At 46.6% G+C, this 274,495-nt stretch overlaps 11 protein-coding genes and 2 long non-coding RNA genes across 41 annotated transcripts; 11 read left to right on the top strand and 2 right to left on the bottom strand.

Moving 5' to 3' along the window:
- Nucleotides 1-18,921: 18,921 nt before the first annotated feature.
- On the top strand, nucleotides 18,922-31,339 carry LOC310711150 (IgGFc-binding protein-like; the record flags this gene model as incomplete). The annotated part of the gene is made up of 7 exons (XM_083512618.1): nucleotides 18,922-19,082; nucleotides 20,042-20,537; nucleotides 23,447-24,005; nucleotides 25,256-25,854; nucleotides 28,353-28,917; nucleotides 30,325-30,524; nucleotides 31,328-31,339. The coding sequence occupies 7 exons, from the start codon at nucleotides 18,922-18,924 to the stop codon at nucleotides 31,337-31,339; spliced, it is 2,592 nt and encodes an 863-aa protein (XP_083368744.1).
- Nucleotides 31,340-32,094: 755 nt separating this feature from the next.
- On the top strand, nucleotides 32,095-58,852 carry LOC310711149 (IgGFc-binding protein-like; the record flags this gene model as incomplete). The annotated part of the gene is made up of 12 exons (XM_083512617.1): nucleotides 32,095-32,493; nucleotides 34,085-34,371; nucleotides 35,592-35,857; nucleotides 37,861-38,459; nucleotides 39,615-40,185; nucleotides 42,706-43,181; nucleotides 47,613-48,162; nucleotides 49,553-49,752; nucleotides 52,254-52,646; nucleotides 54,155-54,441; nucleotides 55,989-56,254; nucleotides 57,620-58,852. 12 exons carry the CDS (start codon nucleotides 32,095-32,097, stop codon nucleotides 58,282-58,284), a joined length of 4,959 nt encoding a protein of 1,652 aa, XP_083368743.1. The 3' UTR covers nucleotides 58,285-58,852.
- Nucleotides 58,853-59,408: 556 nt separating this feature from the next.
- Nucleotides 59,409-77,045, top strand: LOC310711148 (alpha-tectorin-like; the record flags this gene model as incomplete). Its single annotated transcript, XM_083512616.1, has 15 exons — nucleotides 59,409-59,417; nucleotides 59,754-60,318; nucleotides 60,679-61,280; nucleotides 62,601-63,123; nucleotides 64,066-64,265; nucleotides 65,816-66,208; nucleotides 66,819-67,105; nucleotides 68,500-68,765; nucleotides 69,891-70,010; nucleotides 70,288-70,472; nucleotides 71,533-71,696; nucleotides 72,275-72,523; nucleotides 74,372-74,534; nucleotides 75,237-75,336; nucleotides 76,327-77,045. The coding sequence occupies 15 exons, from the start codon at nucleotides 59,409-59,411 to the stop codon at nucleotides 76,419-76,421; spliced, it is 3,921 nt and encodes a 1,306-aa protein (XP_083368742.1). The 3' UTR covers nucleotides 76,422-77,045.
- Nucleotides 77,046-95,095: 18,050 nt separating this feature from the next.
- Nucleotides 95,096-109,787, top strand: LOC310710991 (FXYD domain-containing ion transport regulator 3-like). 4 transcript variants are annotated; one of them, XM_083512418.1, is made up of 8 exons: nucleotides 95,096-95,298; nucleotides 104,390-104,456; nucleotides 104,710-104,742; nucleotides 105,071-105,094; nucleotides 105,526-105,600; nucleotides 107,542-107,578; nucleotides 107,784-107,815; nucleotides 109,591-109,787. In XM_083512418.1, the coding sequence occupies exons 2-8, from the start codon at nucleotides 104,414-104,416 to the stop codon at nucleotides 109,608-109,610; spliced, it is 264 nt and encodes an 87-aa protein (XP_083368544.1). In that variant the 5' UTR covers nucleotides 95,096-95,298; nucleotides 104,390-104,413; the 3' UTR covers nucleotides 109,611-109,787. The 4 variants fall into 4 exon arrangements, with proteins under 4 accessions (XP_083368544.1, XP_083368546.1, XP_083368545.1 ...); XM_083512420.1 differs by lacking the exon at nucleotides 95,096-95,298 and adding an exon at nucleotides 95,497-95,609; XM_083512419.1 differs by lacking the exon at nucleotides 95,096-95,298 and adding an exon at nucleotides 96,601-96,770.
- Nucleotides 109,788-112,436: 2,649 nt separating this feature from the next.
- On the bottom strand, nucleotides 112,437-132,716 carry LOC310710955 (leucine-rich glioma-inactivated protein 1-like). 4 transcript variants are annotated; one of them, XM_083512322.1, is made up of 9 exons: nucleotides 131,943-132,716; nucleotides 125,170-125,241; nucleotides 122,756-122,827; nucleotides 121,553-121,624; nucleotides 120,834-120,905; nucleotides 119,267-119,436; nucleotides 117,288-117,452; nucleotides 115,665-116,239; nucleotides 112,437-114,208 (listed from the first exon to the last, which is right to left on the bottom strand). In XM_083512322.1, the coding sequence occupies exons 1-9, from the start codon at nucleotides 132,134-132,136 to the stop codon at nucleotides 113,903-113,905; spliced, it is 1,698 nt and encodes a 565-aa protein (XP_083368448.1). In that variant the 5' UTR covers nucleotides 132,137-132,716; the 3' UTR covers nucleotides 112,437-113,902. The 4 variants fall into 4 exon arrangements, with proteins under 4 accessions (XP_083368448.1, XP_083368449.1, XP_083368450.1 ...); XM_083512323.1 differs by having other exon boundaries at nucleotides 115,665-116,173; nucleotides 131,943-132,705; XM_083512324.1 differs by lacking the exon at nucleotides 122,756-122,827 and having other exon boundaries at nucleotides 131,943-132,695.
- Nucleotides 132,717-146,469: 13,753 nt separating this feature from the next.
- FXYD1 (FXYD domain containing ion transport regulator 1) lies at nucleotides 146,470-171,076 on the top strand. 3 transcript variants are annotated; one of them, XM_083512402.1, is made up of 8 exons: nucleotides 146,470-147,020; nucleotides 160,377-160,441; nucleotides 161,426-161,470; nucleotides 162,723-162,797; nucleotides 164,361-164,397; nucleotides 166,462-166,511; nucleotides 167,512-167,550; nucleotides 168,640-171,076. In XM_083512402.1, exons 2-7 carry the CDS (start codon nucleotides 160,384-160,386, stop codon nucleotides 167,532-167,534), a joined length of 288 nt encoding a protein of 95 aa, XP_083368528.1. In that variant the 5' UTR covers nucleotides 146,470-147,020; nucleotides 160,377-160,383; the 3' UTR covers nucleotides 167,535-167,550; nucleotides 168,640-171,076. The 3 variants fall into 3 exon arrangements, with proteins under 3 accessions (XP_083368528.1, XP_083368529.1, XP_083368527.1); XM_083512403.1 differs by lacking the exon at nucleotides 146,470-147,020 and adding an exon at nucleotides 153,991-154,269; XM_083512401.1 differs by lacking the exon at nucleotides 146,470-147,020 and adding an exon at nucleotides 154,004-154,166.
- Nucleotides 171,077-181,796: 10,720 nt separating this feature from the next.
- LOC310711001 lies at nucleotides 181,797-183,619 on the top strand. Its single transcript, XR_014528327.1, has 3 exons — nucleotides 181,797-182,678; nucleotides 182,769-182,856; nucleotides 183,129-183,619. It is a non-coding gene; the product is annotated as an uncharacterized lncRNA (long non-coding RNA).
- Nucleotides 183,620-184,781: 1,162 nt separating this feature from the next.
- On the top strand, nucleotides 184,782-203,872 carry LOC310710989 (FXYD domain-containing ion transport regulator 7-like). 2 transcript variants are annotated; one of them, XM_083512415.1, is made up of 6 exons: nucleotides 184,782-184,972; nucleotides 198,592-198,624; nucleotides 199,011-199,085; nucleotides 201,419-201,452; nucleotides 201,598-201,632; nucleotides 203,065-203,872. In XM_083512415.1, exons 1-6 carry the CDS (start codon nucleotides 184,945-184,947, stop codon nucleotides 203,082-203,084), a joined length of 225 nt encoding a protein of 74 aa, XP_083368541.1. In that variant the 5' UTR covers nucleotides 184,782-184,944; the 3' UTR covers nucleotides 203,085-203,872. The 2 variants fall into 2 exon arrangements, with proteins under 2 accessions (XP_083368541.1, XP_083368540.1); XM_083512414.1 differs by lacking the exon at nucleotides 184,782-184,972 and adding an exon at nucleotides 192,581-193,442.
- A 2,557-nt stretch (nucleotides 203,873-206,429) lies between these two features.
- Nucleotides 206,430-211,669, bottom strand: LOC310711005. Its single transcript, XR_014528332.1, has 3 exons — nucleotides 211,245-211,669; nucleotides 210,229-210,403; nucleotides 206,430-206,444 (listed from the first exon to the last, which is right to left on the bottom strand). It is a non-coding gene; the product is annotated as an uncharacterized lncRNA (long non-coding RNA).
- Nucleotides 211,670-215,357: 3,688 nt separating this feature from the next.
- LOC310710986 (uncharacterized protein) lies at nucleotides 215,358-231,632 on the top strand. Of its 4 annotated transcripts, none has more exons than XM_083512410.1 (10): nucleotides 215,358-215,595; nucleotides 218,066-218,123; nucleotides 222,287-222,361; nucleotides 224,565-224,639; nucleotides 226,266-226,343; nucleotides 226,477-226,524; nucleotides 227,162-227,203; nucleotides 228,802-228,876; nucleotides 230,338-230,383; nucleotides 231,291-231,632. In XM_083512410.1, exons 1-10 carry the CDS (start codon nucleotides 215,548-215,550, stop codon nucleotides 231,313-231,315), a joined length of 570 nt encoding a protein of 189 aa, XP_083368536.1. In that variant the 5' UTR covers nucleotides 215,358-215,547; the 3' UTR covers nucleotides 231,316-231,632. The 4 variants fall into 4 exon arrangements, with proteins under 4 accessions (XP_083368536.1, XP_083368535.1, XP_083368534.1 ...); XM_083512409.1 differs by having other exon boundaries at nucleotides 215,359-215,595; nucleotides 224,568-224,639; nucleotides 226,269-226,343; XM_083512408.1 differs by having other exon boundaries at nucleotides 215,360-215,595; nucleotides 224,568-224,639.
- A 3,424-nt stretch (nucleotides 231,633-235,056) lies between these two features.
- Nucleotides 235,057-243,200, top strand: LOC310710974 (membrane-spanning 4-domains subfamily A member 4A-like). Its single transcript, XM_083512373.1, has 7 exons — nucleotides 235,057-235,457; nucleotides 236,318-236,557; nucleotides 238,286-238,402; nucleotides 239,937-239,993; nucleotides 240,487-240,660; nucleotides 241,105-241,224; nucleotides 242,829-243,200. The coding sequence occupies exons 2-7, from the start codon at nucleotides 236,348-236,350 to the stop codon at nucleotides 242,913-242,915; spliced, it is 765 nt and encodes a 254-aa protein (XP_083368499.1). The 5' UTR covers nucleotides 235,057-235,457; nucleotides 236,318-236,347; the 3' UTR covers nucleotides 242,916-243,200.
- Nucleotides 243,201-245,140: 1,940 nt separating this feature from the next.
- Nucleotides 245,141-260,411, top strand: LOC310710983 (membrane-spanning 4-domains subfamily A member 4A-like). Of its 10 annotated transcripts, none has more exons than XM_083512393.1 (9): nucleotides 245,144-245,286; nucleotides 245,687-245,843; nucleotides 249,389-249,490; nucleotides 250,612-250,767; nucleotides 254,476-254,592; nucleotides 255,472-255,528; nucleotides 257,466-257,645; nucleotides 259,024-259,143; nucleotides 260,046-260,411. In XM_083512393.1, exons 4-9 carry the CDS (start codon nucleotides 250,657-250,659, stop codon nucleotides 260,124-260,126), a joined length of 666 nt encoding a protein of 221 aa, XP_083368519.1. In that variant the 5' UTR covers nucleotides 245,144-245,286; nucleotides 245,687-245,843; nucleotides 249,389-249,490; nucleotides 250,612-250,656; the 3' UTR covers nucleotides 260,127-260,411. The 10 variants fall into 10 exon arrangements, with proteins under 10 accessions (XP_083368524.1, XP_083368519.1, XP_083368517.1 ...); XM_083512391.1 differs by having other exon boundaries at nucleotides 245,684-245,843; XM_083512394.1 differs by lacking the exon at nucleotides 245,687-245,843.
- A 3,014-nt stretch (nucleotides 260,412-263,425) lies between these two features.
- LOC310710980 (membrane-spanning 4-domains subfamily A member 4A-like) lies at nucleotides 263,426-273,581 on the top strand. 8 transcript variants are annotated; one of them, XM_083512386.1, is made up of 9 exons: nucleotides 263,426-264,449; nucleotides 264,668-265,294; nucleotides 265,671-266,901; nucleotides 267,181-267,352; nucleotides 269,836-269,955; nucleotides 271,147-271,203; nucleotides 271,771-271,872; nucleotides 272,949-273,068; nucleotides 273,330-273,581. In XM_083512386.1, exons 4-9 carry the CDS (start codon nucleotides 267,236-267,238, stop codon nucleotides 273,408-273,410), a joined length of 597 nt encoding a protein of 198 aa, XP_083368512.1. In that variant the 5' UTR covers nucleotides 263,426-264,449; nucleotides 264,668-265,294; nucleotides 265,671-266,901; nucleotides 267,181-267,235; the 3' UTR covers nucleotides 273,411-273,581. The 8 variants fall into 8 exon arrangements, with proteins under 8 accessions (XP_083368512.1, XP_083368509.1, XP_083368513.1 ...); XM_083512387.1 differs by having other exon boundaries at nucleotides 263,681-264,449; nucleotides 264,668-265,127; nucleotides 266,822-266,901; XM_083512383.1 differs by lacking the exon at nucleotides 264,668-265,294 and having other exon boundaries at nucleotides 263,676-264,074; nucleotides 266,822-266,901; nucleotides 267,201-267,352.
- The last annotated feature ends 914 nt before the right edge of the window (nucleotides 273,582-274,495 follow it).

Here is a 274,495-nt window from a genome sequence, read left to right as displayed (position 1 = left end):
AAGAGCCAAGAAATTTGTATCCAGTCTGCCTGGAGAACCCAGGCTGGATGCTGCTATTGTGGAGGTCTGTGGGTGATGAGATTGGCTTGCCAGAGTCCTGATCAACAAAGCTCTTGTATCATTCAGAGTTGTGCAGGCATGCCCTTAAAGGACAGCCCATTTGGTTGGAGTGTTGGAATAGTGTCCTGAAGACCAGGGTTCAAATCCCCACTCAGCCATGAATCTTTGGCCAGTCACCAACAAGCAACCTAACCTATCTCACAGGGTTGATATGAGAATAAACAACAGCAACAACAACTTGAATTTCTATACTGCCTTTCATCCGGTGATCACAGTGCAGCTTGCAATATAAAAACACCCAAACACATAACACAGTAACAAAAACAATAACCCCTACATGCAGTTTAAAAACCCATAGGTTGTTTAACAATAGAGAGAGGGAGAGTCATTCACTGTCTTATTTGTGAATCACTTCCCATAAAACACCATTAAACAATTTAACGATGCATAAAAACGTACATGAATACAATTCCTAGTCCAGCACAGAGGAAAACTGTTATTACCCAGATTTGGACCAGACAGACCTTCAGACAGAGGATTCCATCAAATGGAGTCCTGTACTCTGTAAGGCAGGAGAATGATGAGCCTAATGCACACTCCACATTGGAAGAAGGAACCTACCTTGGCATGCCCAAGCCTTTGATCAGCTATGCAAGATTTTTATTATATTTTTCTCTAAGAAGCTAGTCAACTCCAACCCCCCCCCCCAGCATTCCACTTGTGATTGAACTTCATTCCAAACTCAGAAATTAAGCAGGTGAGCCTTGGTCTCCATGCCAGGAAAAACACTACAACTGTTGACCTCTACTTGATGTTCAGCTACAAAATCCCCGTGTCAAACCCAGCATCAGATTTAGAAATCCAAAGGCCATTCTGGATGGATGCTGTGCAAGTTGAAGCTAGGAATGGAAGGATCTATCCATTTCAGATCTCTCGGCTTCTTATTTTTCCAATATTTAATTTAGTTCTGCACCTTTCAGCAGCAATATGAGATATTAAGTAGGAGGGAACTCTCCAGAACTTTTTTTCTTCCCTTTTAACAGCACCACTCATTGAGCAAGAGTTCTATACCCTGCATTCACATATGTTTGAAATTTGCTGGTTTCTCCAGTCAAAATCTAAACAATAAATTTAAATAGTTTTAAACTGTTGTTTCTTACCTACCTTTCTTCACCACAAGCTCCCAGGGTGGGCTACGGCAATTTAAAATTACAACAACATTGAAAACAGTGCTGGGGACATGGGTTGCCTCAGCCTCGTTTGTATACAAAGGTTTAGGTGTGTGTGCAGCTTTTAATTTTCTGCTGCTGTCAATTCACTCAGATTTTTTTTAAAAAAACCCACCTCCTGACAGCTGATATAGAAGGCTAAGTGAGATGAACAGCAACTCTAGAGACAGGATGAACTTCATGCAAAGATTGTAGGGTTATTCAAGGGATATTATGCACATAAAGGAATAATGATACCTATATTGTGGTTGCTTAAATGTGTTTGGCAACAGTTTCTGAAGTGATGGTGTTACTGACACCAGCCTCTAAGTGGCTTTTACCTCACCCCAAACTTCCACCCCAGCCAAGCACTCACACAACCCACTCCAGCTACGGGAGACAATCATCAATACCAACTTGAGCAAAATATTTGAGAGGGGGGCACCCCATCTCTCCCTCCTCCCCCCTCTTCTGCATCCTCCTCTGCTGCACACAACTGAGGGCAGACCTCCCCTCCCCTGCCAACTTATCCGCCTCTCGCCTGTGCGCAATAATAATACTTCTGACTTGCCAGGAAGGTAAATAGAAACTAGTCTAAAGCAACAAAGGTACAAAGTGAAAATTCAGATTAGTTGCTCCGCCCACTTTTGCCTCTGACCCTGCCCACCAGTGGGGTGTGGCCCCCAAAAGATTGTCCAGAATGCGGCAGCTAGACTGGTGACTGGGAGTGGCTGCCGAGACCACATAACACCGGTCCTGAAAGACCTACATTGGCTCCCAGTACGTTTCTGAGCACTATTCAAAGTGTTGGTGCTGACCTTTAAAGCCCTAAACGTCCTTGGCCCAGTATACTTGATGGAGTGTCTCCACCCCCATCATTCAGCCCAGACACTGAGGTCTAGCTCCGAGGGCCTTCTGGTGGTTCCCTCACTGCGAGAAGTAAGGTTACAAGGAACCAAGCAGAGGAGCTTCTCGGTAGTGGCACCCGCCCTATGGAAGGCCCTCCCATCAGACGTCAAGGAGATAAACAACTATCTGACGTTTAGAAGACATCTGAAGGCAGCCCTCTTTAGGGAAGTTTTTAATGTTTGATGATTTATAGTGTTTTTAATATTCTGTTGGGAGTCGCCCAGAGTGGCTGGGGAAACTCAGCCAGATGGGAGGGGTATAAATAATAATAATAATAATAATAATAATAATAATAATAATAATAATTATTATTATTATTATTATTATTATTATTATTATTATTTGGCCCTCAAGCTGAAAACATTTTCTCGCGACAAAAATAATTGTGCACTTGTTTCTTGGTACTGTTACCTATCTCCAGTTTCCTACCCAATTCATTATTATTGCCCTTTCTCCTTGCCAAGGGCATTGGGATTGTGTTATTTTTTATTTCTTTAAAAAAATCTGCCCAGTTTGATATTTATACCCTGAGACTGCCAGCAATTGGGCTTGGTTGCATTAGGGGAAGCTGACCATAGGACAATATATCCCTGTCTAAATACCCCAAGACAGGTTGGGTTGACAAATGAATCTATTCATTCCTATTAAAGCGTCCAGGATTTGTTCCGAGTTGCACCTACTGGGAGATCATGTATAAAACCCCCGCTGAGCTATAGACCATACGGGCAACAGGGATCAGTGTGACTCAAGCGTTCCGAAGGATTGCTCTGAATGGGAGGCTGGTAAGTGTTTCACTTTTGGGGTAGAAGGTGGGGGAATTCTCCAACTTGCTTGCAAAAAACAAACAAACATGGTCATACAAAGTCTTCTGCTTTATCTGTTTTTAACCAGAGCAATGTTGTGTAGTGGTTAGAGTGTTGGATCTGGAGGGTGCCTCCAGAGGGGTGTTTATTGTTTGATTAGGGCTCCTCATGGATCCAGGTTTTTCAGAGCATCCACACGACATCATTGGCATCAGAACGCCAGCCAACATCTCCATTTCCTGAAGAATATCTGCTAATTTTTAAAACGGTTGTGAATGACTCATTGGCAATATTTGAATGACCTAGATTGCCTCTGGACTATTAGTATTGTATGGGAGGAATACAAGCGCCTACTGAAAGTTTAGGTTTGTACTTATAAAGTAGATTAAAGCACTCTGTTGCCCTAGCTCATGGGTAGGCAAACTAAGGCCTGGGGGCCGGATCTGGCCCAATCGCCTTCTAAATCCGGCTTGCGGATGGTCCAGGAATCAGCGTGTTTTTGCATGAGTAGAATGTGTCCTTTCATTTAAAATGCATCTCTGGGTTATTTTTGGACTGCCTGGTGTTTTTACATGAGTAGAATGTGTGCTTTTATTTAAAATGCAGCTCTGGGTTATTTGTGGGGCATAGGAATTCGTTCACTTTTTATTTTTTTCAAAATATAGTCTGACCCCCACCAAGGTCTGAGAGACATTGGACCGGTCCCCTGCTGAAAACGTTTGCTGACCCCTGCCCTAGCTCAACAAACAGACTTTAAAACCAAAAAACCCCCAGACTTTTTGCTGTTTGGAAAGTAATGAGGAAATGGATAAAAATGTGTGGGGTGGACAGCTGATTAACAGGAAAACATGCAAACACCCCCACAAACAATATGAGGGTGAATGCTCATTGTCATATAACCAACCCACAAACAACTCAAGCTCAATAATGCTGAATGAACTGGACACAGTCTGACCACTGCAGACAAGCAAATCAGGATGAATGCTGAATAACTTGCAGTACTAAGCCCCCACCTGCAAGCACCATTAGAGGCAGCGCCCCATTCACTCATGAGACTCACCTGGTGGCCCCTAGATTTACCTTCCTTGCAGGGCTGCTGGGAGGATAAAGCAAGGGCAACTACACACACCACTCTGAGCTCCTTGCAGAAAGGTGAGATTAGAAAAATGCAATAACAAGAGGTCCAGTTCACAAAATTGTAGAGGCTGAGATTGCTGGGGACATAGGTTTCTGGAGGGCTTTGCCTCAGGCCTGATGTTTGCTAGAATTTATTCTAATGAAAGGGTTTCGTGCAAAGAATACAATAGGCATTTTGGAGGCTTCTAGTCAGGTGGAAAGAGGGGCATATTGATATTTTAAATAAAACAAATCATACTCAACTCTGGTTTGTGCCAACTATAGTTTACGTCCCTATTGCTTTAATTGTTACTATAATTACTGATATTTGAAGCCCTATTGAGTGCAATGGGACTTACCTCTGAGTAGGCACACTGTAAAACTTCTATGAGTAATCAAGTAAGATTCGGATTACAGCCTGAGCATATAAAATAATGCACAGTCCAACTCAGAGTTAAGCCCCACAGTGTTCAGTTCCGTTTACTCCTAGGAAAATGACCAGAGGATTGCAGTCTAAATTAATATATTCAAAGTAACTTTTACAATATAACGCCAGAATGGGGCGTCCTTACTGAATTGACTCAAGAGAGTTTGGCAACTGGCCCTAACAGAGAAATTGACCAACAAAATGTGATTAGCCAAAGGACAGAAACACAAAGACTCATTTATAACTGGCTAGTACTGTTTTATTGATATGAATAAGAAAAAACAATCCTTACCTTCTGCACACATCCATATCTTTTGGATGATCTATGTTAAACCACATCCTATGCTGTAGACTGCTGGCTGTGTATTCTTATGCTATATTTTCAAGGTGTACCCCAGGGTTTTGGTTCAAGGGGGGCGTGTTTGCTATTTAAAAAACATGTACACCATTGAACTATTTTAAATAACAAACGAGAACAAAGCAAAAATCCAAATTAACTTATTAATTACTAGGTCACCAACCCAGTTCATGTTATAAAAAGTGAAGGAGGGGCTAAGAATAATGAGACCACGCCTCCTACTGTTCACAGAACTAGCACTGGGTAAGTATGTCTTCTTCAAAAAAATGCCCCCCCCCCCAGGCGTACCCAAAGGGTCAGAGAGCCAATGCAAAAAGCCTGTGACTATAGCTCAGTATTAGCCCTTGTGGGGTACTTTATCTGTTTTTAGAGGTGCTACCAGCCATGAATAAGGCTTCTCTGTTCAGAAGCAAGGAATACCAAGCGATGGAGATTTCCTTGGCTTGTTGGCCATAGGCAGATGGGGGGAAGTGTATCTGACCCCCATCTGCCTATGTAACCCATCAGGTGACTTGTTCTTGGAAAGCCCTGGGGATCAGCTGATTGTTGGGGCTTGCAAAGCACAGCGTTTGTGCAGGGCTTTGCAGATGTTGCCAATCAGCTGTATGGCAGTGCCTACAAACCCCCTTCCAGTTCATCCACATATTTACCTGCCCCGAACCTGATGTTGTATATGTCAGGTATAGGACAGGTGGGCATGACTTGCCTAAAACAACCTCCTGTCCCAAATGTAGAGGCTTGATGGGCATAATTAGGGCCACGGACTGCAGGTTCCCCACCACTGGTCTAAGGGGATGATTCTAGCATAACACATGATAGGTCCTAAGCTCAAATCTTAGAGCATCCCTGTGTGTAGGAAAGGATGCTATCAGATCTTTCGCAGCCCAAAGCCTGAGACTCAAGTAGTGGGTTTAATGATGTCTCTAGGTGTTGATGTCATTGAGACAGGGCCTGGTAATGTCACAACTCTTGAATCAAAGATAGGGCATGCAGGTCAGGCATGGTGCATGACCTCTAGATGAATGGGTGCAGCCTGGAGTTAAAGGGATAGCACTAGAGATGTTCAGCAGATGCCTGAGCTCTTGCTAATTCCATTGACTAACTTGCTTCTAATTCTAGCATTGCAGGTGCTATTGTTGGGAGAAGTAGCTGAGGCAGGTAAGTTGAATTCAAGTACTCCAAAGCCCATCAGACAGCCTCCCCCAACATGATGCCCTCTAACTGTTTTACGTTCTAGTTGTTTTAGCACATCATAAAAGAGTTGCTTCAGCCCTTTGGCACATGGCAGGCTCTCTTTTCTATGCAACTATTAACAGGCCTCAATTAACATTGAAGTGTTTTATTTTCGTTGCACTGGGCTCAACTAATATGCACTGAGTTGAAGATGTGGTCACACTTTTGTGAGATCTCTCCCCCCTTCCCCAAGATTTTATTAAAGCTTTTTCATAATACAATAAGATGAAAGAAACTAATCTAATAAAAACAGGAATGGGAGAGGGGGGAGAAGAAAATGCAGAGTCCTCTCTCAAATGCAGCTCTTAAGCAACCCTTCTCTCACACAGAAAGTGGTGGGCCCTCCCAGCTTTCCTTTCTTCTCCCAGTCTCCAAAACTGGGAGTTCTTCCCTGTCCTCTTTTCCCCATGGCCACTGTTATGAAATATTAAAATAAACTGCAATTTTCTTTCTGGAAGCTGCATGGTAGTATTCACAACACTCCTCCCTACTATTACTCACGATTTCTTTCCCGATTCACTTCAGACGAACTGCTCTACCCGTATGGACCCAAACACCAGGACAGAACCACCCCAAAGGCAGATGATGGGGCATCTCCTCAGATCACCATCTCTGAGAGCTTCTACTTTTACGCCAGGAGGTATCAGTCTCTTTATGTAAGTATCACTCTGACGGCTCTCATGACCCTCTGTAGCCCTTTCCATTTACAGCAGAAAGCTCTCTGGAGATTCCCCCCAACTGTCTAGAAGGCAAAACCAGCCTGTGATACCCCAGAGCAGGGGTAGGCAATGTGGTGCTTTTCAGATCTTGGTGACCTGCAACTCCCATCATCCCTGACCACTGGCCATGTTGGCTGGGGGTGACGGGGGCTGTAGTCTGGCAACATTTGCATAGCATCACATTGGCTATCCAGCCGCTGCTGCAACTGCCATCATCCCTGACCAAGTTGGCTTGGGCTGATGGGGTCTGGAACCCAACAGCACCTGGAGGAGCTCAGCTTCCTCATCCCTGGTCTACACAGTGGCAGATGGGCCACTGGCACCTTGCAACAACCCAGGACTCCTTTAAGAGTCTTACAGAAGAGCAGCTATACAACTATCAAAAGTGTGGGGGCCCTGTCTTCTTTTTCACCTGATCACTCTTAGTGAAAAGTGAGAGTATGACTGGAGGACTATATTATATTGCATTATTTTTGTATACTACATTTTATTTTATTTTGCTTAATTAATTTGATTTATATACTGCCCTTCATCATAAGATCTCAGGGTGGTTCACGGAATAAAATATAGGATAAAAATAAGTAAATAGTGTAAGTAAAACAAACAGCAAAAATATACCCCACCTTCTCACAGACACATGTAAAAGACTGGAGAATATTAATCAGCCAAAGGTTGAATATAGGGCTGCTATACATCTGGGCTTTCCTGGACATTACCAGGATTTCAAAGGTGGAATTGACATCTGGGGGGGATTTCTGAAAGGCGATGCTTTGTTCTGGATCTTAGGAAAAAGCTTTTGGCATTTTTTGTAAAAGGGTTTTTACTTTTTGAAATATGGCAACCCTATTGAAGAGGAACTATATTAGAAGTATCGAGTAATTTTCTGCTCTGTGTCTTTGGAGGATGCTTGGTATGGGACAGGGAGCTTGCTATTTAACAGAGAAGCTAGGGCATTATGCCAGGTACATTGGTTTTTTAAAGAGACTGTCATTTTGTTCTCAGGACTTCTGAGGCTGACCTGAAATTTCCCAGAAAATAATTTTCTGACAGGTTTTAGAATGCTCGTTTTTCAAGCTGCTCCTGAACTATTGGAGAATTCCCCTTCTCCCCTAAACAATATTCAGCAAAATAGCCTCCCCCAGTCTTTCTGTCTGTGAATCTTGGGTGCAAATGTGGATCCAGTTAGAATGTTTTGGGATTTTATAATAAAAAAATTCCTTCCAGTAGCACCTTAAAGACCAACTAAGTTAGTTCTTGGTATGAGCTTTCATGTGTATGCACACTTCTTCAGATGCACATGAAAGCTCATACCAAGAACTAACTTAGTTGGTCTTTAAGGTGCTACTGGAAGGAATTTTTTTATTTTGACTATGGCAGACCAACACGGCTACCTATCTGTAATTGGGATTTTATGTTAAGATTACGGATTGGACCTTTTGCCCCCCCCCCAGGTGAACAATAATGGAGTGGTGTCATTTGGTAAGCCAGTCAGCCAGTTCACTCCTGATCCTTTCCCCTTGGCGGATGGACGGGCCTTTGTTGCTCCCTTTTGGGCTGATGTTGATAACCGCATCACCGGCGAGGTCTACTACAGGCAGAGCCAAGAAAAGCAGCTCCTGCAGAGAGTCACAGATGACATCAACACTTACTTCCCAAGTGAAAAGTTCACGGCTACCTGGGCCTTCATAGCCACTTGGGACCGAGTGGCTTTCTATGGATCCCTGTCCTCCAAGGTACGATTCTTTGATAATTTCTTCATGACGGCATTTCACTCACACACCAGAAACAGCTGCATACATGACAACACTGGCTGCCTGAGTACAGCTCACTGGCATGCAAATAGCAGCTGTGGGGCAGACTTCTGGACCAAGGGGACTGGAGAAGGAGAAATTTAACTCTTTCTCTCCCTGCCAAATTCTATTTGTAACTGCTATTTGCATTTCAAGGGAATGTGCTAGTGGTGCCAATTGAGACTTTGCTGGAAATGCAAATAACATGTCCAGTGTTGTGATATTTGCCAGGACCACAGCAGGGAGGGAAAGAGAATTACTCATGCCCCTGCTTGGTCTTCCCTAGAGCTGCCAGATGCAGGCAAGGTCAGGGCTCCTACACCTTTAATAGTTGAGTCCAAGGGAATTTCAGCAAATGCACCTGCTGAAATCCAGTTTTTGACATAACTATGAAAGGTGCAGGAGCCCTGTCCCGTTTTTGCACCTGGTCATCCTAGTCTCCCCTGCAGCTGCTACTTACAGAACCAAAAAAAGTGTGTTGATTGCATTTCCACAATTAACATCCCTTCTAGTTTGGTCCTAAACTTGTCACTTCCATGGATCCAATATGGAGCAAATATAATGGCTGTACAGGCTTTCCTACAGCTGCTATTGATGCAACAAAATCGATGGACATTAATTGCATTCACACAGTTAGTGTCACCATCTGCTGTGAACTTCAGATGGCCAATGAATAAATCTCAAACTTTGGTTCAAGCAGCTGCAAACCCAGGGGTTTCCAAAGGGGCTTCTGCCAGATGTTACTGGACTACAACTCCCATAATCCTTGACCATTGGCCATTCAACATCTGGGAGACTCCACATTAGCTATTCTTGCTCAAACCTTTCCTGATTTGAACTCTGCAGTAATACTCTCTCCAGAGCACCCAGCTATAGCCTATAATAAGGTTTTATTTAAAAAAGAAAAAAGCAGAAAAAATATTACAAGAAGAGAGGTGGGAAGGGATGGTTTCATTGAGAACACCATCTTATGCCTTATGAGGAACGGCTAAGGGAGCTGGGCATGTTTAGCCTGGAGAAGAGGAGGTTAAGGGGTGATATGATAGCCATGTTCAAATATATAAAAGGATATCACATAGAGGAGGGAGAAAGGTTGTTTTCTGCTGCTCCAGAGAAGCGGACACGGAGCAATGGATCCAAACTACAAGAAAGAAGATTCCACCTAAACATTAGGAAGAACTGCCTGACAGTAAGAGCTGTTCGACAGTGGAATTTGCTGCCAAGGAGTGTGGTGGAGTCTCCTACTTTGGAGGTCTTTAAGCAGAGGCTTGACAACCATATGTCAGGAGTGCTCTGATAGTGTTTCCTGCTTGGCAGGGGGTTGGACTCGATGGCCCTTGTGGTCTCTTCCAACTCTATGATTCTATGATTCTATGATTCATCTGGTGAAAATAAAAGCTGTTTTCTCCCATTACAACCTGGGCCCTGCTTAACGTCCTCCATTTACTTGTGTTTAACTGTAACCTGGCATGTATTTAATGTGCCATAAAAGTCGCAATAAATCCTGATTAAATGCCTGGTTAAGAATTTTAAAGCCTTGGGACACCGTGACCAGATTACAGAGCAGAGTAATAGTTTCCCCAGCTGACAAAATCAAGGGAACTGTAAGTAGACGGCTCATTGCTTTCTGCTCCAGTTAACCGCAGTCTAAAAGCAAACAATATTCACTGGAATAAAGGAGGAAGATGCCACTCCCACTCGTGTGCACATTAAAAAAATGTCCATGTGAATTTAATGGTACACCCTTAAAGGCCAAACAAATGCAATGAATGCTTTTGATTTTTAAATTCATGTTTGTTTTTCTCATGTACATGCGACAAACCATTCATAATCAATCATAGGGTGCTTCCGGAATGTGCTGTTTATGGTTTGGGATTCAATCACATACCAGCAAAACTCTGGTTGTGTGACTGTAGTAGATGGGGAGCTCTTCTGCAAGAAATCCACTTCCCCAGAATATTGGACCTTTTGTGATAAGGAAAGTGACTGGACAATGCAGTGGGCAGTGTGGGTGTGAGATAACTGCTGCTTTGATGCAACGTCCGTCTACATCCCCACAAACAAATGAGAGTGGATTCTCATTGATTAGCCAACTTTGTCTAACCTCCCTGCAAACAACTCAAAAAGCAATTTCTAATCTCATTGGGTTTAGATATGTTCTTTCCCTCCACTTCTAGGCTTGTAACTGTATTCAGTTTCTGTCTTTTCTTCAATTGCCATGCCAGAAGTTTACCACATTTGTCTGCCGATTCAAATGTCCTTTGTCTCATTTGCTTTATCTTCCATTCAATCTCTTGGTTCATCAATTCCATATATTGTGCTTGGTATAACTTAATCTCTCTCAAAATCTCCTGGGACTTTGGTTTTACTCTTAATTTTTTCTCTCCTTCCTTTATCTTTTCCAAATTTTTTTCCTTTTTCTCATTCTGTTTCCTCCTCTTTATTGAATTTTGTTGGATCAAAAAACCCCGCATCACAGCTTTGCTTGCATCCCAGATCACTCTTTTTTCCACATCGGCCCTTAGATTTATTTCAAAATAGTCCTTTAAAGTTTTTTGGGCCTTGATAAGGATCTCCTTATCTCGAAAGAGGGTGTCATTCATCCTCCATCTAAATTGACCAGTTGTTGTAAGTTTCATTTCCATTTTCACGGCGTTATGGTCGGAGCAGGTTTTTGGGCAGATTTCTACCTTCTTGATCTTCGGAGCCATCCCACTAGTAATCCAGATTTGATCGATTCTGGTCCAGGTCATCATTGCTTGGGAGAAAAAGGTTCCCTCTCTCTCAAGAGGGTTCCTTGTTCTCCAAATGTCTATTAAGTCCATATTTTCCGTCATTTCAAAGAAAGACTTAGGGAGTCTCCCTTCCTTGGTAACTGTCAGTCTTTGTGCCTTGTCCATGTTAGTGGAGACCACACCATTCATGTCTCCCATAATTATCATATTGTAATCCAAATAGTCCGTCAGAGTTTCATGAAGTTTCTTGAAAAATTCTGCCTTACCTTCATTTGGTGCGTAGATTCCAACTATCAGAAATTTTTGTCCTTGTACTTGTATCTCAACTGCCAAATATCTTCCTTGTTCATCTTTAAACATCATTTTTGGGGCCCACTTCTCTTTTACGTAGATCACAACTCCTCTTTTTTTAACTTTATCTGATGAGATAAATTCTTGTCCTAGTCTTTTATTTATAAGTAATCTCCTGTGAGCTCTGGTTATATGGGTCTCTTGTAGGCATATCAAGTCCAGTTGTTCTCTGTTCAGAATATGAAAAACTTGTCGTCTCCTCAAAGGCATGTTGAGGCCATTACAATTCCAACTAAGGAATTGCAGGGCCATCTTGTTATTTTTCTGGCACTCCTCCAACAGCTCCAAGTTGTTGCTCTTCCTCTGATGGTGGTGGTTTGTGTCCAAACGAAAGATTCAGAATATCTATTGCTCTCCTCTGTTCTGCAAGAGGGTCCACAGTTCCCTTCTGTAGGTCCTCTCGATTTCTTTCCAAAAATTTCTCTTTATCTTGTATAGTCTTTATTTTCTCCTTCTTCCCCTTGTAATCGAAGGACAATCCCTGTGGAAATTCCCACCTGAAAAGTATAGTGTTCTTCTTTAGCAGATAAACCAAATCCTTGTATGAAGCTCTCAGATCGAGGATATATTTAGGAATGTCTTTAAAAATCTGTACAGCTGAATTTCCAAATTGCAAGGCCTTTTCAAAGTGTAGTCTTAATATTTTGTCTCTTTCTTCCTTGGATCTAAGTGTAATTAAACAGTCTCTCGGAGTCTTTCTGTTCTGTTTTTTACCCAGTCTAAACGCTGTTGTGATTTTAAATTCGTCTTCCTCCAAATCTTCCCAACAGTCAGCGAACTCTTGTGTTAGGAACTCCACGAGGTTGTCACCTTCGTTCTCTGGAATTAATCTCAATTTCAAATTCCTCTCTTTTCTCTGTAATTCCCACAGAGCCAGAGTTGCGTCATGTTCATGCACCTTTTTAACAATCGGTTCTAGGTTCTCTTGAGTCTCTCCAGCAATAGCTCTAGCTTCTTCCGCAATTTTACGTGTAGTAGAATTTTCCTCGACCAATTTATTTATAGATTCTGTGTTCTGGTCTAATCTTGCTGATATTTCTGTTAGTTTTTGTGTATTTTCTGAAGTCTGTTTTGTTAAAGTCTCCAGGGATTGGTTTATCTTAAGTAAGGCTTGTGTCACAGCATCCATGGAGACCGTTGTCACTTTTTCTTGTCCTTTTGTTCCTGTAGGTCCTGCTGGGGTTGCGCCTGTGATCGAGCCTCTTTTCTTTAGTTGCTGTTGCTGCTGCTGCTGCTGCTGGTACTGTTGTTGTTGTCTAGTCTTAGCTCTTGTGGCTACCTCTTCTTGTGAACCACTCATGTCAAGGTCGTTTCCCACGGGAACTATTTCCCGATGGAAAGTTCCACTGTCTTGAGCTGTGTCAGCTTTTACTTTACCCTCTAGGGGGAGCAAATCAAAATGTCCAGATACAAAGGCAAAGTCCGAATACAAAGGCAAAGAAAATGTCCAAATACGTAGAAAAAAGGAAGAAAGGTTTAAAACAAGTATAGCAGGAGGCTTGTAAATAAAAGTTGCCACAGTTTCCCAATAGATACTGTCTCAGCCTGCTCTGGTATACTGTAGCCAAACAATGCAGAAACTTTGTGTCACAATGTAACTTTCACAGGAGGAAATCAGTTCAGTGTCCTATTGTCTTACTAGGCAGACCGTTTCAGGTTATTGAGACAGCAGAAAGTTTTTCTTTTAAATAGATCATGCAGTTACTAATGTCTCTCTTGCCTCCCCTCTGCCCTGCTAGCTAGAGGGGAGATCTAAAGTCCAGATGTCAGGTTTAATTAATCAAAAGCAATGTCCCTTGCGGATGCAGCTTTACAGTTTCGTTGCTTTCACTTTCATGCAGTCGGGGGAAGGCAGGCTTCCTTGATTTTCACCTCCCCGTTTTCAGCCAAATTTCCAGATTTTAGTTTCAAATAGACGTTCCGTTTTACTCACGGGTTTTTTCTGTCCGAAATTTACAGGAAGGAATCGGCGCTCTCCACTAATAGCGACGCGGCTTCACCCTGCGGGCTGGGTAGCGATTCTCAGCACCGCGCTCCCCCGATGTCGTTCCAGAGCCTTTAAAAAGGCTCTTTCTGTGGTAAAGGGGGGGGGCGCTCCTGGTGCCCACCGAATCTCCTCGTTCACCGGCTTTCACGCCGGTGATTTTAGGGGTCCCCCGCTTGCCGTAGCGGGACAGACCCGAACTCGCAGGGCAGTCCTTTTCCGGAGCTCGGAAAGAGGACCGCCATTAGCGCTGGCGCCGACCGGCTTACTCTGTGATCTTAACCCCTTAATAGCAGGGACGTGGGTGGTGCTGTGGTCTAACCACTGAGCCTCTTGGGTGTGCTGATCAGAAGGTTGGCAGTTCGAATCTGCACAACAGGGTGAACTCCTGTTACTCTGTCCCAGCCAGTCTAGCATGTTCGAAGCATACCACTGCAAGCAGATAAATAGGTACCACTGTGGTGGGAAGGTAAATGACCTTTCCGTGCTCTCTGGCTTCCATCACAGTGTTCCATTGTGCCAGAAGTGGATTAGTCATGCTGGCCACATGACCCAGAAAGCTGTCTGTGGACAAATGCCAGCTCCCTTGGTCTGAAGCGAGATGAGTGTCGCACCCCGCAGTTGCCTTTGATGGTCCAGGGGTCATTTGACCTTCTACCTTTACCTTAACCCCTTAATGCATTAATTAGAGTTAAGCATGTTGGTTATATGAGACTGATATATCCCACATTTGGCACCTGTTTTGTATAGGTGAACACATTCCAGGCTGTTTTAACCTCCAATGGTAAACTGTCTTTCGTTATACTGAACTATCAGGACATCCAGTGGATATCAGGGCAGGCAAGTGGTGGAGATGCTCACACCGGCTTGGAGGGCACACCTGCTCAGGTAAGTCCCACCTCTGGTTACATGCTGAAAGGAAGTAGTTGTTCAAAACATCTAGAGGGCACCAGGTTGATGAAGGTAGATGATCTGGTTGATCCAGTTCAGCAGGAGGAAGTGAAGTGTTACCTAGCAAACCATGTGTTCTGGAGACACATGAGCAGAACTCTCATCCTTTGCTCATGTTCCATTTCTCTCTTCCAGGCTGGATTTAACAATGGAGATGCTAACAACTACTTCAACATCCCTGGATCTTGGACTCCAAGCATCATTAATGTCAGCTCCACAAGTAACATCATGGACCCTGGGCGCTGGGTCTTTGAGGTGGATGTCTTTGCAGTGCCAAATGGCTGTGTTTACAAAGGTACGTTGATCACTACTCAATAAGAATATAAGAAGAACTATGAAGGATCCAGATCAAATTCTTCTAAAATCTTGGGAAGGGTCATAAGGAACATCTGCTTTGCTATCAGTTCCACACCCACCAACCCCTGTCCTCCCCGGCCTCCCCAAATTCACCCACCTTCCTTAGACCTCCTCCCACTGCTCCAGCTTATACTGCCTGCTTCACTCCAAGGATGGTGTTTCAGATCAGCGGCAGAGGGCAAGGAAGAGGGAAATGGCAGGTGGTGGCAGAGAAGGATGGTAGCTGGGGAGTTGCCTAATCCTATTTCGTGACCTGCCCACCTACCTCTGTCTCCCTCCTCTACGTCCCTTGTCCTTGCACTCCAACACTGCTATGATGGCCCCACAGCTCTCAGAAATGTGCCCTGTGCTGTGATTTGCAACACTACCTGTTGGTAGCTAAGCAGACAGCAGCATGACATCAGGGTAAGACCTAGTGTAGGGAAACTGGATCCAGATAATGGGCCAGATCCTCATCTCTCTGCCATGGATGATCCTGCCCAGCTATCAATCCCCCAATGTCAGGATGTTGGGTGACCCATTTATGCCCGCATTGACAGTCAGCTGATGACCAGGGCTTTGTAGGTGTCACCAATCAACTGATTGGCAGAACCTGAAACTGTTCTTAACCTGAGGTACCACTTTAGCTAATGGGGCCTCCCGCTGCTGCCGCGCCGCCAGCGCGTGATTTACGGTATGTTCTCATCCTGAAGCAAAGTTCTTAACCCGAGCTACTATTTCTGGGTTAGCAGAGTCTGTAGCCTGAAGCATCTGTAACTTGAAGTGTCTGTAATCTGAGGTACCACTGTATGGCATCAGGTGTAGGACAGATAGGTGTGCCTAGACTTGCCCCCAACTGCCTTGGGAGCCAAATGAGCAGACCTAGTTTGACCTGCGGTTTGGAGATTCCCCACCTCTGCCATAAGGGAAGGGCCATCACTCGGCAGTACAGCTGATGCTTCACGTCTTCAGTGAAGTGGCCAGATGAAGGGGGAAATGTCTTGGAGAGCCTTGTCTAGGTGGACCTTGTATAAGGCAGATTTCTGTATGGATATCTTACTGCTGTTAAATTTTAGCATCTCTTTCCTGATTTGACTAATATGGAGGTCTTTAAGCAGAGGCTTGACAACCATATGTCAGGAGTGCTCTGATGGTGTTTCCTGCTTGGCAGGGGGTTGGACTCGATGGCCCTTGTGGTCTATTCCAACTCTATGATTCTTTGTGCTGTTTTAACCTCACCTGTGAGGTTTGCGATGGCTATTGCTTCAGTTGCGTTTGTAATGTGAATATAATGAAACCAGAAAGCTCTCGCACAAGCTATTGGCACAAGCCCTTCTGGTCATTTAAGTTGCTTATGACTTGCATTCTGTCTTGATAGCTAATTTCCTGCCAGTCAGTGCCACCTTCTGGACTGAATCAGCTTGTGAGGAGAAGTGCCAGTGCATGTCTGAAGATCCCAGGGTGACATGCCAGGCCAGCAGGTGCTCTGCAGATGAGATTTGCCAGCCAAATTCCTGGTACCATGTGTGCCGGCCCACCCATAAGGCCACCTGCCACGTCTTGGGTGGGCGGCACTACACCACCTTTGATGGCCGACTGTACCAGTTCCAAGGCAACTGTGTTTATGTGCTGTCTCAGATGTGTGCACCCTCCAACAACCACAGCCTGGAGTATTATCGGGTGGAAGCAGGGATTTCAGGGGAAACCCTAGAAGTGTCACAGATAGAGCACTTGCGCATGATGGTCTACGGACAGGACATTGCTGTAATAGCCAACTCTGCTGGGCATGTCATGGTAAGTGCTTTGAATTCAACAGCCAAGATAAATCCTAAACTCTCCAGGTTTGCATCTGCTCTTCTCTCCTTATTTACTATTTTTCTTTCTCTCTTTGCAGCCTCCCCTCTCCCCACACCACTTTCACTCAAGGGTGGGGAATCTGTAGTCTTGCAGCTCCCATCATCTCAACATTGACCATGGAGGGCCAGTTTTCTTCACCCCTTCACTAGCTGAAAAGACACCCCTAGTGACATACAAGAACCAGTAGTAAGACAGTCCTTTCTCTCAGTTTTAAAGAAATAACACACAAGGAAATAGGGTTGGGGAGGAAATAGTTGTTTTTTAAAAAAACAACAACAAATAAACAAACAAACTTAGATTTTTATAAAAACCAGCTGGGGTGGAAACAGTTCCTGCAGTGGTGAGGAAATATTTTCCCTTCTCTCCTTTGGTCTGCAGCCTGATGGTTCTACACCTCTGGTCCACCCTAGCTGGCAGCAGCTCTCCAGGTACCTGGAGATGCCAGGGATTGAACTTGTGACCTTCTGCATGCAAAGCAGATGGTCTACCACTAAGCTATGGCCCTTTCACAATGGGAAAGGCCAGACTGATACTATTGGCTGTAGTTCTGCAGGATCTCAGGCAGGGGGGTCTTCAAATCACCTGCTACCTAATTCTTTTAACATGGAGATGCCAAAGATTTGAACCTGTGTGACTTTCTGCAGGCAAAACAGATTCTCTACCCCTGAACTAGCCTATGAGTCCTTCACACTGAGCTATGACCCTGCTTTCTTTGCAGCTGATTACTGGAACAGATACAGGAACATAATAGTGTCCATAATTCCCTGAGTTCAGATCTCAGGTGTCTGTCTGGATAGATCTCAGATCTATCTAGAACTGTTATCGTGTGGGGCCAGCATCACTTTCTTAAGTACAGTCTAGGCAAGAGCTAAGCTATGGCTTTTAACTCTGCTTTATTCTGCTGAACCCCCTTCTAGATCAATGGAATCAAGAGCCTTCTTCCTGTGACCCTCCTTGGTGGCAAGATCCGAGTGCATCAGAGTGGATTCTCAACTATGATAGCCACCGATCTGGGGGTGGAAATTTCCTACAAGGGGAGTCAACATGTAGAGGTTGCTGTTCCTGCCAGCTACCATAATGCCACCTGTGGCCTCTGTGGAACCCTGAATGAAAACCCCGCTGATGATTTCTCGACTCCAAACAGATCCCTCGCGGCATCAGCAGCTCTGTTTGCTAAAAGCTGGCAGGTGCACTATGCGGAGGACCAGTGTGGGGACACCCAAGAGTTGCCAAGCTGCCCTTCAACCGAATTGGCTCTTTTTTCCAGCCCAGAGTACTGTGGCATCCTGAAGGAATCTCCAGGTCCTTTTGCAAACTGTGCAAAGGCTCTGCCTCTCTCCAGCTTTATGGAAAGCTGCATGTATGATCTTTGCACATCTGGGGGCAATCGGACGGTACTGTGTGAATTTCTCCATATTTATGCTGGACGTTGTCAAGCAGCAAATGCCACAGTTGGGCAGTGGAGATCGGATGCATTTTGTCGTGAGTCAACCATAATAATGGTGGCGACAATCACCTATGAGCCCCTGTTTTCCAGCCCAGGCTTGTTGTGAGGACAGCCTGGTGGGGTAGGGAGCCTGAGGCCTAGCAGCTAAATGCAGCCTCTCTAGGGGCTGGAGGGACTTTGGGTTCAACAACATCTGGGAGGCCATAGGTTTCCCATTGCTATATTATGAGAAAGGGCCAGAAGAAGAACAGGTGTGTGTGTGTGTGTCTAGTCCAGGGTTTCCTAAATTTGACTCTCCATCTCTTTTTGGACTACAATTCTCATCATCTCTGACCACTGGTCCTGCTAGCTAGGGATGATGGGAGTTGGAGTTCAAAAGCAGCTGGTGACCAAAGTTTGGGAAACCCTGGTATCAACTCAGGTACCATGTGCATTATTTAGGAACCTAATTTTCTTTTCAAGCCCAGCCATGCTATTCAGCAGGGTGAAGTGACCTTCTTTAGCTTGCAGAGAGTTGGTAAAGGCATAAATTGGTGTTTGAATGGTGCAGCACAACTTTATGTATGGTGCAGCACAACTTTATGAAAAGTTGGGCGTAGCAGAGTGTGTATGTTTGCACTCCTCTCCAGGCAGCAAAATGTCTTGGGCCAGCACTGATTTCCTCTACCCCTCTTCATACGTCCTTTCTCCATCAGGAATAACTTGTCCAGAGAACAGCCATTATGAGCCTTGCTCTACTGCCTGCCCAGCCAGCTGCTTAGATTCTACAGCCCCACTTTATTGCAATGAGCCTTGCAGGTAAGGACAGGCAAATCCATCAGTTTTGGTTTCTCTCAGTTTTTCAGTTTTCCAATCACATACTCCTCATTCTTAGTTTGCATTTTTTTTTAAGTCCTCAAGAAAATCCATCAGCATTTATTGCAAATTTCTCCCAATAGACACATATTTGTGTGCAATTTCCCCCAATAGACAGAATTTTGCAAAGCAGTTCCCCCTAATAAAATGCATTTTTGTATCTTATTTTCACAAATGTAAGCATTTTTATACACACTTTACCGAAGCATATGCCCAAAAATGGAAAAAAGAAGTCCCAGCAAAAGAAAAATGGATACAAAAACTTACTGAATATGCAGAAATGGCAAAAATTACCGGAAAAATAAGAAATCAAGATAACAAACTTTTTATAAAAGAATGGAAATGGTTTATTGAATATTTACAGGCAAATTGTAAACAGAGAAGAACATTGCCAAGATTATTGTAATAACCTGCTGTTTTATAAGAGTATACACTTAAAGTAGATGAATAAGTGAGCAAATTAAGTTAATTTGGATATGCAGAAAATATTAAAAATAAATTTAAGGAATCACAGAAAGAGAGGGAAGGAAGTCACGTTTTGAAATGTTAAAATGATTGTAAAATTATTGAAATGTATAAAATTGGAAATCATAAAGAAGCATATGCATTTCTGTATACATTATTGGCTGGAGAACTGCAGTGCAAAATTTGCAGGAATTTCGGCTTGAAAAGCACGAATTAGGAGGACTCACCTCTAAACGTGGGTGCCAACTCCTTGGGGCCCTGGGTGCCTGAGCACCCACAAAATTCCCCATGAAGGGGCTGGGCACCCACAAATTTCGGTGCCAGGGCCATGCATGCTATACTCACGGCCCTGGGCTCCCATGGTTGCGGTGCCAACCTGACACTCCTGCCTCTAAATGTGAACTGAATTGACTTTCTTCCCTGTCCCCTACTTGCAGGGAGGGCTGCTTTTGCAACAGAGGCTACATTCTTAGCGGAGAAGCTTGTGTGCCCCTGGACCGTTGCGGCTGCACTCTGAACAGCCAGTATTACCAGCTGGGAGATGACGTGATCCTGACAGATACCTGCAGCCAGAAATGCTCCTGTAGGCGCCCTTCCCACCCCATGGAGTGCCAGAAGCATGCATGTGGGGCTCTGGAAACATGCAGAGTTGTGGGCGGCGTGCTGGGCTGTTACCCGGCGACCTTTGGCAACTCCTGGGTCTTTGGGGACCCCCATTACGTCACTTTTGATGGGGTCGCATTTGACTATGAGGGAACGTGCAAATACACGCTGAGCAAGTACTGTGCCCCCCAGGGAGCCCTCCCTTACTTCGCCATAAAAGTGGAGAACGAACACCGGGGCTCCTTGGCCGCAACATGGGCACGTCTGGTGGAGATAGACGTCTATGGGGAGCACATTGCCATAGCGGCTGGTCAGTACGGCAAAGTGCAGGTAAGGACCTTGTCCGTATTCTTTCCTTGTCTGGTTCCACCTGGCATTATTTTCTGTTGCATGGCGGAGAAGGATCTCAGTGGTTGGATGCACAAACACTTGGGCAGGCTTGGCAGAGGAGGAGGAACACGGGCTGCATGCAGATGCAGACCTGGATCCCTGTTGTCACACTCAATGGGATGCATGTTCTTAATTGTGTGTTTTATTTCATAGAATCATAGAATAGCATCATAGAGTCGGAAGAGACCACAAGGGCCATCGAGTCCAACCCCCTGCCAAGCAGGAAACACCATCAGAGCACTCCTGACATATGGCTGTCAAGCCTCTGCTTAAAGACCTCCAAAGAAGGTCTGATGGGATTTGTATACTAGTTAATTGTAGGGTTGCAATTTGTCCGGAACTTCCCAGGTACATCCTGAATACTGCACGATAGCAGTGTCCGGGCGATAAAAGGTCGGTTGTGTCATTTTCACTGATTTTCCTTAAAAGTAGCTCAAAAGCGTCATTTTTTGTGATTTTGTCCCCCCCCCAGTCAACAACTTTGGCACAAAACAAAAAACTCAACAACTTTTCTCTCTGGATTTTCACTGTCTGGATTCTTATAAGCAGTTTACAGAAAATAAAATGCACATTAAGATTATAAGTAAAAGTCATTTAACCTCCTTTTTTTTTTTTTACAACATATAAATAAAATCAGCTATTTAAAAAAAGATACGTTGTTTTCAGCACTACACCTCCAGCATCTATCTGAATTAGCCACTGCCTTTCTATACAAATATTGTGCAGTCCAAGGGCTGGTGTCCGTCCTGGGTCTCCTGCAAGTGTGGTTCCCGAATCAGCAGGGGGTGCACACATAGAACCCTTCCTGCGTATGAATTACCCTTTGCTACAAATGGTTGTCACCTATACTCTTGAATTCATATTGCAACTTAAGCCGGTGGCGCTTATTTGGCTGGTACAATATCTTACTTATGAGTCTTACTTTGGATCTAGCCAGTGCTTTTTTTCTGGGGGGAAAGCAGGGGTTTGCATACCCCCTTAAACATTTTGTGAATCTAAGTTTGGCCTCATTGAGGGGCAGTATTTCAATATGAGTAGGAAAATGAGAGTACCCATACATATTTTTTTTTGGGGGGGGGAGGAGCGCCTGGAACTAGCTTTTTATTGTAGCTTTGCTAGGATGTACTGAACCAGCAAATTCTGAAGATGCCAAGCTTTGGCCAGTGAGAAATTGTGCAATGGTAAAACCTTCAGAAGGTATTACATCCACAACTGAAATGTTTACTTGCTTATTAATCAGGAGAGAGAAAAAATAAAGTCGTACCTTGGTTTTCAAACAGCTTAGTTCTCGAATGTTCTGGCTCCCGAAACCTGGAAGTGTGTGTTTCGGTTTGCGAACTATTTTTGGAAGCTGAACATCCGGCGGTGCTTCCGTGGCTTCCGATTGGCTGTAGGAGCTTCCTGAAGCCAATCAGAAGCCACACATTGGCTTTCAAATGTTTTGGAAGTTGAACGGACTTCCGGAACAGATTCTTTTCGTCTTCCAAGGTATGACTGTAATGTGGAGCTCATTGTCCAAGAGTTCTCTAGTGCAGTGTTTCCCAACCTTGGGCCTCCAGCTGTTTTTGGACTACAACTCCCATCATCCCTAGCTAGCAAGACCAGTGGTCAGGGATGATGGGAATTGTAGTTCAAAAACAGCTGGAGGCCCAAGGTTGGGAAACACTGCTCTAGTGGGATGTGCCTTGGGGTTCCAGTGTGAGGGCTTCCTCTATGGCTTATTCAGTCCGCAATAACTTACTGGCTTGCTTAATATGTAAAGTGAGTGTGCTGCACCCTTTTGTTAAGTGATGGAAGGAATGTAACTCTGGGTTAAATTGGTTGCGGTGGTTGCTATTCAGTAATCCCCTGAGAGCACTCTGTGGTCCAACCACTAATATGCGGCATAATCTATCTGACAGAAATGTGGGTAGAGAAAACCACATCAGTAATTTTTTATTATTATTGAATAAAGTGGTTTGCTCATTAAAGTAGGCTTGGCTACGTGCAACAACAATTTGGCTTGAGAAATGTATGCTGCACCAGCTTTAAAAGTGCCTTGATAGACAAATCACACGCACCTCTACTATACTTGTTTGGGAAATGGAAGGGAAAGGACTGGGCTGCAACAGAGCCATTCCCCTCTGGGAACATTGGAAGCTGCTTTTAATGAGTCAGACTGCTATTCCACCTGATGATTGTGCATGCTGATTGGCAGTGGCTCTTCAGGGTTTCAGGTAGGGAGTCCCTAACTGCCCTAGGTGGAGATGGTGGGATGGAACCTGAGGTCCTCTGCATCTTCTAACACTGAGCTACTTCCATTACCAAAAAAGTAATGGATGCTGGAAGGCTTCCAAAAAGATTGACAATCATCAGAGTTGGGAAGGATGGCCTGTTGTGACAAGCGGACGCTCTCCGGGATGTCAACCCTACTCAGAGATGCAAGGGATTGAACCTTCTGCATGTGAAGTATGTATAGATGGAGCAGCTATGGCCTTTATCCATCTAGGCTGAGTTGTGTTTCCCCTGTGCACTGAAGTATCGTTACAACATTTTGTTCTGCCTCTCCTCTACGTAGCTCTATACTTCTCCCATTTTAAAAACACCATTAAGTTGTCTGAAACCACATGCCCCACCCAGAACTTGCGATGGGTGAACTTGTGGCTGGACCGTGTTGCTGAACTCCAACTCCCATCAGCCTCAGTCAGCATGGCCAGGGATGATAGGAGCTGGAGTCCATCAACATCTGGAGGTTACCAAGTTGGGAAAGGCTGTTATGAAGGCCGCTTAAGGATTTGGGCCTGTCATTCACTGTGAATGCAGCCGTAATGGTCTGAGAAAGACATCTCCCTGCCTTTCTTTCCATTTAGCTGAACGGCATCCTCCTCCAGCTGCCTTTCGACTTCGGAAACGGGAAGATCTATGGCTACTATAGTGGCTTCTCTGCCATCATCCAGACCGATTTTGGCCTCTTTGTCTCTTACGACTGGTCCTACTATGTGTCATTTTCTGTCCCCAAGTCCTATTCCGGACTGCTCTGCGGCCTCAGTGGAGACTTCAATGGGAATCGGAGCGACGACTTCAAAAGCCCCAATGGCACTGTGCTCTTGGATGCTGCCGCTTTTAGCAATAGCTGGAAGGAGGCCAGCTCACCTTTCCACTGCACAGTTGTTGGGTTTCTGCCACGCTGTGACGAAGACCTGCTAGACCGGTACTCCTCTGTGAGCTCCTGCGGAATCATCCGCGATCCAGATGGGCCATTTAGACTCTGCAGTGACCCCGATGTGACACAGGCCCACTTCGAGAGCTGCGTGAAGGACATGTGTGTCACGAACGGCAGCAATTTGTGTGAGGTCCTGGGCACGTATGCCCAGCAGTGCCAAATTCACGGAGCCACCATTCAGCCCTGGAGGGAGATCACTGGGTGTGGTAAGGGATTGACAACTGAAATGTGAACTGCAATAGCAATACTGGTCACAGTGTTTTAGAGCAGTTATGCTATGATTTCTAGAACGAGAAAGAAAAGCTTATTAAGCTGGGACCCCCAACAATTTTTTCAACTGGTTTACAGAGGGAGAAGAAAAAAGTTTGAGAATCACTGCTTTAGTGTATTCAGAGAATTTTGAACACATTTTCTCACTCATCCTTACAACAGTCCTATAAGGGGTGTGTGTGGGGGGGGTGAGGTTGGGACTGAGAAATTAAGGCTGGTAGAAACAGCATCAGTGCCTGCTAAAGCCACAGTACCAAAACAAAGTTCACCACGGAGGTCTGCTCTGAAATCCTTTTTTAAAATAAAAATAAAAAAGTTGCATCTGCCAGATGCCCATTGCAATCAACTCCTCTACAGTTTTGACCTATTTACTGATAGCGGAATGGTTTCTTTAATTACTTTAGTAGTTTATAATAGTTTCAAAGGTAATTAAAGATAGGAGGTGCAGCTGGCCTTTTCCCTGGAGATTAATTTCCAGTATCATAAGCAGTAGGGATGCGGGTGGTGCTGTGGTTTAAACCACTGAGCCTCTTGGGCTTGCCGATCAGAAGGTTGGCGGTTTGAATCCCCACGATGGGGTGAGCTCCCATTATTCAGTCCCAGCTCCTGCCAACCTAGCAGTTAGAAAGCAAGTAGATAAATGTGCAAGTAGATAAATAGGTACGGCTCCGGCGAGAACGTAAATGGTGTTTCCATGCGCTGCTCTGGTTTCGGTGTTCCATTGCACCAGAAGCAGCTTAGCCATGCTGGCCACATGACCCGGAAAGCTGTCTGTGGACAAACGCCAGCTCCCTCGGCCTGTAAAGCGAGATGAGCACCGCAACCCCAGAGTCGTCTGCGACTGGACTCAACTGCCAGGGGTCCTTTACCTTTACCTTTTTATCATAAGCAGTGCTTGGGCGAATGCTGTAATTTCTCCTCACTCCTGGTTCATGCATCTTTCTGATAGGATATCTCTATTCCCTCGACAGCAAGCATCTAGGAGTAAATGCTTGTTCTCTGTCCGTGGAGATAAGAACAACAGATAACTCTGTCACAATTATTCACCACTTAATTACAACTTTTGAGGAGCTCTGAAAGCTGCGACCGACCTGCTCAGCTCCTTCCCGGAAGTCCGTCTCCTCTACAGTGTTGAAGGAGCTGCACTTTTGCATTCTCAATATCTTTTCGTTTGTGCTTGTTTCAGAGTTGCGCTGCCCTGCCAACAGCCACTATGAACTCTGTGGACCTTCCTGCCCTGCTTCTTGCGCCCACCCAGCTGTGCCCTCTCGTTGCCGGACTGGGTGTGTCGAAGGGTGTCCGTGCAACCCTGGCTTCGTGTTGAGTGGCACTGAGTGTGTGCCTCACCAGCAGTGCGGCTGCACTCACGGTGGAAGATACTACCTGACTGATGAAACCTTCTGGCAAGGAGAAAACTGCAGTAGCTTTTGCCGCTGCGATAGCACCACCCATGCCGTCACGTGCACCCTCTCATCCTGTAGTCCTGGAGAGTTCTGTGGCATTCGCAAAGGCGTTTATGGTTGCCACAAGCTGTTGGGTGGCACTTGTTGGGCTTCGGGGCATCTCCACTACACGACATTTGATGGCCGGCATTATGACTTCTGGGACACCTGCAAGTACATATTTGCAGAGCTGTGCACGGCAAACACATCTTTACCCTTCTTCAGGGTTGAGGTTAAGAACGAGAAGCTGCACAACAGATCTTTGTCTGTGACCTCAGAGGTGTTTGTGCAAGTGGGCACCCATCAAATACACCTGCAGAATAGACGCCGGGGAACCGTCAAGGTAAATAGCATGTGGGAAAGCTCTTAAGTGGGGGCGAGCAGCCTTTTTGCTCCTACAGCATTGGCAGGGGTGGGGCTGCACTAAGGAGCTGCATACAGGCTTTCCCTGCCATGTAGGGGGCAGGGGGGAAGAAGACCCACCCCCCAGTGGCGGAGCTTCATGCTCCGGCACTGGGGGGCAGAGAGCAGGCAGGGGCAGGGCTAGTGTGCATCCCGGAGGCATGGCGTTCTGCCAGCAGGGGCGTGGTGCGTGTCCTGAGGGCGTGGCATGATCCCTGTGGGGGCGTGGTGCCCAGCCTGGGCAGGGGGACAGCTGTGATGGCACCCCACCAGGATCACGCTGCCAGGGGCGGTGCACTCCCCCCACACTCCTCTTCCTCCACCAGTGTCCGCCTCCACCTTGGCAGGGTGAGAGAATCCCTTTTGAAAGCAGGGGTTGCATTGATGACAGCACCTTTTTTTCAGTTACAAAGACTCTCTGTGCTGTGGTAGAAAAGATTACAATGGGGGGTGCAGTGAGCACCACTGGGAAGCAGTCTTAGTGGCATATTTGCAGCATCACCTGCAGTGGCTGAAGTTCCATGGCTCATACTGTGTGGCAGAGCAGCAAATTTGTCAGCCTCCAAAATGGGTAAAGATGGTGGTAGCAGAGGGACCACCCAGGAGGCCATGTCAAGAGGGCCACATGTGGCTCACTGATTGCCCACACGTACACCATACTGTGGAGGCAAGGTTCATCCTGCTCTTGTGAAGAATCTGGTCGGGGCTAGGATTTGTAGTGAGATGAGATGCAGATACAAAATTCAGAGAAATGGGGCGTGGGGAGGGATTTTAAAGATGAAGAAGGAGCAGGGCAATGCCAGAAGAGAACTGACATAGCCAGGGGCATATGAATTTATTTTATTTTATTTTGACAAAGTAATGATCACAAATGAATAAGAATAAAAATGTGCACCCCACCACTGAGACCATTCAATTGTAACTATCCAACCTCCCAAAATTTCAACACCTCTTGTGATGGTTTGACCCCTTTCTGTTTTTACAGTACAAATTCTACAGACACCCTCCATATCTCCTCAAAGTCATTTCTCCTGCATATTCCCCATCTTACCTTAATGGCACATGCTAATTTATCATTAATAGCTATATCCCACACCATTCTTCCATTTTATATTCTGCTTGCCCCTTCCACTTTCTAGCTATAATAATTCGTGCAGCTGTCAATAATTTTGTGAGCAAGTCATTCATAGCATGTGACCCTTCTATCCCATCATAAATTGATAATAATGCTACCTCTGGACTTTCAGTCAGCTTTAACCTAGTGATTTCTGTTATTATGTGAAAATTTAAGGCAGGCTTCCCCAACCTGGTGCCCTCTAGATGTCTTGGGCTGCAAATCCTATCATTTCTAGCCATCGGCCATCCTGGCTGGGGCTGATGGGAGCTGTACTCAAAAAAAGCTGGAGGGCTCCAGGTTGGGGAAGAATGTACTGAGGGGGCAATCGGGTTGGCTCATAGTTAGGCAAGGATTATTTCGCAACAGGAGCTAAGATGCAGAGTCAGAGCAAAGCAGGTATGAGGCTGATGCAGAAGTCAAGGAGAGACCTCAGTGAAACAGGAAACTAGTCAATGAGAGTGCAAGAGACCCTGGAACCAAGCCTAGTCAAGGCAAAGTCACATCAATGAGTCTCTTGATGTCCAGGTAAGATACCTGATCTCACCAAGGCCAGATTAGTAAAGATTCCTTTTTTAATAAATGATATTTATTGAGAATTTAAAATTACAGAGGGGGGGGGGAGGAAAAGGAAAAAAAAGACAAAAAAGGCATTAAACAATACAAGTCAATAAAAACAAAAAAACAAAAAACAAAACACACAATACATCAAAACCAAAAACAAAAGCAAACAAAAAATTTAAAAACAAATCCAATATTCCCAAATCTTGATCTTTTGTTAACTTGTTTCATCGACCTCCTCACACCTCCCTTTTTTGTATTCTAGTTATTAATTATCTCAGCAAATCCTTTCCATCTTTCACTATATTCTGTCATTAAATTACCTTAATTTATTTTAACCTTAACTTACCATAAAAAGCCCTAAAGCTTAAAGCTTAAAACTTATTTATACATAATTCCTTATAGCATTTCTACTAAAGCCAAATAGTTTCATTCCAGCATTTTTTCTAACACTCATTAATTTTACAATAATTCGTAAAGATTCCAGGACAATTGTCGTTTTGGAGTTGTCCTTAGATTGGCCACTTAAGCCCCACATGAAACGCATCACTAAAAGTGGGGGCACCAATCTGCATCAAATTTGCACATTGAAAATTCTACACTCAGCTCCTGAACTTTGTTCTGAAGTAAGGAGAACAGGAATGGTTTCTTAAGGGCCAAAGTAACTTCACCACCCAGAAGCTTTGTTGCGGAAGAGAAGAGTGCCAGTTCCTTGATGACCCTTCAGATTAACCAGTCTCTGACTTTTTGCTTGTTTCAATCAGATTGATGGGATAACTGCAAACCTTCCAGCCAACATTAATCAAGGAGAAGCTGTCATTTATCAGCATGGAGTGTACACAACACTGAGAGCGAAGTTTGGCCTGGCAGTGAGCTTTGACCTGGCCCATAGCCTTTTTGTCACCATCCCCGCCGAATACATGGGCCACACCTGCGGGCTTTGTGGGAACTTCAATGGAGCTGCCGCTGATGACTTTATGATGCAAGACGGCTCCTTGGGGAAGAATGTCTCCTACTTCGCTGCGGGTTGGAAATCTGAGACTGTGCCGGGCTGTGACGGTGGCTCTGCTGACCCCTACCCTCAGTGCCTGGAGCAGGAACAGATCCTCCAGGCAAAATGTGGATGTTGGATCATCCAGAACCCCACTGGGCCCTTTGCTCCTTGTCGGTCTGAAATTAGCCCTGAGCCCTATCTGTCTGATTGTATATTTGACCTCTGTGCCTCCCCAGGGGACAGCAGGGTCCTGTGCCAGTCCATTCAGAAGTATGCCGCAGCCTGCCAGAGAGAGAACCTGAGCATCTCAGCTTGGAGGAACGATACTTTCTGCAGTACGTATCTTGGAGCTGTGTTACACTTGAAGCGGAGAAATCTTTTCGTGTTGGTTTCTCATCGTTTCTCATTTTTCCCAGTCTTAAGTTCAGTTCTCCACATTTTTGCATTGGTTTGCAATTTAAAAAATGCTCATGAAAACCTGTAAAAATGTAATTGCACACTTTTCCCCAATATACACATTTTTTGTACTGTATTTTACCTGATATACCCATTTTTGCAAAGCAACTCATATAGTGCACTTTATATGTTATTTTCACTACTATGTACATCTTAACACACACTTTCCATTAAAAAAAGGCCTTTTTAGTACACAAATGGGAGCTGCATCACAAATTCAGAAAAGTGCAAAATTTGAAAGATAGCAGAACATGCAAATTAGGTAGATTCTCACTGAAATTCAAGCTGAATTCCTTCCCCTTCCCTACTTACACTACATGGACATAAGAAGAAAATGGTTATAATTATCATTAAACTTTTGTATTTAGGGGAAAACATGCCCATAAGGAGAGAGAGAGAGAGAGAGAGAGAGGGAGAGAATTGCTTTCTGTTTCACCGGCCTCACAATTTATTTTACCGTATTTATTCTCCTCCTTGTCTTGTGGTGAAAAAATTATGTAAAAATAATAGCTCCCCCCGAAAAGGCTGCTGTAATTTTAACAAGGCATTTTCTTCTCAGTGGGGTGGAGATCGCAGAATTTTACAAACTCGGTATGGTATTGAAGTAAACTTTACTCAGAGGAGATCCGTTGAAATTAATGAACACGACTAAGTTAGGTACATTGATTTCAATGGCTCTGAATAAAACTTAATTGAGTACCACCTTGGGGTTAAGCATAAATGGTCTCCCAAATTTCTCCATGGTTTTTGTGGGTGACAAAATGGGTGTGTAATGGGGACTGATATCCTTGGAGAGGGGGTTGAAATTCTCCAACACCTTATCTCTGAAAGCTGTCTTTTGTTAAAATTTGGTTTATTTAATGTTGAATGAAACTCTGGGCTTCTCCAGTCTGGTGGTGGTTGTTGCTGTTGTGTTGCAAAACGTTACCGATGCACAAATAGTGCATTAACAGTGGGCTTATTCACACACCATTCTGCTAAAGCTCATACCAATAACAAACTTAGTTGGTCTCTAAGGTGCTACTGGAAGGAATTTTTTTATTTTGTTTCGACTATGGCAGACCAACACGGCTGCCTACCTGTAACCATTCTGCTATGTTAGTTGATCCACAGCTGCAACCAACATTAACGTCAGGAGTGCAGAAACCATTTTGCCAAGCACTCTGTAGGGGAGGACTGAAATCCTCTGTAATGGTTCAGGAGGAGGTCGGGGGGGGGAAATAAAAACCCAAAACTTGCCAGAAAATTATTTTCAGGAAAAGCGCTTTCTTCTTCCCCACCCCTAGATCTCCAGTGCCCACAACACAGTCACTACGAGCTCTGTGGCAGTCCTTCGCATCAGTTGTGCTTCGGGACCTGGCTCCAGAACGTCTCTGCCTCTGCTTGCTCTGAAGGGTGCTTCTGTGACGACGGTTACTATTGGAATGGCAATGAGTGCGTCTTGCCTGAGCAGTGTGGCTGCAAGCATGATGGGCGCCACTACAAAGTGAGCTGGTTGTCCAGTCCAGTCAAAGCCAATGTTATAATAATAATAGTTATAAGAAAAACTGCTCCCTTTTCCTTTTGGGGTACAGTGAACTGGGGTTAAGAACTTAATACGTTCCGGAGGTCCGTTCTTAACCTGAAACTGTTCTTAACCTGAAGCACCTCTTTAGCAAATGGGGACTCCCACTGCTGCCGCCGCACAATTTCTGTTCTCATCCTGAAGCAAAGTTCTTAACCTGACGTACTATTTCTGGGTTAGTGGAGTCTGTAACCTGAAGCGTCTGTAACCTGAAGCATCTGTAACCCAAGGTACCACTGTAATCCAGAGCCTGTATAGAGTCCTTAAGTGAGTTTCCTATTGGTAGGACAAAACAACAGAGGCCAACCAGATTATATTGAGAATCAAAGCGGCTAGTAAGCCTGGTCTTTATTCAAGGAACTGTTACAACAGGGTCCCCACTCACCACACATAGAAGGGAGGGAGAACCCTGAGCAATGGTGCACAAACCCTTATACAGACTTTTGAAATTGCCCACCCTGTAGCCCAAGACCACCTCCCCAAAACATCATACGTGCCTCACAGAAGGAGGCGGTCTACAGCAGAAGTCCTGTCTGCCAGGATACCTGACAATGGTCACTGGTTGCATTACCTGGACAGCCTGGCCATTCTTTTGTGATGGTTAATACTTTAGTTCCTGAATGCAGGTCACAGGCTCAAATTCATACACAAATACGCCCTTAAGATGGGATTTGCAAGTGAAAAGACAATGGGACGTCTTTCCCCATTTGCCTCCCTTACTGCAGAAGAATATTTGAAGTCACTGGGAGAGTCAAAATGGCTCCAGGATTGCTCTCCCATACTATTTCAGGCACATGGTTCATATATTTAGATATGTGTGCATTTATGAACATTTATTCTATATTTGAGACCTTGAAATTCTTATAACGTAATGTTTGTCTGTCTGTTGTACTTCACCCATCCGACTGGTTTGCCCCAGCCATTCTGGGCAGCCACTTCCAAAAAATATAAAGGAACACAGCAAAACATAAAACAATAAAAGCTTCCTGAATAATGTGTAATTTGGGAGGGGTTATAGATCAGGAGCGGAGCCCTTGCTTTCCGCATGGAAGGGACCAGGCAGCAGGTTGTGAGTAACACCTGGACCTGAGATCATAGATGGCTGCTAAATAAGTCTCTTCTGCTTTAAGACCGCTTCCTAATATTACCCAAGTTATTACCCTGCCGCCTTTGCCTAAGGCAGGAAAATGTCTTGGGCCAGCTGTGGGTATATTGAAGGAGTTATTCAATGGTACCTTGGGTTAAGAACTTAATTCGTTCTGGAGGTCCATTCTTAACCTGAAACTGTTCTTAACCTGAGGTACCACTTTAGCTAATGGGGCCTCGCGCTGCCACCGTGCGATTTCTGTTCTCATCTTGAAGCAAAGTTCTTAACCTGAGGTACTCTTTCTGGGTTAGTGGAGTCTGTAACCTGAAGCGTCTGTAGCCTGAAGTGTCTGTAACCCAAGGTTACATATGTACTATTTGATGGCCATTTCCCTTTGTCTTCCTCATGCAGGTTAGAGGCCATATCTGGCTGCCTGGCTGTGCTAAAAAATGCATCTGTGACCCCCAGGGCAATTTCCGTTGTTTCGCAGCTAAATGCAACCGGGACCAGCAGTGTGCCCTGAGGGACGGACAGTGGGGCTGCCGGAGTTTCCTGACAACCTGCGTTGTGACGGGAGACCCTCACTACTTCACCTTTGACGGTGCGGTGGTGCACTTCCAGGGCAGCTGTGACTACGAGGTCTCTTACACTTGCAATTCTTCCCGGGATTTCTCCTTCCGGGTTATGGCTGCCAACAGGCATTTCTGGAAACCCAGCGTATCCTTTGTTTACCGAGTAGAAATCTGGCTCCTCACCAGCCACTCGAGTTTCCACATCGTCCTAGAGAGAGGCAAAGCTGCCCATGTGAGTTGAGGTGGGATGCTCACTATTCTCAGGCCTGCGAGCTTGCGCTGATTTAGTCAGCAGGGCCATGGACCTGATGTTGGATTTGGAACTGGAGGGTGTATGGCCAGTGGCGGCTGGAGCCCATTGCAACTGGTAGGGTGGCCGGACAATGGTAGGCAGAGTTAGAACAAAAGATAGGGGGAACCAACTGTGGCGATCACACAGGGTCCCCGGATGTTTCACCGTCTATTGATCCCTGTACCACCACTTTATTTCTCGCTGCCACCACCCAGGCCCTACCTGGTACAATACTGAGTCCAGTCAGGTTTAAATTGGAACATAAACTTTTGTTTATTTATTGCAGTTTAACAAGCGTGTGGTTTCATAAACAGTATTGGTCAATTACATGCATGGGGTGCCTATCCAGACCTATAACTTCCGCTACCTGCTCTCACTCACTAAACCACGTCTCTGATATTTGCTTGTCTTCCTAGCCCCTAACTGTTCTTGACTCAGCTTATTTCGCTACACTAACTCAACCTCCCCACAGACTCTATCCCAATTCACTCCCACTCCAACCAACCACCCAACTCCCAACAAACTCTCCCCTCCACCCCTCCCAGAGCTGATTTTATAGTCCCTCTGACTCCACCCCTCCGGGTTCCGATTGGGTAACCTGTTTAACTATTTCACCTCCAGCACTCTCATATGTTAACGTCACACCAACTAATGCTAGTTTGGCCCCCGCCCTCCTTTCTGCTGTGTTGCCGGAGCAAAACTGAGACCAAAGCAGAGGTGGTTGGCTGGCATTGTCTTCTTGTAAGTAAGGTAGGCAGCTGGAGGGGGGGGGTGGCTGAGGGCAGACCCAGGTTGGTGTGGCAGTGCCTACTGAGCTACCCTCTGTTGAACATGGCTGGTTACCAGGCAAGAAAACAACGAACAGGGTGGTGATACAATGACTACTGCAATCGACACGAGATAATATCAACGCAAGGCAACTATCTGTAAACAAGCAATAAGCATCCATAAAAATGGCAGAAGTAGGTTCTTTCCCAAATAGGTTTTATTTTAAACAATAGCAAACACAGTAAATAAAGAGTTCTCTTGTGATATATCAGTGGTTCAGTGCTCATTTCTTCTCTTTCCAAAAAAGATTTTGGAAATTCTATTAAATAGGAGGTTTAACAAACTGAAGGACTTTGTCCTCTTTCTATGCTCCTCCCGATGGAAACGCACAGATGGAAACAGATATATCCCTACTTTAAGTCATTCACATACTGTCTTTTCCTGTATATTATTTACTACAAAGCTTGATGACTAAGCTCTTTAGCGACGAAATGTCTGATTACCAGACCGACGTTTGAGCACTGAACCACTGGTATATCACAAGTGGACTATTTATTACTACATTTGCAATTGTTCTAGATAAAATCTATTTTGGAAAGAGAAGAAATGGGCACTGAACCACTGATATATCACAAGTTAGCTCTTTATTTACTGCCCTGGTTCAAGACCCCCACTGCCTTACTGTTAGCAACACAGCTAACAGGAAAAACAAAGCTAGTACTACAGAAACTGCTTTTCTTTCCCTGCCCCTTTTAATATACAGGTTAATGGCAGAAGGACCCAGTTGCCAGCCCATGTTGGATCCATTGCTCTGATCTTCAGACTGAGGCACATGGTGGTCGTAAGAACGAAAGCCAACTTGGAGATCCAGTTCAATGGGGCCAGCAGTTTGTTCATCCGTGTGGGCCCAGAGTATCAACATCAGCTGTGTGGAATATGTGGAAATTTCAACGGTGATGCCACTGATGATAAAGTCCTGCTCAGTGGAGAGAAAGATCTGAGTGATGCAGAGTTTGGGAATGCCTGGATATCAAGCACCAGCCCCAAGTGGTAGGAGTATTCTCTTTCCCCCAGAGCTAAAATGGAACCTGCTCTGTTCTCCTGTGACCTATATTCCATGCAAACAGGGCTGGTCCTGCCATAAGGCAGAGTTGAATTAGCCAGCTTAGACAGCAGATACCGTGGTGTGTCACACAACCTGCCCTACACCTTGTAAAATAGCCTGCTGGCCTCAGATGCTGTGTGTTTAAGTAAGATTCAACCACTAGTCCACTGAGATTCTGTACACGGAATTGTGGGGGAGCCATTTTTTAATTTTATTTTTTGCCTCGGGTAGCGAAAAATCTTGAGCCAGTCTTGCATGAAACCCTTTCAACTGCCCAACCTTATCAGCAGAGGTGTTGGAAGAAAAGCAGTTCTCTCACAAGGCAGTCCTCTCTCTCTCTCTCCAATTGCCGCTAGAGAGGCTGTTGATGTATTGTCTTCCCTAAGGAGAAGAGAGAAGAACAAGAAACACTCTGGTGAGCTACCATCCAACTCCCAGTTGTGGTTCCTCCGTGCCCCAATGGCCACCAGAGGATGTTTTGATATTTGATAATATTTAGGGGATGACATACATTTTGCATTTGACAAGTAGGCCACTTATGACATTTCCTATTTTATGATTTCCTTTTTTTAAAAAAACACCCAATACATCTGATCAGATTTGAAGTTATTAAATGTTAAATTCTGTTTTGTTTTGCTGCTTGTTTTTCAAAATCACATTATAATGTGGATTATTCAAAATGTGAAACGGCAGAATTTGGCAAGAGGGTGAATTTCAAATATTTTCAGAGTATCCGTCATATTTACCAAGGGCAAGCAAATTTTTGTTCAGAAGAACTTTCTGATATGATTGTGATTCGTGATCATTTTAAATGATGAGATTAGTTTAACCGGTTTTCCTGATTGTTTCACATGGATATACAGTGTAACATACATTATAAACCACCTTTGAGCTAGCATTTTAACCAGAGTGGTGCAAAATGTTTCAATTAATAAACAGCTGGTTCTCCTTCAGTCTTGCCACGATTCTTGGGACTCGGCTAGTCTGGTAAAGAAAAAGTGATTTATATGCATTGTATATGCGATATAACATTGTGCCACCAGATGGCAACGTGGAGTCCCGTTTTTCTCTACCTGTTTTCCCTGTTTAAATGTACAACGCTGTAGACTGAAACGCTTCTTTGATGTGCCTGGATCCAGCCTTGTTCTTCCCATGATTCTTTTAGGTGTCAGAACGACACTGGGCGTCTTCATCCATGTCCCAAACAACATGTGTTTGAGCGGAAGTGTGCTATCCTGATCAGCGATCCTGGGCCCTTCTCCGAGTGCCATTGGCACAGAAGCCCTGACCCTTATTATGAGTCCTGTGTTTATGACCTCTGCCAGTACGGACAGGCCAACCGCATGCTATGCGGAGCCATTGAAGCCTATGATGAGATGTGCACCATTATTGGTGTGAAGGTGACAAACTGGCGTTGGGAGATTGGATGCAGTAAGCAAAAAGGGGTATTTGCTTTTATGTTGAAGTGCTTGCACATTAGGCCAATAACTACTTCTGCCTGAGAGCTTCCTCAGTAAGATGCCTGGATCCCTTGCAAGAATCTCTGGTTCAAGACTGCCATCGGTTTCTGCTGGGTGAAAGCTCAGTCATTGTGGAGCATATGTTCCACATGCAGAAAGCCCCAACTTCTCCAGCTGGAGCTGGGAAAGCTTTCTGTCTAAAATCCTGCCAGTGACCATACAGTTGTCACCTAAGCAGCAGGGTAGCTTATGTGGTTCCATCTAGATGTTGTTGGACTCCAGCTCCTATCAGCCCCAGCTAGCATCACCAGTAGTTGGTGGTGATGGGAGTGTTAGGATATAGTTACATTCCACCTTAAAAGGGTCAGGCATGACTGTTGTGTATCACATGCCTGTTTACATCCAGCACAGTCTGCTGGGAACTTCCTTTGTATGTTGCTTTTGCTATACTACTGTTTTGCTGGACACAAAGGCATGCACACATGTTTTCCTTTGTTCCCGAACTATGTTGAATAAATGCTGTACATTTTTGCTTGCACATCTCTCTGTCTGCCTCTTCGCTGTGAGGTGATTTACACACTGCTGACAGAGTGTGCACGGGTCTCTAATCATATCTGAGGCTCGTTTTGCTGACTGACTGATGCTGTTCCACGGGAGACCAGTGATTGTCCGGAGCCAGCTGGGGGACTGTCTTCCCGCATAGCTGTCAACTTTCAGATTTGAAAATAAGGGATCAGCAGCCTCGAAAATAAGGGATCGGCAGCCTCACCTGTCCCGGGGACAGTCTAAGGGATATCTACCAATCCGGGATAGCAACGGGAAGCAGTGGGAAATGGCGCTGGAATAAGGCAATTTCCCGCCAAAAAAGGGAAGATTGACAGCTATGTCTCCCCGGCAGTATCCCAACAGGGAGCTGTAGTCCAACAACATAGAAACATAGAGTTGGAAGGGACCCCTAGGGTCCCCTAGTCCAATCCTCTGCTGTGCAGGAATCTCAGCTAAAGCATCCATGACAGGTGGCCATCCAACCTCTGCTTAAAAACCTCCAAGGAAGGAGAGGCCACATCTGGAGGGCACCCCATTCTCTATCCTCCTGCAGACAATACAAGATGATTTCTAGGTTGTTCCTGGTGCTACTGCTGTGAGTCATAACGGCCCCAATGAAGGTTCTCTCCAACATAGAGATTCAACCATTCTGTGTGTGCACTAAATAGAAAAGAGGGGTAGAATAATCATTACTAATAGATGTGTGTCTATAGGACAATAATATGCCCCTAACATGCATGCAATATGCACATCAATGTAATATTCTTGACATCTCTGTCAAAGCTGCTGAGAGTCTCATAATTAAGATCAGCCCACAATATCTTTGGGACTACAACTCCCATCATCCCTGACTATTGGCCATGCTGACTGGGGCTAGTGGAATTTGTGCTCCCAAACATCTGGATTAGACAAATGGATAAGTCAAATGTCTTATGGCTAACCTCTCAAACATAATTTACCTTTGCCTCCTGTAGGAACCGTGATGATAATAATAATAATAATAATAATAATAATAATAATAATAATAATAATACATTATTTATACCCTGCCCATCTGGCTGGGTTTCCCCAGCCACTCTGGGCAGCTTCCAACAAAACACTAAAATACAATAACCTATTAAACATTAAAAGCTTCCCTAAACAGGGCTGCCTTCAGATGTCTTCTAAAAGTTTGGTAGTTGTTGTTCTCTTTGACATCTGGTGGGAGGGCGTTCCACAGGGCGGGTGCCACTACCGGGAAGGCCCTCTGCCTGGTTCCCTGTAACTTGGCTTCTCGTAGCGAGGGAACCGCCAGAAGGCCCTCTGTGCACCAAAATGTTTGACCGATACAAATGCAAAAAAAGAGAGACCTTACCAGGACTTTGCCTTGATATGCTAAGTTTGAGCATGAACAGCTTCCAAAGCATTTCACGTTTTTCTCCCCCACAGGTTTTACCTGTCCGTTCAACCAGTATTATGACTTCTGTGGCCCGGCCTGCCCAGCCACTTGCGCCAACCTCAGTGCACCCTCCCGTTGCACAAAGCCCTGTGTAGCAGGCTGCTTCTGCCGAGAAGGCTATGTTCTTCACTCCGGGGTGTGCGTGCCCAGGAGGATGTGTGGCTGCATGCTGGATGGCCGCTATTACCAGCTGGGAGAGGAAGTGATCCTGACAGACACTTGCAGCAAGAAATGTTCCTGCAAGCAGCCTGCGCGCCACATGGAATGCCAGGAACATGCCTGCGGGCCTCTGGAAATATGCAAAGTTGTGGATGAAAAACGGGGCTGTTACCCCATGAAAAACGGCACTATGTGGATATACAGCCATTCTCGCTACATCACATATGATAATCACGTTTATGGTTTCCGAGGTGCCTGCAAATACACCCTGACTACCTACTGTGGCCCCCCAGGAAAGCTTCCGGGTTTCACGATCAAAGTGCTGAATACACACAAGGCCTCCCTCGCGGTGACGACAGTGAAGCAGTTGGAGCTCGATATCTATGGGGAGCAAATTATTATAGAAGCAGGACAGGAAGACAAAATACAGGTAAGGCTTTGCTGTGTTATCCCTTGCTTCTCTGGCTCCCTTTCTGCCCCAAATGTAGGATGCAAAGGGCTCATCATACTAGAACCTGGGACATTCAAGACAGGCAAAAAGTAAGTATTCTTCACAAGGCACATAGATAAAGCTTTGGGATTTGCTTTGACAAGATAATGCGATGGCTATCAGTTTGGGTCTGCACCAAATCTTCCAGCATTCATTGGATGTCTACAAATTCTAGTGTTATGAAAGAGAGAGAAGAACTTATTTCTATCTGCCTTCTACATAATGTACAGCCGTACCTTGGTTGTGGAACTTAATCCGTTCTGGGAGTCTGTTCGACTCCTCGAACGGTTCGAAAACCAATTGGCTGCAGGAGCTTCCTGCACTCAATCAGAAGCTGCAGAAGCAACATCGGACGTTCAGCTTCCGAAAAACGTTCGCAAACTGGAACACTCATTTCCAGGCTTGCGGCATTCGGGAGCCAAAATGTCCAAGTACCAAGGCATTCAACAACCAAGGCATGACTGTATACAGTTTCAGAAACTTCTGTCATGCCACCTCTAACAAGCTTTTTCTCTAAACTGGGAAGTCTCAAATACTGCAGCCTTTCCTCACAGGAGAGTCGCTCCGCCCCCTTGACCATTTTGGTTGCCTGCTTCTGAACCTTTCCCAACCCTTCGATATCCTTTCTGAGCTGAGGCGACCAGAACTATAAACAGAATTCCCAGTGTGGTCACACCAAAGATTCGTATAACAGTATCATGTTATGGGCACTATGATATTGACATAAAAATTCAGGCTTGAAAACAAAGACTTCTTAAAGTACAAGTTGGCATAAAATGCAGGCTTTGTCACTGATAAACTATAAAAAGACTTCATGCCTATTCACGATTGTCCAGGGTACCACCTTTATTCAATGAGGCTAATCTGGAAGGCTCTGTTTCCCTGCCACCTAATTTAATGCACTATTTGTATTTTTATGGTTTGATTGTACTTTTTTTTTAAAGAAATTGAGAACTGCCCAGAGAATTCCTGTTATGCGGCAACCTTTTCAAATGTTGTTAATAAATAAATAACAAATGCATCGCTGGCAAGCTTAAACCCTTGGCCTTGACATAGACATGTCACAGAATGTTCGCACCCCCATTTTTGTCCTAGGTAAATGGGTACCTGATGAACCTGCCTGTCACCCTCGCATCAGGGAAACTCAACGCCTATTGCAGTGTCTCTGGTCGCTTCGTCATCGTTGAGACCGATTTTGGCCTCTCTTTCTCCTATGACTGGGTTTTCTACGTGTCTGTTTCTCTTCCCGAGACTTATTCCGGCTCCCTTTGTGGCCTCGGCGGAGATTTCAATGGGAACCGCCTTGATGACTTCAGGACCCCCAATGGTACTCTGGTAAAGAATGCTCATGCATTTGGAAACAGCTGGATGCATGCAAGCTCTCCGTTCTACTGCAGAGCAGTTGGGGCTATGTCTGAGTGCAGCGAGACTGAAGTAGCCAGGTTCAGATCGAAGGACCGCTGCGGAATTATAAGCGATGTGAACGGGCCATTTAAACACTGTAACAGCCCAGAAGATGCTCGGCTCCACTTGGAAAACTGTGTGAGGGACATGTGCGCAAGCACAAGCAGCCGCAAGACTCTCTGCAAGTTGCTGCAGAGTTATTCCCAGCAGTGCCAAGCTAGAGGCATCAACATTCAGCCGTGGAGAGAGATTGCTGGATGTGGTAGGCAATTTTTCAGTAGAGAAAAATATATTTAGGGCACAAGACTCTTATTTTTCTGCAGGATTGCAGGAAATGTGTGGGCTCCATTGGGCACAGAATTCAGCGTAGACTCAGCTTCCTATTCTCCTAGAGCTCATGGCTGAGAAATGGGTGCTTTCAAAGTCTGTGGGTGATACTGAAATCACAACAGAGGAAATTGCTAAGTAACAGATCTAGGAGGTCAAAGGATGGTGTTTAGAAACGTGCATGGCTTTTGCCGTGACTAGCTGAACCAGAAACAAATTAGGCAAAATAATTTTAAAATGCAGGATGATTTGTGCAAAATAGGGGGGAAATGTATGCTGGTTCCATCTACAAGGTCATAATAGTCACATTTTGGGGGGACAGAATTTTAATTATTTTAGCACAGAGTGCATATATGCAGCATGGCCTGATATTGTTCTTTGACACTGAAATCTGACTTGGCCACTTTCTGAAAAGCTAAAAAAGCACTGAGTATTTCTGTAACATTTGGCTATGTCAGAGAATAGAATTTCTTTTTGTCTTCCCAACCCAAGCAAGCCTTTTGGGCTAAAAGCAAGCCGTCAGGCAGTTTTATTTAATTTTCACAGAGTATCACAGAAAGCAGAAGGCCTGGAAAACACGTTTTCTGAGACAGGGCTTTTTAATTTTCTAATTGCAAAGTGCAACTTGCAGGTTCATTGTGTTTGTCCTCAGAAGGACCTTCTAAAGGCAAAACAATAATGGGAACATGTTTTACAAGCAAGGTGGGCCTTTATCTCCTGCGCCATCCAGGCATTACAAGCAGAGACCTACACCAAAGTGTATCCTCCTGTCTAGGAACATTCTGGTTCAGGTCCCCAGTTCATGTGGAACAGAAGCACCATTTGGGGCATGCAGAGAGTGATGGGGTGAGGGAGAGACGGAAGGCGTAAGGATGGAGGAGAAACTTAAAGCAAGTGTTTTATTGCTATAGAATGAGTAGCAGATCTCTGGACTAGGAAAAGTGCTGTTTCCCCTTGCTTCCATCCTGAAATATTCCCATTTAGTGTGGTGTCGGAATGCTTTTAAATCTCCCAGTAGTCATCTGCCTACCCTTAGCCATGCCTCCAGGTGTTCTGCTCCTGGTGACTGGACTGGGATGTGTTCAAGATGGACAGCTCCATAGGGGGAGCTCAAGCTGGAGCAGGGATAGAAATGTTGCTTCAACACAGATTAACGGTGGCTTGAGCCTTAAATAATGCTGCAGATATTTTTTGCTTTTGAACTGCTGTGCAAGCATGGTACCAGCTAAGTTTGATGTTGAAGGAATTGTAGAACTCTTCAGGAGGAAGTCTAGGAAGCTTCAACAACAACAACAACAACATTTTATTTATTCCCCAGCCACTCTGGGCGGCTCCCAACAGAATTAAAAGCACAATAAAACATCAGACATTAAAAACTCCCCTAAACAGGATTGCCTTCAGATGTCTTCTAAAAGTCAGATAGTTTTTTAAATTTCCTTAACATCTGACAGGAAGGCGTTCCACAGGGCGGGTGTCACTACCGAGAAGGCCCTCTGCCTGGTTCCCTGTAACCTCACTTCTCGCAGTGAGGGAACTGCCAGAAGGCCCTCAGAGCTGGACCTCAGTGTCTGGGCTGAACGATGGGGGTGGAGACGCTCCTTCAGGTATACATGGTGGGCGTTGCTTCTTTCTGCACCAGTTTATTAAAAAAATCTGGCTGTGTGCACATCACCAGGTTGAAATGCAACCAAGTTATTCCTTTTCTCAACTCGAATTGTAGCTTGTGGGTTTTCTTTGGAGGGGGGAATACATAAAAATGCTGAAGTTCATAAATAAACAACCAGACTGATACAGGATAGACATGTGTTGTGGCTAACGTTGTGGTAGCGCTGTGGTCTAAACCACTGAGCCTCTTGGATTTGACAATCAGAAGGACGGCGGTTCAAATCCCCGTGTCGGGGTGAGCTCCCGTTGCTCTGTCCCAGCTCCTGCCAACCTAGCAGTTCGAAAGCACACCAGTGCAAGTAGATAAATAGGTACCACTGTGGCGGGAAGCTAAACAGCATTTCTGTGCACTCTGGTTTCCATCACAGTGTCCCATTGCACCAGAAGCTGTTTAGTCATGCTGGCCACATGACCCGGAAAGCTGTCTGTGGACAAACGCCAGCTCCCTCAGCCTGACAGTGAGATTAGCGCCGCAACCCCATAGTCGCCTTTGACTGGACTTAACCCTCCAGGGGTCCTTTACCTTCCTTTACCTTTTACCTGTGTTTAGTCCACTTCCCAAACTAGCAGTGGGAGTGAACTGGATGCCTGGGAGTGTGTGTAAAGGCTCTGTCTTAGCTAGAAATAAATGAATATTCTATGTGATGTTTTTATTTTCCAGACTTTACCTGCCCATCAAATAGCCATTATGTACTCTGTGGTTCTCCCTGCCCTGCCTCTTGTGCTGAACTGGCTATGCCCAAGAACTGCAGCTGGTCCGCATGTGTTGAAGGATGCCAATGCAATGCAGGGTTTGTGCTGAGTGGCATCGAGTGTGTGCCTCTGGAGCAGTGTGGCTGCTTCTACAAGGGACAGTATTACCTGAAAGGGGAAACCTTCTTCCAGAAAGGAGAAAACTGCCAAAAGATGTATCAGTGTAATGGACCCACCTATGCCGTCGTTGCTGTTGAGTCCCTGTGCGGACCTGGACAATTTTGCGGTACCCAGAAGGGGGTGTATGGGTGCCATCCATTGTTGGATGGTATTTGTCAGGTTTCTGGGTTTTCCCACTACGTCACTTTTGATGGGTGGCATTATAGCTTTCAGGGCACCTCCACATACGTCTTGGCTGAACTGTGTGGGGTGTCCAAGCCTTTACCAGCTTTTAAAGTTGAACTGAAGAATGAGAAGCAGTCCAGCAGCCCATTATCTGCGGTATCAGAGGTGTTTGTGCTGGTGAACGACACCCAGATACATCTGCAGAGCGGACACAGGGGCAGAGTCAAGGTAAGAACATTCTTACGTATTCACAGCTTGGCTAATTCATCATCATCACTTTTAATTTGTATACCGTCTTTCTATCTTACAATACTCAAGGTGGTTTACAAGCTGAAGAAACAAAAAATGTACATCTTATAACAATCTAATGCAACACAAAAATGTGATAATAAAGCATAACTTTAAAATAGGCAACCTACATCAAAAAAGTAACGTTCAACAATCATTAGAATAGTATTAAATAATAATAACATATAAAAGTTAAACAGAAATCCGCTCAACAGTTACAATTAATAATTTCTAAACTATAATCAGTAAAACAATGGCAAGCCAAAGACGCTTCGGGTTAAATCTTTTCAGATTGCGTCTCACGGTGACCCAGAAGTACTGGAAAGGGTTACTTCCGGGTTTTGCTGCTTGCACATGCGCAGATGCTCAAAATGATGTCACGTGCATGCGCAGAAGCGGCAAATCGCAGCACGCACAGACGCGGGTTGCGTTCTGTTCAGGTTGCGAATGGGGCTCTGGAACAGATCCTGTTCGCAACCAGAGGTACCACTGTACATAAAATAATACAATACAAATTGAGAAGCAGAGACAAGAGGGTGGTGGGGCAAGGCAGGTGGAAGGAGGCCTTGCCTGACAAAGTCTCTCCCCTCACAGTTCTTCCTCCAGGCACAGCTTCCTTATGAGGAGTCCCAGGGCCAGGATGTGGAGCAAGGCAGGTGGAAAGAGGCCTTGCCTGATGGAGTCTCTCCATCTTATTTATTGTTAGGGTGCTTACTAAGTGCTGTTATATTCCAATTACGACTAAAAGAATCAGAAGCAGGGTATCACATATAAGCCAGTGCAGTGTAATATTAAACAGGTCCAATGACTGAACTGTGCACATCGGCACCTAAGAAAGATGAGGGTTCGCTGACATCTCACACTCTTCTCTATTGAACCCACTAAGTCTTTGCCTACTTAGCTTTTCTTTATTTTGTAAAATTTTAAACTCTTAAACCTTCCTCCTTCACCACCCTCAAAGCCTGGGCAGATGGAGTGCAGCTGACATTCCACTGGTGCAGAGTAGCCTAGTGCCACTATAGACTGTTTAGTGTCATCAGCCAGCCTTGCAAACAAATCTGTGCATGTTACTATTCCACAAGAAAAAGGTATTTACAGCTCTTGGAAGACTAACATGTTTACTGTGGCATAAGCTTCCCCTTCATTGGATGTATGGCATGCATAATAGTGGGGGATTGTAAGCAGTGCCATCAGAGAGAAATGAAATGCAAAGTTTCAACAACTGACCGCTCAATTACAGCAGCTTTCTGTCAGTTGAATGAATTTTATTATTGCAGTCACAGACCAGTTCCGGCTCACTTACAATATCAGGAACACAACAGGAATACATTGAATTGCAATTGGGTACAACAGAGACAGTACAGATACAGCGGCAGTTAAAAATATATATTTCTGTCAGTTTTTTTGGAGGGGGGACTACAATTCCCATCAGTCCTAGGAAGCATGGGAGCTGTAGTCCCATACAAAAGCTGGAGAGCACCATGTGCTCAATAGTGTATGTATGTATGTATGTATGTATTTATTTATTTTGTGTTGGCCTCTGTTTGAAATGCAGCATTTTCCTACAGCAGCTTACAACATTAAAAAAAATTAATGATCACGATTTTGATTTCCTGCCTGTTTACAACCATCTGCAACTCAAGCTGGCGGACATAAAGTCAGGGTAAGGTAAAAGGACCCCTGACCATTAGGTCCAGTCGTGACTGACTCTGGGGTTGCGGCACTCATCTCGCTTTATTGGCTGAGGAAGCCGGCGTACAGCTTCTGGGTCATGTGGCCAGCATGACTAAACCGCTTCTGGCAAACCAGAGCAGCGCATGGAAACGCCGTTTACCTTCCCGCCGGAGTGGTACCTATTTATCTACTTGCAATTTGACGTGCTTTCGAACTGCTAGGTGGGCAGGAGCTGGGACCGAGCAACGGGAGCTCACCCTGTCGCAGGGATTTGAACCACCAACCTTCTGATCGGCAAGTCCTAGGCTCTGTGGTTTAATCCACAGCGCCACCTAAACAATTCAGCTCACAATGAAATCGAGCACTGTTAAAACAGCCACAGATGTGTTTTATTTTTTTTATTTTTAAATGATATTTATTGAAAAAAGAATTTTTAAAAAAATTACAAAGAAAAAAGACAAAACAGAAAAAGAAAAAGAAAAAATAAAACCATCATTTTCAAATTCTCCACTTTCATTACCTTCTTTCTATGACCTCCTCCCTTTTCTTGTATCTTGATTAATAGTTGTCACAGCAAATCCTTTCCATAATTAATAGTATTCTGTCATTACATTACCTTACTCTATTTTCATCTTATCTTATAAAAACCTTAAAGTTTAAGACTTAAATCTTATTGTTACCAACTTCTTATAACCATTACCTTTTTACCTAATTCTTTAAACATTTTTTACAAGAGCCAAGTAATTTCATTTCAACATTTTTCTAACATTCATCAATTTTATAAGGCATTCCTAATGATAGAAAAAAGAAATAAACAGTCCAATCTTCTTCCAGCGTCCCTTCCTCCTGGTCCCGGGTTTGTCAGTCCTTTTTATCCCATTGGTCTGGCACATTAACCTGGTGATCTTATATCTGAGGCCTTCAAGCCTCTTCCATGTCCCTTCCGCAGCTCTTCTTCATATTTTCCTTTCACTCGTGGGAACTCCAGCTTGGTAGTGTTTTTGACCCTTTTCAACCAATCAGCCCCTTTCCCATAGTCCAGACTAGACTCCATGTGGTATTTTAAGACATGTTTCAAATTCCTTCCAAAATTGGGAGCCCCTACAACTCCAAACATCTGATGGCCCATTGCCAGACTCGGAAAGTCCAAACATCTCTGCATAGGGGGGTCAGTCCAACCCCCCATTTCCAAATCAATCCAAACTTCATCTTTCCAAATCTGGTTTTTTCCAAGTTCATTTGTCCAATCCAAAGGCTCATTTTCCTGCAGGGCCAAAAGTTCCTCCCTTTCTGGCGCCTGTTCTGTCATGGCACACTCCTGTTTAAGTTCCTGGGTGGGCTCCACATAGTTTCCCACTACCTGTTCAAATGTTCTGGCTGCATTAGTCATCAAATCCGTCTTCTGACTTAACTGGTCCAATAGGGCATTTATTTTACAGAAAGCACCCAACAGTGCTTCTGAAAACATTGTCCTGCAAGGTCACAAGTCCTTTCCCACGGTTGTAATCTGTAGCAGCTGCAAGCTCTCCTAGTTACAGTTTCACAGTCCCCCTCTAGGGGGAAAACTTCTGGTTGTTCTTTCTTTTAAGGACAATAGCAACAAAGTTTCTTTTTTAAAGATATTTTGTCAATATTTGTTCCTTTAAAAAGCGAAAGGAAACAGTGGAATCACAATGTTACTCTTCTTTTAACTGTCTGTCAAAAACATTTGTCTCTGGTCAATGAGCTTCAAACGTCAATTCTGACACCCCACTCCAGGATCAGGACGGTGGAAAGTTACTTTACTTTAAACTCACTTCTGCAGGTTTAAACAGTCCAAATAAAGATCCCCCTTCTTCTCCTGCTACCGAAGGGGGGTTCAACGATTTTAAATGGTGAAAACCAATCCTTTGAAAGTGATTTTCTAAGCTCTGGTTTACGTTATCTTTGCTTTCTTCTGACTACAAGGAAACGGAAGGCTGACTTCCTGTTTAGACCTTCCCGTTTCAGTATCAAATTAAAGTAAATTTTTAAGTCCAATTCCTTTCTAATCGCCAGTTCTTATTTGAAATCCAATTGTTCAATGTTTAATTACTCCACGGGTGATTACTTTAGATGCCAAATTGTCCCAGGAAAAAGGCAGCGCTCTCCGGCAGCAGCTGTGCGGCTTCGCTCCATGGAAATAGCAGTTGACTCACAGCACCGTGCCACTTCCCCCTCTTCGCTTCGGAGCCCGTTAGTGGGTTCCTTTGCATGTTGGGGGGCACTAAAGGTGCCCGTCGAGTCCCACGGTCACAGGCTTCATCCGCCTGTGATGTCTGAAAGGGTCCCCGCTTCGCCGCAGTGGAAAAGACCCGTTTCGCGCGGAGCTGGTCCCTCCGGTTCAGAGGGAGTCCGCCATTACCGATGGCGCCACCCCGGAAGTCCCAGCCACAGATGTGTTTTAAATCGGCATCTTGAAAAAGCCCACCTTCTGCTCCAATCCTGTACATTACCTGGCAGCTGACCCCATGGAACTCAATGTGACTCGCTCCTAAGCGGACATTGTAGGATTGCACTGTAAATAAATAGACCTCACTGCCTCTGGCAATCAATACTTGCTGTCTCCCACATGCACTGTGGGAAATTGAAATACTGTCTAGATGCAGCTGCCTGCAATTTTCTAGAGTGATGGGTTTCGGGGAAGAAAGGTTCAATGTTCTTCTTTTGCTCACACAGATCGATGGCGTGGTCACAATCCTCCCAGTGCATTTAAAAAACCAAGGAATTGTCATCTACCAGCATGGGTTTTACACTGTTTTAAAAACAGACTTTGGGCTAACAGTGAGCTATGACCTGGCCCACAGCGTCTTTGTCACACTTTCCCCTCAATACCAAGGCCAGGTATGTGGGCTGTGTGGGAACTTCAATGGGGTCGCTGACGACGACTCGGAGACACGCAATGGATCTACAGTGAAGCATGCCTTGGACGCTGCCCTAGACTGGAGGTCAACAGACATTCCCTATGGCGCCTCTTCTGCTATATTTGGTCGGCGGGGAAGTCTCGTCCAATCTATATCTATGTGCTGGATAATACAGAATCCTGATGGGCCATTTGCCTCTTGTCACTTGCAAGTTGACCCAGAGCCTTATCTGGCACGTTGCATTTTTGACCTGCACATCTCCGCCGGGGACAACAACGTCATGTGCTCGTCCATTCAGACATATGCAGCGGCCTGCCAAAGAGCCAATGTAACCCTCCGGCCCTGGAGGACGGAGTTTTTCTGTGGTAGGTCCATTTTGTGAAACTCAGAACATCCTGCAGTTTTGGGCTCTGTCCACATCGGCCCACTTCCACTGCAGCCCTCAAACTTCCATTTCCCAGTGCATGACTCTTACAATTGGTCCTCAAGGACATGTTTGCTTAATCACATGTGCTTTCTGTTCCTGTGACTACTGCATCGTTCTTTGCATTCTAAGCAGCAGAGGACAGCATAGTGGGGTTCACTGCTCATCTAACCTCCATTACTGATTCTAAGTGTAAACTTAAATTTTGGGGCAGGGAGAAGAAAATGGAACAAATTAGTGCAGATTTGGAAGCGTCCCATATGTGCCCTGCCGACTATGCTGTAGTGTAGGCAAAGAGAGGGAGGAACAGCATTAAAAGTCAGTGCTGTGAGGGCTGGCAGAATAGGTGAACATGTACCAAGGACAAAATCCTTCCCACCATTAGCTACCTCAGGTACTGAGTGTCAACAGCACTGTAGCTATTCAGATCAAATCTGATCTGATCAGGGTTGAAGCCCAAATGAGGTCACTGTGGGACAGGCATCCCCAAACTCGGCCCTCCAGCTGTTTTGGAACTACAATTCCCATCATCCTTGACCACTGGTCCTGTTAGCTAGGGATGGTGGGAGTTGTAGTCCCAAAACAGCTGGAGGGCCGAGTTTGGGGGTGCCTGCTGTGGGATAACCAGCCTCATACAACCAACATGTTTATGTCTAATTAATGCATGAAGAGGTTAATACCATAGAGTAACCTGTCCTGCCAGGCTTGGCTGTGTCCACTTCCCTTCACCTTGGAGGAACTAGCTTATGAAGCCCTCCACAGTCTACTTGTGAAACTCAAACCAAGCTCAAGCCACATGGCTCTCATTAGCCACTCTTGAGTTCCTATAGCAATCATTTAGGAACTTTCACCACTTTGGAACTAAACTATACTTGTTGTTTTTATTTTGTGGTTTTATATATTAATTTTATTCTATAAACTGCCCTGAGACCTGCAAGTATAGGGTGGTATAATAATAATAATAATAATAATAATAATAATAATAATAATAATTACTGCCTGCCTGTGCAACCTTCTGACTGATGTATGGAAAAGCACATGAATCTGACCATTGGAGAATTTGTAAGTAAACCACTGTCAGAATAATCACTAAGGCAATTTTTTAATTGATAAGCTCAGTCACTGTATGTAAATGCTGCATTACAATGATGGTGGCACAATAATAATACATCTTTAAGAGTCCTAAAACCATGGGTGAGAGCAATGGCTTTTGTAAGCAATGAAAAATATAAACAACCACTCCAGATTTTGAAAAATCCCTGTTACAGTACTGTATTTTGGTGGTGGAAAAACAAACCATTTCTCATCCTTGTTTATCCTCTTCTTTTCAGCTGCAGATTGCCCAGCAAATAGTCACTATGAGCTCTGCAAGCCGCCTTGCCAAGATCTGTGCTTGAGCTCCACATTTAAACACCTCTGCAGCCCCCTGTGCTCAGAAGGCTGTGCCTGTGATGATGGATACTTGTGGAATGGAGACAAGTGTGTTCAGCCTGAGCAATGTGGATGTAAACACAATGGGCTGTACTACAATGTGAGTAGATTTCACCCTCCCTGATGCTGTTAAAATACTGGCATGCAATGCTGTGTTGTTGTTTTTTAAAGAGAGAATTAAGATTACTCTGCTAGATTCAAAGCCAATATGAGCTTATGCAAGTGTTTAAGACCATCTCCAGTCTTTGCTGAGCATTTATCCTGAATTGTTCGCAGGGAGGTTCTACAACAAATAAACACTCATCCTGGGTTGCTTCCAGAGTGTATACTCGCCTTCCCATTAATCATCCATTCGTCTTGTGCTTTTCAGTGCATTTCCTCATCTCTTTCCTAACTGCCAAAACTCGTTTCCTCTTTAAAGTGGATTTGTTGCACTAGGGGGGACAGAGCACTTTAATCCCCTTTAATTGTGCAAACCTAATTTGCTCTTGGAGGGACACGGATGGTGCTGTGGGTTAAACCACAGAGCCTAGTACTTGCAGATCAGAAGATCGGCGGTTCGAATCCCCGCGACTGGGTGAGCTCCCGTTGCTCAGTCCCTGCTCCTGCCAACCTAGCAGTTCGAAAGCACAAAGTGCAAGTAGATAAATAGGAACTGCTCTGGCGGGAAGGTAAACAGTGTTTCCGTGTGCTGCTCTGGTTCTCCAGAAGTGGCTTAGTCATGCTGGCCACATGACCCGGAAGCTGTACGCTGGCTCCCTCAGCCAATAAAGCGAGATGAGCACCACATCCCCATGACTGGACTTAATGGTCAGGGGTCCCTTTACCTTTACCTTTAATTTGCTCTTGAATCCCTGGAGGCATCCTTAAAATCACATGACGCACCCTAAGGCAGCAAGCGTATGCATGCTATATTATTTTCTTGTTAGTATTATTCATCATCATTATTATTCATTAATTGATGATTGTTCAAATTCAGGTTTTCCCAGGGAAAGCAACGGGGCAAAAGGAAAACCTCTCAGACCCATGCTTAGAAATTGCAGGAGAAGCAGAAGTGTGGATGAGCCAGGGGCGCCGACTTATAAAAAATATTGGGGGAGCCCGCGAAAGCTCATGAATAATAAATAAGCTCATGAATATGCAGATAAAGTGGCGCCGCCTCCTCGTGAGCGAATAGGGGAGAGCGTGCTGTGCCTATTTATCAGCTCCGAAGGAAATTGGGTGGAGCTTTTGCTCGGGAGGGAGGGCAGGAGGCATGCAGCCCGACCCTGTGCATTTTGGGCTGGGGGAGGGGCGGCGGTGGCGCTCTGCTGGAGGGGCGCCCGAGATTATTGGGGGGCAGAGCCCCCCCAAACGAATTTTTGAGGGGGCTCGGGCCCCCTCAGGCCCCATGGAGTCGGCGCCTATGGGATGAGCCCATAGTTTGGCCCAGGCTCCCTTTATCAATAGCAGCCCTCCAAAAGCTGAGGAAGGAGGCTTTCCATCTCTGCTTCCCAACATCTTTTTGACTGGGGGAGACTGAGATTGAACCTGGGGTGTTTTGCACCCAAAGTGAGAGCTCTGTTATTTGGTCCTCCAAGCAAATGCCTTTGTCTTGGAAGTCCTGATGTGTCAGGACATACTCATAGGGGCAGCTTTTCTCTGCCACTCATCCCCTCCCTTGTTAGATTCTGGCTGCGTACTGATTGAAGACAAAATAGTAATTATTATTATTATTATTATTATTATTATTATTATTATTATACCCGGCCCATCTGGCTCGGTTTCCCCAGCCACTCTGGGTAGCTCCCAACAAAATATTTAAAACACGATAAAACATCAGACATTAATAAACTTCGCTAAACAGGGCTGCCTTCAAATGTCTTCTAAAAGTCAGAGAGTTGTTTATTTCCTTGACATCTGATGGGAGGGTGTTCCACAGGGCGGGCACCACGACCGAGAAAGCCCTCTTCTGCTGGTTCCCTGTAACCTCACTTCTCGCAGGGAGGGAACCCACCAGAAGGCCCTTGGCGCTGGCCCTCAGTGTCCAGGCTGAACGATGGGGGTGGAGACGCTCCTTCAGGTATACTGGGCTGAGGCCATTTAGGGCTTTAAAGGTCAGCACCAACACTTTGAATTGTGCTCGGAAACGTACTGGGAGCCAATGTAAGTCTTTCAGGACCGGTGTTATATGGTCTCGGTGGCCGCTCCCAGTCACCAGTCTAGCTGCCGCATTCTGGATTAGTTGCAGTTTCCGGGTCACCTTCAAAGGTAGCCCCATGTGGAGCACATTGCAGCAGTCCAAGCGGGAGATAAAATGCTGGCCTAGAGGAACAATCATCTGATGTGACAAAGGAGGTGATTCCTATATTCTTCCTTTCCTTTGCGCCTTGGGAAAGGGCCAGCAGAGACCACTATATATGTCTGCCCTCTAATTTCCTTTCCATTTTCTCTATGTCTGTTCTGCAAAGACAGAGCTCTTGCTGGTTTATATAGTTTCATATTTCAGAGATATGCTCATATATATATATATATATATATATATATATATATATATATATATATTCGTGATCTTTTCACAATGGCCATTCTTTCTCTTTTCATGGCTGCTTTCCCTACCAGATCGGAGACCTCCTCTGGCTCTCTGGTTGCACACAAAGGTGCAGTTGTGATGCTTCTTCCACCTTCCGCTGTGTCCCAGCAAGCTGCAGCCACGGACAGCAGTGTGCCCTCAAGGATGGCAAGCTGGGCTGCAGGCCTCGGCTGGCCACTTGCACCGTGTCCGGGGATCCGCATTACTTCACTTTCGACGGGGCTGTGGCGCATTTCCAGGGCACTTGCGCCTATGAGATCTCAAAGACTGACGGCTCCTCTACTGACCTCTCCTTCCGGGTGGTGGCGGCTAATAAGAATTTCCAGAGTCCTCTGGTGTCCTTTCTTTACCGAGTGGAAATATGGCTTGTCTCCAGGCAGTTCCGTTCTCATGTTGTTTTGGAACAAGGCAAAGATGTGGAGGTGAGCAGAACTTGTTGGGCTCAGAGAAGAGGCCGTGGGGTGGGAATCAAACACAAGCAGATTGGAAGATATACATTATAGAGCAGCATAACCAGAAGCCATTCTTAAGGAACACATCCTATGAGGAAAGGTGGAAGGAACTACAGTGGTACCTCAGGTTAAGTACTTAATTCGTTCTGGAGGCCCGTTCTTAACCTGAAACTGTTCTTAACCTGAAGCACCATTTTAGCTAATGGGACCTCCTGCTGCTGCTGCACCGCCAGCCCGATTTCTGTTCTTATCCTGAAGCAAAGTTCTTAACCTGAAGCACTATTTCTGGGTTAGCAGAGTGTGTAACCTGAAGCGTATGTAACCCGAGGTACCACTGTATCTTATGTGAGAATGTTGTGGATAGTAGGAGAGGATATATTGATTAAATATTATCCTTCCTCACTCACGCTAGTGAGTCAGTAGCAGAGTACATTCCCCAGTATATAGCAGGAAGCTAGTAGGTAAATTCATTTGAATCTCTTTACTTAAGCCAGGCATGGCCAGACTTGGCCCTCCAGATGTTTTGGGACTACAATTCCCATCATCCCTGACCACTGGTCCTGTTAGCTAGGTATGATAGGAGTTGTAGTCCTAAAACAGCTGGAGGGCCAAGTTTGACCATGCCCGACTTAAGCAATCTGGCTTGTCCAGATTGGGCTTGATCCTGGTAAATTCCCCTTTTACCCCTCTTAAAAAGAATAAAGACACAACAGTCTTCTTTTAAAAGTAATGATAATAAGTTTACCTACATTCAGTTCGCAGTAGGTTTGCTGAAAGCAGGCTTTTAGCTTGTCGTTACAGAAAGTGAGTGGGTTCATCCTATGTAGGGATTTGAGCCCATGTGCTGCTGGCTCAGAGCCAGCAGACAGCAAAATACATCAGTATCAGAAGAAAGCAACAAAAGAGTAAAGGGAAGATGTCTGTGTGACTGGCTCTTTTACAGGGGTCTCATGGGGTCACGCCCACCTACCTGGTCACACGCAGGGGGAGGATGCTCCAGACCAGGTGTGACAGGAAGTCCTCCTGGAACTGGAGTAACATCCCCCTGTGTGTCTACTCTGGGCAAACAGGAAGTGTTGTACTTGACTGCTTATGTTACATCCCACATCTTAGCCTGGAGAGGAGAAGTCTGAAGAGGGACGTGATTATACTCTTCAAATATGTGGATGGTTAATTCCCAGGGCCCATTTTCTTTAGATCTTTTTGAATCTGCCTATATTCTTGTGAATTTGCCTCCATATCCTGATAGCTGCTGAGGACCATTGTGATGCCCGCCTACTTTTACCACCCAGATCTCAGAGTGGAGGTGGAGAAGTCTAGGAAGAAGCAGTGCCAGCAATTGTAAGCAGCGGCTGTTTCAACAGCCTGGCATGTGTGTCCTCCTTGGGCCTTGCTTTGTGATGTTGTAACCCACAATTTCCCCTCTGGACACTACAGTTATTTCCTGGTTCCCACTTGGAATTCCGTTCCCTTTTCAGGTTGATGGGAGGCAGACCCCCCTGCCAGCAGAGCTGAAGCAGTTGGCCAACATCACGCAAAGGAGGAACGTGGTGACTTTGAGAGCGCCCCCCAATCTGGAGATCCAGTACAATGGCCGCCATGCTTTGTTTGTCCGTGTAGGCCCAGAATACTGGGGAAAGCTGCACGGGATGTGTGGGAACTTCAACAGCATCCGCAGGGATGATAAGGTCTTGCCTGATGGCAAGAAAGCCAAGAACGATGCGGAGTTCGGCAATGCTTGGATGTCGGACAGAAGCCCCTCAGAGTACGTTTATACCCTTCATCTTTCCTTCGCCATTTATGGTGGTGCTGGTGCATTCACACGTGCATGGAAACAGGAGTTGATGAGGGCTTTCTTGCTGCAGTACATGCTCTTCAACTGCCTTTGCTCCTCATGCATTCCTGCATCTGAATCAAATGCAGACTGTTATCCCCCATTTTCCAGTCTGACTGTCTGCTTTGTTTTCCTTCTCACCACTGGTCCTATGATCCTTCCATTAGGCAGCAGATGTTGGTGGGTGGGAAGTGATGGGGAAATGTTGGAGGACTGATCTGTGTGACACGTGGCCTCCCTGTGCTTCCTAAGCCTGGTCAGTTTCTGTACATGGATCAGGTGTCATATTATCCTTTGCCTCAGGCAGCAATTAGCCTTGGGCTAGTCATAAGTGTTCACTTGCTTATCTACTTAAAATGTCTGGCTTTTTAATTTTTTATATATTTTTTCTACTCTATTGCTTGTTCGCTTAAAAAACCAAACACTATTTCATGGAAGGGTGTGGAGATGGCTTCATGACTGATAAATGGGCCAGTCGATCAGCTCTATGCAAATCTGCTACAAAACAGAAATATGTGCTTTCCCTTGCGCTTGGCATCTTTTCATGAATATGATGAATGTGTTTCCATAGCAGCCTGACCACTAAATTTATGTGCATCTGTCTCTGCTGAGAAACAGCATTCTCTTATTGGTTTCAGGGAGAATGGTCCACACCATTTCAGAATTAGTGTTCACAATGGGGACCTGCAATGGAACCTTGCAGAGCAGAGTGCTCTTGTTCAGTGTGCTAGTCAGTCATGCCCTTTATTAGATACTCCATTCCCCTTTCCATTCCTCACACAACAGGCATTATGTGGTCCCTGAACATGCTTATTCCTCATTGGATTGTCTGCCTTAAGAATTTTTCTACTACTGTAAATCTTGAGGTTCCACTAAGTATGCTGGTGCCTCCTTTTTGGGCCTTTGCGTTTTGGCTACAGCAATATACAATATTTTTTGCTCTATAAGACTCACTTTTTCCATCCTAAAAAGTAAGGGGAAATGTGTGTGCGTCTTATGGAGCGAATGCAGGCTGCACAGCTATCCCAGAAGCCAGAATAGCAAGAGGGGTCGCTGCTTTGACTGCACAGCGATCCCTCTTGCTGTTCTGGCTTCTGAGATTCAGAATATTTTTTTTCTTGTTTTCCTCCTCCAAAAACTAGGTGCGTCTTGTGGTCTGGTGCATCTTATAGAGCAAAAAATATGGTAATTCATCACTTCCACTTGCTATTAGTATAAGTGACGGCTGTCAATCTCTTTTTTTCCTAGCCAAAAATAGGCACTTGAGGAGGATTGGGCATTACTGGATATTGGAAAGGAGCTGTTGTCCTGCTTGGAAGTTTTGGAATTGGGGAGATTTCATAAAACTCCTCTGGAGATTCACCAGAGCCCAATCTTGAACGTGGCTTAAATCTTGCCTGTTTGGGTTGATCTATGGAGTTTTGTACAGAATTTCTGAATGCACAGTAATTCCAGTTAACCGCTACTTACACTTTCAGGTGCAGAAACGACACCGGAGAATTTGAGCCTTGCGTAAAGCAGCAAGAGTTTGAGCAAATGTGTGGGATCCTAAGAGATCGCTCTGGGCCTTTCTCAGAGTGTCACTGGCATGAGGATCCAGCTTCTTATTATGAATCCTGCATCTATGACCTCTGCCGGTTCGGACCAGGCAATCTCATGCTCTGTGGAGCCATAGAAGCTTATGAAGAGATGTGTGAGATGCTGGGAGTGACGGTGCCAAACTGGAGGAAAGAACTTAAGTGTGGTGAGCATGGTTCCTCTTGAGCTATCTATGACATCACCACTTATAATGTGCAAATGTGCACACATTCATTTCTATGCCTTTAGTTCAGGAGAGCTTTTCTGTTGTGAACCACATTCCCACAGGGGTAATCTGTTTGGGGCTGCATGCCGGCACTTGGGGGCGGGGGGAGAGCCATTTTTGGCAAAAGCCAAAAATGAGAGGTGGAGTTTACAGCACTGCAGGCTCACATAGTTCTCTCGTTCTCTCTCTCTCTCTCTCTCTCTCTCTCTCTCTCTCTCTCTCTCTCACACACACACACACACACACACACACACACACACACACACAGTCCCTCCATCTCTCACCGTCTCTTTTTCTCCCCTATGAGGAAAGGCTACAGCATTTGTGTTACACCACACCCCTACAGCAGCCCAGTTTTTGTGCCACTTCCCCATGGCAGCCATTTTGTGATTGGTGCCCAAAGCACTTACTCAAAACTCCCAAGTATGCCCGTTTGCCTGAAGAAGTTTGTGTCCTCCGTGCTGTATTATGAAGAAATGCCCTTTTTAATAGACGAGATCCTCCTACACAATATTTACTCTCACAAGTAATCTCTATTCAGCAAAGCTTCCTGCCATCTTTAGTTAAATGTTTAGGACAATATCCAGCTAAGTTTTACTCAGAGTAAATGCACTTACATTAATGGGCGTTAGTCATGTTCATTAATTTCAAAGGCTTTGCTCTGTAGAACTAACATTTATAGCATGGTATTTCACCTGGGGGATAAGGGACAAATATTTCACTAATATTTCACCCCCAATAGAATTGCCCTAGTGTCAGATTCTGTTCCCACAGCAGGGGGAGGAGGAGCTTGAATTACTTATTTCCCCTCTTTCTTCTTCTTTTTGCAGAAAAAATATCATTAAGAAAGAAAAATATGGATCCAGATTAAATCAGTTGAAATTAGGACTTGTACACATTTACCTTTTGCCCTGTGCTTTCTAGGCACAGATATGTGTTTTCCTGGTCTGGATGCAAGTGTTTTTGTTTTGCCTTGCTGCTTTCCCCAGAAAACATCATCTTTAACGCTGAATCGGAGCAAATGGCAATTCAGGTTTTCCACGGATAGTCATTTGCTCTGATTCAGTTGTAAAGAGCAGGTTTTCACAGGGAATACAGCTTCGATAAGTGTGGATGAGTGCTTCTGTGGCTGCCTTTAAATGTTTGGGGAGGAAGGAAAGACCAAATCACAGCTCCCTTGCATCTATTTTGACTTAAGTTGCCAACCAGGGTTGCAAAATAACGTTGTAGTTGTCTCTTTGTTTGGTGGCAGCGAGGGCAGTCATGTCCTCTTCTTTTGGGATAATTTGTTTTCTTTTACCCTAGAAATTGCCTGCCCAGCCAACACTTACTATGATTTCTGTGGCACAGCCTGTCCTGCCAGTTGCGCCAACCTCAATGCTTCTGCCCAGTGCTCCAAGCCATGTGTGGCAGGTTGTTTCTGCAGAGAAGGCCATGTTTTGAAGTCTGGAGTCTGTGTGCCCTTGGAAGAGTGTGGCTGCAGGCTAAATGGCCACAGCTATCAGGTGGGCGAAGAGGTGATCCTGACAGACACCTGCAGCAGGAAATGCTCCTGCAAGCAGCCTGGCCATCCCATGGAATGTTGGGACCACACCTGTGGGCCTCTAGAGAGATGCAGAACCATAGACGGCATCCGGGGCTGTCACCCTGTGAAATACGGCACCATGTGGGCATTCGGTTACCTCCACTATATCACATTTGATGGAGTTGCATTTGATTATCGAGGCGTCTGCAGGTACACACTCACTAGGTACTGCGGCCCTCCCAGCCAGCTTCCTGCTTTCACCATCCATGTGACCAACGAACACATGGACTCCATCGCAGCATCTTGGACCAGACAGATAGAACTGGATGTCTATGGGGAACACATTGCTGTAGCAGGAGGGCAAGAAGGCAAAGTGCAGGTAAGGAGAACTTTTTGCAAGCTTGGAAGAACCTCACACACACCCCAGAGAACACTGCAGAACTGATTAGTAGAGAACCTGGAATCCCCAAAGAGTCGCTAGCTTGGCACACTCGTACACAAATACACTCTGCCTATACAGCCAATTTTCGCAAGTCTGCAAGATGTTTGAGGAATCATCACCATCCAAATTTAGCAAGCGTTTCAGGTGTCTTCCTGTCCCAAGAGGGGATGGAGAGGAGGTCACAATTAAGAGTTGCTCGTCGACAAACATGCAGTAGAATGCTAATCAAGTTCACTTAGCAGTAAGTCCCATCGCATTCCTGGTAAGTGCGTTAAAAGATTGCAGCCTTAGTTGTTATGCATAGGTCAGGACTGGAAGTAACAGCAGTAGTCATGTATGTCTGCAAAAGTGGCTGCCCTGTTGCATAGTAAGATATAGATATGGCATCTCAGGGCCCCTGCAGTTGTCCTTTTCCTTGTGCCTTTGTGATGATTTGTGCTCATGATAGCATCAGGTAATACACCATCCTCTTTTTAATACTGTTTGTGGCTGCAGACATTTTGGGTGTGCTTGTTGCTTTTCCATTGGTGCATGTCCCATAATGGCCTGCTGCAATCCTGTCGCTTTTCATACCATACAGTGGTGCCCCACAAGACGAATGCCTCGCAAGACGGAAAACCTGCCAGACGAAAGGGTTTTCCATTTTTGAGCTGCTTCGCAAGACGATTTTCCCTATGGGCTTGCTTTGCAAGACGAAAACGTCTTGGGAGTGTTCTGATTTTTTTTGCTTTCCAACCCCTTTTTCTAAGCCGCTAAGCCGCTAATAGCCTTTTAGCCGCTAATCCGCTAAGCCTTTAATAGCCGCTAAGCCTTTAATAGCCACTAAACCGCTAATAGCGCTAATCCGCTAAGCCGCTAATAGGGTTGCTTCGCAAGATGAAAAAACCGCTAGATGAAGAGACTCGCGGAACGGATTAATTTTGTCTTGCGAGGCACCACTGTATATGCTCAGGGCAGAGGGTGTGTGGGCTGTCTTTTTCTTTCATTGCACTTCAGCTCAGGAATGCCCCTCCATGCAGCAATAAAGTGAATCAGAATGGGAAGCCCGGCAATATCCGAAAGGTTGCCAATTCTTGTAGAATGGCAGCTTAAGGAATGAATATGAAAATAGTAAACTAAAATGAGCAATGATTTCAGTATATTAAAAATCACACCAGTCAATGATCAATTAATCAGTTATGAAATTGATTATGAAAAGTATTTTTTCTTTTCATTTTTTTTTCTTGTTTCTTTCTTTTATCTTTTGTCTTTCTTCTTTTCTAGTTTGCATTCTGGAAAATTGTGTAGATAAAAAGTTTTTATGTATGTTTATGTATTGTTTCTATTTCTTTTTTTCTTTCTTTTTTGTAACATTTAATAAAATTTAATTTTTTTAAAAAAACAAAACACACCAGTCAGCCTGGGGGTAATTGTGGTCGGCAAGGGGGTCTCAGTAGTTCCTAAAGGTTTCTGGCATCACCCTTTTGTCCTAGGTAAATGGCCTCCTGGCAAACCTGCCCCTCACTCTTGCATCAGGGAAGATCAACGCCTACTTCAGAGGCTCATCCATCGTCATCCAGACTGATTTTGGCCTCTCCATTTCCTACGACTGGTCTTACTATGTGTCCGTTTCTGTTCCCGAAACCTATTCCGAGTCCCTCTGCGGCCTTGGTGGAGATTTCAATGGAAACCACCACGATGACTTCAGGACCCCCAACGGCTCCTTGGCTCAGGATGCCCTTGCTTTTGGCAACAGCTGGAAGGATGCCAACTCCCCTTTCCACTGCACAGTGGTTGGGCTCCCGTCCTCATGCACTGAAACCGAGGCAGCCCAGTTCAGATCTCAAGGCCGCTGTGGAATGATTAGCGATCAAAACGGACCCTTTAAAGAATGCCACGACCTTGCAGATCCTCAAATGCACATGGAGACCTGTGTGAAAGACCTGTGTGCCACTCAGGGCAGCCATAAGACCCTGTGCATGGCCCTTCAGAGTTATGCTTGGCAGTGTCAGGTTCAGGGCATCATCATCCAGCCATGGAGGAAGATTGTCGGCTGTGGTAAGTGAGACTCCAAAAAGTAGAATTTTAAGGTGTCTTGTTGTATCGTCAACAGCTGGAATGGAAGTTTCCTCCCATTTTTCTTATTTTACCTATCTCTCCTTCATGGAGAGTATTCCCTAAATGGGGAAGAGACATAGCTCAGTGATAGAACATCCGCTTTGCATGCACATCTCCAGTTTCAATCTCCAGCAGCTCCAGGTCCTCTGTCTGAAAATCCTGGGCAGCTGCTGCCATTTGGTGCCAACAATACTGAGATTAGATGGACCAGTGGTCTGACTTATACTAAGTCAGCTTCATATGTTCTTATATATGTTTCTTTAACATTGCTGGAAGTGTTGCACTGTGTGTGTCTTTCAGAGCTGACCTGCCCATCGAATAGCAACTACGTGCTCTGTGGAACTGCTTCCCCCGCGTCTTGCTCACAACCACCTGTGCCCAGGAGTTTCTCACCTGCCTGTTTAGAAGAATGCCAGTGCGAACCTGGCTCAGTGCTGAGTGGCACCACCTGTGTGCTTCGGGAGCAGTGCGGCTGCAGCTACAAGGGCCGATACTACCTAAAAGGGGAAACATTCTTCCAGGAAAGAGAGAATTGCCATAAGATATACCGGTGTGACGAATCAATCCATGCCGTTGGTGGCGCAGAGTCCTTGTGCGGCCCCGGGCAGTTTTGCGGTAGCCAGAATGGGGTGTACGGGTGTCACCCATTGTCAGACGGTACCTGTCGGGTTTCCGGGTTTCTCAGCTACATCACCTTTGATGGGCGGCATTATGGTTTCCATGGTGCCTCCACGACTGTCGTGGTTGAACTGTGTGGGGCACCGGAGTCCTTGCCATCTTTTAGAGTTGAGGTGAAGACCGAGAATGTGGCTGGAAATCCTTTACCCGTGATATCAGAAGTGCTTGTGCTAGCAAATAATACACAGATATCTCTGCAGAGAGAACGCCAGGGCACTGTCCAGGTAAGAACGTAGGAGCCATGTTGGAGGTTAAACAGGAAAGGCTTCTGCCTAAACTCATCCCCAGACTCGGCAGAGCAGAAAATTCAGTGTGCAAAGGAGGAGAAAGGAGAGATGCAGGTCCACCAGCAGCTCAGCTAAGAAGCCAGTGTGGTGTTGTGGTTAAGAGCTGTAGACTCGTAATCTGGTGAACTGGGTTCGCTTCCCCGCTCCTCCACATGCAGCTGTTGGGTGACCTTGGGCTAGTCACACTTCTCTGAAGTCTCTCAGCCTCACTCACCTCACAGAGTGTTTGTTGTGGGGGAGGAAGGGAAAGGAGATTGTTAGCCGCTTTGAGACTCCTTCGGGTAGTGATAAAGCGGGGTATCAAATCCAAAACTCTTCCTTCCCCAGCCCTTTCGGCTGTCATAGGGCTGCAGCTTTGGCATCAGGTTGTAGCAGAGGAGGAATCAGAAAGGACACGGGAGGACCACTCCATCAGCCTGGAGACCAGCAACTTTTGACAACACTAGACATACACACAACATACAGACATGCTGGGCACACAAATTACTCACAGCCTCCCCTTATCAGTGGGCAGTGTTCTAATAAGAGAAGGGGGAAGAAGAGGAGGAGGGATGTGATTGGCCCTTCCATGCTTCTCAAATGATCACTCTGATGACCAAGGATGGAATGGTTTGCGTCCTCATCAGGATGCAGGGCTGAGTTGGGCAGATAGATTTAGGCACCTCCCACCCCTAGACCATGTCTTCCCTAAGTGTCCCCCTTTTTGCTACCACCATAAAAATTGGGGTGGGCAGAGACAAATGTCCATGGGGAGGCAGACAGGTTAGGCCTGGATTAGGGCAGCGGTTAGCTGGTCTTAATGTAAGGCAAGTCAGTGTCATTATTCCCCATACAGAAGATGGGATGACTGAAGCTGAGAGAGAGAGAGTGGCTTCCCTCATGAGTTTGTGACAGAGGGGAGATTCAAACCAGGAACTTTGTCATTTGTTGCTCAGCTTCTTTGCCGCTGTGAACCCCAACCGTTGTTCCTCTGCTGCAAAATGCTCAGATTATCCTGATGGAGCTTCCCACATATGCTATGTGCTGTGCCAAGAGGAGGGCCGTGGCTTGTTGCAAGGGACATGGTTGCAGCCGCAGTAGAAAGGTGGTGGGGAAAGGGTTAAGCACATGCCCACATTGGATGTATCTCTGCTGCAAAATCCCTTCTCCATGGCCACTTTGCAGCAAAGATGTGGTAATTGGGAATCTCTGCGTAGTTTGGCCACTGAGGTTTCTGTTGTCAGGACTAACCTGCTTTTGTCGTTTCCTTTCATACAGATTGACGGCGTGGCTTTAAACCTCCCAGTGCAAATCCAGGCCCTGGGAACTGCCATTTATCAGCATGGCTTTTACACAACTTTAAAAGCAGACTTTGGGCTAACGGTGATCTATGACCTGGACCACGGTCTCCTTGTCACACTTCCCCCTCAATACCAAGGCCAGACCTGCGGGCTGTGTGGGAACTTTAATGGAGCTGTTGGTGATGATTTCCCATTGAAAAATAGCTCCACAACAAAAAACACGTTGCATTTTGGTGACCTCGATGGATCTCGTGCCTCTAACCCCATGTTTGATCTCATCTGGTCAAAATCTATGTGCTGGATCATCCAGAATCCAGATGGGCCGTTTGCTTCTTGCCACTCCCAAGTTGATCCAGAGCCTTATCTGACCGACTGCATCTTTTACTTTCATCTCTCTGTCGGGGACAACACCACCTTGTGCCGGTCCATTCAGACATACGTAATGGCTTGCCAGAGAGCCAATGTTACCATCTCACCTTGGAGGACAGAGACTTTCTGTGGTAGGCCAAATCCACTTCTGCCTCACAGTTTGGACTGCAGTATAGCTAATGTGATGTATTGTTTTTCTGTAACAAATTAGGCTTAAAACCAAGAGTTCTCAAATTGTGATCCATGGACTACTGGTGTTCTACTGGGAGCCAGTGTGGTATAGTGGTTAAGAGCGGTAGTCTCGTAATCTGGGGAACCGGGTTCGCGTCTCCGCTCCTCCACATGCAGCTGCTGGGTGACCTTGGGCCAGTCACACTTCTCTGAAGTCTCTCAGCCCCACTCACCTCACAGAGTGTTTGTTGTGGGGGAGGAAGGGAAAGGAGAATGTTAGCCACTTTGAAACTCCTTCGGGTAGTGATAAAGCAGGATATCAAATCCAAATTCTTCTTCTACAAGAAGAGTGATTCAGGTGGTGTGCAGAAAGACTGAAAAACAGTCAATAGTATCTATACTTATGCTTGCACTTTATTTGTCGTCCCCCCCCCCCATGACAATGGAGATTGAGACTGTTTTGACCAGGGCAAGAATATCAAACAGGCTAACAAGCACTTGGCCTGGGGCCTGTGATCTTCATAATATGGATAAGCACCCCCCCTTTTTTTCTGTCCTCCATCCAAACAAGCACGAGGTATTATGAAAGCATGAGGACGCTTTAGCTGAGATTTCTGCATTGCAGGGTGTTGGACTAGATGACTCTTGGGTCACTTCCAACTCTAAGATTCTATGATTCTATAAAAGTTCAAGGACACATTCCAGCCAGGCAAGAACACTCAAGGAGAGGGTGTACAACAGGGCTGGTGAGGTGTGAGGCCTGGAGAGAGTTCCAAGGGAGAGAGAGACTTAAAAGGCTGAATTTGGCCCCTTGTGTCTGAGGTTTCCCACCTGTGCTTTGGGACTTCCCCTCCCTTAATGGCACTCTGCTTCTCATTCCATGTTTCTTCTTTCCTGAGCAGGCTTTGACTGCCCTGCCAATAGCCACTACGAGCTCTGTGGGCCTCCCTGCCAGGACGTCTGCTTCAGTGCTTGGATTAAGCCCCACTGCCTTCCTATGTGCATTGAAGGGTGTTTCTGTGACAGAGGGTACCTGCGCAGTGGAGACAGATGCATCCCAGAAGAGCAGTGTGGCTGTGTGCACAAAGGGCTGCATTATAAGGTGAGGGTCCACACCCCTGCTTTCCAGTGTATGTAGCCATAATGTAGCCACAACGGGCTTCTTCTCTCCCTGCTGCCCCTAATCCTCAAATGGCTCCCATTTACCTACAGTGCTCTGGAGTGATGCTTATATCTGGGACACTGTAGTAAATTAAAATGGCAGTTGCCTGGTACTGATTGGAGGAGAACTGGTGCTTCATTAGTCCACTGGGAGGACACCAGCATAAACAAGGAAGCCCACCAGAGGGCATTCTGCTGAGTGGCCTCTCACTGAGTAGACACAGCTTTACAGTGGCCATATGTTGTTAAGTGCAATTGTATAATTGACCCTGAAACTGAGAGTGCCTGTGTGTGTTGCTGAAAAGTTTCAATATGGGGAAATTCCACTGGAGTGTACTAAGTTCTCTGGGCTCCTTCATGGGTTGATAATTAATTGTTGTTGTTCTCTGCTAGCTAACATGGGAGTGTTTAACTTTAGATCACATGGGAGGCTATTGAATTGCTAATCTGCCATCTTGGAAGGGTTGTGGCTCTAGTCCTTTGTTCCCAGGATTAGTGGGAATAGAAATGTGTGAAAGAGTCTCCTGAAGGGAAAGAAAACAGCTCCAAGCAAAATGGAGGCTTTAGGAAAGAGGGTGACCTCTGCTTCCAGGTCTGTTTGGAATTGTAAGATGCTGAACCTGTGCTGGACAGCACAAGATACAGTGGTATCTTGGTTCTCAACTTAATCCATTCCGGAAGTCCATTCCAAAACCAAAGTGTTCCAAGACCAAGGCGCGCTTTCCCATAGAAAGTAATGCAAAACAAATTAATCCGTTCCAGACAATCCCTAAAACAGCAATTTAACATGAATTTTACTATCTAACGAGACCATTGATCCATAAAATGAAAGCAATAATCAATGTACTGTATTATAAAATAAATAAAATAGTATTGTAGATGATTTTTTAAAAAATTCTTACCTGCACTGATGATAGTCATTGTTTGGATGGGGGGGGCTTTTATCCATTTCCGCAGTCACACAGTCAATCAATCAGTAGCTGAACTGCGTTCCACACAGTCACCCAAAACCCCCCCGAAAAAGCCTCAAAAACAAAAACGCAAAATAAATAGCAAAATCAAAAGCGCTGAACCTAATCCATTCCGGAAGGCCGTTTGACTTCTGAAATGTTCGAAAACCAAGGTGCATCTTCTGATTGGTGCAGGAGCCCCGGAAACAATTGCCGACAGCCACATCGGACATTAGCCCTCCGAAAAAATGTTTGAAAACCAGAACAGTTACTTCGGGGTTTTTGGGGTTTGGGAACCAAGGAGTTTGAGTACCAAGGTACCACTGCATTGTACGGAACAACTTGGGTGTGTCTTTGATGTTTATGTTCTGTTTTGAAGAAAGTTCTGCAATTAAAGTTTTGAATCAAACAAAGGGTCCAGGCAACGTTTATTCCAAAAGGAATCAGGGTTGTTATTGTTTTGCATCCAGTCACTTCAAGTTGTGCACTATTAATATCTGTGGCAAGTCTTTCAGCTCACAACCTCCCATTATGCTTGCAGATTGGGGAGCGGGTCTGGCTCCCTGGTTGCCGTGAGAGGTGCATCTGTGACGGCCCTTCCGACTTCCGCTGTGTCCCAGCCAGCTGTAACCTCGGCCAGAAGTGTGCTGTGAAGGATGGGAAGCTGGGCTGCCATACACGGTGGGGAACCTGCACAGTCACTGGGGACCCTCACTACTTCACCTTTGATGGGGCTGTGGTGCATTTCCAGGGCACTTGCGCCTATGAGATCTCCAGGACTTGCCATCCCTCCTCTCCCTTCTTCTACCGGGTTGTTGCAGAGAACAGGCACCAGGGAAACCCACGGGTGTCTTTTGTGAGCCAAGTGGAAGTCTGGCTGAAGAATGAAACGCTGAGCTTTCATATAATCCTAGGGAGTGGCCAAACAGCAGAGGTACGTGAAAGATTTCTGGATATGGTGCATAGTTATTTTTGGGGGGGTGTGTGTGAAAATGCTTTTATCCTGCTTTATATTCTCCACAGGCTCTCAAAACTGCTTACAGAAAATGCAATAAAAATGATGTCAGAGTTTGGTATCGGGAACAGCAATTGCCCAATGGTGACGGAATTACTTAGGTGGCATTTCCTGCCCATCTCACCCTTGTTGGTTTTCCACCACCTCCTTAAGGCTACTTTATGCTGGCACCATTTTATTTATCTGCTTAGTCAGATTTGGTATTTTATTTAGTGCCCCGCTTGAATTTCGTTTTAGCTGCCTTTGCAATTGCATTTTTTGTCTGTGTTTTTTTAATTAAAAAATTCACATTGTTACAGGTTAGTTTTCCTTTTAGCCACACTCCTATTGTCAGCTCCCTTAGGCATTTATCAGATGGAAAGCTGGGAAAGAAGCTTGCTTTAATAAATCACAATTGCAATGAGGTCCTGGGAAACAATTTCAGTGCAATTGAACTGAATGACGAAATCTGTACTTTGTTGTGAAATGATCACAGGTGGCCACAAACCTTTCTCTGACACATCTGATATGCTTACTGCCTCAATCACAGGTCAACCAGGAAAGAGTGCAACTACCCCACAGCCTGGGAGCCCTGGGTGCTATTTCCAAGGTCAAAAACATTGTGACAATAAAAACAGTAGCCAGTGTGGAGATCCAGTACAACGGCCGCCACACGCTCTTTATCCATGCGGGGCCAGAATACCAGGGGAAACTCTGTGGAATGTGTGGGAATTTCAACGGCATCCGTAGAGATGATAAAGTCCTCCCTGATGGAAGCAGAGCCCAGAATGACTTGCAGTTTGGGAATGCCTGGAAAACAGATACAAGCCCAATGGGGTAAGAGGGGTCGATATTGCAGCGTTTAACACTTTGTTGGTCTTTTCGTGGCATCATCTTTACAGTCCGATGAACGCTGATGCCTTGGTGTGAGGGTAGCGATGTACAGAATATCTCTTCCCATCAATTTTCTCTCTCTGCTCAGCAAGGTGTGGTGTGGCGTAAGGCACAGGCAACAGGAGTGTTCAGGTGAGCTGCACTGAGCACGTCCTCAGCATTCAGCTCAAGCCACCAAATGGTTCAGCACAGCCAGCATTTCTCAAGTCAGTTTCAAAATAAGCCAACTTCAAATTACATGTAGTAGAGATGGCTTATTTAGCTTGAGTCTGTTTTAAACCATGACCTCTGAACAAGATTAGTAGGAAATAAAATGGATGCTAACAAAGCTTTTCTCTTGGTCACACTGAAGTAAAGATGTCGGAGAATTCCAGTGAAAATGGAAACATAAGTGGAAATGGCCAGTGTTTGCTTAGTTGTCCGAAGTGCAAAATGAAAATATACCTGACGAATATGATTGATGATGATGACGATTTATTTATACTCCACCCATCCGGCTGGGTTTCCCCAGCCACTCTGGGCGGCTTCCAACAAAGATTAAAAATACATTAAAACTGCTGCTTTAAATCAAGTAATACATAATTGATTACATTACCCCTATTTGCCTTGTATTCCCTTTGCACTGAAATGAACAGAACAACATAATGTATGTTGGGGCAATATATATATATATAGAGAGAGGGGGGGGGATTCCTGGTTGTCAAGATCCAAATTTGGGGCAAGTACTTTTTGGGGAGAAGATTCCAGCAGGGATTTAAAATCACAAAATATCCAGCAAGATAAAGCATAGAAAATGCGCATTTTAAAATTCCCTTCAAAGTTTTCTACTTCCTCCAGCATAGGAAAGGACCATGTGTTTGGTAAGTTAAAAATGGTTTATTGTACTTACAAACTCTCCAAAGGTCAGATTCATGTGCTTTTCTATAGAGCATTCAGAAAAAGTTTCATAGGCAGTAAAACTTAGCTTAGTTCCAAAGTGGTGAAAGTTCCTAAATTATTGGTATAGGAACTCAAGAGCGGCTAGTGAGAGCCATGTGGCTGAGCTGGAGCAACTAGCTCAAACCTCTTCACACACTGAGCTGGATTACCAGTTTCCTCCCGAAGGGAAGTGACATAGCGAAGCCTGGCAGGACAGCTTCCTCTATGGTGTTAACCCCTTCGTGCATTAATTAAACTTAACCAGCCTCATAGAACCAACATGCTTGTCCCACAATGCCGGTGTAATTTACATGGAAGCCCAAGGTTTGCCTAGGCTCTTTCCTTTTCATGCCCAACTCTGGCCGGTGACCACAGAAAGGCGTCTGCTGGGACTAAAACCCCCTGTCTTTACTTTTCAGGTGCTTGGATGACACTGTAGCACTAGAGCCATGCAAAGATCCCCAGGAATATGAAGAGGTCTGTGGGGTCCTGATTAACAAATCAGGACCATTTGCTGAGTGCCACTGGCATGTGGACCCTTCTCCTTTTTATTTGTCCTGCTTATATGACTTGTGCCACTATGGGGTGGCTAATGGCATGTTGTGTGTGGCCCTCGGCGCTTACGAGGAACGGTGTCTTCTTAATGGGGTCCACGTCAGTGGCTGGAGAGCAGCTGCCCGGTGCCGTGAGTTCCAATTTCATCACCTGCCTGTCCATCTTGGGGGCAACTGGGGTTAAAGGGGCTTCCAGATTCTCACTCTTTTCGTGTGGGATTCAGTTACAAACTGGCAAATTCAGGTTGTGAAATTATAGCAGGTCGGGAGGTCTTGTCCACTATCCAAATGTTCAGACTTTTTGCAACAAGAAAAGTGACAGGAAAATACACTGGAAAGTCTGGGGTAATACTAGCTTTGATGCAACTTCATCTAACCTCCCCACAAACAAATCAGAATGAATGCTGAATAAATAAATGGTGCACATTATCTGATCTCCCTTCAAACAAAACAAGACCAATACTTCTTAGAGAGTTTTTTTGGAAGCACCCCAAGTCTATTAACTAGAAAGGGATGGAAAACCAACCTTGGTGACTACACAGGGTAATTAAATGTAGGTAAAAACCAATCCTCGGAAAATCTGCTGTGCAGGTGCGAGGCTCATTATTTCTTCTGTTAGTGCTGCTGCTGACAGACTTCCTCTACTTTCTGTGTCCCTGAGCTCTCAGACTTCCTCAGAGCAGGGGTTGACTAACCATTGTCAGATGGCGGGCTGCATTCTAATCCTTGGGCCCTATTGAGATTTCCTCTACAGCCAAAGTGGCTTTCACTTCCACCCCAGAGGGTGGAATGTTTATCAGCATTCTGTGACTTGCCTTGCCTTTCTCCCTCAGCAATCACAAAAGATAATGAACATCATGATATTTAAATCACTGGCCAGAGTTCTGCGTGTGTAACTCTGTGTGTGTGGTATCTTTAAAAACTGTAAACATTTGAAATGTTCCTCTCTGTAGCTTGCGTAGTTTCAACACCCCCATCCCCCTGCTTCTTCAATACACACAAGCTCACAGGAATACAGGGGGTTCCTCAGGATGTGGAACCATCAGGAGAAGACTTTGGAGCAAAGGTAGAAGGCCCCATTCAGAAGTATAAGCAAGTCCCCCCCCCCTCCACCCAGGTATGGCTTACCACTTTGTGAAGCAAGGAAAGTGATGCATACTATGATCCAAAAAGACCCCTCCATGTGAAGTTCAGAGTCGGCAATTACCTAAGACCACCACTGATTCCTGCAACTAAACCTGTTCCTCTTTCTCTAGCCGCAGCAGACCCCTGCCTTGACTTGGCATGTGGAGACAATGAATGGTGTGGTGAGAAAAACGGGAAATGGGGCTGCTTCTGCCACAGAGATTATAGCCCTGCCAAACGGGCTTCTTATGGTAAACAAGGACCACAGCTTTTCCTTTTTTGTCTTTGCATTTGCCTTTGAAACATGGAATCGCTTCGTGTTACAGAATGTTGGTATTCACACATTCCCCTGATGCCGTGCCATCAAACCGAGGGCCACATGTGTGGGTCCCAACGATCCCAGAGCGGCCCTCGTCTTGCCACATGCTGGCGGGCTCCAGCTCCAGCAACAATATCATCAGCTGTCACCTGCAACAACCCAGCTGTCAGAAACAGGGCCAGGCTGCCAAATTCCTTTTCTCCCTCCAGATTACCGGTTGACATGCGGCGGCAGCAACAGTGCCGTGTCTCTCTCCCGCTGCCTGCTCTTCACCGATGGATTCCCCGCTGAGGAACTGCATTTGGCAGATCCCACCTGCGCTGGCACGCTTGTCAGAGACAGGCTCCTCTTCTACTTTGATACTGTGCAGAAGACCTGTGGGACCACAATGGAGGTGGGGAGAATTATCCAGCATAAAGCCTCCCCTCTCCCCACGCCACTCATGAAGAAACACTTGACAGATATCCCAACATGCAGCTGCTGCTCCAGTAAAAAAAAGCCTCTCTGCTGAAATAGGTAGCAGCAAAATATCTCTGCCTGACTGAGATGCTAGAAAGCTGCTTGCCATCAGAGTAGACAGATGAGATGAGCAAATAATATAAGCAGAAGTCAGTTTCCTATGTCTGTACCAAGGATGTCCAACCAGTAGATCATGATCTACCGGTAGATCCCTGGCTGAACCTGGTAGATTGCTGGGCAATCCACCCACCCCACGCACTCTCCTCCTCCCTCCAATGACAATGGGTAGATCACTGCCAGTTTTTTTATATACTGGGAGTAGATCACAGTCTCTTTGGAGTTGGAAATGCCTGGTCTATACCATCTCCTGCTATCTGATCCTTTTAACCAGAGATGTTGTGACCCTGGTACTTTCTGTGTGTACCAGTGAGCTATGACCCCACCTCAAATAGACCTCCTAAAAAGCAAGATTCTGGCAGGTAGCGCTGTGGTCTAAACCACTGAGCCTAGGACTTGCCAATCGGAAGGTCGGCGGTTCAAATCCCCGCGACGGGGTGAGCTACCGTGGCTCGGTCCCTGCTCCTGCCAACCCAGCAGCTCGAAAGCACGTCAAAGTGCAAGTAGATAAATGGCAGGAAAGTAAATGGTGTTTTTGTGTGCTGCTCTGGTTTTGCCAGAAGCGGTTTAGTCGTGCTGGCCACATGACCCAGAAAAACTGTCTGCGGACAAACGTCAGCTCCCTCGGCCAGTAAAGCGAGATGAGCGCCACAACCCCAGAGTCGTTCGCGACTGGACTTAACTGTCAGGGGTCCTTTACCTGTACCTTTAGCCTCTGATACCTAACTGGCTTACACTAAGGGAGATGTCGGTATTATTTCCAGACTCCTGGAGACTGGGAGGAGGGACACTGCCAAAGCAAGAAAGGAAAATCTGCCCTCTGTGTCCGCTTACATTGCAGTGGGCCTCACAAAGTTCTTTCCTTGCATTATTTCCAGATCAACACAACCCATGCCATCTACTTCAACGCAGTGGAGGGCCGTGTGGAGAACACCTACGGAGGGGTGATCAGCAGGGATCGCTTTCTCTTCCTGCGCTTCTCCTGCGCCTACCCGCTGAACATCAACCTTTCAATGACATCTGCCATCCATCCCATCCAGGAGTGAGTTCAGCCGGAAGGACAGGACAGAGAAGCCAAATGCCCCAATGCAGGATTTCACATCCTCGTAATATTTGCATCTTTCCAGCGTTGGCTCCAGCAGCACCTGGTCCCCTGCAGAGAACTGTCTTTGTATCCTCTCGCTGTGCTCTTCCCCATCTTTCCTCGCATGCATCTTTCAATTGTGGAAGCCTTTCTGTGCTTCTTCCACTCACATGGCTTCAAATACTCCAGGCCTTTTACCTAGGTTCACCATGTTGGCTCCAAAGTTCTTTGTTCCTTTGCTCTTATTCGCTTCAAATTTAGGTACCTTTGCATTCCTCTAAGAATCTACCTTCTGGACCAGACTGAAGGCCTCCCAGTTCAGTACTCTTGACTCCAACAAAGGCCAAGCAGAGTTTTCCCACCCTCAAAACATTGCTCTTGTGTCCTTCCAACCTCCTGCTTTCCAAATCTTTCTTCTTCCTCACTCTTCATCTCCCAGCAGTCCTCTTCCTGATCCCAAGAAAGTGCCGTGCTGCCCTGTTGCTTGCTCCAAAACAAAAGCATTGTAACTCTCTTATGTTTTACCCCTTTGATAGCATCATTAACACCACTCTCACCTCCGGCCAAGGGAGCTACCAGACCACCATGACTTTGTACCAAGACCCTCAGTACAGCCGGCCCTTCACCCAGAGCCCTATCCTACTCACTGTCAATCACAGGGCCTATGTGGGCATCAGCATTTCGGAAGCAGACGCCACCCGCTTTGTACTGACCTTGTCGTCGTGCTGGGCCACACCGGACAAAGGCGCCTCCTCCAGCATTCGGTGGGATATCATCACCAACCAGTAAGCTGCTTGCTTCTTCCTGTTTGCGTGGTCTGCTCGAAAGGGAACAGGGCTTACTAACTGGAGGAGACAGGCAGGGAGAAGAGAGAATTCATAGCACTGGAGAACAGGGGTTGAGAATCGGGAGGACACTTGGGTTTGGCTGTTGATGCCTTTTACACATCGACCATGGACTGAGGGCCAGGACACCTGGCATGAAAGAGTAGCTAGAGAAGAAAGCCACAGCATTCAAGCTGAATACAGTGGTACCTCGGGTTTAGAACTTAATTCGTTCTGGAGGTCCGTTCTTAACCTGAAACTGTTCTTAACCTGAAGTACCATTTTAGCTAATGGGGCCTCCCGCTGCTGCCGCGCTGCCGCCACACGATTTCTGTTCTCATCCTGAAGCAAAGTTCTTAACCCGAGGTAATATTTCTGGGTTAGCGGAGTCTGTAACCTAAAGCGTCTGTAACCCGAGGTACCACTGTTTGTATTAAGAAGGGGAGAAGTAGAGGGACTGCAGTGTAGCAAGACAAGAACCTAACTTGAATATTCTCTTAACTGAGGATCAAACTAGAAATGATGTTATTCATATATTTAGTCCCTGCGTGACTGTTTTTCTTAAAACAAAACATATAAGTAGTTGCTATAGAGACCTCAAACTGGGTGGATAACATTCTGGACAGGGAGGGGGGAGTCTTAAACTCCTGCCCCCACTATGATCCTGTTCAGAAACTGAGCCCTCCACACTTACATACCCAGAGCCAGGCAGAGGCCCGGACCAGATAGATAATGTGTCCCCCCCCTTTTTTTTTACCCTGTGGATAACTGAAGTCTTATAAATAAGTTACAGATAGGTAGCCGTGTTGGTCTGCCATAGTCAAAATAAAAAAATTCCTTCCAGTAGCACCTTAAAGACCAACTAAGTTAGTTCTTGGTATGAGCTTTCGTGTGCATGCACGAAAAGCATTGTAACTCTCTTATGTTTTACCCCTTTGATAGCATCATTAACACCACTCTCTTCTTCAGTGTATCTGAAGAAGTGTGCATGCACACGAAAGCTCATACCAAGAACTAACTTAGTTGGTCTTTAAGGTGCTACTGGAAGGAATTTTCTTATAAATAAGTAAGTATATAAATAATTTTCACAAAAGTTATGCTGACAAATAATTTTATTTCAAGGCTTGAACCATATCTGCATATAAAGACAAAATGGAAAATATAGATAAATATGCTGACCGAGGCCCCCTTTGGAATCGGAGGCCCAGGCCAAATAGCCCATATGGCACCCCGCCCCCAATCTGGGCCTGTACACACCTGATGTCTTCTATGCAGAGAGCTCCCCACTGCAAAGGGGAGCTGCAGTTTCAATTCAGACCACAGGGTTAAAGACTCTCTCCTCCCTGTCCTTGTTGTGGTCTTGATCCCTTTCTGGCTCCTGCGTATAAAATTTATGGGGAAGGAAAACACAGCCCAAGGGATGAAAGGGATGACAATGCTCCTTATTAAGGCCTGGGTCTCAGAAAACGTGGTGCAACATCTCCAGCGCCTCTCTGCCCATCATTCCTTGATGTTGCAGAGATCAAGTATGAAAACGCCTCTACGTGAACCAGCCTAATGTGATTTCTCAGCCGATGATCAGTCAACACTCAGCGACTCCTAGCTGAATGTCAGGACTGTCTTAATGGAAGATCGTTGTGATGACCCTGGATGGACATGAAAGTCTTGTGAAGGGTCTTTCGCACCTGCAAGTTGTCGTTTGATGCTTCAGTCAAACGAGTGATAAACTTGCACAGGTGAACAAGCCCTTGGTCTCACCAGGCCCCTGCAACTCTCAATCCTTTGCCCTATGCCACCTTCTCATTGCAGGTGTCCAAACCCTCGAGACGGCACCGTGGTAGTTGAAAAGGATGCCGTGTCCCTCACTGGCCATTTCTCCTTCAATGTCTTTGCCTTCATCCCAGATTTGGAGGAGGTGTACCTGCACTGTCGTATCCGCCTCTGCAGCTTCCTTACCGCCAGGTGCACCGTGGTGAGTTAGGAAAAGTAGAAGGAGGAACCGCTAACAAGGCTGGCTCCAGGTTTGAGCGGGGCCATAGTGGGCCCCTCCCATGCCAATGGGTTGCCCTGGTGTTGTGGACTTACCTGGCGGCGGAAGCAGAGTTCTTTCCACTCCTATAGAACCATTTAAGTTTCCCACAATGCCCCAACCTAGTGTCATTCTGGGGTATTATGGGAAATCAAAACGGTGGTCAGTTTCTCATAGTTCCCTGGAAAACATCAAGGGCATTTAAATGGCAGCTGAGTGATTCCAGTGCTCAGAATGGAGTTAAAGGAGTACCTAGGGCAGGCATCAGGTGTGGTTACCTGTTGGGAGTCTGGGGCCTTGGCAACTGCCCAAGGATGTTGCATGCTGACACAGGGTCAAGGTTTCTGAGTCAGATCAGGCCAAGGAAACAGCTTTGAGAGCTGGTGATGGCCCTCATAGCCTCATCTGGAGAGAGATTAAGATCAGAGAGGTGGAAAATTACCCAGGCGATCTTGACTTGTGTTAAAATCTAGATATGATCCTGATATACCTGCATCAACCTGGACAGAAAACAGACTGGCAATGGGCTGGGAAATTAGCCTGACTGTCATTTTGGTACCCACGGGAGTGCTGAGACTACAGAGCTAACCTATGCAGAATCCTCTAGACAAAACAATAAGGTCCCATTTCCTCCCCTTCTTTCAGAATTGTGACAAGCCAGGCCCTGCGATTGCTGGAAGGAAGCCTCCATCGGGCATTGTCTCAGCTGGCCCTTTCTTGAGATATGATGATTCTCTTGATCAAGGCAAGACACTTTCCCCTCGGCACAAAGGCTCAGGCACCTGGGCCCTGCCTGGCATTGCCTGTTCTCACAAACAACGCTAAAAGAATCTTTCTGCCATGACTGTGGGGCAGGGCGGGGGTGCTGCTGTTTTCTTACCCAAGCTGTAAATTAGATTAATTCAGCAAGGAACATGAGGAACAGAAAGTTTGATTTAATACGTTGAATTAATAATAATAATTCTGGGGTGTTTGTGTGCCAAAGAAATGCAGCTTGTTGATTTTAAATAACCCAGCAGGTGTGTAATTTCCATTTCCTGCAAGCAGACATAGCATTAACAATGTTCATTAGTGACAGGAGTTCATCTTACATCTTAGGATAGCGTTCAAACAGTGAAAATCCGGACAGCTTTTTTTTATTTTTTAGTTTTGCTCAAAGTTATTGCATTTTATTATTATTTTTGCAAAATCACTTTTTGGAGGCATTTTTAAGGAAAATTGCAAAAATGGCACTGCCCTGCATCCAGATTTCCCCGAACATATTGCCAATTTCCACCCGGACACTGCTGCCGACTGCAGTACCTCTGGAAAATTCTGGACGTATCACAACCCTATCTTAGGAGAGCACAGCATTGTGGCTTGAACCAAAAAGAAAATCTGCAAGTATTCAGCTTTGCCATTTTGTCATTCAAACTGTGAATGCAAAACTTTAAAATCCAAGCCTTAGATATAGGTTGGCTTCAGTTGTAAAGACACAGAAATTTGGGAAACTAGTTCGTTTTAGCTGTGGTTAATTAAGAAGCCTAGGTGTTAAAGTGCTGTTAAAACAAATCACAGCTGCATTTGTCAAACACTCCTGTCAAAACATATGCCTAGGTGGACCCGAAACACTTTGTACCTTCCGAAGCACTTTCTAAGTGCGATGCAGCAGTATTCCCCTGCGAGGCTTGCCTCAAATGATCTGCCAGTAACTGGACAGGGAAGCTGATTGATAACCATCTCTTCCTCTCTGCAGGGCTCCGGCTGGCTGCCAGAAGCTGCACTGCACCCTCCTTCGCCATTCTGCCTGTGCTGCTCAGTGCCATCATTTCCTGCAACATTTTCTGCTAACGCCTTTAATCCCAGACAGGGTTGTTGTTGGGAATATGGCTCACGGAGAGATGGAGATGGATCTTGAAATTCACCATCCCCGCGGGATTCCTGCTGCTGCTGCACATGCTGACACCCTCCCAGTTTCTGCTGTGAAGGCAGAGCCCATTATTGGAGATAGAAGCCTGCTGTTGTTTACGTCAGGGGTGGGGAACCTCAGGCCCTCAGGACTCTAACCAAGCCACACACCCTCTTCCTCGGCCAAACATTTCACCAGCTCTGCTTCACATATTCCTTAAGTGTTTGTTTTTTTGTTGCTCTGCCTCTGGGTTTGCCCTCCACTGGCTTGTGTCCTGCAGAAGACTGCCCAGAAGGGAATGCAGCCCTGAAAAATGTCCCCCATCCCTGGTTTACACAATCTTTTTGGGACCAAACTTGGTGCAGTACCATTCAAGCAATTAGCAACCATGCTGATGATGCTTTAAATATATAAGCAGGTATTGGTGGGAGGTGTTTTTTGAAATCTGGGTAGCCTACTAATTTAAATAACAGCCCTGATCCAGATTGGGATTACAGTGGAGAGCAGAATGATAAAGCCTCTGTACCCCTACTTGCCAGAGTCATGATCTGCATCACACAGCCTACCTCTGGTTTGTTTTTGTTTTTTACCCTGAAAATAAAACAGACAATTGCTACTTGTGCAAATGGTGTCCTCTCTAGATTGGCCCTTATCTGAAGATGACAGTTACAGATAGCTAGCCGTGTTGGTCTGCCATAGTCAAAATAAAAAATTCCTTCCAGTAGCACCTTAAAGACCAACTAAGTTAGTTCTTGGTATGAGCATTCGTGTGCATGCACACTTCTTCAGATACACTGAAACAGAAGTTGCCAGATCCTTCTATATAGTGAGAAGGGTGGTGGGAATGGGAGATTGGCAGATAGCTGAGATGAGCCTGTTGACGACTCTTAACGACTGCAATAGGTCTTACAGGAAAAGGCACGGGGTGAGAAGGTGAAAAATGGCTTAGTCATGTATAATGAGATAAGAATCCAATGTCTCTGGAGAGACCTGGTTTGAACAAAGACATTGGATTCTTATCTCATTATACATGACTAAGCCATTTTTCACCTTCTCACCCCTTGCCTTTTCCTGTAAGACCTATTGCAGTCGTTAAGAGTCGTCAACAGGCTCATCTCAGCTATCTGCCAATCTCCCATTCCCACCACCCTTCTCACTATATAGAAGGATCTGGCAACTTCTGTTTCAGTGTATCTGAAGAAGTGTGCATGCACACGAAAGCTCATACCAAGAACTAACTTAGTTGGTCTTTAAGGTGCTACTGGAAGGAATTTTTTATTTTGACTGAAGATGACAGTGAGCAAATCCAAGTGCCTCAGCTCTTTCAAAGGGGTTTCTTGCTTTGTTTTAATGTGTAACACTACAAATGGAATGAGCTGCTAACTGGCTGGGGGGGAAACTCACCTGGCTTGCTCCAGTGCTTCTGGATTTTTTAACTGCTGAAGCTAAACATGCTCACCTTCTAATTGCTGCAGGTGAAACATTTAAATGAGCAATGGTGCACCCACACGCCCTTTGCAGCCCTAGCTGAAATCCTGAAAGTGGTGTTAGAGTTTAATTTTGCTTTTGCATTTCCCTGCATTGGTAACTCAAATGCTGATCCTGCAGTGGTCAAAAATGCACAATGGATTTAAAAGCGCCTCTCTGCCATTCTGTCCCTTATTGGCAATTCACTGGCATGGTGATTCATTCTAAAATTAGGCTTTAATCCTGTGTGTACACTTCCTTTCTGGCAGCCACAGCCATGGAGCTCTGCTTCCTCACACCTGTCTCATCAGCAGCTCCGGGGCTTATTTGGACTTCTCCAACACACATGTTAGAGTTACCTTTCTCTGCTGTACATCTTGTGGCAATGTATATGACTTTACTGACATGCCTGCCATCCTCATCAAATTTATCCTGGGACTAGTGGTCCCTTCCACTTTGTGGTGTTGGGAAGCAAGAGACAGGCGACTCAGATCTAGTTTCAGAGCTTTGCATCACCCTCTGAATCTTTTCCAACATCCTCTTGCTGATTCCTTCCATCCTTCGCTTGGAGTCTAGTATCATCCTGCTTCCCATCTGTGCAGGGTTATGCATCACTGAACCTTTGCTGCAAGGCGCTGATACAATCCTGACCAGATTTTATTTTTTAGTATGTGTTTTTGTGTTCTCGTTTTGCGATTTGTATGATGCGAACTGCCCTGCGATCTTTGGATGAAGGGTGGTATACAAATGTCAATAATAATAATAATAATAATAATAATAATAATAATTTGGCTCTACGAAAGCCCCTGGGTTGTTTGGGTTTTTTTGTTAACGTTTCCCAGAAGGTTCCCCCCCCCAAAAAAAGAACAATTCTAAATCTCTTTTACAAAGTGTTGTAGCCCTTCCACAAACCTCTCCTCAAACATTTGATCAGCATCCTAATGCTCAGTTCTTTCCAGTTCTTCTATTGGCCTTAAAGTTTCTTGAAGCTGTTGATGCCATTTTGCCCTTTGTCTCAGGTGGCAAAAGCAGGTTTCAAGCCAAACCCCCATGGGGCAGTGTCAGGAAGGGAGCCCCGTGGGGCAGTGTCAGGAAGCACTTCTTTGGGGGGAAGGGGGGAAGCTCAGAGACCAGGGGCGGCAGCAGCGGCTGCCCAGAGGACTCCCAGGGAGAGGGGAGCAGAGGGGAGGGTGTTTGAACACCTACAAGGGAGGGTGTTTGAAAAAGGGTGAGAGGCAGGCAAGGGGTGACATAACTAGGTTCCTGAGCAGGGCTGGATTTAGGTTTGAAGGGGCCATAAGCTACTGACGGCAATGAGGCCCTTTATATTAGGCATCCCTATATATCGCATCTTAAAACGCAGAGACATCACCTTGCCAACAAAGGTCCGTATAGTTAAAGCCATGGTTTTCCCAGGAGTGATGTATGGAAGTGAGAGCTGGACCATCAAGAAGGCTGATCACCAAAGAATTGATGCTTTTTAATTATGGTGCTGGAGGAGACTCTTGAGAGTCCCACGGACTGCAAGAAGATCAAACCTCTCCATCCTTAAGGAAATCAGCCCTGAGTGCTCACTGGAAGGACAGATCCTGAAGCTGAGACTCCAGTACTTTGGCCACCTCATGAGAAGACTCCCTGGAAAAGACCCTGATGTTGGGAAAGATGGAGGGCACAAGGAGAAGAGGACGACAGAGGACAAGATGGTTGGACAGTGTTCTCGAAGCTACCAGCATGAGTTTGACCAAACTGCGGGAGGCAGTGGAAGACAGGAGTGCCTGGCGTGCTCTGGTCCATGGGGTCACAAAGAGTTGGACACAACTAAATGACTGAACAACAAATAACAACCCTATATATAGAAATGAGCAAACCAGTGATATTTTAGGGAGCAGGCTAGCAGGCGAGGCCCATTACTTACATCACAGGAGCCTACACAACACAAAACACTGTTGCTGTATGTAGGTTTTGCTTTATTTGTTTATTATCTTATATTTTGGAAATATACATCCAGGTGTTTTTTTCTTTAGTTTTTTTGGGGGCCCCCAAGAGAGTGGGGCCCTAAGCTATAGCTTGTTTAGCATATACGGAAATCCAGGACTGCTCCTGAGCCCCACGGGGGTGCCGCAGAAAGAATGCAGTTGGTCCAGGGAGCCGTGGACCCAGAAAGGTTGGAAACCTCTGCCTTAAAATATAGGGGGAAGGTTTCTTTCTCTCTGCCCCCTCCCCGGCTCTCAAATGGTACCGTCCATTCTACCACCACGTTCTGGGCAGATTCTTTTGAGGGCGGCCAGTTCCAAAGGGGGAAAGGGTTTTTTTTTTTTATCTCCCGCACAGTCCATGGGGAGCACGTCATCAGGCGCAGGCACCCTGTCTCCCCCACCCCAAGAAGGCTGCTTTCCTAGATCCGACGGTGGCGCGGCGCCTCCGCTGCCCACTAGAGGGCGCCCCTCCGCCGCTTGGCTCCCGAACCGGGCTGGCCGGCGCGTTGCGTAACTGTGCCTTGGGCCGCTTCCCAGCAAAGCGGAGCCGGAGAGGATCGGCGACGGGAAGATGGAGACGCTGTGGGCGAGCGAGCCGAGATTCCTCTCTTGGGAAGGGAAGGCGGAGAGGGCGCCTCTGCCTTGATTTATGGCGCCATCCAAGGCAGAAAGGCGGCCTTTGCAGCGCGAAAGGCGGGTCCGGCGCTCTCCCCCCTTAGCGCACATTTCCCAAGCGCTGTGCCTTTGAGACAGGCAGGAATCCGGCAGGTGCAGCGACCAGATGAGTTTGGGAGTCCCAGGACTGGGGAGACTCGCGCTGTGGGCTTCCCAGGGCCCCTGACTGGCACATTATGGGAAACAGAAGGTTGGACTCTGTGGACATTTGTCCTAGTCCAGGAGAGCGCTTCTTATGAGGCTTATAAACAGGGGCTGCCAAACATGGCACTCAGCTTTGATGATGACTTGCTGGTTATGATGATCACTTATATAGTGCCTCAAATTGACTCAAATCACTTATATAGTGCCTCAAAAATAAATATAAAACGGTATAGAAATGACGTGAATAATAATAATTTTTCTGCACAGCTGTAAGAGGCAGTGGTATATCATCATCAGCGCAGGGCACTTTGGAGCAGAAGTTCAAGGCCTAGACGCAACCACCAGTGTGCCAGAGCTGGAGGTAGTGAGTTAATACATGTTACCAGAAGGGCTTTTCAAATTGCAGAGCTGTCTCAGGCAAAGCAGTGCCTGGAGGAATTTCTCCCGGGCAGCTTCTAAAGGTGACAGAGCCCCTCTTTGGGTCTAGCGCTGGCAAATGTCCTGCAATCTCAAATTCACAATCTGCACTTCTGAGGTCTGCTAGCATCCCTCTATTATGCCCTACAAAGTCCCTACTATCTCTGCATCAGGTTCATCCATGGGCGTGGGCACGGGGCAGCCCCCCTCCCAATCAAGTAAGTAAATAAAAATACTTAAGTAGAAATTGTAGAAAGATTTAGACAGATTTTTCTAAGCACCTGGGGTCAAAAGAAAGTAATTTAAAACAACTGTTGTTGAGACATTTAATTCTGAACCTGCTAAACAGAGTCCAACAGAGGTTGATAACAGGTGGGTGTCCTGCCCACATAAATCCTGGGCTTATCTATCTCCCCTTTCCACACCTTGTGATGGAGTTCCTTTGCATATGTGGGTGAGTCTTGGTTTAGTTTTAATGGAATGATGTCCATGAAACCTCAGCCGACACTTTGGGAACAGAAATCGCCTGGCACCAAAGATTTCTGCATGCACTTTCTGCGCCTCTGGGCTTTCCAGAAATACTTTGCATGAACAACCCCCCTGAGATTTGCTCTCAGACAGCATCAGAGTTACTGCAGCAGGGAGAACACAACACCCTGCTTCAGCTGCTGGAATTGAACGCTGAAGAACACAGAGCACCGCTTCCTGCTAGCACAATGGTTGGATTCAAAGGGTCTCCCCCAGACTGGTGTTTCTCCAATGTTATTGCATGATTGCCATCTGAAAGGACAGTCTTCTTGCAACAAAAGTGGGACGAAAATTTACTTGGGAACATTAGTAGTACAGAAAGCTAAGAGGATTTCAGTGGGAAGTTACTACAAGACAGGCACTGATTGGAAATGAAGCGGTACGCCCACCCCCAGAATCTTTTTGCAGTATTGAAAGTGGGTTTGTGTATAAATGACCCCGCTACCATTTTATTGAGCACAAATCACCATGAATGCACAATGAAAAGGACAATTGGAGAGGCTCTGAAATGATTTTAAAAAAAACCTCCAGAGAATATTGTGGGTGCAAAAGAGGATAGGACTCCAGTATTTTCACTAGCTGTGTGTACAAGAGGGGAATTGAGGTGGACACCACTTCTGCACCAATAGCAACTTTCCTCTTTCACATCCAGTCACCCTAAAGTCTGGAGGGATTCTGCAACCTATGCCAAGCACATAACAAAGAGGCTCAACCGCTCTGTGTGGGCCCAGCCTTCTCCCACTAGAGGTCTTGGAACATTGTGAGAGGGGTTCAAAACAGACAAGGGCTGCCCCGAGTTTGTGCTAGGTATTCTGTGCCTGCCCTGAGCACAGGTAGCAAACTTCACCTTGCATGCCGGAGACCTCCAGCCTAGCCAAGGGAGTGGCAAAAACACTGTCACAAGGGAGAAGCCCCGTCAATTTCAAAATAGAGCCAGGCTCTTCTATGTGGTTTTAAGTTGTGGAATACAACCCCAAAAACAGTTCAGCCCATCACCATGGTTTCCTTGTAGGAAGAAACACTTGAGCGCTGCTTCCTTTCAGATGGACACAAGCCACTGTGAACATCTCTTGTCTATCCAGCAGAAATCAACCTGGGAGGCCCCTGCCAGCGTGAAAGCAGATGAAAGGAGAGGAAACAGCTATTTAGGGTACAAAACCTTTGTATCCATGTTTTTTAACCAAAGAAAAGATGGGGCAAGTCAAAGGTTGGCTGCACAGCCCATTGGCACACATTTTTAGCTGTGCTGTGAAAATACTGCCGTAACCTTTAAAAAGATGAAAGAGGGCTGTGTTTCAGGCTCCCAGCTGTAGCTCGGTGGCAGAGGATCTGCTGTGTGTGCAGAAGGTCTCAGGTTCAATCCCCGCCATCTCCAGACAGGGCTGGGAGTTGAAAACTCAGGAGAGCCACTGCTAGTCAAATGCGGACAAAAAAAGGGACCAATGGTCTGACTTGGTTATAAAAGGCATGTTCCTTGGAGCAGGATTGCAAAGGGGGTGGGGAGGCCTCCTGCTTCCTGGAGCATGCCACCCTGCTGAACTCTCGCTGACATCTGTGCAAAAGGCCCCGCAGGAACTGGCACACAGCCAAGGGGGAGCATCACAGGCCATTGCTCTGGCTCAACCGCATGCAGCTGCGCTGGCTCAGGAAAACACCAGTTGAATCACCCCATTCTCCAAGGCTGGAGATGCAAAGCCACCCCCTACCCTTCCGAGGGGCTGTGTGTGACTCGGGGAAAACATCAAGCAATGCCACAGCCCCTTGCTTTCCTCCAAACTGGCGCTCCTCCTGCCCTCTCCCCCCGATCTGAAGAAGACTCATCTCCCCACCCTGGAACACAGAACACCCTCTTCCTTTTCTCCCTGTCCTTCTTAAAAGCCACCCAGACAACACGGCTATCATTAGGCACGGTGGCTGCATCCCCCAGTCGGAGCACACCCAAGGAGGGATTGACGGGGGGGGGGAGCAGTCCTAAGGCTCCGTGCCACCCCCACCCTGTCTTTTCTAGGGGTTTTTTTGTCACTGGCTCCTAGTGCCTCATCTGGAGCCGGAACAAAAGGCCAAGCCCCCTTGCCCTCCCTCCGGGGCTGCCGTTCTCACATCTGAGTCAATGGAGCGCTTGTTCTCCATCGAACTCCCTAACAATGTCCCGTCTGTGCCCAGAGCAGCCGAGAAAGGGGCCTGGGGTTGTTCTCAGAAGTGCCGGGGTCACTGGTGAATTTCAAGTCAGCGGAAATGACAGAGCGAAGGGAAGCTCTCGGGGGGCAGCAGGCAGGCACCCTCCCGGAGGCCACTGTGGACCCCCACCACCCTCCCCAGGTCTTCATGCTCTGCCACTGGCCTGCAGCCAAACCCCAAAAGGTGAAGGAGCAAAGGTATCTTTGGAAGCTGACCTGAGCCTCTGCCCAAAGGCATCTTTAAGAGCTGCACCTAAGAGAGAATGTATGCTATGAACTGCCCTGAGATAATAAAATAAATTCCTCTAGGTTTAGGAGCATAGGAAACTGCCTTATGCCAAGTCAGATCACTGGTCCACCTAATTCAGTGCTGCAGACACAGACTGGCAGCAGCTCTCCAGGGTTACAGGGAGGGAGCTTTTCCTAGCCCAACCTGGAGACACTGGGGATCGAACCTGGGACTTCCTGCCTGCAAGGCAGATGCTCTGCCACTGAGCTACAACCCACAGCTTGGTTTGGAAAACTACTGGCATAGACCCAGGGTGGCCACTGAATGCCTCATTAAGGCGGGGGCAAAAGAGGACACCGCTGTGCATGGAAACCAAACGTGCTAATCTATATTTGTGGATGCAAATTTAGAATAATCCCTGTGATTCAAATAGAAATACAAAACATCTTGCCAAGGTGCAGAAGACTATGGCCAGGTGATATGTTTGCTGTTCAGGCGCTGTGCTAACTCTCAGGGGTGACTTCAAGATCTGTCTTGCTCTCCCTCTTTGGGCTCTTTGAACTTCCGGCCAGATTTGGACTGGACAGCCCTTCAAAGGGGAGGCTCATCATTGCTGCCTTGTCTTACACCAGCCTGATCGGCATGAATACATCTGCCACTGCCCTTGTGGCCCCACGTTGACTCTAGGTTCAGATCCCACTGCTGCAAGAGATGTGTCAAAGAGCCTTCAAAAAGTACCATTTCAGCCTTTACAAAGATAAAAAGAGGTTGCGTTAGCCAGGAATGGTAGGGCTCACTGGGTTTGGCTTCCTCCAGAAGGAGATTTACGGCAGTTTGGAATGTATTTACAAGTACATAGGTTCAGCATAGACACACAGCTTTGATGCTCCTAAAGGTAAAGGGACCCCTGACCATTAGGTCCAGTCGTGACCGACTCTGGGGTTGCGGCGCTCATCTCACTTTATTGGCCGAGGGAGCCGGCGTACAGCTTCCAGGTCATGTGGCCAGCATGACTAAGCCACTTCTGGCGAACCAGAGCAGCGCACGGAAACGCCATTTACCTTCCTGCTGGAGTGGTACCTATTTATCTACTTGCACTTTGTGCTTTTGAGCTGCTAGGTTGGCAGGATGTTCCTAGGGGGCAGCATTTTCACTCCCTCACCATATCAGATAGGCAGAGAGGACCATGCACACTTCAAGATGCTTTCTGCCTATCAGCGAGAGCTCTGCCTTCTCTCTTAAAACTGGAGTTTCTCTCACATGGAAAAACACGCCTCCTGCTCTGAAGATAATCACACCTCCACCATCCATTTAAAACACATGTCTTTTCCAAAAGAATCATGGGAACTGTAGTTCAGTAAGAATGTTGAGGGTTGCAGCTCTGTGAGGGGCAAACTAAAGTTCCCAGGATTCTTTGGAGGAAGCCATGGGCTTTGGTTGTGTGGTGTGTATCTTTAGTCTTTTTCCCCAGGGCCGGATGCCTCTCCCATTCAAAGCACTCAGGAAAGGACTCAAAACACCTGAGAAAGATGCCCTTCAGAAGCAATTTGCTTGTTTAGAATGTTTATACCCTTCTCTCCTATAGTTCAAGGAGGCTTACCAAGCAGTAAACTGCAGTGGCAATTGAAAAAACACCCACACCAGCAATAGAAGGAACAAACAGTGATAAAAAGATAGCAGTAAAAAAAAAAAAAAAAGTTTAACAGCAGCTGCAGCAAGAAGCACCTTCGCACATCGTAAAAAGCTAGCGTGAGTCAGAAAGTAAAGAACCAGAGTTGGGATGGGGAATCCTGTGTGATGGTCCAAGCGATGTTGTTGGACTTTTCATCAGCCCCAGACAGCCTGGCCAGTGGTCAGGGATGACTGGAAGCTGCAGTTCGGCAACATTCAAAGGGGTGGAGGTAGGGCAGTGGGACCAGTTCCACTGCACTGGCCACTGCAGATGCACTACCAGTGCAGGTGGCGCTCTGGTCTAAACCACTGAGCCTCTTGGGCTTGCCAATCAGAAGGTCGGCGGTTTGAATCCCCATGATGGGGTGAGTTCCCCTTGCTCTGTCCCAGCTCCTGCCAACCTAGCAGTTTGAAAGCACGCCAGTGCAAGTAGATAAATAGGTACTGCTGCGGCGGGAAGGTAAACGGTGTTTCTGTGTGCTCTGGCACTCGTCATGGTCCTCCGTGAGCCAGTAGCAGTTTAGTCATGTTGTCCACATGACCCAGAAAGCTGTCTGTGGACAAACGCCAGCTCCCTCGGCCCGAAAAGCGATACGAGTGCCTCACCCCATAGCCACCTTTGACTGGACTTAACCGTCCAGGGGTCTCTTACCTTATTACCTTTTTACTACCAGAAGGACATCCAGATCGATGACCAAAAGATCATAACTCTGAGATACCAATGAGATTGTTAAAGAAAATGAGCAATTATAACTTTCTCGCTGATGCTTTGAGAAACAATGCCATCCCATTCAGATGGGAACTTCCTGAAGGCATTTCATTTACGTACAAAGGGAAGAAACAAAGGTGTTGAGACCTTTCAGAAGCAGAGCAGATATGTTCAGAGGAAATACAGGAAAGAGCCGGGGGGGGGGGACTATCACATGGGCAGAACTATCCAGAAGAAACTATCTAGAACTATCCAGAAGAAAGGGAGCAGGAAGAGTAAGAACAGAAGGAACAAGACTCTTAAACATAGAAAACAGATTAAATTCAAATAAAAAATTAAGATGGATTTTTAAAAATTGAGCTGGGATGTATATGGACTAAATAAAGTTACGAGAAACGAAACAAGACGTGTCACTGAAACAAAATTTGGATGCAATATGTTTGCAGAAAACACATTTCGAAACAACATAGAAGAGTATTAACAAAAGGTTGCAACTATGAAGTAGGGAAGGGAAGGGAAGCAAAGAAGCGAGAGGGGTGTGCCAAATTTTGGACTTGCACCGCTGAAAGTTGAGACCAAAGTCTGCCCCTGCCACAGGTTTCCTACCCAGATTGTTCCTAACTATTGGTTGACTATTTGATTAGCTATTGCTGTGCACAGCCTGGTCTCCAAGTGGCGAGAGGCTCCAGGGGTTCCGGCTTTCCTTGGAACAAAGGTCACTGGAGACTATGGTGTCTTTAGGATACAGTGGTACCTTGGCTCTCAAACTTAATCTGTTCCAGAAGTACATTCCAAAACCAAAGCGTTCCAAAACCAAGGTGCACTTTCCCATAGAAAGTAATGCAAAATGGATTAATCCGTTCCAGACTTTTAAAAACAACCCCTTTTAAAAACATGAATTTTACTATCTAATGAGACCATTGATCCATATAATGAAAGCAATAAACAATGTACTGCAGTCACACAATCAATCAATCAGTAGTGAATTGGGTTCCACAGCGTCACAAAAACAAAACAAAAAGAGCTGCAAAAACAAAAACGCAAAATACAGTGGTACCTCGGGTTACAAATGCTTCAGGTTACAGACTCCACTAACCCAGAAATAGTACCTCAGGTTAAGAATTTTACCTCAGGTTGGGAACAGAAATCGCACGCCGGCGGCGCGGCAGCAGCGGGAAGCCCCATTAGCTAAAGTGTTACCTCAGGTTAAGAACAGTTTCAGGTTAAGAACGGACCTCCGGAATGAATTAAGTTTGTAACCAGTGGTACCACTGTAAATAGCAAAAACAGACAGACCTCAGTGTAACACTCAAAACGGAAGCGTGGCACTTAAATCAGGAGCGTAACACTCGAAGCGGCTTTTGAGAAGAGTTGGCCAACCAGAACACTTACTTCTGGGTTTGCAGTGTTTGGGTTCCAAGTTGTTTGAGTACCAAGGCATTTGAGAACCAAGGTACCACTGTATTTGGTTTTATTTTCGCAAGTTGGACTGGTGAGAACCAGCAGCACCATCTCCATGCAGTTTATGGGGTCAGCAGGCTAGGAACAAATCCAGGGGAAGGAGGCATGGTAGCCCCAAAGGTGTGCATCATTAGCCAGTTTCTTTCCAGGACTCAACAAGGGGGAGGGGGGACCTGCCGGCCTCCATGCCATTCTAACTGGCAAGTAAAGCTGATGTTCCCTGCAGGTCTCTAGAGAGATCAGGACCTGGCAGCTGTGCCCATGCCAAATACTTAAGCTGCTCTCCGCAGGAATGCACAGCTCTAGCTCCACTGCCAAGGGGTTCATTTGTATGTACATCAGGTACAGTGTGTTCTGGGCTTGGATTCCCCACCTCTGCTGTTTATATGCTGATCTATACACACAATACAGAGGTGAAGGAAGGTGATCCGAGAAGCAGCCACCGCCCTGGAGGGACAGGCTGTTCTGAGACCATCAATCCTTACAGTGTTTGCTGTTTCCGAGATGAGATCCAGGTCCAGCTGCCAGTGGCGTAGCGTGGGGGGTGCCAGGGGTGTCAGCCGCACCGGGCGCAACATCTGGGGGGCGCACTCGCTGCCTCCGGACTCGCCGAAGAGCCTCCGGCGCAGGCTGTAGCAGAGCCCCATGTCTCGCGGAACCGACGAGCTGTGCGCGCGTCCGGGCTGAAGGAGCCCGGCAGGCAGCGGCTCTCAGCGCTCGCTGCGGAGGACGCGCCAGGCAGCCCCTCCTCACAGCCCCGCCTCCGCCGCTGCTGCTGCAGCTGCTGGGCCATGTTGCATTTTCCTCGCCTCTCTGCCCCCCTCCTCCTCCGGGCAAGCGGCGTGGTTTGGGCGGCAGCGCCAGCGGCAACTCGCCTCAGATCGGCAGGTTAGGGGTTAGGGGGGGCGCAAATTACTTGCCTTGCCCCGGGTTAGGGGGCGCAAATTACTTGCCTTGCCCCGGGTGCTGACAACTCACACTACGCCGCTGCCAGCTGCAACTGTCCCTCCTTCACTGATCATGTCTTTCTTTAAAGCAGGGTTTCCCAAACTGGGGCCTCCAGCTGTTTTTGGACTACAACTCCCATCATCCGTCGCTAGCAGGACCTGCGGTCAAGGATGATGGGAATTGTAGTCCAAACGCAGATGGAGACCCAAGTTTGTTAAACATTGCTTTAAGGCAGGGCTGCAAGGAAACTTTTATCAGTCCGGGGCCACGTTCCTGCAAAGGGCAATGCCCCAGGGGCCTGTAAACCAGTGGTGGGTGTGGCCAGGACCCAAAAGTGGGTGGAGCAACAGAGGAGGTGCTTGCCTTGGTGTGAAGGGTTCTATTCAAGCCATGTAACATTGGGAGCTTGCTGCACACCTCTCTCCCCACCTGGGCAATTAAGAGGTGTTTCAAGGAACACATTTCAGCCAGGCAGAAGCACCCAAGGAGGAGGGGGAGCACAACCAGCGAGCGGTGTAGCGCTGGAAGGGTATGCCCTGGAGAGAGCCCTGAGGGACTGGATGGGAGAGAGATAGCACTGAGGGATGTAGAGATAGACTGGGTGTTTGTGTGTGTGTATTTGGCCCAAGGGCTTGAAGTTCCCGCCACTGTTTGAAAGCACTTTGCAAGGCTCTACACACACTTACAGGAATCAGAAATAAAAGCTTCTCCATATCCCCAGCTCTTTACTGTATATTCGCCCCCTTTTTCATATATAACTTTGTGTCTTCCTGTAAATCTGGCCTTAAAAGCTTCTTTGACTTTGGTGCAATTTATCCCAGCATCCTCATTATAACAGTCTGAAAGCCCCTGGGAATGCATCCCAATTGTCCTTTGGAAAGGTTGGAGTTCCCTCTCCAGCGATGAAGAATGAGAGCGCAAGAGAGCGCTCTGATACTAGTCTGATACCAGCAACCCCTATCCGTGGTCCTGGCCCATCTTTGGTAAGGCCAAAACAGGTGAGCAGACAACTGGTCAAGAACCTGGAGAAGGAAGAGATTGCATCTCAGCCACCTGACATGGCCCCGAGCTGGACCAAGATTTAGGTCAGCTCTGGTCTAAATATCTCTCTTTGATTTCCCCCCATATTGTTCCCAATGAGAGGGGAGATCCATTTGTGATTTCCCCCACCAAAGCCTGGAAATAGACAGAATGATGGAAGTGTTTTTCTCTCTCATTACCTCCACCCCCCTGGCGAGAGCCCAGCAGGCTGTGATCTCAAGGTGGTTCAGAAGATAAAAATACTGGATAGAAAAATACAGGATGAAGAGCGCGGTATAAAAATAAAAAAACAGTCAGCTCCCAGAGGTTCCCTGTGGCTGGCGGTACCACCAGAGGTTACTTTCTCCAGACCTACCGATCCCCAGAGGTGGATCTGTATGTTGGTACTTGGCAGGTCATCCATAAGCTCCGCTCAGCTTTTTCCTGGTCTGGCCTTTCTGCAGCCTATCATTTCACCAGAGTGTTTACAGAAGCAACAAAATCAACCAAGGGACACAAATTGCGGCCTTATCTGGTTGAATTACTATGTTACATCTACCCGTACTTCAAAAAGATCTTCCCCTTTGCCTGTGCTGGGCCCAGGGGTAACCTGTGAAATGCAGTCCAGTCCAGAATCCAAAGGTTCCGCTAGGAGTCAGTCCGACAGGACCAAGGCAGGACACGAGGCAGGAAACCAGGCAAGGACAGGGGCAGGGTCTAGCATACAGCAAAGTTGCTCCCACAACCTTGGCGGGGTCCGACGGCCTTTTATCTTTGTCGGGGTATCGGCCGGTCCTGATCCCCCGGCGACTCACCTCCCTGTTTCGCCCGAAGGCGAGCACTCCTCCTCAGAGTACTCAGGCCTCTCCTTCTCTCAGACCTTAGTCTCTGCAGCTCAGGAGACATCAGTGGCTTACTAGATCCAGGGGCCGCCTCAGCCTCCCCTGACCAAGCCAGTAGTGGAGCAGCTGTAAACGATGGCCCAGCTGAAGGCGATGAGGTAATCCCCGCATCTGAAGCCAGGGCAGGCTCAGGCCCCTGACTTGGCCCATATGGTGTTTGTTGCAGGGGAACCTGTGCAGACTGGGACCCTTCAGGATCAGGCCCCAGACTTGGTTCAGATGATGCCTGAGGCAAAGGATCCGGTGCAGAGTGAGTCTCCCCTGGTTCCGAGTCCGAGCGCGAGTCCCAGGCCATCACAGTGCCAATGAGTACACTCATTGGCATGGTAAGATTCCCCCCTTCCTCCCAGTCCGCATCTGTGTCTGTGTGTCTGAGAGAGCCACCAACATCCAAACTAGCAAGGCAGCCTCAACCTGCTACAGGTGGATGCATTTGTCTACTGACTTTTGTTGCAAAGTAGCAGAGACCGCAGAGGCCATTCTGGTTCTAGTCGCATTGTTTCGGTGCTTTGTTTAGTTTTTTGATAGGATTGTCTGAGCTGCCCACTGACCCCTCACATCCCACACAACTGGCAGCTCTGCTAAGGAAGAAACAATGGAACTGAAAAGAATAAGCACTGATGCATCAGCCTTAGCTTTGCTCAGACCAACTGTTTACCTCTATGTTTACCTCTGACTCAGGAAAGCGGGGAGGGGACACTGGGAATCTTATGGACTAGAAACCTAATTCTGTGCATGTGCTTGTTCTCCCACTGGTTTCTAAACGTTTCCAGTTTTTCCATGTCAGACTTGTGCCTGTTTCTTCTTTTCTGTCCAGACATACAAGTCTATGCTATATAGGCAGCAGCAGCAGATAGCTAGAAGGTAATCTATATCCCGTGTGTCTTACCTCATTCTCTGCTGTTGACCTGAAAGTCACCTTTTCTTCAGCAAAGGAACTTCAGAAGTTTGATTCTATTTGTTTAGGCCTGAATAGAGACAATGGCTTCCTCTCCCACATCAGGGGCTTTAGTTAACCAAGCAAAGCTTAAGAAGGCTGTTGTCATTGCCCATTACTGGTGCTGTAAATGGTTACTTAAATGGCAGACATTTAAGTTTGGCTTAGGGTAGCCACAGACTGGATGATTCCCAGTGCCAGCCAGGTATGTGTTGATTTTATAGCTGCAAAATGTGAGCTGTGTTTATTGTCAGTAATATAGGTGTGGCAGGATTAGATAATATCCAAGTGAGCTTTTTGCAAGGCTTATTCGCATTGGCTCACTGTTAAGATTTAGTTGCATTATCACAGATGATGCTTTGTGTTTCATTGCCATCTGACCTCACTGTTTTCACTTCCTTCCCTCTGCACCCAGGAGGCCTCTGTGTGTTTACAACACTTTATGCATCTGATAAAGGGGATTATAGTCCGTGAACGTGTATGACATAATAGACCACTTTGCCCTTAAGGCTTCACAACACGCCTTGTTGGTTTTGTTGCAACAGACTAATATGGATACTTCAACTTCCAGAGGAGCTTTCATGCAAAACTGCCTGCTTTGATCTAGCAAATTCAGTTCTTGGAAAGCTTCATTACCTCTGTGATTGTATCAGTGCGAAGGTGACGCCGACCTGCACAAAGCCGGAATAGGAAGATCAGATTTCTGCATGAGAGGGTTTTTGGCTGTGCCTGTTTTCCCTCGTGAAGCTGGGAAAGATTGGTGCTATTTAGGGAAGTGTTCCACGCTGCGTTTCAAACCATCTGTGCTTATTTCTATGTCTCTGGTTATTTGGGGGATAATAAATGCAACAAGAATGAATGCTCTTAAGTACAGCCCCATCTGCACTATATATTTAAAGAGGAATCATACCACTTTAAACAGACATGGATCCCCCCCCCCCGAATCCTGGGAAGTGTAGTTTCTTAAGGGTGCTGAGAGCTGTTAGGAGACCCTGTTCTCCTCGCAAAACTACAATTCCCAGAGTTCCCTGGGAAGAGGGATTCACTGTTTAAACCACTCTGGGAACTGTAGATTTGTGAAGAGAATAGAGGTCTTCTAACAAATCTTACCACCCTTAACAAACTACAGTTCCCAGGATTCTTTGGGGTCTGTCCCACTGTGTAATAGGGGAATTGCTGCAGCCCTTGGCAAATTTGCTCAGTGGCAAAAGATCTGTCACACAGGCTGGCCCTGGGGAAACATGTAGCTGGCCCTGGGGAAACAAGTGGAAAGAGATGGAGGCGAGGGGCTGTGAAAAAGAGGGGGGAAGGGGCGCCCTGCCCCCCGGCTCTGTCCTGTCCACTGCTGGCATCCCCAGCCCTACAGATGACTCTTTAATGGACCTCTTCTTTAGAAAAATCTGCCTTTGGCGGCACCAGTTTCTACAGGCCTCACCTTGTTTAACCCAAGGTCTAACTATTACCTGAGGCTATGCACTGCTCCAGCTCCGACCGCTTTTTGCAACGGGACAGGGATTGCACAATGCTCCTGCCTCCTCAAACCATCTCCAGCATCTTGCTTCAAGTCCTCTCTGGCCCAGTCTGGATCTCTGAGGGGGTGGAGCAGCCTCCCCGGAAATCGAGGAGCAACAGGACGTGTCAGGGCCCTGTTCCTACAAGGAAACTTTTGGTGATTTGCATGAGCCAAGAATGCTTGATAAGGCCACTGGAGGGTTTTGCCCTTCTACAATGCCCACGGCACAGACAGCTGCCAAGCCTCTTGACGAGGCTGTTTTAAAGACCCTCTTCCTAGGAAGCTACCTAATACCAGGTCAGGCCATTTGGCCACCCAGGCTGGTTCTGTCCACCCTGACTGGCAGCAACAGCAGCAGCAGCAGCAGCAGCTCTCCAGAGTTTCAGATTCTTCTAACTGGAAATGTTGTGCATTGAACCTGGCAGCTTCTGCATGCAAAACAGAGACTCTCTTCCAGGCTCAGAATCTGCACCTCGCATGCTGGGGCATTTGCAGGGGTCGGCATATCCTGGCAAGGCCTACTGGGTATCCTGCCTGCTGTGACATTCTGCATGCAAAGCAGGGAGGGGCTCTCCCACTGCGTTTAGTAAATGCCTGCAGATCTACTGCAAATCATTTACTGGTCCACCAGGAGATCCTAGATCTACCTCCTGCCCTCTCCTCCCTTAGCAATGTAGCAAGTAAAAGCAGTGCTTGGCAGATTTAGAGGTGGGCCGTGTTCCCAGGGGTCCTTGCACCCATACCTTGCAGTGTGGGCTACTTTCACCACTCTAACGCACAGATTCACAAACATTAATACGTCTGGGCTCACGGCTTGAATTGTGGAGTGACAGGTACGTGGAGGTGTTAATCAAATATTACACAACCCTGCTGCCTCCAGCCTTCTAAAAACAGCAGCCAAGACTGCTCTCTGCAATCTGAGCACGAACTGAGGTGCACTGTTGTAACGCTAAGAAATGTTCACTTAAAATATGTGCCTTGGGAAACAATCGCAGTTTTTCCCAATAAAGTCGTTTCAGCTGGAAGAGGTTGATTTGGGGATCTAAACTGCATTGGATTTCTGGTGTTCAACAACACCCCGCCCCCCAAACTAATGCAGCAATTTCCCCTGATAGGCCACCTATGCATTTGATAATTGCAACAACAGGCAGAAAACCAGAAGATGCAGCTTTCTCCATCACTCCCAAAGCCAGGCAGAAAGTGGCCCTACTCAACCAACGAGAGTCTATCTAGTGAAAATGGCTGAAAAGATTGAGCTGTGAGCCAGGGAGCTCCAAATTCAAATCTTACCTTTGCTGAGATAATGAATAGCTGGGATGGGGAACTTGGTGGACTACAACTCCCATCAACCCCTGCTCATTGGCCACGCTGACTAGGGCTGATGGGCACTGAAGCCCAATAATTGTTGTTAGGACAAAAGGTGGTCAGAAGACCTACCAGCAAAAGAGAAAGGAGTACATCAGGCAGCTGTGAACACCTGTGTGGCAGGCGGAAATCCAACAGATGCAGCGGTCTCCCTCATTATTCAAAACCTGTGGGGAAGTGGAGGAAGAGCTGCAGCCCTCCAGGTGGAGTTGGGACACTAAACCTCCTCAAGCCAGCGCTGCCCACTGGCCAGGGGTGATGTCCTAGCCAGCAGGCCACAGGTTCCTCACCCCTGCGAGATACACAAACGCTGCTATGAAAGGCACGGTTGTCTCAAGCCAGAGGAGGACCCCTATTTGAGGGGGTGAGTTGTGAAGGGAAAGCGAGCGGCCCTGCCTCGTTTCCTACAAGGGAAGGGAAGGATCGAGGCGCCTCTCCGAGCTGGCAGGAGGCTGGAAGCTCCGGGTTGTCTGTTCCCTTGCAGAGGAAAGGCGAGGAGGCCAAGGCGGCCCTTCCCTTCCCCGCGGCAGCCAAACCTGTTCCTCCTCCTCCTCCTCCTCACCTGCCTTGGGTGTGGTCTGCGCTCAGGTCTGTTTAGTCAGGGAAAGGAGGGCCCCTCCCCGCCTCGGCTTTTTCCGGGTCGGGTTGGCTCGCCTGCATTTGGCCTTTCTGCAGACGGGGTGAGTAGAGGGGCCCTTTGGAAAGAAGAGGGAGGGGAGCAGGATCGGGACCCGGCCTCCTGGCGGAGGGGAAGGTTTGGTTGCCCACCGTGGGGCTCTCTTGCAACCTCCGGCTTGGGCGCGGCTGCCCCAGGCTTGCACTTTGCTCTCTTTTACCAAGGTAGAGGAAAAGAGCATCGTGCGCTCCTTGCTTGTGCGCGCGGCTGTTTCTGAGCAGAGCTGCCAAGCTGAAAGTTCTCCCCTGAAATTAGGGCCGCCTGGGAATTGTTCAGCGAAAAGAGCAGTTCATCTGACCAGGTCCTGGCAGCTCTGTAAGACCCGAATAAGCGTGTTCTTTGTATCTCTCTCTCTCTCTTTCTCTCTGCAAAAAAGAAAAAAAGCAAGCAAGCGGGGAGCGCTTCTCCGAGAGCTGCTTTAACTCACGAAGCAAAACAAAAACATCAATCATGATGCGCATTAAAAGTATGGTAGCTTTCTGTGCTTCATCATAGTTTCCCTTTTCTAGAGACCAGCTGCTCCATGCTGGCCCTTATTTCAGATGGGCTTATACAAAAATACAGTAGTGTATTTAGGCCTACATGGGGTAAAACCCAGCATTGCCCTGGATTTTGGATGAGCACAATTCTGTCCCTTTATGGGAGGCTGAGGGAGGGGCTGTTTCCAGTCTGTGCCACCCCTGGCCGCCTTGTGGGTAACGTGTTGCCTTTGTTGTGCAGACATTTTATTTTATTTGCCTGATCCATTTGACAGAGATTGGCACTTGTGTGGCTGCTCCTTAGTTACGGTAGGAAAGGGGCATAATTTTGGAGCGGCCACTGTGAGCAAAGCTGGGATGTGTCCTTCCCATTGGAACTGATCGTGATCTGGAAGCAACAACTGGTGTGGTTTCGAATCACTTGTGTGGGATCCAGGCCTCTTTCTAGAGGAAAGCAGTTCCGTTTGGAAGCTGTTATAATTGTGGGGACAAAAAGAGGCAGAAGTAATGAGCTGCAAGAAGTGAAGGCCCCACTGGGCTGTCAGGGCAATGGCATGGAAGGGGGGTATCTCCATCTCTACATCTCAGTGGTGCAAATAGACCCCCTCTATGCCTGTTGTTGGCTGCCACTTAAAATGGCTGCATTCTACTTGATTCTGGAAATGTTAGTCAGGCTGGACTCCTTGACTGCAATAGGTTGCTTGGGACATGTGCCTCCGTTCTCGGATGGTGGGCCATTGTGATGTGCTCCTCTTTGGAATGTGGCTACCTGTGTGTCAGGAAGCACCTATTGGTTAGTGTCTGTGACCTCACTGACAATGAGAAGCCTGCTGGGGTCTTTAGACTCAGCTGGCAAAGACGGATTCAGAAAGGAGCTGGAATTGAAAGGCAAACTGTCCCCTTCTTCTTCTCACATGGAATATGCATCTGCAGTTCAGATTTGAACCGGTTCTGAAACTGAATTATATACAGCTCCACAAAACAACTCCAGAACATCGTGAGTGACAAAAAAATATATCATGTTTTCATAGAAACACAAGGGCTTTGCATTATAGATATGCAAGGGTACACACACACACACACACACACAGAGAGAGAGAGAGTGTCTGGCAGAGGATCTTCAGACTTTGCTTTGAGACTTTGGTCCCATTTACACAGTGCTTCTTCAGTGTGTTTTGTGAGTCCCCAATTCATGCAAGATTCCTGCACTGCACGTACACAAGTTGAATCTAATTCCTTTGTCACAATGCAAATAATTGCTTCACTGCTGCTGATAGCTGAAAGAGCAAGACTAGTCAGTTCCCCAGGAGCTGGGGGGTAGGCCTCAGGAACTAATGGTAGCAATTAGCGTATTTTTTGCTCTATAAGACTCACTTTTCCCCTCCTAAAAACTAAGGGGAAATGTGTGTGCATCTTATGGAGCGAATGCAGGCTGCACAGCTCTCCTAGAAGCCAGAACAGCAAGAGGGATTGCTGCTTTCACTGTGCTGCGATCCCTCTTGCAGTTCTGGCTTCTGAGATTCAGAACGTTTTTTTTTTCTTGTTTTCCTCCTCCAAAAACTAGGCACGTCTTGTGGTCTGGTGCGTCTTATAGAGCGAAAAATACGGTATATAGCTGCCACTCTAGGTGCAGCCATGGAGTCTTTAGACAGGCACTGTTTCTTGCAGGTAATGGCAGCAGTGTTTCTCATAGGGTAGCAGGGAGAAGACTTCTCAGTTTAGGTCTTGAAATAACCCTTCACTAGGCATGCTTGCAGCTTCTGTCTGGATATGTTAATTTAGCAAAGAAAATGTGTTTGCATGCCTATTCTTGAAATACTTGTGCATTCCATATGCAAAATGGAATTATGCAAAACCGTGAATTGCAAAATTAGGAAGGAACTTCCTTTTGACATTTTTTTAAATCTGCAAAACAGTCATTTAAATTACAGGAGAGGCTTAATCCCTAAACCACAGTAAGGCAACACTTTTATCAACCCTCCCCCCAAATGTCACAAAGTTGTGTGCAAGCTTTTGAGACTTGCGGGCTCAATGTTAAAACAAAACAAGGCTGGGGATGGAGGGGAAATAGGAATAGAGTGTGATAAGTTAAGGACTGCAACCCTCATTGGCTTCACCTGTTGGATTTGGTGATGGGAGTTGTAGTTCAGCAATATCTGGAGGGCCACAGGATCCCCATCCCTGAATTGAGGCCTGCAGTTTGCAGCAATTTAAGCATCCCTGGTTTTATAGGTTTTCTAGAGTTTGACATTGTTGGTTTGTATTGCTTTCATTTTGGCTGTCACTGCTTTTTGTGGTCCTTAGGAGAATGGATGCTTTTGGAAATAGGGTTTCTGGAATAAGGGGCAATCACTCATTTCTGTGGTCTGAAACAACGGATGGTCTCTTGAAATAGAAAGGTGCCTGTAGATTCACTGGTGTTGTTGAAGAGCTGTTCCTAATTCTGCCTATTATTTTTAAAGGCATCATCTTTGGGATGACGGGTTCTGCCCAGGATGGGGAATTGGGGTGTTTTCATGCACGCTGTTGACTCGCATTTTGAAGACGGGGTTTGGGGTTTTCTGCTTCAGAGCTCTGTGTGTCTTGGGACATTCTTTTGGTCTTTCATTCAGTCCTGGTGCAACTTCATTTCAAATACAGTGGTACCTCAGGTTAAGTACTTAATTCTTTCCGGACGTCCGTACTGAAACTGTTCTTAACCTGAAGCACCACTTTAGCTAATGGGGCCTCCTGCTGCTGCTGCGCTGCCGGAGGCCGATTTCTGTTCTCATCCTAAAGCAAAGTTCTTAACCTGAAGCACTATTTCTGGGTTAGCAGAGTCTGTAACCTGAAGCGTATGTAACCTGAATTACCACTGTAAAGACTGTTGCACCTTCAGAGGCAATAAGAACTGCTTCTGTGGTTGATGCAACAGTTCTCTGTGTGCAGGTAGTTATCTTGGCCCCTGTAAAGCAGAGACCTTTTTATATCCCCAAGCTCTTAAAATCTCTTGTAAGCTTTAAGCAGTTTTGCGCTCTGTTGCTGTTTTTTATGGTATGTTTATTTACTTTTATTATTGGATTTTAAGTTACCACTTCTTGCAAACTGCAAACTTTGTTGTAGGGCGGCCTATGTAAATACTATAAATGTAGCTTAGGGCCAGAACACATCCCTTGCATGAGAAAGGCCCCAGGTTCAATCCTTGGAATCTCCTTTTGCAGGACTGCAAAAGACTTTTATGAACTCTGGAGCGCTGTTGTCAGTCATTGTCGACCAGCCTTTCCTAAGCAGCTGCAACCTTGTGTTCTCTGGATGTTGTTGGACTACAGCTCCCATGAGCTCCAACCAGCATGGCTTAATGGCCAGGGATGATGGGAGTTGTAGTCCAAAACGTTGGAGGGTACAAGGATGAGGAATGCTGGTTTTAAATTACCCAAAGCTCACCAATGCTCATTAATTTGTCTCATCCCTTTTAAAAGTATTCTACTCACCATTGCGATGTTCTGTAGCAGTGAATTCTGTTGCAGTACTAACAATGAACTTTTCTGCAAACCCCACACCTTTTTAATACCGTGCTTCTGGTTGAATCCTGAGCCTTTAAAAAAATGTGCTTAAATTTGGGGCTAGAATTCCCATAATGAGCCCTGGCTCTGAACAGAGCAGATTCCTTGAACTTGCCGAAACTTGTTTGCTTTTCATAATGCTGTCATAATGAGTTAGTAACTGGAGATTTCCAAGGAAGACATTGTTCTGTGACTTGCCAATCAAATTATTGCCTTGGCACCCAATGAATTTGGACGCAGGAGGTGCAGCTACATCCAGCATTCCTTCCAATATTGCTCTCCATCCTGAGCCGTCCATTAATAAACCATTTGTTTCTGAGATTTGTTTCCTGCATCACATTTGTGACGGCTCTAATCTGTTTCCCACTGGCACAAGGTAGGTACCGAGTAGTTAGCGCTTATATGTTCTAAGGCAGGGGTAGTCAACCTAGTGCTCTCCAATTTCTGCTGGACTGAACTCCCATCAGTCCCAGCCAACATGGCCGGGGCTAATGGGACTTGTAGTTCAACAGTATCTGGAGGGCATTGCGTTGGTTACCGCTGTTCAGTGGCTTCTGAATCTGTAGAATTTATGTGAAAGGCCATTAACTACTCTTTGTAGCCATTCCACAATAAGCACATAGCTCCTTCTGCTTCTCTGGTCTGGGTAAAGTGTTTTCCCAGTCCAGCTCCAACATTCTCCCCAGAGTTGCTTTTCAACTCAGTTTCTCAGGTTCCTGGGAGCTTTCTTGGGCCATATTGATGCATGGATCTCTTCAGGTGCACTTATCTTCAACATTTGACCCTTCCTCAGTGAAGCTACTCTTCAGGAGGCACCAGCTAGGGGACCCCCAAGGGAGGTCCCTGAGAAAGGAGGCTCAGAGCCCAGGGATTGGTGGTGGGACACTGTGGAGAGGTCAAAGGGGGACGATGGGGAGGAGGTGCTGGATGCTGAAGGGACAACAAGTTTTAGCGAGCAGGAGGAACCTGTGACAGGAAGCAGGCTGAAGCAGATGAGAATCCCTGGAGTCTCCATCTCCTGCTGTGATAAGCTCCTCCACCCACTGGTCTCCAAGAAATAATAAGCAGGATAATCAGGAGACTGGAAGAGAGAACAGAGGTGCGCAGACACAGTTTGAGACTGCTTGGGAAACTCCTCCAGGAGCCTTGGAAGGGACGGAAGGCAGGGACCTTCAAACTGATTTATAGAGGCAAGACCTACTGGGAAGTGCTGCCGAGTTCTGTGCCATTTCCTTGAATTCCTTGAATCTGCCAACAGAGAGCCTTGCTCCTTTCGTGCTGACTGCATCTGACTCCAGCCCTGACCCTGCTGGGAGTAGCTTGTGCCTCTTGATGGAGTAGATTCAGAGTCTCCAGCTGTTTTTGGACTACAGTTCCCATCATCACTGGTCCTGGTAGCTAGAGATGATTGACGTTATAGTCCAAAATCAGTTGGAGACAGAAGTTTGGGAAACTCTGGAGTAGAGTGTGGGCGGGGGGAGCAGCAGGCCAGAGGTCTTCCAGACCTCTCTATTCATCCCTTGTTCTCCCCAGCCCATGTTCCTTCGGACCACCCCCCTCACTGTCATTATGCCCCTTACAGCAAAGGCAGGTCTAGCGGAGTGCAACCAATTCGGTCGCACCAGGCAGAGGAATTCTAGGGTGCTGCAACTATGATGTCCAGTGTAAGTCGAGAGATGGAGGGGCTGCTGGATTTTGTCGTTGCACAGGGCTCCACTGAAATTTGAGGTGCCAAGGTCTGCCACAGCTTATGGGGAAACTGTTTTCTCATTCCCATTATTTATAAATGCAAGTTTAGATATTTGTGCTTGGTGACACTTTCCTGCTGCCACCCATTCCCTTAGAATGTTTTAAAGACTCCTCGTAGCCTAGATGTGAGATTGAAACCAACACTGGAGTCAGAATGACTAAGGTGGTTTATCAGGGGGATGTTATGTACATAAGGGGACACTGGTATTTATTTTGGGGGTCTTAAATATGCTTGGTGATAGTTTCCAAGGGGTCGAGAGATGCTGTTACTCACCCAGCTTCCAGGTGGCTTTTTGCCTTCGGTTCCCTAAACATTCACTCCAGCCAAAGTTACTCACAACCCTGTTCTGCTACTGGGGATTAGGGCGGGGCAATATATCAATATATTGTCCAAAACCAGTTTGAAGTTCACATCGTGATACTTGTTTTGGAATTTTTGACCTGGCAATATATCACTATTCATGGGGGTTGTTTGTGTGTGCTATGCAAAAATCATGATGTGGGAAAAGCCATGAAGCCAGCCAATGTCTCTGCATAGCTCCATCCTTATTTCGGTATCATGATATAGTCGTACCTCGGAAGTTGAACAAAATCCGTTCCGGAAGTCCGTTTGACTTCCAAAATGTTCGAAAACAAAAGTGCAGCTTCTGATTGGCTGCAGGAAACTCCTGCAGCCAATCGGAAGCTGCAGAAGCCCCTTCGGATGTTCGGCTCCCAAAAGAATGTTTGAAAACCGAAACGCTCACTTCCGGTTTTTGATCGTTTGGGAGCCAGAACGTTCGACTTCTAAGGGGTTCGGGAGCCGAGGTATGACTGTATTGCGATGTTTAGCTGATGATATATCATGATGTTGAAAACCAGATATTGCCCAGCCCTACTGGGGACAATCTTCCTCTGACCCCAAAGCCTTTGCAGTTGTACTTCTGCCTACATGGACACAGTTTAGCTGTTTCTTAAAACCCAGTTGCGTAATCTTCTGGTCAGACCTTTTCTCAAGGCTCCCTCTCAGCCTAACACAGCTCCCTTCTTCTGTTCTTCACCAGCAACAGCTTAATATTAAGGCCTCAGCTATCCACTTTTCCCTCAGCTTTCCCACCCCTCCTCAGCTTTAGCAGTTGGTGTTCTTTTTCCCAACTGACAGTTAACTTGCCCATTCTTCACTGACTAGAACCTCCAGCCAATCACAGCCTGTTATTTCCCAGGCCAACCAGAATGAGTTTACCTGATCCAGGTGACTCACTGTCTCTCTCCCTCCTAATAGAAGCTGTTGCCAGAGAGGTACTACTAACAGTAACATAGCAGCCCAAGGCCTCAAACATTTGGTACTTGCACTCTGACATCAACAAGTAGAGGCAGCACCTTTTTGGCTTCTGCAAAACGCTGGATTTGGGCTTTGCTGAAAGCGTTTGCTATGAAGAGGCTGGAACTAATTTTATTAGTGCTCTGTCTCGGCATCACACAGTTGACTTCAGTTCACTGTATCCAAAAGAATTTGTAAATATTTCTCGGTAAAGTGCCATCTCTTACGTATTTGCTTTACTCTGCTCTCCCTGCCACACGCTGTGACAGCGTAAATGCCACTGAGGACTAGCAACCATCTGATTAAATGATTCTAATCCTGTAACCATCACCCTGTTCTCCCAACTTACACCTGCTTTTCACAGTTCTGTCTCTTTAAGACAATATCCTTCTTCCTGTCCCTAAGCTTCTGGTGCTGTAGCTTGCTTGACTGCCCTGTTGATCCATAAACATCGGAGTAACTTGTATCTGGAAAACACTTTATATTTACTTATCTCTATCTCTAGCATCAGGTTTTTTGGCCCCTCTGGGCACCCTGGAGGGCTAAAGCAATGCTAAGAATGTATGTTCGGTTTGGAATGTTCTGTCCTAATTTTGTTTTCTGATTGGCTTGGGTAACCCTGTAGAGTTCTGAATGCCACTCGAGTACAGACCGGTTTTGCTTGTTGCGCTTCACTCTCTTTCAGTTTTGTCTTGAACACGTTGTGTTGTTTTTTTAAGTAGAGATGGTTTTTAGAAGACATCTGAAGGCAGCCCTGTTTAGGGAAGCTTTTAATGTTTGACAAATTACTGTATTTAATATTTTGTTGGAAGCCGCCCGGAGTGGCTGGGGAAGCCCAGCCAGATGCGCGGGGTATAAATAATAATAATAATAATAATAATAATAATAATAATAATAATAATAATATCTTTATTGTCATTGCCCCCTCTCGGGGACAACGAAATTACTTGAACCCATTATTATTATTATTATTATTTGGTGTAAAATACACTGTCCCCCCCCCCATCTTTTTTCGACCGGTTGGCGGCTGCTCTCTTGAGTCTTGCGCAAGAAGATTTCCCCATCACCTACTGCCTGGTCTTGAATGCAAAGCATACACTATATCACTGAGCTAAATAAGGTTGTGTTGCTGGCCAACCCAGCAATGGAATCTGCTAAGAATTTGGGAGTGGGCACATTATCACAGAGGATAGGGCTGTTCCATCTTCACTGTCAGGGGCATAGCAAGGATTTTGGTTGGTGGGGCAAAAAGTTTGTTGAGCTTTTTTTTGGGGGGGGGGAGATTGCCTCCTAAAGCTTCCGCTGGGGTGGAGCAGAGCCTCGGTTAATTGAGTACTTTAAATGCTTTTCAATTTTTTTGTAGATGGGGGGGATCGCCCCCCACCCGGCCCCCTCGGCTACACCCATGGTCAGTTGGGTTCAAGTCCAGCTTTCAAGCTTTTCGTAGGCATCAGTTTTGCCATTGTTTTGCCAGGGGAGTTTTTAATGTTTGATGTTGTATCGTGTTTTTAATATTCTGTTGGGAGCCGCCCAGAGTGGCTGGGGAAACCCAGCCAGATGGGCGGGGTATTATTATAAATAAATAAATAAATAAATAAATAAATAAATGTATGTGAGAACAAGATGCTGAACTAGATAGGCCTTTGGCCTTCTTAGATTCTTAAAGGTAGGGAGAGGGCTGAGAGATGTTCGCAGGGAAGCTTGATCCATTTGCCGCCTCAGCCTCTGGGAGAAGTGGTGCATGAATGGAACAAATGTTCTTGTGAATGGCATATATATATATATATATATACAGTTCCATTCTGGTCCCAGGGTATGGCCTCAAGACATGTGAGGCCACCACTCTTGCCGAAGCTAAGCAGGTCTGGGTTGGGTCTGTTCCTGGATGGGAGACTGCTTGAGAAGGAAGTACATGTACACTGCCTTGGTTTGGGGGGGAGAAGGCATGGTGCGGGGAGGCAGGGTATAAATACTGGAAAAACTAGAAAACGAAATGAATTCTCTCCATCTTCTTTCCTCACAAAGCTCTGCTTATCCCTACACACCAATATGAAACCCACCACCATGGAGATCCTGCTGCTTCTCTTGGCTGGTAAAGTTCTCAGAATTGTCCTCTCATCTTCTGCTCCCTTCCCTTCCCCACCCCCGTGAAGCTGGCACTGAAGCCGGTGCCTGTATCTTAATGCTATTCAGGGCCAATGAGAGCTGTGGGTGGGATGCCCTTCCGCAACCTAACCATGTTAGGCTTCTGCACTGCAAAGGGCAGCTGTGAGTAGGGAACTGAAAGCTGGGGGGCTGTAGTTATGCTATCAAATTACAATAACTCTTTTCGTTTTCTTCCGTAGCATTCCCTGTCCTGGGGGCCAATGATCCTACTGGTGAGTAGCTGTTGGTACCCCCTGTTTGTTTTTGGGGTTTTTGTATATATTGCTATAGATGTGGCAAAGGGGCTCCTTAACAAGGATGGAGAACCTGTGGTCTTTCAAATGTTGGACTTCCAACACCAATTGGCACAGCCAATGTTCAGAATAGCTCAGGACCACAATACCTTGAGGACCATTTCTCTCCATATGAACCAACCCAGACCCTGAGATCTTTGTGTTCAAAGAACAGTCAGCAACACACCTGGGTGCTTATTAGAGGGCTGTTTTGAGGTGTGAATCCTAAGGCTAGGATGTTCTAACGTCTTTCTTCCTCTCTCTTCAGATCCAAACAGCCCCTTTTATTACGGTAAGTTTGAGTCATTCTTGGCAACACCGTATAATCCATCCTGAATCTTCTGGCCAAGAGCAATTGTACATAAACAGATGGTGTACTTGTTTACAATAGGAAGGAATTGCCATGTTTCATCTGTCTTTTGTGCAAGAGTGCTAATCGTACAATGGAACACATCCACCCCAGCTCCTTGAAACCCTTAGTCCTATTCTGTATTTATCCCCTGCAACTCCTGATCACAACTACAAGTTCTTTTAAATGTTTCTCACTGAGTAGTTCCTTAAGACGACTCTTCCATAACTCCCTGCCTAATAAAAATCACCAGAACATCCCTGATTGGTGGATATTGAGTGGGTGGGAAAGAGGTTTATAGATTAGTGGGAGAGAATGGAGTGAAGATGCAAGTATCCTAGACAAGACCAAACCTCTCCTCTTTCCTCCTGCAGACTGGTACTCGCTGCGTGTTGGCGGTTTGATCGTTGCTGGTGTACTCTGTTTTCTGGGAATTGTTATCCTGCTGAGTAAGTGAATGCAGAAATTTGTGGGGTGGGAGGGAGGGAGGAAGAGTTGGTTTAGAGGCTATTAGCAATTGCTTATACAGTTTGGCTTAGGTGCTAAATCTGTGTCTGGGCTACACCACTGCAGTGCAGAGATGTGTGAGCACCACCAGTTATCCTTCCATGCAGAAAACTGGCACATTCTATAGAAAGCTAGGCTTAGAACATTTCTGTCATAAGAGGTCTGTTCTGTGTGGAGGAGCATGCAATCCTAGGTGCCTTCACACTGCAGTATTTTATTCATTTGCAAAAAAATAATTACACTGCCCTTCATGCAGATCTCAAGGCAGATCACAACAGCAATGAATTATTATTTAGTTATTATTCATTGAATGCATACCCCAGCCTTCCTCCAAAAGGAGCCCTGGGTGGCAGCATGAAGTGCTTCAGCCGCAGACACCCGATTGATTGATTGATTGATTGATTGATTTATGTATGTTCATTCACGTATATTTTCAGTGCTGCTGTTCAGACAGAATGGTTTCCACTGTAGTCTGCACCCATAGTAACAGCAACAGTAAAATCATTTTAGAAAATGAAATAGGTGTCAATTTGGGCTCAGCTTTAGAGAGAACCTTATCGCTCACTGTCCAAGTACCCCTGCCGTTGCAACACGATTTTTTTTGACAGATAATGAGTCATACCCAACTAAGTTAAAATCTGAGTAGACCCATTGAAATGAATGTACCCAAGTTAACCGTGTCCTTTAATTTCAGTGTGTCAGCTGTGAGCATGACTAACAATGGATACAACTCAATACGTCTATTATTTTTGTATTTACTTACTGAGAATGGCTTGGGTCCAATATTCTCTGCCTGCTATCACAAGGGCGAGTTCCAACATTGAGCAACAGAGGGATCCAGTGCCATGGATTGCGCAATCTATAGTGCAATGATGTTACCAGCAACCTGCTGTTGCATTTTCTTGTGCAGCATACCATATTTTTTGCTCTATAGGACTCACTTTTTCCCCTTCAAAAATTAAGGGGAAATGTGTGTGCGTCCTATGGAGCGAATGCAGGCTCCTTGGCTTCAGCGATAGCAACGCGAAGCCTCCGAAATGCAGAGGGAGTGCTCCGGAGGCTTCGCGTTGCTTTTGCTAAAGCCTGAAGGGGCTCCGTTTCTCCTGCCGCTTCGCTGAAGGGGGTGCTGAGCAGAGAGGGGGAGAATTTTTTTTTCTTGTTCTCCCCCTCTAAAACAAGTTGCGTCTTATGGTCGGGTGCGTCCTATAGAGCGAAAAGTACGGTAGTTTCTCTGGCATAAAGCATTTCTGTAGTGGAACAAGTACTGTGTACCTTTTAAGTGACTTTAACTACATTGGATGCAACCCATCATCCTCTGGCAGAGTGATTTTTGCTCTTCAAACAGAGCAGCAAATGGATAGTTACTTAATTTATTATTGTCGTATTTTTTACTACCAGGAGAAGCAGTTGTGGAATAACTTGATCAGCCTTGCTTACTGGCAACCTTAACTTGGAAAGGAGAGGGCACTGTTTTGGGAAGGGGAACACAACATGTCCCATTTTGAGCCAGCTCCATCACACAGAGATACCATATATCAGATCAACCATTGGCCTCTGTAGCCTATGACAGCTTTCTATAACTGGGAGCCCTGGTCTACAACTCCCCCCTGCCCCATACTGGCTGTGGCTGATGGAAGTTGTAGTCGAAAACAGCCAAAAGGCAGCCAATTGGGGAAGGCTAGCCTAGAGTCTCTGTGGCTGCAGCTCTCCAAATATCTCAGGCCGTGGTCTTCCCTGCCCACCCCTGCTCCCTGAGATGCCAGAGGGCCGAAGCAGGTCTCACTTCCCCGTGCAAACCTTATGCAAGACACGTGCATTTTGTCAGCCGCTGCTGATGGCTAATTTGCCAAATCCTTATGCTGTTTTTCATTCTCTCTTCCCAGGTGGAAAGTGCAAATGCAAACCTAAGAGGAAAAACAGGTATGATGAAATCGCTCCCATAGGTCGTAGGGTGGCAGGAGGGAGATGGCAGGCACTGTGGGTGGCAAATTAATAGGTGGCAAATTTGAAGGGGTATGATTCTGGAGACAGTAAAGTCCTATTCCCGCGATCTTAAAACTGGAAGGAGGAATGTTGATGATGGTCTGTGGCTTCAACCTTATTAACTTGTCCTCTTCCTTTGTAGTGTCCACACCATGCAAAAGCTCCCGCTTGCAGGTAAGTGCTCCTTTGGGGCTGGAGAAGCGATGGGGGGCAGGTCTACTGAAAATGCCTTATTCACCCCTGCTGGGGACAGCAAGGATTAACATTTCTTGAAGTGGATCGTGGGTGGAATGTGAAGCTGCTGCGACTTCAGCCTGGAAGCCTGAGTGGCCTTCATCGCATGCACCAGGCCAACGGAGAACCGGGATCCCAAGTGAGATTTCTAAGCGGGAATAGATTTTGCAGCAGAAAAGAGAACCATGCAAATGCTTGCAGCATCTGGGCATGAAATACCACATGGCCATTACCTCCAGAACTGTCATGCAAAGAATCCCAATCCTGCGTCGCCGGTTATATAAAAGTGCTGTGTCCTGCCCCTCGTTGGAATCCACCCTGTGAGAAGGGTATTGTGAGGGAGACGATAGGGAGAGCTGAGGGGTGCATTTAACTATTTTGCCCTCTGGTGGCAGCTGCAGAGTGCTTGGCTGCAGCATTGCCTGAGCAGGAGGCTTTTTTGGGCTTGCTAAAGATGCCATCAGATCTTTGCCCTGAAGCAAAACCTGAAGTACATTTGCAACGGCTGTGGAAATAATTACCCGTCCATCGCCATACAGTTCCAGAGCAGGTCACAACAATGTGGTACCTTGGTTCTCAAACTTAATCCGTTCCAGAAATCCGTTCCAAAACCAAAGTGTTCCAAAACCAAGGCGTGCTTTCCCATAGAAAGTAATGCAAAATTGATTCATCTGTTCCAGACTTTTAAAAACAACCCCCAAAACAGCAATTTAACATGAATTTTACTATCTAATGCGACCATTGATCCATAAAATGAAAGCAATAAACAATGTCACACAATCATTCAATCAATCAGTAGCTGAACTGGGTTCCAAAGAGTTACAAAAAAAAGAGCCACAAAACAGAAACGCAAAATAAATAGCAAAAACAGACAGACCTCAGCGTAACACTCAAATCGGAAGCGTAACACTCAAAACGGAGCACGTTCGGCTTCCAAAGAAAGTTCGCAAACCAGAACACTTCCGGGTTTGCAGTGTTTGGTTCTAAGTTGTTTGAGTACCAAGGTGTTTGAGAACCAAGGTACCACTGTACATTAAAAACACTCTGAAACAAGTTACAGTGTGAGCTAGAGGAGGTCCCAAAATATATGTATCTCAAGTGCAAAGGCAAGGGTGAAGAGATGCCTTCAGCCTATAATGAAGGTGCCAGGCACTCTTCTGTGGGGAGGGAATTCCACAACTTAGGGGCTGCCCTGGAAAATGCCTTCTCATAAGACAGACAGACACACACACACACACACACACACACACACACAAAATTCTAAGGGCCATGGAATGACCAAGAGGGTCTCCTCTGCTGATCTTAACACCTGAGAGGGTCTGTAGGAAAGGAGGGCGTCTTTTGGATATTTAGGGGCCTAAGTCGTTTGGAGCTTCAAACGCTACAATGAGCACAGTGAATTGGGCACAGAAGTGAACTGGTAACCAGTTACAAGGGTTGTATTCACACACACACACACACACACACACACACACACACAACTAAAGTGAAACTTGGAGGTTCTTTGTGAGGCAAAACATTGAAGAACTTTTGAGGGAAGTGTCTTAACACCAGTAAAAATGGTGCGTGTGTGTGTTCATGTGCACACTTTGTTCAGCACAGGTTTTGGCAAAGGAAGGTAGACAGTTCTGAATTCTGTTTTGGCAAGAGAAGGTATCTTAAATATGCTGTGCTATCTAGTTCTCCCTCTCTCTCTCTATCTCTCTCTCCTGTAGGAGAAGCCAGTGAATGCTGAGTGAAGATAATGACTGCTCCCACTAACATACCAGCCATACCTGACTCCTCTCTCAATTGATGTAACACACTGGATCTTTCAATGCTTTCTGGGCTCTCACACCTGTATTAGGTTTTGTTTTGTTGGTTTTTTTTTAAAAAAGAGACATATAATAAAATTCTGGTGTTTTTCCTGAAATGGATGGTCTTGGGCTATGCGCAGATGATTCTGATTTAAGGCAACAATGAGGGTCCTCTCTCTCTCTCTCTCTCTCTCTCTCTCTCTCTCTCTCTGGCCCTTGGGACAATTCCCAGGCCACCTGCTCCCCCAAGGCCACCCCCCCGGCCTTTCTTCACATCCACTTTGTGTGCTTTTGCCTGGCTGGAATATGTCCTTGAATGTGAACAATGCCTCTTGCCAGCCTGGAGGGAGGACAAAAAGAAGTGTATGAAGTCTACTGTACAAAAAAATTGTGTCCATGTTTATCCTTGGTCCCATGTGACATGTGATCCTTGGAAGGCTGCCCAAATGGGGATATGGTGGCCCTCAGGTTGAATTAAGGCCCAGACATAAGGCGGCATGTCCAGAGACCAGAAGCCCACCACTGAAGTTTAGCTGTTGTCACTACACCATGAGAGAGGGGAAGCCCAGTCTTCAAAAGTTGGTGCCTTTGCCGTAGAAATTCCCACTGATTTAGTCAGTGTGTGAAGATGTTGCATGTAGAAGATGAAACTGGAGGAAGGGAGGCTTGTGTTTTGCAGGAAGCATGGGCCATTTCCAAGAGAGTGCTATCCAATGTTCTAAGACAGGAGTGGGGAACCTATGGGCCTTCAGTTGTTGGGACTCACAACTCCTGTACAGATCTAGACCATTAGTCCAACTAGGCTGGCAGTGTCTATGCTCCATTAGCAGCTGTCCAGGGTTTCAGACACAGTCTTTCTCCCAGTCCTACCTAGAGATGACAGCGATTGAACCTATGACCTTCAACATGCAAAGCAGATGCTCAACCACAGCCCTTCCCTAAGTTGGAAGGATCACATCCTTAGGGCCTTACCCTGTTTTAGTGTCTTCCAAGCTGCACGGAGCCTGGAAGCTGAAATCATTTCTGGGTTACACAATTCACAGTTTTGCAAATTTGTAGTTCATCACCCAAGGTACCGTGTCTCTTAGTGGCAGCCCAATGGCACCTCTGGCATTTACTTCCTTGCGATCTCCACTAGCCCCCGCTCACTTGCTGTCTGTGGACACTCTTGTTCCAAACACTTTTGTTTCTTAATTGCAAGGCATTACTTGAACAATTTTCTGCTGGCTGAAAGTTTACAGCTGATGCGCTTCCAAATGTTGCTTACTGCAATGTACTCTGGCTTAATTGCTTTGAGCTGTAAGCCGCTTTGGGAGGGTTTTGTCCTAAAAGGCAAGATATAGCTATCCAAAAATGAAGTGAATAATAAAAAAAGCATGTTGTACAGAGCAAACTCTCCTTTATATTGCTGCCTGTATGCATGCAAGGCTACTAGAAAGATCCCAGTAGAAGGAAAAACAACGCTAACATCACAGGATCCAGACTTCATATTTTTATAGTAGATCTCTGCTGCTTTCTCTTCATTTGACAATTTATAGCTGCGTCTCTGCGGTTCTTAAATCCTTGAATACGAAGGCTTGGGAAGCAGGTGTATTGCTGCAAAACATTAAATCCAGAGGCACTAGGAAGATGGCCTCAAATGGATCTTGCACAAGTAAAAGAAGTGGTGCTGTGAGCAACTTTGGCATGCCTTGTGGATGGATTCTCTGTCCAGTTTGGTCAAGGCGTGTGTAGCAGATTTGTGAAGCTGGGAATTACGTAACCGAGATCACAATTTTTATCTTTGTCGACCTTGAGGTATCAACTGCTCCTTGAACTTTAATCACAATATAAAACGCAAGCGTCTGCTGGAAATGTCTTCCTGTTTCAGAATTGGTTCTAGCTTTGCACATCCTCCAGCCAACATGGCGACTTCCGGATGTTGCTGAACTGCAACTCCCATCAGCCCCAGGGAGCCTATCCATAGCCAGGAATTATGTGAGTCGTAGTCCACAGCATGGGGAGGGCCAAAGGTTTCTCATGCCTGCTGTATCCATTTAGCCACTGCCAGTGGCTAGGGATCATGATTGGACAGTGTTTTTGTGCTCACGTCCTGCTGGAAACCAATGCATTTTGCTGGCCACTTTGGGAACACAATATTGGGATTAGGTGGGCCTTTGGCCTGGTCCTGCAGGGCTCTCATGTTCTTGAACTTGCAGGAGGTTTCCTGGAAAATGCAACGGTGGCAACACAGCAGTGCACTCTCTTCAGAGTAACTCCTCCCCAGCTCCCCCCATGGAGTCTAGGTAAAGGGTAAAGGGACCCCTGACCATTAGGTCCAGTCATGACTGACTGTGGGGTTGTGGCGCTCATCTCGCTTTATTGGCCGAGGCAGCCGACGTACAGCTTCCGGGTCATGTGGCCAGCATGACTAAGTCGCTTCTGGCAAACCAGAGCAGCACACAGAAAAGCCGTTTACCTTCCCGCACTTTGACATGCTTTCGATCTGCTAGGTTGGCAGGAGCAGGGACCGAGCAACGGGAGCTCACCCCGTCGTGGGGATTTGAACGGCCGACCTTCTGATCAGCAAGTCCTAGGCTCTGTGGTTTAATCCACAGCGCCATCCACATCCCTGACCCCATGGAGTCTAGCATGCAACAAACCTGGCAGCACAGTACAGTTGTGCCTGGGCACCCCCCCTCCTTGATATGATTATTGGCACAACCCACCTGTTGTTGCAGTTGGGAAGAAGGTGCACAGCAATCAATACTACTCATGAGCCCACGAACAATATACTATTTTTATTATTATTTACATTGGTCGCATGTTGTGGGACCCCCACGTCATGAATGGGAGACAGAAGAAGGTGGTGGTCTGCCTCTGTCGGAGAAACAGCCTCTGCCCAGGTGATGCCAGCTCAATATCCTCATGATTCCAGTAAGAGCATGTACTCCTTGCAGCCCAGTGCTGCCCACTACTGGAAGAAGGTTGATGGATTTGAACAACATGCTGGTTATTTACAGGTAAAAGGATAAATGCTGTACTTAAGATGCATGGCAGATCTCCCTGGAGCCTTTCTCAGTTCTGTAGTCTCCTTTGCTCACCCATCCTATCAGTGAGTCCAGCCTACCCTGTGCCCCCTTGGTTTTCTCCCCCTGACCCACATCAAAAGGAGCAGGGGTACCTCATGTGCTTGAAAGCTAAGCTTGTGCTTTAGTTGTGCTTTAAGAACCAGACACTGTGTCGTGCCTAAAAATATTCAAAAAACCATAAGACTGAAAACGGCCATTAAAAACACATTTGATGCAACCCAGCGGTCAATAATTGCAGGTGTCTCATTGAATGCCATTGACACTTGCTTCCATAGAACCATACATGGAATTCTGCAGTTTTGTCTCAATGGAAACCTAGAATGGGACTTTGCAGCGGCCGATTAAATGTCACGGATTTCAATGACATAGCGCAATCCTAGACCCAGGTGTAGGTCCCATTGAGTTCCACGGGTTCATGCTCCCAGATCAGTGGGTATAGGGTTACAGCTTACCTTTTTCTGGATTGCACAAATTTTATTTAGAAAACAACAACCATGCATTTGAAAAGGAGGGGAAATAATTTGTAGTAAAAACAACAAGCGAGCAGAGAAATTAAGCAAGGGGTAACGGTTTGCACTGAAACCTTTTAAAAAAAGACAATAAAAGTTGACTTGGGGAGGGAAAACACAAGCCTTCATCCACGTTAGTGAGGAGGAACAGTATTTAAATGGAGAGCATCCATGCTTTAAGCGGGGGGGGAAACGACCGGGAACAAAATTCGGATTGATTTTAAGCAAGGTTTGCCTCTCCAAATCTGCACGCCCCCATCTGTGAAGATGCTCAGTTTAGCCCCACTGTAAAGCATTGTGGGCTTTTGGTCCTGCAATCTCCAACATCCTTTGTTCTAGCGGTTGTTTTTTTGTTTATTTTTTTAAGCATTCTGTGGACTGTTCCTGTTGCCATTATTTTCACGTGCTAGTGAACTGTGGCTGTTCAGTTTGCCTGCCTCCCACCCACTGGCTAGCTGTTACCCAGTCCTCTCCACCCTTCTTTGCCGCTGGAGAATTGCACTCTCAGCAGCGTCTTGCTTCCCGTCCTGCCTTCCTAGTAGTTGCCTCTGGCACTGCACTTCCTCCAGGGGCTGGCTCCTCTCCTGCCCTTCCTCTCCCCATGGTGGCTGCCTCTTCTCCTTGACACCCCCAACCCCACCACCGCCAGGCTCAGGCACTCTGATCGTTGATGACATGCCGGTAGATATGCGTTTGGCCCTTGAAGCTGGAGGCGATGAGGAAGTCCTGGTTGTCGATGCTGAGGTGGGCGAAGGAGCGCGGGGCCTGGGTGCTCAGCTCTTGGAAGTGCTGGAAGAGCCCTGTGACGGGGTCATAGAGGTACACTTTGCTGAAGGAGTAGTCGTTGCCTAGGAAGGCGTAGCGGTAACCGGCGATGCTCAGCGGCTGGAAGACCATGGAGCCGCGGGAAGGCATCTGCTGGACATCTCGGAACATGGAGCCGTCCCAGTGCATCACCTGCGGGTGGCAGAGAGGAACGTGAGCTCAGGTGCCCTTGGAAAGATGGAGACTCCAGCAAAGTACAACACAGGGTTGGATATGCTCGAACTCAGCCCAGAATACCTCAAGGAGCATCTCCACCCCCATTGTTCAGCCCGGGCACTGAGGTCCAGTTCCAAGGGCCTTCTGGCGGTTCCCTCCCTGTGAGAAGTGAGGTTACAGGGAACCAGGCAGAGGGCCTTCTCAGTAGTGGCCCCCACCCTGTGGAACGCCCTCCCATCAGATGTCAAGGAAATAAACAACTATCTGACTTTTAGAAGACATCTGAAGGCAGCCCTGTTTAGGGAAGCTTTTAATGTTTGATGTTTTATTCTATTTTTAATATTTTGTTGGGAGCTGCGTAGAGTGGCGGGGGAAACCCAGCCAGATTAGTGGAGTATAAATAAAACAACAACAACAACATTAATGATATAATATTATCATATCCTACTTCTAATTGAGCCAAGAACTGGGTGATTGATGTACTTAAAAAGACCTGTGACCAGGACAGGATAACAAATTCATTCATTTCTTACCAGTCACTGGAATTTGGGCAGTCCCACGTAGGGAACTGATGGGTTTGGGGCTGATAAGCCATGGTTTATTGGGTCAAGGGTAGGCCTTGTGCCAGGGTAGCTCCTTATTCCCTCACATAAACAACCACTCTTTGTCCTTTTCTGTATAAAGCACAACAGGTGCTTGAAGATGCTGCCATATCATAGTCTCCATTCTAAACACACTGAGTTTCTTCAACACAGGACCATCTTCACTGCCCTCCTCTGAACCGCAACCAATTTGTCTGCTACTTTCTTAATGTGCAGCACCCAGAAATGGGCACTTTACACCAGATGAGGTCTGGTTAATGTGGAATAAGTGGCATTTCTTTGCCATGGCTTGGAAACTGTGGTTCTACTAATGCAGCCTAATGTGTCTGAAAGCAGACTTCAGGAGCACTCCATATCTACTTCCCTGCTCAGGGCTTCCTTTACCTCTAGGCTGCCAGGTTCAACACCCACCACACCTCAACATTCAGAAACAGGCGGTGCTGTAAATGAGAGTGGACTAAGGGCAGTTTCAACACCTTTCCACCGAGCATAAGCACATTCCCCCACTGCAGGGTTGAAGAAACCCTGGCCCTCTAGACCAGTGTTACCCAAACTTGGGTCTCCAGCTGTTTTAGGACCACAATTCCCATCATCCCTGACCATGGGCCCTGTTAGCTAGGGATGATGGGAGTTGTAGTCCAACAACAGCTTGGGCGATCCAAGGTTGGGAAACCCTACTCTAGGCATTGTTCAACTACAACCACCATTGCCCACGCTTGCTGGGGCTGATGGGAACTGTAGCTGTAGCAACATCTGGAAGGCCAAAGATTCCCCACACCTGTCCTACTGAGAAGCAAATTGGGATTTGGTGACGATTCCGCCAGCCTCACCTTGGAGTCACCAAGGAATCGGGTCAGGCAAACGTAGACATCCTCCTTGACTTTGAAGTGCTTGACGGCATAGACATCGTCCATGTCAGGGATGTCCGTGCGGCGGACAAACTGCTGCTTATTCCACTGGTAGACGACAGGGCGCTGAGAGCTGCTGGCCAAGATGAGGTGGGGTTTGCCAGCAATCTCCAGGAACTCGGCATCTGTGTCGCGATACCAGGGGTGCAGAGACTGATGCGAGTAGAAGCCATGCCCGTTCCAGCGATACAGCGTAGTGGAGCCGGCCTTGGAGCTGTCGGCCATGATGAAATACCAGTCTCCCTCCACGCGGAAGACCTCAATGTCGTTGGGCTTGCGGATGCGGGAGCCGTCGATGGCCTGCATGTGCACAAAGCCCCCTGCCGCTGCTTCATGCCGCTTGTAGATGTGCGAGCCTCCGAACAGCTGAGCCACTACCACAAAGAGGTGGCCGTCGATCACCAGGGGTTTGCAGACCACCGTGGACGAGCCTAGGAAGTGGAGACGGTGTGGAGAGAACGAATGGTGACCTGCTCCTTTGCGTGATGTTAGAGAGGCTACAGTTGAAAGAAACAGCAGCTATGGAGAAGGCCCAATGGAACACAGACAAAATGGCGGACGGGTGGGCAAGTGTTCAGTGTCATACTACAGAGACATGGCTTCCGTAAGAAGGAAAACATGAATGATCTTTAGGGCTGGACGATATCTGGTTTTCAACATCGCAATATATTGCCAGCTAAACATCATGATATATCTATCATCTATCTATCTATCTATCTATCTATCTATCTATCTATCTATCTATATCTATCTATCTATCTATCTATCACGATGTCTGAAATAAGGATGGAGCTATGTAAAGGCATTGGGCTGGCTTCACGGTTTCCCCCCGCATTGCGATTTTTGCATGGTGCGCACACACAAACATCACAATTCGCGATATATTGCCAGGTCAAAAATTATGACGCCTATATCAGAATACGAACCTCAAACTGGATGATATATTGATATAACGCCCAGCCCTAATGATCTTATCCCATAGAACGTTCCCATAGAACACAAGTAGGGAACGTACATTCCCCCAGAGGTTGCTGGGCTGCAACTCCCACCATGTCTGACCATTGGCCATGCAGGCAGGGGCTTATGGGAATTGGAGTCCAACAGTGTCTGGGTGTGTGTGTAGGGGTTTGCCATCCCTGGCCTCACACCTCAAACCCCAGCCAGCCTATTTAACACTAGCAGCTACATTAGAGTCCTTCCCTCGCTGCACCTGGGACACAATGAGCCTTCCTACAAACATTAACTCTCAAGCTTTCTCCCACACTCATGTATTGTTGCTGACCTTGTCCATTAATAAGGATCATAGAAAACCGCTTTTACTTTCTGACCATCTAGCCCAGTATTGTCTGCAATGATTGACAGCAGCTCTCCAGGGATTCAGGCAAGGGAACCTTCCCAGTCCTACCTGGAGGTGCTGGGGATTGAACCAGGGACCTCTGGCATGTCAAGCCAACACCCTCCTACTGAGCTAAAGCTCTTCTGCCTCCCAGGATGTAAGGCAGGGTCTCTAATAGAGCCAGGAGAGGAAGTGGGTGCATAGCTCACCGTTAATGCTGGCATAGGTGCGGAATTTCCCGGCCACATGGTCCCACTCCAAGAAACTGCAGCGGCCAGTGAAGGGCTGGGCAATGACCAAGTTCTGTTCCTTGTTGTTCATGAAGGTTTCCACCGAGAGCGACTGCTCAGGTAGCATGTCGAAGAGAACAAGGTCTGCAGGAAAGAGGGTGGGGGTTAGAACTTGAACAGGAAAGGACCTTCTCTGCTTCTATTTGCTTCAACTGTCCTGAGTGGGGACAACTCAGCTGGCTGAAACACTATTAATCAATAAGGGCATGTTCCCCAGGCTTGCCTTAAACACCCACCCACCCACATCACAGACTCTTTGTATTTATTTACAGTACTGCTTTTAAACCCTCAGGCACACATTTCTTTATCTGCCTCTCAGAACTCTCCCAAATCAACTTTTAAAGACATCTAGAGCCATGGCCACCACATCTCATGGTGGCAAATCCCACCAGGTGACAAAAGTGTTTCCTTTGGTCTGCCCTGCACTGATGCCCCCCAAAATTCAATTGGACAATCCCAACTTCTGGTGCAGGGTTTCTCAAACATGGGTCTCCAGCTGTTTTTGGACTACAACTCCCATAATCCCAAGCTAACAGGACCAGTGGCCAGGAATAATGGGAACTGTAATCCAAAAACAGCTGTTCTAGTGATCTGAAAGGAGAAAAGCTTCTCTTCTATCCTCTTTCCCCCTACACCATACATAATCCTGATCATGTTTGTCACCCACGACAGCCATGAAGAACCTAAGAACCATAAAAGTACTCATCCTAGATCAGACCAAAAGGCTTATCTCAGGGGTGAGAAACCTGTGACTCTCCAGATGATCCTGGACTACAAATCCTATCATCCCTAACCACTGGCCATCCTGGCTGGGCTGACAGGAGTTGGAGTCCACTAGCATCATGAGGTTCAAACCCCTCAAGTATTCGAGTCCAGTATCCCAAACCAGATGCCATTAAGAATCCCACAAGCAGGGAAGCTGAAGGCAAGGCTGAAACCAAACAACAACAACAATAACATTAATACCCCACCCATTTGACTGGGTGGCTTCCAGCAAAATATAAAGTAAAAATAAAATAATAAATAATATAATGTCAAACATTAAAAACTTCCTGATACAGGGCTGCCTTCAGATGTCTTCTAAAAGATGTGTAGTTCTTCATCTCCTTGACATCTGATGGGCGGGCAACCTGACTGCTCAATCAGCAAACACCTGCTATATGTGAAAACCATTGGTGCCAACTCCCTGGGGCCCTGGGTGCCCAAGCACCCATAAAATTCCCCATGAAGGTGCCAGGCACCCACAAATTTCAGTGCCAGGGCCATGCACAATCAATGGCCCCGGGTACCCACAGTCGTGGAGCCAAGCTGGCACTCCTGTTGAAAACAATGACAGGAGAGTGGCAGAAGAAAACAGACTGGAGGGGCTGGAATAAGAGGACAGGGAATCCCAAAAGAACTGTAGCAGGTGGGGGTTCTTGTTTATTTTGCGTGTTTATATACTGCTTTGCATCAGACAAGACCCAAAAGTGGTTTACAAAATCAGTGGCGGAGCAAGCTGATTGGGCACCTGGGGTGGTGCACATGCCCTGTGCCCAGGGGCGGGGCCAGCCGGGGCAGGACACTTCGGAGTCTGCCTGCCTCCTCCCACTCAGCTGCCCTACAGCTGAGGGGAAGGCGGCGAGCAAACCGTTTGGGGCAGCGCGGAGCCTGCGGGCGCCTGAGCCACCGCGTCACTCCCAGGAGAGGTGCATGGCTCCGGTACGCTGCAGGCCCTGTGGTGAGTGCCGCCCAGCATTTTGTCACCCCCCTCAGTGGTGACACCTTGGCTGGCCCGCCCCCACCGCGCCCCCTTCCTCCACCTCTGTACAAAATGTCTTGGGCCGTCCTTGAGTGAAGGTGGTGGTGGGGACCCTCTTCCGGGTGGGGGAAGCGCAGGGGAGAAAGCAATGACCTACCTGTAGTGATGCAGTTGAAGCCTGCAGGGCGGAGGTCGCTGATTTTGGTGCGGTTCAGCTCCGGCGGTGACCGGCACTCCATGGGCTCCACCTGGGCGTTGGTCTCGCCCAGCCACTCCACCAGCCATTTGAGTTTGCAGTCACAGTGGAAAGCATTTCCCCGCAAGTCCCTGCCAGGAAAGAAGCCAGTTTGGGATCAGCACTAGGGTGAGGGCAGCCGAAATGTGGACAGTGTTATCATTGTTGGATTAGATTCCTGCATTGCTGGGGGTTGGACTAGATGACCCTCAGGGTCCCTTCCAATTCTACAATTCTATGGAGTTTCAGTTCAAAAGCTTCTGAAGGGCACCATGTTGGCTATCCCTGCCCTCTTCCCTTGCCCTGCCCCAGCCTTGCTCCCTCCCTTCTTACAGCATAGTCAACTTTTGCATCCTTTTGTAATTAGGTTAGGATGGTGAACATAGCTTGGGGTGGCACTGTTTTGAAAACTGTCGCTGCTTCAGCAACTGTGCCCACAATTAGCCGAGCAAATTAATCTCCACCCACGCAGAGCTTGTGACATTCGGTCCTCCCCTTTGGCTTTCCTTTGCAAGAGACTCCAATGCGCTTTTGATTGCCCTCCTTGCCAGCAGCGGAGAGGTAACTAAATCACTATGGGCACTTAGAATCCAAGAATTGTAGAGTTAGAAGGGATTTCACCCCCTGCAATGCAGGAATCTCCACTGAAGCATCCATGGCAGATGGCCATCCAACTTCTGCTTAAAAACCTCCAAGGAAGCAGACTCCACAACCTCCAAAGGGAGACCATTCCACTATCAAACAGCTCTTACTGTCAGAAAGTTCCTCCTAATGTTTAGCCAGAATCTCCTTTCTTGTAATTTGAAGCCACTGTTCCGAGTGCCACCTCCAGAGCAGGAGAAAACAAGCTTATTCCATTTTCCATATGACAGCCCTTGATGTATTTGAAGATGCCTATCGTATTTCCTCTTATCCAGACTAAACATACCCAGCTCCTTCAACCATTCCTCATAAGGCTTGGTTTCCAGACTCTTGATCTTCTTGGTCACCCTCCTCTGCATACATTCCAGCTTGTCAATATCCTTTTTAAATTGTGGCGCCCAGAACTGGACACAATACTCCAGGTGTGGCAGAATATGACTTCCCTATACTTCTGATGATGAAGCCTAAAATAGCATTAGGGGTTTTGTTTTGTTTTGTTTTTTGCTGCTGCGTCACACTGTCGACTCATGTTAAGCTGTTAGACAACGTTAGCTATTTCAAGAGCATTCCTTCTGACTTGTTTGTGAGGAGGTTAGATGAACTTGTGCCAAAGGAAATATTGTCCTGTGCTTTCTCATACATTCCCTCTCACTTTTATTATGGCAAGACGTCTGATCTTTTGAGGGAAGGGGGTTCATAGCGCAAGACCACCCAACCAACTCTAATGGTGGCAACCTGACTTTGCCAGGAAGCAACTGAATCCCACCCAAAATTAGTGACTGCCTGGAAGTGCCCCACATCCCCCATGTACTCCACACCCACACCCCCCCCTTAGCCCCACACTCACACTGAAGTCAAAGCATCTAAGCCCTGGAACAGGTTCCTTGGTAAGGTCTGCAGGTTATTGTTAGCCAAATTCCTGTGGGCAAGAAGAAGAAGAAGAGTTTGGATTTGATATCCCACTTTATCACTCCCCTTCAGGAGTCTCAAAGCGGCTAACAATCTCCTTTCCCTTCCTCCCCCACAACAAAAACTCTGTGAGGTGAGTGAAGCTGAGAGATTTCAGAGAAGTGTGACTAGCCCAAGGCCACCCAGCAGCTGTATGTGGAGGAGCGGAGACGCGAACCCGGTTCACCACTACACCACACTGGCAGGGAAAGCACTTAGAAGGAAGGCAACGTACACATCCTCAGTTTGTGGGGCTGGGAAGGCGAACATTGTGGTGGAAGTGAAGGAAGCACAGTTTAAATAAAGGGGATATGTATTAGGAACCAACAGGGTCTGCAAAAGACGTTTTGCTACTGGTCAGGAATGATGGGAGTTGGATTTGGGGGTATTGGGAGCAGTGAGGGATGATGAGAACGGTCCAGGAATGCTGGAAGCTGGAATCCAACATCATATGGAAATCTGGTGTTTGGGGAAAATGCAAGGAAGTGTAAGGTAGAGAGAAGGAGAGGACAAGTATGGAGATGTGGGGTGGCTGGATGCCATGTTGGGAAGTGAAATTGTTTGGGTCTGTGTTAAGGGATAGACTGGGATTAGGAGTGGGTCAAAAAAACCACTCACAGGTAGAGGAGGTTCTTGAGACCTCGGAAGGCGTTCTTAGAGATTGCTTCAAGCCTGTTTTGCTCAATGAACCTACAAGTGGAAAGAACAATTAAGTCACAATTTTGAAGACAGCAGTGGAGGGACAACTAAAAGGGAAACAAGGTAGCCAGTCTCAGAGGTTTAATGGTGATATTCATGGCTTCAAGGGACGGGGGGCAAAGGGGGTTAGAAGCCTGAAATGGCAAGACTTATCTATAAAAGCTGTATGTGTTGGATCCAGGCACAGCAGCTCATACCTTCCTATCTCACCTCTCTCACACTCTGAATTCCTCTCTTGCTTTTGGCTTAGTGGCAAACCATAGTTTAGTGGCCTGAACCAGACCAATCCATGGTTGGTGTATGCCACAGTTTTCCTACAAACCACAGTTTTGGACTGGGTTTATATACCTGTTTTGTTGAATTCATGGTTTGCCCAGACCACAGGTTGCCCAGTTCAGATGTAACAGCAAACTGTGGATTGCTGCTACATCAGAACGAAACCAGAGAGTGTGAGTAGTAGTGTGGAAGGTGTAGCGAATGTGCGAGCACAGAGGCTCATTTACACGATTCTTGGTACCACATCTGGTTTGGTGTCACATCTGAACTAGCCGAAAGAGGTTGCAAACCTATCTTTCACTATTATTATTATTATTATTATTATTATTATTATTATTATTAAGTTTCTATACTACCCTTCATCCAAAGATCACAGGGCAGTTTACAATATAAAAGCACATAAATACATACCATAACAACAAACAAAACCAATACCCCCCCCCAGTTTAAAAGGCCATATAGCTTGTTTAATTAGCCTATTATTATTTATATAAATGTGCATAATTTCTATTAATTTATTAAATCAGACCATTACGCACATTTAAAACAGCATGTTTCCTTTCAAAAAATTCACTGATGTTGTAGTCTACGGAAGTGTACTTAAACTTAAGCGAAGATTAAGTAACAAAATTAAAGCCTAGGAGATTAGTCAACTAGGGAGATCTTTAATAAGTTGCCTGTCTTCTCTTGATATGGATTCACCTCCTAAAGTGACTCAACCTTGCCCCAAATATCCATCCCAACCCCTTACCCTCCTGGGTCATTTATGCCTCGCCCCACTCCACCCCACCCCAATGCGCATGGCTGCCCCAACCCTCCCCTGATGCCCCCCCCTTGCACACTCACAAGTACTCCAGGTGTATGAGTCCCACAAAGGCGTCGTCCCCGATCAGTTCCAGGGAGTTGTAAGTGATCAAGCTAGGGGTTGGGGGATTGGGGGAAGAAGCAGGCAGGTCAGACACTGGGGCATACAACGGGGACGGTAACCAAGTCTGGGATGGAAGACAGGGAGCAGGGCTTGCGTCCCAAATCGCTGCATCTTGCATCAAGGTGCCCTCTAGGTTTGGGAGGGCATGGTAACAAGGTTTACTGTCGCTACCGTCCAAAAGAGTTAAATCACACTCACAACCTGGTGTTCCTATGGTGGGCGAAAGAGGACTCAGTGAGGAGCTATCTCACTAGTACCAAGACCTTGGTCTACCCACAGCTGGAAGGTCAACAGGAAGGAAAGGGGCCTGCCAATCACCCCTTAGATGTAATGGAGAGATCTAATGGGGTGCCCAGAGTATTATGCCAGAGCATCCTGCACCAGCCCCCCCCCCTTGCTCTTGTCATTAGCTAGAGCTCAGCACATGGACATAGCCAGGATTTTTTGTTGGGTAGGGTAGGACTTTTATGGGGGGGGCAGAACCGACGTGATTGGTCAGTTAGTTAAGTATTTCTATTGTTTTAATTGATTGGGGGGGGGCTTCCCCTCTTGCGCCCCCTGGCTACGCCCATGCCTTGGCAGGGTTTGGCCCCCAAATCTGTTCTTCAACCCAAGGGATCAAGGTTGGACTATGTGACAAAATGACAGGGAAAACAGTGACTTGGAGCATGCACAGAATATGCATTTCTTTGTAGAACATGTGTGGGCCATTTCTATCCACACACCTGCAGTTAGGGGACTTCCAGATCAAAGGTTATGGATTCATATGGGTACCTCTCTCTCTCTCTCTCTCTCTCTCTCTCTCTCTCTCTCTCTCTCTCTCTCTCTCTAATTAAGCACTGCCATCATGCCAATGAGAAACTTCCTCCGCCTTGCACCAGCGCAGATTGGAATGAAGGCCTCTACTCACTATTTCCATCCCACTTGGCTCTGCTTGCGGTGCGTGAGATTCTCTCACCCACCCCTTAAGCAGCAGTAGGGCACAAGCAAGTATCCGTGAAAATGTACAAATACAATTGCACAGATGTGAGAGAGACATGCTTACGGGGGGCACACACAGACACACCAACAGACACCATCACATGTACTGCAAAATCAAGTGTCGGCACTAACCCACAAGCCCGATCTCGTGAAACGTTACAAGTTCCCTCCTGAAATCCACTCTCACAGGAGCATCTGCAAACAGTCACTGATAAGGCAGATCAATTTCAGGGCTGCTATTGTTGATTAATGGTTCAAGTTTAAGCCAATTAACTGATGGATGAGTTGATGAAATCTGCATTAATTTGCAGAAAGATAACCTTTGTTCCAAAGAAAAGCATTTTTTAAGTCAATGCACAAATTTGTTGCAACAGACATTGTTTTTGGAGAGGCATTCTGCCTGATGTCTCTTACACTGGAGGAAATGCCTCTTTTGTGATGCTACTTGTATAAAAATAAAAATGTGTATAACAAATTCCCTGAGCACCTTTTACTCCCTTCCAATGACCTTTCTAACTGACAAATTGACTAAACCAGCCTTCCAAACCTGTTGTCCTCCAGATGTTGTTGGACTCTAACTCCCATCAGCCCCCAAGCACCATGGCCAATGGTCAGGGATGATGGGAGTTGGAGTCCAATACATTTGCAGGCCACCAGGTTGGGCTAGAGAAGACAGCTAGGTGGATATATTCACATACTGCCAGGGAACTTTTGTCCCACCAGATGTGGTTGAACTATGGGCCACTATGGGGTTGCAGTGCTCATCTTGCTTTCAGGCCGAGGGAGCTGGCGTTGGTCCACAGACAGCTTTCTGGGTCATGTGGCCAGCATAACTAAACTGCTTCTGGTTCAACTAAACACTGTGGTGGAAACCAGAGAGCATTTGCCTTCCCGCTGTAGCAGTACCTATTTATCTACTTGCACTGGTATGCTTTCGAACTGCTAGGTTGGCAGAAGCTGGGACAGAGCAATGGGAGCTCACTCCATCGTGGGGATTCAAACCGCCGACGTTCCGATCGGCAAGTCCAAGAGGCTCAATGGTTTAGACCACAGTGCCAACTCCCATCAGACACAGCAAGCATGGTCAGGGATGGTGGCAGCTGTAGCTCAGTCACATCTGGAGGGCCAAAGGTTCCCCACACCTGCTCTGTGCATATCCAAAAGCAAGAGGCAGCGAAAGAGTACAAATTGACCTAAGGAGATTCACCGTCACTGGGCGACACACAGGCTGAAAGGGAGGTTTACGGGAACAGCTTCTTATGTGGCTCACACGCATGGAGAAAACAAAAGGCATGCCAGGCATTGTCTATCCACACACACCACTCACAACCGAGGTGTCAGGAATCCTTACAGCAGCTGGAGAGATGGCACCTGTTGAAAGCTGCCAGCTAAGATCTCGGTGAATCCTGAGCGAATTAGAGACCTGCAGAGAGAGGAAGGAGGAGAGGGGGAGGAAAGATAAAGGAGGGGGGTGGAAAGTGGATGATGTGAGGAAAGATGTCAGCTGCAGGCAGCCTGGCAGCACCAGCAAGCCCCATGAAGGATGGCACAGTCAGCCCCAAACTGAGCCTGCCCAGACTTGAAGGAGCTCAAACCCCGAAGCATCCTGACCACAGAACTCCAAAAAAACCAGCCTTTCAAAGCCCAAACGTTGTTGTCTTCCCACCACCCCCATAAAAAACCCCTTCGTTGCTTCACAGAGAGAGCAGAGCTGACATCCGTCTCTGTTTTTTTCATGCAGCAGCTAGAGTGGTTGTGTGTTTCTGTGGAATGCGTCTAAGCTTTCCTGGAGTACACATTGCTTTTCAACCTATGGTTCCTCTACTCACTTCCAAGGGTCTCCAGGGAGCTGCATGCCTGCATCTCTGCAACAGCAGAGCAATCCCTGAGAGATCTGCAGATGCTTTCACCTGCAAGTTATCTCTCCAGTCTATGGGGGGGGGGGAGCACTTGAGGCACACCTAGGATAGACACTTGTTCTGTCCCTTGGATGCCACCGCTGGAGGTAACAGCTGGGCTGTGTAGTATCCACTCGAGGTGTTGCTCTAGGGAACAGGCAAGGGATCTAAGGCCCCGAGGGCACATTCTTGGGCTCGCGGATCCAGTACAATTTGGGAAGGAGATGATTCTTCTCCCCCGCACGGTTCAAAGTGCTGGATCCCCGAAACCTTCCAGATTCCTCATAGCTAACCGCCAACGAGCCACCATCACTGCACCACACAGCCATGTGGGGAGGGGAGAAGCAGGGCATCCACCTTTACGTGCTGCCAAAAATCATTAGAAATGAATAAATAAATAAATAAACGATGCCAAGCAGGAAAACCGACATCCAGCCAGAACTATTGGCGGGGAGGGAAATGGAGGAGGTGGGAGAGCACACCCCAAGGGCTGGTTGCTGATTCTCACAGGCAATATCCCTCCCCACGGTGGCGGCCCCATGTCCAGGGTTCCGATGTGGGGAGGAGAGGGCAGTTAAAAAAGAGCCATTCACCTTTCTTTTTGGGAGGGTCCCTCACCCATCCTTAAGGGGCTGTTTTTCGAAGGCTGGTGGGGCAGGGGAGCCGGGTGAAACTGAGAGGGTGGGGGAGTCAAGGGGATCTGTAGATAGCACCCCCTCCTCTAAATTATTCAAGTCCTGGCCCCAAACTTTTAGGAGATGAATCCCCTAGCCCAGCCCCTCCTCAATGAACCCGAGCCACCCGAATCAAGTGTAAACTTAAGCAAATTATTTATTTGTCTGTCTGTTTATCTATCTATCTATCTATCCATCCATCTATCTCTATCTCCTTTATAACCCCCTGCTTCATGGAACTTTGAAGTGTCAGGCATAGCCCTACTGGCTTTAGCCCAAACGTAGCAGAGTTTTCCTGCACAGCGAGGAAGCTAGTTGAGGTGGTAATGACTAGTCAGCTAGACTCAGAATAACTATTTACAGGATTTATTAAAAGGAAAAATAAAACCAGCAGAGTTTCTGCATACAAATAAAAGCAAAATAAATCCTCTCTTTCTCTCTCTCAAAACCATACACAGCACTTCTAACTCCTAACACACCTCACACCAAACTGAGCTAGCAATCCCTTGATAACAGAGTTGAGTGCTGGTCGTTAACCAACCAGAGTAAGTAGTTTCTAGGTCAAGCAGACCTGGGCTTTCTGCCAAGAGTAAATTGACACCAGCTTGAGTTAATTGGTGAAGCTAGAATCTGCAAGTTTCCCACGAGAACCAATTAACAGAAACTGAACACCCCCTCACAGATTCTGCTGAACAATTAACACCAAATACACCTATGTAGGAGATTATTTTTCCAGCAAACCTAAACCCTTGCACATTCGCTTGTTCTTTATCTTTGCCAATGGTTTAGTTAACACATCTGCTACATTTTCTTCACTTGATACATAAGTACAGGTGATTACATTGTCTTGTACACAGCAACGTACATTTTGGTATTTTACAGAGATATGTTTGGAACGCGATTTGAAGCCCTCTGTTTTACTTAAGGTTATACAAGCTTGATTATCAATGTAAACTTGTACTGGTTCTCCACAATTTACATTTAAATCTGCTAACAAATGCTTGAAATAAATCACCTCGTTGCACAATTCACTCAATGCGGCGTACTCTGATTCCGTTGATGACACACTTACAACGTCTTGCTTGCGTGACCACCAGCTGATTAAAGCTCCACCGACCATTATGACTAGTCCAGTGACAGATTTTCTATCTGGCAAATTTCCCCAGTCACTATCACAGTAGCAACTCAACATTTCGTCCTCGGAAGAATTTAATTGCAACATATAGCCAATTGTCTGTTTGAGGTATCTCAGAACTTGTTTTACCCCTTTCCAGGCATTTAGTGTGGGTTTTGAGACCAATCTACTTAATATGCCTACAGCGTAGCTAATATCAGGTCTGGACCACTGTGCTAGATACAATAAACTTCCAATTACAGAGTGATATACATCAGGATGTTCAAATTCAGGACTCTCATCTGTATGAAGTGTTTTTATGAAACCTGGATCCATAGGCACCGCTGCCCCTTTGCAATCCTGCATCCTGTATGTAGTCAGTAGTTGCTTAACTTTGTTCTGCTGACTAATTAGGCAGCTGCCATCTTGGGCCCAGCACACTTCCAACCCTAGATATGTCCTAACCGGGCCTAAGTCCTTCACTTTGAACTTACTGGACAATTGCTTGGCAAACCTTTTAGTTTGTTTATCTGTTTTACAGGCATACAATACATCATCTACATAAATCAGACAAAATTCTTGATCACTGCCTGTACCACGTACATAAACACAATTGTCAGCTGTACTCTGCTTGAAACCAAATGACACTAAGGCCTCATGGAAACATTTGTTCCAAGATCTTGCAGCCTGTTTGAGACCATATAGAGCTTTGTTTAATTTCAACACTCTATTGGAACCTGTCTCATAACCAGGCGGTTCGGCTAGATACAGGTCTTCTGATATTGATGCATGTAAATATGCAGTCTGGATATCAAAATGGTTTAACAGGAGTTTTCTCTTTGCTCCAAGCGTTAAAATCAGCCTTACACTGTCCCCCTTAGCAGTAGGGGAAAAAGTCTCATCATAATCTTTTCCAGGCCTCTGAGAATATCCTTGAGCGACTAAACGAGCTTTGTATTTGTACTCTCCTGTCACCAGAGGTTTAAGTTTGTACACCCACCTGCAGCCTACAATCTTTGCCCCCTCAGGCGCTGCTACTGGTGTAAAAACCTTGTGCTCATTCAGAGAGGACATCTCTTCCTCCATTGCCTGTTTCCAGAGCTCTGCCTCCTCTTTTGGTAACTTTAACACCTCCTGAAAACTCTTGGGCTCTGCAATTACACTAAACACATTTGCAGTATCTGGGGAAAAACGCACCGGAGGCACTCCTTTGTTTTGTCTTTTAGATCTTCTGGGAGAAAATTTTTCTTCTGACCCACTTTCCTCCTCAGAACTACGACCTCTCTTTTGTTGCTTAGCAACTGGTCTCTGGCTAACTCCACTTTCTTGAGAGCTCTTATCTGAACTTTCCTCCCCCTCAGACTCTGATTCTCTGTGTCTACCTTCAGAGTCATGGAGCTCCTGGGAAGGTTCAAACCAAACCTCAGTATTGGCATGTAGTCTCTCCCAGCCACTATGTTCACAAAAACTGGCATTCCTGGAGATCACAATGCCATTTGTCCCTTCAGCAAAGCGGAAACCTTTTCCCAGCTCCTGGTAACCCACAAACACTAACTGTTTGGTCTTAGGATCTCCCTTCTTCCTCATTTGTTTTGGAATTAATACCCAGGCTTTTGATCCAAACACATGCAAATGGTCAATTTTAGGTTTTTTCTGAAACAATTTAAAGTATGGGGTTGTACCTACTGTTTGGTGAAAGATCCTGTTTTGGAGATAACACGCGGTGAGCATGCTCTCCCCCCAATAAGACATGGGCAAATCAGCATCATCAAGCATGGCAAACATCATATCTTGTAAAGATCTGTTTTTTCGCTCTGCAACGCCATTCTCCTCTGGGGAAAAAACGTTCGTTTTTCTATGCCCGATGCCACGCTTTTGTAACCAATCTCTAAAGGCATTTGACATAAATTCGCCACCTCTGTCCGTCTGAATCCTTTTGAGTTTAATGGACAGAAATCTTTCCACAGATGCCACCCAGCCTTTAAACTTAGTGAACACGTCACCCTTATTTTTCATGGGAAAAACCCAAGAGTAACGCGTGGCGTCATCCACAATTGTTAGTGAAAAGCGCGCTCCACCCCTGCTTACAGCAAATGGACCAATTACGTCCATGTGAACCAGCTGTAGCGGTGACTCACTAACTCTGTCACTTCTGGGGTAAGAGACTCTGTGGGTTTTAACCTTTTTACAGACATTACAATCAAGGTACTTGTTACAACTCTTTAAATTACCCCCATCAGCCAATTCAGACATTTTTAGTACACTTTTCCAGCAGGCATGCCCCATTTTCCTATGCAATAAGTGCACACAGTTGTCATGTATAGCTTTGTTATTCACTGCAGGCTGAGATTTACTGACTACTGCTGCAACTTGAGATCCTGCTTTAAGCCAAAACAAACCTCCCTCTGACTTAGCAGTGCCTAAAATCTCACCAGCCTTCTTAATAATGCAACTGTCTCCTTCAAAATACACTTTAAACCCAGCTTTTAGCAAACAATCTACAGACATCAGATTGCTCCTTAATGAAGGCACACAAAGTACATTTTGCAGGCATTCACGAAGACAAGGAACAAAAACTGCACCCCCCGAAATTACTTCGGAAGTACTTCCGTCTGCTAGAGCCACCTGGCTGCGCTGTGCTGAGTTCTTGGAAACAAACAATTCATCTGAATTCACGATATGGCGAGACGCTCCCGAATCGACCACCCAGACCGCTTGTTTCTCATCAGCAATCTTGACCTCGCCGGTCACCAGCTGAGCCGACTGTTTTCGTTTGAAGAATTTCTTTTTACGCTGCTGCTGCTGCTGATCTCGTCTCTGCTCTTGCACCGGCAACTGAGACTTGACCAACTCCGGACATTGTCGTTTTAGATGCGCTGAAGACCCACATCGGAAACAACGCCTAACAGCAAACGCTGACTCCTCACCAGTACGCTGCTTTTGCTCCACCTCTGGCACGGCATGAGAACTCCTTCCAAACCGCCCACCTGTAGAAGCCTCTGCAGCCAACGACCTTTCTTGCCTCTTCTGCCATTCTTCAATCAAACGCCCAGTAACGTAACTGACTGATAAATCATGCTCCTGTATGCCTTCTAGAGACAAAACTAAATTATCCCAGCTTTCCGGGAGAGAACTCAAAATAATAGCCACCTTCTCCTGCTGGTCTAATGCACAGTCTCTTTCCTGTAGCGCAGAAAACTTTAACTGTAAACTGTGTAGGTGTTCCTGCATTGTAACCCCAGGCTGTAACATTGCCTTGTACAATGCCTTGCGAATGAACAGCTTGGAAACCGCTGTCTCACGCACATGGAGTTCTTTAAGTGCTTGCCACACACCTCTAGCTGTCTTGATTCCCCTCACATATGGCAACTGGGAATCTTCCAGCCCCAAGACAATTGTGGCCCTTGCTCTTTGGTCTTTATCGAGGTCTTCATCATCAGGCTTCGTAGGAAACTTACTCACCACTTGCCAGAGACGATCCCTCTGCAGCACTGCCTGCATGCGTTCCGACCACAGCAAGTAATTGGAGTCATTCAGACGCTCAAAAGCCATCTGAACTGGTTGTGAGGCCATCTTGAGAGCGATGTCCCTGGAACCCGGAACCAGCTACTCACGACCACCGAGAGAGAAAACAGGAACCACAGCACCCAGCACTCACATGCTGCAGCTGTTGTCCTTGTGTCCACTGCGTCACCAGCTCACAACAGTCAGGAACCAGCCAGTGTCCATCTGCTGCACCAACAGGAACAACAACTTCTGGAACTACTGGAACCAACGCCGTTGATGCTGACACCACCGCAACTCAGGCTGGCAGCACAATGCCCATAACCTCATGGAACTTTGAAGTGTCAGGCATAGCCCTACTGGCTTTAGCCCAAACGTAGCAGAGTTTTCCTGCACAGCGAGGAAGCTAGTTGAGGTGGTAATGACTAGTCAGCTAGACTCAGAATAACTATTTACAGGATTTATTAAAAGGAAAAATAAAACCAGCAGAGTTTCTGCATACAAATAAAAGCAAAATAAATCCTCTCTTTCTCTCTCTCAAAACCATACACAGCACTTCTAACTCCTAACACACCTCACACCAAACTGAGCTAGCAATCCCTTGATAACAGAGTTGAGTGCTGGTCGTTAACCAACCAGAGTAAGTAGTTTCTAGGTCAAGCAGACCTGGGCTTTCTGCCAAGAGTAAATTGACACCAGCTTGAGTTAATTGGTGAAGCTAGAATCTGCAAGTTTCCCACGAGAACCAATTAACAGAAACTGAACATGCTGCCCACCTTCTCCAAGCAAGGGGTCCTGGAGAATATGCATGTATTCGGCCTGCGTGTAAGGGAAAGGGAAGCGGGGTTCCTGCGTGGAGTGGGGGGCGACATTCCCCGAGCCCCTCCACCGCCTCCAATCCCCGCACCCGCACCCCGGAGAGAAGCTTGCTTACAGGGAGAAGAGGTTCTGGGGCAGGTCTCGTGGGATCTCCTTGACCTTCTCGCAGATGGCCGTGTCCTTGAAGCAGGTGCAGCCCCCCGGGCACTTGCGCTTGGGGTACTTTCGGCCGCCGCTGCCCGGCCCGGCCAGGAGCAGCAGCAGCAGCAGCGGGGCGCCGGCGCCGCCGAGCCCCAGGCGCCAGCCCATCCTCCAGCCTCGCAGGGGCCCCAGGCGAGCAGCCCGGCCGGCGGGGCGCCTTCCCGGCGGCGGAGGCTCTGCTTTCCCCGCTCGCGCAAAGCGACCGGTCGCGTCCGCGTGGGTCCTAATCCCGAGGCGACAGCGCCTTGCTCCGCGCTCCCTCCGTCATGGTCTCGCCGGCCTCCGCGGTGGCGTGCAAGGCGCCCTCTCCGCCTCTTGCGCCTGGATCCAGCAATGGGTCCCTTTTCGACTCCCTTTCAGCGGCGCAGACGCTCCCGGGTTACCGCCGCCTGCGGATCTTGCAATCCGCTTTGCCTGCTGCTCTGATTGCTGTGATCGCTAAAGATCTAAGTGTATGTATATATAGATAGATAATCGACTTCTCCACCTAGGAGGGAAACGAAATAGAATCAGCTAATCGATTTGGGGCTGATAGGAAATATCTAACCCCAAACAGCCGTTTCTCTAACGTTCATGCACCCGTTTCCCACTCCGCTCCTTCCTCCCTTTCTCTCTGCTCTGCTCTTGTCTCCGCAGATACATCACCGCCGCGTGTACACACGCGCGCGCACACACACAAACCAGAGAGAGAGCGAGAGAAAGCTGCCAACCAATAGGAATGCAAGCTCCCGGCTGGCACAGCTACCAACCTACACTGGGGAGGCAAATGAAATTGGAGGGAAAGGAGGAGATGGGGAATCATTGTTGTCACCCAGCACATCAAAACTCTGGAAATTGCTCCCGCAAGAGGTAGTGATGGCCACTAGCGCAAATGAGGATTGGACTAATTCATGGCGGATAATGGCCATCGCGACTGCGTGTCATCTCCACTTCCCACAGGCATTTGCCTGGCCACTGTCAGAATAGGATGGCAGAGAAGCTGGGTCTTGGGCCTGATCCAAGCAGGGCCCTTCTAACGCTCTTCTGCAATGAGCAAGAGGGCCCCCAATTCAGGGTTGGCCCAAGTTGTTTTGCCGTCTGAGGCAAAGGACAACATAGGGGCCTCTCTTGTGTTGAAAAGTTGACTAGCCTGGCTGCTGGATCTTCAGCACTGGTGTCAGGATAGCGTCCTCCACACAGCACCTGAAGACAGCAGCTCAGTGCAGGGCAAGCCATGTAGCATATACAGTGGAGGGTGGTCGTAGAGCTTAAGATGAACAAGCAGGGAACTGCTGTTGCTTCCCAATATTTGCCACCTGAGGGCATTCTCCTCACTTTGCCTAATGGTAGGGCTGGCCCTCTGAATACATATTACCACCTAAAACAGGAGAGAGAGAGAGAGAGCGCATTAAGTCCCCAGAGTGTAATATTATCTAACTGCACAGCTGGTGTTGCCTTCACAAAAATCATATGGGTGACACTGATCTTCCTGTGTGTGAGATTAGATCTCAGAACAAGAGTTCCATGTTCATTCTATTAATCACATGTCTGTATCTCACAGTCCCTACCGGAAGGGCAGATTAACACACACACACGGCTAGCAACTGACCTTATCCCACCAAACCAATGGGGATTCGAACCCAGGTCTCCCCAGACAGCCATGGCATTAGCATGCTCCCCAGGCAGCTGCCTGGGACCCATAAAAACTCGCCAATGAGGCCTGCTTTTGCTTCCCACTCTAGAAAAGGTGGCTGAGTCTACCATGTACCTTGGACTGATGCTACAACAAGGGCATTATGGGAAATTAAATGAAGGTTCCAAGACACAGATCCCTGATGCTCCAGCTTCCACCTGGATAATCTATAGGGGACCAGCTGGCATATGAACAGCCCCACCAAATGGTACCTTATCAAGGGTCTCCTCCAATCTGCCCTGTTCTCAGGTTAAGTCCAACACTCCATGGGTACATTGCTTGAAAAAAGAACAAGCTAGATATAGTCTTAACAACTCTGAAAGCAATCATAGTATTTGGAAGGATAGCTGACCATCTAGATCAGGCATAGGCAAACTCGGCCCTCCCCTCCAGATGTTTTGGGACTACAATTCCCATCATCCCTGACCACTGGTCCTGTTAGCTAGCTAGGGATCATGGGAGTTGTAGTCCCAAAACATCTGGAGGGCCGAGTTTGCCTATGCCTGATCTAGAGTCTGCTTAACTTTTTTGAATTAGCAGAGAGTCCACCACCTTTCAAGCTCCATAGTCAAAGACCTGATACCATCAGGAAGTTATTTCTAATGTTTAGCAGAAATATTCTAGTGTGTTCTAGGGAGGGATTGGTGTGAATATATCAATTTTGGATTCTCTGTCTTTTTTTTGTTTCAGTCTTCAGGTCACCACATTTCTGCATCAGTTTGCATTTTGAAAATCCTCATGATAATTTCTCAGTATTTTAGTGCAAATTTCTCCTAATGTATGCATTTTTGAAAGCAGTTTGTGTGTGTTCTATTTTCATAGGAGCCAACTCCTAGGGGCCAAGGTCCATTTGCCCCCCCCCCAATAAAATATTTGAGCCCCCACTCCAAGTTGATGGGCACTGCCATTCAAATGATGGGTATTCACAGCATCTTGTGTTTCATTATTTGGGATGGGGTTTACCTGAGCTCCCCAATATTTTATTCAAGTTGGTACCCCAGGCTATTTTCATGATTATATACAGTTTTATGCACCCTTCTCCTATTGTATGCATTTTTGTATATAAAGAAGTGCAAATATTAAACAATGGCTGTGTTTGGGTTTGCATATTGTTTTGGAAAGGGCAAATTAGGTAGGTTTGAACTAAAATTCAAACTGAACCAAATTCCACCTCCTATCCCTAGTTCTTAGTGATTCAAATAGGGGTAGCAATGGGATAGATTTCACAGTTAATGTATACAGAAATGGTGCCTCCAGTATGATGAAAACATACATAAAATAGCTATATATAGAAAAACAGTTAAAACAACACAAAACAATATGCATGTATGTACTGTATGTATGCTTTAAGGCTGATCACCAAAGAATTGATGCTTTTGAATTATGGTGCCGGAGGAGACTCTTGAGAGTCCCATGGACTGCAAGAAGATAAAACCTATCCATTCTGAAGGAAATCAGCCCTGAGTGCTCACTGGAAGGACAGATCCTGAAGCTGAGGCTGCAATACTTTGGCCACCTCATGAGAAGAGAAGACTCCCTGGAAAAGACCCTGATGTTGGGAAAGATGGAGGGCACAAGGAGAAGGGGATGGCAGAGGACGAGATGGTTGGACAGTGTTCTCGAAGCTAGCAGCATGAGTTTGACCAAACTGCGGGAGGCAGTGGAAGACAGGAGTGCCTAGCGTGCTCTGGTCCATGGTCTCACGAAGAGTCGGACATGACTAAACGACTAAACAACAACACTGTATATATGTAAGTAACTAAGTAAGTATGTATGTATATTTAAAACAACAACACATACATACATAAATTACATTCAAATATTGGTATCCAATGCTACTCAGGATACATTCATTGAAAGTATTGGACATGACTAACCTAGGACCATTCATTTCACTGAGTAGAACTCAAGTTGGATACAACCCTAAACTGAACTTGGGACTTCCTCTGATCTATGCCCACTTCATGAACTAATGCCAACTAATGGAAGAAGCCTCCTGGGAGTTTATTGGAAACCTGGTGGAATAGTGAGAAATAGCAGGGTATTGTTATAGATGAATATAGACTCTACTGAAATGTCCAAGTGCATTGAGGGTGGCTTAGCTCTGTATGTCAAAGAGGGCATAGAGTTCGATGATCTAGAAAATATATGAGGAATAAACACCTTTGCTTTGGCAGTTAGCTCAGCTGGTTAGAGTGTGGTGCTGATAATGCAATAAGATTGCCTTCCATAAACATGGTTTTAACAATGAGTCCGTAAGTGACTGTGGAGGCCAATTCTGGATCCACACGTCCTTCCACAGTGGACACAGGTTTCCGGGTGGGAGTTGATTACGGTGTGGATTTGCCAAGCATGCCTTCCTCTTAGCACGTTTCTCCCTTACGTCCTGAGTTGGAGTGTCTTCAGAGCCCACGGCACCTTTGGCAAAGGCTGTTCTCCAACTGGAGTGCTCACAGGCAAGTGTTTCTCAATTGTTGGTGTTTATACTACGTTGATCGTATTGTTCTATAATCACTGTGGGAACTACAGAATCACAGGAAAGGGAAAGAAACTATGCAAAGCACAGAAGCGTCACTTCTTCTTTTTTTTTTACCCCTGTCTGATCAGCCCAACCTCTTCAGGCTTCTGAAATTTTGCCAGGCATGAGGACTAGAAACCTGCACTCTTCTCAAGATTGAGCCAAAGCAAGTGTCACCCCTTCACTTCCCAGTACATTTTCCCATCACATTCATTACAGCAAAAAGGCCAATATTTTGGGAAGAAGCAGCTTTGTTGTGCAAGACTTCCCAAGCAACTGTTATTGCATAACCTGAATTAGCTGGTATCTGATTGAATCCAACCCGAAAACAGTGACAGTCTGGAAGCCCCCGGATGATTTTTCCTGGTGCAGGGAGGCCCTCTGCTGGTGCTACTTTCTCATTGAGGAAGATCTTTGTGTCAGTTCCGCAGAACAGAACTCACTGCAAGATCTGTGAATAACCATCATCCTGGAAGCAGCACACAAGTCTAGGTTCTCTTGTAGCTTCCAGCCATTGGAAAGGACCACAGCTCAGGGTGAAGCACATGTTTGGGTGGCTTGATCCTTAGCAGAAAACCCTCAGAGTCCGTTCCAACTCTATACTTCTATGATTATCTCTGTTGTTGGCCAGCGTGAAACAATACTGGGATTGCCAAATAGACTGACCTGGTCTAAGGCAACTTCCTACAGTGGTAGTACATCGGGTTAAGTACTTAATTCGTTCCGGAGGTCCATTCTTTTTTTTAAAAAAATAATATTTATTAATTTTCCAACAGTTTAAACACAACACTACAGGGAAAAAAACACAATACAATACAATACAATACAATACAATACAAAAACACTACAAAACACTAACACATAAAACTAACAAAACAAAACAAAAACCATTTTAAACACACCAAACAATTTCAATATCTTATCTTTCATTCACTTATTTCCACGACCTCCTCACATCTCCCTTTTTGTATTCCACTTCTGTTAATTGTTTCAGCAATTCCTTTCCATTTTCCTCTGTTTTCTATCCTATAATTATCTTAACACATTCTAACCTTATTTTTTCCCTTTAATACTCTATTAATCTATTTATACTTAATTCCTTATAACATTTCTACTAAAGCCATATAACTTCATTCCAACATTTTTCTAACATTCATTAATTTTACAGTATTTCTGTAAATAGTCTTTAAACTTTTTCCAGTCTTCTTCCACTGACTCTTCTCCCTGGTCTCGGATTCTGCCAGTCATTTCCGCCATTTCCATATAGTCCATCAACTTCATCTGCCATTCTTCCCAGGTGGGTAAATCTTGTGTCTTCCGGTACTTCGCCATGAGTACTCTTGCTGCTGTTGTTGCATACATAACAAAGGTCCATCCTTCTTTGGCACCATTTGGCCGACCATGCCCAGGAGAAAGGCCTCTGGTTTCTTCAGAAAAGTATATTTAAATATCTTTTTCATTTCATTATAAATCATCTCCCAGAATGTCTTAATCCTTGGGCATGTCCACCAAAGATGAAAGAATGTACCTTCAGTCTCATTACATTTCCAACATTTATTGTCGGGCAAATGGTAAATTTTTGCAAGCTTGACTGGTGTCATGTACCACCTATAAATCATTTTCATTAAATTTTCTCTTAGGGCATTACATGCCGTGAATTTCATACCTGTGGTCCATAACTGTTCCCAGTCAGCCATCATTATGTTATGTTCAACATCTTGTGCCCATTTAATCATAGCTGATTTCACCGTTTCATCCTGAGTGTTCCATTTCAACAGCAAGTTATACATTCTTGACAAATTCTTAATTTTTGGATCCAACAATTCTGTTTCCAATTTTGATTTTTCCACCTGGAAACCAACTTTTTTGTCCAAATTGTATGCCTCCATTATTTGGTAATAATCCGGAGGTCCGTTCTTAACCGGAGGTCCGTTCTTAACCTGAAACTGTTCTTAACCTGAAGCACCACTTTAGCTAATGGGGCCTCCTGCTGCTGCCACGCCGCTGGAGCACAATTTCTGTTCTCATCCTGAAGCAAAGTTCTTAACCCAAAGCACTATTTCTGGGTTAGTGGAGTCTGTAATCTGAAGCATCTGTAACCTGAAGCATATGTAACCCGAGGTACCACTGTATTTTAATATGGCTAGCTCAATTTTTTAAAAAATTGAGTGTGTGCTCCAGAATCCTTTGTTATGATTAGGGATGGAGGGGAGGTTTGATTTAGTTTGTATTTAGAAATGCACTTACAAAACCCACATTTTCCGAAACAATATGCAAATGAAAACCTAGTCATCCTTCAAAATTCATGCTTCTCTGTAAAGTAATGCCTTCTAAAATGCATATGCTGGGATGAAGTCTGCATAAAATTGCTCTGCAAAAATGTGCATGTTAGGCAGATATGCATGCAAACGTGCATACATTAGGGGGAAATGCACTAAAACACAGATTTGTTTTTGTTTTACATTGCAAACTGATGTGGAAATGTGGAGAACTGAACTGAAGGTTTGGAAGATGAGAAACCGAAGGACCTGAATTTGAGATTCACCCATTCCCTATGCAGAACTACCTTGTGAGGTCAGTTAGTCTGAGTGATTGTGATTGGTCAGAAGTGGCTCGTTGGGTGGGGTGAAGTTACTATGCTATGAAGTTACTATGCTCGCTTCCCAACAGGTGGGCCACTGTTGCTCCCTGGGAGGGGATGGGTGGCAGGAAAGCCAGCATAGTGCAAACACATCAATCTGCCTGCAACTGCAATCCATCTGTGGATAAACTAGTTTAGCAGCTCCAGCCCACCCTGCCCCATCTGACAAGCCACTTCTGATCCAATATATCCTCAGGGCTATTTGGGGAGTCCAACCCCACTTTCCCCAGTGGGAGTCTGGCAGCCTAGCCACTACAGTATGGCTTTCATTGAGAGAGTTTTGGACATGGACATGTTTCTCTCCCTGTGTGTGAAACTGTTTATTTACAAACTTAGGAAAGAAATGTGGTTGGCAAGGAGTCCCAAAGCAAAATCACTGCAGACCTCGGCATACAAGAAACATCCTGGATGCTCAGCTCATTTTGTGTGTGTCCCCCCCCCTCCTTTTAGCGTGTTTTCTGTGCTCTTGCAAGTCCTCGGGCCCCTTCTAAAATGCAGGGATCCTGTAGGCAATGGTGACATCAGGGTGAAGTTGTGGATCCCACTCAGCAGAACAAGCGAGGGGATCTTTAAACACAGCCTTGCTGGCTTGTCACAGTTTGAGAAATAAGCAGAGCCATATGCCATGCCAACTGAAGAGGTGGCTCTCTATGAAGTCCAACATTTAGGGAAACTCCTTTTTAAGTTTTGAGGGCCACATTCTCTTCTGCACAACTTTATGGAGGCCACATGTCAGCAGTGGGTGGGCAAACACGGGCGGAGGAATGAATGTCAATATTACTTTTGTACAGCAGGCTAGTTCCTACGCACACCCCCTCCCTGTCCTCCAGCAAGCAAGCAAGCAAGCAAGCAAGAAGCATTACTGAGAGCTCAGGGACACATTCCAGCCAGGCAAAAGCACTCAGGGACAGGGTGAAGGAAGGCCAGTGAGGGTTGTGGCCCCAGGAGAGGGGGTATGACTGGGGCAAGGATGTGTACCCTGGAGAAAGGCCTGAGGTCCAGATAGAGAGGCATGGAGGGCCACATCTGGGCCCCTGCACCTGAAGTTCTCCATCCCTCCTTATTTTATTTTTAAATAACTTTTTTATTCAAAATTAAAACAAAACATATTATCCAGAAACATATCATCCTTATTTTTTCCCCATTTTTCCTCCCTCCCCCCACCCTCCCACACAAATCCCACCCCCACCCCCCGGCTTCCCTCAGTTCCAGTCTTTGATTTCTCTAAAAATGCTGTTTTCTGCATGTTACACAGTTGTATAGATCCTCAAACTATTTAGCTGCTGATTATCAATAAAAAGTTTGTGAATGTTTATTCAAAACCAACCAAGGAGTCCAGTTCACTTTGTTGTGTCTTCAAATATTTTGTAAAGGGTTACCATTCATCTTTAAAGTCAGTTATCCTTGTCCTGTAGCTTGTATGTCAGTTTTGCCAGTTCTGCATAGTCCATCAATTTTTCTTGCCATGATTCTTTGGTTGGAGGTTCTTCAGTCTTCCATCCTTGTGCTTTTAAAACTCTCGCGGCCATTGTCGCATACATGAAGATGTTTTTCAGCTTTTTTGGCAGATCTTTCCCTACAATCCCTAAATAAAAATGCTTCAGGTTTTTAAACAAATGTTAAATGGAACATTTTCTTCAATTCGTTGTATATCATTTCCCAATTTTTTTTAATTACCTCACAATCCCACCACATATGATAAAATGTCCCCTCCTTTTCCTTACACTTCCAACATATATTTGAACTAGTTATGTACATTTTCCCTAACTGCACTGGTGTTGTGCACCAGTCCATCCCTCCTTACAACTGTCTCACTCCGCCTCTGTTTTAGCTAAAATGTTTAGTTAGTGTCTCTTTGTTGAACTCCCATCCAAAACGGCTGTCTGTGTCTGATTCCCAGCTTGCCTGCTGCTCTGAAGTTTTGGCATCTTAGGACAGGTCCAGGACAGGCTACTTTACCCTTCAATAGCCTCCTCTTTTTTGTCAAAATACATGAGAGCTGCTCTTTGAGAAACCTGGCGAGTCCTGCAGGGTCGATGCCCTCTCTCCATCTCCCAGGAGTCTCCGGCAAGCTCCAACAAGCTCTAATAGTTTCCACTCCCCCTGACGATCCGGCCTTTTGGCTCTCTCCCACCACCACCCCTCCATCCCAAATGCCAAGCTGTAAAGCACAGCGCGGATCGCGGGCCCTCCCCCCCACCCCGACTTGCACAATGGGTCCAGCTGTTTGGCCAAGTGCCCTAAGAGCTGGGATTCCCGCCCAGGCCTCGGCATTTCCCTTCACACAGCGCTGCTTTGTTCTTCCAAAGTCTTCTCGGGAGGGGATGGAGAAGACCTGGACTTAAAGAGCAGCTGTTCAGAATGAGGCAAAAGCAAAGAGAGGGCAAAGGAGGTTGCCGCTGGGGGGGGGGGGCAATTGCTCAGGATGAAGGCAGGTTATAACCAAAGGCACCTGCCTTCTTACAGTGCTTTACTGGCTCCCAGTGGAATACAGGGTCAGGTTTAAGGTGCTGGTTTTGACCTTTAAAGCCCTGTACGGCCTAGGACCCACATACCTACGGGACCGCCTCTCCTGGTATGCCCCGCGGAGGACCTTAAGGTCCACAAATGACAACATTTTGGAGGTCCCAGGTCGCAAGGTGGTTAGATTGGTCTCAACTAGGACTTTTAGGCCTTTTCAGTACTGGCCCTGACTTGGTGGAACACTCTTTCACAAGAGACTAGGGCCAACACCGTCAAGGAGGAGGATGGGGGCAAAGTTATAATTAGTTGGCACTGCCTGTTATTGGCTCTTGCTCTGCCTACTGTTGGGCCTCCCTTCCTTCTGCCCTGCCAGCTCCAATGGGTATCTGCCACCACTGTCTCAGTGAGTTAGCAGAGAAGAATTTGAGGGGTCACTGATCTGTGGGATACATTTGCCAGGAGTACCTTCTGCATTGCCTCAGGCGTGTAATGAACTTGGAGTAAGCAACTGGCATTCCTTGGGTCAAATCTGCCCTCTTCCCAAGTGCCAATCCACCCAAAATAATTTGCTGCTTGATGCAAGGGACAGGGTGACCCCTCCTCATTTCCATTGATATAAAACGGACAGTGCTCTGGTTAGAAGAGTGCTACTCAACCTTGAGTCCCCAGGTGATGTAGGGCTGCCCCTCTCAGGTGATGTAGGGTTGTCCCCAGCCAACTTAACCAACAACATCTAGGGACCCGAGGCTGAATAATGCTGGCTTGTTCTGCATGCCTGTCTTTGTGAGTAGGTACAACCATCCAGTCAGCACTCAGAAGAACTCGTAGTGCCTGGAACAAGAATTGCATTCTGAAATTGCTGTCCAAAGGCGTGGAAGGAAGAAGACGACAAATTTTTGGTGACCTTGCAACACTGCTGAAACAATGTCTCTCTCTCTCTCTCTCTCTCTCACACACACACACACACACACACACACACGCACGCACAGAAAGACAGCATGGGGGAAAGTTTAGAAAATGAAAGGTCTAGCTCTTCCAAACAGACAGACACAGTCGCAAGCAGAAAATCAAAATCCACCCCCTAGTGGTTAAAATAAAAGCAATATACTAAACTGACCTTCACCCACCAGATGTTTTTGACTACAACTCCCATCAACCCCACCCACTTTCCTGTGCCAATGGTTGTAGTGCTGTGTCTCTCAGTCGCCTTTAGCCCTTTCTGCAAAAGCTCACTGCGAACATCTACCACATCTTTCCCTGCCAATTGTGTGTTGCAACTGGGAGCATCTGAATCAGCAAAGGCAGCCTGAGGAGAAACATCATCTTTATCACAAACATTCTACCCAGCCTGGACAATTTTACTGCTTGCAAGGGTTGCAAGTTGCGACAGACCCCAAAACAGGCACCAAAAAACGGCTCTGCTATAGAACATGTGTTCCATACAGGAGAGGTCTGTGCTGCAAGCGATGTCTGTTTGTGTGGTATCTTCCCAAGAACCATCGAAAACTTGGAACGAAGTATGAGAGAGCCATTCTGGGTTACCAACTTTCAGATCAGCCTTTGCAGTTATGCCTTTGTATGTTTTGTCATTTATGTTTGCTGGTGGCCTCATAACATAGTCCTGTTGCAAAGATTTAGCAGTACAGTGGTACCTCGCAAGACGAATGCCTTGCAAGACGAAAAACGCGCAAGACGAAAGAGTTTTCCATTTTTTGAGTCGTTCCGCAAGATAAATTTCCCTATGGGCTAGCTTCGCAAGATGAAATGTCTTGTGAGTTCTTGCGAGTTTGTTTCCTTTTTCTTAAAGCCGCGAAGCCGTAAATAGCCACTAAGCCGTTAATAGCCGCTAAGCCGCTAATAGCCACTAAGCCGCTAAGCCGCTAATAGCCGTGCTTCACAAGACAAAAAAACCGCAAGACGAAGAGACTCGCGGAACGGATTAATTTCGTCTTGCGAGGCACCACTGTACTTAAGCACAAATTGTTCCAGAGAATCTAGTTGCAGGAATGGAGAAATACAGTGTACATTAAAAAATGTAATCATGTTCCTATCCTGTACTGGTGCTTTGAGCGAGTCTGCTTGAATGATGGGTGAAAGGGAGGCAGGTTCTCCCACACATTTGTGTCACAGCACAGAAATAGCGAGCATTCCCAGTTTTTGACTGGCCCTGCTTCAGTGCCTTTGCCCACATCCTGACACTCAGAAATTCAGAAGGTGACTCTTTTCTTATGAGTTCTTTTTCATGTCAGGAAAAGTTCCACATGCTAAGTTTCTATGGACTTTGTTGCTGTTGTTTAGTCATTTAGTTGTGTCCGACTCTTCGTGACCCCATGGACCAGAGCACGCTAGGCACTTCTGTCTTCCACTGCCTCCCGCAGTTTGGTCAGACTCATGCTGGTAGCTTCAAAGACACTATCCAACCATCTCATCCTCTGTCGTCCCCTTCTCCTTGTGCCCTCCATCTTCCCCAACATCAGGGTCTTTTCCAGGGAGTCTTCTCTTCTCATGAGGTGGCCAAAGTATTGGAGCCTCAGCTTTAGGATCTGTCCTTCCAGTGAGCACACAGGGCTGATTTCCTTAAGAATGGATAGCTTTGATCTTCTTGCAGTCTGTGGGACTCTCAAGAGTCTCCTCCAGCACCATAATTCAAAAGCATCAATTCTTTGGCGATCAGCCTTCTTGATGGTCCAGCTCTCACTTCCATACATCACTACTGGGAAAACCATAGCTTTAACTACACGGACCTTTGTTGGCAAGGTGATGTCTCTACTTCTACAGACTAGGCTGCCCTTAAAGAGACAGCAGAACTATTGGTGGCAGGTGGGGGAAGTTGGAAACTCTAGAAATAACTCCAGCAAATCCTCTACAACTGTTCCTGAAGACAATGCATCTCTAGAGACTCATCCTCCATCTCCTGGAAAGACCTTTTGGGGTCCCATTGCTGGAAATCGGTTGCCCCCTACTGGTAATTCGTCAAATCACCCAGTGGACGTGAGTGTAAGTTGAGTGGTTGAGGTGCATAACTGGTCATTGTGCACATTCACCAGGCCTTGTGGAGAATGTGCACACAACCCCTCATTGAACAGGGAATTGTGCACATTTCCCAGGCAATATGAATTCACCTCCCCTCTTCCTGCTGCTCTGTGGGAGCTGGGAGGGTATGTTGTAGACAAGAGGTGGCAGAGGGGACACAGAGTCCGAGGACTCAGTTAGTTGGTTGGTTAGATGACACACTTTTACTATTTTATTATTATTTATTGAATTTATATACCACCCTATACATGGAGGTCTCAGGGCAGCTCACAGAGCAAAACCAGAACACAAAACCACAAAATATATAATCAAAATAAAAACAACAACACAATAACCCCCTTGGAGACCATGCATGCTGACTGGAGAATGTGCATATTGCCCACAGAATGTGAAGAATGCAGTTGAGAAATGTACATCCCCCAAGGCCTGTTGACTGTTGGAGATTATGCTTATTGGCCAGGGAATGTATAAAAGTTAATTGATTTATGCATAATTCCAAAGGCCTGTTGGAGATTATGTGTATTGACCAGGAAATATGCACAATAGCTGGTTGTTATGCACATTACTGCTCAACTTACATTCCTTTCTTTACAGATACAAAATATATGATATGTACAGGGTGATGTCTACTGAACGTCAGTCTGATGTGCAGTCCTTATGAGAGAAAGGCTGCCCTTTTCTGAAGCTGTGTTAATTTTCCTTTCCAGAGCTAATTTACTTTCCCAGTCCGCCACTATAATAGCAGCTAAGACTGTGTCTGCATGCTTGGCCCAGAAGTTAAAAGACTCACATCCTGATAAGCTTGGTACATTTCTTCACCCATCCCCCACTGCTTTCCCTGCAGATGAATTTGAACATGTGTCAAGAGAAATGAATGCTCACATTTGATGTGGGAATCTGATAAGCTGCAGAGCACTCTTCGATGTGTGCTTGTTAATTGGTAGGATATTTAGCCTGATGCCCAGCTCATGATCAAGGTCACTTGATGCATATTACAAATCAGCCCTTGAACACTGTTTATCCCTGTTGTCATGCTGGCCATCAGTGGGGCTAAAGGGTGTTTTTAAAAGGCCAATCCCCACCTGGATATTTCAGCATCTTAATGACTGTGAGTAGGGACTTGGTGCACAACACCAGCTTAAAATGCAGCTTTGTTGTTGTTTAGTCGTGTCCGACTCTTTGTGACCCCATGGACCAGAGCACGCCAGGCCTCCCGCAGTTTGGTCAAACTCACGTTGGTAGCTTCAAGAACACTGTCCAACCATCTCATCCTCTGTCGTGCCCTTCTCCTTGTGCCCTCCATCTTTCCCAACATCAGGGTCTTTTCCAGGGAGTCTTCTCTTCTCATGAGGTGGCCAAAGTATTGGAGCCTCAGCTTCATGCTCTGTCCTTCCAGTGAGCACTCAGGGCTGATTTCCTTAAGAATGGATAGGTTTGATCTTCTTGCAGTCCATGGGACTCTCAAGAGTCTCTCCAACACCATAACCCAAAGGCATCAATTATTTGGCGATCAGCCTTCTTTATGGTCCAGCTCTCACTTCCATACATCACTACTGGGAAAACCATAGCTTTAACTATACGGACCTTTGTTGGCAAGGTGATGTCTCTGCTTTTTAAGATGCTGTCTAGGTTTGTCATTGCTTTCCTCCCAAGAAAAATGCAGTTTTGATTGCTAAATTGACTCAGAGAGGGCCTGTTCTTTTAAGACACTATGCCACATAAAAATCTTGCTCTGGGACAGGGGTTTCCCAACCTTGGGTCTCCAGCTGTTTTTGGACTGCAATTCCCATCATCCCTGACCACTGGTTCTGGTAGCTAGGGATGATGGGAGTTGTAGTCTAACAACCAGAAAAGTACCAAGTTTGGGAAACCCTTCTCTGGGACTTTTCCTGCCAAGGAAACAGGTGATACCTATAGCAGAGATGAGGAGCAGCTAGATGATGTTAGGAGTCTAGCTTCCATCATACCCAACCAGCAGAGCTATTGGTCATGGGAGTTGTAGTCCACCCACATCTGGAGGGCTCTGCGTTCCTCACCCCTCACAGATATGCAACTCTTATGTGACCTTTTTTTGTCAAGTTGTTTTGCATCCAAAAAAAACGTGATTAAGGGGGCGGGGCGTGTGTGCCTGACAGAGAGGAGCGTCCACGCATTACTCAGTCACTTTTTAGAAACACGCGTAAAAAAACGAGGGGAAGAGAAATCGACGCCTGCCATGAACGGTCTTCAGCACGGATCTCATTCACTACACGCGTGTCCGCGCGCGTCAAGCAGCCCCACGCCCGGATCTGCCGCGTGCGCCATCCACACGCAACTGCAAGGCGCGCTAGCTGTGCGCGCACGCCAACACGACGGCAGCCTGCCTGCCTCCCTTTCCCTCCTCCGGCCTTTCCCTCCGGCTGCTGACCCCCGGCCGGCCCCGCCGAGCTCCGCGCCCCGCCCAGGCTCCGCCGGCCCCCGCGGTCCCTCCCACACCCACCCGGGTTCGCGCCGGCGACGCGGCTGCTTTCCGACGCTCAGCAAGGGAAGCGCGCCGAGGTCGGGACCACCGATCGGGCCCGGAACCGCGTGGCAAGCAGCGAGGACGGGTAGGAAGAGGTGGGGGCGACCGAAAGCAACCGGTGTTTGTGTGCGTCTCTGAACTTCTCGGAAAGCGCTTTGCCAAGTAAGTTCAAGGCAACGGTCTGCTGTTGTGGGTTGATTTCGAGGTGGGTGCGATCCGGAGTTAGCAGAGACGTCAGAATCTGGATAAGGGGCACGAAATCGCCTCCTTTTGGAGGTCGGGTTTCTTTTTGTGCGTGACTTTGCTTCCTGGAAAGTGCTAATACTGGTGGTCACCCGTCATTAGTGGACTATTAAATCTAAGTTGGGAGCTACTAGCAAAGTCAGTTCCAGGTTTCTGGAGGACAGGATACTCTCCATGGCCCCAATCCTCTTGGCGAGCCTTCCCCCTCGCTGTGGCAGGTCTAGGGGGCTCTTGTTAGTGTGCTAGGGTCTGGGGTGGGGTGGGGGTCTGACCTTTGCCAACTTAAGAAGAGAGGAAACAGACCAGCTGTCCCTCTAGTTCTGTATTGCCCACACTGATTGACAGCTGTTTCTCCAGGGTTTCAATCCGGAGAATTCCCCAGCCCCTAACTTGCAGCTTGGACCTGGAACCTTCTGCACTCAAAGCAGATGTTCTACAGCTGAGCCAGGACTCTCCCCCTTGACGTTGCTGCCCCTGGTAATTGGGGTCCTTTTACCTCCTGGTGTGTGTGCCTCTCGGTGCTCAGTTGACGGGGCAAATAAACAGTTTTCCTTCCCCAAGCCCCATGAAACAGCTGCGTAATGTGGAAGCTCGTGTGCTTGGGTTTCTCTGCATTAGTTGTGGTCTCTGAAAATTTAACAGCGTACGAAGGAGGCCTTCCTCCTGCAAAGGTCATTGGGGTGATCTTGAAATCTGTGGGAAAGACCCGATATTTTGGAATAATCCCAGGGGTTTGGGAGGATAACTCCGAAGAGCCGCATGACTCTTATTAGAAATGCTTCTGTGTCTTCCCCAGTGGTGCAAACAGGCACAAGTTCAACAGGGGAAACCTCTCCCTCCCCCCACATCACGTTATTGGCAGGGAAGGCTTCTCCTGTTGAAGTTTTGCATGCCGCTCAGTTTGAAAAAGAGACAGGAGCCTAGGTGCTGGCGGTGGAGGCGGCTGGCAGGCAACCCTAAGTGGGAAAGGCTTGGAAGTATTTCCAGAGGAAGGTGGTTGAATGGGAGGCTTGTGTTAGGTGAGCACGGCAAGTGACCCGATCGACTCATGTTGACTCGAAATATTTGCTTGGCTTTAAGGGACAAAGAATGGCCCATTTCTTTGACTGCCTTTAGCAACATTCCTAAGGGAAACGCTCTGGGCTTGCGAGAATGCTGCGTTAGTGTTTTGCAAATTACAGAATTTCTTCATGGGACTTGGTGTGCTGAGGCGGCCCGGAAGGGGGCGTTAGGCAAAGGGATGGAGGGTGTGTCTTATGAAGGGCTACATGCAAACTGCCAGGTCAAAGGCAGCCTGCCTCTTGAGGACCAGTTGCTGGGAAAAGGGCTAATGCTGTTGTGTCTGGCTGGCCACTGGGGGAAATGCAGGAAGTTGCCTTCTTATACCATCTAGCTGACACCGAGCAGGAGAGTGTTTTTTTCCAGGCTTACCTGGAGATGCCAGGGATTGACCCTGAGACCTTTTGCGGGCAAAGGAGCTGCTCAACTGCTGAAGTACAGCCTTTCCAGGATGCTGTGCAAACTAATCCTACAAGGGCTCTTCTTATGTGCTCTGTGGTTCTCATTTCTACCAGCCTGTTTGTTACACTGGGGAATGATTGCTGTCCAAACAATATGGAGAGCACCATAATAGCATAAGTCGTCTTCTTTGGCGATCACTTGTAGCTGAGTAAGATTGCCTTCCATAAACACGGTTTTAACAATGAGTCCGTAAGTGACTGTGGAGGCCAATTATGGACCCACACGTCCTTCCACAGTGGGGACATTGGTTCCCGGGCGGGAGTTGATCACGGTGTGGATTTGCCAAGCGTGCCTTCCTCTTAGCACATTTCTCCCTTGCGTCCTGAGTTCGAGTGTCTTCAAAGCCTTTGGTAAAGGCTGTTCTCCAATTGGAGCACTCGCAGGCCAGTATTTCCCAGTTGTCGGGGTTTATACTACATTTGTTTAGATTTGCCTTGAGATTTGCCTTTAAACCCCTTTTGTTGACCACCAGCATTACGCTTTCCATTTTTAAGTTGGGAATAGAGTAGTTGCTTTGGAAGACGATAATCAGGCATCTTCACAATGTAAGTAGAACCTGCAGGATCAGGCCAATGGCCCTGAAAACCCCAGCTTCTTGTTCTTATGGTTGGCCAACCAGATGCCTCTGATAAGCCTGCGCCGGCGGCAGAAGTTGGTGGAGGTGATGCTGAGCCAGATGGATCAAGGCACTGGCTCTACATAGAACACGTTCCCCTTGTTCGGTTTTTCCATCTGTAAAAGGGGAACAATAGCAACTTTTCAGGTGTTTTTTAATTGTGAGAGAAAATCACAGTACAATTTTTAAAGTGCTTGTGTATGTTCTAAAAGGTTGCATGCTAGTGGACCTATCTTCTACCTTTAGCCTGGTGTCTTTAGCCAGATCCGGTGAATTTCCTAGTTTCCTAATCTCTGCAGGCAGGAACAAGAAAAATCTTAGTCTCTTAAATTACTTTAACATACGAGACCAACTTGGTAGAGACAGCGTAATTAATTTCCCCTTTCCTACTAGATCTTCCTTGTACCTTAAGCATATTCTCCTTCACCAGAGGTGAGGGGGCGTGAACTAACTGAGTCTAGGAATACAATTCTGTGGTTTTAACTCTTTCATGGATGTATTAACTAGCCCTAGGCTTGCTAGTTATATTCGACTGCAATTTCCCACCGTTGTTGTTAGCTATTTATTTATTTATATACCGCTGAGTTGCCAAAAGGGCTTCTAAGCACTTTACAAGTATGTTGTTGTTGTTTAGTCGTTTAGTCGTGTCCGACAAACGGTAACAAATGTATCCAGACCTTTTTAAAATGCACAATAATGCAATTTCATCCAAAAGTTGAAGACATTCATTATTAAAAATGTAAGACAAGTTCATCAAAACATTATAACTATTAAAACAGTTTTTTTAAAAAGCAATGAAAACAATATAACACTCCACTGACGTGGGTTTTAAAGTTTTATAATTTGCCCGAGTTTTGAATGTTCTGCTTCTTTTTTTAAAATGCAGCCACCTGTCGTTTTAAATGGATAGTTTTAATTGTGAGCCGCTCTGACAACCCTTCTCAGGATCAAGGCCAGGGTGCCATATTAACTGCTGCTCCCCACCCACAAACCCAAGACAGTCTACTCCAGGCCCGTCAGTTTTGTGCAAAAGGAGAACAGGCTTGCGGCAAAGGTGGAATGCTGTGGCTACTTATCGTCTTTGGAAGGGCTTGGTACTGAAATGAACCCAAGCAGAGCTGTGAGACTGGATGCCATGGGGGTCGAGTATGGGGGATATTTATAACTCTAGCATCCTGCTAGCCTGGGTATATTTAGACAGAGCTGCCAAACAACAAGTCAGGGGAGAGGGCTTGGCCAAAGGGCTTAGCTGAACTCCCGTGTGCTACACCCAAGAGGAATTTTCCTTCCTGGGTCACTTCTTTCCCTGCCTCTCGCAGTTTTGTTGTTGTTGTTGTTTAGTTGTGTCCGACTCTTCGTGACCCCATGGACCAGAGCACGCCAGGTACTCCTGTCTTTCACTGCCTCCCGCAGTTTTGTCAAACTCACGTTGGTAGCTTCGAGAACACTGTCCAACCATCTCGTCCTCTGTCGTCCCCTTCTCCTTGTTCCCTCCATCTTTCCCAACATCAGGGTCTTTTCCAGGGAGTCTTCTCTTCTCATGAGGTGGCCAAAGTACTGGAGCTTCAGCTTCAGGATCTGTCCTTCCAGTGGGCACTCAGGGCTGATTTCCTTCAGAATGGATAGGTTTGATCTTCTTGCAGTCCATGGGACTCTCAAGAGTCTCCTCCAGCACCATAATTCAAAAGCATCAATTCTTCGGCGATCAGCCTTTTTTATGGTCCAGCTCTCATAATACTAACCTACAAAAGTGATGAGCCAATGAATGGCCGAGTCCTAGGCAGGAACCAAGCCTCCCTTTCTTTCTATATCTCCTAAGCATCCCCAACCTGCTTCACATGAGACAACAGTGTGATGCAGCAGCAAAAAAAGCTAAAGCCATTCTAGGCTGCATCAACAAAAGTGCCGTATTTTTCGCTCTATAACACGCACCAGACCATAACATGCACGTAGTTTTTAGAGGAGGAAAACAAGGAAAAAAATATTCTAAACGAAATAGTGGATATATGATTTTTGTGGTTCATGCTGTGGCCACAGACATGTGATCTGACAGTGAGTTTGGAGTAGCCCAATGCAAAAATCCTGAGGATCCATGTGGATCCATGCTTTGTAACCACGGAAGAGGGAAGGAAGGGGAACCATGGATCCTCTGCTCACGACTGCAGCAGATCCCACCCGCCACCGGCAGGCATTCGCTCCATAACACGCACAGACATTTCCCCTTACTTTCTAGGAGGAAAAAAGTGAGTGTTATGGTGCAAAAAATACGGTATAGTGTCCAAGTCAAGGGAAGTCATAGTACCACTCTGTCCTGCCTTGGACAGACCACACCTGGAATACTTACTGTGTCCAGTTCTGGGTGCTACAATTTAAGAAGGATATCGACAAGCTGGAACATGTGCAGAAGAGGGCAACCGAGATGACCAAGGGTCTGGAAACCAAGCCTTATGAGGAACAGTTGAAGGATCTGGATATTTAGCCTGGAAAAGAGGAGACTGAAAGGAGATAGGATAGCCATTTTCAAATATATACAAGGCTGTCACGTGGAAGATGGAGCAAGCAGCTTGTTTTCTCTTGCCCCAGAGGGTAGTACCTGAACCAGTGGCTTCAAGTTACAAGAAAGGAGATTCCCTCATTGCAGGGGGTTGGACAAAAAGACCTTGGCCTGCTCCCAACAGGTAATGTTGCGGTGGGGGGCATAGACAGCTTGGCCTTATAGAGTGGGTGCCCCTGGCTCTCTTCATTATTCTCCCTTACTGCTAGAATTTAGATTTCCAGCTTCTTGGGGGCAGAGATCTGTCTTCCTTTCGCTCCTTTGTTTTGAGTATATTAAAGTGAAGTAAGGTTGAAGAACCTTTGGCTTTCATCTCTGACCATTGGCCATGCTGCTGCGGGGAGTTAATCCATATCAGGAAGGCTGTATGCTCCCCATTCCAAGTGCAAAGAGACGTGCATTGATGTTTCCACCAAAAATAACGATAAAAGGATGCCTCTCAGCTGGTTCTGGGGCCATTTTTTTTTTGTTTCTGATACCCAATGTACCAACCTGGATCAAACCACTGACCCAATAGCCCCTTACAGCAAAAAGTCTAGTTAACTATGCTAGGGAATGGACAAACTTCAGTCTGCATTAAATGTGTAGCCTGCTGTTGTGTATTTTCTTCTTCTTAAGATAGCAGACATGTTTTTGTGTGTGATAAGGACAAGAAGCAACGGAGTGGGCAGGCGGGGTGAGTTAACTAACATGCAGAGAAAGGGTTAAACCTTTGCACTCCCCATTCCCAGTCCTATCCCTCCCATCCTACTCCTGCCTTGGAAATCAAAAGCAGGATAGGTGCTTAGCTTAGGGGAGAGACAGTGTGGTGTAGTGGTTAGAGGACCAGACTAGGACCTGGGAGACCGGGGTTCAAATTGCCATTTGGCCAGTATTATTTATTAAATTTATATACCACCCTTAATCCGAGGATCACAGGATGGTTTACAGTATATAAACACAAAAAATTATAACATAATAAACAAAACAATAACACACACATCCTATACTTAGTTTTAAAAGCCATAGATTAATTAGCCAAAGGCATGGGTGAAGAAGACTGCTTTAACCTGGCGCCTAAAGATATGCAGTGAAGGTGCCAGTTGAGCCTCCCTAGGGAGAGTATTCCACAAACAGGGAGCCACTGCAGAAAAGGCCCCGCTCTCATGTTGACGCTCTCCAGATGAAGCTCACTTGGGCCAGTCACTGCCTTTCAGCCTAAACTACCTTGCAGGGTTGTGGTGGCAATTAAATGGGGAGAGGGAAAACCATGTGCACTACCTTGATCTCCTTGGAGGAAAAGGTGGGATATAAATGCAAGAAATTAAATGGATAAATTAAATGCAGGGGTTTAGCCTCAAGTGCATTCCCTCCAGGTAAGTCTGCAAAAGGGAAGAGAGGTGCTTCGTTCTCTCTCCAAAGAGCGTGGCGTCAGTTTGTGTGGGCAATCTAGCTAGTTAAAAGGAATGAATCATGAGTCACGGCAAAGCTTGCAGGCATCCCCGCAGAGGAGAAAACAAAAGGGCTGGTTTCATTTCAAGGTTTCCAAACCTGATGTACCCTTGGTTAACAGATTGTCCTCAGCAGAATGTCAGATTCAGTCTGTTGCAACTTTAAAGAACAATAATACTGCATTGGCGCATATATTTTGATGTCCTTGTAGCTTGCTTTCCTGTGGTATATATTCTCAAAACATGAAAATAAACACGCACACAAAGAGTATACAAATGCAAGAATTATAGGGCCACTCTCTTCTGTAGACCTGCTTGGTAGTCCATCACATATTTTGGGGGCGGCAGTCTAGCCTGATCCAACTCCTTCTCCCTCTCTGGCTGTGTGCATCCCATACATTTAAAACACATTGCTTCCCCCAAAGCAGGGCTTCCCAAACACTGGTCTCCAGCTGTTTTGGGACTACAACTCCCATCATCCTTAGCTAACAGGACCAGTGGTCAGGGGTGATAGGAACTGTAGTCCAAAACAGCCGGAGACCAGTGTTTGGGAAACCCTGGCCCAAAGCATCCTGGGAACCACGGTTTGTTAAGGGTTCTGGGAACTGTAGTTCTGTGAAGGGCAAACTACAGTTCCCAGGCTTCTTGCTTTTAAGTGAATGCTGCATGCACAGCCGGGCTGTTTCCTTTGCTGTGCTGCCTGTGGGGTTTTTTCTTTTCTTTCGCACCTTCTGGTCAGCAGCGCACGCTGCTGTTCCCCTCCAGCCTTTGTCCTGGAGCCAAGGCAGACTTAATTTAGCTCCCCTAATCTTTCCCTCTCTGCCACTAGCCAGTACCTTCCCTCTTAGTTTTTTAAAAAGAAGTTTGTTCCTTTCCCTCAGCTCCAACCAGCCCATATCTCCTCGCGAAAGACCAGGGAGGCCCAGCAGTACGGATCCTGAGGGGTAGGTGTGAGGGGCTGCACGGGGCAGGTAGCGAAGCAATTTCCCCACCCTTTATCTGGGGAAAGGAGACAAGACGACCCCAAGGGCACTGCTGTTGGGCAGGGTGAGTTTCCTGCGAGGGTGAGCCTATGGGTGGGATAATATAACACCCTTGCGTGCCAAAACACAGCAGAATGGGCACCTCTCTGGGGAGGAACAGGGACAGCTGTGTCAGGGGCTGTAATGGAGCTGTCAACCGAGTGGTTGTGTTGGCTATTTGGAATGGGGCATGGCAGAATCAGGGGGCAAGCGTTTTTCTCTGGTGTGTAGCAATGCTTGGAAAGCCAGTTTTTTAAACAAACTGCAGTTCCCAGGTTTCTGTGGTGGTGGTCATGGTGGGGGAAGCCACGTGTTTTTAACGTGCTTTAAACATGTGTTGTGATTTTTCACATTGATGGAATATGCAGAAATGGCAAGTTTATCTAGCGAAATCAGAAATCAAGATGAGGCAGAATTCAAGGAGGATTGGATAAAGTTTGTAGATTGTTTTTTAAAAACACAACTATTGTAAACATGCTAAAACTCAAGTGGCTTTAGAGTAAAAACAACAGTAAAACACAGATTTGAAAATACTGTGGAAAAGGCAAGATATAGAATAACTAGCATGCAGAATAAATTAGAAAAATATGATTGTACATTGGCAAATGTTGCTTCAACTTTCTTTTTGAAATATATAAATAAAAGCTTATGAAAACAAATAAATAAAATAAACCTTTGGTGTGGATGTGACATGCTCCCGTGATGTCTAGCCTCACCCTGTGAAGGTGTAGCCATCCTTTCTGCATTTAAAGCAGCCTTGCATAGAACCCTGGGAACTACAGTTCCCAGCGCCCTCGCTCAATTAAAGTTGCCAGGATTCTTTGTGGGGAGGGAAAGGGGCTTTAAGGGTACAGGCTTGTGTTCAACATAGTGCTAAGATTCTGCCAGCAAAAAGGTTGCGCAACGGAATCTCCTCCCCCTCACGCACCCCCTTGGCCCTGGTGGGCATGCAGCCCCCAAGGAAAGGTCTGATCCAGTTGAGGTACAGTCAGTGTTAACTGGATCCACCAGTGGGTCCAAGGGGGCTCTTTTCTCTCTCTGCCTCCTTTCCTCTGAAACTCAGCACTGCAATGCTGAGATTGTCCAAGGCATTTGGGTGCTTGAACCCGAAATTCTCTGCATCATGCTCCCATCAGGGCAAATTAACAATAATGCAATTGGCTTCATTAATGGCGACAGATTGGCACATGCATCAGATCTCCTGTTTTTGCAGCCCCTCTGGCCCATTGGATGGACGCGGGTGGCGCTGTGGATTAAACCACAGAGACTATTCTGCTCTGTATTCTGCTCTGGTCAGACCTCACCTGGAGTACTGTGTCCAGTTCTGGGCACCACAATTCAAGAAGGACACTGACAAACTGGAACGTGTCCAGAGGAGGGCAACCAAAATGGTCAAAGGCCTGGAAACGATGCCTTATGAGGAACGGCTAAGGGAGCTGGGCATGTTTAGCCTGGAGAAGAGGAGGTTAAGGGGTGATATGATAGCCATGTTCAAATATATAAAAGGATGTCACATAGAGGAGGGAGAAAGGTTGTTTTCTGCTGCTCCAGAGAAGCGGACACGGAGCAATGGATCCAAACTACAAGAAAGAAGATTCCACCTAAACATTAGGAAGAACTTCCTGACAGTAAGAGCTGTTCGACAGTGGAATTTGCTGCCAAGGAGTGTGGTGGAGTCTCCTACTTTGGAGGTCTTTAAGCAGAGGCTTGACAACCATATGTCAGGAGTGCTCTGATGGTGTTTCCTGCTTGGCAGGGGGTTGGACTCGATGGCCCTTGTGGTCTCTTCCAACTCTATGATTCTATGACTAGGACTTGCCGATCAGAAGGTCGGCGATTCGAATCCCCATGACGGGGTGAGCTCCCGTTTCTCAGTCCCTGCTCCTGCCAACCTAGCAGTTTGAAAGCACGTCAAAGTGCAAGTAGATAAATAGGCACCTCTCCAGTGGGAAGGTAAACGGCGTTTCCGTGTGCTGCTCTGGTCTGCCAGAAGTGGCTTAGTCATGCTGGCCACATGACCCAGAAGCTGTACACCGACTCCCTCGGCCATCATAGCGAGATGAGCGCCGTAACCCCAGAGTTGGCCACGACTGGACCTAATGGTTAGGGGTCCCTTTACCTTTACCTTTGGCCCATCAGATACTAAGGGGTGGTGAAGCTTGAGAGCCTGGCAGAATAACCTACATAAATATTGGGCTCCTGCAGATCTGTTTCTTGAGCATTTATGTGGATTCGCTCGCACACAGCTTACACAGAGGTTAAGCAATATCTAGCTTTAATTTTTATGTATATCTTATTGGTTTTATACTCCACCTTTCCTCCGAGGAGCTCAGGGTGGTGTGCATGGTTTTCTCCCTTCCCCATTTTTAACTTCACAACAACCCTGTGAGGTTGTTTAGGTTGGGAGACTGTGGCTGGCCCCAGGTCACCAAGCGAGCGTCAGGTCTGCCTGGGGATTTGATCCCTGGTCTCCCTGTTGCTTTCCTAACCACAAAAAAAATCTGTTGTCCGCCCTGCTCCACCTAGGATTTGTGGTTGCAGGGCAACAGCTAGGCACTTTTACCCATTAGAATTCTGCAAGCCTAAATTCCTTTCTGCGCCTGAATCCCTCCCGCAAAGCACAGGCAGCCCGGAGGCGACAGATGTATTGCCCCTGTAGTGGGGTTCAAAATTGGCTGCCAGAGGCATGCTGTTTCTCCTGGTGCCCAGTAGCATTGCTAGCCCTGCTGGAGGCAACCCCAGCCGCCAACTCGCTTTCTTCCAGGAATGTGCTCCCCGCTGGGGTGCAGTTACTGAGCAGCAGGGAAAGGCAGGCTGGTGTTGCTCTGCAGCTACAGCAACAAACAATAGGGTGTGTATGTGTGGGAAATTAAGGCTACAAGGAACCGACAAAAGAACATTCAGGCAGCTCTAAACCTGGCCGTCCCTGGATTGTCCAACCAGTCTAACCGTCTGCGTCCCCCCGTTTCAATCTCCCCAGCATGGAGAGAAGCTTTTGTACCCTTGTCCAATGGATCTCAAAATTACGAGCTGCCTGGGCAGGCCCAAACATCTCCTGCACATTCCACAAGGCTTTGGCGACACTCTGCTCCCTGCCAGAGCCTGGCTTCCACTTTTTTGGTCTTGTGCCGTGGTTGAGAGGAGGAGGTCCCCCGCTTCTTTGCAGCTCCTCCCACGCACATTGATTGACAGGTGGTTGACAGGTCCCCGCTCCTACCCACAATACCTCTGTCAGTTGATGCCAGCATCATTGCCTAGCTGTAAATCGGGCTAATTCCAGAAGGAAGTGTAGCTCGGTGGCAGAGCAAAGTGCAAACACGTGGCACTGTACCTTGAAAACCCATTTTTTTGAGAGCAAAGTGGTACCTAACGTTTAGAGCAGCTCCAAATGTGTGAGCTGGGGCGTTCTTTGTTGCACCGAGAAATCTCTTGGCTGACGTTTGCAGTTGAAAGCGTGGCCTTTCTGGCAGAGAGTGAGCCAAGGCATGGGAGTGTTCCTATTCCCCTTTCCTGCTCGGTTAGTGATAGCAGCAGCCAAACATGCAAGCCAGAAGGATGTTTGTGGAAAGGATCTGTTTGTCTGAGCACTATGGGGCTGGGGTAGGAAGTGAGGAAGCAGGGGCCAGCCTCCCTCCCGGGCAATTGGGTGTGTGCCTTCCAGCATTAGTCCGATGGTGGTTGTTGTTTTTGAACCGGTGCCTAGCAGCGAAGTCATGTGTTGAGTGCGGATGGAAATTGTGCCAAATGGGACCCCTGTGGAACAGGTGGGGGAGAGGGGTACAGAATGGAGTAGTGGTACCTCGGGTTACATACGCTTCAGGTTACATATGTTTCAGGTTACAGACTCCGCTAACCCAGAAATATTACCTCAGGTTAAGAACTTTGCTTCAGGATGAGAACAGAAATCGCACAGTGACGGCGCGGCGGCAGCAGGAGGCCCCATTAGCTGAAGTGGTGCTTCAGGTTAAGAACAGTTTCAGGTTAAGAACAGACCTCCAGAACGAATTAAGTACTTAACCTGAGGTACCACTGTATCCTGGAGCAGGGCTGAGCAGGTCGGAGGAATGATATATACTGCAGCATTTTATTGCAAGCCTCAGTTGTTTTCCGTAAGTGCCTCCTCGGCCATTGGAGGCCATGGGCACTTGCAAACAGAGACTCTGAATTTTAGCTGAATTCTCCCTCTTTCTTGTTAAATGCACTTTGATCTGCATGTTCTGGTTAAGAGCACGACAGGACCTTTCTCTGCCGGAAGGTTGCGAGCTTAATTGCCTGCCAGGGCAGGCAGAAGGGAAACCCTGAAACGTCCCTGAGCACCCTAGAGACAGGTTATCATTTGCAAACATTGCAAAGCAGTTTTCGGTGGCTGCAAAAAAAGCCTATTGCCATAGTTACAGGCCTTTGCCCTCCCTTCCACAGGGCCACTGAGGCCATTTCAGGATGTGAAATAATGGGTCCAGCCCCAGCTGTTGGAGAAACCATTTCCTCTCCTCTCCCAGTCCATTTCCCTTTCCACCTGGCTGATCTGAACACGCCCCCCCCCAAACTGCCCCTCTCCCCACAGCCGTCGTGCTGACACTTCTCAGCCATCTTTGTTTCCTGCTTGCATTTTGAGGTACCTTCTCTAATTCTGGAATGTTTCTCAGCAAAGCTCTATTTTTAACCGTACCCCCCTGGCTCCCGGTGGACTTGCTGTTTACTTTTCCGTCCTTAAGAGTAGCCGACTTTGCGTTCTCTCAGGGTTCCTGCTTGTTCAGTGGGAACTCCCCAACAGGCTGCGTTCTTTCTTCAGGGCAATGCCGAGTGAGGTGGGAAACGTTAGCTGTTGAATTTCTGCTGGTTGCCTCAGATTGGTGCGTCCGTTGACAGCGCAGGAGCCATCTCAAGAGGGAAAGGCAACAACCTTGCTGGGAGAAAAGGGTGGAGGAGGGAGAAGAAAGGGGGAATGAAGAGGGGAAATGTTATGTACTGAAGTTCTCACCCTGGGCCAGCAGGGGGATACTGTAGATAGTTTTCACTCAGGTCCACATATGCAAATAAGGGATTGAAAGTGACGTTCAGTGATAGGATAGTTACAGAAAATGGTTACTGTTGCGTGGTAGTGGAGCTCTATATAAGCAGGCTGGCTGAACCCTTCAGTTCAGTTCTGGCCTGGCCTGTGAATAAACAAGAGCTGTTTGAAGAATCGCTGTGTCGTCTGATATGTTCACCCACAACTTAACAGGAAATGCCCTGAAGAAGAACAACATGTCTGAAAAGGTGGAATTTGTAGCTCATGGCAGCTGTTTTTGGTGGAAAACAGGATAGGGGGGAAAGGTTTAGCCCCAATAGGGTTCTCTTTGCATCCTGGGGCTAAGTACAGTGGTACCTCGGGTTAAGAACTTAATTCGTCCCAGAGGTCTGTTCTTAACCTGAAACTGTTCTTAACCTGAGGTACCACTTTAGCTAATAGGGCCTCCCGCTGCCGCCATGCCACCGCCACTCAATTTCTGTTCTCATCCTGAAGCAAAACTCTTAACCCGAGGTACTATTTCTGGATTAGCGGAGTCTGTAACCTGAAGCGTATGTAACCTGAAGCATCTGTAACCCGAGGTACCACTGTACACTTTTTAGAAAGTGTGCTTAACACAATGTGTAGTGTAGGCAGCCCTGTTCAGGGAGGTTTTTAATATGTAACGCTGTACTGTTTTTAACACTGATTGGGAGCCGCCCAGAGTGGCTGGGGAAACTCAGCCAGATGGGCGGGGTATAAATAATAAATTATTATTATTATTATTATAGTTGGGCCCTGTAATAGGGAACCTCAGGGCTAAATGCAACCTACCACGACTCTCTGTATGGTCCTCAGCTCTCTCTCCAGCCACACCCCCTTTCACCAGACCACACCCCTTTCCCTCCAGGCTGCACACCTCACCAGCCTTGCTTTGTGCTCTTCCTGGGAGTTTTTGCCTTGCTGGAAGAACAATTCTTGCTTGCCTGGATGGTGGCCAGAAAGAACCACAGAATTGGAAGGGACCCTGAGAGTCATCTAGTCCATCCCCTGCAATGCAGGAATCTCAGCTAAAGCATATTACATCCCGCACATTGCTCAAGCCAGGAATCTGACTATCCATTGTTTTTATATCTCCTCAGAACAGTCATGGACTTGTGGTTCCTTCTGCCTCTGTGTGGGATCTTGATAGGATCTGCAGTAGCAGGTAAGCTTGTGGGGGGGGGCAGGGGAGGAGGAGGATGAGAAATGGCTGAGAACGTCTGCTGACATTTGGGCTTTTGTACTCTGCGCAAAAAGAAAATCCAGTTCAAAAATGTACTGCACCTTATAGTCAAAAAGGATCTTGGTGAGCCAAGGTGGTGTAGTGGTTAGAATCTCGGACTAAGACCAGGGAGACCTGGGTTCAAATCCACACTCACTGGGTGACCTTGCTCTAGTCCATGGGTAAGCAAACTAAGGCCCGGGGGCTGGATGTGGCCCAATCGCCTTCTAAATCTGGCCCGGGGACGGTCCGGGAATCAGCGTGTTTTTACATGAGTAGAATGTCCTTTTATTTAAAATGCATCTCTGGGTTATTTGTGGGGCATAGGAATTTGTTCATTCCCCCCCCAAAAAAAATATAGTCCAGTCCCCCACAAGGTCTGAGGGACAGTGGAAAAAATTTGCTGACCCCTCGTCTAGTCACTGCCTCTTAGCTTACTTTACAGGATTGTTGTGGGGATTAAATGGGGAAGGGGAAAACCATATACACTACCTCAAACCTCTTGTGGGGGGCAGGGGCAGCAGACGGTAGGATAAAAATATAATAAATCAAATAAATAAACCTGAACTTGGCAGTATTTGCTCGAATGTCACCCAAAAATAGCAGGTGTCTGAAAGTGCCACTTATATATCCAGGTCTTTTTGGTGTTGTTTTTGTTGTTATTTCTTAATTTATATGTTGCTTAGTTGCCAGGTGGGATAGGAAATGCAATTTAAAGAGGAGGAAAGGTGGGATATAAATAAAAATAAATAATAAAGATAAAACATTTCCCCCCAAATGGGGTTTATCAAGATCATGGGAAGTTATTATAACGCTAAGTAGTTCAGTATAAAGTGATTGATTAATGGGGGCGGGGCAGGGAAGATTAAAGGATAACTGTATTATTAATCTCCTCTATATATGTGTGTGTGTGTTTGCCTCTTTCAGAACCACCACAACCCAAGGACATTCCACACGACCCATTCAATTATGGTGAGCCAGTTGTTACTACCTGGGGTCAGGAGATAGATGGCAAGGGCGGAGACCCTCTGACAGACTTTTGGAAACAAAAAACGTGTTCTCCAATCTCCTCATTTTTTAAATTAAAAAACTACAGCTTTAAAAGAGGTGCAGATGACTCTGGCTTGGAGCGCAGCACTGATGCAAAGGAGAGGGGTTTTTTAACCTTCCGTCACCACCTGTGGAGGCTATTTTCCTCAGCCTATGTCTCCCTTGCTTCCCATAGTGGAGACCCATCCATTTGAGCAAGTGGGGCACTGCTGCACTAAGATCAGTCTGTCCCCAGCCAGCCCTCACATGTCTGCCTACCTCTTCACTGACAAGAGGTGGCTCTGGTAGTCAGCTTTCTATTCCTTAGTCTCAGTGCTGGCCTTCTAGGACTCAACAGGGAGGAGGAAACCTGTGCCACATTTACACCATGCCTTAAAAGTGCTGTGATACTGCTTTAAACAGTCGTCTCTTCCCCTCGCCCCCCCAAGAACCCTGGGAGCTGTTGTTCTGAGAGTGCTTAGGAGACGCCTATTCCCCTCACGGGTCTACAATTTCCAGAGCAGTCTTGCAGTCAATCCCTCTCCATGGGGAACTGTGGGAATTGAAGCTCTGCGAGGACAATGGGGCCTCCTTTCCTTAGTTGGCGCTTGCTATCATTGGCTTGGGGACGTGGGTGGCGCTGTGGTCTAAACCACTGAGCCTAGGGCTTTCCAATCGGAAGGTCGGCGGTTCGAATGCCCACGATGGAGTGAGTTCCCATTGTTCGGTCCCAGCTCCTGCCCACCTTGCAGTTCGAAAGCACATCAAAGTACAAGTAGATAAATAGGTACAGCTCTTGCGGGAAGGTAAACGGCGTTTCTGTGTGCTGCTCTGGTTCGCCAGAAGTGGCTTAGTCATGCTGGCCACGTGACCCAGAAGCTGTCTGCGGGCAAACGCCGGCTCCCTTGGCCTATAGAGAGAGATGAGCGCCGCAACCCCAGAGTCGTCCGCGACTGGACCTAACAGTCAGGGGGTACCTTTACCTTTAGATATCATTGGCTTGGGAGCTCCGCCTACGGTTTGGGCTACCAGAATTTCGCCCTACCCATCCCGATGGGCACCAGCTGCTATTGATTTGGAGAGCACTGGGTTGGGGAACACTGATGCAAAGCATCACAAGAGCGTCCCCTCATTCCAAGTCGGGGATATGTTCCCAGCTGGAAATGACCACTTCTTCCTTCTCCTTCCTTCTCAGATTACCAGTCGCTGAGAATTGGGGGGCTGGTTTTTGCTGTCGTCCTGTTCCTGCTTGGCATTCTCATTGTGCTCAGTGAGTAGATTCTCTCCCTCTCCCCCCCCAGCCCCCACAATCCCCTGCCTTCTAATGAGCCAAGCTTAGCCATGGCACCTGCCGAATTTCCCCAACATTGTGACTTTAATAAAATGCAGCTGCAGAAGCTGCAGGTGTGGAGAGGAAGGGCTCCTTTCACACACCTGTTTAGTAGAGGGCTGATCGCTCAGGGCGAAAGGGACACTGCCCCAACAACTCTCAGCCTGCCCTCTGCCAGACCCAACCTTGCTTTCTTACTTACATCCAGCATATATGGTATTACTGGCTATCCTTGTCCTCAATCTCAGTGTCATAGGAGTCATCAGGGAAGTGGACAAAACTAGAATTAGCGTTCTCTGGCGCCACCTACTGTTGACCTCCCTGCCTCCTGCCTCGCCAGTTCCAAATGGGAACCAGCCACCACTGTCCAGTTGTTATTTTTTCTCCTCTTAAGACCCACACAGCGGGGCTCAGTTGCACACTCTGTCTCACACACCAGATACACCTTTTCTCTCGAGGAGTGAAAAGCAGCTGGTGGGGGCGGGGTGGGAGCAGGAAACTACTGAAGGGAAATGGATCGAGGAGCCCATGTGGACATATGGCTCAGTCAGTAGAGCATGAGACTCTTAATATCAGGGTTGTGGGTTCGATGCCCACATTGGGCAAAAATAAAAATAAAAATCCCGCATTGGTCCCTTCCAACTCTAGAATTCTATGATTTTATATATGAAGCTGTCTTTTACAGAGTCAGGCATTTGGTCTGCCTTGTCCACTATTTCTGCCTCTGACTGGATGTGGCTCTACAGGGACCCCAGCAGATGTCTTTCCCATCACTCACATCCCTGGAGACACCGGGGATTGAATTTGGGGCCTTCCACAGGCAAAGTTACGTGCTCTGCCATAACTTTCTACTGCCACCTTCTGGTGATCTTCTGCAGCATGTTAACAGCACATGCAGCTGCTAAGTGCCACCAGGCTTGTAGATAAATTGGAGCCTCTGAGATACAGGAGGGTGTGTTGACATCCTTTGGGGAACCTTGAGGTTTGCAAAAGGAAAACACATCAAGGGGAAACCCGTAGGGGGGCATCTTCTCCAACCGAAAGAGCAACCCAATGAAAGCTGCTTGTGTCCTCAGAATGCCGTTGAGAGGATGTCTGGAATGGAGTTTTTGGGAGGAGGGCATGGCTGGCTGGAAGCCCGAGCAGCGGCACTCTGTGCTGCAACATTTTGTTGCAGGTCTCACTTGTAGTCTCTGAGCCCCATGTGGACCTCAGACTGTTGATCTATTTAGCTCAAGACTGGCTGGCTTCAGTGCTCTTAAGTTTAGTCTTTCCCATCCTGTCTTTAGATATTTTGTGAATTAGAGTTGGGACTGTCTCTGTGCATTCTGCCACTGACCCGTGGGCTCCCTCTAATGTGGGCTGCTTTCTGTTCCAACTACTTGGCAACACTCCCTTCCCAAAAGAAGGCTGGCAATCCCAGAGTCTTTGCCCCTCGCCTGTCCCAGTACTGATTCTCTTTCACTGTTTGCCCAACTTGGGATTTCTCTCTCTCTTTCCCAGGTCGACGTTGTCGCTGCAAGTTCAACCAGCAACAGAGGTAACGCCTTTCTGAAAGCTTAAATGAGTGGGTGACCTAGGATGGAGGGGCTATTATATATTGCAGATGCAGACAGGTGACCTAGAAAGGAGAAAAAAAAGTAGCTCAAATTATGAGTTTTGGAGAATGTGACATTATAACCTGAACAGGACAACAGCGCCCTCTAGAGCATCTGTGATCAGACCATTCCTCCGGAAGTCTGCAACAAACTGATATCCTGTCTTTTATTCTTCAGTATGCATTCTGAGGTTGATAATCATTTATTGCAGTACCTCATCTAATCAAAACTAGCTAAGACTTCTTGTAATATAAGTTTTAATGAGTCATCAAGGAGGTGGAATCAACCTCTAAAGAAATTCTTGATTGGCAAAATATACTTATCTCTTGTGCCAGTAGTCTGTTACACAAATAGGCTAAAACCTGATCTGCCTCTGTGAACAAACAGGCTTTGCGCTCTGTCTTTGTCTTCTTGGAACCATCCAGTCAGGAGGCCAAAGATATTCTCTCGCTCAGAAATTCTCTTCTATAAGGAACTCTGCACATGCTCTAAAATCCAAGACTTTGCTTAAGCAGGTAAAATGTAACTAGCTAGGTCAGGCTGATGTTTCTTTTTCTTTGCAAGTCTTGTGCATGATTTTGTTGCCTTCCCTTTATTTATTATTATTTAAAATGCTTGTATACCGCCTCTCATTAAAACAATACCAAGGTGTACAGTAAAACAGTTTGGTACGAAACAAGAAGAAGTACAATCGGAAAAAGATCTTCTCACACACCCTTTCCTCCAGATAAAAACTATTTACACTTGGACATTTGGCTTCACTCATTTCCAAAGGAATTTCTCACTAAAAGCTTCCCCATGTGCTAAGACTGCACAGTTGTTAAGCTGCCTCCTTTGTTTTCTTAAGGAGCTTTCACAAGATTTTGTTTATTTATTTCTTTATATATATATTTATAGCCGGCACTTTCATAAAAACATATCCAGGTGATATGCGACATATAAGGATAAAATCAGCCAAAAGCATCCATAAATACATCAGTAAAACATAGTGATTGCTTAAAAAGAGATGGTTCGTGACCATATAGTTTTCAAAAGACATCTTAAAGAAGGAAGGGATGGTTCCTGCCGAACTCTAGTGGCAGGGAGTTCCGCAGGGTAGGGCGTGCCCCACTCAAGGCTCAGTCCCTCGTTTAGACCAACCCAGCCTTAGGAGCGTTGGGAACCAGCCAGAAATCATCCATCAGACAGTCTCAGTGACAGAGGTGGACCGTAAGGAATCAGGCAGTCCTTAAGCTATTTGGACCTCAAGTTGTTTAGGGCTTTATGAATGAATACAAGTAACTTGAATCTGGCCTGGTAGCAAGACGGCAAATTGTTAAACTTGGGGCTTTGGAAAAGTAAATACAAAGCTTCTCCCTGTCTGCCAGTGGCGTAGCGTGGGTTGCCAGCACTCCGGGCTACCTGGAGGAGAGAGGGTGAGAAGGAGGGAAACAGAGACAGAGAACGCATGTGCATTCAGCTGCCTAACAGCATCTGTGGCACCCAAGAGATTGCAGCTGTAGAGCTAAGAAAAGAAGAGTTGTTCCATTGCCCAGAGAGGTTCTCATGGAGAGGCCGTTTTCAACAGAGCCCAGCAACGGAATCGCACAACTGTATTGAGACAGCACCAGGTGTTGAAATTTGGCGGCCTTAACAATTTTGCACCCCTGTGGCCCTCCCCACGCTACGCCACTGCTCCCTGCTCCCTCACCACAATAGTTGGATTGGAAGAAGGGGTCCTTGGCAGTAGGGTTCAGACCACCAGCCCTCCAAATAGTCAACCCATTTGGGCCCATGGAAATGTGAATAAATCCATAGCTGGCAAGGCTCATTGGCTCGCATCACCTTAATTAACCATTTCTGTTGGTGCCCTGAGTAGTTATTTTATCTGTCAACAGGAGGAGCTATTGCTTTGCACTTGTACAAAACACCATGGTTTTTAAAAAAACAGAAATCACTGCAGGATATGAAGAGAGCAAGGCATTTTTGTTAAGCACAGCATGACAAATATTTTTTCCTATTTACAGGACGGGTGAACCTGACGAGGAGGAGGGGCCCCTGCGCAGCTCGATTCGGCGTAAGATCCAGCCTACTTTAGTTATCCTTCACTTTCCCCTGCTGCGCCCTTCTTTTCCTCATGCTTGAGGACTAGACACTTTAAAAAGAAAACCGGGGAGCTGAGCCTCGTGCCTACGTCAGATTTATTTGTTTCGTTAAAAACTTTTTATTTGTTTATTTTGTAAAAATTACTTGCTTGATTGTAAAAACAAAACAAAACAAATCAAAAGTTTATATATATATTAAGGGGTTGGCAGAAGGTAGATTGAAATCTGCTGGTAGGATTTCTAAGTGCGTTGGAATAGATTGGCAAGGACTCCTGGCTCAGGTGTTTAACAATAGCAACCAGGATATGACTTTTCCCACCTTAATTGAGCGGCTGAAACAAAGAAAGCGAGTGGACTTTTCTTAAGGATGGAGAGGTTTGATCTTCTTGCAGTCCATGGGACTCTCAAGAGTCTCCTCCAGCACCATAATTCAAAAGCATCAATTCTTCGGCGATCAGCCTTCTTTATGGTCCAGCTCTCACTTCCATACATCACTCCTGGGAAAACCATAGCTTTAACTATACGGACCTTTGTTGGCAAGGTGGGGGCTGTTAGGAGACCCCTATTCTCCTCACAGAGCAGCAGTTCCCAGAGTGGATTAACAATCAATTCTTCTTTCCAGGGAACTTTGGGAACTGTAGCTCTTTGACAGGATCCAGCCAGGCAAAAAAAACCTTGAGGCACAAAGAAAGGCCTGTGAGGAGGGTGTGACCTGAGGAGGGCCAGACTGAGATGTCTGGAGGGCCTCATTCCATCCCCAGGCCTCAGGTTCCCCACTCCTCTGCTAGATCCTGTGCTGTGGGGCGAAATGTATTTTGGGACTGCTTTGATTTGTCATGTAACAGGACACACTGCTGGGGCAAACTATTCCTGCCTGGGGTGGATTAGGGAAAAAGTAGGAAAGAAAGCTTAAAGCCTTTTAGGGAAACAACCGTTTTTTAAAAACTGTCTCTTTCTGACTCTCCTTGCTAGGTTTATCCACAAGGATGAGATAGAAGAAGCCTGAAACTGGTGAGTTGCATATACCACAGGACTGGGGAGATGGACCACTGGTTTGGACGGACTGGTTGGGCTTTGGGTCCCGCTAGCATGCTCTGAAAATCAAGTTGACAGCTTCGCTCATAGTTTACACTATATTGAAATTGAAAGTGATCATAGAACTTTCCAGTGAACACTACTGCATGGGCAGTGTGTCACAGTGGTTAGACTTTTGGACTAGCATCTGCGTGGCCAGGGTTCAATCCAGGGGTATTGTGGGGAACGCTGAATGGCGGCTCGCACACCCTGCCAATAATGCTGATTGGAACACTAGAGGGGTTAAAGAGGGGGCTGTGGGGCAGACATCAGTAGGGCAGGGTCTGCCGGACCCCTGGCAGCCAGTGGAGGCTCATCCATTGGGGCGAATGGGCATTCCCTTGCCAAGCTCAATCAACTCAGCCTGCCTGCCTTCTTACTTCCAGCCAGGGGTTGGCACTACCTGCCATCTTCCTGCCCCCTATCCTCAGCAGGGAAGAGGCCAATGGAGAGAAAACAAGAATTAGTTGCCTCTGCCAGACATTGTCTCTAGCGCCACCTACTGTCGGTCTCCCTGCCTTAAAACCTACCAGTTCCAAAAGGCACTCCACTACTTGGAGCTGCCCAGGAATCCTGGGTGCCAACTCTGGGCCTGGCAGAGGCAGTCCTTATACCCAGGGCCTGAGCTGCCTAGGGCTTTTAAAGGTGAACCATGTCCCTTTTAATTTAGCCAGGCACCTCCAGGCCTGCAGTTACAGAGAGGCCTGGAAGTACACAAGAAGCTTCCTTATCCTAAGTCAGCAGCTCTCCAGGATTCAGGCAAGAGTCTCTCCCAGACCTATCTGGCGCTGATGGGATTCACCCTGAGACCTTCTGCATGCCAAACATGTGCTCTCCTACTGAGCCACAGTCATTTCCTCTAAACTTACTGTGGGACATCTCACAGAGCAGTATGTCGTTGAGAACCATCTGGAGAAACTGTGATCTTATCGGGGCTTTTCGGGGGCATCTGTTGGGCTTCTGCCTTTCTGGATTTATTTTGAACTTAACTCCTTCTGCGCCTGACTTTTCTTTTTCTCCTCCCAGGCTGCTCCTGACATGTCGTTCCCCCCATGATCCAGAGTGTTCCTGTCTCTGCACTACACACAGCCCTCGCCTCCCTGCCCCCCAGCAAGCCGCCTGCCTTTTGCACCAAACCTGGCAAAACGCCAGGCCTGCTGTCTTCGTGGTGATCCCAGCCTAACGTGGAAGTGCTTAGCTTGCTGCGAGACTCCGAGAGAAAGGGGTTGTCGTCCGACACATTTTGCTCAAGCTTAGTCCTCATCCTAGGCGATGAGGGGGTATGAAATCTGCCTTCCTGGTGCTCAGACGGTTACGATGAGACTTCCCAAGAGCGGTGGTAGAAATGCTTTTCAGACATATCTAGGCATAAAGGCTGGCAGCTCTGCCCTTGAAAAGAAAACAGAAGGGGTGTTCTTCTTCCAGAGAAGCTAGGAGCTCATCCAAAGTGGTGGGTTGCTTCCACTGGCCTTTCAGATTGTCACTCAATGCAATCTCAGTTACTCAGTGCAAGTGCAGAGTGCAAGCCAGCCTTTTCTTACTTGGTGCGTTCCAGATCTCGTCGGACTCCCAATTCCCATCAAACCTGGCCAGCGTGCCCAATGGCCAGGGATGAAGGGAGTTGCAGTCCCAACGACATTTGGATGGCACTGTTTTGGGGAAAGCTGAAAGCGAGCACTGTCTCCAGACACCTGTCTGTCTCGAGAGACAATGGAGTGCGCCTCGGGGGGTGAAGTCTAATTGCTGTGTTAACAGCACCAGAGTGATCTCCCCAGGGCGCAAGCCTGGGCAGTGTGTATGGAGGTCCCAGGCTGCCCAGATGGCAAGACCCCTCTCTCAGCCTTGCTGATGTGGCCCAAAGGAAAGCAGAGCAATACGTTTGACAGCAGCTTGGCTGTAGGAGTTGCTGGACAGAGGCATACAAGGCACCATCCAACCACCTTGGGAACTGCAGATTTGCATAGGGTTTTCTCCTTAGCCTTGTCTTCTCCTGAAGATATCCCTCAAGGCAGCAGAGGTCTAGGATCTGAGTCTTCCTTCTCCTAGATGGGCTGCCTTCCCAAGTTGACGAGGAGCCCCATTTGCCCCTCACTTCACTCTGCAGGATGTGCAGAAATCATCTTCTTGACCATTGGGCCCACTATTGGTCTCATCCACTCCATCTGCTGGAGCCTGTCTTCATATGCAGGGGAAGTCCTTAACTCACCGGGGGTTTGAGACCCATCTGCTATCCTCGCCTGGTTTAGCCAGCCACTTTAAGCCACTTCCCAGAGTGTGGCTGCTGTCATATGCTGACAGCTTCTAGGAGCCACAGGTGAGAGCTGATTGCAGGGTGGGGCCCAAAGCTGAACAAACTACTCCAGAAGGAGCACAATGTGTCCCCCATCAGAGGTACTACCCCTCTCCTAACATCCCACCCCATCCCCAGGAAGAGGGTGATGAATAATGCATCCCTAACCATGAGGCTCCCTAACCAGGATTTTGCAATTTCCCCCAGAGCCTATTTGTTGCATTTAGCAGCTGCAGCCACAAGACGTAGTGGGGAATGTTCATTTTGTTCCTGTCTGGTGGAGTGCAAGTTCCCAGCCCTGCCAAATGCACAATAATACACTCTTATAAATGGGAAGGGAGTATGAGATCTTTCCTTTTTTTAATGAGAGTAAATTGAGGCCTTTCTTTCATAAACAAAACATAGTGACAGTTTCGACAGGAAGAAGAAGTTCTGGCCTTATTACAAGCTTGCTTTTTTGCCAAGAACTTCCTACAGTCAGTGCAGAATATCCAGCTGTTGGGCTCAGCAAGCTGGCTGGATCTAACCAACTAGGGATGCAGAAGCCGTAGCCCTTCCAGATGTGATAGGACTCTCAACTCAAATGCCTATGGTAACTGGGGCTGCTGGGAGTCCAGCACCAAATTAGAGGACCACGGCTTCCCCATCCTTAGCCTAAATCTTTGCCTGTGGCATAGCAATGCAGCCTGGCTCTGAAAATCCAGACCAGAACTGGAAATCTGCTCCCAAGTGCTGATGCTTCAAATAATAAAATCTGGAGGCAGAAAGTAATTCCCGCCTTTGCCCTGCGTGTTGGGTGTGTAGGAGGCAATAAATGAGTGTGTACGCTAGTTCTCCTGTTATACCGCCTTCACCTGCTTGGAAAAACAACCTTGCTGCGTGCGGTATCATTTGAGGTTACCTGCATTCTCTCGCCACAGAGCAGTGTGGTTTCTTTCCAGCAGAGGGCAGTGCTATAACATCCACCTGCTTCGGTTCCGTCTAGGCTGCGTAGGAGGAGCAGGTGTGGGTGGCACCTGTCAAAGCTTCATGCCTGATGCTCTTTGTCCTGCTGGCCCTTAGGAAAGCTCTCCACTGAGCCCCGTTCCCCTGGTTTCGCTGACCCCTTTCTATGTTTCTGACCTTTTATGTCTGCCAAGTCTCTTCCACGACATTAAATTGCTACTTTCTCCAGCTGCGGTGAAATGTCAGACTTTGCTCTCTCTGTGTATCTGTGTGCTTGTGCATGAACGAGCCTGGGAGCAGTAAGATATGGGTGGTATTTTCGGGAATTTCCACACACAAACTCCCAGGTGCCTTGCTCGGATATAGAACTATCTCCTTCACTAAATAACAGCTGTACCAAACAGCTGTGGAGGGGTCGGAGGAGAGCTGCACATTTCCCCATTGTGAGTTTAATTGCCTTAAGTGACTTGCCACCTAGGTTGGGGGCCTAATCCAGCTCCTGCAGCAATTCCACCCCCACCCCCTCAAATTTCAACAGCAGCGACAAAAATACAGTCATACCTTGGGTTACAGACGCTTCAGGTTGCGTTTTTTCAGGTTACGGATGTGCTGAAACCCCGACGTACCAGAACGGGTTACTTCCGGGTTTCGGTGGTCGTGCATGCTCAGAAGCGCTAAATCACACTTTGCTCATGCACAGAAGCACCGAATCACAACCTGCGCATACACAGACGCGGTGCTGCGGCTTGCGAATGCTGCGGGCTGCGAACGTGCCTCCCGCACAGATCACTTTCACGACCTGAGCGTCCACTGTAATATAAATTAGGGTTCACAGGCTGGATAGCTCAGTCGGTAGAGCATGAGACTTGATCCTAGGGTCATGGATTTGAGCCCCACATTAGCTGAAAGGTTCCTGCATCACAGAGGGTTGGACTAGATGACATTTGTGGCCCCTTCCAGCTCTACAATTCTCTGATTCTATGAGTGCCATCTTAGGACTGCAAGTCACCCCCACTGTGGTCATCACATCGACCATTTGATGAACAATAACCCCTCTCTGCTGACCAGAGCCCCTGTTTTGCAGGCAGAATTTTTCTGGCTCATTCCTCACCTACTCCAAGCAAGGCTAGGTGAGATGCCCTATGTGAAAAGCTGGAAAGTGTCTGCCAGGCTAGTGCTGAGCTAGATAGACCAGTTGTCCCTGACTCAGTATAGCGTGACTTCTGTGTTCCAGAATCGCAGAACTGTAGAATTAGAAGGGACCCCCAAGGACCATCTAGTCCATCCCCCTGAAACACGGGAATCTTTTTGCCTAAAGTGGGGTTTGAACCCATGACCCTGAGATGAAGAGGCTCATACCAACAGAGCTTTTGCAGGCCCTGTTCTTCCTATGGATCAGCTGAGGACGGTCTTATTAGGGGAAAAGAAATACCTAGCTATGTTTTGAGCTGGTAATGTGCACATAGCCTTAGTTAAAAGCACAACCTGCTGAGAAAGAATCAGTGATTCTTATGTGTAAGGAAAGAGTGCCCTAGTTTTGGAAACAAGTATTGTCTCGGTTATCTGGACCATCTATTGACTCCAGTTCCAAAGGAGCCTGCTTCATCCAGATGACAGATTGTTTCCATGTAAAAAAACACACTGAGCCTCACAGATGTGCAACTGTTGTGTGTCCCCTACTTCCATGAGCGATGAGAAGTTTTAGGGGAAGCTCCACATCCTTTGTCTCTCCCCAAGCTTTCTCTCACTTCCTGCCTTCCACACTTGCGTGTGCGCTGACACACGCCAGCTTCCTCGGCTGGAACGGCATCACCTTTGCCGAGGCCCGTTGGGTATCTCATTCAAAAACGCGGAGAGAGCCTCAGCTGGCAGGAGACCATCTCTAAACCATGAGCTCTCGTTGACGGAACCTCAGCTGGTCATGTGGGACTATTCACCAGCAATCTGCAAGGCACAAATGTGACAGGTCCAGGCCACAAGTGCCTGCAAGTAAGGAATTGTTTGATGCCACCTCCCTCATACTGATGCCTTCTTGATGTTTCTGACTACAATTCCCATCAACCCAAGCCAGCATGGCGATGGGAGCTGTAGTTCGAGACAAGTAGAGGGCACCAGGATGGCCAAGGCAGGAGTCCTACATGAGCTTGCACACAAGGCTTGACGGTTGACAGGGAGACGGTTTCATCAAACAGGCACGCGTCTTACATGAAAATCAAAACTGTTTTCTTCTCTGCCTTCCACTTGTCCCTCTAGGCCTTGCTCAGGGACTGGCGCAACTCCCCAAAGTCTTAAATAAGCTGCCCCTCGGGGGCTCCCTGTACAGCTTCATTGAACGCTGCTTTGTCTCTGTGACTTGAGTGGAAAATAACAAAAATCTCCAGGGGAATGTAAGGTTTCCATTTCCCTGGGGCTCAGATCTCCAAAGCTGGGTTTCAACTTCCAAAGAGGTAATCATGTTAATCTGCCGCAGCAGAAACAACAGAGGTTTTTGATGCCTGAAAAGCTAATAGATTAGGTTTGGCAAAGCTGCTGTGGATCTAACTCCGCCATTAAGCCAATATAAAGTATTGTCCTCAGGTGTGTGTATGTGTGTGTGTGTGTGCGCGCAGGCACCCCCCATTTATGTGGGGGCTACGTTCTGGGTCTACATGCATAAGGAAAATTGGGCAAGTGGGGAGCAGCCTCTGAAAAGCCCCTCAATGCCCATTTCGCCCCCTCCTGCTCTCCAGCTCTCTCCTTCTCTCTCTCTCTCTCTCTCTCTCTCTCTCTCCACAACTCTCTCTTCAACTAGAGTTGAAGCTCTGGAGCCAGCTGGAGGATGCACAGGAAAACAGCTGCTGCACTACTGCACATGTCAGCTGCTAGATGGGGAGGCTGAGCAGCCTAAACAAAGCCTCTCTGCACTTCAGGTCTCTTTGGGACTTGCTCTGCCCTTACTAAAGTTCTTTTCAGCGTCTGAGGAGGGTCTCCTCTCAAGCCATGAGGACTCTCCAGCTGTCTCCTGCCATTTCCTGGTTTGAATCTATTTCCCGGTGCTGCGTGTATATGTGGTTGCACGTGAGTTAATTGCATGTAAGTGGGGGACGCCTGTGTGTAAGAGTTGGATCAGGCCAATGGCTTAACTAGTCTCACATCTTGTTCTCATAGTGACCAATCAGATGCTTCTGCGAAGCCTACAAAGCAGGACATGAGCATAACAGCACTCACATGGAATCACAGAACCATAGAGCTGGAAGGGACCCCAAGGGCCATCTAGACCAACCCCCTGCAATGCAGGAATCTCGGCTAAAGCATCCATGACAGATGGCCACCCAACCTTTGCTCCCAACTCTCTCCAACTGTGATTCCCGGCAACTGGCCTTCAGAAGCATCCTGAATGTAGAACATAATTATCATGACTAGTGGCCACTGGTAACCTCATCCCTCTTAAATTTGTCTACTCTTCTAAAGCCATTCAAGCTGGTTTCCATTACTGTTCCTTGTGGGATCAAATCCCACAGTGTGAAGAAGCTAATTCTTTCATCAGTCCTAGAATCATAGAATTGTAGAGTTGGAAGGGACCCTGGAAGGGACATCTAAACCAACCCCCTGCAATGCAGGAATGAGCTTCTGAAGCTTCCAATGTGCAGCTTCAATGGATGCCCACCAAACAGGTTCTCCACCCCTCTTTGACTTCCTCTTTCATCCCCCTCTTGAGCTATTTCTGTGGCAACTACCAAGGTAGGCACCTGAACAGCTCGTCTCATGGTTGACTCTGAGGAGACCTCTCTTTCAGGTACTCCCTGTCCTAGATCCCAGGTAATCTCTTCTGAAAGAAGTAACTTAATTAACACAACATCAGACTTGGCCAGTTTGGAGCAGCCTGATCTTTTCCATCAACAGCTTCTCATCAGCAGCCTTACCTGAAAGATAACCTCTCTTTGCTTGCTCTGCTCTTGGCCATCACATGGCTTTTGGGAACAAGGTGTCGCCTGTAAATTCGGTGTTACTGAAGGTCATTATACTCCAGTCAGCTGTCCCTTACTGGGCCTACTTTTTGGATGCCTAGAAAGTGCCTGGATTTATGAAGGTCATGACTGGGACATTTACAATGCAGCACAGGGAACTCCTTGTTTACGTATACTCAAGGCTTGTGCAACTGTGCGTGTGCATCGCCACAAAAGTGGCACGAAAAGAGGCAAAAACAGCCCTAAAATGGAAAAATGGCACATTTTCATGAAAATGGCACAAAAACTGCATCTAGCAATCCCACAAGCCTTTGCAAATGCAATCCCATGAGTCTTTGAAGCCCGTGGAGACTTGGAATTTGAGCAAGGAGGTTTAGAGGGCGCGGTTGTGGTGGAGTTTGGTGGATTTTTTTTAAAAAAAATTCAAGGGTTTTTCAAGGGTCTAGAGCAGGGGTATGCAACCTAAGGCCTGGGTTATTTGTAGGGCATAGGAATTCGTTCATTTTTTTCTCTCCAAAATATAGTTTGGCCCACCACATGGTCTGAGGGATGATGGACCGGCCTATGACTGAAAAAGGTTGCTGACCCCTGGTCTAGAGGGTTTTTGCAGGCTTTTTCAATGGTGTTCCCGACATACACTATTTCACTTAAACACATGGTGCCTTGGAATGCAACCCCCTTGTAAATAGGGAGTTGCCTGTACTAAGCATGTTAACCCATAAGCAGCGCACACAGCATGCAGGAACACAGAAGCTGTCTTATGCAGAGTCAGAGAAAGAAGGGGAAGAGGAGAAAGAAAAAGTCCCAGCAAAAGAGGAATGGATATGGAATACAGTGGTACCTTGGTTTACGAACTTAATCCGTTCCTGAAGTCCATTCTTAAACCAAAGCATTCTTAAACCAAGGCGTGCTTTTCCATAGCAGCGGGGGACTCATATTACAAATGGAACACACTCAACAGGAAGCAAAACATGCTCTCATTCCAAGGAAAAGTTCACAAACCAAAACACCTACTTCTGGGTTTGCAGCATTCATAATCAAAGCTGTTCATAAACTAAGCTGTTCTTAAACCAAGGTACCACTGTATGCAGAAACAGTGAAACATACCTGAAAAAAATAATAAATCAAGACAACAAACTTTTTATAAAAAAGAATGGAAATGGTTTATTGAATATTTACAAACAGATTGTAAACAGAAAAGAACATTGGCAGGATTATTGTAATAATCTGCAGTTTTACACGAGTATATATTTAAAGTAGATGAATAAATGAGCAAATTAAGTTGATTTGGATATGCAGAAAATATTAAATATAAATTTAAGGAACCGCAGAAAGAGGGGGAAGGAAGTCAAGTTTTGAAATGTTAAGATGATTGTAAAATCACTGAAATGTATAAAACTGAAAATCATAAATAAAAACTTAAAAACAACAACAACATACTATATACACACAGAGAAGGGGCAAGGAGCAAGCAATTTGGGGCCTGTTGCAGCTTTTCCCTCTTTGATTTTCTTGAAATTGACGGAAATAATTCAGAGACCTGCTTTGCTCTCTGCTGCCCTCCCTGTGCAAACAGTTTGTTTAGGCTGACACTTTAGGTTCGAACAGCCCTGGAAATGCCTTACACCAAGGGTGATTGATTGCTTATACAGTGGTCTCCAGGGAGCATCACCAAATGGCCCAGCACAAATGAATCACATCACCGAAGCCTCATATATTCATATGGAGTCAGTGCATCCCAGTGGCTGCATCAAAGCTATTCATAGCCCACGATGTGAGGGCAATGGCAGTGACTGAACATGTTCAATGGGCCAGAGGACTCTTATGCAAATTGAATGAAGAGATCACAGACATTTGGGCACCCTTTCTGACACATATGCCAACACTCATCAGCAGATGGATTTCTTCAAAACCAAACACCGTGAGTGTATACTTGGATGACAAAGACACAATAATAACAGCTGGCGTTTGTACTAGAGATGGAGAAAATCGATTTTGCGTTTAAACCCGAACTTCTCAAATCCGCTCTTTCTGAAACAAGATGAGAATCTAAACACAGCTAGCCTTTGAAAGCTGCGTATTCGAATTTTGTGATGCCGTTCTCCTCCTGCCGTTTTCAAAAACACATCTATTTGGGGAAAGTGTGATTTTAAAAAGTAATATAACTTGCTAAAATGCATTATATTGGGATTATATTGCTTGTACAAATTTGTACAAAATTTACAAGGAGAAATTTGTGCTAACATGCTGGTGAATTTTCATGAGGGTTTTTAAAATAAATGCAGATTCCCACACAAACTGAATTTAAGACTGAAAAGAATGAGAAATTGAGAGAATTGAAAATGACAGCTCCTTCCATCCTTATTTATACCTACCATAAAAGGGGAGTTGTAAGATACTGCTATGTGCTCTGTGTGGACAAGAGGAGACAAGTGGCATAAACACCCCTAGTGTGCTACAGATCAAGGCCTTTCCAATATGGTGTCCTGCAGATATTGCTGGACTCCAACTCCCATCAGCCCCAGCTGCAATGGCCATTTGTTTATGTAGTCCATTGACATCCTTGCAGCAGATCCACTGCCCTGCATCTCCAGAGACAGTCACTCTGAACCCTAATATTTCCATGGAATTGGGGAGAGGCATCCCTTTTTATCCATGGCTATTAGCTATGATGGGGGGCATGGGGGGCGCTGTGGTCTAAACCACTGAGCCTCTTGGGCTTGCTGATCAGAAGGTCGGCGGTTTGAATCCCTGCGATGGAGTGAGCTCCCGTTGCTCAGTCCCAGCTCCTGCCAACCAACAGTTCGAAAGCACGCCAAAAAGTGCAAGTAGATAAATAGGTACCACTCTGGTGGGAAGGTAAATGGCGTTTCCATGCACCGCTCTCTGGTTTCCATCATGGTTGCGCCAGAAGCGGCTTAGTCATGCTGGCCACATGACCCAGAAAAACTGTCTGTGGTCAAACGCCAGCTCCCTCGGCCTGTAAAGTGAGATGAACGCCGCAACCCCAGAGTCGTCTGTGACTGGACTTAACTGTCAGGAGTCCTTTACCTTTACCGTTAACTTATTAGCCATGATGGCTATGAATACCAGTTGTTGGGGTTGACAAACTATTGCTGCCGTGATCCTGCTTGCAGACTTCCTGTAGACATCTGGTTGGTCCCTATGAGAACAGGATGCTCAACTAAAGGGGCTTTTTGGCCTGATGGGGCAGGCTGTTCTTACGTTCTTATGCAATGTGAACATGCAATCAGATTATTAAAAAAAGGAAACCTGAGGCTCCTTTTCCATCCACAGTCTTCAATCCGTAAAAGCTCCTAAAAAGGTAAAGGGACCCCTGACCATTAGGTCCAGTCGTGACCGACTCGGCGGTTGTGGCGCTCATCTTGCTTTATTGGCTGAGGGAGCCGGCGTACAGCTTCTGGATCATGTGGCCAGCATGACTAAGCCTCTTCTGGCAAACCAGAGCAGCACAAGGAAACACTGTTTACCTTCCCACCGGAGTGGTACCTATTTATCTACTTGCACTTTGACGTGCTTTCGAACTGCTAGGTTGGCAGGAGCAGGGACCGAGCAACGGGAGCTCACCCTGTCGCGGGGATTCGAACCACTGACCTTCTGATCGGCAAGTCCTAGGCTCTGTGGTTTAACCCACAGCGCCACCCACGTCCCTGTAAACGCTCCTAGTAGGGTGTAAATTCCACTGAACACGGTGGGGCTTATTTCTGAGCAACTGTGCTCAGGATGGCACAGCGAGTATCTAATGCCATTTGGCAGGTTGCAGCCAATATGCTCTGGAAATGTAAGAAACTCTTTGCGTCTGTTTTTTGAAAGCTTACTCAAAAGCGTAAGAACAAAAGGTACTGTGAGGCAGTCAACGGCAGCCTTCTCTGTGCTTCTGTTATCATGAGAAGAGACCTGCTGGATCAGTCCCAAAACCCATCAACTCCAGAACTCTGCTCTCACAGTGGACAACCAAATGTCTATGGGAAGTCCGCACGCGGTCTCGTTTTCATTTCGTTTCTTATATCTCTACACCTCTTTTCACTCCCTTGAGTCACAAAGCGGCTTACACGCAATAAATAACAACAGAACAGAACATCACAGTTACAACATAGATCATATAAAATAATGATCAAATCATCAGTAAAACAACCATCACAAAACAAAAAGGCTAAACAGCACAACCACAAGAAAAATCATATTATCAAATTCACAAAGCATTGCAGCACTCTACAAAACAATATTTACAATATTAACAAACTAACAACCAAAAATAAACTAAGCACTGCTGAATTCATACACACCCTCTCGCCACCCCAATGACTCATAGTCTTCTACTCAGTTCATCAAAAGACACATTCACATGGAGTCTTTCACCCAACATGGGGCTCAAACCCATGACGCTGAGATGAAGAGTCTCGTGCTCTACGGATGGAGCTATGGAGCTAAATCAGCTATGGTCTGATTCAATATCAGCCATGCAGCACACTGTCCTTTTAAATCACATTCAAAGCACATGCTTTCCCTCAAAGAATTCTGGGAACTGGAGTTTACCCCTCATAGAGTTACAATTCCCAGCAACCCTTTAAAAACTACAATGCCCAGAATTCTTTGAGGGAGAGGGGAAAGTGTGTGCACAGCCTTACTCTTTTGAACAGTAAGCACCGATCAGTAACAGAATAGGCTGCTGGGGCAGGTTGCGACTGTAAGGAGAAAGGCTTGCGACAGGCACTATCTATTGGGGATAATGTGTCTTGTCGCCTTCGGGGAGTTGATGGGATTAGAGAGCCTAATGGGCTGTGCTCCAGCAGCGCTGTCATTCTTATGAGCTTGTGATCTTCTGTTTTGTGTTTTTATGAGGCTTGTCAATACAGCGAGCTGGATGAGAAAAGCGATTCCATCAACACTATGTGTACTTGACCTTGGGCAAGATGGCTCAGCAAAATGTTAATTAGTTCTTGCATAAAACTAATTCCGCCTTAAATCACAGACTGGCTTCATTAGGGGATGGAAAGACTTAACGAGGAACGGGGACGGCTGTGAGCCACATGCGACCTCGTTTCCCGTGGCTCAAGGAGTCTCGTTAGAATCCTGAAAGTCTTGACACATCCTCCCAATAGATAATAATGGTTTTTAAAGGGTTTTAGCCCCCCATGGCTTCACAAATAGTTTAGTAATGTGATGGACCAAGAGGTAAAAAGACTTAGCAGCCAGAAAGCCAAGTTGTTTTTTCCAAATGTAAGCCCCTCAGGGCGGGGGCCTGTCATGCTGTTCCTCTTTAAAGCACTTGTACACATTGGTGGTGCTATATAAACAGTAAATAAACATAATAAACAACAAATAAAAATATCTGATGAATTGGCATTTGATTTCGACACCTGCATCTCAAAAGTTGATATAGTACAATGAAAGCAAGGAGAACTGCAACACGTATTTGGGAGTGGGGTAATTGGGTGGTTTTTGTTTTTATTCTTATTATGTATTTTGTGTTTTTATATTGTGATTTTATGCTGTAAACACTCTGAGACCTGTGGGTATAGGGCGGTATGAAAATTTTAATAATAATAATAATAATAATAATAATAATAATAATAATAATAATAGCAGCAGCAGGCTCTGCTGAACCCCCTGGACTTATATATGCAGTGGGGCATCAATGGGGAACGTGTGGCCCTGCAGATGTTTCCAGGCTACAGCTTTCTTGCTATGTTATGCATTTTTGTGTTTTTATATTGCAAACTGCCCTGTGATCCTCGGAGGGAGGGTGGTATAGAAATTTAATAAATACATAAATACATTTTTAAAAATTGGCCATGCTGGATGCAGATGATGGGGGTTTGAGTCCAAATGTTCTGGTCCCCTGCTTGGACTCCATATAAGGCATCTTCCTATTTTCCTAACCCCTGGCTTTAGCAAGGCTGCAATGTAAGCTACTGCTTTTGTCACTAGCATCTGTTGCTTAGACCACTTTCCCCCTCTGCACCTGCCCCCCTGCCTACCACTGGAATATGCCCTGAATGAAGGCATGTGGCTTCCTGGCTGAAAAATATATTTCCCCCCCACCCCTAAGTAGACCGAGGTTATGGAATCCTGAATGGTACCACTTCAAAGGGGAGAGAGAGGGTGGGGAGAGGTGTTTGACTAGGTCTACCCCAGTGGTAGCTGGTGCTCATTGTGACTGGCAGGGTGGAAAGCAGGAAGCCAACAGTAGGTGGAGCCAGAGCCAGCTGATAGGCAGAGCCAAAGGATTACAGTGGTACCTTAGTTCTCAAATGCCATGGTACTCAAACGCCTTGGTTCTCAAATGCCGAAAACCCTGTTTCCGAACGTTTTTCAGAAGCCGAATGTCCGATGTGGCTGTCAGCTGTTGTTTGCCAGGCACCTTCAAAGCTGCACTTTGGTTTTCGAAGATTTCAGAAGTCAAATGGACTTCCGGAATGGATTAAGTTTGGCGCTTTTGTTTTTGCTATTTATTTCGCGTTTTTGTTTTTGAGGCTTTTTCGGTTAATTTGTTTTTGTGACTGTGTGGAACCCAATTCAGCTACTGATTGATTGATTGTGTGACTGCGGAAATGGATAAAAGCCCCCCCCCCCAATGACTAACATCAGTGCAGGTAAAAAAAAGACTATACTGTCTTATTTATTTTATAGTACAGTACATTGATTATTGCTTTCATTTTATGGGTCAATGGTCTTGTTAGATAGTAAAATTCATGTTAAATTGCTGTTTTAGGGGTTGTTTTTAAAAGTCTGGAGCGGATTAATCTGTTTTGCATTACTTTCTATGGAAAAGTGCGCCTTGGTTTTGGAGAGCTTTGGTTTTGGAACGGACTTCTGTAATGGATTAAGTTTGAGAACCAAGGTACCACTGTAATACTGTAATACTGTATTACTGTAATACTGTAATACAAGGTACCAAGGTACAAGGTACCAAGGTACTGTAATACAAGGTACTGTCATACTGTAATATTGTAATACAAGGTACCACTGTCCCCTGCTCTTTTCTGTTGTTTTCTACAAGGGCTGAGACTGAGGACTGGTTGTCAGTAGGAAGGAAGGCAGAGGTTGTTGACGGCAGTGCCCCAGTTGTCTTGATGGACCATCTCCCACTGGTCTATCCTCCATCCATTTGGCCAACCCCCTTTAAAAATAAGTTGCCCTATAGCAAAGGTGCCATCAGGGCAGGACTTTCAGCCAGATGTCCAGCAGAATGAGGAGGAAGACGCCCCAACTCCATTAATCTGGGATAGTTCAGACAGTAGAGCACGAGACTCTTAATCTCAGGGTCATGGGTTTCAGCCCCATGCTGGGCAAAAGATTCCTGTGTTGCAGAGGGTTGGACTAGATGACCCTCATGGTCCCTTTCGACCCTACGATTCTATCGCCAAAGGGCTGGTTTGCTACATTTGGGAAGGAATGAAGCAACATCACCACCACTACTTCAAAAAGATGTCTTCTTCCCATAAAGCCCATCAAGCCCAGAGACTAAAAATACCTAAGTACTCCACTGCAGCCAGTGCCCATCACATTGTAGTCATGCGACCCTTCGTTCTCTAAGCTAGTTATGTTCTCTGTTAAAGAAGCCCTTTCTTTTGCTGCTGGTTCTAATCATCCTGACTTTGTTTCCTTTGAGAGAGTGATTTTTTCTCTCTCTCTCTCTCTCTCTCTCCCCCCTGCCCTTGTGATCACAGAGAGCTGGATCTTGCTGCTCATAGCATAGACCTTCCCCCCACTCTAGTCTACAGCTTTGTGCATTTACCGGTGCTATCCTGCAAAAACCACCAGTGGAAGCCACCAACCGCAACAGGGTTTTAATTTTCCCAAGCCCTGCAGGCTCTTTAGCTGCAGGGCGCCTCCAGACTGTCAGACCAGAACATTAGGTTTGCGCAGTTAAAAGTGGATTAAAGCACTCTGTTGCCTTGGAGAAATAAATCAGCTTCTTTCTCTTCTTTTAAATGGACCTTCTGCAGGTTGGAAAGTGACATGGAAACACCTCGAAAAGGGTGGGATGATTGAATGAGAAAGGAAGGCGTGCAATCTCTCTGCAAACGAATCAGGGTAATAAATAAAGATCAGACTCTGGCTGCATTCACATAGCAGGTTATTCCATTTTGCTGATGTTTCCCTGTTAATTCTGTGTTACAGTTTAGCCTCCACACAACATAAAAGACACTTCCATAAATATAGCAGGATATAGCACAAGTTGGGTGCTCCTTTCCATGTTATTTGCTTCCAGAATATTTGCACATAACACTGAAATGAGCCTGCCTCTATCTCTGCCTGCCTTTGCACCTCTCTCACAATATTGCTTCCTTTCTGGCTCTCCACAGGGTGTGCAAGACCTGGATTCTCCTGACTCTCCCATCCCTTGTCTCAAGCTTCTCTTATTGGCCTCCTTCTTCATGGAGGTAAGACTTTCCACTGTCCAGATTTGCCTCACCAATCCAGTCTAGACTTTGCTCTCAGCTGCACTTTTCCGTTTAGAAAAATAGCAAGAGAAAGCCATGATAGAAGTCTACAGAATCAGGCACCATGTGGAGAAAATGGATTATAATACCAGAACTTGGGGCTGTCCAATGAAGTTGAATGTTGGACAATTCGGAACAGATAAAAGAAAGGATTTCTTCACACCGCATAGAGTTAAAATTTGGAATTTGCTGCCACAAGAGGTGGTGATGGACACTGGCTTGGATGGCTTGAAGGAAGAATTAAATTCATAGAAGTTAAGACTATTAAGGGCTGACATCCGGAATTCAGAACTGGATACCGGCAATTGCAGGAGGAGGAGGAGGAGGAGGAGGAGGAGGAGGAGAAGGAGAAGGAGAAGGAGAAGAAGAAGAAGAAGAAGAAGAAGAAGAGGAGGAGGAGGAGGAGGAGGAGGAGTTTGGATTTGATATCCCTAAGGAGTCTCAAAGTGACTAACAATCTCCTTTCCCTTCCTCCCTCACAACAAACACTCTGTGAGGTGAGTGGGGCTGAGAGACTTCAGAGAAGTGTGACTGGCCCAAGGTCACCCAGCAGCTGCATGTGGAGGAGCGGAGACGCGAACCCGGTTCCTCAGATTACGAGTCTACCGCTCTTAGCCACTACACCACACTGGAGGCGAGAGGTGCTGTTGCATTCAGGTCCAGCTTGTGGACTTCATATGGGCATCTGGTTGACCACAGTGAGAACAGGATGCTGAACTAGATGGGCCCCTGGCCTGATCCTGCAGCACCCTTCTTTTCTTCTTTCTCTCTTGTGGACCCCTTCCCCTTTCATGCTGCTGCAATGTGAGAAAAAGAGAGCGCTGGGCCTCCAGCCACCCTGCTGTTTAACACTCCCAGTCCACCTTGCTTCCTTTCAGTCCAGCTGGAAGCATCACAGCATTAAAAAAAACAGCACCAGTCACACCCTGCCGGCTCTCACACCTTTTGTGCTGTTGATGTACCTGGATGATGAATGGAGAATTGCGTTCTTTTCCCCTGTTAACGTTGACCTTGTATTATTTCATCCTAATATTAAATTTGATTTGTTGACTTTGCCTTACGTACTTGTTTTCAGTTGCGCCATTCATTTTTGAAGGATTTTTTTTAAAAAAATCACAAATAAATAAAAAGTAGCTGATGTCTCTTGTGAACTGCTTTGGACACTGGGGGAAAGTGGCATATCCATTAAACGAATAAAGGCTTTAAAAAAGTTATTTCCCCCCACCACCACCACCACTCAAACCCTTTAAACCAGTGGCTACCACTACATCTTGTCTGGGGGTGAGGGAAGAAGAGGAGGTGTGATTTTGGGAGCTGGGAACTTGTGTGTGTGTGTGTGTGTGTGTGTGTGTGTGAACCACATGCAGGATTCCTGGGTTCTCTTTCCTAAGGGTCCTGGGATGGAGCGCGTGGGGCGGGAAGAATCAAGTCCAAGGTCTGAGGTTTCCACCTCCTCCTTCCTCGATCCTCCTCTCACTTTCCACTGGCCCCTCCCTCCCCACGTGGAACGAAGGGGGGGGGGAGGAAGAGAGGGGGAAAAACACCCGCCAGCCCCGCATCTTCACGCCAGTCTTAGCGCTTCTCCCTCCCAGCTGGGCTGTGCCGCATTCGCTCTTGGCTACGGATCGGACCCGCGAAGAGGAGCAGCTGCGTCACCGCATCGACCACCACCACCACCATGGCTACCCCCCCGACGCCCCTGCATGGTGAGATTCGCCCCCCTCCCACCTCCGGGGGAGACGGGGCAAGGGCTGGGTGAGGGGGGCTTCCGAGCGGGGCACCCCACAAGCTCATCTAGTCCAGCCCCCCGCTTTGCCCAAGACTAGATATTGCGGGGCAGGAGGAAGCCTTCTTGGAAATCAAAGGCAATGAGTTTTCTGGGTCGGGGGTAGTTTAGGTATTTGCCCGCCACATTACTATGTTTTGAGGTAGCCCGAGTTTTAGCCACCCGCTTCCTTCCAGAAGCAGAGAGGAAATTGGAGGAGTGGGGCGCTGATGGGAGACCCCGCACAAAACCCACTCCTTTGCGCGTGCAAAAAAGGAAGCCCCGCTTGGTTCAAACGAAACTCGCTTCTCCGGGCAAAAACGAACCGGCAGATTTCCTTTGAAGGAGCCGGGAATCCGGAGCTGCTGCTCCTGCTCCGGAATCGCTCCGGAGCAGACGAAAGAACTTCCGATTTGGGTGTCGAAAACTGCGCTAACCCTGGCTGCACTGAACTGCCCCGCTCCCTCCTTTCCCTGCAATTCCTTACATCAGGAGGGAGGAGGATATTTGTGTGTGTGTGTGTGTGTGTTGCGGGGTGGAGTGGGGCGGCAGCGCTTGTGCTTCTGCAACTTTGAGGCACCGGGGAGCAGCTGCGATGGGGAGACGGTCCCGCGGGGGCTGCAGGACCATCCCCAGGAAACCTTGGCTGGGGCTCTTGGCAATTTGTTGTGAGCCGGCAGGTGCTCCGTGTGCGAGCGAGCACCTTTTGCCCTGGCATTTCTCAATGTGTGGCTGTTGCTTAACTGGAGACTGCAGAGGCAGGTGTGAAGCTGTTGCCTTCCTGCTTGCTTGCTTCCTTCCTCGCCTCCCCTCCTCTTCTCCCCCCCCCCCGCAGAATTCCCCCGGGAGGAGTCGCTGCAGGGGCTAAATGTGTGGGCTCTGTGTGTGTGTGTGTGTTTGCAGTCACATAGCATGTTGCCCAGCTCACTGCAGTCCTGGGAAGCCTGAAGTCATCCGCTTCTGCAGCTGCTGTTTGACTGACAGCACGGGGAGGACCAGGATGCTGCCCAGCGGCAGCGGCGGCAGCCTCTGTGCATCAAGGGGGTTGGATGCTTGGATGGAATGTGCAACTTTGCAGAAGCAGGGATGCTGCGGTTGTTTTGATGGCGAGGGTTGGCAGCGGGGTGGGAGAGGGAGAGTTTGTGCAGAGCTCTGAATGCCCAGTCAGTTGTGCTTGTGTGCTGCGTACACAGTGTACATGCCCTGTTTACTTTTCCCGGCTTCGACAGTGTTGAGAGTTGCTTGTGGTGCAGAGGAGTGTGTGTGTGTGTCTGTGAGTGAGTGAGTGAGTGATTCTTTGCAGAAATTGTTGTAGATGATATCACTCACATCTATGATGCTTCATATCATGTCAGACTGTTTGTCCACCCAGTCCAGTAAACTGACCAGCAGCAGATCTCAAAGATCTCAGACAGAGGGTCCCCTGCCCCACTGCCTGACCCCTTTTAACTGGTAATATTGGAATCCGAACTCAGGACCTTCTGAATGCGAAGCATTGGCTCCCTGCCTGAACTTTGGCCCCTCCAGCCACACATGCTAAGAATCATTTCTTCGGACACAATGTCAAACCGTGGTTAGAGAACCTTTGCCATAGTTTCCCGTGAAACCCACACAGAGAAACTGTGCTGCGTGGACCAGAATCAGAAACCATGGTTTGTAATGGGTTTTCAAACTACGATTTGCAGTAACTGTAGCTTGGCGTGGCATCTGAATGGATGAATTGCAGTTACAGTTGCTGTTCCACCTCCAAGGGCTGGGACACCCAGAAAAGAGAGTGCTGAGCAGACAGAAAAAGGAACGCAAGCGAGCCACTCTGAACCACGGTTTGCCTGCTGTACGTTTGAAAACACAAGCTGGTTGGGGATCTAAACGATGGCTGGTGCAAACCATGGTTTGGCATGAAGTCTGAAGAGACACAGCCTTCTTGACATCTCACTCTCCCTAATTTCCATCTATTACATTAATGTGCCTGGATAGCTCATTTAAATGGAGTATCCCCTCTATATAAAAGTTGTCTCGGTTAGGATGCGATTGTAGACAGGAGCAAAAACAGATGCTGTATCCTCTTGGCTTATTTGTATAAATGATGTTGTCCTGGGTGTGTTAGGGTGAATGCTTGACCTGATTCTATGAATGCCATGTTACCATTGTGTGTGTGAAGTTTCAGGCTAGGTGCAGATGGTGTGATTGTGTGTGTATGCCGTACCATCTGCTAGTTTTGTGTGTGCGCATGAATGGCATTTTCTCCTGGGTGTGTATGTTGTATTGAGTGGGTGTTTGCAAGAGGGCGAGATCTGCGATTCTGTGCATTTGAGTGCGTGGCCATGGTATCTAAGTTTGTCCTGTACATTTGGGGCCTGGTAGTGATGGATGTTCCTAGTTCCCATGAGGAATCAGGAAGGCAATTGGCAGGTAAACATACATAGGAGTTAGGTGCTAAGGATGAGACAACAATTGACAATAGGGGCATGAATACATTCCACCTCCCCATCAAACACCCCACACCAAACACTCCATATGCCTGCCAGCCATGCTGTCACCTAGTGGTCACACATATGGTATTACATGTGCTGTGTGTGTACATGCATAAGGTTCTTCTACTCAATTGAGTAGGGGGTAGTAATAATAATAACAACAACAAATATTTTCTGGGTTGCCCCAGCCACCCCGGGCAGCTTCCAACACATAGAAAAATATAATAAAACATTAAACCTTCACAACCTCCCTATACAGGGCTGCCTTCAGGTGTCTTCTAAATGTTGTATAGGGTTGGAGCACCCTTAAGGAAACCTACAAGCCCCACTGCTGACTTCCTCCAATTTCAGCTAAATCATTCCCCCTCAATAGATTTCTAAAAACAGAAGCTGAAATGGCCGTCGAAAAGGCTAAGGGGGACAGACTCTCTCCCTGCAATTGAAGCACTGCCTATTTTTGGATGATATGCCTGGATTTCTGGTTCTCCAGTTTTAGGACTCCCTTCCCTGATTCTTTTCATTACCAATCATCTTGGTTTTAAAGCAAGAAAATGTTACCAGTACGTATCTTGTTTTATTGGTCTTAAGGCTTGCAACTGGATCAATGCAGTAGGCAGAGTCTATGGGGAATAGTTACTTCCATCCTCTGCAAAAAACAACAACCCCCTGTATATACATCCCCCCCCCTTGCAAATGTGAATAGTTATTCTGGAAATTTTACAGACTGTGTTTTAAGTATTAAATTATGGTTTATGCTGAGTATTATCTGGCTCCCTAATCAAATCTAAGCTCTTTTCATTCGCTTGATCCAGTTTGTAGCTGTTAAGGCTGTTGCAGCTGTGGACATGCACGGTTCGTAGTGATGTTGAATGCTCAGCCACTGGGGTGACAGGCTGGTGGGGTCAAGAGCACAACATCTCTCCTTCTCCATACATTCATTTAACATGGGGGGGGCATGTGCATAGAGCTAACTTAGAATGTGTAGATTGTTGCTGGAGGGTCTCTGTAGCCCTTGGGGAAGGACTGTGTCTAAGTGGTAGAAGATCTGCTTCAAATGCAGGAGGTCCCAGGTTCAGTCCACAGCATTTCCAGGTAGAAGAGACTCCCTGCTTGAAGTCCTGGAGAGCTGCTGCCAGTCAGTATAGACCAGGGGTAGGCAACCTAAGGCCCGTGGGCTGGATGCAGCCCAATTGCCTTCTCAATCTGGCCCAAGGATGGTCCGGGAATCAGTGTGTTTTTACATGAGTAGAATGTGTGCTTTTGTTTAAAATGCATCTCTGGGTCATTTATGGGGCATAGGAATTCGTTCATTTCCCCCCCCAAAATATAGTCCGGTCCCCCCATAAGGATTGAGGGATGGTGGACCAGCCCCAAGCTGAAAAAGGTTGCTGACCCCTGGTGTAGAGAATACTGAGCTAGACAGACCAGTGGCCTCACTCTGTAGAAGGCAGCTTCCTATGTTCCCCTCCTCCATGTGATCCAACAACCAGGGTACCTGCGGTTTCATAAATAGGATGTTTGCCAGGTACGAAGCAAGGGAACAAGCCTCTATTACACATAATGCTCAAAATGTGTGTGACCATCTCCCCTGTTCTAAGTGTGGTTGTAATACACTCTGGAAATGTGACCCTGTGGTGAATGAGCCATTGCTTGGGAGGGACTTTTGGATCAGCCGCCAGTCTGCAGGCGTTCTAGGAAAGGTGTACGTCTGTTTACTAGGGAAGGCGAGCGTACAGGGTGTGCTTTTGTGTGTGTTCGTGCATGCATGCATGCATCCAGCAGTCTGCAACAGTTCCCCTCCTCCTCGTTGTGATGGAACTGCCCTCTCTGCCCAGGCCAAGGTGATGTGCTTTCCTGCACGCAGGCTGGGAAGTTGGAGGGAGTCAGGAAAGGTTATTGTTTGCTACATGCATTGATCCCAGCCACAGAAGGTTATGCGCCTGCTTAGTAACTCAGCTGCTCAGGGCCATTTGCAGTGGCAAACTTAAGTTTGTGTACTCTGCAGCAGTCAACAGGGAGAGCCAGACAATCGCAGCTCCTTGCCAAGCGTGCTTGTATGATGGAAAAGTTTGCTGCAGTCAGTGCTGGATTTATGTATATGCTAAACAAGCTATAGCTTAGGGCCCCACTCTCTTGGGGGCCCCAAAAAAATTTAAAGGAAAAAAACCTGGATGTACATTTCCAAAATATAAGATAAAAAACAAATAAAAATAAAACTTAGATACTGCAACAGTGTTTTGTGTTGTGTAGGCTCCTATGATGTAAGTAATGGGCCCCGCCTGCTAGCCTGCTCCCTAAAATATCACTGGTTTGCTCATTCCTATATCAATTACTTTGATAAAATACATATTTTGTTATGTGCAAATGGCTTTAGATACTTATTAGGTCCATAAATCACCATATAGCATATATTCCACACAAGAAACAGCGACAATTTGTTGTTGACAAAGGACAGCTGGACATATAAAGGGCCCCATTACTTTCAGTAGCTCAGGGCGTCATCAAACCTAAATCCAGCCCTGGTTGCATTCATTCTTTAGATGTTTAGGTGTACGCTTACAGCAATTTGCTCAGGGCTAAAACAAATGTACCAGGCACAGTAGTCCCTAAATGGCTTGTGATAAGCACCTACCAGATTCCCGAATGTGAGCACTGGCTGTTTGTTACTTACCTGCACATCTGTTTGCATTTTTCATGTATGCCCTGCTAGAAGTGTGGTTGCTGTTTGTCCATTGGTAAAGTCCTCTCCCCACTCCCCACCCCAAACCAGTGAGTTAAATAAATACTGTATCCCCTTTTGGAACTCTTCCATTCCCAGGCTACCTATCCTTTGAAAATCACTTGTGTAACGTTTGAGAAAGCCTTTCCTCTCTCAGCCTCTAGGAGGAAGCTTCCCTTGCCAAGTTTGGATAGCCTGCAAAACCGTACAGCCATAGATTTACCCACTTATTCATTCATTTATTTGATTGATTGATTGATTGAGTGATTGAGTGATTGATTGATATACTTCCCTTCATCAGGGCAGCTCACAAGATAACAATACAAGCACAAAGAAATAGTTAAAACAGAAGCAACAAAATAACTTAGCCAGATGGGTGGGGTATAAATAATATAATCGTCGTCATCATCATCATCATTATTAATAACCCCTCGCACAAACACATTTTAAAGGCTGGTGCCTTAATATATATATAATGAAGATGCCTCATGAACCTCCCTGGGGAGAGCATGCCACAAACGGGGAGCCGCTGCAGAAAAGGCCAATTCTTGTGTTGTTGCCAGCCTCAAAACCTCTCATAGAGGAGGTACACGAAAAAGGGCCTCAGGTTTACTAGGGATAACAGGTAGGAAGTAAATTCCATGTGAATTCAGATACCCACGGGTGCACTAACCTCCTTAGGGGATACTCTCTTGGGGTATTATTCACAGAATCACATGTATTGTTGGTTTTTAACCCAAGTTACTGAATGTGGAAACATTTAGGCTGCAGTCCTGGGCCCACTTACCTGGGAGTTGAACTCAGTGGGGTTTACTTCTGATTATAGGCTTGGAATGTGTAGGGCTGAACTGCTAGGTTTGTTTCTGCGGCCATCAATAGCCACTGAACACATAATTTGAATCGGGTGGGGGGAAGGGCATTCTCAGCCACCTTGATTTTGTGGTCAAACAGAGTGGTTTAAAGGATATTAAGGATTTCAGAAATCTGTGGTAGTTGATCATGAGGACATGTCTTGTGACACCAACAGAGACTTCCTCTGATATTTCTGCTGCTATTTTTCACCAGCAGAGAAACCTAAGAGCTGTCACTTATGTGTAGTGCTGGATGTTTGCATATTCATGAGAAGTGGTTGCTATTTGTGCCCGATGGAGAATTATTTGAGGTGAAAAGCTCCATTGTTTGCTGAAAGGCTCCTGACAAATAGAGGGACCTATTGGACAAGTGCGCAAGTTTTTAAATGTGTGACAGAACTCTTCGATTTGCCCGCTGAAGAGTTCTGTGTCACCTTGAAGCTTGAGTCCTCCTATGCACCTAGAGCCCAATCTCCCCAAATCTGTTCCATAGCTGATCCTCTCCAGAACCTATCCAGTAACAACTGGCTGTCTTGCTCATACCATGATAAATGAGACAGTTCCTCCATCAAAGCTCTTGCCTGCCTATCCACAATTTTAAGGAGATACAACTTTGCAGAATAATATTGGTGACTCATAATTAATGTATTACTTCTCATTTGAAGTATTTTACAGTCCTTATCTCACTGAGCCTCATAAGAAGCCTGTAGGCTCCTGCTTTATTACTTCCATTTCAGAGATGGAGAAGTCAAGTTAAACCATAGGGAGTTGTCTAGGGCCACCCTCTGAGCCCATTGACGACTTCGCATTAGAGTAACAGGCGAAACGAAATTCACACAAATTTGGAATTCATTAACACCTCCATATTCAGATTTGATTTTTTTAAAAAAGTTCAGACAATCCAGTTTTGCTTCTGAAATTCAAATGATTATGATATTTAAAAGAACATGAACTAATTTTTGTAGGTGAGTTTTAAGGCAATATTAAGTATTCTTGCTAAAGTCAACATCGCTGCACCTTAAAAACTAAGTATCCAACTAAGTATCCAACACCAATAGCTGGGTGTAGTGAAAAACATTCTGATGGGCAGGTTTTATAAACAAATTCAGATTAGAATCTTCTGGAGACTAAAGTTCTCTCCAACATTTGCTTCTGATCTACAATGAACCTTTAAACAGTATTTGCAATAGCAACAATAATAAGACTCATCATCACCACCCAAAGCTAGTTCCCATGCACAGGACAGACTTGTGACCAGAGCTTAATTTTTAAAGAGGGGCCAGACTAAAATATGGACTACACATGTAAACTGGTTTCAAGCTTAACTGTCATGATTACCAACCAATAACTCTGGAACCATAATGTGAAGACACATTGGGGCCCCTAAAAGGGGGTTCCTTGCACACTCACAAAACTGCAATTCCCAGAATCCTACATTAGTTACTGCTTAGTTACTGCTACATTAGTTACTACATTAGTTACTGCTCAGTTTAGATTTGTAGTGTGCAAATAGTGTCTGAAATCATACCAGGATCCCGCCAACTTGGAAGTCTTCTACTTAAGCCTAGATGGCAGGCTGAGTCACTGATGAAGGAAAGGCACTCTGCACATGCTTAGGGCCACTGATCTCAATTGCGTTTCTAGGGCCGAGCTCTGGCATTCTGAGAACAGGCTCTGTGACTTAATTACTGGAGCCGTCTAGCCCAGAATGAAACTGCTTGTGGTCAACGCACCACTAATGCTTATCATATTAGAGCAGATATTGTTGCCTATTAAGAGTTCCTGCCTCAGGCAGTTTTCAGATGCAGAAGTACCTTTCCAAACGCTCACAGTCCTTAACCTACCACCGGCATTATCCTGGACCCCTGCCCAGCAAGAATCTGCCAGCCAAAGAAATGCTGTTTTACTTCAAGGACTTCTGAGGGGCTGGCCTGGAGCCACACACACCCCACCTCCACCTTCCAACCTCGAATCCCAAATTCTGAACAGGGTCAGCACTTTAAACAGAATTCCTAGGCATCTTCAGCACTGCAGAGCACCAGCCTCATAGGCTGCTTTGATTTTGGTGGGCAGGCGAGGACATCCACGGCCTGATTGTGGCAGGAGGTGTTGTGGGGAGAAGGAGAGAGAAAGAAATGCTGCTCCATTTAATAAGCATCTCTGGGAAACGCCTCTCCCTTTATCTCTGCGGCTGCCTTGGTTATTGCTGTCTGCAGGGTGTTTCCCTGGCCTGCTTCCAGAACTTTCTGGGAAACCTGCTGACTCAGCGGTGGGGGAGCTTGACCCACACGCCAGCCTCCTGTCTGGCCCCCTGGATTCCTGGACAGGCCTCAGGGGCTACAGGAGGGGCAGAGGGAAGCAGGAAGGGTGAGAGATGGGACTCTTGGGAGCGCAAGAGGGGATCTGAGGACACGGTGGTCATTTTCATTCGCCAGCCCTCCACTGGCAGGGCTCTTGTGAGTTTAAAAAACGAGGGGTGCTTGTTTCGTGGTGGGGAGCAGGAGGAGCCCCAGCCAGGAAAGTTTCTTGTCAACAGCTGGCAAGGCGCCAGCTGCGTGGCTCCCCAAGCGAGCATCCTGTCTCCTCAGCTGCCCCCTCCTATCCCTGGCAGCGGATTAAGACACTGCGCCCGGCTATGCGGTGTCCTGTCTCCATGGCAACTCCCCATCCCCTGCATTGGAGTTTGCATTATTCATCCGCAGTCCCTGCGCTGCAGCAGCAACCGCCCTCAATCTTGCATCAAGCACTTTGGAGCCCTCTCCCTACCTATATTCTGCAGATAGGTTTGGGCGGGGGGGGGGGAAGGGGGGAGAGAAAAGGAATCACTTATGCAGGTGACCGGGACGGGTAGGGTGGGTTTGTTTAGTAAGAGGTAGGGGCACTTGAAGCAGGCCTTTGCTCCCAATAACCCAGAATGATGGAGCCGAGATCTGCTCTTAGAGGAGGGGCATAGGTGGCGATTTGACTTAGGAGGGCAGTGGGAGGGGGCACTTTTGAGAATGGGAGAAGGGAGCAAGTGAAAACCGGTGTGCGTGTGTCTTGTTAACTCTCGATTTTAACGTCACTTCCAGCCGTAGCAGAGAAAGCTGCCTGCTACCTGAAGTATAAATATATATCGGGAGAAGTTGCAGCAGCTGGTATTTTCTCTTTTTGTGTTGCTCCTAAAAGACATAGCAGCTCCACTTGGAAATCTGGGGCATATCAGGTATTGCACCAAAAGGGATGGATAGAGGGAGAGGTTGATGGTGCAGAGAATTGGGGAGGGTTTTTTTCGGGGGGGGGGGGTCAAAAGACATTCTGTGTGTGAGGTGAGTGGCCTTTACAAAAAGGTGGAAGAAATGTCAGAGTGGGCAGGTGTGTATATTTGTGTAGCTGGGTTATCTTTGGCTATGCAGATGATTTTTTAAAACATGTATTAATTTATCCCACTTTTTCCTCGAAGGAGCTCAAGATGGCCCAGGTGCTTCTTTCCCCTCCCTGTTCCATCCTCACAACAACCCTGTGAGGTAGGCTGGGCTGAGAGGCAGTGACTCGCTAAAGCTCACCCAGGGAGCTTCATGGCTGAATAGGGCTTTGAATCCCAATTTCCCAGATCCTAGTCCAACACTCTAACCATTGCATCACACCGTCTTCCCAAGGATTTTCTCAAGTTGAGGGGTGTTTGGCTCATGCATGGGTTACAAGAAGCTGGAGAATATGGGAGATCTGCATTTATCTGCCTTTCCTGAAAATATGGCTGAAATTATATCAAGCGGCCAAGACACCATTGGTGGTGAGGAGAATGAACACCGTCTCAATGTGACCTCTGTTGGCCAAACACCTGTGGGATGTCATGTTCGCTGGAAATGTGTTTGAAGTCATAACCTCTAGCCTAGAACCTCTTTCACTGAAGCCTAGATGGATGGCTGTGTGTGATTAGTTACTGGTGAGGGAAAGGCACTCTGTATACGCCCACAGTCACTCTTGATGGTGTTCCTTGTTCTATGGCCCTGGCATTCTGAAAATGGCCTCTGTGGCCAATCGCTGGGGCAGCTTAGATTTGCCCTCTATGTGGAATGTGATCCACCCCCCCGCCATAAGTCAGAAACGTGGCAATATTTTGAGTTGCAAGGAGCTGTCAACGATGTTCCTCACAGGCAGAGAGGTCTCCCCCATCACCTGCTGGTAAATCCTTTTAACTGGCGATACCAGGGATTGAACCTGTGGCCTTCTGCATTCAATGCAGGTGCCCTGCCACCGAGTTAAAAGGATCCACCATTGCCTGTAAGCACCCCAGACTCCCTGATGAGTCAGTGTCACTCTGTCCTGTCTTGACAGTACTGTTTGAATCATTATCAGGGCACGTCTACACTGCAAAATTAAAACCAATTTGAAACTGGTTTTACTCTCCAAGTCTCTTCTGAAGGATCATGGGAACTGGCATTTTTGGAAGGTACTGGGAAGTTTGCGTTAAGAGAGACCAGACCCTTTGCCAGAACAAGAGTTCACAGAGTTCCTTAGTCGGGAACTTCAGCCACTAAAGAGGTTTAGAAACTGGTTTGAGTGTATAGGCTCTGCATACCCAGAACACCAAAGGGCAGGAACCTATAAGGGCCTTCATGATCCACTGAAAGTGTGATTAGATTAGATGGCAGGTTGCAGTACTGTCCGACTCCCATCTTTTCCTTCTTCACGGGACCACTTGCACAACAAGCAAAACGCTTTCTGTACCACTCAAGAAAAAGGTACTCTTTTGCAAGATTTATTTCCCTCCAATTGCACACCTTTTGGGGGCATGCACAAGACCAGAACCACATTTCCAGATCAGAGGCAGCATCCAGAATTGCATTGTTAAAAGATGCTACCCAATGTGGTCCAAGACCACTGTTTGGAGAACTAGGGCCTGCCCTTCCATTAGATGCCATGATATAGTCTGAAGGAACGTGGGACCACCGCCTTACTGAAGCTAGACAGGTCCAAGTCTGGTCCATTTCTGGAAGGGTGCCGCCTTGGGTTCAATGACGGAAGAAACGCAATACATCATTATAAGGAAATAAACACAAATAAATAAAATTAGGAAGATTAAGGCAGTTGCCTCAAATTGTAGGCAATACCAAAGGATGTCAAACCACCAGCTATTCACATTTTTTTTACCATGGGGAGGGGAAACCATTTGAATTTTCCAATCAGGTATCAAAACATCTTAGGATCAGAAGCAAAACACTCCCAACCAGAGTTGCTATATATACATGCAGAGGCAGGCACTTAATGGTCAATTCTTAGAAAAAATGTGTTCTTCATTCTACAATGGCAGAAATCCCATCCTGGCCTGGAAGCAAGTGATAGGTGTCAATTCATACCTGTTTTCTTTAAAAGGTTGAAAGCAGCTCCAGTCGCTGTACCTCTCAACCCACTGCCCACTGGTCCCACTACCTCCCCTCCTTTCCCACTTACTGCATGAAGGACAACTTACAGCTTTGCTGAATAACAGGTAGGGTAGAAGAGCTTAGTGAGTGGAGGACCATGGTCAAAAACCCAGCTGTTATAGCATCACTCATTGCTTTAGATCTTATGAAGTTAGAAGAACGATACCTGGCAATCCTATTTGAACCCACTCATGCTACGCTCAAATCCTGTCTTGATCTACACAAGGCAGTAAAGCAGGTTAGTTGTTAACACCACTAGGAAGCAATTTGCTCCAACAGCACCAAGGAGAGCTCCCAGTGACAAGGTGTGATGCCCTTTGAGCTTCTTTCTCCAGTCCACTCTTTTTGAAGAACAGGGGTGGGACACCTCTGGCCAAAGGAGCAAATGCACTCCTCCAAGCCTCTTTCTCTGGTCCTTGGGACTCTCCCCATGACACACCCTCTCTCCAGGACACACCCCTCACCAGCCCTACTTTGCACCTTCCTTGGATGCTTTTGCCTGTCTGGAATTTGTCCTTAAACTCTGATCTTGCCTCTTTCTTGCCTGGATGAAAGAGAAGAGTGTGTGCATGTGCGTATAGGAGGTAGTCTGCTATACCAAGGTAACATGTACATTCATGGCTCCGCCCACGTTTGCCTCTGGCCCTTCCTACCACCGTCCCAGAAGGCAATGAGACCTTTGGCCTGAAAAATGTTCCCAAGCCCTGAACTAGGGTGAGGTAGTGTGGGAGTCAGTTTGTTCCTCAAGCTCAGGGCAAATTGCTCTTGAGAATCCTAGTTCTGGTTCTATGATACCTGATTTAGATGTAGCGATGACCACCAAGCTTGATGGTTTTCAAAGAGGGTTAGACAAATTCATGGATGGTGAGGCCATCACTATCTACTAGACATTCTGGCTATGTTTACTGCTGGAGGCAGCATGCTGGGAATCACAAGTGGGGAGGGGGCTACCTTTAAAGCCCTATACGGCCTAGGACCATCGTACCTACGGGACCGCCTCTCCTGGTGTGCCCCACAGAGGAACCTACGGTCTGCAAATAAAAACATCCTGAAGGTCCCAGGCCTCAGAGAGGTTAGGCTGGCCTCAACTAGAGCCAGGGCTTTCTCGGCTGCGGCTCCAATCTGGTGGAATGCTCTGTCACAAGAGACTAGGGCCCTGCGGGACCTGACATCTTTCCGCAGGGCCTGCAAGACAGAGTTGTTCCACCAGGCCTTTGGTCAGGGCGCAGCCTGACTCCCTCCTCTGGCAACCTGCACAGAATTTTGCTTAACGGTTGCCATTAATTTGATTTTAATTAATTTTTATAATGAAATGCTTTTAGAATGTTGGATTATTTGATTGTTTGATTATTTGATTGTTGTTAGCTGCCCTGAGCCCAGCTTCGGCTGGGGAGGGCGGGATATAAATAAAATGCATTATTATTATTATTATTATTATTATTATTATTATTATTATTATTACTACTACTACTACATTCATACCCTGCTTGGGGGCTTCCACAGGCATCTGGTTGCCCACTGTGAGAACAGGATGTTGGACTAAATGGGCCTTTGGCCTGACCCAGCAGGTCTCTTCTTATGTGGGCTCCTGCCTGGTAGCTTTGGGTTTCAGCACCTTCTTAAGCACCAGCCAGGAACCTGGTGCAGCTCCTTGGGCAGTGATGCTGTAGCCTCCAACTCAGTGTCCTGGTCATTGCTAGACTCACTTCATGGCACATCCTGTGTCAAACGGTTTGAAGGGAACCAGTGACTTCAGATTCACCAGATTGTGTTCCCTAAACTGAGAAATGTAGAAGGCTTAGAGGATGCTTAGAAGAAGATAGGCAATAACTTTTAGCATCTCTCTTAAATAAGAACAGGACAGCAACAGGAAATGCATGGCAATACCCAGGCACAACTAAGCCCAGCGCCACCTAGTGACTAATGAGTATAATGACACTATCCACATAGTGGATGCAGGAATGAACTACACAACATTTATTTAAGCCATTGTTTTTAGTGAACCCTATTGGGTACGACATTACCCAAGACAATGATTTACCAGACAATGAAATGAAATGCACAATAGGCCTGGTTGCTCACTGTACTCTCACTCTCTGTTTTCTCCCCAGATAACAGCAGCCACATGGACCCCTTCACCTATGGTGAGTAATGTTGTAAAATGCAGCACAGTCGCTGGGTGTGAGGGTTGTGTCATACCCAAAGTAGACCCACTGAAATTACTGAGCATGGCTAACTTGGGTCCACTATTCTCAATGGGATCTGCTCTGAGAAGAATTTACCTGGAGATCCTTTTGCCCCACACGAGAAGGAAGAGATATTGTAGGGAGTTGGCTGCCCCTTGGGAGTCCCTTCCAACTCTAGGTGGGGATGTTAAGATGTTGGGGTGCAAGGGTGGTGGTGCCTGGGTTTTACAGGGAGAGGCGGGGCATGTCTTTGGGTGGCAGATACGGCATCTAAGGCATCTTGGTTTGGGTGCTTGGGTGACCATGAACATTGTACATTCTGACCAGCTCCATTACCCTTCCAGACTATGATACGCTGCGCACAGTGGGACTGGTCTTGGCCATCGTCATGTTTGTGCTGGGAATCTTGATAGCACTGAGTGAGTCACTTCTTTTTTAATTGATGTATGCTTCCTTTATGCCTCTCTTGGCTCCTACACTGGCCTCCCTGTCTGGTTCCCTCAGCTCCCAGTTCTGATATTTTACTTGGGTCCAATATCTGCCCCATTCTGCCGACAAACTACCCAAATGCAGATACCTGTATCAGCCAAAGGAATCAGCAGCTACTGAAGAATCTAGCCTTCCTTCCTTCCTTCCTTCCTTCCTTCCTTCCTTCCTTCCGTCCGTCTACAAGGTTCTAGAAGTAACATCTCAGGAAACTTTTGATGCCAAAGGTGTCAGGGGATTAGGAGCCCACAATAGCTCTCTGCTCATCCCCTCCAGTGACTAGTAGAAGCAACATAAATGAGATGCCACAGTGATGCAGTGGCTAGCATGTTGAACTTTGACCAGCATCCATATCCCTGTTCAGCCACAAAGCTCATTGGTTGATCTTGGACCAACCATGGGAAGGTATTTTATATCAAGTCAAGATTCCTATGCATTCCAGTCCAGGGTTGTCTCCCTTGGTTGGAAGCAGCTCTCCCGAAACTCATGGAGATGTCTTTCCCATCTCCTGTTACTTGATCTTTTAAAGTAGATATGCTGGAGATTGAATGTTGGGACCTTCAGTCATCAAGGCATGAGCTGTTCCACTGAACAATGGTGTTGGTCCTTGTCATGGCCCTTCCCTCAGCTTAACATAACTCACAGGGTTGTTGTTGTTGTGTGGTGAATCCCCAGCAATACTCTAAGCTTCATGGAAGAAGGGTGGGGCACACATGATAGGTAGATAAAAGAATGTAACATAATTTAGTCATATTCTGCATCGTGCTTATACATAGCAACATAAGAAGAGCTTTGCTGGGTCAGACCAAAGGTCCAACATCCTGTTCTCACAATGGCCAACCATTTGCCTCTGGGAAGCCTGCTTTCGGGACACGAATACAAAGAATTCTGCTTATTATTTTCATCCCAGAGCATAGATAACCTTATCCATTGTGAGATACAGAAATGCAAGATACAGCTGCACGCGATGGGCCTGGAGCAGTGACTTCTCAACTTCCAGGGCAAATAGCAGCTTCAGGGGGGTTTCATTGGAAGGGAAAGGGTTAACCAAGGGATCTCCCTAGGTATATGTGGAAGGTGTATATATACATTTGTCACTGAGGCCATCCAGAGGAGCTCTGTTAGTTACAGACCCCCGACTGGCCTTAGCTAGATGTCAGTCATTTAGTTTCTCCTCCAGCAGTGATTGAGGAAGACCGTTTTAGGCTGACAGGCCTTTGCAGCCATTAAAAACATTATTGATTAGCCAATCACCTTAATGATTATTTTGTACTGTATTTAAATAGCGTTTTAAGTTTTATTGTCGAGCAATAACCTTATATTTTATGACACAGCTGTAATCTTTTCATAAACAAACAAAATATGAAAAGGAAAATACTTTTTAATAGCAGCCTGTTAAGGACCTGTGTGACCTTTCAGGACTGTGCTGAATATTGAGGTGGCAGTCGAAAGAGTGGCAGCGGTGGAAGAAGGAAGGAAACTGGGATAAATGAGAGAAGAGTTAATTGCCTTGCTAAAGCCCCTATTAGTTTTATCTAGACAAGGTGATAGATGGTGGGGGGGGGGGGGGTAGATGCATGCTGTAAAGTTAACAAGCCAGTTTGCCTACATTGTGCACAGATCTTTCAGGAGTGTAAAAGGGTGCCCTTCCCCTTTCTCATTATCAAGACACTCACCCACCTTTCACTATAGAGCTACAAAATGCCCAAGTTCAGCTTATCTGAATGCTCCAGTCCTAAATCTGAGCCACATTTCACTACAAAGTACAGCTGAGGCCCGTGGGTCTACCGTGTGTTTTGAGAAGGGGGGTCCTTTCCTCCACTCTAGACCATGCTATCCTCATGCTGAGAGCTCTGAACAGCACTACATGGCTCCTTTTCCAGCTGGGCAGCAGCCCTGAATAAGAGGGTGAGGTTACGCTGCAACGTTTTGTTACAGGCCCCAGTATTTTAATTTATTTATGAATGACACTTCGTCCCACCAGATAGCAAGACTCAGTGGCGTAGCGTGGGGGTGCAGGGGGGGCCGGCCGCACCGGGCGCAACAACTGGGGGTTAGGGTTAGGGGGCACAAATCCACGGGTTAGGGGGCGCAAATCCATGGGTTAGGGGGCGCAAATCCACAGGTTAGGGGGCACAAATTACTTGCCTTGCCCCGGGTGCTGACAACCCACGCTACGCTACTGGCAAGACAGGATCGTTGTTGCAGCCTCCCAGCCCTTCCCTTCCACTCATACTTTGCTTTCTCTTTTCCCCTCCTGCTGCAGGTAAAAAGTTCAAGTGCAAAAAATCTGACCCCAGGTAGGTGCTTCCTGACCACCTTCTCTCTTGTCTTCATCCCTGAGCTGAACTCTGCAACACCCCCCACCTGACCTTCCTCCTCCTCAAACGTTGTGCCCTTCATCCCTATTCACTTGTTCCCTTTTCTGTGTCTTCATCTCTGCAGCCTGTCGGACCCCAGGGCACCGGGCAAGACTCCTAGTAAGTGTGGCGTGGCCTTGGGAGGGAGGGAGGCACAGGGCAAGTGGTATCTCATGGGCCTGTTTGTGTGTGTAGCCTTGTGCAAACTTAGCAGGCAACACAACCTCTCTCTCTCTATTTTCAATCGACTTAAAAGCAGACCAGGGGTCAGTGGTGGCTGGTGCATTGGGACTGGTAGGGTAGGCAGTACGGAGGCCAACAGTAGGGGGCGCCAGAGACACCAATAGGTGAAGCCAGAGCCAATGACAAGCGAAGCCAACTAATTCTCGCTTTATCCTCATCCTCTTCCTTGTTGAGTTCTACAAATGCAACACTGAGACCATACCTTCCAGCATGGCATGGCCCGAATCTGGGACGTCATCTTCTGGGTCTCGAGTGAGTCACGTGACCTGCATGAGATTGCAGCCCCCCTCCCAAAGCACTGTTTTCCGGCACAGCACCCAAAAAACATGAGTTTTGGGGTGCTTTGAAATGCAAATTTCAGTGCGCCATACCCAAAAATGGTGCAGCCTGAAATAGGGTGAGATCATGATGGCCATCTGGGCCTCTCGTAAAAAGAAAAGGGATGTCCTGTTTTTTTCCAGGACAGTTGACGGGTATGTGAGACTAAGGGGGAGGAAGCTGACAGCCAGAGCCCTTCCCTGCACCCCGGACTGGGTGCCAAGGCAGGCAGAAGGGGGCTGTCTGAGGGGCAGACTGAGGTTGGCAAGGCAGTGCCTCATATGTATGCCCTAACAGACCAGCCTCCACTGCCAGGGGTCCACCTGAACCACCATATTTTACCCATAAGAGAGGTCACGTTTATTAGACATTCATTCTGATTTCTTCCCAGAGAGGTTAGACAACGTTGCTTCAAAAGCAGCCATTACCTCAGTTTCCAGCGCATCCCTTTCCTTACTGCAAAAATAAATTAATAAAAATAAATATTTTGGGGGGAGGGGGAATGGGCCCTGTTGCAAAAGAGGGCCGAATCCATTTCAATGGTGCAAGCTGGATTTGCCAGGATGCGGTCGGACCCCCGTAAGAACAGCTACCGCCTCAAACTGCCCAGGGTGTTTCGAAAACAGCCCCCTTCCCGCCGATCTGAGTTTGTGCACATGCGAAGGTGCCTGCTTCTCTGCCCCCTTCACCTTCTCCTTACGGAGGCATTGAGGAAATTGCGAGAGGGAGGGCGGCTTGAAGCTCCCACACCTGAGGTAACCTCCCGCCCACCTTCCGTTACCATGGAGTTTGCTGACGTCGGAGGGGATGCTGAGGACTCTATGGTGACGCCATGGCAACGGAGAGCACGATTCCTGCAGCAGCTGGGAAGCCTACAGGGAGACATTGTTTGCCAGGGCTCCCGAATGCTAGGATTCACTTCTCTCCATCTTGCCACGGCCACTGCCACTCTTCTCTCAAACTCTCTCCTCCTCCTTCTTCTCTCTTCCAGCTCCAGCCGGTGGTGTGTAGGTGCCCTCGCCAATCTCTGCTGCTCCCGACTGGCTGGGGGATGAACTGCGCCCAGGAACATTTCTCCTGAGACCTTGGCACCTTGGCACCGACTGCCCGGGAGGGGGAGGGGCTCTCCGTTCTATCCTCGACAAGGGAGGGGCAATTTTATAACCAGTTAGCTCTTGCGCTTCCATTGCATGACGGGGGCGGGCACCTGGGCGGGGTTGGGGGAGCTACACAGGCCATGAGGTAGCAAAGTCCCTCTGCCTGTCTATTTCAGCTGGCACCCACCCCGCTGGGGTCTGGTTCCCATAACCCCCAAAACAGGGTCCCTTTAAACTGCAATAACGCTGCCTGCTGCCACCCTCTGGGAAACACCCCCCCATGCCACGCCCCCCCCAGCGATGCCCCCTTGCTTCTGGGCATATTAACCCCCCCATAGCTGCTGCTGCTTTGCTTTCTGTGCCTCCCGCTACGCTGTGAGAAAAAAAGAAGTCCAATGACCACGATAGCCACAAGGGGGACGGGGATTCTACCCAAGAGCCAATCTGCCCCAGAGCTAGAAACCAGGACGCTTTTTTTGGGTGGGGTGGTGGTGTTGGGCCACCTGTGAAGCCAAGGATAGGGCCAGCCGAAGGAATAAAAAGGAGCGAGGGAGGGCTTGCTTTTGTGGCATACACTCCACTCCCCCCAGGGGGCGCTGCTCACAGCTTCTCCTTGCTGTACCATCCACATCTCCGTGTCTCTCATCCAAGCATGGAGCAAACTTTGACCAATCAATAAACGTGGGTTGTTTTTTCTAACTAGACTCGCTTGCTTCGTTTTGTTTGTTGGTACCCTAACGGGCTCAAAAGTTCCATCTCATCACTGGGTAGCTCAGTGGGTTAGAGCATGGTGCCGATAACGCCAAGGTTGCAGGTTCGATTCCCCGTGTGGGACAAATGCATATCCCTGCATTGCAGGGGGTTAGACTTAGATGATCCTCAGGGTCCTTCCCAACTCTACAAGTCTATGATTCCAAGCTGTCTTGGGATCCGCAATTCTGAGCTTGCTGCATAAGTGGCAGGAGTTGGGCTCTAAAAGAGTTGAGCTCTACCCCCTCTTTTTTTTACTGATCTTCCGCTCCTGCGAGAAGTGAGGTTACAGGGAACCAGGCAGAGGGCCTTCTCGGTAGTGGCGCCCTCCCTGTGGAATGCCCTCCCACCAAATGTCAAGGAAATAAACAACTACCTGACTTTTAGAAGACATCTGAAGGCAGCCCTGTTTAGGGAAGTTTTTAATGTCTGGTGTTTTATTCTGTTTTTAATCTGTTGGGAGCCACCCAGAGTGGCTGGGGAAACCCAGCCAGATGGGCGGGACATAAATAATAATAATAATAATAATAATAATAATAATAATAATAATAATAATTCTCTAGAACTAAGGAATAAGCTACACACCAGGTTGTAGCTAGCTAAGTTCTATGTGGAGTGCACTCATAGAAATTAATGGACGTAAATTTCTCATGTTAATTAATCCCGGTGGGCCTAATGTTGGAAAGAATCCTTTGTATTAAATGTGGAGTTGCACTTACGATGCCTTTTAAAATGGCAGCTTTGGGAGGGGCTGATTAGGATCAGGTAGAAAAGGTAAAGGACCCCTGGACAGTTAAGTCCAGTCAAAGGTTGCGGCGCTCATCTCGCTTTCAGGTGAGGGAGCTGGCGTTTGTCCGAAAGACAGCTTTCTGGGTCACGTGGCCTGCATGACTACTTCTGGTGCAATGGAACACCGTGACAAGTGCCAGAGCTCATGGAAACGCTGTTTACCTTCCCACCGCGGTGGTACCTATTTATCTACTTGCACTGGTATGCCTTTAAACTGCTAGGTTGGCAGAAGCTAGGGCAGAGCAACAGGAGCTCAACCCATTGCATGGATTCGAACCACAGATCTTCCGATCGGAATCAAGGCCATAAGAAGGGCTGTGTTAATGTGATGAAAAACTGCCCCCCACTTCTCAAAGCTGCTACTTGCCATGTGTGGAGGGGAAGCTGCAATTGGCCCCAAATGTGTCTTCCTTCCTGATACAGGTAAGAGCTGGTGGAGAAGGCGGATCTCAGCCCGAGAATGCAGAATGTTAAATAAGTTACGGTGTGCCATGACAGCTGCTATTTTTCAAAAAACAAATAAAAAACACAGCCCAGATGTGTTAAATGCAATAACGTGTTTAATTGCAACGTTTAGTCTGGCCCTTCTGAGAAGAAAAGGCCTTGATCTTCTTATTGAGATGCCCTCTTTTTTGTTTTTGTTTTTCCGCTGGCTTTTAACATTGGTTGGTCAGCAGAAACGAGCAGCTGAATGTGCTCCTCTCCACGGTGTGAAGTGTTTCACCTGCCAACTGGCTGCATCTTAGGCTGCAGAAGAACGGCACAGGCGGCTTTGTTTTGCGGCCAGTTGGCAACCCTCGACCATCTAATCAGCGTTATTGTGGCGATGGGGGAGGTGGAAAAAACCCACCAGCCATTCTTGGAACATCCTGGCATCCTTAACTAAGGAAGGGATGAATGAGCAGCTGCCTGGGCCGCGGCCTGGTAAATTGCCATGATCAGAAGAAAGAGGAACAGAACACATACAGAAAGAGGCAAATTGAGAGGGTGCGTGTGGCTGCCGCGCTGCCAACAAGGGCCAATCCACACTTCCGCTTGTCCTGTGCCTAGAAGACAAGGATCTGAGCAGTTTCCTGCTTGTCCTGTACTTCCTAGGCATGGGTCTGTATGCAATTTGCCTAAAATAGAATAATAGAATTGTAGAGTCGGAAGGGACCCTTAGGGTCATCCAGTCCATCCCCCTGCAGTGCAGGAATATACAGGGAGCGAACCTGAAAGCTTGGCATTATCAGCACCACGCTCAGCACCAACTGAGCAGTTTTGCCTCTGCCCCGCCGCTTTCCCACTGAAAACCTGCTCTTTAGTGCTAAATCAGAACAAACAGCAATCTGTGGGAAAACCCAATTGACATTTACTCCAGTTCAGCAGAAAAGAGCAGGTTTACCCAGAGGGGAGGGGAGTAGTGGGGCAAACAGAAATGTGGATGAGCCCTCAGTCTGTAAAAAACCTGGATCCAGGGGCTGAGCCATGCCTCTAAATATATCCAGCGATGTGGGGCCTCCTCCCCTGAGATTGCAAGAAAAATGTGCTGCTCTCTTTAGCGACCAGGGTCTCACTTGCTTCCCTTTAGGTACCAATTCCCAGCTATACTTGGGACTTTATATAATGGGAAGTAATTCACAAATCCAATAAAGCTAATGCTCCATATTCTGAATGATCTCACCTGCTGAGCCAGGCGGAGAAACCCACATTGTGAATGCAGCCATGGCTGCCAAGATAACGCGTAATTCCGGTGCTTTGGGGGAGTAGAAATATGAGATGCTGGTACACGTATCTTGATAAAAGTGCCATGGGTGCCCACACACAAGAGTTGCCATGGGTAGCAAGAAAAGAAACAATGGTCCTCTATACTGGTGAGGATCATCACATGCAAAAAAGCACCACATAATTCTACCCTAATGCCATCACAGGTGTCCAAGTTTGCAAGCTCGCTCTCATTGTGCAAAGGGGGCTTTCCCAGACCCCTCCAAATGCCACCACCTCTCACCCTAGCAACCCCATCCTCCCCATCAGCCTATAGTGAACCAGCAGCTCATTACCTAGCCAATCAGATTTGGCTGCAGGATGACCCTGAGGCCAAACAGAATTTGCCTCCTTTTTGAATTAGCTTTATTAGAGCTGAGTAATCTGGTTGGCTAGGCTCCCTTTCCCCACACTGGTGCCCTCCAGCTGTTCTGGACCACAACTCCCATCAGCCTCATCCAGCATCTTTTCTCTTGTTCTCAAGTGGGGAGCTATGGGGCAGTGGGGGCCCCCTCTGGTTTGGGGGACCATGGGCAATGTCATTTGGATCCCCTTTAAAGGTACAAAAATAAGTCAAGCATAACATTTCACTTATTTCTATACAGGAAGTTAAAATGAAAGTAAGGCTGATTGTATCACAATACGTTCCATCATGGTCAATTTTTTATTACAACCGGGGTGGAGAATATCACTTAATGCACTCTAAATACATGAATGCAAGTCACGAAAAGAAGCAAGCTGTGACCTTCGCATGTGGTACTCGTACGTAAACAGAAACAGCCCCCCCCAACCCAAACCTCTTTAAAAATCATATTAGTAGGAAGAGCATATGGAGAGTTGTTGATAACCAGTTCACTGATAAAAATTGCCATAGTGATTAATCCTATACGAGTACAGTGGTACCTCGGGTTACAGACGCTTCAGGTTACAGACTCCGCTAACCGAGAAATAGTACCTTGAGTTAAGAACGTTGCTTCAGGATGAGAACAGAAATCATGCTCTGGCGGCGCAGCGGCAGCAGGAGGCCCCATTAGCTAAAGCGGTGCTTCAGGTTAAGAACAGTTTCAGGTTAAGAACGAACCTCCGGAATGAATTAACCCGAGGTACCACTGTAAATTCTCTAGTTCCCTATTTAATGAAACGAACTTTTTCGAGCCTTCTTGGAAGCAAAGCCCTCAGTCAAATCACCATGACCCAAACTTTCCCCAATTTTATGTTCAGCTGAAACCAATACTAATCCTACTAGACATTCTCACAACGTTTTGGAGGGCTGTTAGAGGCAGTCCTTTGCTTGAAGATCTCCTCCATTTGAGGCCTGCCGAGCCCAAGACTAGTTTAAAAATAAGGAACCACCCAAAGGGGAGCAGAAGGGTCTTTGAAGTTTCCCATCCTGGTCAACAGACCAAAGAGGCAGGTACAAACGTCCCCTGGTGCCCCCCCCCCCGCTATGGCGAGATGCACTCTGCTTCTCCTGAAAGCACAGCAATTGTTTCTTAAATTTAAATATTTGCATGTAAATTACCACGTGCAGATATTATGCAAATGGGCACTCTCTTTTGTCCTTGCGACTGGTGATTCAAATCCTCATAATTGGCTACCCTAAGTACACAATGTCCCCTTTTCGGCTCAGCTGAGTTTTGGAAGAAGGAAAACAGGCAGGACTCTCTGTGTCCTTTCTGGGAAGAAGTTCCGGGCTTAAGGAGAAGCAAGAAAAAACAGGCAGATTCTTGTGGGCGACTTTTGGATTTTTTTAAAAAAATGATGCCACACATATGGCGTCGCCAGATGACCTGTTCAGCGAGCATTCATTCATCCAGACAAATTCATTCTGATTTGCTTGCTGGGTTTTTATACATCTTTCTGTTAATCCTGCGCTCAGTGCATTTTTAGTGCATTTACCCATTGCTGTGCATTGCTGCACACTGCAGTTCTGTGCTGCTGTTTGGTTATTCTCACCCTGGCTATGCCTGTTCTTTTTGTTTTCCTTGCACCATATTTTCATTTCATTTTTTCGAAACCAGTCCTGGGACCATTCAGCAAAAGGGGGGGGGGGCAGAGGCAAGAGTGGGCGGAGCAACAGATTAAAATGTCACCTTTGTACAGTAGGCAACTTTCTGTACACACACACACACAGCTCTCTGCCTTCTGTCCAGGCAAGCAAGAAGCATGGGGCACATTCCAGGCAGGCAAAAACACTCAAGGAGGGGCCAAAGCAGGGCCAGTGAGGGGTATGGCTTGGGGAGCATCCTGAGGGCCAGGTAGTGGGGCCCAGAGGGCCACATCTATCTCCTGGGCCTGAGGGCTTCGCCCCTGCTGTGTCCCCAAATGCTTCCTGCCCCACTGACTTGCTGATCTCTGGTGCTGAATTTATGCTCCCCAGAGCTGGCCCACCGATTAGGTAGGGTGAAGCACCCGCCTCAGGTGGTGGAAGTGCAAGTGTTTCATCTCAGGTGGAGATATGGGGTGGGCCATCCCTCCCCAGAGGAGTCCATAAATAGGGATCAGATTCGGGGAGGAGGGGAGTGTCTTCCTTGCTGTAATAAAGATTTGTTCTGGCTTTTAGCCACCAGAGGGCAGAACAACTCCAAAAAAGATGGGAGTTCTCAAAACCTTATAAGAACACAATGAGGTGCCTTAAACACCATTGTATTATTCAATGTGCTTTTAACTGAAGTGCTTATGAAGTTGACATGTGTCTTCTGATAGCAAAAGCAGCCATGCCTCCTCCTAATCTGGATCACCTCCCCCACCCCCACCCTGTTTTCCTAAGAATACAGTGGTACCTCTGGTTATGTACTTAATTCGTTCTGGAGGTCCATTCTTAACCTGAAACTGTTCTTAATCTGAAGCACCACTTTAGCTAATGGGGCCTCCCGCTGCCACTGCACTGCTGCTGCGCAATTTCTGTTCTCATCCTGAAGCAAAGTTCTTAACCTGAGGTACTATTTCTGGGTTAGCGGAATCTGTAACCTGAAGAGTATGTAACCCGAGGTACCTCTGTAATCAACACACACCACTGTGGGCTCCCCACTCTCCCAAACACTATTTGCTGCAAAAGAACCCATACCTTCAAAAGGGGAAGAGATTTTCAGTGGGGAAACGGCACGGGGGAAATGGCTAGCCCACTCAAATTCATGTGCTATGGGGCTTTGTTTCTAGTGCATTCACCCTGATTTCCTTGCACAAAGCTCACACAGAAATTATACAATTCCTGGTTTGTATTGGGCATTTGTTCTGACTTGTTTGTGGAGGGGTTACACATCAGGGAGCCTTCATTCTAATCTGCCTGCACAGTGTTTATATATAGAATCATAAATAATATACAGTGGTACCTCGGGTTACAGACGCTTCAGGTTACAGACACTTCAGGTTACAGACGCTTCAGGTTATAGACACTTCAGGTTACGGACTCCGCTAACCCAGAAATACTACATTGGGTTAAGAACTTTGCTTCAGGATGAGAACAGAAATCGTGCAGTGGCAGCATGGTGGAGGCGGGAGGCCCCATTAGCTAAAGTGGTGCTTCAGGTTAAGAACAGTTTCAGGTTAAGAACGGACCTTTAGAACGAATTATGGTAAGTACTTAACCTGAGGTACCACTGTAATTGTAGAATTGGAAGGAATCCTCAGAGTCATCTCGTCCAACCCCCTGCAATGAAGGAATCTCAGCTAAAGTATCCATGACAGATGGCCATCCAACCTCTGCTTAAAAACCTCCAAGGAAGGAGAGGCCACAGTCTTCTGAGGGAGACCATTCCACTGTCAAAAGCTCTTACCGTCAGAAAGATCTTCCTACCCTCCAGAGCAGGAGAAAACAAGCTTGCTTCATCCTCTATGTGGCAGATATCTAGCTTCATCCCTTGCTCATTGGTTGCTAAATAATGGGCTTGTGCGGGTAAACTGCAAGCAAATTTTGAAACAGGGCACAGTAGCAGAACCTCCCAATGAAACCTGAAACAATTTAGGGAGGAAAGGGGAGCCTGTGATCAGTGGCAGAACTTGATGTCTCCAGTTTCAGTGGCCTTTTCTGTGATCAACCTGTGGGTCCCTAGATGTTGTTGGACTACAGTTCCCATCATCCCTGACCACTGGTCATGTTGGCTAGGAATGATGGGAGTTGTAGTCCAACAACATCTGGGGACCCACAGGTTGAGAAACACTGCGTGTGCTCCCGTAATTTCTGACCATTGTCTGCACTGTCTGGGTTTGATGGGAATTGGACTCCAGCAATATCTAGAGCGCCCAGGTTTCCCTTCCATTTGCATCATCAAGAGACTTTCAAATCAATCCACTTGCCAAGAGGGTCCATTTCTCCGTTTCAAGGCAGGCTGGAAGATAGTGCACAAGTCATTTCTTTCTCTGGCCCCTTGTGCACTATACACTTTAAAATACCACTTTAAACATTTCTGGCTTCCCCCAAAGATTCCTGGGCACCATAGTTTATGGCAGGTCCTGAGAGTTGTGAGGAGACCCCAGTCCCCACCTCCACTCCCCTGCCCAGCTACCATCCCCAGAGTGTGAAGAGAATAGTACTCTCTTCCTCACAACTCTCAGCACCCCCACAAACTACAATTCCAAGGATCCTTTGGGGGAAGAGGGGGATGTTGTCGATTGGATCAGGGCTTCCTAAACTTGGGTCTCCACCTGTTTTTGGACTACAATTCCCATCATCCACTGGTCCTGCTAGCTACGGATGATGGGAGTTGTAGTCCAAAACCAGCTGGAGACCCTGGTTTGGGAAACCTTGGTTTGGATCCTATCCCAAAAGCTTCCCCAGCCAAGACGCACCAACCTGGGCGAGTGCCGATTTCTTGGGGCAGAAGGCACCCCCGCCGACCTTTTCCGACCGCCGTCTTCTCGCCCGAAATCTCACCGCGGAGGGTCGCACGCTTCCTCCCGCCAGAGACCAGATCCTTTTCCGGGACAATCAAGAAGCCCAGAACCGGGAGAGCGGGTGATGGGTGGATCTCCAACTCTGGAAGTCCCGGGACTAGGAGGAGCAATACGCGCAAAGTTCTTCCGCGCCATTGGAGCTCCCCGCGCAGATACGGGGGAGCGCTGCGGTGATGCAGCTTCCACATTCCCTTGTTTAAAGTCCTGGAACAACGAGGAAGGGAAGCGAGAGAGAGATCATAACCTGCAACAGGGGATCTGGCTTCCCAGCCGCGCTCTGAACCCACTGCAAGGACAGGAATCTCGCTCCCTTTCCAGTGCAACCCCTTTGGCGACCTGCACGGGCGCCGGAGGTTGAGATCTTTCTCCTCGCCTTTCAGTCGCCCCGGAGGAGCACGTGGCGCTGCCTGGAAATTTGAGATGTCCTGTTTTGCTCTCTTCCGCCCCCAGACTTCTTTCCTAGCCTCGGGCAGGAGCATCTATGCCTCTCTCTCCCCTTTACAGCTTTGTTTATTGGGTTACTTTTTTTCAGCCAACACCAGATTCATGGGGTGCCGGAGTCTTTATTGCAGGGCGGGCGGGATTGTGGCCCGAAAAAGCGTTGCTAGACTACAATTCCCATCACCCCTGGTTATTGGCTTTGCTGGGTGGGGTTGCTGGGAGGAAGTTAGGGGCTCAGCAACGAGAGCGCAACAGGTTCCCCCAGCCCTGCTTCCCTGTTTTTAAAGCTGCCGCTAAATGCTGTACCTCGTTTATATTTAGTTATTTAGCAGACTCGTATCCCACACATTTAGGCTATATAACAGCAACACGCATACACGGGCGTACCCGGGGGGGGCAGAGAGGTACTCCCAATAATCAATAAGAATACATAGCTAACTGAAGTTCTGCCCCCTCCAAACAAAAGGCCTCCCCCCTCCCACAAAATCCTGCCTGCGCCCATCACACGCGCACACACTCTGCCAAGGCAGTTTGCAACATACTGTATATAGATGACACATAGATGCAAATAATTCCGGGGGCTATTTTGCCCACGAGATGGCGCCCTTTCCCATTCTGTGCTCAAAAGCCAACCCAGCTGACAATCGCAGTGGCAACAGGACAGCAGCCTCCACTGCTTCATTTTAAAGGGAACTTCTAACCCCATCTGCTCTTGATGGCGGCCTGGACCCTGCGATCAATCGCTGACCCTGTCACTCGCACCCCCCTTGCTGCCGACCCCTTCCTCTCCCACCTGCTTGCTCCCCACTGCAACCTGCTCGCACGCCCCTCCCCCCTCCTACCTTTGTTGTCTTCCATCTCCTGCTCCTCGAGAGACACCGCACAGATCGCATGGACTGGAGCAGCCTGGGGAAGGTCAGATCGGGGCAGCCTACCAGAAGGTTGCCTGGGCCTGTGCTTTGTCAGCTAGCTGCCAAACTGAGGGCTGCCTCTGTCAAATACACCTGCAGCGAGATTTTGGGAAATGAGCCACAGCAGAGACTGCAGTGTCTTTATGATATATGGTTTATTTACACATTTCTACAACCTGTAGAATTAACCTGTAGAGTTAAAGCTATGGTTTTCCCAGTAGCTATGGTTTTCCCAGTAGTGACGTATGGAAGTGTGAGCTGGACCATAAAGAAGGCTGATCGCCGAAGAATTTATGCTTTTGAATTATGGTGCTGGAGGAAACTCTTGAGAGTCCCATGGACTGCAAGAAGATCAAACCTATCCATTCTTCAGGAAATCAGCCCTGAGTGCTCACTGGAAGGACAGAACCTGAAGCTGAGGCTCCAATACTTTGGCCACCTCATGAGAAGAGAAGACTCCCAGGAAAAGACCCTGATGTTGGGAAAGATGGAGGGCACAAGGAGAAGGGGAAGACAGAGGACGGGATGGTTGGACAGTGTTCTCGAAGCTACCAGCATGAGTTTGACCAAACTGTGGGAGGCAGTGGAAGACAGGAGTGCCTGGCGTGCTCTGGTCCATGGGGTCATGAAGAGTCGGACACGACTAAACGACTAAACAACAACAACAACAGCAACAACTTGAGCCTACGATGGCAGGGTTCACAACATGAACACCTCAAGAGGTTCTGGCTTCTTCCATTGCCACAGCAGCCATGGTCTTAAGCAGACCTTGGCCGTTGCTCTCAACCATTGCTCTCTGCAACACACTGCTTATTAACTCTGTTGCAAACTCCTAACTGCAATCCTAAAACTCTAAACTAAAACACTTGCAATGTCTTTTAAGCCAACTCTCAGTTGAGGGAGCCCACTCCTTTGCAGATAAGATTTGCCCTTGATCCTTTGTGTTGTCCTAACAGCTCATCCCCAGGCAATCACATCAGAAGGGATGTGGGTGGCGCTGTGGGTTAAACCACAGAGCCTAGGACTTGCCAATCAGAAGGTTGGCGGTTTGAATCCCTGCGACAGGGTGAGCTCCCATTGCTCAGTCCCTGCTCCTGCCAACCTAGCAGTTCAAAAGCACGTCAAAGTGCAAGTAGATAAATAGGTACCGCTTCGGCGGGAAGGTAAACGGCGTTTCCGTGCACTGCTCTGATTTGCCAGAAGCAGCTTAGTCATGCTGGCCACATGACCTGAAAGCTGTACACCGGCTCTCTTGGCCATAAAGTGAGATGAGCGCCGCAACCCCAGAGTCGGCCACGACTGGACCTAATGGTCAGGGGTCCCTTTACCTTTACCTTTTTAATTAGCTATTAAAACGTGATGATTCCCTAGGATTAAAGAGGTGTCTGATGCTTAATATACATGGGTCCATACCCTCCAACATTTCTCCAATGAAAATAGGGATGTCCTATTTAATAATAATACGGATGTGGCTTAGTTATGCTGGGCACATGACCCAGAAGCTGCCTACAGATAAATGCCAGCTCCCTCGGCCAGTAAAGCAAGATGAGCGCCGCAACCCCAGAATCGTCTGCGACTGGACGACGGTCAAGGGTTACTTTTACCTTTTATATAATGATGATGATGATGATGATGATGATGATGATGATGATAATAATAATAATAATAATAATAATAATAATAATAATAATAATAGCTCATCCATCTGACTGGGTTGCCCCAGCCAATCTGGGCGGCTTCCAACATACTGTATTTTTCTGTGCATAAGACTATATTTTCCCCACATTTCTTAAGTTTAAAATTGGGGGTCGTATTATACACAGAATGTAGGGGTCATCTTATACAGGGGGGCGTCTTATACACAGAAAAATATAAAAACATAATAAAACATTAAACATTTAAAATCTTCCCTATACAGGACTGCCTTCAGATGTCTTCTAAATGTTGTACTGTATAGTTATTATCTCCCTGGTTCAGGGGTTGCATAACTGCTTACCCTCCAACATTTCTCCAATGAAAATAAGGGCCTCCTAAGTGGGGCATTCCAGGATAAAATCAGAAACTGGGACGGCTTCTGTAAGTCCAGGACTGTCCCTGGAAAACAGGGACACTTGGAGGGTCTGCGCATCTTGATTAGATTCTAACATGAGTCCGACACACAGTTTTAACAAACAGACCTTAGTTAAATTCTAACCCTACCTTGATCAGGAATTCAGGGAGTCTTGCACCTACAAACTCATAGCAATACATAACTTGCTCGGTATTGCTTTCATTGACTGACAGAGGATTTCAGCCATGGGCCTCTCCTGTCCCAGCTCTGCCAGAGGTTGCCAGGGACCAAACCTGGGACCTTTGTTAGTTTTTCTATACTTTTCCTGCCACAAGTGTCCAACGCCCATTTCAAAAAAGAGAACCTAAGAATTTCTCTGCCAGGCTAACTGTTCTCAGTGTTCTCAAGTTCCTCTTTGAAACGTTCCGCCCCTCCAAGTTGGCACAATATTCTGGGCAAATTATGTGAATTAATGTCCGTGAAGGAGCCACGGCCTTTGTCTCACCGCTCTCCTAGCCGTGCAGAACAAAAAAATAGAAGTCTGGGTTGTGGTTTCTTTCGTTCCTCATTTGCTGCTCTGGGTTTGGTTACCGTGTCGTCATTTTACAGAGGAGCCTGTTACTTCTAAGGGAGTGCACCATCAAAGTTTGAAACACACACACACACGGCGATGGACTCGACGTATATATACCCACACACTCAGAAATGTAGGAACACGTGCCCATGACTCACACCGCTCCCCAGGGCCAGGAAGTGGCAAGAGGAGGAAATGACTATTGGGGCCTTTCGCTCGCTTGCAGATGCCCGGCAAACGGAACGCCTGGTGGACTGTAGCATCCGCCATGAAGGTGAGTGATTCCCCCCCTCCAACTCTCCAGCATAGACCACCCAGCTCTCCCTTTTTTTGCCATAAGAACCTTTTCTCCCCCTGCATCCTGTCTCTGGAACAATTTGCCGGCCAGAAAAAATTCCTACCAGGGATTAACCCTTTGGGGTGTTGGAGTTGCCAGAAGAACCAGACCCTCTGGCTCAGGGGAAATGAAAGCCACATGGCAAAGAAAAAAAACAACCCAGAGTCAGGAGGAAGGGAGATGGTCTCAGCGGTCAGCGAAAGTCTTGGGATTTATAGTCCAGAATCCGGACAGGCAAGCAGACACTTTTCCCTAGTTTTCACCAGCTTGCCTTTTTCACTCCATCCTTGTTTGGAAGGGTTGTTTTTTTTACAGAAAACTTCTTTGCTGTACGGACTTTGCCTTATATAGTTAGCAAGCTGCCTGCCTGTGTGGCCAGGGATGTCCGGCTTTCAAAGCCGTGGTTCTCAGAAGCCGAAGTCTGAGACCGGCCGGAAAGCATCAGACTTTTGGAGTTTTGGCATGTGTGCGTGCGTGACTGCGGGAGAGAAACAAAAAAAAAAGAACAAAAATAATTAGGCTTGCCCGAGACAAAGCCGAAAGCGTGGGGAAGGTTGTCCATTTCGGTGATGTTGGGACTACAGTGGATTGGAAAGGATCCAGGAGGAGAGGCTTCAAAAATAAACACCCCACACCAGGCTTGGGAGGCAGATGGAGTGAGCGCCCCCCCCCACTAGGTTTTTGGTAAACTCCCAATAGGGTCCTCTGTAGGACGTTGGCGGGCTGACAGCTCAGAGCTGCCTCCTCAGACGGCTGCATCATGGCTCTCACATCCTTTGAAGCAGTGTGAGCACAAGCCACAAGGTCTTCGGCAGTTGGAGTGAAAAAACTGTGCCTTCCACTGAGGGGAAATGCCTGTATATTTCCAGCTCCACAGACGGGATGTTGAGAGGCCTCAAAACCTCAGCAGAGCTTCTGAATCTAAAACAGTGGCGGACAACATGTAGGGTTCTTTCTCTCTCTGGGTATGGTGTTTATATTGTTGTTTTATTTCCTGAGGCCTTTTTATCAATTATTTTCAAAATAATGGACGTGCCCGTGGGGCAGGACATTTCATTTGTATTTGGTGCTGCTCCAGTGAAATCTTAAAAACTGGGCAGGAGGGAGAGATAATTGAATTTCTTTATGCTGTTACAGGAGCATATATTCTGTGGCTGTTTTACCGGGAGATCTAAATTGTTCTTATCATGGTCTCATAGGTTAAAGTTTATATTGCTAAAGTTGCTAAAGTTTATATTGATGTATCTAATTGTTATCAGTGCTGGTCTAAAATATGTTTTATTTTTTAAAAAAATAAATGGACTTTTATATTTGTGGGCAGTTGTGAACCACTTAGCGATTACCTTTGAAATATGAAGTGCTGTATAAATTAGCAGAGGAAAGAAATAACAAAAAATCAGTTATAAACACGCACAAGATGGCATTTACAGTATTTGTTTAAAGAAACATATATTCTGCTTTTCACTTCATCTGGGGCTCAAAGCAGGTTATACAGAATAAAAATGTAAGATCTACAAACTTTGAAACGTAGTTTAGAAACGTTGGAGGAGAAAGCATCAGAACAGCACTCATAGTGCAAAAACCTCCTGAAATGAAACAGTTCTAACTTGCTGCCTGAAAGTTAGTGGGGACAATCCAAAGTGAAATTATGAATGTGTACACACTCTCCCTTTAAAGCCTGTTTGAAGCACCTTCTTTCCCTCAAAGATTTCTGGCCACTGTAGTTTGCTAAGGGGTGCTGGGAGTTGCAACTCTGTGACTACGGTAAACTACAGTGCCCAGAACTCTGTAAGAAAAGTACGTCTTCCGAAGGCATTTTATAGGAATAGAGAGTACGCAGCATAAGTTGCCTGTTAAACCACTGCAACGCTCAGGGTTGTATCATTTCCCCCCCGGTTGGTGGCTATATTTATCTCTGTTGTATGAAAAATAACATGGGAGTTGATCAGAAGCTGGGGAAACGACAGAACCCTGAGTCTGATTCTATGGCTTAAAGAAGCTATGGCCAACAGTGAAAATAATGAAAATAAATGGCAATAGATCTAAAGAAGGCTGTGTGCTTTTTCTAGAATTAGATCCTGGTTCATTGGAATGCTAAATGCATAGTAATAGTAGTAGTAGCATTGAATCTTCTACAGTCCATCAATCAAGCCTCACCACAAGAGCAATGAACGCACGTGCCCAGACACATGCCTCTCAAACACTGGTATGGTTTCCTTGGCTTCTGTAAGGGTAATTGATTCAGCGTTTTGTTGGCTGAGAGATCTGTGCATCAGTTTCAGCTGTGAGTTTGTCCTGTTTTGGTTCACACAGTGGAGAAGTTGTTACTACTCAGAGCATTCAGTGTTGGCGCTATGGGGCACAATCTGAACTAGGGTCATGATGGCTGAATTTGTGTCTTTTCCAGCTCTTTGTCTTTCTGCTGCTTGTCTGTGTGAGCCTCAGTGGTCCTGTAGATGCTCAAGGTAAGATTCTCCCTCTTCAGTGTGTTAGTCCAGGTGTGCATTCAAACTCCTGCCTCCATGACATTAACCAGTTGTGAGTTCACACCCCCAAAGTTCTCTATGAGCTGCAGCCTTTCCATCTTAGCACCTAGTGTCCTCTAGGCGTTTTGAACTACAGTTCCCACCATCCCCAACTAGTATGGCCGGAGAAGAAGGGAGCTGTAGTCCAACATTATATGGAGGGCATCAGATTGGGGAAGGCTGCCCTAGCAGAAGTGCACAAGTCATCTGGAGTTATGGTTTAGCAAATCCATCATTTCTGCCCATTGCCTACATTGGTTGGGGCTTATGGGAGCTGAGGTCCAGCAGCACCTACAGAGCACCCCGTTGCCTAACCCTGGTCTGGAGACACAAGTGGCCTCCTAGAATATGGAAGCCTTCCTTTCCCACTTTGCCCATCAGCCAGCAGATTTCAACATTATTGCCACCCCTATCTTTTGGAGACAAATGACTGGGACATTTGGGCAAACGTAGCGAAGAAATACTGTTGTGAAATATTTTCCCCTGCCAATTAAAAATAATTATCCTCAAATAAGGCAAAACATATGCTGGCATTTCCGAGAATCCAGAAATGCCATGGCGACTGTTTCTCAGCCCAGTCATCCCTTCCTGCATGTGCTGCGGAGGCAGAGCAACAGACCCTCCAGCTGCTTGGGTGCTTCCAGTCGCTGCAAATTGCAACAAGCTGCTTAAGGGAACTGCCAAGAGCGGTGACTTCCTCTAAGCTTAGCTTCCATTATCTGAATGTGTCAATAAAGGTGCTCCAAGCTAGGTTTTGGCCTTGAAGTAGGCACTGATCCTTCTGGAAGGACCTCCTCAGACGGTGCTCCTGGCGGTTTTCGAGTTCTGTAATCCAGTGTGAAGGAGTACAAAAGCTAACCTCCCCCCCCCTTTTTATGAAGATTACCCACTCTGGATCCCACAGCTAATTCTTCCCTGGTCTCCTCGCTGGCCCAAATAGGACTCATTTAGCCAGCTAGCCCTGGTGATCATCTAATGTTTATTGGATGGATTTTTCCCCTAAATTGATTTTTGAATTCTGAATTTATTGTTATTCGCGTTTTATACTATATTTTATGCTGTTTTTGGTTGCATCAATTAAGTGTCTTAAATTTGTTGTTAGTCGCCCTGAGCCCGGTTTTCTGAACTGGGAAGGGCAGGGTATATATAAAAAAATATTTATTATTATTATTAAATAAATGATGTGGGAGAACAAATAATTAAAGTTCAGGGAATGCCAATTGTGGGGTGTAACATCACTGGAGCAGTCAAATACAACAGTTCCTGTTTGCCCAGAGTGGACACCCAGGAGAATGTTGCTCCAGACAGGAGGACTTCCTGTCACGCCTTTGTGACCAGGTAGATGGGTGTGACCCTATAAAGGTAAAGGTAAAGGGACCCCTGACAATTAGGTGCAGTCGTGGCCAACTCTGGGGTTGCGGTGCTCATCTCGCTTTATTGGCCGAGGGAGCCGGTGTACAGCTTCCGGGTCATGTGGCCAGCATGACTAAGCTGCTTCTGGCAAACCAGAGCAGCACACGGAAACACCGTTTACCTTCCCGCCGGAGCGGTAGCTATTTATCTACTTGCACTTTGGCGTGCTTTCAGACTGCTAGGTTGGCAGGAGCAGGGACCGAGCAACAGGAGCTCACCCCGTCACAGGGATTCGAACCACCGACCTTGTGATCGGAAAGTCCTAGGCTCTGTGGTTTAACCCACAGCGCCACCCGTGTCCCACGGGTGTGACCCTAGCAGACCCTATAAAAGGGCTAGTCATGCAGCCATCTTCCTCTTTTGGCCATTTTGCTCTTTTGTTGCTTCTTTACCATCATCCGCTGGCTCTTAGCCAGAAGCAAGTGGCTCATCTTTTCAGAGGATGTAAGCCGCAAGGTGGAAAGTCTGAGGCCTAGCTCAGACTTCTTTTCTCTACAACTGTAAATGTAACTACAAGATAAAACCTGCCTTCAGGACAATACTGTGAACTGAATGTAAGCAAACTTTACTGTTACTTTTAATGAAGACTGTTGTATTATTATTTTCAGAGGGAAACATAAGGGGAAACTGACCAGGAACAATCCAGACTGGACAAGCCAGACTAGATTGCTTAACTCAAATGATTCTCACAAATCCATCAGCTAGCTTCCAGAAATGTGCAAGGGAATGTGCTCTGCTACTTACTCATAAGCGTGAGCGAGGAGAGATAATATTTAAACAATATATCCTCTCCTAGCTTTCCTCAACATTCCCACACCAATATGGTGCCCGGCTGAAGTTTGGGATTACATCTCCCATCAGTGCCCACCACTGGCCATGTTGGCCGATGGGGATTGTAGTCCAAAAATGTTGGATACCCCTGTTTTAGTTCTTAAGTTTTATCTTGTAGCTGTTACTTTATGTTACTTTATGCTATTTTGAAACCAATCAAGTGCCTTTATTTATGTCACGGGGGCCACTAGGGGGCGTATCGGAAGATGGCTGACAATAACATCTCTCCGACCCACACGAGGTAATTTGGAGGCTATGATGGGGGTAATTAGCCTCCTTACCCCCCCCAGGATGGTGGGGGGGGACTGCCCTTGCCTGCTGTGCCCTACACCACCCCCGAATTTGTGGGGGTGGGGGCACTAGGTACAAAGCCCTCCTGTGGGATTCCGGCACTCCTGGACGCCATCCCTGATCTGCACCACTAGCTGCAAGAACTTCAAAAGAAACAATTTGGATGAAGCTAATTGCACATATTTCAACGAAGAAGGGGGAGTAAAAGACTGCTAACAGAAGAGATCTCGGACAAAACAAGACAAGAATAAATCACGAGAAGATACGCTAAGATACGGTATGGCAAATGACTGATGGGGGAGGGGGGGAAAACTCTCCTTTCTTTCCTTATGTGATTAAACAAGAATCCCCTCCCCTCACGAGTCATAAATGTCGTTTTAAGGACTTAAGCTGTGGATTTAAGACTGTGTGGAGATAAACTTTCGAACCAAAGCATGTTTTAAGAAGAGCGTGGAATGTACAAGAGCTCTGGAATGACACAGTTAAAATTGCTGTCGCCATATTGGGAAGTTCTGTTGGAGGTTTTGAGTCTGGGAGGAGAAATAGAGAAATAGAGCTGCTTTTATACTGTGGGTGAAACTCCTCAGAGGGACTCAAGAGCGACAGTTTTGCGAGATAATGATGGAAAGAGCGATGTTATCTATGAAGGTGATGATATATGAAAACCATCTCGATTTGAGGATTGGAAGAACGGAAAAATTCACACAGGATTAATATTGGTGTTTATCGGCTTAAGGAGACTATCAGAAGAGATCATAAAGAAAAAAGAGAAAATATATGAACAAGATGTGATGTGGAAACAGCAAGATAAGACTGGATAGAATTATGAACTCTGTTTGGACTGATTTGGTATGATTTGGACATTAATGCAGTAGCAAGAAGATGATCAGAATCCCCCTTTGGATCTTGAAATATGGGTCCCCCAACAAAATTTAAAATTTGGCTTTGTAATTTGGAACTTATGTGATGTGATTTAATTTGATTTGATTGGCCGGTTAATAAAAATTATTTATTAAAAAAAAAGATATTGGGCCAGTCACTTAGTCTACCTCACAGGGCTGTTGTAAGGATAAAATGGAGTGCGGGGGGACCGGGACACTTCTGCAAGCTTCTTGCAGAAAGCCTGGAATAAACATGTACAAAAGAAAGATTTTGCTGTTCATGCACGGAAAGGACTTCAACCCACTGCATTCTTGCTTTCATTCCAGCAAATGAAATGGATCTTGGGTTTGGATTTTGCTGAGAAGCATGCACTTTCAAACAAAAATTGGTGCATTTCCCTTTTGGTCAGTCATCAACAACTTTAAGTCTGAAAACCAGTCTTTGTTTTGTTGAACGCAGCCCTTGGCCCTTAAGACTTTAGATTTTGCTTAAACTGATGTCAGCCAGTTGGTTGGACTCCAACTCCCATCATCCCTGACCTTTGGCCATGCTGACTGTGGATGATGGGGGTTGGAATTGAACAACATCTGGAGGGGCCCCAGATTCCCTAGCTATGCTGACACATCATCAGGCTATCTCTGCATGCTCAGAAGGATATTTATGTGAGCTTGTGGCTTTGGTTTCAGGTACTTCATCCCCACTTGTGGGGCAGAAGGCAGATGGCGATAGAGCCACAACTGAGTCCTTTTTGCCTTCCACAGGTAAGTTTTGTTTGTTTAGTCATTTAGTCATGTCTGACTCTTCGTGACCCCTTGGACCAGAGCACGCTGGGGACTCCTGTCTTCCACTGCCTCCCGTAGTTTGGTCAAACTCATGTTCATAGCTTCAAGAACACTGTCCAAACATCTCGTCCTCTGTCGTCCCCTTCTCCTTGTGCCCTCAATCTTTCCCAACACCAGGGTCTTTTCCAGGGAGTCTTCTCTTCTCATGAGGTGGCCAAAGTACTGGAGCCTCACCTTCAGGATCTGTCCTTCCAGTGAGCACTCAAGGCTGATTTCCTTAAGAATGGATAGGTTTGATAGGATAGGACAAGTAAGTTTTACAGTTGTGCAAATGACTAGCCATACCTGGACCTTCCCAAAAGGCATGGTGATGCATTCATAATGCAGCCAAACAAACAAACAAACAAACAAACAAACAAACACCAAATCACTTTGCTGCCAACATCTGCCTGCCCCTTCAAAAGCACTCACATTCTTTCTTAGTTAAAGGTCAGCAGTATCAGTTTTGAACCCCATTCCCCTGGGAGGGAAATAAAGCTAATGTAGTATGTGTGACTTTGAACAGAGAAAAATAGCAGGCATGGCAAGGGTTATTAAAAATAAAAATAAATGCAGCCAACAATGGTGCAGTGTTGTAATTTTAGACTCTTAACTAAATAGTCTTCTGAGGAGGACCGTCATCTTCTTCTTCTTCTTCTTCTTCTTCTTCTTCTTCTTCTTCTTCTTCTTCTTCTTCTTCTTCTTCTAGTACATTTATTACCAGCCATTACAGTCCCATCATATAAAAGAATAGATAAATAGATAAGGAGGAAGTGTAGGTGTTCGTTTCAAGGGTTAAGCTAATACTTTACTGAAATATACTCGGAGTTGAGCGTGGATTTCATGCTCTTTATTCAGCTCATAGTAGTGAGGAATGGGGATGTTTCCCTGAACTGTCTGCTTTATATACATTATTTACACAATGGGCCCCACGTGATTGGCTAATTCTGGGAATCTCCTGTAGGCCAATCAGGCTGCGGATTCACTTCCACCTAGAGTTGGATTGGGTGGCTCCTGCAGACCAATCAGACTGCTGCATTCTGGATCCTATTGTTCTAGGACCAATCAGACTGCTACAATTTGGATCCTATTGTTCTAGGACCAATCAGACTGCTGCAATTTGGATCCTATTCAACTCAGTACATAACATTTATATTAGAGCTGAAGGCAGGAGGGGTGGGGAGATGGCAAGTAATAAGAAACTTGACCTCCTTTACTGAGCACAGTAAGAAAAACTTGCTGTTCCCAAATAAATACCATGGCTTTACAAAGCATTGAAATGATTGACTATTTGGATTTTTCTGATTGTCTATGGCTAGAATTAATTTTATTACTTATACTTGCATTTATCATTTCATTACCTTGCATATATACCAAATGCAATTTACAATGCTTCCCCATCCTCCTAAAGCTTTGTGGGTTTTGTTTACATGTAAAGAAAGTGAAATTTGGAATGTTACAAGTCTTGGTTGCACAACTGATTTGCACTTCAAGGGGAAAATACCTTGGTACATTTTTGTTTCAGTTGCTTGTCAACTTTGTTACGGCTGCTTGTTGATTCTTACTGTGGACTCGCAACTTGCAAAACATACCTAATTTATAACAACGTATATATTGTTGCACGCAACCCCAACTGGTTTCCTTAAAATGAGGGACAGTCTTTAGAAAACATGATTTATTTACACATATCGACAACCTGAGCCTATGATGGAGGGGCTCACAGCATTAACACCCCAAGAAGATATTTCTTCTCCCATAGCCGAAGCCTGGGATTCATGCAGAAAACAAATTGCAAGGTATTGTGGAAATGTGGGAGAACTGAACTTAAGATTTGGAAAAGAAGACCCCAGGAGAACCTGAAAAATGCCATATTCGCCCATCCCATTGTCGCTGTGGGCCTGGCGGTTTTTGGAAGGTTCATGAAACACTATGAAAGTCTGCAGAACTTTTTTGGCTAGAGGCATAAATGGGATGTGTGTACAAACCACCAGCTTCAATCAGTTTTTATAAAGACACGGGAGTTCTGCCCTCCATGTTGACATCTGGCCAGCTGCAATCGGTAGTAGCAGTGTAGCACTCGAGGAAGAGGACTTGCAGATCTTTCTAACCCAACATTTCTTCTCTATATCCTGGTCTTCTATAGCAGAGGAGCCAGAGGCTGAAAGTATGACGGCAAGCCCTCTGAATTTCCAGCAACGAGAGAATGCATCACTAGGAGGTATGTGGCTGAGAACTTCCTTGGGTTGGACTCCTTCCATAATTCCATGGATATTTGTGCAAGATAAATAAGACAAGACCAGAACGTCTACCTGCAAATATTGTCAAATTTAAAAGGATGTTTAATTCCCCCCTATTGGCATGAAGGATGACTATATATATATATATATATATATATATATATATATATATATGGAAATACATAGGGCGCCTCCAGACTGGAGCGGGTTTTTCTTTTTTATGGTTGTGTTCTGCAGCATATCACTGTTGCAAAAAAATAGTGCAATAGTGGTAGATTTATACTGGACCATCCACACACCATTCCAATTTATTAGTTGTGCTCACAAAACAAGCTCACAAAACCTCCCTGCAAACAAATCAGAATGAATGGTCACTAAATACCCAACACCGTCTAATCTCCCAGTAGTGAAATCAGGATGAATGCTCAATAAACCACTTGCTTGAAAGCAGGAAGGAAAAATCTTAGACAACATTTATGCTTGTGTGTTGCAACCGGGATGGGGGACTTGTGGCCCTCCTACAGATGTTGCAGGACTTCAACTCTCACCAGCCCCAACCAGCATGGCCTGTGTTTGGGGCCCTAAACAGCCTCGGCCCAGTATACCTGAAGGAGCGTCTCCACCTCCATCATTCTGCCCGGGCACTGAGGTCCAGCACCGAGGGCCTTCTGGCAGTTCCCTCGCTGCGAGAAGCCAGGTTACAGGGAACCAGGCAGAGGGCCTTCTTGGTAGTGGCACCCACCCTGTGGAACGCCCTCCCACCAGATGTCAAAGAGAAAAATAACTGCCAAACTTTTAGAAGACATCTGAAGGCAGCCTTGTTTAGGGAAGCTTTTAATGTTTAATAGGTTATTGTATTCTAGTGTTCTGTTGGAAGCCGTCCAGAGTGGCTGGGGAAACCCAGCCAGATGGGTGGGGTATAAATAATAATAATAATAATAATAATAATAATAATAATAATAATAATAATAAAGTTGTAGTCCAACAACTGGTCAGGGTGGATTCAGGCTCACCATTCCCACAGCCTGTGTGTGAGTTGTAAATCATGACGTAATAGTGAAAATGGCCTACCCAAATTCTCCACCCTTGTCGTGAGCAGAGGGGGGACATTTCAGTCGGTAGAGCACGTGACTCTTAATCTCAGGGACATGGGTTCGAGCAGATTCCTGCATTGCAAGGGGTTGAGCTAGATGGCCCTTCGGGTCCCTTCCAACTTGACAATTCTCCACGGATGGGGCAGAATTCTCCCAACAGTTCAAACAACATTCCCAACCTGCCCCTGGCAACCTCAGTTCCTCAAGCCCATCGAATAAGGCATAAGACATTCTTCCCAATAGCTTTTGGGGTAGGGTGACCATTTACCCCAAAAAGCTGCTGGGCAAAGGGTCTTATGTTTTGCCAATGTCTCACCATTATCAAACAAACCAGGCCATTATCAGCCTTTTGGTTCTTCATGACCCACCCCCAGCGAGCCATTGCCAGACTGGTCTCATGAGGAAGCTAGCAACATCAGAACTGGCAGGAAAGTTGTAGGGCCAGGAGACTGAAATTATCTACAAGGGGATTTCATCCTAGCTCCAGTGTAACACTCTTTTCTTAATATGCAGTAGAAGAGACATCTGTAGCTGAAGTGGAGACAACTAAAGGCATCACCCCTAGCAGTTTGAGCTTCACCAGTGCTGCAGGTGAGCATAAGAACCATGGACCACCCATGAGGGGAGGTGGGCAGAGAGAGGGAACAATCAGAAGGAGTTTGCTTTGCCACATCCAAAAGAATGGAACCAGCTCACCTGTCTCCTTCTGCATTTTCTTTTCCAGAAGTTACCCAAGCTCAACAGCCATCTGTAGACCAGAGGAGGAGAACAAGTATGTAGAAGGCAAAAGACAAATCCATGTTCTGTGTACAGAAGTTGAGGGACTGGAAGATGAACCTTAATTCAACACCAACAGCAGAATAGTGTCCTTTAAGTAAGGGCAGCAGGATAATTATGAGGGTGCAGGACAGGCTATGTGGCACACACAGTTCTGTCCCCCAACCAAAGGCTATGGCCAGTGGTTCAGGAAGGTGCCCTTTGCCAGTATTTGCTGCCTGAGCAGTCCCCTCATTCTGCTCTCCTGCCGTCAATCCCCATATTACAGGAATATAACTTTTAAGTACACAAACGTCTGCAAATATCAGGGATTTCGCCAAGACGAAACCAATGCCTTCAAGGAACTGCAGGCCAGCGGTGGGCAGGGCTGGAGTTAAAAGTGAGTGGGGCCAGAAGCAAAAGTGGGCAGTCACAGGTGTGACACTCACTTCCGTACAGAAGGCTATAGCCCAGCGACACAAAAGCTAGAGATTTCCTCATGCACTGCAAACACTTGGAGGGGCACATTTAGCCTGTAGGTCTGAGTTTCCCCACCTCTGCTGTAGCAGGAGGATCAGACATGACCTCTTCTTCCTCATAGTGGCAAGCTGGGCATATTTCTCAACTATCTCACATTCCTTCTTTTTTAACAGATGTTTGGAAGGTAGATTACCAAGAGAATGTTTTCCATTACGGTGAGTCTCAACAAGCTGGAAACAGACCATTGTGTTGCATGCCACCCCCATCTCCGAGCAGTGGGGATTCTAGGGGTTCCAGGTGCTAATCCAGGACTTGTGTTTCCTTTTGGGAATGATGCACAGCAGAAAATGTGGTGTCTTTATCATATATGGTTTGCTTACACATGTATACAACCTGAGCCTACACTGGAAGGGTTCACAGCATTAACAGCCCGGAAGGGTCTTGTTTCTCCTATGGCCACAGCCTTCGATTTAAACAGAAATGAAACATTTCCTCTGATCCTCCCTCCAGTTTGTTGCTTTACAAACTGGAGGGAGGTTACATCACTGCAAACTCAACTCCAGACTCAGGCTTTGTCTTTCTAACTATCTAACTATCTAACTTTCTAACTAACTATCTCTGATATCACCCATTTGTCTTCTCGCAAAGAGCCCCCTTCTTTTGTTCTCTTAATGGCCGATCACCCAGGTGATCACCCCAGCACAGGAAGCCAGCCTGGCTTATATTTTAACCCTTGCTGAATCCAGGGGTTAGAAGGATCTCGCAGACAGCCTACTTCCTCCCCCTCAGACTCATAACAATAGATACTTTTTCAGATACTTAAAACGGGCTTTCAATGAAAGTTGGTTTCTCCTGAGATGTTTACTCATCCCACTATTGTCATCCATTAAGAGGTAATGCAGACTTTCTCACCTTTGGAAAACTTGCACAACTCATCTGAACAGAGGAGACAATGGGACAAAAGAAATAGGGGTGTACACTATAGGAAGAGGTCCTCTCTGCTTTGAGCTCTCTTAAATTCCATTATCTGGTTGTGTACACAGTACACCTTTGCAACACATTCAAGTACATTTCCGCGCCTCAGATAATTATGGGTACCAGTTTGTCAAGGGTTGCTGGGAACTGCAACTCTGTGAGAGGTGAATTATGGTGCCCAGAATTCTTTGAGGGAAAGAATGTGCTTTGAAATTTCCTTAGAAGAATAGTTTGCACACAGCTGTAGCCAACATTCCATGGTCACTGAGCATGCTCAGTTTTCACTGGTCTGTTTAGGGTTTGCTCACCCCTACGTTCTTTTTGTATTTATGGAAACCTTGGGGGTTCTCCCAAACCTCCCTGATCCTCTTGTTTGTGGCTAGTGCAGTTTTGGCTACTTAAAGGAACAACACTCATCTCTGAACTCTGGAAACAGAGTGAAGGAATGGCGATGTACCCATTCCTGTTTACACCCAGTGCACTCCCACTGCTACTTTGGCTTACATTATGTGTACACCATTTCCCAAAAGAATCGGAAAGGTGCTGGCTGCAGATTAAACAGGAGTGTGCACACAGTTGCACATGGCATTTTCAGGGGGAACTCACAGGAACTCAGTAGAACTAGGGAGGATTCCATGGTGAGTTCCAGCACTTCTTTTTCGGGGGGGGGGAGCACTGCTGTTGTACTATATTTTGGTTCCTTCCTGCCCCCCACCAGCTTTGATCCTAATTGAGAAAAAGAACAACCTTGCTGTATTTTGAGCTGCTAATTTGTACACAGCTTTAGTGTGTACTTCAGGCTTGCATTAAATGTCTGCTTTTCTCCATACTCTTGCAGATTACTATTCCCTGCGCAAAGGGGGCTTGATAGCTGCTGCCATCCTCTTCATCCTTGGCATTCTCATTCTCACCTGTAAGTATGAGCAACTGGGATGAGTGCTGCTGCTTTGAGTTCTCTCCCTAAATGTGGGTGGCAAAAGAGTGGAGAAGTAGAGGTATAATTGTGCCTGGATATTCACATAATCACCACTCTCCTCTCCTCATCTGAGACCTTATTAAGGGCTCATCCACACTTTGCTTGTCCCAAGCCTAGAAAGCACAAGACCATGCAGTTTTCCGCATGTCCCATTCTTTCTTGACACGGGTCCAAGTGGTTTTCTGTTCGCCCTGCTACCTTCCGTGGGAAAACCTGCTCTTTACCACTGAATTGGAGCAAATATCAATCCATGGAAAACCTGACTGAAGTTTGCTTTGATTCAGCAGTAAAGAGCAGGTTTCCCGAGGGGAGAGTGGCGGGGGAAGTCGAAGTGTGGACAAGCCCTAAGTAATAAGTGCATAATAAAAAAATTCCTTCCAGTAGCACCTTAAAGACCAACTAAGTTCGTTCTTGGTATGAGCTTTCGTGTGCATGCACACTTCTTCAGATACACATCTGAAGAAGTGTGCATGCACACGAAAGCTCATACCAAGAACTAACTTAGTTGGTCTTGTTACGGAAAAAATCTGGGTGCGGGGTTACTCTGCCACCCAGCTCATCGGACTAAGTCCGTGGGTCCCTGCGGAAGAAAAATGAGCTCAGCCGGACGCAGGAGCAAACTGCAGAAGATCCAAGTTTATTGCGCAACAGGTTCAAGGCGAGATTGAACAGCGAGAAAGGGGTGACATGAACTTTTGAAACTCCCTCCATGTCCCAGAATACAGTGCAAAATACATCCCAGTTACATCATGAATACATTAAGGAGAGGTTGGGTTACACTGGATTAACATATGGAAGAGGGAGGGGGGAATATGCAGAGGGCTGGAGATATGGAGGAGGGAGGGGGGAATATGCAGAGCTGGAGATATGCGCAGATAAGCACATCCTGAGAAGACAATGGTCCATGTACACGTAGTCTGTCACCTGGCATTGCCCAGAGGAAAGGTTTGGCAGAGTGATTTTGACAGGATTACTTGAGAGATTATGGAGGACAGGGGAGGGGTGATGGAGTCCTAGAGAAATTGAGCAAATATATTGTAGTGAAGAAGACATGCCCCCCCCCTTCCGTAACAGTCTTTAAGGTGCTACTGGAAGGAATTTTTTATTTTGACTATGGCAGACCAACACGGCTACCTATCTGTAATAAGTGCATGACTGATAACTGGGATCTGCAAAACTCAAAGCAAATCCTGCACTCAACAGTTGCTTAGCGGCACTCTGCTTCCTCCAGCCCTGCCCGCCCCCGTTCTAATAGTATGCCTTTTGTATCTGGCAGCAGGATCTGGTAGTTCTTAGGAGGGGGCTAGAGAGGGGAGGCTGAAAGGCTGGGCTCAGAAAATGGGCCTTTACTCTAGGAGGAAGAGTTCAGAAAATGGTTTGTTTTCTCTCCACTTCCAGGTGGGAAACATGGAAAATCTCGATGCAGAGGGAAGAAGCGGACAAAGTGAGTGACACCTTCCCGCCCACCCATTCCTGTTTCCTTACCTCTAATTAATTCCATCTTGTGAAAGTCCAAATGCTGGAATATGAATGCAGCCTACGTATTTGTAATGAAGGTGTCACTATTTGTGGGAGGGATCAAAATGCATACTGGGACTTTGGGGCTGCCTACACACTAATCTTATATTTATCTAGATCTACAAGGGTGGTTGTGGCTACTTGATATGCATTTGAAAACTCTCCCCTTCATTAGGTTACCTAAGCCTTTTCTCCCTGCCCATACCCCAGGTGAAAAAAGAAGAAACTGGTGATTGTCATCTTGTTCATTCTGGTCCACCAACACTGTCATTGGTCTGGGGGTGGGGAGAGACACCCATCTCCCCGTTGCTGGAACCATCTGCATCTGTTTTTTTAAATGACCAGGAAGTGAAAAATCAGTCTGCAACAAGCTTTTATTTTCAGAATGAAAGCAGTTTCTCAAGAGGCGAAAAGAAATCCGCAATCGATCTAGATTGTGTGTGGATTTTGCAGCAAAGGCAAGCCCTTGGTCTCCATTGATTCTAGAATGAATTGGCTTGGCCTGTCATTAGCTGTGGGGCAACCGAAAGTTGGGCTCCCTGCTTTCTGCTCCCCCAGTCCCAATGGACACCCATAACCACTGGGCGCAACATTATCTAACATTGCTGCACACAGATCAGAACAAAAGCTCGTTAAATAGCCAATGCCATCTCATCTCCCTGTAAACAAATCAGGAGGCATGTTCAATGAAATGGCTGCTTGAAAGTGCCTGAACCTCTGCGTATGCTTTGTGCAAGAGAATCAGGACGAATACTCAGTAAATAGATCACCCCAAGGAGCCTAACGTGTATTCTCATATTCCTTGCCCTGATCCCTGTTTCCTTTCTTTACAGGAACTATGATGTGACTCCAGCCTGAAGCCATCTCCTGTCCTCTGGAGGACTGCACTGATTGGGAGGAGCAGGGCGGGGTGGGTGGGGCTGCTTTGATTGACAGATCTGCTTTGACAGATCGTAATGTAACCTGTTATCCCCCAACAGGGGAGCACTCCCTTAGCTCCCCCACCCCAAACCCATCCATCCTCTGCCTGACACATCCTGGTTTGTCCTCCATTTGCTCCCACAACCTCCGTCCATTTTTCTTGGCCTACAAGAAGTGTTGCCTTTTCTCGTGTTACAACTGCAACAAAAGTTGTGTTTTCATTACATTAAACCAGCCTCGCTGTAGAACAAGAACATTTGTGAATTCTTTGTTCTTTCCCTTGTGCATCCTGAGGCTGGGGAAGGAGATGCTGCCGGGATCTGAGGGCCTGGCTGTTGACACTCCAGGCCAAGAAAAACCCTACGGTCCTCCATCTGCGCCAAGAAGGCTCAAATTCTGTACTCGCAATAAATTTTTGGCGTGGCTTGTTTTTTCTACATTTGCTGGCTATATTTGATTTCATGCTTTTGCTGGTGTCTTATATGCAGACATGTTCTAAGAGAAGTCATCGTGCCAGAGAGAATATTGCTGCTCCCAGTGCCATGAACTGTCAGCAAAATATTCATGGTGTTGCAACTGGCTCCATTTACTTGTGAGGACCCAATTTCCTGGCTTTGTAAAGACCAACATTACATTGCTGCTGCTTTTTTTTGTTCTTTGGAGAGAGAGAGAGAGAGAGAGAGAGAGAGAGAGAGAGAGAGAGAGAGAGATTGTTTATTTTAAATAGATTTTATTTGATTTTACAAAATGATTCACACAATAATATCATTACAAGTATTAAAATTTGCATATGATTCTTCTGAATCTCAAGACTTCCCTCCTTCGCTCCATGGGTTCTTTAAATAACTTTTTTTTAAAAACAACAACAACACCCCTGTATATTATAAGTCCATCTAATTTACCATCCTCAATTATATCCAAAATCTCTGTATCATTGTCAAGAGTTATTTCAAGCCTGCCAAAGAGTTCAAGTGTTTACAGTGGTCTTTCAAATGCAATATAAATTTGTTCCATTCCTTGCTGAAATTTTGATTCTCCTGATTTCTGATTTCCCCGGTTAATCTTGCCATCTCTGCATAGTCCAATAATTTCATCTGCCAGTCCGCCCTAGTAGGTAACTTGTCGTCTTTCCAACTATGGGCAAGAATCATCCTTGTGGTTGTTGTAGCATACAAAAACAGTCTTTTTAGTTCCTTTGGTATCTCTGCACCTATAATTCCTAACAAAAAGGCTTCTGGCTTTTTAACAAAAGTTATTTTAAACATTTGTTTTTCAGTTCATTATATATAATTTCCCAGAATTCCTTTATCACTTTACAGTTCCACCACATATGATAAAATATGCTGCTGCTGCTTATGTTTGTTTTCTTAATCACTTTTATTATTTATTCGCTTCCATTATTACTGCATTTCTATCCTCCCCAGAGCTCAAGGCGGCATCTAAATCATAACAACTATGTAAATCCCTGAGTGGGGATTTGAACCCTGGTCCACTCCTTCTTCATCCAGCGCTCTAAACATTCAAGGCTGTGAACAAAGGAGCTGTAGAAAGAAGGCAACTGACTACCTGAGGGGGGGGGGGGTTGATGCAGCAAAATGCATCCATCATGACTGGAGCACTCCCTCTTGAGGCTGCTTGAGAAAGCACAACTTGAAAAATAGTGATACAGTAATTCCTTGCGAGAAGATGGGATATTTTGGTTACTTGACACCTTTTTGTCTCCCCCTGGTGGGAGCAAGAAAAGGAGAAAGGATTGGGGAGTTCTCAAGAAATATCTTGAGAACATTTGTTGTGATTTAACTTCTGGAATGTCCTTTGAATAATCTCTGTAAACAATTTGTACAAAAAGAGAATGATATAATTATTTGTACTTTATTATTAAACAAATGGACAAATTTATGCAAAAGGTTTCAATAGAACAAAATATGGAAAAGACACTATGGAAGAAAATTTATTGTTAAAATGTTAGGGTTTTTTGTATCAGTTTATTGGTGACAATGAACTCAACTTTATGTTGTACAGTTGTAAGTAAGTATAATAAAGCAAAATGAAATTGGAAAAGAAAAGAAAAGAAAAGAGAAAAGAAAAGAAAAGTAAAGTAAAGAAAAGAAAAGAAAAGAAAAGAAAAGGAGAAAGGTAGGATTTTAGCATACTCTTCAAAGTTAGTAGCAAAGGCGGGACTTTGTGCAGAAAATTTGCTCACCTTACTGCCTGTGAAAAGGGTAGGGTTTATTTTATTTTAAGAATAATCTGACCAAGTAAATCCATTGTTGATTCCCAAACTGGGAGGGGTAGCTAATGCCACAGAAGACAGAATCGGGATTCAAGATGACCTTAACAGAGTGAAGAACTGGGCCAAACTGACTAAATGAATTTCAATAGGACCAAATGTTAAGTTTCTACACTTAGGCAGGAATAACCAGCTGCACAAATATAAGATGGGGATACCTGGAATGCCAGTAATGAAAAGTACCTAGGGGTCTTAATAGACCACAAGCTTAACATGAGTCAACACAGCAGCAAAAAAAAACTAGTGCTATTCTAGGCTGCATCAGCAAAAGTATAGTGTCCAGATCAAGGGAAGTAATAAGGTAAAGGTAAAGGTACCCCTGCCCATACGAGCCAGTCGTGTCCAACTCTAGGGTTGCGTGCTCATCTTGCTCTAGAGGCCGTGAGCCGGCACCATCCAAAGACACTTCTGGGTCATGTGGCTAGCCTGACTAAGCGGCATCTGGCGAGCCAGCACCAGCGCCACACACGGAAACTCCGTTTACCTTCCCGCTAGAAAGCGGTACCTATTTATCTACTTGCACTTAAGAGTGCTTTTGAACTGCTAGGTGGGCAGGAGCTGGGACTGAATGACGGGAGCTCACCCCGCTGCGGGGATTCGAACCGCCGACCATACGATCGGCAAGTCCTAGGCACTGAGGTTTTACCCACAGCGCCACCCGCGTCTCTTAGGGAAGTAATAGTACCACTCTATTCTGCCTAGGTCAGACCACACCTGGAATACTGTGTCCAGTTCTGGGCACCACAATTTAAGAAGGATGTTGACAAACTGGAACGTGTGCAGAGAAGGGTGATGAAGACGATCAAGGGTCTGGAAACCAAGCCTTATGAGGAACAGTTGAGGGAGTTGGGTATGTTTAGCCTGGAAAGAAGGAAAGTGAGAGGAGATATGACAGCCATCTTCAAATATCCCAAAGACTGTCACATGGAAGAGGGGGAAAGCTTGTTTTCTCCTGTTCCAGAGGGCAGGATCTGAACCAATGGCTTCAAGTTACCAGAAGGGAGATTCTGACTAAACATCAGGAGAAACTTCTGACAGTAAGAGCTGTTTGACAGTGGAACAGACTCCCTCGGGAAGTGGTGGACTCTCCTTCATTGAAGGTTTTTAAGCAGAGTTTGGATGGCCATCTGTCATGGATGCTTTAACTGAGATTCTGGCGTTGCAGGGGTTGGACTAGATGACCCTTGGGGTCCTTTCCAACTCTACAATTCTATGCTTCTAATGATAATAAGCACATTTATAAATTTCTACGCTGTGGTGTATTCGGTAAAAATGGAACAAAATATAGAAACGCAGGCTGTAAATACAATAAAATCAAGTTAACAAACTTTTTTTTAAAAAAATCCCTACAAATGCCAGAAACAAGGAAAGATCTGATATAAAACTGATTTTGCACAAATGACTAGCTTGCATTTCCGGGAAAGCTTTCCTAAACCAAATATGTCTTCAGTAGGTGCCGAAGCACCATTATGCTCTGCCCGTGCCTGATTTTGGCTGGCAATTCATTCCAGAGAGCTGGAGCAGCAACACTAAAAGCCTCGATTCTCACACAGGCTAAGCGCTCCCCTGAGGCCGTCCCTGTATCATCTACAAAGCCATTAAAGGCAGACGCTTAAATTCCCCAACTGCATGCTTTCAAGGGAGGTGGGTAAGATGTTGATCCTGTCTTTCTGTCTCTGCTGTTGCAACGCTCAGCCAGCAGCAGCCTATTTGGCCGAGGCAGCTCTTCAGCTCGCTCGCTTCGTGCAACCTCTCCAAGATCCGCGTCTGCTGACACGACCCTGAGGTGGTAAGGGAAGGGAACCGGGTGCCCAACGCTCAGGGCGCGCCGGGGTGCAATTTGTAGGGGTTTGGTCCCTGGCTTTTGCAAGATGAAGGAACTGTCTCCCGGATTCTCTTCCATAATCCATCTTGCTTCTCAGCCCCATCTTCTGGCAAAAGGAGTAACGCACAGTTAAGGGAGGCGCTACAGAAGCCTTGGGGCTTATTAGGGGGAAAGTGGAAGGTGCCGGAGGCTGGGATTTGTGCCGGCTTTGAGGCGGGGGAGACGAAAGCCACGCCCTCCCTGTTTCCACGAAACGCTCAAACATCCTGGGTTGCCAAGCAGCCGACTCACCCTTTGCGCAGCGTGTAGATTATTTGAGGCGCACTTTTTAAAATGATGGAAATGATGGACTTCCGCTTGTCCTGTGACTAGAAAGAATGGTTTCCCCCTTGCCCTGCTCCTTTCCCAGGGAAAACCGGCTCTTTAGCTCTAAATCGGAACAAATTCATTGCTGGGGTTGGACTAGATGACCCTCGGGGTCCCTTCCAACTCAACAAATCTATGATTCTTTGAAAATGCAAATCCGTGGAAAACAAGGCAGGTGGGTGGGGTATAGTAGTAGTAGTAGTAGTAGCAGTAGTAATTCATGTGGGCCAAGGAGGAAAGCTGGGACCTAGGTACAAATTGTTCTGGAAACATTTCCAGAAGCCATAATGATGCACTTTGCATCTTCATCTGGAGAAAAGCTGAACTACTGCTTTTCTAGATCCAGGCTCTAAATACTCTGCCGCTTCCAAAATGTGACTCTTCACCATTTATTTCTGTGTGCCTTGCTCTCCTTTCCCACTCTATCCTTGTGTCTCTTTATCATCTCTGTTTCCCAGAGAGGCAGTTAAGACTAGAAATTGGCCTCCATGGATCCAGGGGGCTCGAGAACTATTATTTCAACTCACATCATGCCCCACAAGCTTTCTGAGACACCCATAGGTCCAGAGGGCTCTGGAGCAGGGCCTCCGACTCAGATTGTGACCCAACAACCTCAGATTTTCTCCAGCGTTGGGGCCAGTCCTTCTCTGCAGGGGCCACTGAAGAAATTTTATGCCGGGGAGCCGCTGGCACTGGGGGTGAGTGCAAACCAACAGGAGCAGCAGTGTTTGAGTCCACCATGTCCGCCCTGCACCAATAACTGTCTCTTTTAGGAGCTTTCTTCTCCAATCAGCTTGAGAGTGGTGCTTCTCAGACAGTATTCAGGGCACCTTTGGGTTCCTCTGGAGTAAGATCAGAATGGTGAATTAGCTTGCAGCACTGCTGAGAAAACTGGATTGTGGACCATCCAGATTTTGCTGGACCAGAACTTCCATTATTCTGGCCATTGGTCATGCTGATGGGCTGATGGGTGTCAGAGTCCAGCAATGTCTGGAGGGCTGCAGGTTTCCCAGCCTTGACTTAATGGAAGGGAAGCATGTGCATCCCAACATGCAATGAGGGCACTGCTAAGAGGTGGGCCTGCGCATTCATGAAAAGGAACATTTTGGCATCAGCAGGGGGAATAGACCTCTGGCTTAGGGAATGGAGCCAATTATTCCCAATCCTTATACGTTTAAGGGTTCCGTAAAGGGGTGGGGTGAGAGTTGTGGGAACAGGGCTGGCAGAGTTATCTGTCTGTGGGGCAATATCCAGACTGTCAAATGCACAATCCTTGATTTGGTTTTCAATGTGTGCATTTTATTTATTTGGTTTTGTCCGTGGTGGCTGTGCCCAGAGTGGCTGGGGCAACCCAGTCTGATGGGCAGGGTACAAGTAATAAATCAGGCATAGGCAAACTCGGCCCTCCAGATGTTTTGGGACTACAACTCCCATCATCCCTCGCTAGCAGGACCAGTGGTCAGGGATGATGGGAATTGTAGTCTCAAAAACGTCTGAAGGGCTGAGTTTGCCTATGCCTGTCATAAGTCATCATCATGAAACATCCCAAAGTGATGGATAATAAAATCATCAGGAAAACAGCAGCAGCAGCAACAACAACATGTTTTAATGCAATTCCAAATCCAATACAGATAAAGGGTGTGGTAAGAATCTCAACCTAAAAGGTTTGTTGGGAAATGAAATTAAAAATTAAAAAAGGGAAATGAAGGACATCAGAAGCTCCTGAAAAGGCACTAGGGATGGTGCCCGCCTGATATTTAATGGGAGGAAGTTCAAAAGGGAAGTGCTGACACACTAAAGCTTTGATCTGTACATGACTTGGAAGATCTCCAGGTGTGATGGTACTTGCAGGAGTAGAATGCAGAATGCGGTGATTGGTTTGGTATATAATGGGCAGGGCAATCCTTTAGGTCTCCTGGTATCAGTACCCTGACCGTAGCCAAGCAGCTAATATGCCACTGGGACAATTGGTGAGCAATTGTTGTGTGAGCAAAGGCTGAGAGGAACACCCACATATCCACTGTGATAGGTAACAAAACGCATGAAACAGACCTCAGTTAAGGTGACCTGCTGCTAACATCCTGCTAAACCTGTGCAGGATCTGAATCTGTTTTCTTGCAGCAAATCAGATCATTTTCAGAGGGCAGTTGCATTAAAACTATTGCAGCAAAAACAAGTCTTGCGGCATTTGTAAGACACATTTATTACAGCACAAGACTTCCGTGGATTAAACCCTATGCCATAATAAAAGTGTTGAGCCTTGAAGGTTCCACTAGTCAAAAATGTTTCCATATTTCAAAAGGGAAAATGTCACCCACCTTCTGAAGTTTATTATCATTTAGGGAACTTGTCATGGGCAAATTATACTTATATCGTCAAGGATGAACAAGATCAGGGTAACATCATGTTTAATTCTCTCTTTGCAGATCACTCAGATACTCATAGGCATCACGGGAATGGCTTTTGGGCTTGTGATGAATGTGGCATCGAATGACTTCTTGCTTTATGCAGTCATAATGACCCCGTATTGGACAGGAATCCCGGTAATTCTTCATATTTGAGCCTAAAAGAAGTTTGGCACGATTCACCTTTGCTCTGTCAAATAATTCCTGTGCTAGTGCTGTGTTTTGAAACCTGCCCCCTGCTCCACGTTTGCTGAATGCCTGCCCAAAGCAGGCAGGTCTAACTAAGGACATAGGAAGAGTGTGCTGGATCAGACCAAAAGCCTATCCAGTCCAGTGTCCTGTTTGCCACACTGGCCAATGAGATGCCCCTGGGAAGCTGCAAGGAGGTCATGGAGGCAATAGCTATTGGATACTTGAGTCCCAAACCATTAGGGTCCTAAGAACCAATGCTTTGAACTGTGCTTGGTCATTGAACTCAGCTACATTAGTAAAGAAACAATGATTTGAATGTGCTGTAAACATGCAACACCAGATGGTGCCAGAGAGGAGATATTTAAATAAGATTTTCCATGGTTCTACCCCCCTTAGTTATACAGTGGTACCTTGGGTTACATACACTTCAGGTTACAGACTCCGCTAACCCAGAAATAGTACCTCGGGTTAAGAACTTTTCTTCAGGATGAGAACAAAAATCGTGCTCCGGTGGTGCGGCAGCAGCAGGAGGCCCCATTAGCTAAAGTGGTCTTCAGGTTAAGAGCAGTTTCAGGTTAAGAATGGACCTCCAGAACGAATTAAGTTCTTAACCCGAGGTACCACTGTAATGATCTAATTTCTGACTTATTTATAGCATCCCCCTCCCCCCCGTGTGTAGATCCACCCCAATATCCACCAATAATCCAGCATCAGAACATTCTCTTAGAACAGCTGAAGTTTCTGCCAGGCTTTCATAAGCAGCCCAGTGTACATTGCATTGCAGTAGTTACCAGAGAGCATGGAAGCAGTTTTGTTGCACACAGACCCCTGATCTGAATGGGAAAATCTCCTGATTTACCATATTTTTCGCTCTATAAGGCGCACCAGACTATAAGACGCACCTAGTTTTTGGAGGAGGAAAACAAGGGGGAAAAAATCTGAATCTCAGAAGCCAGAACAAGAGGATTCGCTGTGCAGTGACAGCAGCGATCCCTCTTGCTGTCCTGGCTTCTGTGATAGCTGTGCAGCCTGCATTCGCTCCATAAGACGCACACACACATTTGTCCTTACTTTTTAGGAGGGAAAAAGTGAGTCTTATAGAGCAAAAAATACGGTAAGTGGATCTGTTCACCCAAACAGGTCTCCTGGATTGAATGGCCTTTGTACGAGGGATGTCAGGTCGAGTATTAGTGGTTTTCATTTGAATAAAGTCAGATGATGCCCAATCTAACAGTTCTCTGAACAGAGGCGGAGCTAGCAGCTCTGGTACCCGGGAGCAGGGCGAGCATCCCAGGGGGGTGGCACGGCGATGTAACCCCCCCCCCAAGGATGACACCCAGGGTGGACTGCACCCACCGCACCTCCCTTCCTCCGCCAGTGCCTTTGATTATGATCTAGTGGACAGAACCAGACAGTCAGTCCATTTGAGATTCGTTCATTGCCCCTTATCTCTCTCTGTCTCTCCGTCTGTTTCTTGCAGTACCTCATTTCAGGATCCCTGTCTGTGGCAGCTGCTAGCAACCCCAAGAAGCCGCTGGTGACTAACCTCTTATGGGATTGTGTGATGTGAAGAGTCTGATGAAAAAGAAAGAGAGAATTTGTGACTTGTGTTGCTTGCCGTTTAAGGACACTTCCTAGACTTCTGAGTTCTGAGGCTGCCTTGTAAAATGTAGTTCATTGCTTAGAGGTTGCTATCTTAATGGGGCCTGGCAACTGGGGTGGGCCAAAGAGACATGTTGGAGTGACACAGGTCAAGGATGGGGAATCTGTGCCTCCACCCCCAATGTTGCTGGACTTCAACTGCCATCAGCCCAACAGCCACTCATCAGGAGTGATGAGTGTTGTGTTGAGTGCCAACATATTATCCTCCCCCACAGTGACATACATAACATCTAGGGAAAGGACAGGGGCCCTTGGCAGGCATCTTGAGGGCACGGTGGGGACCTCATCTTGAAGGCTGTACTTAAAGGTGCTCACTCTCATCAGGGTCTTTGGCCAGAGACACAATGGCTTTTCTTCTCCATCTGTAGGTGAAGAGCATGCTGGGATTGAATGTGGTGAGTGCCATAGCTGCTGGCCTTGGGATTATCATCCTTTCTTCATCTTTGGCTATTTCAGGCCTGGGGTCACATGCCAGGTATTGGTGCAGGAACCTTGATACAAAACTGGCTCGTAGGTGTTACGAAACCAAAGTCATCCCTGAGGTGAGGACATGTCCTGGCAAGATGATGATGATGAAAATATAAAACAAAACAATACAAAATATTGATACCGCACCAATCTGTCTGGGTTTCCCCAGCCACTCTGGGCGGCTCCCAACAGAATGTTAAAAATGAGATAAAACATCAAATACTAAAAACTTTAGAACTACTTGCAGGCCATTTGCAGTCTGAAAGAAAGGTGCAAGGGGCCGAGGTGGAACAGCAAGCATTCAATATGGTGTTTCTAGTACAAAAACTCACAGGAACATGACTGAGGAGCAAGTGGGGGAATCAATGGAAGCTGGTTCCTTAAGTGGAACAAAGCACTGGCCCACCAGCCTGACTTTGCCCTCAGCCAGACTCCACCAGCCTGCCTCCTTATTTACATAGATATATGTGGTAAAGAAGAGCAATTCCTTATGATCAGGACATATCTTTCATTCACAGAATATGCTGTCTGGAATGATGGCTGTTCACCTGGTATTCACCATCCTCGAATTCTGCATCTCCATCTCCACTGCTGCCTTTGGGTGCAAGACGGTGTGCTTGAAAACCCACACAGAAACGGTAACATTCAAAAGGGAGTGGAGTTTGGCAATCAAAGCAAACGAGTGGGGATTCTGGAGGTGGGATTGCTTGCTCTCCTGTCTCATAAGGGGTAGGGGTTCTTGTCCAAATAGTATTCCACATCATGGTTGCAATTCTTCATCTGGGATGCTCATAGAATTTATCCTTAGCTTCGCACTGCCAGCTTGCCACTGTGGAGAAGCTAGCATTTAACCAGAAATTACTTTCTTCTCAGAACTGTGGAACTTAAATCCTCCCACCTGTACTCTGGGACGTGTGTCTATTTGCACACATTTTGGAAACAACAATCGCTCAGTTAAAATGAAGGCATTTCAGATTGCACTTCCCAGTTCCTCATTGTAGGGGAAATAATATTTGAGCCAAACCTCTGAGAGAATGACTCCTCTGCAGGCAGCTTTCTAGGCTGTTGCCATTCTGGGCAATCAGTTGATTGTCGGGCTTGAACAGCTCCACATGCAGAGCTTTGCAAATCTTCGTGATCAGTTGATCGTCCAAGCAGGCAAAAATGGGTCACCTGACAGGTGGGTTACCTTTCTCACCTGTCAAACTTTGCCCAATGGAGCGGGAGAGACAAGGATGCAGTTTGTCACCCCCTTTTTATCTCATAAAACTGCCAAGATAAGACTGGTGGTGCGTGAGTAATGCTTAAAAAAAATGTTGAGGCCAGAAATGAGGTTCAACAACATTTCTGGTGTTCAGAGGTGGAATGTCCTCCCTAGTCCCTTGCCTCTCCCCAGGAATAGCAAAAATTATGGAAAACTGCACAATACTATGCAAAACCTAAGAAATTGTGCAACATTGTCATTCAGCATTTAGGGGGCAAAATGGCAGAGTCCATAGTCTGGATACCAGCTCTGAGATTTACACATGATGTCAAATATGATATTCAGGGCTGGCGGGTGACGGTGAGGTATTGGAGGACATAGCTATTTGTCAGGCTTCAGGGAATCAGCTTCCTTTCCACCTTGGCAGTAGATAAGCAGAACAAAGGAAAAGAAGTCTTATTACCAGTTAGAAACTTTTAATAATCACAGCGAGAGAACAAAAATCCCATCTCCTGGAAATGGCGGTGCTCCCAATTAAGAATTCCACCCCCTTTCATCCCACGTCACTTCTACTTCTTGTAATCTGATCTTGCACCCTCTGTGCTTTGTGTGCTTTCTGCTCTGCCACTTTCTTAGCTCTTCTTGACCTTGGTGGAGAAATGCTTTCCAGAGACAGTGAAACTGTTAACTCTCCCCCCCCCCCAGTGTTTCTTCTCCTAGCTCTTCCCCATCCAGTATTTCCCAGCTTCTTCCTTCTGAACTATGTCCCTCTGCAAACCACTGTTCCAAATCTATACTGTCCTCCTGCTCTTGGGAAGATTCAGGATCTGGATCAGGAGCAGGGGGATGCTTTCACCATTCCTCCTCAGTACAGCCCTCCTCAGCACGGTCCCTCACACTATTTGGGCTACGTAGGCTGCCCCTGCCCCTACTAAGCAACCCTGTTATCCTCAGATAGATTGCCAAACTCTGCCCCTTTATTCACAAGCTGAGCAGCAGACCAACACTCTCCCAGGCTGATTTTCTTCCTTTCTTCAGGTTGTGGTGGTTTACCAGAACACAATTCTGGACAGTGCTAATGCTGTCAATCTCCCGACTTCTGGCAAGGATGCAGAGAACACCTGAATTGTCACTTCCTCCATGCAGTGGTCCTGGAGTCCTGCCTCAAAATCAAGAGCAGAAAGATTCAGACTTCTTCATCCATATGTACATATATTCCAAACAGGCTTCTTAACAGATCTCCAATGAAAAGGATAACCTGCCCAAGACAACGTATACCATGAACTAAGATAATAGTGGATAAAGGCATGGAGAACCCTGATGACAATGGGGAATGGCCTTGAGCCAGCAGAACTTTAAAATTTTGGATCAAAATCTAAACTTGGGTGTGATATATGACATGCCTAAAGCCCAACTGTAGGGATGCGGGTGGCGCTGTGGGTAAAACCTCAGCGCCTAGGACTTGCCGATCACATGGTTGGCGGTTCGAATCCCCGCGGCGGGGTGCACTCCCATTGTTCGGTCCCAGCGCCTGCCAACCTAGCAGTTCGAAAGCACCCTCGGGTGCAAGTAGATAAATAGGGACCGCTTACCAGCAGGAAGGTAAATGGTGTTCCGTGTTCTGCGCTGGCTCACCAGATTCAGCTTGTCACGCTGGCCACATGACCCGGAAGTGTCTTCGGACAGCGCTGGCTCCCGGCCTATAGAGTGAGATGAGCACACAACCCTAGAGTCTGGCAAGACTGCCCCGTACGGGCAGGGGTACCTTTACCTTTACCTTTAAAGCCCAACTAGGGATGAATGGGAATCTTTAAAATCAATTCATATATACCAAAGGGATCTAGGCAAAAGTGGTTTTCTGTTTTGCAAGCTGTCTGGAACCCTTAGCAATTGACTTTTGATAGATTCTCAGTAGTACTGACATTACTAACCTGAAAATGGTAATTAGGAGGGATATACATAGTGTTACCTTGACACTACTGTTACCTTGACACTACCTTGACACTATTTTATAAGGTCTCAATCGCAATTTCAGTGGGACACTTGGGCATGTTTCTTCTTCCAAATTCCATTGCAGGGAGGTGTTTTTTGAGGGTCACTATTGTTGAGAAGCCTTGCTCACAAACTGTTAACAAACCTATGACCCCAGTAAATTTGCTAACATGTCATTGCTGTCATTTCTTCTTTCTCTATGTTTGATACTAAAAAAAAACCCCTGTAAATTTTACGGAGAGGATTTATTTCTCTACATGATTTTATTTATCCACTCAAATATTGTGAAGAAGTTGCATATCATATCTTACTATATAATAAAATTGGAAGGTGTCACCACTCTGTTTTCATTGGCTGTTTTTCAAGATTCTAAAGGCAAGGGCAGCATGAGGTTGCTTTGAGAAAACATTGTGATGATGCAGGGTGGGGAGAGAATTGAGTCAAAGCAAATGAAAAAGTACTATATCTCTTAATTCTCAGGGTGCATTTATTCATTTCGTAAAATCTATATATACTGCTTGACGGTTTTTTTTGTTCTTTTTTTAAAAAAGTGGTATATGAAAGTGTGTTCACATTACCACTTATTCCACATCCAATGTTCTCCTGCTGTTGATTTTTGAAATCACATTCCCATCATGCTAGTTACAGTCATCATAGTGATCCTGTAGTTTCTTCACAAAGACTTCTGTCTGATCCTGTCTTTCTCTCTCTCCCCCCCCTCCCTCCACCTCAAAACATCAATCTGACTAGGAAACTGGATACGGAGTAAACTGTGATGTGAACACTTTCTAAGAATGACATTTGAGTCAGGGGCAGACAGCTTCATGAAAAGGAGTTTTTGGGGGTGGGGTGGGCATTGCAGGGCCCAGAATCCAAAAAGGTCACACGGGTCGGGTGAAGCCATCCCCACTCCCCCTCTGTGATGTGAATAACACCGTGCAAATGCAGTTTTTTAAACAGAAGCAGGGGGTCCACTACCTTTTAAGCTGCTAATGTAAACGGTACCCTTAGAACCGGTTCGTTTGCAAAACTCCGTTCAGAGTTCTCCCACGCAGAAAGCCAGTTTCGTCCCACCACCCATCTCCTCTTTTGAGCTGCTTAGTTTTCAGTGGGGCGGTGGGGCCGTTGCTGCTGCTGCTGCTGTCGTTGGGCATGTGGGAGCCGGCAACTTTTGCTGCGACCTGCCTCAAATTGCGCAGGGGTCGTCCTAATCCTTGCATCGGGATTTCCCTCCCACCCTCCACCTCCTGACCAGCTCCCGATTTACGATGCCGCCTACGATTTCTTCCGGCAACGAATCGGTTAATAATAATGCCCACTTGCCAGGGGGAATGTGCTGGCAGAAGAGTAGCAGCCGCAGCTCTTGCGCTGTTGCGCTCCGAGTCCTCTGCCCGCGTGACGTGTGCTTGATCATGGGCGTCGCGGGCGGGGAAGCAGATCAGACCTCTCTTCTGTCAATCGCCCTCGTTCTCCGGTGGGGTCCGGCTCAGAGGAGAGCTGGGAGGTGCGTGCAAAGGGGGTGGGGGCTTGCGGAGCGGTGAGTCGGCTTTGCAGCTGGCGGCAGGGCTGAGGGTGGGTAAACCCATCCCCGATTTCCCTTCTCCCGTCTGAATCCTCCCACCAGCCGGAGGAAAAAACGAGGCCAGCATCTCTCCTCCTGCCCGTTTCTACACTTAGCCTTGCCAGGGGGGAATCTCTGGCCTCCCAGTTACCAGGACGACCAACACAGTTGCCAACTTTTTGTTCTGGCCCCTGTGACTTTGACCTTAACCCTAGTTTTGTTGGTTTGCGATTCGTCGGCTTCTCCCCGCCCCCCTCTTCATTTTTACCCCATCGCTGTGATAAATCATTAGACCAGGGGTAGGACTGGGAGTGGAGACATTCAGGTCATGTATCCACAGCAGAGGAACAACGGCTGGGAGGAGTGCAGAAGGCCATGGTGCACCTGTAGCAGCAGAATTGGACACCTTCATCTGCCTCGCCTGCAATGAAATAGGTCTCTCCTGTTTCGGTCTCTACAGCCACAGCAGGCGTTGTAACTCTCCAGCTTTATCCTCAAAGGTACACCCTTCCATTGTCTCCCGAGACAGATAGATGCCAAGAACAGGAATGGCCAGGGATGATGGGAATCACCCACTTCTTGCTAGTCCTGCAGATGCAGCTGTCTTTGATGGCATCTTTCCCCCCTTCCCAACAGAGATGATTGACCTGTGGCCCTCCAGGAGTTGACTGAACAAATAATCATAGAATTGTAGAGTTGGAAGGGGCCCAGAGGATCAATTAGTCCAATCCCCTGAAATACAGGAATATGCAGTTTGTCCCATATGGGGCTCGAACCTCCAACCTTGGTGTCATCAGCACCATGCTCTACTAACTGAGCTCTCAAGGCTGAAGACCATCAAACAATCCATTTCTATACCACTTAATTTAGTAAAAAATATACCTATAAGCGATGTACAGAAAACGGAAGCAGCAACAGACAACTTAAGATATTACAAAAATGCAGTTACGTATGAAGGTAAAGGGACCCCTGACGATTAAGTCCAGTTGTGGCTGACTCTGGGGTTGCGGCGCTCATCTTGCTTTATTGGCTGAGGGAGCCGGCGTTCAGCTCCAGGTCATGTGGCCAGCATGACTAAGCCGCTTCTGGCGAACCAGAGCAGCACACGGAAATGCCGTTTACCTTCCCGCCGGAAGGGTACCTATTTATCTACCTGCACTTTGAGGTGCTTTTGAACTGCTAGGTTGGCAGGAGGAGGGACCGAGCAACGGGAGCTCATCCCGTCACAGGGATTCGAACGGCCGACCTTCTGATCGGCAAGTTGCTAACATATATTCATTTTCCTTCTGACACACATCCTGTTTCTTGGCCTCGGGGTTCTCACTCAGGCTCCAAACAAACTCTCAGCTCACCCACAAGTCTCACAATGAGAGTTGCTACTGGAAACAGTGGACATCACCTTTCGCTCTCACCCTAGACTTGCATTTTTATGGGCAGTCCGAAGGTGGATGGTACTTCCTCAGCTGGCCCACAGCTGTGCCCCATTCAGCTGCACCCTCAACACCCACTTCTAGGTGTGGCAGGTTTGTTCAGTTTTTCAGGGAGTAAGAAGGATGGGAAGAGCTCTTTCTTCCTCCAGTGTCCTCTCCTTCTCCTCCAGCTGCCTGCAGACTCTACCTGGCAAGTAATTTGCAGTGAGCACCAAGGCAGTTCTTACTAGCCCCATTTTTCAGGCTCACCTGTTCCTGGACTCCAGCTCTCCCCAGTCCCAGGCAACATGCTCATTGGTCAGGTGGGATGGAGGTTCTAGTCCAGCAGCCCCTGGGGGGGGGGCAGACAGGAGCAGTTGCCCCTTTCCTCAGCTACAAGGACCAGTGGGATGACTCCCAGGAACAGGGAAAATTCTTTCTTGTAAAAAAAGTTTTTATTTATACTTTTCAAATGTGTACATTTTATTAATTTTACAATCAATTTAACATTTCAAAATTTGACTTCCCTCCCCCTCTTTCTGCGGTTCCTTAAATTTATTTCTTAATGTCTTCTGCATATCCAAATTCATTTAACTTGTTCATTTAATTATCCACTACAAATAGATAGTCTTATAAAACTACAGGATATTACAATAACCCTGCTAATGTGTTTATCTGTTTACAATTTATCTGTAAATATTCAATAAGCCATTTCCATTCTTTTATAAACAATTTGTTATCTTGATTTCTTATTCTTCCAGTAGGTTTTTGCCATTTCTGCATATTCCATAAGTTTTTGTATCCATTCTTCCTTTACTGGGACACCTGCTTCTTTCCACTTGTGGGCAAGTAACATTCTTGCAGGGGGGAAATTCGTGGAGGGAGAGCTCTATCAATGGCTACTAACCACAATGGCTATAGCTGGAGGTGGCAAAGTTTCTGAATACTTGTGGCTGGAAACCACAGGAGGGCGAAGTGCTCTTGTGCTTGAATCCTGCTCCCACCTGGTTGGCCACTGCAAGAGCAGGATGCTGGACCGGATAGGCCATTGGCCCAATACAACAGCCTCTTCTTATAACTGCCTTATATTGAGTCAGATGAGTAGAGACCAGAAGAGACTGCCAGTGGTTCTCAAGGGTTTCTGACAGGGGTCTCTCAGCCTTACATGGAGCGGCCAAGGATTGAACCCAGGACATTCTGCGTATATTGCAGGGGGTTGGACTAGATGATCCTGGGTCCCTTCCAACTCTACAGATCTATGATTCTATGCAAAGCAGATGGCTCTGCCACAATCGGACCAATTTTGCTTTGCCTCCCAAACTTGCTTCTCTCCCCCCGACCCCATGTCCCTGGTTTCAGTTCTGCATTTCTAATGGAAAGTTGGTTGCAACATGACACACAGCTGGCCACATTTTGGGATTGATGCTATGTAAGCCCAAATTACACAAGAGTCCCGAATATAGTGTTGTACACAAATTAACCTTCGCAATAATTTTACACATTGTTCTTTTCCGGGTAAAGAGGAAGAAGCTTCTAGTTCTGTTGGCGCTCTCTCTCTCTCTCTCTCTCTCTCTCTCTCTCTCTCTCTCTCTCACACACACACACACACACAGAGAGAGAGAGAGAGAGAGAGAGAGAGAGACTGGGTGATGTGCTGCCAATAACAGCTGAAACCAGAAGGGTGGGTTCTCTCACATTTCCTGCAGCTGTGGAACAGGACCTCGGAGTCCCTAAGACTGTTTCTCCTTCCCACAACTGACAAAAAACAGAATGAATGACGCAAAATGCTGTGGGTGGGTGGCAAATCGTGCAAAATAAGGGAGACCCTTTTAGAAGTTACTGTTTCAATGAACTGGAGCAGCGAAAAGAGTGTTGCATCTTAATGTGATGCAGCTGGGATAGTTAAACAGGAGAAAAAGCCAGTGTCTGCCCATGTCCCATGAGGATATGTTTGCTTCAATAAACAGGAGCCATTTTCAATCCAGTGCTAGGCCTGTGTAGAGCTTGTGTGAGGCCTGAGGTGGGTGGGTGGGGGAGTCTTGCTAGAATAAAGTTATAAACTCCCAGCTGGCCTGGCCCTCCAAAGCCCAGGGCAAGTGAACCCAGCTACCACCCTCCTTGCGCTTTTTGACATTAAGAGCTGTTCGACAGTGGAACAGACTCCCACAAGAGATGGTGGACTCTCCTTCCAACCAGCAGAAGTTGGAAAGCCATCTCTCCTGGATGCTTTAGCTGAGATTCCTTCATTGCAAAGGGTTGGACTAGAGATTCTATGATTATATTCTGTGAAACCCGAACTCAGCAAAATCTGCACTATTGCTCAACATCTGTCCGGATCTGGTCTGTAAGCTCCGAGGGGCTCACTTGGGACTTACTTTTGAGTAGGCACCCATAGGACTGTGCCACCAGCTTCAGTCAAGCTGTGGGGCTGGCAGGCAGAAGATAAGGGGCCAAAACTGGTTGCCCTCAATGGCCCTTTTCATTTCTAAGAATTGCTGCCTTTGATGGAGCTTTTCATTTCCAAGATTTGCAAGTTTCTGGATGTGAGCTGCTGTATAGTTCTTTTGTCTCGTGCTAGGGGAAATGTTACTCTGGGCTCCCTTTCACTTCCCTTTCCCCCCCTTCTTCTTCTTCAGGTTCAGTCCTGCTAGCTAACCAGCAGCCCACTTGGCCACTGATCACAGCATTCCTGGTGTCCTATGACACAACTGGTGCCCCTGGGTGCAATCCAGAAAGAGGTATGGGATCAGCTTGAGGGGTGTGTGTGTGTGTGTGTGTGTGTGTGTGTGTGTCAGGGTTGGCAAAACAGTGCCTTGGCTGCAGGGGAGGCAGGTGGGTGGTTTTGCCAAGAGGAGTCTCTGCCCGCCCTGTTTGCATCTTCATTTTGGATCCCAGAGAACTTAAACATCAGCTTGCTTTACTCCAGCTTCTGGTGTGTAGGATTGCATCCTAGTCAGAGCAATGCAGGTGCCTGGAAACAGAATGGGAGAATTCCAAATCTGCAATATCACAAAGCCTTTATCATTCAGCATCCCCTGCCCTCACCCCAAGCAGAATGAATATCCTGTTTTTGAGCATTAAGAGCAGAAGGAGGTTGGGCAGTTTGGACTCCCAAGTTTGCTTGGGAGCATAGCTGTCAACCATCCCTTATTTGGCAGGAAACTCCCTTATCCCAGCGCTGTGTCCCACTGCTGTCCCTTATTGATGATGTCCCATAAAATTCCCGGGTTTCAAAGGAAGCAGCTCCTCTTCCTCCCTCCCTGCCGGCCAGGGAGGAAGGAGGCTCCAACTGTGTTGCTTGGCTGCGTTGCTCACCCAATAAGGAGTCTAAGAACGACTGGGTGGTGGAGCTTGCATGCCTTGTGCTGATCAAATCGGCCATGTTGCCTGGGGACTCGCCTTTGCTCAGTGTTTCCCAGCGGAGAGGTGACGGTGGTTTTCCTTGCTGCATCCCCTTTGCCGGGTTGCTGCGCTGTGGGAAACACTGCTTGAGGTTTTGTTTGGCTGCTGGCTGGGCTTTCTAACTTTGGCTCGGAGGGGCTCAGAAGTCGAACATACCTGTGCCCAGAAAATCCCTTATTTTGACTGCTGATCCCTTATTTTCGAGGCTGCTGGTCCCTTATTTTAAAATCTGTAAGTTGACAGCTATGCTTGGGAGGAGAGTGCCAAGTTCAGTTGGTGCTCTCGTTATCACTGCTCTCCATTATAGGGAGAAAGAAAGCCACCCTGCAGGTTATTATTATTATTATTATTATTATTATTATTATTATTATTATTCCAAAAGGGGGCTATAATTCACTCCCTGCTCTCCCTCTCTTATTTTCTCCTTCTCCCTTTTGATCTCCTCTTCCTGACACAGTTGCTGTTTTGAAAGTCTACAGAAGCCCACTCCTCAAACACCATCATGGATTCAATTCTGACTGCGCCACCATGGCCCTCCTCGAGGGATGAGTTTGATGCTTCTGTGCCAAAATCAGTGAAGAAGTTTTATCGGGGTGAGCCATTGGCACTGGGGGTGAGTACAGAATATAGTGGAGAGGGGATCATATCTGAATATACAGTGGCTAGCTCATGACTGCCTGCCTCCTTTGGCACTTCCTTCCGCATGCCATAACAGAAGTTCTGCTGTTGTTGTATGAGTTGCTGTCTACACAAATGTCTGCTGAGTTCTATATATATTTTTGCAATGTAACAAGCTTTATTTAATAGTCTTACAATACATTACAGTGGACGTTCGTAACCCGCAGCAGTCACAACCCGCATCTGCACACGCCTGGGTTGCGATTCGGTGCTTCTGCGTATTCGTAAAGCATGATTTAGCGCTTTTGCGCATGTGCGACCACCGAAACCCGGAAGTAACCCATTCCAGTACTTCTGGGTTTCGGTGGTCCGCAACCCCAAAAAACACAACCTGAAGCGTCTGCAACCCGAGGTATGACTGTACATATATATAGTATACCTCATAGAGTTGAAATTTAAATCATATACACACACACGCGTGCGCGCGCTCACACACACACAAAAAACATATACTTGTCTTTTCTTACATAGTTATAAAACTTAAGCTACAGCTGTGTTTATGCTACTTTTTATGCGGTTATTAACAAAGATTATTAACAAAAATTAACGTCTGCTGAGTTCCACATGACATGCTCACGGGTAAATGGGGATAGGACTACAACCTACATGAACATTAAAAAGAAAAAAGATATCGTTTTTTGACATAATCCTTCCTTAGGCACATTAATCCTGAGGCGACATAAATAAAAAATATTGAACAAGCAGTGTCGTAAAATACATGGAATACCAGCAAACAAATGTAGAAATTATTGAGAGTATACATACAAAAGAACAAAAATAAAGCAAAAAAGAAAAAGAGAGGGAGAGAAAGAAAAAGAAAAGAAAGAAGAATAAAAGTATGAATAGAGTAAAAAAAACATAGTAATATTTCAGTCAGCAAAGAAAGGAAACTTCCGACTATACCCATTGTACTATTTTCAAATAAACTATTATTTACACAGTTATGCAACATTGTTTTTCATTAACTTAATTTAACTTTATCTAACATGCACTTTGTATTACAAGGCTCATTCAATATCTGCCAGAAAACTTTTACTATTGCAGTACCCTTTGAGATATTCCTTGATTATAAACCAACCCTTATTTACTTCTTGTATTGTGTTTCCTCTTACTGAGCCCGTTCTCCTTGCTAATTGTAAGTACTCTATCCATTTGGCTTGCCATTTGATCTTTGAGGGGATGATGTTGCTTTCCCATTCTCTTGCTATTAAAATCCTTGCTGCAGTTGAGGCATACATGAATAGCCCCACCCCTGCTTAAACGCAGAGATGTGGCACTATTTGGTCTATGTGGTTAAATACGCATCGTGCATTTATGGAACAATGCATCACTGCACTCTTCCCAATCTGATGCATTACTGCATTTTGATTTTTTTGTTGGAAGCTGCCCAGAGTGGCTGGGGAAGCCCAGTCAGATGGGTGGGGTATAAATAAGGAGCTAAATGGCACCTTAAACCTAGGTTATGGGCGCAACAATGAAATGCCTAGGTGCGCTTTTTTATAGCAAGAATTCAAAGCCGAAGATGAACTGCAGCTAAAATGTTGTGCTCATTTTTCACATGGTCTAGTCCTTCCCCTTCTTCCCACTCCCCTGATATTCTTAAGAGGGTCTCTTCCCCAGTTTTCAGAGAGTAACTGGAAGTGGGGAGGCAGAAAAAGCTCCTTCTTTCCTTCCACTCTGCAGTTTTAATCCGATATCTTAGGCATGGTACTGTGCCCAGAGCTCAGAAACTGCTCATGCTAATGAAATTCCATGTCACGGAATGTGCCTAGAACAATGGGAGCTTTGAACACTGTCACAGAACTATAATTCCCTGCACTCTTCAACTTGGCTTCAAATGTATGGTGCTTCACATGGAACAAATAATCCTTCCATGTGACGAGTCAATCGAGAACCTGAGTCTGAGAAATGGGCTGGAAAGGTGCTCCACTGCAGTTGCTGTATATGTTGCTTTTAATAATAATAATAATAGTAATAATAATAATAATTCTGTCCTGACCCTGGTACATTTCGTTAAAAGGTCATGCTATGACCACAGTTACAACTGACGACTGTCCACAAAGGACTCAATGAAGCTTAAAAATACTGAAGGACAGGCAGGGGTCAAACTAAGGTCAAACACTGGTGGGTTTGTAGTGGACCTGTGACCTCAGTAACTGCCCCAGCAATTCAGACAATGTCTGCGGCAGTCCTGTGCCTAACTTGGCAAGGCTTGTGAGAGCGCTCAGCCCTCTGCTCCCGTTTCTTAGCAGAAATTCCCTCCTCATCTCCCTGTCTTTTGCTTCACACAGCCAGCAAACGCTTCCCTCCCTTTTTGGCTTGGGGGCAACTGCTGCCAAGGGTGACCCTGCATGATTGGAAATTTGCACCTCCACCACTCCCCCCATCTTCAAGGCTAACATCAGTACAGGGGGTAATTTGAAGCCTGGAGCCAGTGGTTGCCTAAATCATGGGTAGGCAAACTAAGGCCCGGGGGCTGGATCCAGCCCAATCACCTTCTAAATCCAGCCCATGACGGTCTGGGAATCAGCATGTTTTTACATGAGTAGAGTGTGTCCTTTGATTTAAAATGCATCTCTGGGTTATTTGTGGGGCCTGTCTGGTGGTTTTACATGAGTAGAATGTGTGCTTTTATTTAAAATGCATCTCTGGGTTATTTGTGGGGCATAGGAATTCGTTCATCCCCCCCCCCAAAAAAAAAATATAGTCTGGCCCTCCACAAGGTCTGATGGACAGTGGACTGGCAACCTGTGTGTCTTAGTAACCAACTTGTGACATTTTAAGGGTTTAGGATACCCCCTAAAAACCCAATCTAGAATGAGTTGGCTCTGCCTGCCATTGGCTCTGTGCAAGGTTGGAATAGATTACGGTACTTTCAGGCTCCCTTCCAACTCAATGATTCTGTGATCCTGCCTTCACCTGCTGTGGGCTTTCCACCTTCTGCCCTACCAACCACCTACCAACCACCACACCCCAGAGCTGTCCCCGTGAGCCTGTTTATTTGCCTTCCCCTGTCTGATGTTTGAACTGTAACCACCAGGAAGTCCAAAAAATCTACTGCATTTCTCCTCAGACTGAGTTCAGAGGGACTTCCTCCCAAGTAAGTGCATTGAGGATTGCAGTCCTGCTTTCTCTGGCCATGAGCTGTAGGTGGCTCCTTTGAGCATTTCTGTTTTGTTCCAAAGACTCAAGACTACCTTACACGTTATGTTAAGTTTATCCAGTGGCAAACTTTGGCCTTTAAAATTTCAGCATCGCCCTGAGCAATGCTAAAATTCAGCTCCCTGCTGCCTCTCATCTTCCATGGCTTGTTATTGTTGCAGCTTCCTCTGTGGGCTGCCTCTGGTTTGGCCCTTGGAAGCTCTCAGTTGTAGATATGTGATGATTATAAGGATATTGCTGGAGTCCACTGATGTTTATAGGCACCCTGTAGGCTAATTATTGATCCCCATAGTGCTGAATAACTCCTATGGACAGACAAGCAGGTAGCATTCACAAAGAAGAAGAAGACGATTCACGCCTCTTCTGCACCCCTTGGAGAAGGCATTCATGCCAGAAAAACATGGATCTGAAGTGATCTTTATTTGTTCTGTGGGTTGAAAGTGTGGTGATGCTAAAACCTGGTTTTATGTTTTCTTTGCAGATCACACAGATCCTCCTTGGAATCACGCACATTGTATTTGGAGTTGTGTTTAACCTAATGGGCGATCACAGAGGAGCTTACAATCCTATAGAACAACCACTCTGGGCTGGAATCTTGGTAATTCTACATATAATATCTCTGTGTGTTAAACCTCCACAGCAACCTAAAAAAACAAAACAGTTCCTTCAGGATTCACCCGAGAGTAAGGCAGAGATGAAAATATCAGTGACTACATTATTACATGAACACTGTTCCACAGCATTTGATATTTTCATTTACATATTCATTCGAAATAAGTTGGGTTTATGAAGCAATTCTATGTCTTCCCACCATGCTGACGAAGAATTCTACAAAACAGTAGTCAGTATCCGGAATCACTGTTCTTCACTTCATTTAAAGGTTTTCAGAGACTTTGAGACTAAAGATTTCATTTTGGACTTGTTATGGTTTGAAGGAATTCTATAAAAGATTGACTAATGCGTATGTACATGGTCATTGTGTTGCCTAGACATTGCTGATGTTCTCTTTGCAACACAGGGGTTTGTTTGGTTACTTACATCTTGCTTTCTAGGCAGGGACCCAGTGAAGAAGCAGGCAGTGGCATCTGGTGCTCCACCCTCCCCCACTCTCTGTTGTTTGGTCCAATGTGACAGGTAGCTGGATGCAGCAGTGGTGAGGAGGAGGAGGTCCAGGGGCCTTGTTCCGACATGACCCCTGCTAAGATAAGAGCTCTTGGAAGATGCCTGAACTTGCCAACCCTTGATACCAACTATTGATGCCTGCTGTGTAAGGAAGTGTGCTGAGTTAGAGGCAGAGAGAGATTGGAAAAGGCCCACAGTGGGGAACTGCAAACTACAAGAGCCTCCCTGCCACAGTGATTAGTGTGTTACACTAAGACTGGGAAACTGTGGTTTGCATTCAACTTTCTTTCTACATATGAGAAAATGCCTTGTAATCTTGTTCATTGTTTCTGTCTTCCTCTCCCATCTCTTACAGTACATCATTTCAGGATCTCTGTCTGTGGCAGCTGCCAGGAACCCCAAAGTGCCAATGGTAACTAATTTGTTTTCGGGCACACATATCTGTGTGACATGACGGGAGGTGAAGCACACAGTTGGTGACGTCTTCTGCTTGCCATTTAAGGCCCCCTCCTGGAATTCCTGGTCTGAAGCTATCATGCCCAACCTCATGCGTTTTTCCTGAGGAAGTTCTGTGGATTACTTTATGAGGTTTAGGATCTTGGCTCAGGCCAAGTGTCAGATTGGATTGACACAACATTAGAAACAGAGGGGAAAATTGATTCAGTATGCACCAAAAGCTGAATGTATAAAATCAGCACTTTCTGAAATTATATGCATTTGAAAGCTACAGATATCCTTTTAGATCTGCACTTAGTTGAATGTTGCAATGCGCTTCTTCAACCACCCAGTGTTTATGAAAATGCATTTATTAGGAGAATGTGCATAATGATGAAGATATTAGGACATTGTCAGCTTTTCGATCGCAAACAATGATTTCCCTCTACTCCATATTTTGGGTTCAACTACACACTTAAAAAAAGAAATCCTGCCCCGATCTCAGACAACTCATAGCTGGTCAGCTGCAGCTGGTTAGAATCTGATAGTTTTTAACATTTTTTAAAAAAATATTGTGGGATATTTCCAAAGCAAAGGATATTTACCCCTATAAGTCCAAAGCTTAAATGGGTGCTATTGTCCCACAATGGAACCTGCCCTCCCCACCTCATGTGAAACTCAAGGGGTGGGGTTCTGTATCAGTGTATTGCAACACCATAGGATGTCCCCAGAAGCCCCATCTGTGTCCTGTTCTGGGCACCACAATTTAAGAAGGATAATGACATGTTGGAGGGGGATTTCCAGCCGGTGGCAGAGAACAGAGTGACTCCAGGAGACATAGGTGTAAAAACCCAAACTAAAACAAAGACTTTATTACTAAACAATAAACACAAACTCTGGTGGGTGTTATTCCTGTAGGCAGGCTACAAAACTCAGCTTTTTCCCTTTATAGCAATGGCCAGCTGCAGCCAATTAATCCCAGAAACTTCTTAAAGGTATACACACATGTTTCTGTGCCGAATGTCCTCTAACATGACAAGCTGGAACATGTGCAGAGGAGGGCAACCAAGATGATCAAGGGTCTGGAAACCAAGTCTTTTGAGGGAGTTGGGTGTGTTTAGTCTGGATAAGAGGAGATATAATACCAGGCAGATTGTTGTTTAGTCATTTAGTCGTGTCCGACTCTTCGTGACCCCATGGACCAGAGCAGGCTAGGCATTCCTGTCTTCTACTGCCTCCCGCAGTTTGGTCAAACTCATGCTGGTAGCTTCGAGAACACTGAACAACCATCTCGTCCTCTGTCGTCCCCTTCTCCTTGTGCCCTCCATCTTTCCCAACATCAGGGTCTTTTCCAGGGAGTCTTCTCTTCTCATGAGATGGCCAAAGTATTGGAGCCTCTCAGGGCTATTGTCACCATTGTAGAGGTCAACAGAGCTAGAATTGATTAATGCAGGAGTAGGCAACCTAAGGCCCAGGGGCCCGATGTGGCCCAATCACCTTTTAAATCTGGCCCACGGATACGGTACAGGGGGTAATTTGAAGCCTGGAGCCAGTGGCTGCCTAAATCATGGGTAGGCAAACTAAGGCCCGGGGGCTGGATCCAGCCCAATCACCTTCTAAATCCGGCCCGCGACGGTCCGGGAATCAGCGTGTTGTTACATGAGTAGAATGTGTCCTTTTATTTAAAATGCATCTCTGGGTTATTTGTGGGGCCTGCTTGGTGTTTTTACATGAGTAGAATGTGTGCTTTTATTTAAAATGCATCTCTGGGTTATTGTGGGGCATAGGAATTCGTTCTCCCCCCCCCAAAAAAAAATATATATAGTCCAGCCCACCACATGGTCTGAGGGACTCTTGGCTTAATGAAATAATGTTATATCGTTGCTTAATGAAATTATATGTTACCATTTTTAGGTGAAAGGCATGCTTGGAATGAACGTGGTGAGTTCTGTGGCAGCCGGCATTGGAATTGTGTCGCTCTGTTTCCAACTGGAATTTTACACACCAGGACGGGAAGCAGAATACTTTTGCCATTATGAGTATTCAGGCAATACTACACTGTCAGAGTGCATTAAAACTCACCTACTCCCTTGGGTAAGTGCAGGTCTCACCAATACTGAGGGCGCTAGCAAACTGTTGTTATTTTGGGGCGATATTCCAGGAGCACCCCGGCCAATTGAGGTTGTACCATTAAAGTGGATTTAGAGTTCACAGGCCACAAACCCACTTCCTCCAAAGATGATACTTTGCAAGAAGGAAAGCAATGGATAAACGTACTGGGAAGTGTGGGGAAACACTTGCTTGAGGCAAAGTTTGAGTGAATGCTGAATAAATGGCCAACATTGTCCAATCTCCCTGCAAAGGGAGGAGGAGGGACACAGAACAGGGTGAAACAGGGTGCCTTAGCTCCTGGAGGGTCCTGTCCGTGAAGGGAGGAAGTAATTTGTGTCACTAATATAATCTCTCGTAATCATTAGCAGAGGTGAAACTAGGCTTTCTTTCACCTGGGTCAAAGACCCAGTTTGGCACACACAGACCCCACATGCATTTGTTTACACACACAGGCTGGGAGCCTCTGGTGGCTTCAAAAAACCTGGCCCACCACCCTATAGCTACAGCACTGGCTTTGAAATAACCAGAACAACAGAGGGGGAATAGTGATTACTTTGATCTTGGAATTACGTACGTTTGGTGCATTTTGCATTGTCCCAGCGACACTTAAGCAATTGCAAGCCTTGTGGGTTCTGGAGGTAGGCAGCCAAGTTAGGCAGCCAAGTTAGTCTGCTGCTCCCCGGTGTCCGGGGGCACTGGGTATCTGTGTGCATTATTATTTTTGCTCTTGTATCCCACCTGATCACTAATAAAATAAATAAATTAATAATAATAATAATAATAATAATAATAATAATAATAATAATAATAATAATAATATATTTATACCCCACCCATCTGGCTGGGTTTCCCCAACCACTCTTGGCGGCTTCCAACAAAACACTAAAATACAACAACCTATTAAACATTAAAAACTTCCCTAAACAGGGCTGCCTTCAGATGTCTTCTAAAAGTTTGGCAGTTATTTTTCTCTTTGACATCTGGTGGGAGGGCATTCCACAGGGCGGGTGCCACTACCGAGAAGGCCTTCTGCCTGGTTCCCTGTAACTTGGCTTCTCACAGGGAGGGAACCACCAGAAGGCCCTCGGCGCTGGGCCTCAGTGTTTGGGCAGAACGATGGAGGTGGAGACGCTCCTTCAGGTCTCCAAGGAGCTCGAGGTGGTCTACATGCTCTAAACAACCTTGTGGGGTTGAAGGGCTGGGCTGAAAGAGATAACTTGCCCAAAGGCACCTGGCAAGTGGGGATTTGAACCCTGGACTGCCAGGTCCTAGCCTGAGACTCTTTGAAATACATCTATAGACAAGCATACACCTTGCTGGAGGGTAATTCCCTTTGCTGGGCTCTCTGCTTCATCGACAGAACGTGTTGTATGGAATCCTGGCTGTCTTCCTGGTATTCAACATCCTTGAGTTTTGCATCGCTATCTCCACCGCTGCGTTTGGGTGCAAGACTGTTTGCCAGGACAACTACACCGAAACGGTAACATTGAAAAGAGAGTGGGGTTTGGTAACCAGAGCAGGCAGAGATTCAGGGACAGGGTCCTAAAATAAGGGGTATTGTAGAATAACGATATTCCATGTTGGGGCTGGAAGTTTGCCTCTAAAACTCTTAGCTCATTGTTCCTGAAATATACTCAGAGTCCTGTAGTGATTTCATGCTCTTTATTGCAGCTTGTAAAACAGTGATTGAATTGCCCCCCAAACCTCAGGCTTTTATATACATTATTTACACAACGAGTACCATCTGATTGGCTGATTCTGCTTCCCTCCTGGAGCCTGATTGGTCTTTTCCTGTAGACCAATCAGTTGTTGCATTCTACAATCCTACCAGCCTAGTAGGCTGATTAACTTCTTCCTGGAGCCTGATTGGTCTTCTCCTGCAAGCCAATCAGTTGTTGCATTCTAGGATCCTACTTGCCTATTGTTCTAGGATACAAGGTTAGTACATAACAGCTCCTAAGCTCCCATTGCAGTGTGAAACAGATGTATCTAGCTAGAAAGAATTGGTTTGCTGTCAGCACTATGGACTAGAAAACCACCTAGCAGCACCATCAAGATCCTGAAATACTCGGGGAACCTCCATGGATGCAAAAGGCTTCCTGCTGCAGATGGTTACTTTGAAGGCAGCTGAAACAGTGATGGAGCTGATGGCTGAGCTAGCAGACTCATCCTGACAGCCTCCCTAGGTGCTAATTGTGGGTGGAAGGGCTGTGGCTCAGTGATGCAGCATCTGCTTTGCATCTAGGAGGTCCCAAGTCCAACCCCCCACAGCCCTTCCCTTATTTATCAAGAACCAAATTTCGTTGTTGTTATTCAGAAGCTGAGCATCACAGTAAATGCACAGCAAGGCTGATTTTACTCTTGGAGTGTTCTTTTCTGCAGGTTGTGGTGGTTTACCAGAATGCGACCCCAGGCGATGCTCTTGGTCTTCCAGCTGCTTGCAAGGATCCCGATTCCCCCTGATTTGCTTCCTCTTCCACCCTCCTTGACGACCATCTCCTTCTGCAAAGTCAAGAGCAAAAAGGATGAATGTGTACTTATGCGCCAAGCAGCTTTACTGGCTGGACCAAGATTGTCTTCGTAACCAGAGGAATACAATGGAACTATTTTGATAATGCAGCGTGGACATTTCTTTTTTGATAGAAGGGCAGCTTTATAACTTTGAACTGACCATTGAAATTGCACTAGATATTTTGCAGCAAGATATGAATGGAAAAAGGAAATATTATACGACCGTATTATGCTTTGTTCACTGTTTCTGGTCTTCTGTTTTCAGATAGCTTTGTGTATTCCCAGCATCTAACACAGGGTTTCTGACATGCTAGAACAGAGGTGTGGAAGCTCTGGTCTGTAGGCTGAAGTGGCCCACTAGGGCTTTGAATCTGGCCCTCAGGACTTTCCCCAGCATACTGCTCCCCTCCCCCCTTCCTACATTACCCCCAGCTTCAGCCCGGCCTTGCAGAGTGTTTTTGTCTGGCTGGAATGTGACAGCAGGGGTCGGCAAGGCTTACTGGGCATGGGCCAGATCACTCTCATGGAGATCCTCTGTGGGCCGGACTGGTGCAGCGCGACACCAGAAATCGCGTCTGTGCATGTCCGTGGCACCGGAAATCGCTTCTGCACATGCCCAGACTCTGAAAACTGTGCCTGCACAGAAGCGATTTTCGGCATCTGGGCATAGGCAGAAGTGATTTCTGGTGCCATGGACATGTGCAGACATGATTTCCGGTGTCTGGGCATGCGCAGAAGCAATTTCCAGAGCCATGGAAGAGAGTCCTCACACCGAGCTGCACTAGTTTAGCGGGCGGCTCGGTTCGGGGTTGGCTCATGGGCTGCTTCCGGCCCATAGGCTTTAGGTTGCCAACCTCTGCCTTGGAGCTTTGTTAGTGCCTCTTTTGGTGTGTGATCCCATCTACACTATGTATTTAATGGAGTATAGTTGCACTTTGTGACCTGCTACCACCATGCAAATATATTATTCCCGAAGTTGGGTGCCCTCTCTCTGCCTAGTGGTGGCAAAAGCCCATGGGGCCCAGGCACCCACACAGGGTCTATGTCCCTTTGGAGAATGGACGATGCAGCAGAGACCGTTGTGGCTTTAAGAAATTTGCTTCATTCACCTATTTACACCTTCAGTGTGCATGGAGCCAGTCCAGATCTTATGGCACAGTCATTCCAAGAGGCAGCAGTGTAAGCTGACTGCAGTCTGCCTCTCCTGTGATCGACCTCTGCCCTCTCTACCCCTTCTTCTTCCCCCAACCCCTCCCCTCCCCTAGAGCAGTTACCCAGGCCACCTCCCAAATCCCCAATCTCTGTTCACACCTGGAGCAAGAGGGGAAGGAATTTCCTTGTACAGTGGTGCCTCGCAAGACGAAATTAATTCATTCTGCGAGTTTTTTCGTCTAGCGAATTTTTCGTCTTGCGAAGCACGAGTTGCTCCTCGAAGTCAAGTCGCAACTGTTTTAAGAAAAAGGAAACAAACTTGCAAGACGTTTTCGTCTTGCGAAGCAAGCCCATTGGGAAATTCGTCTTGCGACGCAACTCAAAAAACCAAAAACTCTTTCGTCTTGCGAGGCATTCGTCTTGCGAGGTACCACTGTATTGTTAATGTCCCTCAATTGCTCCCTATCATTCGTAGCTCAGCCACAGGAATTCCTTTGCAGCTTGCATTCTCCCTTCATATCACAAATAACTGAAATCACAGTGTAGTGGAAAACACACAGGAAAAATGGGAGATTTGGCCTTGCACAGTCAACCCTTCCTGTGAGTCCTCGCTGGAGCACCCCTGCCCTTGAGGGAGGCCCAGCTGGGGCTCGACTGTCCAGATTAGGAGCCCTAACCTGCACAGGTGGTGGCTAGGGAGACATCCAGCTCCATCTGATTTGGGCAGGTACAAAGTAGTCAGAGAGGATAAGGATGATGGCTCAAATGCTGCTGAGGCTCCCTATGGCTGGATCTGGTGCTGCATGTGGGTGATGTTCTAGTGGGGGAATTGTGTCTTTGGAATTGTTCCTTTGGGGTTATTTCTCAGCAGAAGAGGGTTTTTTATTGCTGTTTAAGAAGGTTTACTGTTTGGGTTTTGTTGTTGTTGTTCAGATAAAAATACCTTTCCCCTCATATATTTTCTGCCAAAGATCCTTTTGAAGAACCTGCAGTGTTAACTGGCAAAACACCTAGCATTTATTAATTTCTAGGGCTTGCCCTAAATCTATAACAATGTGGTAAACAAGATTCAGAAATTGGTCCCCAAATGCATGCTTGGGTCTGAGCTACAGTTCCCAGAGGGGTTTCAGCATCCATGCCTCATCCCAGAGAGCAGTGGTTAGGAGCTGTGTTGCCCACCCTCCTTGAGTGCCTTTGCCTGGCTCACAGCATATCTGATGGTAATAATTTCGGTAGCTTGACTGGATGGAGGACGGAGAAAGGGAGGTGTATGTGCACATGGAAAGCTCCAGCATTTGCAGGGCCACAAGGAAGTCTGCCCATTTTTGTGTCTGGCCCCGCCCACAGTGGGCAGGAGGCCCCTGGAAGATTCCCCACCATGAAATGCAGCCCTCAGGCTGAATAACATTGTGGGCTAAGTCCTAAGAACCAATCTGAGGTGGCTGTGTGGGAGCTTAGCAAATATTTTCTAAACATGTCCTCGGTAGGTATGTTGACATGACAGTTGTGCTGTTTCTTCTCTCTCCATGATTCTAAAATAACGTGGCAGCTTTGGTTTAGGAAACCTATTTAACTTATCCATGCATTCAGGACAGATCCTGAAGCTGAGGCTCCAGTACTTTGGCCACCTCATGAGAAGAGAAGACTCCCTGGAAAAGACCCTGATGCTGGGAAAGATTGAAGGCACAAGGAGAAGGGGACGACAGAGGACGAGATGGTTGGACAGTGTTCTCAAAGCTACAAACATGAGTCTGACCAAACTGCGGGAGGCAGTGGAAGACAGGAGTGCCTAGTGTGCTCTGGTCCATCGGGTCACGAAGAGTCGGACATGACTAAATGGCTAAACAACAACAACAACAACAACAACAACAACAACAACAACAGCAACATGCACTTAAATAGGGTGAATAAGTTGCTATTACTAAGAAATGTTAATGTTGGGAATAGATACTATATCTACCTTCCTTCCTTTGTTCTGAATTATATTTGGAGTTATAATCCCATCATCCTGTATAAAATCTAATACCACTTTTTCCCATTGGTTACAACACAACAGCGTTCTGACCACATTTTTAGATTTAAGCAGGGTGCTATGTGCTCCCAAATAGCATAAGGGTATTGAATGTGGTCTTGTGCATGGAATACACCTTCCTAAGAATATTGCCTTCTTTCTTTTTGAAAATGAAAAGCAAGCTTCTTGTTTTTGGCAGAGAGAGCGAGCGAGAGAGAGAAAGACTGGGTGCAGAGCAGCCAATACAGGAGGAATCTTCAGAAACCAGAAGGGCGGCCCCTCTAACTTTTTCTGTAGTTGGGGAACAGGACCTCAGAGTTCCGCAGACCCCTTTCCTCCCCACAGCTAACAAAACCGGACTAAACGATGCAAAATGGGGCGGGTAGGTGGCAAAATCGAGCAAAATAGGGGAGACCCTTATAACCCTTAAATGGACAAATGCAAAGTGCTTTGAATCTTGGTGTGTGATGCAACTGGGAGAGAGTGGGGCGGAGTCGGAGTATCCGGAGAGGAAACGTTGACGTGAACAAACAGAGCCAATTAAAAGCCCGCGTTCTCATCAAACTGGAATTCAGCAAAATCTAAACTGTTACCCAATATCTGTCCGCATCCATTTCTGCAAGCTCTAATGAGATCAGCTGACACTTCTTTCGAGTAGGCACCCCTAGGATTGCACCGCCAGGAAAGGAGCGGCAGCTGAGAAGCAAGAATTGCAAGCGAGATCTCTTTCTGAACAGGTCCGTGACAAGTTCCCACTTCCCTCCCCAATCTTCTCCCCAAAGTTCAGCCCCGCTAGTTAACCATCATCGCGTTTGGCCGGGATTCCTCGACCATCCCGCAGATCCCAGTGGCGCAGGGACGTCTTTTCGCGCTCTTGGGGCCAGAGGAGGCGAGGGATCCATGCACCACGGTCTGTATTCTGCGTGGCAGCCTTGACGGGTGGTTGCCTTTGCCTAGAGGGGAACCGGGTCCCAGCCAGAGGAACCAGCTCTTTCCCACTCCTTTTTCTCCGAGGCAGAAGGAAGAACCTGTTGCTGAGGAGGAGGACGTGCAGTTTGGAGTCCCGGGTTAGCTGTCATGGGCGTAGCCAGGATTTATGTTAGTTGTGCCAAGTGCGCCTGCTGCTCTCAGTCTCTCCGCTCTCCAGTAAGGGAAGGGAGGGAGAACGTCTCCTGTTTCCATCCCTCGCCATTGGGATGCCAATTTAGGACACTTCCAGCCTGCTACTATTTCCAACTGTCGTAAATTTAGGGAAATCGCCCGCGCAATTCGGAACCCTCTGGTTCGTAGCCCCGCTCATCCCGAGGGGCGGCGGCGTGTCTTTCTGCAGGATTGCTCCCTCTTGAGGTCCTTTCCAGCTGTTGACTGAGAAATCATCCTGATTTAATGGCACAAAGTGTTCAGCCTGTCGTAAATTCAGCCCGAGCCGCTAAGGGTCACTTGTGAACGAGTCGTTTTATGGAGCACGAATCCTGATGCGTTTGCACAAAGCTCGCGCGCGAAGGTTAGGCAATGGCTGTGCGCGCACACGACACTCTGTCCCGGCTGGCTGGATCTGAAGCACGACTTCAACCCACCCTGCGTGAGATGTTAAAAGCAACATGAGCCATTGGTGCCCTCGCTGTACTGTTTTGGACACCCTCTGAAAAGTTTTTATTTTTATTTTTTTTAATAATCTGCAAGCCTGTTCATTAGCCCCAGTTGTTCCTGCCACCCCAACCTCATTCAGCCTGAGAAAGAATTCTGTGGAACTCAAAAGTTTGCTCACAAACTTTGGGACATTTTGCTTGGTACAAAGTAACAAAGTTATTGCTATATTGTGGCGTTTGGATTCTCCCGTTCAGTTTCAAGGCACCTCCATTTCTCTTACTTTGGGAGCATAGCCCAGGTGTGCTGGGAAGTTGGCAGGACAACCAGGGATCCTCTGGATCCTACATCCCTGTGCATCTCCCTCTAGGTAAGGTAAAGGTAAAGGTACCCCTGACCATCAGGTCCAGTCGTGACCGACTCTAGGGTTGCGCGTTCATCTCGCTCTATAGGCCGGGAGCCGGCGCTTGTCTGCAGACAGCTTCCAGGTCACGTGACCAGCGTGACTAAGCCGCTTCTGGCGAACCAGAGCAGCACACGGAAACGCTGTTTACCTTCCCGCCGGAGAGTGGTCCCTATTTATCTACTTGCACTTTGAGGTGCTTTCGAACTGCTAGGTTGACAGGAGCTGGGACCGAGCAGCGGGAGCTCACCCCATCGCAGGGATTCGAACCTCCGACCGTCCGATCTGCAAGTCCTAGGCTCTGTGGTTTAACCCACAGCACCACCTGCATCCCTTCCTCTAGGACAACTCCCTAATTAGTTTATTCCCAGCTGACCTATTTCTCGAGATTTCATCCTGATTTGATTGCACCAAGTTTTCAAAGGAGTCAGATGCCTGCTGTTTAGCAATCATTCCCACTCTCTTGTATGAGCTCCCCACAAATAATTTTGCAGTTGTTACTCTGGACTTTCCAGTGCATTTTGTCACTTTCCTTACTGTGAAATGTAAGATTCTTATGATCTGAAATCAGTTTTCTTGTGCAAGCTTGCCAAACCCAGTTTAATTCCATTACTGAAATTTGCAAGTATGTCTTGGAAGCCCACCCAGAAAATAAGGACAGTCTGCAAGTGGTCAAGAGAGTTGGGATGTCCTTTCCTTCCAAAAGGAGGCAATAATTCAAACTCCCCCCTCTCCCTTCCCTCTTTGTGGGAAATCCAGAAAGAGGAGTCAGCTTCAACATTTTCTGTTTGCTGGAATGGGCACCCAGCGAAATGTGGATCTAGCAGGGAGGACTTCTGGGCATAACTTACCTGTAAACTGTGATACTGATCACATCCGCATCTCTCACTTACTCCAGCTTGCTCACTTGCCATCGTCGTGCATCTTCTACCACTGCATCTCTACTCTACAGAGATGTAGCAAGTTGTTGAGTCTGAAGTCCAAAGTCTCAGGACTCAGCTAGATTGGTAGAGAAAAAGCGATTTATATGTGTTGTATGGGCGATACAACGTTGGTGGCGCTGTGGGTTAAACCACAGAGCCTAGGACTTGCCGATCAGAAGGTCAGCGGTTCGAATCCCCACGACCCATTGCTCTGTTCCTGCTCCTGCCAACCTAGCAGTTCGAAAGCACATCAAAGTGCAAGTAGATTAATAGGCACCACTCCAGCGAGAAGGTAAACAGTGTTTCTGTGCGCTGCTCTGGCTCACCAGTAGCAGCTTAGTCATGCTGGCCACATGACCCGGAAGCTGTACGCCAGCTCCCTCGGCCAATAAAGTGAGATCCCAGAGTCGGTCACGACTGGACCTAATGGCCAGGGGTCCCTTTACTTTTTTATAGGTGATATAACATTGTGCCACCAGATGGCGCTGTGCACTCCCGTTTATTTCTCTACCTGTTTTCCCTGTTTAAATTTACCAGGCCTTTAACTGAAATGCTTCTTTGATGTGTCTAGATTCAGCCTCAGACTCCCTGGTCCTTTTGTATATACAAATGCGCCTAAGACTGCCTCCAGATTGCTACTGCATGTGAACTGTGAGTAAACTGTATTTTATTCAAAGAAGACTGGTTTTTTTGTGCTGCTGTTGTTTAAGGGGGATAAAAGGGGGAAACACCAGGAAAACCCAGTCTACACATCAAGGCATCCTGGATTGCTTCATCAAAAAGGCTGCAACAAACTGAAACAGCAGCTTCCTAATTTTGTCACAAAAGGGGTGTGCTCTGCTAAACTCACAAGCAAGTGTAAGGAAGGGTAATATATCCTTTCCTAATTTTTATTCACATCCTCACACTATTTTCCCTTGCCCCATTTAGATCTTCTCTTCCTGATACAGTTGCTGTTTTACAAAACCACTCCCCAAACGCCATCATGGATTCCAATCCCATCGCACCACTGACCCCCAGATCCTTCTCGAGAGATGAGTCAGATGCTTACATGCCAAAAGCAATGAAGAAGTTTTATCGGGGTGAGCCATTGGCACTGGGGGTGAGTATGGAATATAGGGGAAACCTAGAGGGTCTGTGTTCCCCTGCCTGCTTTATTTGAGAGCCCTCCCACTTCCTTCCCCATAACATTTTAGACCTGCCTACCCTTAGGCAACTGCAAAGCCCTCTTCTCAGCTTCCCAGCCTTGCTTCTGAAGTCAGTTCTGTCTTCTCTTCTGCACCCTGTGTAGCCCCAGCTAAGGTGGGAGTTGTAGTTCAGCAATGTCTGGAGTTTAGCATCCTACATTCTGATTGGTTTCAGCGAAATACATACTCATCTTTCTGAATGAAACCTTTGGATTTTTGAAGTGCTTAAATGTTGACTGCATCATGATCTATTCTATTCATTTTTTAAAAAGTTCTATACTGTAGGAAGAAAATTCAGTTTGTATACAAGGGAGTAAATCTCACTGAACTCAGTGGGAATGGCTTTTGAGTGGATGTGCGTAGAGTTGCGCAAGACAGGTCCCTATCTCCTGCCCTCCCACATACAAGTATTTTAAATAACATAAATAAGTTAAGTTTGTCAGGGTCGCCAGGGAAAGCAGAACCACTGCTATGAGGAGACGGCTAGCCACACTCTTCCTGCCTTTCCTATGCCTATCCAAAGAGATTTTTAAAGAAGCTGGGATGATACCTTGCGTGGTATAGTTGTTAAGAGCGGTGGGCTCGTAATCTGGTGAACTGGGTTCGCTTCCGCGCTCCTCCACATGCAGCTGCTGGGTGACCTTGGGCTAGTCACACTTCTCTGAAGTCTCTCAGCCTCACTCACCTCACAGAGTGTTTGTTGTGGGGGAGGAAGGGAAAGGAGATGGTTATCCGCTTTGAGAGGGAGTGAAAGGCAGGATATCAAATCCAAACTCCTCCTCTTCTTCTTCTTCTTCATCTGAGGTTCAGACCGCAGACTATATTCTCTGCCTCTTATTCTCTCTCTGGTAATATTCTGAAAAATAAGCAAGTGTCAACAATTGCAGCAAGATGCATGTCTGCCATGTTCTGAGGACATGCAGCTCAGCAGTGCTGTTTTTCTAGAAAAAGAACTTCCAGAGCTCACCATGAACACCTCAGTTCCTATGAGTTTCCCTTGACAAAAAGCCCTGCAGCCGAGAAATAAACAACACTCCACATACTCACAGCTTGTATGTTGAATGGCTGCGTGCAGCCATAACCCTGCCTGACATCTCTGCATACATTGGTTTCCTTTGCTTCTTTCCCGGAGGCAAGACCTTGAGCATATCCAGTGCCGATTTACGTATAAGGTAAACAAGCTATAGCTTAGGGCCCCCCTCTCTTGCCCCCCCTCAATTATACTGAAAGAAAGAAATACCGTCTTTTACACTCACTAAGTGTAACAGGGTACAAAGGTCTACTGTCCCAATGCACAGTGTGGACTACTATGGGGATATTGATATTATATTAAAAATGCATTGTATTAACTACCATTGCATTGTACAGGTTAGAACACCTAATTTCATATTAATAAAGCTATTATTATTAGCAGTTTGACCATATAATTATAATTATTAGAAGTTTGCACCATATATTTACACCTATTACAGTGGTGCCCCGCAAGACGAATGCCTCGCAAGACGAAAGAGTTTTCCGTTTTGGAGGTGCTTTGCAAAACAAATCTCCTATGGGCTTGCTTCGCAAGACGAAAATGTCTTGCGAGTTCCTGTGGGGTTTTCCCCTCCCCCCCTTTTCTAAGCCGCTAAGCCGCTTATCAGCTGATCCAATAAGCTGATAAGCCGCTAATAGCGCTAATAGCGCTAATCCTCTAATCCGTCAATGGGCTTGCTTCGCAAGACAAAAAAATCGCTAGACGAAGAGAATCACAGAATGGGTTCTTTTCGTCTTGCGAGGCACCACTGTATTACCGTATTTCATGTTATAGCAAGTTTCTAGAGACTAGATTATGAGTCTTTGCAAACTGTGTTTCTAAAGGAACTTTTGTTATTTCCAAATGCCAATGTGTTTGCATTATTAAGTTTGTTATGAATAAAAAAACATTTTAAGCTAGAGCTTAATAATTATTTCACTATTAATATACTTCTTCTTAACTGTATTTCATTATGAATATACTTCTTCTTGATTGTATTTCAGTTCAACAATTACTTTGATAAAATACATATTTTGTTATGTGCTAATGGCTTTAGATACCTATTAGGTCCATAAATTACCATATAGCATATATTCAACACACAAAAAAACAAACCAGTGACAAAGTGTTGTTGACAAAGGACAGCTGGACATATAAAGGGCCCCATTACCTTCAGTAGCTTAGGGCCTCATCAAACCTAAATCTGGTCCTGAGCATAGCAATGGTTTACTATTGGATAGCATTGCATTGGCTCCACCCACTTAGGCCTTCAGCCCTGCTCACCTCAACATGTGCCCACCCCCACCATGTTTGAAGTAACTTTCAGTTGGTCTGCAGCTAGAATGTGTGGTGATAATAAGACCTGGTTTTATGCTGTCTTTGCAGATCACGCAAATACTCATCGGAATTATGCAAGTTGGTCTCGGAGCTGCCTTTCACACTGTGCCTTATTATTATTATTACAGTTACATTGCAATTGAAGTACCAATCTGGGGCGGAATCTTGGTAATCCAACACACATCTTTGTGTAAAAAAAGAAAAAGAAAAGTTCCTTTGGGATTCAGCTTAGACTAAGGGAGAGATGGTGAGGTTGGGAATGTCCCCAGGTGATTGGACTGCAACTCCAATCAGCTCCTGCCTGCCTGGCTAAAGTTCAGGGGTGATTGGAGTTGTAGTTCAGCAAAATCTCTAGGGCTGAAGATCCCACAGCTCTGCAACAGCTGAAGACCATCATTGGAAGACCAGAAGGCAACACTGACCAAGGCTGAGCATCACTCAAAGATCCCACGACTGCTATTGTGTAAAGGGGGGGGGGGCTCAGAATTATGCCTCATGAATTAAGTGGAAAATAGAAGCCACTGGGGAGGGAGAAACCACACACCTGACCTGTGGGCAGAGAGTCAGTGCTGCTTAATTGAGCGTGTGTTCTGGGGTGTTAGTGGCATGTGGGTGCAATGCCAGGAGCACAGGATTGGCTCTGCACAGTGCCAATCTCCATACCACCTGACCTCACTCTCCCAGTAAGAGGCAGAGACTCCTTTGCCAGGAAATTGAGTGCAGTCCTGCCCCTTCCCACCAGGCACTACTATTGAGAAGTTCAGCTTTTTTTGGGGGGGGGGATAGACAGTTTCTCATGCTCAAGAGACATGAAGATGGCATGTATGTGGGATAGCTGGTGAAAATGTCAGAAGCTGGAGAATGGCTGAAGGGGTGTTCCTGTAATTATGGGATGGGGCTTCATTGTTCTGCATAGGCCTTTGCCCTTCCATATTGCTTGTGGAAGCTAACTGTCTGTGCAACTTTGCACACCCTTGGATCCTATTTCAGAGTGTATATGCAGTGCTGACATGGGCCTTGGAGGTGGTCATGATGGGGTGACCATTCTAGGGAGCAGGGAAGGCACAGCAACAGTGCCAGATCCAGCCTTGGAGGCTCCTTGTGCCCTGGACCTCCTCCCTCAAAGCGTCCACCAGAGAGTCTGTTGGGCAGAATTTGTATGGACAAATCCCATGATAGTTATGGAGCTGTCCAGCAGAAAGGGTATCTTTGCTTCAGTACTTTTGCATGAGAAACATCAAGTAATGCTCCATTAATATCGTTTTCTGGTTATGACCTAATGGACTGGAAGGCAAGATGTGAGAAAAATCCCTTGGAATCTTGTTCCTAGCTTCTGACTTCCTTTTCCTTCTCTTACAGTACATCATTTCAGGGTCCCTCTCTGTGGCAGCTGCCAGGAACCCCAAAATACCACTGGTAACTAATTTGCTTGTTGGGAAATTGCGATGAAAGATGGAGCGCAGAATTCATGGCGCCTGCTGCTTGCCATTTAAGGGTCCCTCCTAGAATTCCTGGTCTGAAGTTGCCTTGTCCAACTTCATGTATTTTCCAGAGGAAGTTCTGTGTATCTCTTATGGGGTTTATCATCTCAACTCAAGAACCATATTGGTCTGCAGCTACCATGTCCAAAATCATGCATCAATTCAGATATGGCTGGTTAGAATCCAATAGTTATTTAACTCTATATATAGCTTGAATTTGTGAAACTCAAGGGGTGGTGCTCTGCCTCTGTGTATTATGACATTATTGGATGTCCCCAGAAGCCCGTTCTGCACTATACATTTAAAGCTGCATCAAAGCACTTTAGACAATTATGACTTCTCTCCAAAGACACATGAGAACTGTCATTCAGGGTACTGAGAGATGTTAGGAGATCTCTATTCCCCTCACAGAATTACAGCTCCCGGGGAGGTTTATACCAGGCAGTTGCTTCAGGATTGCTCAATGAAGGCATGATATCTCATTGTTTGTCCCCACTGTTAGGTGAAAGGGATGCTGGGAATGAACGTCGTGAGTTCTGTAGCGGCCGGCATTGGAATCACTTTCCTCTGTTTTTCGCTGGATAGCTACCATTTGCGTAGGCAGGTGAGAGAGCTGCAATGAGCATCATCCGAAAAAGTATAGCGGGTGTAATAAATCCCCAATGTTCCCTTGGGTAAGTGCTGGTCTCATCATAGGGAGGGCTCTTCCAGACTCTTGCTATTTTGGGGCGGGATTCCAATTGCATCCTGGCAAATCCAGGTTGTGAGATTAAAGTGGATTTGATACGCCCTTGTGCAAGAAACACCACTCCCCTGCTGAAAACCGACCCTTTTCGGATAAGGAAAATGACTGGAAAATGCACCAGAAAGTGTGTTTAGACAACCTCGGCAGGACAGGATGGGAGGATGAACAGAGGAAGTAGAGTGGCGCTTTGACATAAATAGAGCAGTTATGGGATTACTTGAATTGCTTAAGTCTGCTGCGTTTGGCTTTGACCAGGGGTCCCCAAACTAAGGCCTGCAGGCCTGATAAGGCCTGAGGGACTTGTTTATCTGGCCTGCAGCGACCCCCATCGCCCACTGCCATTGCCTGCTCTTACCAGCGCTGCACTGCACCGCTGCCCACTTCCGGGTTGGAGGAGCACTGGAAATAGCTTGTGCACATGAGCAAGTGTTATTTGCGCATGTGCAAACGTTATTTCCGGTGCACATCTGGGTCGGAGGAGGCCCATGCACATGGGCACAAGATATTTCCGACCCAGAAGTACACCAGAAATAACGTGTGCGCATGTGTATGGGCACGTGCTCCCCTGCCCTCCGGCCCGCCGCGCAATCAGCGCTGGAGACACCAGCCCAAGGCACAGTAAGTTTGCTGACCCCTGGCTTTGACCGGGGGTCTTTTAAGCAAGGGGAGCCCTTGAACACTTCGGGGGGCAGCCAAGTTAGGCAGCTCTGCCTGGTCTCCCAGTGTCCAAGGGGCACTCGGTGTCTGTGTGCATTATTATGTTGTTTTGCATCCTCACAACAACCCAAAGAGGCATCTGGTTGTCAGCAATGGGAACAGGGGGCTGGACTATCTGGTCCACTGGTCTGATTCAAACTCTGTTCTTCTCACATACACACACATTTATAAATGGATAATATTAATCCCCTTTGCCGGGCTCTCTGCTTCATTGACAGGGCATATTGTATGGAATCACGGCTGTCTTACTGGTATTCACCGTCCTTGAGTTTTGCATCACTATCTCCACCGCTGCGTTCGGGTGCAAGACTGTTTGCCAGGACAACTACACCGAAACGGTAACACTGAAGAGAGTGGGGTTTGGTGACCAGAGTAGGCAAAGATATCCCAGGGTGGGGCCTGCTTCCTTGCTCCCCAAATAAAGTGTTTGTTGTCAAAACAGCATTTCACCTTGGGGCTAGAAGTCTCACTCTAAGTTCAATGGTCTAGAGCTCATCCCTGAATACTGATAGCAAGCAGAGTTAGTTGCTCAGGAGCTGAGCAGCACTGCAAATGCACAGCAAGACTGATTTTTCTCCTGGGGTGTTCTTTTCCTGCAGGTTGTGGTGGTTTACCAGAACGTGAACCCAGGCGACTCTGTTGCTCTTCCAGATGCTTGCAAGGATCCCAGATCTCTCTGACTTGCTGTTCCTTCATCCCATCCTCCTTGACTGCCATTTCCAATGTTATGAGTAAAAAATACTAAATGTGCACTTAGGCACCAAGGAGGTTTCTTGGCTCATCCTAGATCATCTTTGAAGAAATCTATGTCTATCATGACCCATGCAAATAAAACACTGGGGTTTTGATAAGGCAGTGTGGCCTGTTGTTTGTTAGGAAGACTGGCAACTTTTAACTTAAGAGCAACATTTTAAAAGTAGATCGGGGAAATGTAAGAAGCCAATCAATGGAAGCCCTGAAAATGAATAGGACCATTTTGAACAAAAATAATGAAAAAGATTTCCAAAAGAAACTACAATGGATGCTCAGGTTGCGAACGTGATCCATGCGGGAGGCACGTTCGCAACCTGCAGCGTTCGCAACCCGCAGCGCCATGTCTGCACATGCGCGGGTCACAATTTGGCATTTCTGCGCATGCGCAAAGCGCCGAAACCAGGAAGTAACCTGTTCCGGTATTTCCAGGTTTGGCATGGTGTACAACCAGTGGCGTAGCGTGGGGGGTGCCAGGGGTGCCGGCCGCACCGGGCGCAACATCTGGGGGGGGCACGCTCGCTGCCTCCGGAGTCGCCGAAGAGCCTCGGGCGCAGGCTGTAGCGGAGCCGCATGTCTCGCGGAACCGACGAGCTGTGCGCACGTCCGGGCTGAAGGCGCCCGGCAGGCAGCGGCTCTCAGCGCTCGCCGCGGAGGACGCGCCAGGCAGCCCCTCCTCACAGCCCCGCCTCCGCCGGTGCTGCTGCAGCTGCTGGGCCGTTGCATTTTCCTCGCCTCTCTGCCCCCCCTCCTCCTCCGGGCAAGCGGCGTTGTTTGGGCGGCAGCGCCAGCGGCAACTCGCAGGTTAGGGGGGGGCGCAAAATACTTGCCTTGCCCCGGGTTAGGGGGCGCAAAATACTTGCCTTGCCCCGGGTGCTGACAACTCACGCTACGCCGCTGTGTACAACCCGAAAATGCGCAACCTGAAGCGTCTGTAACCCGAGGTATTGTGGCATCTGAATATAGACTGCATTTTAATCAAGGCATATATTGGCTTATATCTTGATCAGGTAAA

The sequence above is a fragment of the Podarcis liolepis genome, assembly GCF_965112155.1.
Source record: "Podarcis liolepis genome assembly, chromosome: 7".
In the NCBI taxonomy this organism is placed as follows: Eukaryota; Metazoa; Chordata; class Lepidosauria; order Squamata; family Lacertidae; genus Podarcis; species Podarcis liolepis.
Note: the sequence above shows the minus strand (reverse complement) of the source record. Positions and strands in the feature narration are given on the sequence as shown.

Bases quoted from the DNA above. Each gene is read 5' to 3' on its own strand.
- LOC310710974 (XM_083512373.1), top strand. From the start codon at position 236,348: ATGGATCCAGGGGGCTCGAGAACTATTATTTCAACTCACATCATGCCC. The intron at 238,403-239,936 runs GTAATTCTTCAT...TGTTTCTTGCAG, and splicing joins CGTATTGGACAGGAATCCCG to TACCTCATTTCAGGATCCCT. The intron at 239,994-240,486 runs GTGACTAACCTC...CTCCATCTGTAG, and splicing joins GCAACCCCAAGAAGCCGCTG to GTGAAGAGCATGCTGGGATT.
- LOC310710983 (XM_083512398.1), top strand. From the start codon at position 250,657: ATGGATTCAATTCTGACTGCGCCACCATGGCCCTCCTCGAGGGATGAG. The intron at 255,529-257,465 runs GTAACTAATTTG...TACCATTTTTAG, and splicing joins GGAACCCCAAAGTGCCAATG to GTGAAAGGCATGCTTGGAAT. The intron at 257,646-259,023 runs GTAAGTGCAGGT...CTTCATCGACAG, and splicing joins AAACTCACCTACTCCCTTGG to AACGTGTTGTATGGAATCCT.
- FXYD1 (XM_083512402.1), top strand. From the start codon at position 160,384: ATGGACTTGTGGTTCCTTCTGCCTCTGTGTGGGATCTTGATAGGATCT. The intron at 161,471-162,722 runs GTGAGCCAGTTG...CTTCCTTCTCAG, and splicing joins ACACGACCCATTCAATTATG to ATTACCAGTCGCTGAGAATT. The intron at 164,398-166,461 runs GTAACGCCTTTC...TCCTATTTACAG, and splicing joins AAGTTCAACCAGCAACAGAG to GACGGGTGAACCTGACGAGG.
- LOC310710986 (XM_083512410.1), top strand. From the start codon at position 215,548: ATGCCCGGCAAACGGAACGCCTGGTGGACTGTAGCATCCGCCATGAAG. The intron at 218,124-222,286 runs GTAAGATTCTCC...CTTTGGTTTCAG, and splicing joins TGGTCCTGTAGATGCTCAAG to GTACTTCATCCCCACTTGTG. The intron at 222,362-224,564 runs GTAAGTTTTGTT...GGTCTTCTATAG, and splicing joins GTCCTTTTTGCCTTCCACAG to CAGAGGAGCCAGAGGCTGAA.
- LOC310710989 (XM_083512414.1), top strand. From the start codon at position 193,211: ATGCTGCTCCATTTAATAAGCATCTCTGGGAAACGCCTCTCCCTTTAT. The intron at 201,453-201,597 runs GTAGGTGCTTCC...TCATCTCTGCAG, and splicing joins TGCAAAAAATCTGACCCCAG to CCTGTCGGACCCCAGGGCAC. The intron at 201,633-203,064 runs GTAAGTGTGGCG...TCTCTCTTCCAG, and splicing joins GGCACCGGGCAAGACTCCTA to CTCCAGCCGGTGGTGTGTAG.
- LOC310710991 (XM_083512417.1), top strand. From the start codon at position 102,277: ATGAGTTTACCTGATCCAGGTGACTCACTGTCTCTCTCCCTCCTAATA. The intron at 102,343-104,389 runs GTACTACTAACA...TTCCTCACAAAG, and splicing joins TAGAAGCTGTTGCCAGAGAG to CTCTGCTTATCCCTACACAC. The intron at 107,579-107,783 runs GTATGATGAAAT...CTTCCTTTGTAG, and splicing joins AAACCTAAGAGGAAAAACAG to TGTCCACACCATGCAAAAGC.
- LOC310710980 (XM_083512381.1), top strand. From the start codon at position 264,813: ATGCGTTTGCACAAAGCTCGCGCGCGAAG. The intron at 267,353-269,835 runs GTGAGTATGGAA...CTGTCTTTGCAG, and splicing joins GTGAGCCATTGGCACTGGGG to ATCACGCAAATACTCATCGG. The intron at 273,069-273,329 runs GTAACACTGAAG...CTTTTCCTGCAG, and splicing joins AGGACAACTACACCGAAACG to GTTGTGGTGGTTTACCAGAA.
- LOC310710955 (XM_083512322.1), bottom strand. From the start codon at position 132,136: ATGGGCTGGCGCCTGGGGCTCGGCGGCGCCGGCGCCCCGCTGCTGCTG. The intron at 125,242-131,942 runs GTAAGCAAGCTT...CTCTCTCTGCAG, and splicing joins CCCCAGAACCTCTTCTCCCT to GTCTCTAATTCGCTCAGGAT. The intron at 120,906-121,552 runs GTGAGTGGTTTT...TCTTGCCCACAG, and splicing joins CTCAAGAACCTCCTCTACCT to GAATTTGGCTAACAATAACC.